This window comes from Chlorocebus sabaeus, chromosome 9, assembly GCF_047675955.1.
Source record: "Chlorocebus sabaeus isolate Y175 chromosome 9, mChlSab1.0.hap1, whole genome shotgun sequence".
Taxonomy (NCBI): domain Eukaryota; kingdom Metazoa; phylum Chordata; class Mammalia; order Primates; family Cercopithecidae; genus Chlorocebus; species Chlorocebus sabaeus.
The window spans coordinates 100,197,660-100,479,015 of record NC_132912.1 but is presented as its reverse complement, the minus strand read 5'-3'; the positions used below and the strand labels follow the sequence as shown (position 1 = coordinate 100,479,015).

Sequence of the window (281,356 nt, the reverse complement as noted above, 5' to 3'; positions counted from 1 at the left end):
CCCATGTGGGCTCTTCCATTGAATGGTGTGGAAAGGAAGCTGCTGGGCAGAGGTCATTCCTCTCCCCATCTCCCCCTACTGCCAGTGAAGACTCTGAAAGTTTCTGCAGGCCCAGGCCAGAATGGTGTTGCCAGCCCAGGGCAGCGGGCCCTGAAAGTGGTTGGTGTGACCAGCTCTGGGAATCTCCATGGCCTCAGCAACATGGAAACCTGCAACAGGAGAGCCAAAGTCAATGGGCTTCCAAGGCACCCCAAGTGTCTCACCCCAGGTTCTCACTGCACCAGCACTTGGGGCTGAGGGAACGTTACCCTTCCTGGAGCTTGGCAGTGGGACCTGGCCTAACTGAGACATTGAAGGAGTTGGGGGACTTTGGGATCAGTGTTCTAGAATTTCCCAGAGAAAAAAACAACAAAAACAACCACAATTTGGCCAGGTGCAGTGGCTCACACCTGTAATCTGAGCACTTTGGAAGGCTGAGGTGGGTGGATCACTTGAGGTCAGGAGTTCAAAACCAGCCTAGCCAACATGGTGAAACTCTGTCTCTACTAAAAATACAAAAATTAGCTGGGTGTGTTGGCCCGCGCCTGTAGTCCCAGCTACTTGGGAGGCTGAGGCAGGAGAATGGCCTGAACCCGGGAGGCGAAGGTTGCAGTGAGCTGAGATCACACCATTGGACTCCAGCCTAGGTGACAGCGAGACTCCGTCTCACACACACACACACACACACACACAACAAACAAACAAAAAACCCCACGATTTTACTGGGTACAGAGTTTCAGTTTTACAAGATGAGAAAAGTTCTGAAGATAGATGGTGGTGGTGATGGTGATGGCTGCATAACAATATGAATGTTCTTTTTGAGACAGGGTCTCGCTGTCACCCAGGATGGAGTACAGTGGCACCAACACGGCTCACCGCAGCCTTGACCTCTTGGGCTCAAACGATCCCCACCCTCAGCCTCCTAAGCAGCTGGAATCACAGGCACACACCACCACACTCAGCTAATTTTTAAAAACTTGTTGTAGAAACAGGATCTTGCTATGTTGCCAAGGCTAGTCTCAAGCCTCGGCGTCCCCAAAGTGCTGGGATTACAGACATGAGCCACTGTGCCTAGCTGTGAATGTTCTTAATGCCACTGAACTATACACTTAAAAATTGTTAAGATGGTAAATTTTAAGTATATTTTACCACAATTTAAAAAACAGCTACATTAACATGTACATTACATGTTAATTAAAAACCAGATACATTAACATGTATCTAACATGTATTGATACCCTACTATGTAGAGTATAGCTTGGTCATGAAGAGGCCAGGCTGCCAGGGTTCAAATCCTACCTCTACCACTTATTAGCTGGGAGACCTTGGGCAAGGTATTTAACCTCTCTGGGACTCATTTTCCTCATTCGGAATATGGGAATGACATTAGAACCCACCTCAATAGGGTTATTGAGAGAATCAATGGACACCTGTAAAATGCTTTGAGATGTGCCAGCCACATAGCAGAGCTACACAGGTGCTCTGACAGCAACATATCTAGAATTACATTCATGCTTCACACACCCTAAAACTACACCTTTGCAACCGCCACAGAGAAATCTAACACCTGTGCACCTAAACTTTAAAAACAAGCTCACGAAAACACAGGGCCTCCCCTCTTCTAGTTTCTAATCCAGAGAAGGTTGAGCCTTTTCAAACAGCAGGGCCAGGCACAGTGGCTCACACCTGTAATCTTAACACTCTGGGAGGCTGAGACAGGAGGATCTCTTGAGCCCAGGAGTTCGAGACCAGCATACAAAACATAATGGGGCCCTGTCTCTACAAAAATTTACAAATTAGCCAGGCTTGGTGTCACGTGCCTGTAGTCCCAGCTACCTGGGAGGCTGAGGTGAGAGGATCGCTTGAGTCTGGGAGGTCTGCAGTGAGCCACAATCACACCACTGCACTCCAGTGTGGGTGACACAATAAGACTGCCTCAAAAACAAAACAAAAAAGAAAGAAAAAATAAAACAGCAGACCATTGAAGGATTTTAGCGAAAAGATTGAATCTTCACAACTCCATAGATACTGTGGTTATTACTGTCACCTCTCCAACTTGCTCTGAATAAAAACCCTTTAACTTTTGGAAAAGGAGTAGGCTCTGTGCTTTTTATTCAAATGCCCATGACCCCTTCCAGAAAACCAAGAAGCGTCTTACCTTACAGGCCCAGCCAGCAGGTCACCCCAGCGTCAGAGAGTGGTTCTTCTCTTTGGTAAGGGGGACCCACCCTGCCAGCTGCTTCAGGTCAGTGCCGGGATCTCTTGCAGGTGACTTTCCTTTAGACTGGGAAAACCATCTGAACAACTTTGGCTTCATTTCTCCAACAATGTAAAGGAATGTTCATATTTCCCAGTTCGGGTCTCTGGCTAGGGGCAGCAATCTCCTTCCTCCATGGGGTGGGTCCCCTCCCTCTGCTAAAGAAATTCCCTGGGGAAGAAAGAGAAGGCGCTCCCCAAATCTTCAAACAGAACACAGCCAATGGGTTGGGCCCTTAGGCATGAATGAGAACCCGGACAGCACAGGGATGCTTGGAACCTCAAGGTAGGAATACTGCTCCAGGCCCAGGAGCAGTTAATAAACTAAATTATTTCTGTAACAGCGGGACTTCTGAGAGTCTTTGATAAGCTAATGAGCATCTCCAGGAAAGGGAGACAGCACCGCTGACAAACCCACTTGGCCTTGAAACCCTGTTTTCGGAGAGGCGGCTCCTGAGCCAGGGGTCCTGACTCACCCACCCTTTTAATGCAAACAGCGCTGGACTGCAAGTCTGGGTTCTAATCTTACTCTGACTGTTCCCAAGAGCAGGCTCTGGGTCCCCATCTGTAAGAAGGGGTGGGGTTCACCTTAACATTCCGCCATGGTCGTGGGACTCCTAATGCAAACAGATGGGGGGGATGGGGATGAGGGGGGCGGCAGAAGCCTGTGAGGAAGGCTGGGAAGAAACTTGTGTCACAGAGAGGCCAGGACAGTTAGCGTGTGTTCGGGACTGGCCTGCAAAAACCTGAAGGACAAAGGCGGAGTAGGCAGAGGCACGAGGAGACTCCACAAGTGTAAGTGTACAGCCCACCGGCTCCTCCTATCCGTCCCCACCTCGGCGGATGGGCCCCACCCCAGGACAACCAAGCACCGAGAGACAGACTGGGAAGGGCTTCGCAGGATGCCCGCACAACCCCCAGCTAAAACCAAACTCTTCTCTCATCCTGCGACCAGCCAAGGCCTGTCCTCAGCTCCGCCCGCGGCCCAGCGCCTGCGTTTTACAGCACCGGAGGCTGGGAGAGGGGCCGGGGAAGGGGGTGCTCTTCCGACCGCGGGGAGGGAGGGAAGGGGGCAGGCGGAAGCCTGGTTCCAATTTGGGAGCCTCCTCCGGATCTACGCGGCGCCCGTCCACGTCTTAGTCTCAGCAGGGAAGGGAAAAGGAACCGCGAGGTTTCGCCTCGGGGCGGCTGGTCTGCGAGTGTGCATCCGCCCCTCGGATCGCAGCCTGCGCTGGTCCCGGGAGACTGCGCGTCCGGCGCGGCTGTCGGGATTCTGGGCAGTGGCTGGGATTCTGGGCGGCGGCGGCGGCGCTGCCGTCGGGCGGGAGCTGCACGTCAGGGTCCCTGGGCGCGGGCGACAGTGGAAACAGGGAGAGGGTGCCAGGGCGCACCCGCGCGGGGCGGCGGCGGGGGGAGGGACTGGGGGCGCTGGTCTCCGGGGGTCCCCCGCCCCGATCAGAGCCGCGGCTGGCGCAGGCGGCCTCACGCCACCTCCTGCTTGCCCTGGCAGCGACGCCCGCAGCCGTAGAGCGCCGAGAGCAGGTAGAGGCCGTGGCAGACGCCGCCGCAGACGGCGGCCGCCAGGAAGGCGTGGTAGGCGCAGGGCAGCGGGTAATCCTTGAGGTTGCAGTAGCTGTGGCGCTGCATCTGGTCACTCATGATGCCGGTCGCGGCGCCGTAGAGCGCGGCCGCCAGCACATCGTGCGCCACGTTGACCACGAGCCAGCGCGAGCCCAGCACGGGGACCAGCTCGTGCTTGCCCAGCAGCGTGAGGAAGTAGAGGCCCAGGGTAAGCAGCCAGAAGAGCACCGACACGAAGAGCGCGAAGTGCACGGGGCCCTGGTACTTGCTGGTGGCGATAGTGATCCAGAAGGCGGCGCCGGCCAGCAGCTGCAGCAGCCGCAACACGCCTAGCGGGCTGCGCAGGAAGGGCCGCTGCAGGCGCACCGCGCCGCGGGCCGCACGCGCCTGGGGCGGCGGCTGGCGCGGGGGCGGCGGGAGCATGGCCCCCGGGCGCGGTGGCGGCGGCGGCGGCGCCCCGAGCAGCGGAATGGCGGCGCCTTGCTCGCTGGGGCAGCCCGGCCCAGGTGCCCGCTGCGCCCGCCGCGGCCTCCTCGCCTTGCTCCCCTCTTAGTCCTCTCTTCCTCCTCTCCTTTCCCCACCCTTCCTCTTCTCTCTCCTCCCCTCGACCTTCCTTGCCTTCTCTCTCCCGCTCTCCACCCTTCCCACCCGCCCCTTTCCCTTCCCCTTCCCCTTCCCCTCCGCGGTCTCCTCCCCCGCGCGCTCCTCCCGGCTTCCTGCCATCTCTCTTGTCGTCTCGCTCACCACCCTGGCGCCCCCCTTTCCCATCCGCGCCAGTCCCCCAGCTCGGATTCCTTCGTCCTCGGGCCAGGGCAGGGCGCACCTCCCACCCCCACGCGGGCCTTCCGCCCTCCCCGCCCGTGCGCTGCTGCGCCAAGTTTGCCACATCTGGGGCCGCCCCTACCCGCGCTGCCTCCTCCTTTCCCCTTTCTCCAGCCATAGCGCCCACCCCGGGCCTCTGGGCTCTTCCTGGGCGCGGAAGGAGAGCAGTGCTGGTTTTGAACTGACAAACTGACATCCACTGTCACCTGGACGTCGGCAGTCTCTTGCCAGGGCCCGCCTCGTCCTGTCCAAAGCTGTCCAAGTTCCCCGTGTCGGAGTAAGAGTCCATCACCCACCAGAGGCACCGCCACCCGTCCCACTGGACACAAGTTTATCGTCCACACCCTCTTTCATCCAACCCTTCCTTACCATCCTCCCGTCTTGCCCAGATTCAAAATACGCTATCTAACATGGCCGGGACACAAACCCAGGGCCAAGAGGAAGCAAAGCCCAGGGGCTTAACTAGTAGGCCTAACTGCTTGGTGATGGAGGCTAATGATGCTTTACATTATTGTTATTCCATGCAACCGCTTTACCTGCGTTCTCATTTAACCCTCGAAACAACCACAGATACACGCAACTCTGCTCATTTTACTGAGGAGGAATGAAAACCAGGAAGCTGGTAACTACCGCGAGTAGTTCTTCTCTTCTTCATGCACCTTTGTGCCCATGGCATGTTTCTTTTTTTTTTTTTTTGGTGGGGGGGGAGTGGGATAGAGTCCTGTTCTGTCACCCAGGTTGGAGGGCAGTGGAGCAATCTCTGCTCACTGCAACCTCCGCCTCCCAGGCTCAAGTGATTCTCCTGCCTCCCTCTCCCAAGTAGCTGGGACTACAGTCGCAAGTACCTCCACACCCGGCTAATTTTTGTATGTTTTTTGGTAGAGACAGGGCTTTGCCATGTTGGCCAGGCTGGTCTCGAGCTCCTGACCTCAAGTGATCTGTCCCCCTTGGCTCCCAAAGTGCTGGGATTGCAGGCATGAACCAGCAAGCCAGGTCATGACATCTTTCTAAAAGACAGACCTAGTTATTCATTACATTGCTTCCCCTACTGAGACAGCACAGAAGCTGTCTCTTCTGTGTGGCCTGTTTCACAGTTTGTCCCCAACCAATTTCCAGCTTCCTGGCTTGCCACTTCCTTCCCTTTCCCATGCTGTTACCTGGCATACCAACCCCACCAATCCTTTCCAGTTTCCCAAGTAAGCTCAGAATGCCCTGCATTCCCAGACCCCACTTGACAGCAAAACTCCTATTTATCCTTCAAGGCCCAGTTTAAATGCTACTTCCTTTTGGTCCAGCCTCTGAGGCTGCTCTTCTAGGCCCCCAGTTGGACCATCCCTCTGCAGCAGTGTTGAGTCGGCTACATCATAACTATTGGATATCATGTCTTATCCATCTTTGCCTGTGCCTGGCATGTAGGAGACCCTCAGTAAAATATGTGGAACAGATGACTGAGTGGCTGCAGGGGCAGCAGTGGAACTGAGGGGGCCCCTCTTACCCTGGGGACTGTGCGTGCCTCAGACCTACAGCTGACCCCACGCCGCAGAGCTAGTCTTCATCTCCCAGTCATAAGATGAGTCCTCTGGCCTTTGGCCTGGCTGAGCAAGTCCTCTTCCAGCAGACTGGCTCCCCTTGGGAGAGAAAAGCTATGTGGCTTCTCAGCGGGTAATGCCTCTCACTGCCAACTCAGCCCACTTGAAGAAGGCACTGAATGCATTTAAAAAAAGAGAGAGAGATCTTGCCATCTTGCCCAGGCTGATTTCAAACTCCTGGGCTCAAATGATCCTCCCTCCTCAGCCTCCTAAAGTGTTGGGATTATAGGCATGAGCCACTGCACCTGGCCTAAATGCATATATATACACACACACACACACACACACACACACACACACATTTGAGATGGAGTCTCAGTCTGTCACCCAGGCTGGAGTGCAGTGGCAGGATCTCAGCTCACTGCAGCCTCTGCCTCCCAGGTTCAAGTGATTCTCCTGCCTCAGCCTCCCAGGTTCAAGTGATTCTTCTACCTCAGCTTCCTGCCTAGCTGGGGCTACAGGCATGTGCCATCATACCTGGCTAATTTTTGTGTTTTTAGTACAGACGGGGTTTTGCCGTGTTGGCCAGGCCGGTCTCAAACTCCTGACCTCAAGTGATCTGCCTGCCTCGGCCTCCCAAAGTGCTGGGATTACAGGCTTGAATGCATATTTTAAATGAACAAATGGTGATGTATGACACCTCTGTCCGTGTGTGACAGCATGGTGTAGAGACTCTGGGTGCAGGCCCTGGAGTCAGACTGCCAGGCTATGCATCACTGCTTCACTACTCCTTAGTGCTGGAACCTGTGGGGAGGGTAGGCTTGAGCTCTTTGTGCCTCAGTTTCCTCATCTCTAAAATCCTGTTACCAGCAAGTAGATATTGAGCACCTATTACATGCTGGGCACTGTTTTAGGGGCCAGGGATTCATAATATAAATGTGATTTTTTTTTTTTTTTGAGACGGAGCCTCACTCTGTCACCAAGGCTGGAGTGCAGTGGCGCGATCTCAGCTCAGTGTAAGCTCTTCCTCCTGGGTTCAGGCCATTTTCCTGCCTCAGCATCCCGAGGCGCCCGCCACCACACCCGGCTAATTTTTTGTATTTTCCGTAGAGACGGGGTTTCACCGTGTTAGCCAGGATGATCTCGATCTCCTGACCTCATGATCCGCCCACCTCAGCCTCCCAAAGTGCTGGGATTACAGGCGTGAGCCGCCGTGCCCGACCAATATACATGTGATTTTTATTAATTGAATGCTTACTGTATTCTAGGCACTATGATGAGCACTTTATATTCGTTGTTTAACTTGATCCTTACACCAACGCTATAAAATGATTGTTATTCGCTCTGATTTGCTGATGGAGAAACTGGGGCTTACAGGGTTCAAGAAGCTGACCATGGCTGGGCGTGGTGGCTAACCCCTGTAATCCCAGCACTTTGGGAGGCCAAGGTGGGTGGATCATGAGGTCAGGAGTTTGAGACCAGCCTGGCCAACATGGTGAAACCCCATCTCTGCTAAAGATTCAAAAATTAGCCCAGCCTGGTGGCATGCGCCTATACCCAGCTACTCAGGAGGCTGAGGCAGGAGAATCGCTTGAACTAGGGAGTCAGAGGTTGCAGTGAGCCAAGATAGCACCATTGCACTCCAGCCTGGTGACAGAGCAAGACTCCATCTCAAAAAAAAAAAAAAAAAAAAGCAGCAGCTGACCATGTTCACAGGAAGGTGGCGACAGCTCAAACACCAGCCAAGGGGAGCTGACTCCATACCACATTTAAAGTGCATTTATATCATTTCCACATTTTATTCTTGACTACACTCACAGGGACCCGGAAAGGTTAAGTGACTTGCCCAAAGAAACCCAACTTGTAAGTGTCATTGTCATGACTCTAACCTAGGTCTTCAGATCTCAGTTTCAGGGCTTTCCCGTCAGCATCCTTTAGCATCCCTCTGTGCCCTGGGGGGTCATCTTCAGTGCCCTCCATATGCCAGTCTTGAGTAGGGCGTAGACTCAGATGGGCAGCTGGGTGCTGAATCTGGGTGCTGGGCTGTTGACAGGGGATTAATGTGAGTGGAGGACCTAAGTTAACAAACTTTAAGAGAGAGAGAACATAATCCTTCCTTTCTAAAAAAGGCATTGGGAGATTTGAGGGTCAGGGCGCCACCTGGTGAGCATAAACTTCCAGCCTCTGGAGTCACATCATCCCTTACAAGGAAGCAAGCGCCTGCAGCGGCTTTGGGGCGATATTTTTAGCCTCTGGTATCCTGGAATGTTTTCACATTCCACGGGGCGGTCCAGCGGACTCTCTGGAAAAAGCATAACATGCAGGAAAATTCTGATTCTGCCCAACTCAGCGAATATGGTCTAGGCACCTGCTAGCTGCAGACAATCTGGATATGGAAAGCAGGAATGAAAAGGACCAACTTCTGCCCTCAAAGCATTTGCACTCTGCTGGTAGGGGAGGGACCATTGTGGACACAAAAGAGAGGTGTAGATGAGGGTTCTAAGGAAATACAAAAGGGAAAGAGAGAGTATGTGAGGGGAGGGCTGGGGAATCTTTCAGCACAAGGTGTCATTGGAGGCCCGATGGAACCAGCAGAGGTAGGAGACCAGAGTTGCTGGGAGTGGCACCCCGCCATGGGTCCAGAGCATGGCTGGATGTTATCGCTGGGCATGCCACAGATGCAAGGCCATGGTTGCTCTTTCCCCTGCCATTCTTCAGGGTCGTGTCTGCAGCCAGCAACCTTAAGAGATAAGGGAACATCTCCCAAGAAATGGTGATGGTGGCCAGGCGTGGTGGCTCATTCCTGTAATCCCAGCACTTTGGGAGGCTGGGGCAGGCGTATCATCTGAAGTCAGGGGTTTGAGACCAGCCTGGCCAACATGGTGAAACCCCGTCTCTACTAAAATTTCAAAAATTAGCCTGGCGTGGTAGCACACGCCTGTAGTCCCAGCCACTCAGGAAGCTGAGGCGTGAGAATCGCTTGAACCCAGGAGACGGAGGTTGCAGTGAGTCAAGATCGCGCCACCACACTCCAACCGGGGCAACAGAGCGAGACTCTGCCTAAAAAAAAAATAACAACAACAAATGGGGTGGTGGCAACAGTGGCAACAGTGGTGGGTTCCCCAAGTTCAGTGCTTCTCAGCTGTGTCACAAACACTGCCGGTGTAATGTCCACCTGCACCCCTCTGTTGTTGTTCCTGTGAGAGTTGAGGACAAGGGGAACAGACATAACTAGGATGCTCAGGCTGCTTTATCTGTGTCTGAGGAATCCTGTGTCTTCTACCAGCATATAAGAAACAACACCAGGCTAGCTTATTGGTGGAGTAAAATCCCAGCCCCTGACAGGCGTTCTAGGCAGAAGGAACAGTGTGAGCAAAAGCAGTGCCTACACTGTTAAGGGAACAGGGTAGTGCTTCTTGGTTGATTAGCTAAGTCTCAGTGCAATGACTTTCAATTGGCCAGAAAGGAAGGCTAGAAACTTGTAACGAGAAGAAATGTGTGGCCCATGCTGTGACCCCGTGATCAGCACTTACGGTTCACAGTCAGATCCTGTTCTGTCTCCAGGCTACTGTAAAAGTACTGCATATATAGACTCAGCTCACATTTTTTAAACATCTATTATGTACCAGGCCCTGGGCTGACACCGGACACAAATCAGCTAATGGCAGAGGCAAAATGCAAAGCAAGAAAGCAGATGGGTGGCAGGACCTGCAGAATCCTGCCTTGAGTCTTATGATTAAATTACTAGATAAACATTCCCTGAGCAGCTACTGTGTACCTGGCAGTATGTTATCATTAGATGCCTGAGCTGGAAGAGGCCTTAAGGATCATTTGCTTCAAGCTTCTCATTTTACAGAGGGAGGAACTGAGGCCCAGAGAGGGGAAGCGACTTGCCCCAGGTCACACTGCTGGCTAATGATGGGAGTGTCAGGTTTAGGCCTCCTGACACACAATATGGTGTGTTACTACAATACCCTGTGACACCATCAGGATGGCACCCAAACAGGAAACTCCCTGGAGCTGTAGGGCGGGGGGCTCTGTTCAGGAACACCGTGGAGCCAGGCGCAGGACACGTACTCACATCTCTGGGCCAAGAGGCTCACTCCTCCTGGCCTGTTCCCAGGATGGCTCTCACCAGGCTGTCGGAACAGAGGCTACTGGGGTAGTCAGTGAGGTCCCCTCTAGGGGTCACTTCTGGGAGGTGCTGGCTGGGACTCTGGGTGGCTCTTGAGCTTGTTGATCCAGCCCCCAGGGAGTACCTGGGCCTTTGCCTGAGCCGTGAGGCAGCCTGGACTCTGGACAGTTGTTTGCAGCAGCAGGCGTCAGGGGCCACGGTCCGGACCTGATCTGACCTTCACGATCCAGACCTGGTGAAGGCATTTGACTCTGGCAGAACTCAGCCCTCACCCCTCAGGGAACACCGGCCAGGACCAGACCCCAAACCACCCAGACTGATTTTTGTGTGAAGCCACCCAGGACACTGGCTGGCAAGGCTGGAACCCTCAGGCTAAGTAATTGTGGGCAACTCTGGTAGGTGCTCCTGAGGCCATGCCATTAAGAGGCTGCCCATGAGGTGCTGAAGGTGCCCTTGCTGGGACCCACGATGGGGATGTGCACACCCCCGAAGACCACACTCTGGGCGAAAGTGGGGCCGCATCTGAGTGTTTGGACGCCCTGAGCCAGGACGGACTGGATAATCAGCACTGCTCTGACAGTCCCACTTTGGGTAGAAGTAGGGCTGGCTCAACGGTAATAACTGACATTTGCAGAGCACCTACTGTGTTCCAGGCACTACACCAGGTGCTCTCTGCATTTGTCTCATTTACTTCCCACAATAGCCCTGTGAAGTAGGAGCTGTTAAAACCATCCTCATTTTAGGCCAAGGGCAGTGGCTCACACCTGTAATCCCAGCACTTTGGGAGGTCGAGGCAGGTGGATCGCCTGAGGTCAGGAGTTCGAGACCAGCCTGGCCAACATGGTAAAACCCCATCTCTACTAGAAATACAAAAAGTAGCTGGGTGTCATGGCATGCGCCTGTAGTACCAGCTACTCGGGAGGCTGAAACAGGAGAACTGCTTGAACCCGAGAGGCGGAAGTTGCAGGGAGCTGAGATCGCGCCACTGCACTCCAACCTGGGCGACAGAGTGTGACTCCATCTCCAAACAAACAAACAAAAACAAAACAAACAAAAAAATCCTCACCTTAAAATGAGGAACCTGAGCCCAAGACATAGGGAGGTTATGTGGCTCATCCAGTGTCACACAGCTAGTAGAGACAGAAATTCCAAATTGGAGCTTTTAACCACTGCATTTATCTGAGGCTTCAGCCTTGGTCTAGGAGGAGACAAAACATCAGAGGACTGCCCCTGAATGGCAGGAAAGAGAATGGTCCCGATTTTGTGGGGAGGGTCAGGAGGTAGAGGGCTGGGCAAGAGGCCCCAAGAGTGAGTGGGGCCAGGCAAGAGACCATGAGAGTGGGTGTGGTTGCTACAGTCCCTGAGATCTGCACTTGGGAGCCTGATTCTGTTTGCTATTTCCATGTCTCCCCCTGCTATGCTAGGGAGCCCCTGGAATGGGGGATTTGCCCCCTAACTCCCTATCCTATCCACAGCAGAAGCTTTTTTTGTTTTGTTTTTGTTTTATTTGAGACAGAGTCTCGCTCTGTCACCCAGACTGGAGTGTAATGGTGTGATCCTGGTTCACTGCAACCTCCACCTCCTAGGTTCAAGTGATTCTCCTGCCTCAGACTCCTGAGTAGCTGGGATTACAGGCGCCTGCCACCATGCCCGGCTCATTTTTGTATTTTTAGTAGAGATGGAGTTTCACCATGTTGGCCAGGCTGGTCTCAAACTCCTGACCTCAGATGATCCACCCACCTCGACCTCCCAAAGTGCTGGGTTTACAGGCGTGAGCCACTGAGCCCGGCAGCAGGAGCTTTAATGTAAGAGGATGGCCCCCGAGGGCTGGGCTGGAGTTGGATGATGCTCTGTGCTGAGTGTTTATCTGCATCACCTCCTTACCCCACACGACAGCCTATAAACTGACTGGTTTGTAGTCTATTCAGGCCTTCAACTGATTAGATGAGCCCCACCCACATGGGGAGGGCAATTGGCTTTCAGTCTACCAAAGTATATGTTAATCTCGTCCACAAACACCCTCACTGAAACACCCAGAATCATGTTTGAGCAAATATCTGGGCATCCTATGGTCCAGGCAAGTTGACACATAAAATTAACTACCACAAGCAGATATGCAGAGACGAGACATAGTGAGAGACAGAAAACAGCTGCCTGTGACTTGCTCCAGGTCATTCAGCTGGACTTCACATCTGTGAACACACTTTAGGTTTACAGTACCTTTCTCCCCACTTCTTGGGCAAACTTAAACAGATTTCTGTGCCTTACATTGACTCTGTAGTTAAGCAAGGAGGGTCTGCAGCCAAAATGCCAGAATCTGAATCCTGGTTCCATGCGGGTAGGTTTTAAAAAAATAGCTGGAAATTCTGTGACTCTCCTCCCGTCAAGATGTTGGGTCTATGTCCACTTCTCTTGAATCTGGGCAGGCATATGACTCAGTTGTAACTAACGGCAGTAACAACACTATATCTCTTCTAGGTCATGTCAAAAAAGGCAATGCAACCTTGGCATGGTGGCTCACGTCTATAATCCCAGCACTTTGGGAGGCCAAGGTAGACAGATCGCCCTGACTAGGCTGGAGTTCGAGACCAGCCGGGGCAACATGGCAAAACCCTATCTCTACCAAAAATACAAAAAAAACAAAAAACAAAAAATTTACCTGGGTGTGGTGGCATGAGCCTGTAGTCCCAGCTACTTGGGAGGCTGAGGTAGGAGGATCGCTTGAGCTTGCGAGGCAGCGGTTGCAGTGAGCCAAGATCACACCACTGCACACCAGCCTGGGTGACAGAGTGAGACACTGTCTCAAAAAAAAAAAAAAAAAAAGGGCAATGAATGCAGCTTCTGCCCTCTTTGCCAAAATAAAAATTCACTTGAAGCCTTGAGCCACTATGGAAGAAGTCTGGCTATTCTGAGGCCACCATGCTTCTGGTCACATTGAGAAGCCACCGAAGCACTCCAGTCAACAGTTCTAGTCTTCAGGGTTCCTCAGGCTAGGCACCAAAGGGGTAAGAAATGGTTATTCCAGCCCCTCCAGCTATCAAGTCAACCTCAGCATTCAAGGCTTCCCAGCTGGAGTCCTGACACTGTGGAGCAAAAGCAAGCTCCTCCTGCTGTGCTCTGGCTGAATTCCTGTGTAGTGATCATGGTTTGGGTTTGCTGTTGTTGTTGTTGTTGTTGTTTGGTGTTTTTCTGTATTTTATAATGCATTTACTTTACTTTCTGTAATTTCAGATGTATTTTTGATACCTTGGGCCCTGGCATACCAGTGGAGGGACTGCCTCCTCCAGAGCCAGCTAATTTCTTTTTTTCTTCATCTTTCTTTTTCTTTTCTTTTCTTTTTTTTTTTTTTTTTAGAGAGACAGGGTCTTGTTCTGTCACTCATGCCGGCGTGCTGTGGTGCAAACACGGCTCACTGCATCCTCTAACTCCTGGGCTCAAGAGACCTTCCTGCCTCACTCTCCCAAGTAGCTGGGACTACAAGTGTGCACCACCATGCCTGGCTAAGTTTTTATTTTTGTTTTTTTGTAGAGTTGAGGTCCCACCATATTGCCCAAGCTGGTCTTGAACTCCCGCTCTCAAGCAATCCTATCCCCTCAGCCTCCCAAAGTGCTGGGATTACAGGCATGAGCCACCGTGTCCAGCCTAATTTTTGTATTTTTAGTAGAGATGGGGTTTCACCATGTTGGCCAAGCTGGTTTCAAACTCTTGACCTCAGGCAATCCGCCCACCTTGGCCTCCCAAAGTGCTGGGATAGTTGGTGTGAGTCACCGCACCTGGCCCGTATTTGTGGATGAACTGCAACCTAACTTATTAGGTACACAAGATTGAAAATGTAATTTATGAGTATACACCTGTAACAATCACTGAGTCTTGGCCAATCCGGCAGCCATACTTCAACCACTCCTACACTGCTGAGTGTTCAAACTGTCTTCAAATAAGGCAAATGCGAACCTGTAACCAATCCAGCTGTTTCTGTACCTCACTACTGATATTTGTATGTCATTTTACTTTTTTTTTGAGACGGAGTCTCGCTCTATCGCCCAGGCTGGAGGGCAGTGTTGCGATCTCAGCTCACTGCAACCTCCGCCTCCCAGGTTCAAGCGATTCTCCTGCCTCAGCTTCCCAAGTAGCTTGGATTATAGGCATGTGCCACCACGCCCAGCTAATTTTGTATTTTTAGTAGAGATGGAGTTTCACCCTGTTGGTTAGGCTGGTCTCAAACTCCTGACCTCAGGTGATCTGCCCACCTTGGCCTCCCAAAGTGCTGGGATTACAGGCCTGAGCCACCACACCCAGCCATCAATATTGTTTTCTAAAAGAGCTTTGACACCCAGCCAGGTCATTGGTTCCCAGGGTATCCTTGGATTATAAGACAAAACTTGCTGTCTTGAGGTTCTTCATACTTCTTCCTACTCGTTTTGTCATCACCCACTATATCAGAGTCCAGTCTCCACACAGTCATTTAGACAGGCGAAGTTTGATATAAAGACTCATTCACTGTAACAAGGAGTTGGAGTAGTGAGGGATTGGCTCATAAGACAAGGAGAATGCTAAAGAATAAGGAATAGAAGATATAAGGGGCAGCTCCTAGGACCTAGGGCTGAGATAGACACCCAAAAAAGAGCTCCTTCCCCACCCTTCCTCCAGGGCTGAAATCCAGACCTCATTGGAGAGGATGGGGCTGTGGCTCACTGGAGGGCAAAGAAGTCATTGTGGTGCTGCACTGGTGGAACTTGCTAGAAATCTGCCATTTAGGCATGCTGGGGAAGTTGCTCACAGGGAGGTACTGCATCTCAAATCCTGCTGCAAAGCCACCCAAAGAGGTGCCAAGGGAAGCTCCTAACCATAGTGTGTTGCTGACCGCCATGTGCTGTAGGACCTAGGCACTGAAGAAGCTGCTCACACCATAGGAGCCCATGCTGCAGCAGCCTGGGCTGGAGAACCAAATGTGCTCCAGGGGCCAGGCCATAGAGGAACCTCAAACGTTTCAAGAGGCCAGACATGGTGGTACACGCCTGTAATCCCAGCACACAATTAGCTGAGCATGTTGGCGCACGCCTGTAGTCCCAGCTACTTGGGAAGCTGAAGTGGGAGGATCCCTTGAGCCCAGGAGTTTGAGGTTGCAGTGAGCCATGATCACACCACTGCACCCCAGCCTGGGCGCCAGAGTGAAACCCTGTCTCAAAAACAAACAAAGCAACCCAAAAAACCCACAGGAGCCTAATGAGAGGCACACACAGGAACCAAGGAGAGAAACCCCTAAACCCTTGCCTCCTACAGTGTCTGCTAGCTCCCTCTACTAACAAAGCTGAGCACTGTGTTAGCTGGAAAAGAAAAAGTATTTACCAGGCTCCTCTCCAGGATCATGGAGTTGTACAACAGAAGGTGCATTTGTTGCTGGAGGCAACAAGTTGATAATTGGCACAGTGGATCAACACTCAGCTTCCATATCCACTCCTATGTACATTTGAATTTCCATGCAATAATGAAACAACTCCATATTTCCACCTAAAGAAGACCAACTGTCTTTCTTATAAATGAAGAAGTTCTCATCCTCTCTCCAAAATGAGAAGACACACAGTCCCAACAATCATTGCATCACTGGCTCTACTAAATACTTATCAAATGCGGTCATGGTCTCTATTATTTTTTACCTAAAGACTAAATTGTAACATTAGCTTGCATGCAGCAATTTATATAGGAAATAAAAATGGAGAGAAAGAGAAACAAAAAAGTTAGTGCTGTGATTGGAATGCTTGTGTCCACCCAAATTATTATGTTGACATCGTAACCCCACAAGGTGATGGTATTAAGAGGTAGAGACTTTTGTGAGGTGATTATGTCATGAGGGCAGAACCCTCATTGATGGAATAACTGTCCTTATAAAAGAGGCCCCAGACAGATGTCTTGCCCTTCCACTATGCGAGGACACAGCAAGAAGGTGCAATCTACGAATTAGGAAAAAGGCCCTTACCAGGCAATGAATCTGACGGTGCCTTGATTTTGGACTTCCAACCTCTAGAATAGTAAGAAATAAATTTATGTTGTTTAGAGGCTAGAAGCTGCTTGCTGGCTGGGCATAGTGGCTCAGGCCTGTAATCCCAGTACTTTGGAAGGCCAAGGTGGAAGGATCGCTTGAGGCCAGGAGGTTGAGACCAGCCTGGGCAATAGAACAAGATCTCGTCTCTATACCCCACCCACTCCCATAAAAAAAAAAAAAAAAAGCAGCAGCAGCAGCAGTAGCAGCAGCAGCAGCAGCTACCTAGTCTATGAGATTTTGTTATAGCAGTCCCTGAACAGACTGAGGCAGCATGTAAAAAAGTCCCACATATACATAACAAACAGAAAGAAAATATGCAAAACTACTACTATAGTCCAGGTGGCTGGTCACAAGACCAGGCTAATAATCGGTCACAAGGCCGTAATTCATATCTATGCCTTCCTTCTTTCATTACTCATTCCGTATTTCCCCTAATTTTAGCCAGAACCACGGATGAGTGAATTTTTTTACGTGTTGAAGTAACCCAGTTTTGTTTCTTTTTCTTTTCTTTTTTTTTCTTTTTTTTTTTTTTTTGAGACGGAGTCTTGCTCTGTCACTCAGGCTGGAGTGCAGTGGTGAGATCTTGGCTCACTGCAGCCTCCACCTCTCGGGTTCAAGCGATTCTGCTGCCTCAGCCTCCCAAGTAGGACTACATGCACATGCCATCATGTCTGGCTAATTTTTGTATTTTTAGTAGAGGTGGGATTCCACCATGTTGGCCAGCCTGGTCTTGAACTCCTGAACTCAAGTAATCCACCCACCTCGGCCTCCCAAAGTGCTGGGATTACAGGCATGAGTCACCGCACCCGGTCTAAAGTTTCATTTCTGAAGGGCCTGAGATGTCAATCTTCCTACCTTCTTTTGGCTACTAGTTTTCCATTGACCTTTACTACCGGGCATGGAGGTACCACTTGGTACACCCTGAGGATCCTCTGGTTTCCAGACATAGTCCTCCTATTCACATGTGGCAGACAGACTGTAAGGTAGTTCCCCACTATGTCTGCTTTCTGGTATTTACGTTTTTTGGTTTTTGTTTGTTTTTTTGTTTGACATGGAGTTTTGCTCTGTCGCCCAGATTGGAGTGTAGTGGTGAGATCTTGGCTCACTGCAACCTCCACCTCCTGGATTCAAGCTAATCTCCTGCCTCAGCCTCTCAAGTAGCTGGGATTACAGGCACATGCCACCACACCTGGCTAATTTTTTGTAGTTTTAGTAGAGATGGGGTTTCACCATGTTTGCCAGGCTGGTCTTGAACTCCTGACCTCAAGTGATCCACCCGCCATGGCCTCCCAAAGTGCTGGGATTACAGGCATGAGTCACAACCCCTGGCCTGGTATTCACACTTTTATGTGTTCCCCACACCTTGAATAGGAACAGGACCTGAGATTAACTGCTAACCAGAAGGAGCCTAGGCCATGACAAAGTTGATAGCACTCCCATGGTTATGTTATGTGATGTCCCATGGTTGTGTTATGCTAGTCTACGAGTCTGTCTTGTTTGTAGACTTGCTCTAGAGACTCTCCTTGCTGGCTTGATGAAGTAAGTGGCCATTGGCAAAAGCCCATGCGGCAAAGAACTGTAGAACCCCCCGGAGAACTGTGAGCAGCCTCCAGCTAGCAAGAAATCATGGCCAGGCACGATGACTCACACCTGTAATCCCAGCACTTTGGGACGCCAAGGCTGGCGGATCACCTGAGGTTAGGAGCTCGAGAACAGACTGACCAACATGGAGAAACCCCATCTCTACTAAAAATACAAAATTAGCCAGGTGTGGTGGTACATGCCTGTAATCCCAGTTACTTGGGAGGCTGAGGCAGGTGAATTGCTTGAACTTGGGAGGTGGAGGTTGCCGTGAGCAACCATTGCACCCAGCCTGGGCAACAGGAACAAAACTCCATCTCAAAAAGAGGAGAGGCGAGGCGGGGCGGGGCGGGGTGGGGCGAATGGAATGAATTCTGCCAACACTTTGAGCTTGGAAGAGGCTTCTTCCCCTGCCAGGCCTCCAGGCTCCAAGGTGCAGCCTTGGCCAACACCTTGATTGCAGCCTGTGAGTCTTCAGCAAACAACCCAGCTGAGCCCTACCAACTTTCCTGACCCACAGAAACTGTGGGTCAATAAATGGGTGTTGTTTTAAGCCACTGTGTTTGCGGCAATTTGTTACACAGTAGTAGAAAACTCACCTGGTGCAGTAGCTCACACCTGTAAATCCCAGCACTTTGGGAGGCCAAGGTGGAGGCTAAGGTCAGGAGTTTGAGACCAGCCTGGCCAACATGGTGAAACCTTGTCTCTACTAAAAATACAAAAATTAGCTGGGCGTGGTGGCGGGCTGAGGTAGGAGAATCACTTGAACTTGGGGGGCGGAGTTTGCAGTGAGCTGAGATCACGCCACTGCACTCCAGCCTGGGTGACAAACTGAGACTCTATCTCAGAAAAAGAAAAAAAGAAAACTAATATACCTCACTACGTAGTAGCAACCCAATTTCCCCTGACCATCTGGATCAATCACTTCATCCAGTAGAATAATCTGTTTTCTGCTTGTTGACTCAGTAGCACAGACCACCAAAATGGACAGTCTCATCTTCCAATACAATGGAACTTTGTTATGGCACTTGGGTGAAACATCTGCCCCACATCTCCCACCTTGTAGAATAAGACTCCCAAATCTGCAAGGGTCAAGGTTGTTAAGATAGGAATAAAAAATTCTGGGCTGGGAGTGGTGGCTCATGCTTGTAATCCCAGCACTTTGGGAGGCCGAGGTGGGTGGATCACCTGAGGTCAGGAGTTCAAGACCAGCATGGCCAACATGGTGAAACCCCATCTCTACTAAAAATACAAAAATTAGCCAGGCATGGTGGTGCGCACCTGTAATCCCAGCTACTCGGGAGGCTGGGGCATGAGAATCGCTTAAACCTGGGAGGCAGAGGTTGTAGTGGGCTGAGATTGTGCCACTGAACTCCAGCCTGAGCAACAGACTGAGACTCTGTCTCAAAAAAAAAAAAATTCTGCTAGTGGGTTACTGGGGATAGTAGTAAGTGGATCCACTACCACTTCTACCCTTAATTCCTTGATTCATGAGTTCTAGCTATGGAAGAGATAGCATCAAATGATTCAAAGTATATATTGCATGTTGTAAGACTGAATTCATCCTTTCTGTGTCTTGTCTCCTGAACAGCACTGTAACTGACTCTTCAGTAAGTCATTCCACCTTTCCTTTGTTTTTGTTTGTTTGTTTGTTGTTGTTGTTTGAGATGGAGTTTTGCTCTTGTTACCCAGGCTAGAGTGCAATGGTGTGATCTCACCACAATCTGCACCTCCCGGGTTCAAGCAATTCTTCTGCTTCAGCCTCCTGAGTAGCTGGGATTACAGGCATGCGCCACCATGCCCAACTAATTTTGTATTTTTAGTAGAGACGGGGTTTCTACATGTTAGTCAGGCTGGTCTCAAACTCCTGACCTCAGGTGATCCCCCTGGCTCAGCCTCCCAAAGTGCTGGGATTACAGGCGTGAGCCACTGTGCTGGGCCCTCCATTCCACCTTTTAACTAGCCTGGCCATTTTCAGGTGATGAAGTAGGTGGTAAAACTAGTTAATTGGATGACGATGGACCCATTGCTGGTTATCTGACCAGAAGTATTGTTATGGGGAGGGAAGGAAGCCCATGATGGTAAATAAGGCATTCTGTGAGTCCATCGGTTCTGTTCCTGGCAGAAGCATAATGGGCAAGGAAGGCAAATCTATATTCAGAATATGTGTCTATTGCAGTGAGGACAAATCTCAGCCCTTCCATGATGAAAAAGATGCAGTGTAATGAACTTGCCACTGGTGGCTGGTTGGTCCCCTCTGTGAGTGGTGCCATATTGGAGGGCTTTCTGTGGGTCTCGGCTGTTGGCAGATTAGGCACTCAACAGTGATGTTATCTAGGTCAGCTTTGGAAAGGTGAAGTTCACATAATTGAATCCCTGGGCAGCCTCCATCTATGCCACCATGGCCACTTTGTTTATGGGCCCATTGCACAAGAACTTGGGAGGCAAGAGAAAGGGGCTGACAGACATCTGGAGCATGCTGTCCATTCTCCTGCTGTCTGTCATATACAGTCCTAGCAGGCTAGAAACGGTGGCTCAAGTCTGTAATCCCAGCACTTGGAGACCAAGTGGGCAGATTGCTTGAGCTCAGGAGTTCAAAACCAGCCTGACCAACATGGTGAAACCCTGTCTCTACTAAAAATACAAAAATTAGCTGGGTGCAGTTGCAGGTGCCTGTAATCCCAGCTACTCGGGAGGCTGAGGCAGGAGACTCTCTTGAACCCGGGCAGCGGAGGTTGCAGTGAGCTGAGATTGAGTCACTGCACTTCAGCCTGGGCAACAGAGTGAGACTCTGTCTCAAAAAAAAAAAAAAAAAAAAAATCAGGGGCTGCCCATGTTATATGAAGTTTCTGGCACATTTAATGGCTTAAACCATCTGAAAATAGGCCTTCTATGGTGACAGACACCTACACTTCACACCATCTACCTTGACAAAAGAAGCACAATGCTTGGTAGATCTTTTCTGATTTTGGAAGCAACATACCACATCTGAGTGTACTACTTCACCATATTTATGGAGTCCCCTCCATGGCTACCAGTTTTGAATTGGGATCGGAGCAAGAGAAGGCTCTGTACTAAGTTCAGTGTAGAGTACAAGCCATTCTTGTGGCTTTATATGAGGCTTTATGGTTCAGCTATTCTGGGTCTTCTGTGGTTCTGTTTAAATTTTAGGGTTTTTTCTTTGTTTTCTTTTTTTTGAGATGGAGTCTCGCTGTGCTGCCCAGGCTGGAGTGCAGTGGAGTGATCTTGGCTCACTGCAAACTCTGCATCCCTGGTTCAAGCTATTCTCCTGCCTCAGCCTCCCATGGTTTTTTTCTAATGCTGTGAAGAATGTTATTGCTATTTTGATTGATAGGGATTGCATTAAATCTATAGATTGCTTTAAGCAGTGTGGACATTTGAACAATAACGATTCTTTCAATCCATGAACAGCGAATCACTTTCCAGTTTTCTGTGTCCTCTGCAATTTCTTGCATCAATGTTGTCACAATTTTCATTGTAGAAATCTTTCACCTCTTTGGTTAATTTCTAGGTATTATTTTTATTTGTAGTAGTCGCTTTCTTAAAGAAAGGAATGCGTGAGAAAGAATATAGTCCTGGTTGAATTTTACTCACAGAACTGCTGCAGCCCTCTTGGGTCCATGAGGAGAGATACTGCCCGTGTGCTGAGTAAGCAGAGCAGAAAAATGAATGACACCTTTGCTCTGCTGAATGACCCGTTCCAGTAATCTCCCTGCCTCTGGACTTCATGATATGTATGAGAATAAGCTTCTCCTGTGTAATTCAGTTTAATTGGTGCAGTATCTTCTTTTTACCCCCTCTTGATCTACTTTCTGCCATTTTTCCACTCCGCTCTTGCCCTGGGGGCTGACTCACTTCAGTTACATCAGGGACTTCCCTTCTCCTCTGGCTTTCAACTGGGTTTGGCCAATAAAACACACCCACAAGAGACAGGAGGGAGAGAAGTAAGTTAGAATGTTTCCTGCCAGAACCTTGAGTGATGATGTTGGGTTTTCTGTTACTTGAAGTCAAAAGCATCCTGATGATGTACGTGTTCTCCGTCTTCTAACAGAGAACTACTGACCTCAAGCAATTTACATATGATTTATGTATTTATTTCCCCCAGCTTTACTGAGGTGTGACTGACAAACATAACCAACATGGTGAAACCCCATATCCTCTAAAAATACAAAACAATTAGCTGGGTGTGGTGGTGGGCAACTGTAATCTTAGCTACTCAGGGGGCTGAGGCAGGAGAATGCTTGAACCTGGGTGGTGGAGGTTGCTGTGGGCTGAGATCATGCCATTGTACTCCAGCCTGGGCAACAACAGCAAAACTCTGTCTCAAAAAAAGAAAAAAAGTGGCCGGGTACGGTGGCTTACGCCTGTAATCCCAGCTCTTTGGGAAGCCAAGGCAGGCAGATCACGAGGTCAGGAGATTGAGACCATCCTGGCTAACACGGTGAAACCCCGTCTCTACTAAAACTATTTTAAAAATTAGCCAGGCGTGGTGGTGGGCGCCTGTAGTCCCAGCTACTTGGGAGGCTGAGGCAGGAGAATGGCCTGAACCTGGGAGGCGGAGCTTGCAGTGAGCCGAGATCACACCACTGCACTCCAGCCTGGGCAACAGAGCAAGACTCTGTTTCAAAAAAAAAAAAAGAAGAAAAAGAAAAAAAGAGAATATTGTATATACTTAAGGTTACAACATGGTGTTTCAATACCTTATAAATATACCTTGTGTAATGATTCTCACAATTAAGCTAATTAACATACTTGTCACCTGACATAGTTACCTTTTTGTGTGTATAGGTGATGTGAACATTTAGGATCTATTCCCCTAGCAAATTTCAAGTATATACTATTATTATTAAGTATAGTTGCCATACTGTACATTAGATCTCTAGAACTTATTCATCTTATAACTGAAAGCTTGTACTTTTGACTAACACCTTCGCATTCCACCACTCCCTAGGTGTTGGCAACACCATTCCTCTACTCTCTGTTTCTTTAAGTTCAACTATTTTGGATTCCACATATAAGTGATATCATGTAATATTTGCCTTTCTGTGGCTGGCTTAAATTATTTAGCATAATGTCCTCCAAGTTTACACGTGCTGGTACAAATGGCACAATTCCCTTCTTTTCAAAAATAAATAAACAAATAAATTGAAGAGACATAAATAAGTAGAAAGATATCCCAAGCTCATGGATTGGAGGAATTACTATTGTTAAAGTGTGCATTTATATTATATTTATATATAAGTAGATGCTGCTCAATAATTGTTTACTCTGCTTGCCATACTGCGTAACCCTGATTTGCTAGTTCCTAGTAAACACTTATTTGACTGACTGGTGTATTTTTGGTTGCTTTTAATTTTGATCTAATTTCTTTCTTCCTTTCTTTTCCTTTCTTTCTTTCTTTCTTTCTTTTCCTTTCTTTCTTTCTTTTTTCTTTTTTTTTTTTTTTTTTGACAGAGTTTCACTCATGTTGCCCCTGCTAGAGTGCAATGGCGCAATCTTGGCTCACTGCAACCTCCATCTCCTGGGTTCAAGTGATTCTCCTGCCTCAGCCTCCCCAGTAGCTGGGATTACAGGTGTGCCCCACCATGCCTGGCTAATTTTTGTATTATTAGTAGAGACGGGGTTTCACCATGTTGGCCAGGCTGGTCTTGAACTCCTGACCTTAGGTGATCCACCTGCCCTGGCCTCCCAAAGTGCTAGGATTACAGGTGTAAGCCACCACGCCCGGCCAATATAATTTTAAATTTACAAAAGTGTTGTAAGAATGATGCAAGAAATTTCCATGTGACTGTTGTTCTGATACTCTCTCTCTTTCCCTTTCTCTGTCTTTTAGAGCAGGCTATCTTTCATTCTGAACCACTTGAGATTGAATTGGAAACATCCTGTCCTTTAACTCCAAATACTTCAATGTGTATTTCCTAAGAACAAGGGCATTCCCTTGCAGAACTTCAGTATGATTATCAAAATCAGAAGATTTCAATTGATATAATACTCTCTCACAGTCCATGTACAAATTTCAACAATTGTCAAACAATGTCTTTTATTGCTATTTCTTTTTGCCCAGCCCAATCTAGGATCATACATTACATTTACTTTTCATGTCTTTTTAGTTTCCTTCAATCTGGAACTATTCCTCAGTCTTCCTTTGTTTTTCTTGACCTCAACACTTTTGAGGAATACAGGCCAGTTTATTTATTTATTTATTTTTGAGAGACAGGGTCTGGCTATATTGCCCAGGCTGGTCTCGAACCCTTGACTTCAAGCAATCCTCTTGCCTCAGACTTCCAATGTGCTAGAATTGCAGGCATGAGTCATTGTGCCCGGCCAGTCCTTTTTTTTTTTTTTTTTTTGAGATGGAGCTTTGCTCTTGTTGTCCAAGCTGGAGTGCAGTGGTGCAATCCCAGCTCACTGCAACCTTGGTCTCCCGGGTTCAAGCTATTGTCCTGCCTCAGCGTCCTTAGTAGCTGGGATTACAGGCATGCGCCACCATGCCCAGGTAATTTTTTGTATGTTTAGTAGAAACGGGGTTTCACCATGTTAGCCAGGCTGGTCTCGAACTCCTGACCTTAGGTGATCTACCCTCCTTGGCTTCCCAAAGTGCTGAGATTACAGGCATGAGCCACCAAGCCTGGCCACCTGGCCAGTTCTTTAATAGACTATCATTCATTTTGGATTTGTCTGATGGTTCCTTCTGATTTGATCCAGACTGATTATGGTTTGTTTGTTTGTTTAGACGGAGTCTGGCTCTGTTGCCCAGGCTGGAGTGCAGTGGCGCAATCTGGGCTTACTGCAAGCTCCGCCTCCTGGGTTCAAGCGATTCACCTACCTCAGCCTCCCGAGTAGCTGGGACTACCAGCGCCCGCCACCACGCCAGGATCATTTTTTGTATTTCAGTAGAGATGGGGTTTCTCCATGTTGGCCAGGATAGTCTCAAACTCCAGACCTTGTGATCTATCTGCCTCAGCCTCCCAAAGTGCTGGGATTACAGACGTGAGCCACCGCACCCAGCCTGACTGATTATGTATTTTTTAGCAGGTGTATCACAGAAGTGGTGCTGTGTCTTTCCCAGTGCATTCTATCAGGAGGCACATTATGATCATTTGCCCCAGCACTGGCGATGTTAACTTTGATCTTTGATTAACTTGGTGTCTGCTAGGTCTCTCCACTGTAGTCACTACTTTTTTCTTTAGAATTAATAAGTAATTTGTGAAGAGATAGTTTTTAGACTATATAAGTATCCTGTTAATCAATAAACTTTCACCCACTAATTCTAGTAACCACTGATGATTTTCTAACTATGTCATTCCTTCTACATTTATGAGTGAGCATTCTACTGTAAGGAAGGGCTTTCTTCTTTCCCCTTTTTATTTACTGATTGATATTATTGTGGACTTAAACATTCTTATTTTATTACATTACAATTTATTACTGTTATATTTTATTTTGATGCTTAATTGCCCCACATTGGCCAGTGGGAGCCCTTTTAACCTGACTCCTGGTCCTTTGATATGTCTCCATTATTATTTGAGAACCTCCTTACCTTCTGACCCAACAAGATGTTCCAGGTTCATTCATCTTGAATTTTCTCAACTTCATTCTAGAGTCAACCATTTCTCCAAGGATCCATAGTCCCTTTTTGTAGAGAATGGTTACTGAGAAGTCAGTATCTGGGTGCTAAGTGTGGTTATTCCCACTACACTATCACTGTTTCTAGGCCTTCTTCACCAACAGAGCTGGGGAGTATATATGTGTGTGAATGTGATTGTTCATATACATATATATGCATATATGTACATGTATGTGAATACACACACACACACACACACATTTATGGCTTTATTTACTTTTAGAGATAGGGTCTTGTTCTGTCACCCAGGGTAGAGTGCAGTGGCACAACCATAGCTCACTGCAGCCTCAAACTTCTGGGTTCAAGCAATTCTCCCACCTCAGCCTCCTGAGTGGCTGGGATTACAGACACGAGCCACTGCACCCAGTTATATTTATTTTTGTATCTATTTATCTATATCTTTAAAACCATGAGTTCATACTAGCTATGGATTGAATTGTGTCCCCTCAAAATTCATATATTGAAGCCCTAACCTCCAGTGTAACTCCATTGGGAACAAGGAAGTAATTAAGATTAAACAGGGTCGTAAGGGTGAAGCCCTGATTCAATAGGATTAGTGTCCTTCTTCAGGAGCAGTGGCTCACACCCGTAATCTCAGCAATTTGGGAGGCGGGGGTGGGTGGATCACTTGAGGAAAGGAATTCGAAACCAACCTGGCCAACATGGTGAAACCCCGTCTCTACTAAAAATACAAAATTAGCAGGGCATGGTGGCATGCCTCTGTAATCACAGCTACTTGGGAGGTTGAGGCAGGAGAATCACTTGAACCAGGGAGGCAGAGGTCGCAGTGACCGAGATCTCACTCTAGGCTAGGCAACAGAGCAGGACTCTGTCTCAAAAAAAAAAAAGAAAAGAAAAGATAAGGATGAATGTCCTTGTAAGAAGAGAAGAGACCCCAGAGCCCACTCGCATATGCTCTCTCTGTCTCTCTTTCAGCATGTGAGGACACAGTGAGAAGGTGGCCATCTATAAGCCAAGAAGAGAGCCCTCACCAGAAGTTGAACTGGCTGGCATCTTAAGCCTGGACTTCCCAGCCTTCAAAGCTGTGAGAAAATAAATGTTGTTTAAGCCACCCAGTCTGTGGTATTTTGTTACAGTAGGCTGACACAATATTGACCTTTAATTCTAATCTACATGAATAGTGTACTCTTTTAGTGCTTCTATAATATACTATTTTTCTTTTTTCTTTTCTTTTCTTTTTCTTTTTCTTTTTTTTTTTTTTTGGAGATGCAGTTTTGCTGTCGTTGCCCAGTCTAGAGTGCAGTGGTGCAATCTTGGCTCACTGCAACCTCAGCCTTCCAGTTTCAAGTGATTCTCCTGCCTCAGTCTCCCAAGTAGCTGGGATTACAGGTGCCCGCCACCACGCCCAGCTAATTTTTTTGTATTTTTAGTAGAAACAGGGTTTCACCATGTTGGTCAGGCTGGTCTTGAACTGCTGACCTCGTGACCCGCCCACCTCGGCCTCCCAAAATGCTGGGATTACAGGCAGGCGTGAGCCACCGCGCCCGGCATGTACCATTTTTCTATAAGGACTTTGCTATTTTTGGCCTGTCCAGATTGTCAGTTGATAGAAGAGGGCTATAGTCTAGTTGCCTTATGTAATGTTGTGAGCAGAAGGGGCTTTATTAAAAAGTTTAGAATGTCCATGATTATTAATCAAGAAAATCAGAGTTAATTCAAAAGTTGCACTGTTGCATGTCAGTTAAGTGTAAAACTTCTCTCTACTTTGCCCAGAACAGGACAAATAGCAATAAGAAACCCATGGGAATAAGTGTCAGCCCCATCAAGGAACCATTCTTGCAGGATAGAAAGAGGGAAGGAGTCCAGTGCTGGTTTAGTGTCTATAGCAAGGTGTATATTAAGAACTCAGCCTATAGTACCTCATGTTGTCTTCACAGCAACACTGAAAAGTGGTGTGATTATTCTCATTTTAAAGACAAGAAAAATAGGCCAGGCTGGGTGGCTCATGTCTGTAATCCCAGCACTTTGGGAGGCCGAGGCGGGCAGATCACAAGGCCAAGAGATAGAGACCATCCTGGCCAACATAGTGAAACCCGTCTCTACTAAAAATACAGGTGGGCGTGGTGGCACACACCTGTAGTCCTAGCTACTTAGGAGGCTGAGGCAGGAGAATCGCTTGAATCCGGGAGGTGGAGGTTGAAGTGAGCTGAGATTGGGCCACTGCACTCCAGCCTGGTGACAGAGCAAGACCTGTCTTAAAAAAAAAAAAAAAAAAAGACAAGAAAATAGGCAGAGGAATTAAGTAATTTGCTTAAGGTAAAACAGTTAGAACTCCCTTCTTAGACTTTACTTCCTTTGAGGGTAAAAACCAGTACTGAGTTGAACCATATTTGAGCCCAAGACAAAAGAAAAAATATATGTCCTATATGTACTTACCTTCCATATTTTGAACCAAATAGAAAAAGTGGATAAAAGCATTCCAATAAAAAAATGACTACATATAAAGTTCCATGTTATTCAATCTGTTCACACGTTATTGTCAACTCTCCTAACGCCTCATTGGTAGTGACTGTTCCCATTGCAAAATAATGCAAGGTCATAAACAATAGCCTGCCTATATTTTAAATGTTGATATTCTGTTCATCATGGATTTTTTGCATTAATTTTGATTTTAAAAAATGTTGTGTTATTATTTATCTTGGGTTTCCTGAGTTTTTTGGTGCCCTCTTAAATTTTATGCCTGAAAGGAGTTCCTCACTAAACTCACTTTAATCTAGGCCCTGGGTAAAATCAAGTTTGGGCCTGAATTTCATGAGGTTTCCATTCCCCAGAGTTGACTTTTTCTAAAGAGGGCCCTGTCTGGGGTGATTACTGTCTCCAGCACCATTCTGTGAGTCTCAGATGACTCCACTTCTGGTGAGGCTTACATGGCCCACACAACTGTGGAGTGCCCCATCTTCTCGCCAGAAGTATTGAATCACAAAGCTGTAACAATAGAAATGGTTCCATTGTAAGCACATGGTCACATGCCTGCAAAAATGTTTGGAGATACCAGATATGCTCCACCCAGCCTTAGTCACATCTGACCCAGAAACCACAAGTTCCCAATTCCTACCTCGGGATGCTCATCTAAGCTCATGGCATCAGAATTCCTAGGTTCACCCAGCACTGATATGCCAAGAGTCTGGCTTCCCTGTTTATTAGAACGGGCCAGTGGGAGTCACTGGCTCAGAAGCTCAGCCTTTGGTTCAGGAGCCTGCACAGTCCCCTCCTTAGCCAAGTAGTTGGCTGAAAGTCTCTGCACCAGTACTTTCCACTGGAGATGAACATTGCTGATTTCTTTGTTTTTTCCAACAGTTCCCCAGGGTTTGAGGAAAAGTGAAGAGAAACCACTGTAAAAAACCTTTTTAATGGGCCAGGCGCTGTGGCTCATGCCTGTAATCCCAACACTTTGGGAGGCCGAGGTGGGAGGATCATGAGATCAATAGATTGAGACCATCCTGGCCAACGTGGTGAAACCCCACCTCTACTAAAAATACAAAAATTAGCCGGGTGTGGTGGCATGTGCTTGTAATCCCAGCTACTCAGGAGGCTGAAGCAGGAGAATCGCTTGAACCCAGGAGGCAGAGATTGCAGTGAGCCGAGATCGTGCCACTGCACTCCAGTCTGACAACAGAGTGAGATTCTGTTTCAAAAAAAACAAAAAAACAAAAAACCTTTTAGCGGCCGAGCATGGTGGCTCACGCCTGTAATCCCAGCACTTTGGGAGGCTGAGGCAGGTGGATTACCTGAGGTCAAGAGTTCAAGACCAGTCTGGCCAACATGGTGAAACCCCATCTCTACTAAAAATACAAAAATTAGCCAGGCGTGGTGGCACACGCCTGTAGTCCCAGCTACTCAGGAGGCTGAGGCAGAAGAATCGCTTGAACCCAGGGGGCAGAGGATGCAGTGAGCTGAGGTGGTGCCGCTGCACTCCAGTTTGGGCAACAGAGTGAGACTCTGTCTCAAAAAAACAAAACAGAACAAAAAACCCTTTTAGCCACAGCACAACAACACTTACTGATGCTATTTTTGTGCAGAAGGACAGAGAGAGGAACTGGAGATCACAGGGTGAGGACGAATAGCTCCCTAACATCCCCTTCACCCTGCAACAAGGAATTCACAAATCCCCATGTGCTGGCTCTTCCTCTTCCCACCCAGAACTTTTACAGAAGACAAATCCAGCTTAAATGGAGAGGAGGTCAGTTATGATGTAAAAAGGAAGTCAGGGAGACCCGAAAGCCTTTCCTGAGCATTGCTGAACAAGTGCAGAACACCTCATCTTCCAAGGACAAAACAAGCATTTATCAGAGGCCCACTGGACACCCTGCATCCACTCCTGCCCCCTCCAATCCAAGTTCCAAGCTGCAGCCAGAGTGACCTTCTAAAAACACAAACTTGTCATGAGGATGAAATTTGCAAAGTGCTGACTGACACTACTGGTACGTGGTAAGTACTATAAAATGCCCATTACATAAACACAGTACATATAATGCCATTCCCTGTTTAAACTCCTCCGAGGATCACATACAACCTTCTCTGCCTGCCTCTGCCTTCTGTTTCCCATCGTGCTCTCTCTTGTTAGCCTTACTCCGGGTCGCATTTAACTCCTCCGGAGCCAAGCTACCTCCTGGCCCAACCAAATGCCTTTCCCTCTTTCCTTAAAGCAGTTTCCCCAGACCCACTCCTCTTCATTTGACCGATTTCAACTCTTCTTTATATCTCAGCTTAAATGTTGCTTCTTCAGCCCTCCTGAACCTCCGAGAGGAAGCTTAGGTTCCTCCATAATTATCCTCTTATAGCCATAACATTGATCACAATTGTAATCACATACTCCATGTTTTAGGTTGTTTAACGCCTGCCTCCTTACTAGGCTGTAGACTCCCCAGGACAAGGGCTATAGGTCTTTCCGTCTCTCTTGTTTACTGCCTATCAAGGAACTCGGACTGCACAGGTCACTAATGAACATTTCCGAATGAATACAAACTTTAAAATACTGTCTTGTTTAGGTAACCGGCCCAAAGTCGCACAATGACCCAATATTTGAACCCACGACATTCTGGCTTTGAAGCCCAAGGTCGGACTGCAGCAGACTGCCCCTTCCTCTCCAAAGCCGGAGCCAAACGGTGGGCTGGGAGGGAAGCTGAAAGGCAGAATCTGAGGATCTGCAGAGGGCCAAGCGCCGTAAGGCAGTCGGTGCCGTGCGCGCTGGCCTTGGGCCCAGGAGAAGGGGCACCGTCACGTGTACCCTACAGGGACAGCTGCCGCCGCACCCTGGGGCAGGAATGCAGCCCCGCCCGGCGCCGCGCCGGCAAAACCGCGCTGGCCCTGGGGACTGACGTCAATGAAGGGGGCGCCTCCGGCGTCGCGCTAGGGCGGTGAGGGCGGTGGGCTGGGCCCGGGTGGACACGCCCCCTCGCCGCCGCTCCGCCGCTGATTAGGTTCGAGGAAGCTTCGCACTCTGCTTTCGAGGCCAGCGGAGGCGGGGGGCGGAGATGGACACGCCCCCTCCCTGTCTCCCGCCTATGATTGGCGCACGGAACTCCGCCTTGGGTTTGGAAGGCTCGCCTGGGAGCTCACACCCGGCTCCGGCCGAGGATTGGCTGTTCCGGGGCTGGGGAGCGCTTTCTCCCGGGAACCGCGGCTGTGACCCAGGTGGTCTGGACCAGTTTGAAGCTTCGTGCGGCCCGCCTCAAGCAACCAGGTACTTAGGTCGGCGGCCCAGCTCGGCGCTTCCGTGGGAGCCGGAGGGCGACAGTCAGCCAGGGTGCCACCGGGGGACGCGACCGCCAGATCCACTTAGGGCCCCGTCGTTCTGCGAAGCGGCCACTTCTGAGGCCCGGGGCCTCCTGGTGCTGGAGATGTCGCTTTAGGACCTCGGCCAGGATACCCTCTGCCACGCTCTTGTGCCGCCCGTGATCACCGACTGGCCCTGGAAGCACTTTCGCAGCAGGAAGCCCAGAGCTGCGCCCGCCCTTTCTGAAGGCTGTGGAAGAGGTTGTAGTGGGCGCATCTTAGCTTGCCCCATCCCCATTTGAGGTCTGTTGGAGCTGCCCTTCAGCGTGGTGAGTACCTTCTCCAATTCTCCACCGGGCAGTGGAGTGCAGAGTGCACAGGCTGGCTTGGGAGTCCTGACTTTGGATCCCTGTGCCTTCCACAATCTACAGAAGCAGATAGCTTCCGAAAGGCTTCTGGGCCTGACTTTCCCCAGAAGACCTCCTCAGCCATCTGGCAGGAACAAAAATAACAGTGGCTTGAGAGCCCGGGTGCTGGGGTCAGACTGCCTGGGTTCATGTCCCAGCTTCCATCACCTGCCAGCTATGTGACTTTGGGTGTAGTGTTCTCATCTGTAAAATGGGTGTAACAATAGTGCCACCTCATGTGAGGAGGAAAGAAAGCACCCATCTGAACGTGCTCTGTTCTGTGCTTGACACTGAACAAGCTGCCTCTATGATTTTAATCATAAAGCTATGACTTAAAAGTACACAGATTTACTGATGGCTGTGATGATGAAAATGACAATGATTCTATAGCCTCTGGTAGTCAGGTAGCCTTTCCCTTCATCATTTATTCATTCAACCAGCATACGTGGAATGTCTGTGGTATACCAGGTACTAGAAGGAATGCCCTTGCAAACTTAATCTCCCTTTTCCTGCTAAGGGTTATTTATTCTCACCATTTATTTTAAAAAGCTTATTTAAAATTTTGTAGAGACAGTCTTGCTATGTTGACCAGGCTGGTCTCAAACTCTTGGGCTCAAGTGATCCTCCCACCTCAGCCTCCCAAAGTGCTGGGATTATAGGCATGAGCCACAGGGCCCGGCCTTATACCCACTATTTTGATGATGAGCAACTTGTGGCAGGGGAAACTGACACTTATCCAAGGTCACCCAGTTAGCAGCACAGCCAGAATTCAGGGTTCTAGAACTCTTGAAAGGGTTATCCCTAGATCTAGTAGCAGTTTATTTTCAGGTCATATATGAGAACTGGTCGGGGGAAAGGGCCCAGTTCCTTTCTCCACCTCCAGGGGCACAGATTTGGAGGCCAATGTATATCCAGTTCTATATCCACCACCTGAGGCTAGGCCCTGCTGGTGGGGAAGCCCACACAGCCATTTGAACTGGGCTTCCCATTTGAGGAGTCACAGATTTTGGCTGCTGTGCAGTGGCATGTCTGTGTAGGGTAGCAGGCCACGGCCCCAAGTGTTGATTAGGGTCTTGGGCCGGAGCCTCCAGTAATTTTTCTAAGAGCCCCATGGCCCCTGATTATGGAGATTATTGCTATCACCTGGGTTATTGGAAGGGGGCCTCCTCCTGCGTGAGGACCTAGGAGATGCCAGCTCACCCAAATGTGTTCTTCCTCTCGTGGTTACCTGGGCCTCCCTGGATTACAGTGAGATACTCTCCTAGAATAGCTGTCTGAACTGAACTTCGTATATTACAAAGGGTGCCCAATTGCACACCATATTTATATATTGCAAATTCATTGCATGGTGAGTCACTTTTTAAATATATTTCTTTGTTAGGGTTCCACAGTTCTTCACTTACTGCCTGTTTCAAAACAAGTTGAACTTTGTCATTTTCAACGTTTGGTATTTCCTTTGGGGTTCATTTTCAACCTAGTTTGTGTCAAATTGAAGTATTTTGCAATTGATCTTTGTTTGTACACAGACCCATACTTACCTTCTTTTATGTCAGCTTTGAAATGAAAGGTCCATTTGTAATCTAATAGCCCCATGGTTTCATTTTCTAGTTTTCAAAAGTACTATTGTTCAAGTATACACTGACTTTTCCTGGACTAAGGTCTTCTCCAGGAAATTGGAGGGAAAATAACTATTGAACACATTGAATGAGGCAGGAAAAGTTTCTTTTGATAATAAAAGTGTTCTGATTCGCCATTTCATCGGTTTTCCCAAAACTTACCATCTAATCCTACGTGGAATCTGCCTAGTTTTATTACCAGCCTCACTCTGCTGTCTGAATCCCAGAATAAGAGGCAGAACCAAGAGTGAGGGGTCTTGGCCGGTGGTGGCTCACGCCTGTATTCCCAACACTCTGGGAGGATGAGGTGGGTGGATCACTTGAGGTCAGGAGTTCAAGACCAGCCTGGCCAACATGGTGAAACCTTGTCTCTACTAAAAATACAAAAATTAGTCAGGCGTGGTGGCGGGCACCTGTAATCCCAGCTACTTGGGAGGTTGAGGCAAGAAAATTGCTTGAACCTTGGAGGCGGAGGTTGCAGTGAGCTGAGATTTGCACCACTGCACTCCAGCCTGGGTGACAAAGTGAGACTCTCCCTCAAAAAAAAAAAAAAAAAACTAAACAAACAAACAAAAAAGAGTGATGGGCCTCAAAATCTGAAGGTGCTAAGCCCTCTCCAAGGTTCATGGAGGGTATGGTTGAGGCTGGAGGCTCAGATTCTCTGCAAGGGTTTCTTGGTATGTTTGTAACGCAGCTCGCTGAAGCTGTGGAGTCAAAGCCTTGCTGTCCTGGGAGAGGTTGCTGGGAAATCAGGCTCCAAGCCATTTCCTCCCTGAGGCAGCTGCTACATGATCCTTATTGCCCTTCTTTCCCTGGGGAGGTGAGGCCAGATATCACCCTTTCTCCTACCACCCCAGACCAGCCTAGGCCTCTGCCCCAGGCTTGGTCATAGCCAGCTGAGGTCACTAGGGAGCTTTAGAGCTGTGAGTTGTTTTCTACCAGATCCTAACCCCAGGGCCCACTGCAGCAAAACAGCATAGAGTAGGGAGGAGAAAGGGAGCTAATGGCTGGGGAGTTTCCTGGCACCCAGTTAGCCAGACCTGTCCACACATGTTGCCCCTAGCTTTGGCAGACAAGTAGCTCCATTCCTCCTTCTGTACAGACGTACCTGCGCGTGGAATTGTTGACTCCTAGCACTGTGCGGGCCCTCAGAAACCATCAACATCAAGCTGTTCTTACAGCAGTAACAGGGAAACTGACCCACAGAGGGGATGTGAATTGCCTGAGGCCTTTCAGCCAGTGAGTGGCAGAAGTAGGGCTTGAACCCACTCCTCTGACTCGTAAGCCAGGGCTCTGTGTACCGGGCTGGGTTGCAGTTCTCGATTTCTTCTGTGGAAGCTGGGCGCTTCCTCTTTAGAGTGCTACAGCTCAAGGCTGGGCTAACTGTCACCCAGGAAAGAGCTCAGACCCTAGTGAACAGACTAACAAAATTTCACAGCTCCACCCCTGCCTTCACCAGGTGGGATAATTCATTGTCCTTCCCTTTCCATTGGCAGGATTTCCCCTTCATGAATTAGGTGGGAATAGGAAAGCACTCTTCATAGAAACATGAAGTGTTCTTTAAGCTGCCTGGCTGTGAAGCCAGCTCGGGGGTTTAGAAGCGTGGGCTGACCAGGCTCAGTGGCTCAAGCCTGTAATCACAACACTTTGGGAGGCCAAGGCGGGAGGATCACCTGACGTCAGGAGTTCAAGACCAGCCTGACCAACATGGTGAAACCCTGTCTTTACTAAAAACACAAAAAATTAGCCAGGAGTGGTGGGGGATGCCTGTAATTCCAGCTACACGGGAGGCTGAGGCAGGAGAATCGCTTGAACTCGGGAGGTGGAGGGTTGCAGTAAGCTGAGACTGCACCACTGCACTCCAGCTTGGGCAACAATAGCAAAACTCACTCTCAAAAATATATGTAATAATAAAAATAAAAGCATGGCTGCAGTCATTTCAACTCTGGCTTCGGCTGAGCCACTGGTAGTAATACTTGCATCTCAGCTTCCCTTTACTTCCCTGTGAAATGGGATAACAGTCCCTAACTCCTAGAATTGTTTTGAGGATTAAAGGATATCATCCATATTGCCTGATCCAGAGTAAATATCCCATAGTTAGCTTTTATTTCTCTTTATCAGCCTAAAAGTGTTACCTGGTGACTGTTTTTTTTTTGTTTGTTTGTTTTGTTTTTTTTTTTGAGATGGAGTCTCGCTCTGTCGCCCAGGCTGGAGTGCAGTGGCGCCATCTCGGCTCACTGCAAGCTCCGCCTCCCAGGTTCACACCATTCTCCTGCCTCAGCCTCCCGAGTAGCTGGGCCTACAGGCTCCCACCACCACGCCCGGCTAATTTTTTGTTTTTGTATTTTTAGTAGAGACAGGGTTTCACCGTGTTAGCCAGGATGGTCTTGATCTCCTGACCTCGTGATCCGCCCGCCTCGGCCTCCCAAAGTGTTGGGATTACAGGCGTGAGCCACCGCGCCCAGCCCAACTGTTGTCTTCTTGTCACAGTGTGTTTATGTCATCCAGCTCTGGGGACTTAATTACCACATAGATTAGGTTTTAACTGGATTTTCATAATAGCACCTAAGAAGGGGCAGATTTTTAAATTCCCATTTTCCAGATAAAAAGTACAGTTTTCATGATGTTAACTCATCTGGAAGTCTTCTGCAGCTTTATTTTAGTTGTTAAATCTTTTGAAAACAGGGTGGAGTTTTTATGATAGAAGGCCTGGAAACTGGGACATAGTGAGCATAGAAATGATTGGAATAATGAGGGTGACTCTTGAGGTGAGGAGCGGGGAAAGCCAGGGCAAGGGAGGGAGTCACATTTTGGGAGTATGAGTGGGGCGGAGATAATTCAAACCCTTACAGAGAACAAAAGGCAAGTTAGGGGAAGGGTTACTTCTGCAAGTGGGTTGATAGGAAATTAGAAAAGCTTTTATATATAAGCTTTTGTACTGTTTGCCTCTTATGATGAGCATATAAATATTTTAATTTAAACATATTTTAATGTTCCTTTTCCCCCTTTGGAAGCTGGTTGCTGTTGATTGCTGTCTCTGTAGCTGGCTAGGAAATGAGGTCTGACTCAGGCAGCCAGGCTCTGGGAAAGCAGCAGGACCTGCTCCTCCTCTCCCCAAAAGGCCTGGGGCTGGGAGACAGGGGTGAGAGTGCAGGGCTGTCATCAGCTGGCTGTGGCCACACAGCTTGGAGGAAAGCAGGGTTCACCTATACCCCTGACTCAGGTACAAAGGTCACAGAGGCCAACAGAGGAGGATTTGCATTTACAAATTCCTCAGTATCCATGGAGGGTGGTTCCAGGCTCTTCCGTGGGATGCTCGAGTCACTTACATAAAATACCATGTTTGCGTATAGACTGTGCACATCCTCCTGCGTGCTTTAAATCATCTCTAGGGTACTTATAATACCTAATACAATGTGAATGCTCTGTAGTTACAATGAATCCATTTTTTATTTGTATTTTTTTATTGTTGTATCATTATATTCTTTTTTTTGATACAGCGTTTTGCTCTTGTTGCCCAGGCTAGAGTGAAATGGTGAGATCTCGGCTCACCGCAACCTCCGCTTCCTGGGTTCAAGTGATTCTCCTACCTCAGCCTCCCGAGTAGCTGGGATTAAAGGCACCCGCCACCACTCCCAGCTAATTTTGTATTTTTTAGAGACGGAGTTTCTCAATGTTGGTCAGGCTGGTCTTGAACTCCCGACCTCAGGTGATCTGCCCGCCTTACCTCCCAAAGTGCTGGGATTACAGGTGTAAGCCACCATGCCCAGCCATATCATTGTATTTTTAAATTTTTTATTTATCCAAGGTTGGTTGGATCCCTGGAGGTAGAACCCACAGATGCTGAGGGCCAACTATAGCTCTTATTGGGTAAGTGATATACTAGGCTCATTTAATCCTTACTATAACCCTACGAAGTGGGTAATCTTATCCCCATTTGACATTTAAGGAAACAGGCTCAGAGAGGAGGTTGGGTAACTTGCTTAAGGTGTCAGAGTTGGGACTCGAAACCTGTTCTGTGTAATGCCAGTCTTGTTTCCAGGCTGTGCTGGAGACAAGGATGTGGTGGGTAAGCTTCTTAGGCCTTTATTATTCAAAGTGAACTATCTAGAATCAAAGGAGATCATTTAATTTTCACTTTCTGGATATGATGGGAGACACTGACACAAAGCCTAACTTCTATTGAACTTTCTTATAAATTCCAGCCTCTGCCCTTGACAGTATATTCTAACCCTTGTAGCCTCCTCTTCTGCCTCCACCTCTGGCTCATTAGGTCCACTGGACTGTGGTTAGATCTGACTGGCTTATTTCATATTATGTTTGCTAAATTATATGGATTTGGTTCATCCCCAAGGTCTTGAAAATAGGAGGCAGGATGATGTCTCAATTTTATAGATTGAAAACACTGACCACTATTCTATATACTTTATGTCTTCCTTCACTCTTCAAATTAATCCTACAAAGTAGGTACTAGTACCAGGTGATAATTTGACATGGGAGGCAGCTGAGGCGGGGGGATGCCCCGCCAAGTAAGTGGTGGAGGGGGATAAAGTGGGATTCCAACCTGGGTAGCCCAGTTCCACAACTCCTCTCTTACCTGTGTGCTACAGCACCTGGGCCTTAGCATCAGAGAGGCCTGGGTTCTCATCCTAGTTGCATAACCATGGATGACTTAACCTTTCCTCAGATTCCTCATCTGTGAAATGAGGAGGATAAAAATACCTACCTTACAGGGCTGTTATGCTTGTTACATCTCATTGATACTATGAAAGGCAAGCTCTTACAGGTGCCTGGTATAAGTACTCAACACAGTTAAGCTGCTACTGGGCATCCTGGTGTCTGCATGGAATTTACAGCTAGACAGACCTGGGTTCAACTGCTGGCTCTGCATGTGCACGTGGCTTTGTGACACTGGCAAGTCATTTAACCCCTCTGAGTTACACTTCTTCATCTGTAAAATGAGGATAAACAATAGTTCTTACCTCATGGGTTGCTGTGAATCCTAAATGAGATAATATAGGTGTCTGACACATAAGCGCTTAAGTGATTTTAAGGCAAGAGACTTCCTCCAGTTTAGCTCCTGGAGAATGGAAACATCAGAAGCCCTAGGATTAGCTAGGATCCCCAGGTCTGGGAAGGACCAGCTGAGTTGCTGATGTCTCCATGCTTTGCATCCTCAGAGCATCCACAATGGGTACCCCAGCCTCGGTGGTCAGTGAGCCACCCCCTTGGCAGGCCCCGATTGAGGCCCGGGGCCGCAAGCAGGCCTCAGCCAACATCTTCCAGGATGCCGAGCTGCTGCAGATCCAAGGCCTGTTTCAACGCAGCGGGGACCAGCTGGCCGAGGAACGGGCACAGATCATCTGGGAATGTGCAGGGGACCACCGTGTGGCTGAGGCCCTCAAGAGGCTGCGCAGGAAGAGGCCCCCAAGGCAGAAACCCCTGGGCCACTCGCTACACCACTGCAGCCGGCTCAGGTAAGTTCCTAGAACTGGATGGCTGAGGGAAGAGCACCAACGCCTGTTCCACCATTGTGTTGACTGTGTGGCCTGGAGCTAGTGGCCTCAATGTAAAGTGCCTGCCTACCACTAGGGTGGTTATAAGGTCTACACAGTGTCATCACTTAGTTGGCACTTACAAGATTGCTATTGGTGGGTGCGGTGGTTCACGCCTGTAATCCCAGCACTTTGGGAGGCTGAGGCAGGCAGATCACTAGGTCAGGAGTTTGAGACCAGCCTGACCAACATGGTGAAACCCTGTCTCTACTAAAATTACAAAAATTAGCTGGGTGTGGTGGTGCACACCTGTAATCCCAGCTACTCGTGAGGGTGAGGCAGGAGAATTGCTTGAACCTGGGAGGCTGAGGTTTCAGTGAGCCGAGATGGTGCCATCGCACTCCAACCTGGGTGACAGAGTGAGACTCTGTCTCCAAAAAAAAAAAAAGACAGATGTTACTTTTGGAGTCATATACAACCCTGTGAACTCCCATGGAAAGAGATCCCTGAGTCCTAGTAGCACCACCTCATTTTGCTGTGATTCTCAGCTTACCAGCCTGGGCAACACGGTGAGATCCTGTCTCTGAAGAAAAAAAAAAACACACACACACACACACAAAAAAAAAAAACAAAGAAAAATTAGCCAGGCATAGTGGCATGCACCTGCAGTCCTAGCTACTCCAGGGGCTGAGGTAGGAGGATCGCTTGAGGCCAGGAGTTTGAGGCTGCAGTAAGCTATAATCCTGTCACTGCACTCCAGCCTGAGTGACAGAGTGAGACCCTATCTCTTAAAAAAAAAAAAACAAAAGCCTAATTAAAATCTTGGCTGGGGATTACAGAGAATACAGCCTAGGAATGTATTGTCGAGGCATTATGGGTTAAAAATTGTTGAAAAACTTTTACCTTGAGATCTCTCCCCAGTCTCCCTAGTCGGCCACTTCTTTGCCTAGGCCATTGCCAGCCCAGGAAGAGTGAACCCAAAGGGATGGAGCTGAACCACTTGGCCTCAACCAATCACTATGGGTGATGCTCTGCACTTCATCTCTCTGCTGCCTTCTCTGGGGCCCACAATCAGAGCATCAGACCTGAACAGGCCTTTGGAGGTCATCAGGTCCTGAGATGGCAAGTCAATGTCATAGCTTGTATTTAACTCCAGTTGATTAGTAGTCACTGCTTATCAAACCAGTTTAATAGCATGACTAATTAATGACATCTGCCATGAGTACAGGATGAGGATGAAGAAATGTTGAGTTTTGTACAACCTGATCTGGTCCAACCCTTTCTACTGCAGAGAAATCTGAAAACTTTGTCCAGTCAGACAGTTATCAGAGCAGGAATGACCAGACCAGAGCCCCGGTCTCATTTTGCTCCAAATTATACGTTTTATGGTCTGCTATGACAAAATCTCTTGAAATCCCCATTCCATTCTCCCTATTGATGTTGGCTAATCATACACTTGTTCTCTGCAGAATCCTGGAGCCCCACTCTCCACTGGCTGACCCACAGAGTGCCACGGAGACAGCCTCCAGTGAGCAGTATCTGCACTCTAGGAGGACAAGTGCCAGGATCCGCCGGAACTGGAGGAAGCCAGGCCCCACAAGCTACCTCCACCAGATCAGACACTGATCCAGGGAAAGAGCCAGGAATGGCAGTGTCTTCCCTCTTGCCAAAGGGCCTGGGGAGGTGAAGAAGGAAGAGAGACTTTAGGCAAGCAGCCCAAAGGGGTAAATGAAAGCAAGAGGCCGCTGCCACTTGTCTGCTCCATTCAGAACAGGACTGGATGCTTCTGCTGGGCTCTCCATTATGTGCGACCCATTCCTCACCAAAATGAGGAGACAGTGACTGTTCCTGCCACAGTCTTTCCCAATCTAACACTATTCCTGGGCTGCATGATATTCCCCTGGGAGCCAAGTGACAGGCACTCAGACACAGCATTTCACCACTCATGCTACTCATCTACCTGCTACTACGGTAAACCATGGTTCCAGCAGCCTGTTCCACACTCCCGCACCATCAGGGTCCACAGGGAAACCGTGGTTTAAGTGGCAAATAAAAACATTGCATCAAGAGTGTGTGAGTCTGTCACAGAAGGGGAGGAACTGAAACAGAGTGGGAGGGGCAAGAGTGTTCCCAGTAAGGAAACATCAGGGCTGGCTTCCTCTCCTTTTCACCTCCCTCTTTCACCCCCATGCCAAGCCCCTGGACCACAGCTTCCTTTTCCAGAGCCTGTTGGATCGGGAGTAGAAGGGAGAGTCTCTGCAGCAGTCCTGATCCACAGGATCAGAAGGGAAAGACTGTCATGGTCAGCCCCGCACAGTAGGCTGTGGCCTTGGATTGGCTTAATCTGCAGTCAAACTAGTGGTGCCAGCTCCTCATTTGGCTTCTTCATCCGTATGGGCTGACCATCCAAAGGTGGACCAATCGTTCTGAAGCTGCCTGCATTATATCCTAGGCTTCCCATGACCTGGAAACCCTTGAAAGCAGGGGTTTTTCCTGCAGTTCTAGCTCCACCTCAAGAGAAGCACACTCTGTGCTTATTAACTTTCTTCTCCCTCTCCACCTGCCCTATAAAGCATATAGCAGATCAAGCAGATTATTCAGGGTGTGAAGTGGGGCAGTGATGTACACAAGGCAGGGCTGCCCTCTGGTGGCCGTGAGAAGGAGCCACTACTACCTGAGTATAGGTAGTTCCTCTTTTTTATTTTATTGTTTGCTTATTTTATTTATTTATTTATTTTTGAGACAGAGTCTTACTCCAGGCTGGAATGCAGTGGTGCAATCTCGGCTCAGTGCAACCTTCACCTCCCGGGTTCAAGCGATTCTCCTGCCTCAGCCTTCCAAGTAGCTGGGATTACAGGTGTGTGCCACCACGCCCAGCTAATTTTTGTATTTTTAGTAGAGATGAGGTTTTGCCATGTTGGCCAGGCTGGTCTCAAACTCCTGACCTCAAGCGATCTGCCTACCTCAGCCTCCCAAAGTGCTGGGTTACAGGCGTGAGCCACTGCACCCAGCCTGTAGGTCCACATTTCTTATCCCAAGCCCTTGGTACTAGATTATTTTGGAATTCAGATTTTTAACTTTTTTGGCTCTTAAGTAGTCAGGGCGAATACTGTATCCCTAGTAGGGAACCATGTCATAAAATATATTGACATTTCTGCAACAAAGAATCACACTAAGAGGGACACATCATAATTACCAATAGCTTCCCATCAGTGCAGGTTCAGGTCAGGTTTGGTTTCAAATGGGTTATGAAAATACTTTTGGTTTTCAGAGCATTGGGACTTTGGAAATGAGGACCTGGATCTTACTTTATTCGGGGGAAATAGGCCCAGGAGCCACGTCTCAGCAATTCTGTGGAAACACAGGTTTCTTTGTCGTCAAAATTCCGTTCCTACCTTCTTTGTCTTCCTTCCCCCAAAAGAAACTGGACAAAAAAGGTCAGAACTGGATTTGTTATTCATACATTTGCGTTGATTTAAATACATTACGTACAATTTCTACAGTGGATTAGAAGAACGACACAGGGGGCAGCAGCACTCTCGCAGCCCAGCCTCCATTCCCTGACACTGGAGGCAGGGCCTATGGCTGGCAGAGGGACGGTGTTCCACGAGTGCCACCCAGAAGCCTGCCCCGGCACTCTGGGCCCCTGGCTCTTCCAGAGTCCACATTCAAGGCAACCTGAGCACAGGCTTGAGGGAGAGAAAGGCCAGGAAAGGATGCCCACACTCTTGCCTGCCAGGCCCAGGACCAGCTTGCTCCTACACTGGACCCAATTTCCTTCTGATCACAAAGCTGGTCTGGATCAAGACAATGTGCAGATCTGGCATGGAGGCTGTGGCCAGGTGAGGCAGCCGGGCTCCCTGTTAGACCTCCAGGCTCTCTTGCACACCAGATGGGCACTTTACCAACAGGTTTGGGTAAAAATGTCTACAGAGAGCTATGCACACCTGAGTCCCCTTCTGGGTCCTACAGTCAGGGGGCAGGTGTTCCCTCAAACATTGTTCCCAAGGCCAGTGTCTGAGTCAGCTGCATGTGATTGTCGGGGCTGGGGCAGGCAGGTGAGCTGTACCTTTGTCCACAGGGCATGCACATCCAGCTCTCAGAAATTCTTCCTGTCAGCCAGGTGGAAGCCTGGGACAACCGGGCTCCTGGTGGCTGGACTGGAAGGTGACCGGCGGAGACCAGCCTGAACCAGCTGACCAGAGGGCTGCACATCTCTGCTCTGTAGCCGGGCAAGCAGTAGACATGCAGCCATAGTCCTCACTCCCTTTCTTTGGTTGTTTTTCAAACCTTCAAGATAGTTTCTTTCTGAGGTTGACTGACCAATTGCAAGGTGCCAGAATTGTGAAATGTCCAGTAGCACAGGGCATGAACACAGCTACCCCTCAGACATAGAGGGCACCCTTTTTACTCCCTCCTGAGGCCGTACTTTGCTTTGGTGTAGAAAGGGCTCAAACACCTGGCAAGTGGGGGTGGGGAGTGAGGCAGCAGGGGAAAAGACACATGGAAGCAAGAAGATGCGCACTGAGCTGGGCAGGACCAGGGACAGTCTGAAGGCCTCTCTCCTTTGGGTCCCGCCTTTCTCAGGAAGCCATAGAGAAATTGACCTAGAACAAGTCAGGGAGAAATCAGAAACTGCCATTTATGAGGCAGAAGCCACGTTCTGTGACTTCCACCAAGCAGCAGCGGTGGCAAAGAAAAAAGTCCAAGAACCTAACAGCCTGTCCTCTTAGAAGCCAAGACTCATCCCAGAACCCTGCAGAGACCCACTCCAGAAGACAGACTGAACTTTTACATCAAAAGAGTTGGGGGGGGGGAAACTTAAAACGACAGGAACAAATGAGAAGATTGGGACCAAGGACTCAGGAAGCAAGGTGGGATATGTTCACCCATAGACCACTTAGCTCCCAGCATACACTCCGCCCGCGTGGATCACTTTTACATGTTGGGAGTCAACTTCCTACTGAAATATAAATGCTAAGACTAGCTCTTCCTGCCTCTGCTTGAGAAAGAGACAAGCTGTAGGCCAGCAGAGAGCAGAGAGGTTCTCTATGATTGTGTGCGGAAGTGCTGGCGGGGGTAAAGCAAAAACCTCCCTTCCAGGAGAACTGTTTGGAGGCTTGCAGCCAGCCCACAGCACTGGTGGGAGATGGAGGAGGCTTGGCAAAAACCCAAAAGAAAGGTGTGGCTTCTGTCTGTCCCAGTGCTGTGGTACCGCGAGTCATCCAGTTGCCCTCTGACACCGCCTTGGCTCATGGGAGGAAGCAACTGCAAGGCAGCTGAATGTCAGGTCTATGCAAATTTAGGCCTGGATTAAAGGTTTCTGACATGAGATGACCCAGGGTTCTGCTACAAGCATTTAAAGTTGTTTTTGTTTTGTTTGTTTTTCTGATGCAGAATATAATAGGGAATTGCAATAGAGCAGGGTGTCAGGGAAGGAAGGGACTGTCCCAGCCTACCACCAGCAGATGCTGGAAGGGAGATGCTCCTTCCCAGGCATCTGGACTATGTGCATGGAGCTCCAGCCTCCCCCACACTCAGAAGGGTGAGGAGCACTCACTGTTCCTGATTGTGCTTCTCCCTGTGGATGGGAAAGCCCTGAGCGGGGTGGCAAGCAGAGAGGGAGGGCTCTTAAAGGTGCTGCTCTCCACCGGCTTCTCTGGCTTTTCCTACACCCCACTTCCCAGGCTTCCTCCCACCAGTCTCTGACAATATTTCCTCTGCCTGCCTCTGGAGCTACCACCATGAAAAGAAGGGCTTCCGGCTCTGAAAGCTCTGTGTGTAGGACTCGCTAGAAGACCGCTGGTGGGAACGGGCCGTCTCAACAATCACAGGTGGCATCTGGACGAGGTGCAGGGGACTCTTGTTGTCTTTCAAGGCCTGGGTCAGATTTAAGATCTGCAGTGGGAAAAAGGAGATGGGTGAGGGAGAGGCCTCAGCATTCCAGATCTGCCTCTGAAAGGAGATCAGTAGAGAGGACTCCTACAAACCAATTTTAAAAACACCAATGGAAAATCATGCAAAAAGGCTATTTACAAAAGTAGAAATGAGCAAAACAGAAAATAGAAACCTCTCAAATCATTTAAAAAATACAAACGAAAACAAATATTTTATTTTTTTGCCCTCCAGTTAGTTAAGATACAAAAGAATGACTCAGAGTTGGGGAGAGTTATTGGCTCACGCCTGTAATCCCAGCACTTTGGGAGGCTGAGGCAGGTGGATCACTAGAGGTCAGGAGTTTCAGACCAGCCTGGCCAACATGGCGAAACCCCGTCTCTACTAAAAATACCAAAAAAAAATTAGCAGGCCATGTGGGCACACACCTGTAGTCCCAACTACTGGGGAAGCTGAGGCAAGAGAATCGCTCGAACCCAGGAGGCGGAGGTTGCAGTGAGCTGAGATCATGCCACTGTACTCCAGCCTGGGCAACAGAGTGAGACTCCACCTCAAAAAACAAAAACAAAAACAAAACACAAAAAAAACACTGAAAAATGAACAGACCCTAACCTGGCCAACATGGCGAAACTCTGTATCTACTAAAAATACAAAAAAATTAGCCAGGTGTGGTGGTGGTGCACACCTGTAATCCCAGATGCTTGGGAGGCTGGGCTTAAGAATCTCTTGAACCTGGGAGGCAGAGGTTGCAGTGAGCTGAGATCATGCCACTGTACTCCAGCCTGGGCAACAGAGTGAGACCCCATCTCAAAAAAAAAAAAAAAACCGGCCCTCTGACTTGGCAATTCCATTTTTAAGAAACACTAATGGATATGCATAAAACATTTAGTTTCATAAAGTATATAATGTAATATTGTTTGTAACAGTGAAAAGATTAAATTAAATTACTTAATAATTTAAGGGATAAGAAACAATTATCCTAAAATATCTAGAAATTTAACCAGGGAACTATCAGATATACATGTAAATGTATTGGCATAGAAGTGATCACAATGTTGTGTTAGATGCAAAGGAAAGCAGAAAAGGAACCCGTGTAAGATGGTAACCCCTTTTACTTTCTAAAATTCTGTCTTCCTATCTACCTATAGTATAGAAAAAAGTCTGGCAGTTGGCAGTGGTCATCTCTGGGTATCAAGAAATTATAGGTGTTTTTAATTATTTATTGTTGTTCATCCCTATTTTATGATTTTCCTACAAAGATGATGTAAATGTAAAATGTAAGAAGCCAGCTGGGCGTGGTGGCTCACATCTGTAATCCCAGCACTTTGGGAGGCCGAGGTGGGTGGGTCACCTGAGGTCAGGAGTTTGAGACCAGCCTGGCCAATATGGTGAAACCCCGTCTCTACAAAAATACAAAAATTAGCTGGGCATGGTTTCCCCTAATTTTTTTTCTTTCTTTTCTGAGACAAGGTCTCACTCTGTCGCCCAAGCTGCAGTACAGTGACACATTCATAGCTCACTGCACCCTCCAGCTTCTGGCCGCAAATGATCCTCCCACCTCAGCCTCCCAAAGTGTTGGGATAACAGGCATGAGCCACTGAGTCCAGTCCTCACCATCTTTTGTCAGTATTTTACAGGTATTTCAGTTATGTGTCCATGAGGACACAGTTTCTCCTCTTTGTCAAACTTAGTATCACCATCATTTATCTTCTCTGGTAGGAGAATACAAAAGCTGAAGGTGCCCTATCTTCTCTCTCTCTCTTTTTTTTTTTTTTCCTGAGATGGAGTTTCACTCTTGTTGCCCAGGCTGGAGTGCAATGGCGCAATCTCAGCTCACAGTAACCTTCGCCTCCCAGGTTCAAGCGATTCCCCTGCCTCAGCCTTCTGAGTAGCTGGGATTACAGGCATGCACCACCACACCCAGCTAATTTTGTATTTTTAGTAGAGATGAGGTTTTTCCATGTTGGTCAGGCTGGTCTCAAACTTGCAACCTCAGGTTATCCACCTGCCTCGGCCTCCCAAAGTGCTGGGATTACAGGCATGAGCCACCGCGCCTGGCCCTATCTTCTTTAAAACAGTAGATGTTGAAGATTTCATGGCGAGGTCACAGACCATGGGAGGGTAAGCTAGGCTGCACCCTGAAATCACACAGACACACAGCCCTCAAGCCACAGATATCCTCTTACACAACCGCTGCTTACAAAGGGACAGAGATACACCTGCAACAGGGGTCATTTGTTACCCTATCAGTAACAAATTTCTTTTTTACTTAATTGTTTTGGTACTTGCCAACATCCTACACTGTTCCAAATAGTCTTAAGCACAATATCAGGGTGAAGAACTGAAAGGAGATTGCTGGAGTATCTGGGGTAAACATATCAAATTACCTATTACTTATTTTCAAAAGATTTGGCCAAAAGAGAAAATCTATCTAGGGAGAGAGAGAAATTAAACAGACATTATTCAGATATACCAGTGGATAATACATAGACACATGAGATAAATCTGGCTAAATACAACAACTGAAGAATCCAGAAGGTTCCATTCTTTCAACTTTACTGAGGTTCGAAAATTTCCCAATTAAAAAGCTGAAGATAAGCCTGGAACCAGGACTAAAAAGAAAGAAGAATAAAGAATTTAAAAAGAGGCCAGTCGCAGTGGCTCACGCCTGTAATCCCAGCATTTTGGGAGGCCAAGGCAGGTGGATCATGAGGTCAGGAGATTGAGACCATCTGGCTAACACGGTGAAACCCCATCTCTACTAAAAATACAAAAAATTAGCCAGGCGTGGTGGCAGGCGCCTGTAGTCCCAGTTACTCGGGAGGCTGAGGCAGGAGAATGGCGTGAACCCGGGAGGCAGAGCTTGCAGTGAGCCAAGATCACGCCACTGTACCCCAGCCTGGGCAACAGAGCAAGACTCCGTCTCAAAAATAAATAAATAAATAAATAAATAAATAAAATAAAATAAAAATTATTTTTAAAAGTTGAAGAAAAATTATAGCAGTCATATAATACTAAAGAATAAATACTATCTTTGAAAATGTTGGGCCGAGACAGGTGGATCACAAGGTCAGGAGATCGAGACCATCCTGGTTAACACGGTGAAACCCCATCTCTACTAAAAAATACAAAAAACTAGACGGGCAAGGTGGCGGGCGCCTGTAGTCCCAGCTACTCGGGAGGCTGAGGCAGGAGAATGGTGTAAACCCGGGAGGCGGAGCTTGCAGTGAGCTGAGATCTGGCCACTGCACTCCAGCCTGGGCGACAGAGCTAGACTCCGTCTCAAAAAAAAAAAAAAAAGAAAATGTTGGGCTGGACGTGGTAGCTCATGCCTATAATCTCAGCACCTTGGGAGGCCAAGGCAGGAGGATCACTTGAAGCCAGGAGTTTGAGACCAGCCTGGGCAACATTGCAAGACCTCACCTCTTAAAAAAAAAAAATTACCCAAGGCCAGGCGCAGTGGCTCACACCTGTAATCCCAGCACTCTGGGAGGCAGAGGCGGGTGGATCACAAGGTCAGGAGATCGAGACCACCCCAGTTAACACTGTGAAACCCCGTCTCCACTAAAAATACAAAAAATTAGCCAGGCGTGGCGGCGGGCACCTGTAGTCCCAGCTACTCAGGAGGCTGAGGCAAAAAAAAAATTACCCAAGGCCAGGCGCAGTGGCTCACACCTATAATCCCAGCACTTTGGGAGGCAGAGGCGGGTGGATCACAAGGTCAGGAGATCGAGACCACCCCAGTTAACACTGTGAAACCCCGTCTCCACTAAAAATACAAAAAATTAGCCAGGCATGGCGGCGGGCACCTGTAGTCCCAGCTACTCAGGAGGCTGAGGCAAAAAAAAAATTACCCAAGGCCAGGCGCAGTGGCTCACACCTGTAATCCCAGCACTTTGGGAGGCAGAGGCGGGTGGATCACAAGGTCAGGAGATCGAGACCACCCCAGTTAACACTGTGAAACCCCGTCTCCACTAAAAATACAAAAAATTAGCCAGGCGTGGCGGCGGGCACCTGTAGTCCCAGCTACTCAGGAGGCTGAGGCAGGAGAATGGCATGAACCCGGGAGTCGGAGGTTGCAGTGAGCCGAGATGGCGCCACTGCATTCCAGCCTGGGCGACAGAACAAGACTCTGTCTCAAAAAAAAAAAAAAAAAAAAAATTACCCAGAAATGGTGGTGCATGCCTGTGGTCCCAGCTACTCAGGAGGCTCAGTGGGGAGGACTTCTTGAACCTAGGAGTTCAGAGTTGCAGTTGGCTATGATTGGGCCACTGCACTCCAGCCTGGGTAACAGAGCATGACCCTGTCTTTTAAAAAAAGAAAAGAAAAAGAAAATGTTAAAGAGGCTTTCTCTCAGACCCTAGATTCTTTTTTTTTTTTTTTTTTTTTTTGAGGATACAGAAGATTTATTCAAAGTCCAGGTACAGACTGGCCGACCTGCCTCTACAGTGTTCACAGCGAACACAGGGCTAGACAAGGGAGGAGTTTATCAAATGGTTTTAATCGGTTCTCTCTGCGTCACAGGCCATAGGGTAAGGCAACGGAATGTGCGTGGGGTCCCTGTGGCTCTGCCGTCACAATACTGAGCCTGGAATTGCTGTTAGCAAAATATACATCTGTGTCAGACCCTAGATTCTTAAACTCCTGGTGAGAAGCCTTTGAGTAACAACTTCTATCACCTGACTGTGTCCCTGTGGGGCCTCTTCACTCTTTCCCTACATCTCAGGGCCCTTGTACTACAGCCCATCCTATGATAATGGCTCAGCTACGTAGACAGGGTTATGACCTCTTTTCTCTGTGCTTTGTCAGATTTCTATAGTGCAGAGGACCATTTTGCTTTGATGTGTGAATTGTAGACAAGTAAGCACGTGAGTGATATACTGGCCACGTGCATGTTGGAAGGAGCTGGATGGTCACCCTAAGGTAGTAGGTGCTGTAGGTTACAAGATGCCAAAAGCTCCTCTGAAGACATTAGGAGCACAAGATGGAGAGAAATAAAACTGCACTACCCCAGCCTCCCCTATCACCCTGAAAAATGGCCCTATCTGAGTAATGGGAGAAGGGCTGGCAAGGGACTGAGCTGGGAAGAAATTAGACAAGACATTGCAATATGGAAAGAGGCACAGCCTACATCAACTGGAGAAACCAGTTTATTTCTTTATGCTGAGTTCCATAATATCAGAGTCTATCATGTGGCTTTTCATGTTTCCAAAAATTCTGCCAGCCTAATTGGTCCCTTACATTACTTGGGAAATGTAGGAATACCATGTTACTGGTGTTCAGACAGCTACAATAATTGTACCTCTGTCCAGGTCGGGCTCAGTGGCCAGGTGGGCAGATCACCTGAGGTCAGGAGTTTGAGACCAGCCTGGCCAACATGGTGAAACCCCATCTCTACTAAAAATACAAAAATTAGCCAGGTGTGATGCCATGCACCTGTAATCCCAGCTACTTGAGAGGCTGAGGCAGGAGAATCACTTGAACCTGGGAGGTGAAGGTTGCAGTGGGCCAAGATTGCACCACTGCACTCCAGCCTAGGTGACAGAGCGAGACTCCGTCTCCAAAAAAAAAAACCCTCTGTCCAACCTACTTCCAGGGAAAAACGGGCTCAGCAAGCCCAGGAGGTGCTGTCATCAGAGGTCTTTAGATAAATGGCAGGAAGAAGTAAATGCAGAATTAAGGCTGAGAAGATCCTCTCGCCCTTTAAAGACGGGAGAAGCTGAATTTTCTGTATACAAAAATCATAATCCTAACAGCTATTAATACTACAAATTGAGTATTTCAATATGCCAGGTACTACTCTGTTTCAAATCATTTATCTCATAATAATTCTGTAAGGCAGGTACCATTATTATTATTATCATCTTGAGACAGGTTCTCACTCTGTCCCCCAGACTGGACTGCAGTGGTGCCATCTCAGTTCACTGCATCCTAGACCTCCCAGGTTCAAGCGATCCTCCCACCTTAGCCTCCTAAGTAGCTAGGATTACAGGCGTGCGCCACCACACACGGCTAATTTTTGTATTTTTGGTAGAGATAGGGTTTCACCATGTTGTCCAGGCTGGTCTCCAACTCCTTAGCTCAAGTGATCTGCCCACCTCAGCCTCTCAAAGTGCTGGGATTACAGGTGTGAGCCACCATGCTTGGTCTCAGCTACTATTATTGATCCCACATTAGACACGAGGAAACTAAGGGAAGGAGAGATTTAAGTAACTTGCCCAAAATCTCACAGGTAGTAAATGGCAGAGCCAGGCTTCAAAAACCCAGACACTCTGACCAGTTTGTACCCTTAACCACTAGGCCATCCCAGCTCTCTTTAAGAAGACTTCAAAGTGATAAGCATAATACCAGTACCCCACAGAGTTTTCAAACCATTTTTCAAGCATTTCTTTACTATGCTTTGGAAGATCAACAATCCCCTTGGTTTCCTTAGCTCCCTTTAAGGTGAAGTGGAAAGAGAAGGAATAATGTAACTTGTACCTATAACAACAAAATTATAACCATAATCAATATCTGAGTGCTTCATGTGCCCAGTACTCTTTTTACTAAACGCTTGATAAGCATTATCTCGTGAAATCCTCCAGCCAGCTGTGCAATATATTATTACTATTCTGTTTTATGAACAAGAAAACAGAGGCTTTTGCCGCAGGCCACAGAGCTTCCAAGTAGTGAAACAGTTTGGCTCCAGGGCCCAGATCTTAACCACCAAAACATACAGCCTGCCTTGAGCAACTTGAGGACAGGGAGCATTAGTTTAACTACCAATGAATTACCTAGCAACTAGCAGAGATAAGCACACATTAAGTGCTTCATCAAGCACTGGATACAAGGGAAGAGGTGGGAGAATTGGGAGGGCCACCTTCCCTCTCCTAGGTGTTAGGGTAGAGCCATAAATAATATATGGAACAGACTGAAAAAAGATATAAAACACGGCCGGGCACAGTGCCTCATGCCTGTAATCCCAGTGCTTTGGGAGGCCGAGGAAGGTGCATCACTTGAGGTCAGGAGTTCGAGACCAGCTTGGCCAACAATGGCAAAACCCCGTCTCTACTAAAAATGCAAAAATTAGCCAGGCGTTGTGACATGCGCCTGTACTCTTAGCTACTTGGGAAGCTGAGGCACAAGAATTGCTTGAACCTGGGAGGCAGAGGTTGCAGTGAGTGGAGATCATGCTACTGCACTTCAGCCTGGGTGACAGAGTAAGACTCGGTCTCAAAAAAAAAAAAAGGGTGTAAAACACAAGCTTCAAACATTTGCTCAACCTGAGCACACAACCCTCCCAGAGAGACACCAAAAAGATACTGGGAGGATGTCCCAGGCTTACCTGGCCCCGCATGACAGCAATCTGCTTATGGAACTGGCCCCTGTCGAAACCAGGATCTTTCTGCAAAAGAAGACCAGAAGGAGATGGAACCTGTGTGAATGCCTCACAGGAACCCATTTTTTCCCCCAGTTAGAAACTTTCTAATAAGGAAAACCTCCATAAGGCTTCTGCAGCTTGGTGAAGTCAACCACTCCCACAAGAACTCCCTGCTTTACAGATGAGGAAACAGAAAACAAGTCAGTATCTTCCTCTGCATCTCAAACTCCAGGCTGCAGTGCTCCATATTAAAATGAAAGCCCTGCAGATACATTGCAGCCACATGATGCACAGGAGAGACACATCAGTGTGATTTATCACCCCTGCCCATTTCTCTCAAACCCATCCAAACCAGGTCCTGCTGTCCACATGTAGAAATCTTGCTATTCGTTGGCAGAAAGGTGTTAGCCATTTCCTCTTGGCTTGTGTCAGGACCAATTTAGAAAACCATTAAAAATTCCTTCTTCCATATGATAACAGGGCTGAGGTTCCCAGGGCTAACCTTGAAGAGTTCATAAAGGTCCTCTTCCAAGTCCTTGACGAAGTTAGGGTCCGATATCTTTGGAAGGATCAGATCTTTTATCTCCTGAGAAAATGGGACTTTCGCCTGGGGCAACCAGGCCCAGTAAAAAGGATCTGAAAAGAGGAAAAGCCAAAGGCAAAGCTGCTGTTGGAAAAGTCCCTGCTCATCTGTGTCCTCCACCGGTCAAGGCAAGGCACTTTCTAAAGGAGAAACCCTCTTCCCTGATATACAACAGAAACAAAAACTTACAAGTGCTCTTAATTGTAAAGGTTACCTAGCTAGTCAGTAGAGGAACCAGGGTTCAAACCCAGGACTGCCTAATCTCAGAGCTCTTTCTCAAACATTACATGACTTTCCAAGATGCAAGGTCTAGAAGCAACTACTTGCCACTGAGACGCTGAGATGGTCTTTCTGAAAAGGAAGACCAATGCTGCAAAAGGGGCTACTGACTCCCTAGGTTTATTTCTCCTCCTTTCCGAAAGCTTCTCAGTTTCAACAGGGTAGGAGATGTAACAAGGAAGACAGAACACTGATAGGCAGCTTATATTTAGAGACACAAATAGAATAAATTATGGAAAGATAGTCCTCAGAAAACAGAAGGAAAAAAAAAAGATATTTCAGGAAATATACACTAAAACAATAAAATAACAAATTAAAAAATTTAAAAAGGGCTGGGCGCGGTGGCTCACGCCTGTAATCCCAGCACTTTGGGAGGCCGAGGCAGGCAGATCACAAGGTCAGGAGATTGAGATCATCTTGGCCAACACATTGAAACCCTGTCTCTACTAAAAATACAAAAATTAGCTGGGCATGGTGGTGGGAGCCTATAGTCCCAGCTACTTGGGAGGCTGAAGCAGGAGAATGGCGTGAACCCAGGAGGCAGAGGTTGCAGTGAGCTGAGATCGCGCCACTGCACTCCAGCCTGGGAGAGAGAGCGAGACTCCGTCTCAAAAAAAATAAATAAATAAAAATAAAAATAAAATAAAAAATAAATAGCCCTCGGCCAGGCGCAGTGGCTCACACTTGTAATCCAAGCATTTTGGGAGGCTGAGGCAGGTGGAACACCTGAAGTCAGGAGTTTGAGACCAGCCTGGCCCTGTCTCTACTAAAAATACAAAATTAGCTGGGCGTGGTGGTGCATGCCTGTAATCCCAGCTACTCGGGAGATTGAGGCAGGAGAATCGCTTGAACCCGTGAGGTGGAGGTTGCAGTGAGCCCAGATCGTACCATTGCACTCCAGCCTGGGCAACAATAGAGAAACTCCATTTCCAAAAAAAAAAAAAAAAGACAGTCTTCAGAAAGAACGAGAAGAATGCAAAGAGACAATGAGAAAACTCATCTTTATGCTTCTGATTTCTAATTACCTTTATGCTTGTAATGGGAATCATAGAAGACAAAAATTAGAAAAACAGCTTATATTATGAAATAGTTGCCACATGCCAGCCATTGTGTTAAAGTGCCTAAACTGCATTATTTCATTAATTTTTAGAATAATCCTATGATAGAGACATTATCATCTCCACTGCACAGTGAGAAAATAGACTGAGCAAGGGAAGAGCCAGATCACCATCGTCTGGAGACTTACATGCCCTCCAGGAGTCAGGATGCTTCAGTGGGAAGGCCAGCCCATTGTCTATGGCAGCCACCTTGATAACAGGCTCCTTCACCACCACCCAGTCTGTGTCCTGAAGAGCAAGGAAAGACTAATGACTGAGGAATCCCATCTCCCTCAGGCCCTTCCTAAGTAGCAAAGCAACTCATCTCAACTCCCTCAAGAGAACAATCCTTATTGAACTTATCTTGAGCTACTCTCTGAACTGACTTCCATGTTGTTATCTGAACTTAGCACATTTTGGCGCCTCTGACCTGGCTCTTGTTCAAGGCTCAAGAGTCCTGTTCTTATCTTAGAAAAGGTATACCTCCCCAGGAGTTGCTACAGTCTTTGGTAAGAAGGATAACGACAATAATAAAGATAACTATAAGTCATTCCTCCTAGGGAAAGAACATGAGAATCCTGAAAGCAGAACAGAAGAAATAAAATCCGTATCAGTTGGCCAAGGTCCTTTTGTGTGGACCTTGACTCAGATGTTACTTCACTGGTGACAACTACATTTTCCAGCGAGAAAACAGAGCCCCGGAAGATAACAGCTGGCTGCTCCTGCACAAGGGAGTCTGTTTTCCTGCTTCAGTGGTGCATGAAAAGGAAAAGGACAAGAGCTGAATGTAAAAAGAGTGGGCATGTCACCTGTGACAGCCCATGTCAGAGACAATCACTGACTATGCGGCTCCATGCTTCAGGCTCATGGGTGCCATCACAGGAACGAGAACTGTGGTTCCATGATGCCTGAATCTGAATCCCCTGAGACGCCTTATTAAATGTGCAGAATCCTGAGTTTTATACCAGACCTGATGAATCAATTTCTAAGGGAAACGCCTGAAGAATCTATGTACTATTTTAAATAACTCTTCAGAAGATTCAGGCACAAAATTTGAGAGCCACTATTAGAGAAAGTAAAAAAGTTATAAGGAATAAAAACCCCACCCTGGGCAACATAGCAAGACCTCATTTCTACAAAATATTAAACAAGGCCGGGCGCGGTGGCTCAAGCCTGTAATCCCAGCACTTTGGGAGGCCGAGACGGGTGGATCACGAGGTCAGGAGATCGAGACCATCCTGGCTAACCCGGTGAAACCCCGTCTCTACTAAAAAATACAAAAAACTAGCCAGGCGATGTGGCGGGCGCCTGTAGTCCCAGCTACTCGGGAGGCTGAGGCAGGAGAATGGCGTGAACCCGGGAGGCGGAGCTTGCAGTGAGCTGAGATCCGGCCACTGCACTCCAGCCTGGGCGACAGAGCCAGACTCCGTCTCAAAAAAAAAAAGAAAAAATTAAACAAACTTTGTGCCTGTAGTCCCAGCTACTCAGGAGGCTGAGGTGAGAGGTCTGCTTTGAGCCCAGGAGTCCAAGGCTGCTGTGAGCTAGGATAGCACCACTGCACTCCAGCCTGGGCAACAGAGCAAGACCCTGTCTCTTTTTTTTTTTTGAGACAGAGTCTTGCTCTGTCGTCCAGGCTGGAATACAATGGCGTAATCTTGGCTCACTGCAACCTCCACCTCCTGGGTTCAAGTCATTCTCGTGCCTCAGCCTCCCGAGTAACTAGGAATACAAACTCCCGCCATCATGCCTGGCTAATTTTTCTATTTTTAGTAGAGATGGGGTTTCACCACGTTGGCCAGGCTGAACTCCTGACCTCAGGTGATCTTCCCACCTCGGCCTCCCAAAGTGCTGGGATTACAGGCGTGAGTCACCATGCCCGGCCAACCCTGTTTCTTTAAAAAAAAAAAAAAGAAAACAAAAAAAGAAATAAAACCAATCTCACTCTTTCCCAGGTAGCCTTCTGCTAATTTTGTAAAACATGCAGACTGAACAGTGGTAGAGAAGTGTGGTGGAGGATGAAAGGAATGAGAAAGGAAAGAAAGTTGCAGGAGCAGCGTTTTCTAAACTTATGTTCTGTGGACTTGCGGTCTATTGTGACAAAAGTGGCTCACGGTTTAAAAAGGGTAGAAATCAAATTTAAATAGGTTTGTTTAATGTAGTACTTCTGAGACCTTTACTATGCTACTGTGCAATATGAAGCTCAAAGAAAGGAACAGAGTACGTAATATGTTCCAAATCTACTTGACCCTTTCTTCATGCTATTCCTATTAACGTGTGTCACATATTGAGTAAAACACATATTGAGTAAAACTATACCAAATATTAACCTATTAATTTTAAACGTATGCACCCTCCGATTCTTCTGAACTTATATGACCTACATCTCTGACCATTTTGTGTGTTTCTGTATTATGCAAATACTCTTCATTCTCTTTAAGATTTATCTCAGCCTCTTACCCGAGAGCTAGAACTATCCATTGGACAGTCATATTTAATCAGCCAGTTGTCATTGCCTCGATCTGTGAACAGAAATATAAAGTTAGCAGAAAAAAGGGGGATGACTTTCAATTTTTGTAATGGTGGACTAGGTATTCTGGACACTTCGACTAACCCTTCTACTGAGAATGACTACAAACACTGGATAAAATATTTTTAGATCTCTTTAAGGTACTGGAGATTTGAACAAGACCACAAAGAATTTAAGAGTGAAGTTCTGGGAGAGAAAGGAAATCCATGGGAGGAAGTGGAGCCCAGGACTGTGGCTTCTTTTCCCCTAGAGCACTTGCCGATTTGGAAAGAGGTGGCTATGAGCTTGAGAGATAGAACAAGAGCCTTGTTATAAGAGCCTTGTGGAGCTAGAGAGACAAAAACTATAATCCAGTGACTGATCAGGGGTAAGGGACTCTCATATATCATCTATGCTTTGGGTTAAGACCTGAAGCACTCACTACCACACCTTGGAAATACACCAAGCTTCACCTCAACACCTGAAATTAAAGTGATACTGGATTGTTAGTGCCCTAGGTGCTTGCCAAAAGAAATCTTCTTCCTCCAGACAGGATTTACATAATATCTTAGGCCTTCATACAGCTCTACGATTTCTGATAGGCAGTATTTGACAATGAAAAACAACCAGGTACACAAAGAAACAAGATGACAGGAATAAAAACAAAGAAAAACAACTGAAAATTAAAACAGATCTGTAGGGGCTCCAAACAATAAAAATATACAGACATTAAAATGTTCACAATAAAATCCTTAATACGTTTAAAAAGATAAAAGTCAAGATTAAGAATATCAGCAGAGGCTGTACCTGAAATCCCAGCATTTTGGGAGGCTGAGGAGGCAGAGAATCACTTGAGGTCAGGAGTTCAAGAACAGCCTGGGCAAAATAGTGAGACCCCATGTCTAAATAAATTGTAAATAAGATTAGCCAGGTGTGGTGGTATGTGCCTATAGTTCCAGCTACTTGGGAGGCTGAGGCAGGATAGCTTGAGCCAAGAGTTAGAGGCTGCTGCAATGAGCTATGATCATACCACTGCACTCTAGCCTGGGCAACAGAGTGATACCCTGCCTCCAAAAAAAAAAAAATCATACCTGAATTTGATCAAGCCTTTAAACTCAAGCAGTAAATTTACAGGAAACACAGAGAATAGAGGGTGTCAAATCCACAATGTGGAAATTCTACAGGGAAATTATCCAGTTTCTTCAACAAATAAAAGGCAACGGGAAAAAAATGTGAAACTTTCCCTAAATTGAAGACATTTAAGAAACATATTAACCTGGCCAGACACAGTGGCTTATGCCTGTAATCTCAGCACTTTGGGAGGCTGAGGTGAGAGGACTGCTTGAGCCCAGGAGTTTAAGACCAGCCTGGGCAACATAGTGAGATCCCATCTCCAAAAAAACAGAAAAGAAAGATATTAACCAAATGTAATATGTGGACCTTTATATCATGATTTCAACAAGCCAATTATAAAAACCACTTTTGTATGAGACAACTGGGGTAATCTGAACACTGATGGGACATTAAATACTGATTATACTGAAAAAAAAAGTATCTCTTCAAGAACATACGGAGGTATCTATGGATACTATAAAATTATGTCTCCGATTTGCTTTAAAATAATCCAGCAGTTCCAGTAAAAGCCTTAGTTGAAAAAAAAAAAAAATCCAGCAGGGATGGGGGTAGCAGGAAGTGAGACTTGACACAGTACCGTTGAAGGTGGTAACAAGTATATGGGGTTTATTATACCAGTCTCTTTACTTTTGTGTATTTTGAAATTTTCCTACTAACCAGCTAAAAAATTATTGTAAGTAAACTATGGGACACAGAAGAAATGAACAATGGAAATTAGAAAATATAGTCTCCATCTATAAAATGAGAGGATAAAAAATGTTTAAATATATTTTATAATGATTGATTACAGTGGAAAAATACACACTTGTATGATACACCTAAACTATGCTTAAGATGAAATTAAAGTCTGAAGTGCGTATGTTAGAAAAGAAGAGGCTGGGTGTGATGGCTCTCACCTGTAATCCCAGCACTTTGGGAGGCCAAGGTGGGCGGATCACGAAGTCAAGAGTTCAAGACCAGCCTGACCAATATGGTGAACCCTCGTCTCTACTAAAAATACAAAAATTAGCCAAGCGTGGTGGCATGCACCTGTAGTCCCAGCTACTTGGGAGGCTGAGGCAGGAGAATCGCTTGAACCCGGGAAGCGGAGGTTGCAGTAAGCCAAGATCATGCCACTGTAATCCAGCCTGGGTGACAGAGCAAGACTCCATCTCAAAAAAAAAGAAGGGGGGAGGGGAGGGGGGAGGGGAGATGAGGGGAGGGGGGGAGGGAGGGGGGAGGGAGGGGGAGGGAGTGGGAGGGGGGAGGGAGGGGGAGGAGGAGGGGAGATGAGGGGAGGGGGGAGGGGAAGGGAGGGGATAGGAGGGGGAGGAAAGGGAGATGGGAGGGGAGGGGGAGGGGAAGAGGAGGGGAGGGGACGGGAAGGGAGGGGAAAGGAGGGGGAGGGGGATGGGAGGGGAGGGGAGGGGGAGGGGAGGGGAGGGGAGGGGAAGGGGAGGGGAGGGGAAGGGGAGGGGAGGGGATGGGGGGAGGGGGAGGGGAAGGGAGGGGAGGGGGAGGGGAGGGGGAGGGGGAGGGGAGGGGGAGGGTAGGGGAGGGGGAGGGGAAGGGAGGGGAGGGGGAGGGGTAGGGAGGGGAGGGGGAGGGGAAGGGGAGGGGGAGGGGAGGGAAAAAGCTAAAAATCAATACTCTAAGAGAGGATTCTAGGAAGATGGTGGAGTAGGAAACAACAGAAATCTGTCTCCCCATGTGGACAACAATTGTACTGGCAAAAATCTGTCTGATGTAATTATTTTGGAGCTCTGGAGTCTATGGAGGGCCTCCAACTTGCAGGGGAAAGCCTGCACAGTAAATTGTGGTTAATTTCATTCAATTTTGGCTCTTAGCCCCACAAGCAGCTACCCAACCCCCACCCTTCAGCCACATGGCAGCCAGATATGCACAGGTTCTAGGAGCAGCTCGCAAACAGCTTGAGTGTGCCAAGGTGGGCAAAAAGGACCCTAAAATCATAATGGTGAAAGACTGCAATCAAGAACAATGAAAAGATGCCTGCTTTTACTTCTATTCAACATAGTACTCGAACTCTTAGAGCACTGAAGCAAGAAAAAAGAAATAAAAAGCCCCCAAATTGGAAAAAAAAAAAAAAAAGAGAGAAAATTATGTCCATTCATAGATATGATTGTGTATGTACATAACCCTAAAATTTCCAAAAAAACAAACTGCTAGAACTAATAATTCAGCAAAGTAGCAGCATACAAAGTCAATCCACAAAAAAATCAGTTGCAAGCCAGGCGCAGTCATTGACACCTGTAATCCCACACTTTGGGAGGCTGAGGTAGGAGGATTGCTTGAGCCCAGGAATTCGAGACCAGCCTGGGCAACGCAGTGACACCTCATCTCCACAAAAAAGTTAAAAACTAGCCAGGCGTGGTCCTCACACCTGTAGTCCAGCTACTCCTACTCGTGCGGCAGAGGTAGGAGGATCACTTGAACCCAGGAGTCCGAGGCTGTAGTGAGCTATGATTGTACCACTGCACTTCAGCCTGGATAATAGAGCATAACTCTGTCTCTTTAAAAAGTAAAACTAGAGGCAACAGATTGAGAGAAAATATTTGCAAATTATATATGTGATATGGGATTAATAGCCAGATATACAGAGAACTTTCAACAAATGTAGAGAAAACTCAACAATAACGACCAAAAAAAAAAAAAAAAAAAATTCAAAAATAGGCAAAGGACTAAAATAGCCACCTCCAAAGAAGATATATGATTGGCCAATCAGCACATAAAAAGTTGTTTAACATCAGCCAGGTGCGGTGGCTCACGCCTGTAATCCCAGCACTTTGGGAGGCCAAGGTGGGTGGATCACGAGGTCAGGAGATCAAGACCATCCTGGCTAACACGGTGAAACCCCGTCTCTACTAAAAATGCAAAAAATTAGCTGGGCGTAGCGGCGGGCATCTGTAGTCCCAGCTACTTGGGAGGCTGAAGCAGGAGAATGGCGTGAACCCAGGAGGCAGAGCTTGCAGTGAGCTGAGATCGCACCAGTGCACTCCAGCGTGAGCGACTGAGTGAGACTCTGTCTTAAAGAAAAAAAAGAAAGAAAAAAAAAAAAAGATGGGCCGGGCGCGGTGGCTCAAGCCTGTAGTCCCAGCACTTTGGGAGGCGGAGACGGGCGGATCACGAGGTCAGGAGATCGAGACCATCCTGGCTAACATGGCGAAACCCCGTCTCTACTAAAAAATACAAAAAAAAACCTAGCCGGGCGAGGGTGGCGGGCGCCTGTAGTCCCAGCTACTCGGGAGGCTGAGGCAGGAGAAAGGCGTAAATCCGGGAGGCGGAGCTTGCAGTGAGCTGAGATCCGGCCACTGCACTCCAGCCCGGGCGACAGAGCCAGACTCCGTCTCAAAAAAAAAAAAAAAAAAAAAAAAAAAGATGCCTAACATCACTAATCATTAAGGAAATGCAAATCAAAATGATACGATAACATCTCACACCCATTAGGATGGTTACTATCAAAACAAAATAGAAAACATTCAGCAGAATGCAGATGAAATACGAAAAGGAAAAGTGCTGGCGAGAATGTGGAGAAATTGGAAGGAACCCTCGTGTGCTGTTGGTGGGAATGTAAAAATGGCGTAGCTGCTGTGGAAAACAGTATGGTGGTTCCTCAAAAAATTAAAAATAGAATTACCATATATGATCCAGTAATTCCACTTCCAGATATATACTCAAAAAAACTGAAAGCAGGGTCTTGAAGAGATATTTATACACTCAGTAGCATTGTTCATAATAGCTAAAATGCAGAAGCAACCCAAGTGTTCACTGAAAGATGAATGGATAGACAAAATGTGATATATACATAAAATGGATCAGTATTTACCCTTAAAAAGGAAGGAAATTCTGATACATACTGCATCATAAATGTACCTTGAGGACGTTATGCTAAGTGAATAAGCGAATCACCAAAGGCAAATACTGTACTATTCCACTTACATGAGGTACTTAGAGCAATCAAAATCATATAAACAGAAAACAGAATGATGGTTGCCAGGGACGTGGGGAGGGGGAATGAAGAGTTACTGTTTAATGAGTATACAGCTTCAGTTTTACAAGATAAAAAGAGTTCTGGAGGCCGGGCATGGTGGCTCACGCCTGTAATCCCAGCACTTTGAGACACTCAGATGGGTGGATCACCTGAGGTCAGTTGAAGACCAGCCTGGCCAACATGGTGAAACCCCATCTCTATAAAAATACAAAAATAAGCTGGGCATGATGGTGGGTGTCTGTAATCCCAGCTACTCGGGAGGCTGAGGTAGGAAAATCACATGAACCCAGGAGGTGTGGGTTGCAGTGAGCTGAGATCGCGCCATTGCACTCCAACCTAGGTGACGGAGCGAGACTCCATCTCAACAACAATAAAATAAAAGAGCTCTGGAGCTGGATGGTAGTGACAGCTGCGCAATATGAATGTATTTCATACTACTTTAAAATGGTTAAGATAATCAATTTGATGTTATATGCATTTTACTATGATTTAAAAAATCAGACAAAATACAGGTCCAGTAAGGTGAATTTAAAGATTTTTTTTTTTTTTTGGAAACACAGTCTTGCTCTGTTACCCAGGCTAGAGTGCAGTGGTACAATTTTGACTTACTGCAACCTCCGCCTCCCGGGTTCAAGAGATTCTCCCACCTCAGCCTCCTGAATAGCTGGGACTACAGGTACGTACCACCACACCCAGCTAATTTTTTTATTTTTAGTAGAGACAGGGGTTTCACCATGTTGTCCAGGCTGGTCTTGAACTCCTGGCCTCAAGTGATCCATCTGCCTTGGCCTCCCAAAGTGCTAGGAGTACAGGCACGAGCCACCACGTCCAGTCTGAATTTAAAAATTTTGTCCTCAATACATGTACATTTTGCCAGGTTAGTTGAATTTAAATTGCACTGAAAAAAAATTTTTTTTAAATTATCAATGATCTAGAAGTTAGAGGAAGACAAAACTGTCCTGTTACAGTTCTTGAGGCTACAAGAATGATGAGGGATCAAGGATAAGAGTACTCTTCACAGTGCATTGGAAGAGCTAAGTGTCTTCTGTCTGGAACCAGCAAAGAATGTAAGATAAAACGTAAATACTAACTCCAGGCATCACCACCTCTGAAAACCACACATGATGTGTCTGGACGAGGCACTCTGACTCCCAAGCCCTGCAAGCCTCCAGGCCTCCCTGTGCCTCAACACAGTCTGGCACAGGGCATAGGACCACCTGCAGCTACTCACCAGTGTTGCGGATGATGTAATCCAGCACCACCAACCGCTCAAACTGCAGCAGTAGTTGCCGGTTAGTGTTCTCAGGAAGAGGTTCTGCTTCAAAACGCCGCAGCCAATAGTCTGCATCTTTGTAGCCTTCAACAAAGAGCTGGAATGAACCAACCTGGAACCAAGAGGAAGGAACAAAGGTTCTTCCCTACTGCCCAAGTCCAAAGACCTTTGGCGTATGCCAGATACCCATTAAGGCCCTATGGAGTTTGTATCAGAGAACGGAAACTTTTCAAGATCTTTACATCCTCATTTCTTGCAAGTATAGGAGAAAAGAGATGTAACAGTGATCATCCATCCAAATTAAAGAACCTATCCAAATGAATCAGAGGAGTAAACTGAAAAGTTAGGTCTCAAATTTTTAAACTTTAGCCACTTGACAGAAATGAGGAAGACAGGATCCTCAGGGCAGGTTATTCACGTGCCCATATTTGAGTTGTAGGCACCTTGCTTCACCACTTGGATGACTATGTCACTATAAATCATGACCCTTGATAAGCCACAGAAGTGTGTCTATACCTTCGGTGGTAGCCCGATGCGGTTAAACCGCTGTCCCACTTTTGGCACTTTCTCTAGCGCAAGCCGCTTGCCCCTGGACTTCACTCGGTCAATGGCACTATAGTTGAAGGTCTCACTGGCCAGGTATACTACCTACAGTGAAAAGAGGAGAGATACTAAGGTTAGAGTCAAGTTTAAGGAACCAGAACACTATGGCAGAGAATAAATAGCTTGATGTTCACAAATACTATTCCTCTTCCAGGGCACAGAAAGAATACATTTCTCAGCCTTCCCAGCAACTAGGAGAGGGAAGATAACTACTTTGAGCCAATGAAATAATGACAAAATTATGTATGTACATCACTTCCACTGCTGGCAACTAAAATCTCCCACAATCCTTAATTCACATTCCCCAGTCTGTACAGCTAGGAAAGAAGGGCTGGGAAATCACAGAGCCATACCATGGAAGAACCTCGGATACCTTGTTACTATATGAGTGATGTGGTATCTAGGACAGCTGCCTATCTGGCATGAGTCTGAGATGTAATCAAGAAATACACTCCTGGCCAGGCGTGGTGGCTCATGCCTGTAATCCCAACACTCTGGGAGGTCAAGGAAGGTGGATCACTTGAGGTCAGGAGTTCGAGACCAGCCTGGCCAACATGATGAAACCTCAGTCTCTACTAAAAACACAAAGAAAAAAATTAGCCAGGCATGGTGGTGCATGTCTGTAATCCTAGCTACCTGGGAGGCTGAGGTGGGAGGATGGCTTGAACATCAGAAGCAGAGGTTGCAGTGAGCCAAGATCACGCCACTGCACATTCTATCCTGGATTGCAGAGGGAGACTCTGTCCCCCTTTCCACAAAAAAAAAAAAAAAGAAAAAAAAGAAATACAATCCAATTGTATTAAACTACTGAGATTTAGGGGTTGTTACAGCAGCTAGTATGAAGTACAAGGATTAACACTGTCATCTCCTGGGTTAGATTAGGCCAAAAGCCCATTTTATTTCCAGATACAAACAAGTTGCAATTTACTCTATACCCCCTTATTTCCTTTTGAATGTTTTTTTTTTTTTTTGAGACAGAGTCTCTCTCTGTTGCCCAGGCTGGAGTGCAGTGGCACAGTCTTGGCTCACTGCAACCTCCACATCCCAGGTTCAAGGGATTCTCAAGCCTCAGCCTCCCAAGTAGCTGGGATTACAGGTGTGTGCCACCACTCCTGACTAATGTTTGTATTTTTAGTAGAGAGAGAGTTTCACCATGTTGGCCAGGCTGGTCTTGAACTCTTGACCTCAGGTGATCCTCCCACCTCGGCCTCCCAAAGTGCTGGAATTACAGGCATGAGCCACTGTGCCCTGGCCCTTTTGAATTTTTTTACTTTGTGAAATTATTCATATTCAAAAGATAAACATTAAAATTGGTTTTCATTTTAATTAACTGCTATGTTTATGTATAGGTTATATCTGGAATATTACACAAGAAACACTGTAATCCTGGCTGCCTCTGAGGAAGGAAACTGAATGGCCAGGAGATAGAGGTAGCAGGGAGTCTGAATTACTTTCTCTGTTTACCCTATCTCTGTTTAGCCTTCTGATTTTTGTACTAGATGCATGCATTGCCTACTCTAAAAAAATTTTTTAACGGGTCATCAATATTATACTTGATTTAAGTAAAACTGCAGAGACATCATTGTAATCCACATATGCATCTATTGTCACACTTATCACACTGTCTTGTAATTATTCATTTGTATATCTAACTTCTCCCTTAAAACTAATGAGATTTGAGGAAGCAGGGAACATCTTATTTACATTAGCATCCACAGTACCTAACACAGTAGCTGGCACATGCTCATTAAATATTTATTAAGTGAATGAATGAATGAGTTACAAGCTTCTTTCAGAGACAGCAACAAGTGAGTTTTAGCATATAAATACCTAAAATAAAACTTATAAGAAAGCTATTTTCCTAAGCCTTGTAAAAGTTATTACAAATAACTATTTTTTTCCCATGAACCTGAGAGGCAAAATAACTGCCTCTCATCTATCTCTCCATCCTACCATCTAGTATTAATAGAGTACCTAAAATGGATGTGCATGGTACTGTAGTAGGCACTTCCTGCCTTACAAATCAGAAAACTCAGGCATAGGAATAAAGAAAAAGGAGCTTTTCTAAGGCTACCTTGCCAGTGTCCACAGTGAAACTTCTGGCTCTCTCAAGCCATAAATCCCCTTTTGCCCCCATCATATTTATTTTCTATCATTCTTCCTAATAAACCACTTTTTCCCCATGACTATGAAACTGTTATAACCTGAAACCTCATAGAAGCAGAGAGCAGAGACAGCCAGTGAGTGAGAATTATAGCCTTACCATTTGAAGTTCCAATGCAATGTGGGCCCTGTTTCTATAATGACAGATGCTCTGATCAACTGGATAGAGTCCTATCACAAGAGTTGGGGAGACAGGAAGGGGAGTCCTCTTACTATTCTCTAGAAGCTATATGTTAAGATTCCAAAGTTCTGTCTCATCTCAGTCTCACAGAAGACAAGTATTTTTTTTTTTTTTTTTTTGAGATGGAGTCTTGCTCTGTTGCCCAGGATAGAGTGTGGTGGCACAATCTCAGCTCACTGCAACCTCTGCCTCCCAGGTTCAAGCAATTCTCCCACCTCAGCCTCCCAAGTAGCTGGGATTACAGGCACACACCACTATGCCCAGCTAATTTTTGTATTTTTAGTAGAGACGGGTTTTCACCATGTTGGCCAGGCTGGTCTTGAACGCCTGACCTCAGGTGATCCACCCACTTCCGCCTCCCAAAGTGCTGGGATTACAGTGTGAGCCACTGAGCCCAGCCAGGACAAGTATTTTTGTTGTTGCTGACTCTCTGATGCAAAAGATCCTCAGGCCTCATGAAAGTTCTCTAACAGGGGAAGAGGAAGACCAGAGATAGGGAAGAAAGGGATTGTGGGGGTGACGCTAAGGATTAGAATAGCTCATAAAAATATCACAGGCTAACATATGGAGGGTTTATGTTGTGCCTGACTTGCCCAAGTGTTACACAAATCAAAAACTGCAGAGCAAGAATTCAAACTCAAGTGTTCCAGAAGCACCAACAGAGCAGGCAGGGATAGGGCCAGGCATAGTCTGCTATTTGCCTAGTAAAGGAAGAAAACTACAGACTGATGAGCAAGGAGAATTTAAAAGTTTCTAGAGTCTAAGAGGAGCCTAGTAGAAGCATTTCAGGTTAGGAGACTTAAGAGCATTAATTATCATACAAGATGTTCAAAGCATGCTGTAAAACTATTTGCACAGAGAGGGAAAAGTAAGGCATAAAGAGAAGGAATGAGCTGCAATGAATTAGATGTGAAATGAGAACTACAAGCCTGGTCAAACATTTTCTCTCTAGGCCTGAAGTTGGGAGAACTTTGGTATTGTTTCTCATGATTTGATATTCATTTACTGACTCAGCTGGTACTTCATGAATGCTTACTATAAATATAGTATTTTGCTAGGTGCTAAGAATGAGAGAGGAAAACTTGAGAAGTGGTCTCTGACTTCTATAACTTACAAACTAGTTGACTAATTGTTTGGAGTTTAGTAGCAAAAAAGCAGACATGGTTAAATATCCACGATAGTCATATTTTCCTCTCAGATGGAAGGGAAGTTTCTATCTGCTGATCAATCTCTTTGCTCAGAGAGTCTGCTATCTAAACCTGTGAAGAAATCTTCAAGGTTGGGCGTGGTGGCTCACACTTGTAATCCCAGCACTTTGGAAGGCCAAGGCAGGAGGATCACTTGAGCCCAGGAGTTCAAGACCAGCCTGAGCAAAATAGGGAGACCTTGTTTCTAGAAAAAATTTAAAGAAAAAAAAAAAATGGCCAGGCTTGGTGGCACATGCCCGTAATCCTAACCTGAGAGGCTGAGGTGGGAGGACTGCTTGAGCCTGGGAGGTCAAGGCTGCAGTGAGCTGTGATCGTGCCACTGTACCCCAGCCTGGGCAACAGAGCAAGACCCTATCTCTAAAAACAAGAAAGAAAAGAAAACTTTAAGCAGGGGGATTTTAATCTAGAGGCATGCTCCCTGGGGGGGTGGTCAACGGATAGACTGCAACATTTATGAACCATCACCCTAAAATTATACCCAAAACTATAATTGCAAATATATGTACTTTTTCTGGAAAGGGGATCTATAGGCTTCATCAGATTCTCAGAGAGTTATTTAATAAATAACTAAATAAATTCGGTTTTAGTTATTTAGTAAATAACTAAATAAACTAGCATAGACTAATTAAGACTAAGCACAGAGCCAGGATGGTTTGGATGACTCAGCAGCCTCAGGGCATCAGATGAGAGTTCCACCTAAGTTGTTACTAAACCCCAGGTAGCTACGTACTCAGTGAATGATGTGTCCGGACATGTTCATATGCCGACCAGTAGATTCCTTCCCCTCATAACCCTTGGTGAGTTTCATGGAACACCTTGTAGTGCAGGGGTTCTTAGCCTGGTATCAGTAAACTCCCTGAAATTGTATGCAATCAATTCTGTATTCAAGCATATTGGTGGGGGTTGGTGGGGGGGAACCTCAACTATGTCTATAACACATACGAGATGTGTATGAATCCATTCTGAGTGTGAGTCTGCCTGGATCTGGCATCCTTATTTTGATATGTTCAGACAAGTCCCCAAATTCCACAGCATAAAGATAAATGAGAAAAATTCCATGTCAGTTCCCTGTAGGGTTCAGGCCAGACCATTTCTCTAACCCTCAGCCCGTCCTAAAGTCTTCTTTGTCAGACCCTCCAGAAGTGCTAAGCTGTCATTAGCCAGTCCTAGATCATTAGCCAGTCCTAGACTGTATCAAAATGCTGGGATAGCTCAGAAGTCTGAGAGTAAGCCACAAAGTCACTAGGTTTCTAACTAGCTTGGAGTTAGCTGGGATTCAAAGACCAGGGGAGCCATAAACATGCAGTAGAAGCTTGTGAATTTCCTAAAATTGTATGCAAAAATTGTGTGTGCATCCTTCAAAAGATAGCCTTCATCAGATGATCAAATCATGAGCCTAATCCTGCCAACCTCCCGAAAAAAGATCGAGAACCCAGACTTAGGGTATATAAATGGCCCCACTGGACCCAAGGTCCCACTAACATGTAGCGGGGCTTAGGCCCCAGGAAACTGTGGCCAGGCAGTAAGGTTTCCTGGAGATGGGTCACTGACCTTTGTACGGGGAACAATGTTGAGTTCCAGTTTTTGGTCCACCAGGCTGGCCCCTGCCTCTGAGAGATAGCCCTGGTTGAGGACAAGGCAGTCACGGCCAAAGCAGCAGGGACAGCACAGCTTCTGCAGCCACTTGGTCCACTTAGGATTAAGATGCCCATAGGGCTCTTCATTCTTGGGTTTGAAGACAGCAATGATCCTCTACAAAGATGAAAGAAAAAGAGGATGTTAAATCCGAGTTGACTGAAATAGCCCACAGACCAAGTCAGCAGGAATCTAGAAAGAAATGAGAGGGCATAGGCGGACAATTCCTACTTACAGTCAGACTCAGGTTTCTCCCAGTTGGTAAAGGGAAGACAACAGCTCGTGTGTGCAGCTCAGAGACCCACTGCTAGAAAGGGTTGTGGCCAAAGAACATATTAAGTCTTCTCTTTCTTCCCTGCTCCTTTATCCCTCTTCCCCATCTCCTTTCCCTCATATAAGTACCTACCTCTAACTTGGTGCTTCCAACAAACAAGGTAAATGGATTGCTGAAAGGAGCAAGATACAGAAGCAGGCCAGGTACAGGGGCTCATGCCTGTAATTCCAGTACTTTGGGAGGCCAAGGCAGGCAGATCACTTGAGGCCAGGAGTTTGAGACCAGCCCGGCCAACATGGTGAAACCCTGTCTCTACTAAAAATACAAAAAGTAGCTGGGTGCAGTGGTGCACATCTGTAATTCCAGCTACTTGGGAGGCTGAGGCATGAGAATCACTTGAACCCATGGAGGGGAGGTTGAAGTAAACCGAGATTGCCCCTACTGCACTCCTCACCCTGGGTGACCAAGTGAGACCCTGTCTCACAAAAAAACAAAACAAAACAAAAGTACAGAAGCCAATTCAGTGGTAGATCTTGAGTCACTGGCAGCATCTAACACCAATATGATACTGCTTCCTGCCCTCCGGAAAGATATCATATCCTAATGCACAAGGGCTCTAAAGTAATCTTCCCCCCCAAAAAATGAGGAATTAACTGATCACAGATCATATGTTATCTTTTTTTGCATGCGCCCCTGCCCTATTTATCCTACAGGATCTTTGTGTATGTGGTATGCCAGAAATTTAACACCATAAACTCTAATTTCCGAGGTTACATATATGCACACTGTTGTTCTGCATCAATTACAGAAAAACTTTTTTAAAAACTTTACCAACTGGAAGGAAGTAAAGAAGGTATTATGGGCCGGGCATGGTGGCTCACACTTGTAATCCCAGCACTTTGGGAGGCCGAGGTGGGTGGATAACCTGAGGTCAGGAGTTCAAGACCAGCCTGGCCAACATGGTGAAACCCTGTCTCTACTAAAAATACAAAAATTTGCTGAGCAATGCACCTATAATCCCAGCTACCTGGGAAGCTGAGGCAGGAGAATCACTTGAACCCAGGAGGCAGAGGTTGTAGTGAGCCGAGATCATGCCACTGCACTCCAGCCTGGGCGATAAGATTGAGACTCTGTCTCAAAAAAAAAAAAAAAAAAAGCTATTATGGAATGAGGTTAAGGAAATTCCTTCATCAATGATGAAGAGATTTCCTCTCACAGCCTTATTATCCAAAGAGAAAAATCATAGCAGGAAAAAAGACTCTGCTACTTGGTTAGAATGAAGCTCTCTTAAGTAATTCTGATAGGTAAGAAACCAGGACATGAGATGCCACACAGATTAAATCCATTTTCTGTAGCAGACAGTAACTTAATCTTCTAAGGTCCTTGGAAATATAGGATGCCTAGAAACTATGGCCCTCCCTCCTGAATGTTTTCTTCAAAAGGCCAGTCAGCCCTCTGAGGTTGTTTTACATTCATCTCATTCCCTCCAGTCCCCAAACTGGTAATTCAAGGGAAAAAAAGCAAATATGCGGCCGGGTGTGGTGGCTCACGCCTATAATCCTAGCACTTTGGGAGGCTGAGGCAGGCAGATCACCTGAGGTCGGGAGTTCGAGACCAGCCTAACCAATATGGAGAAATCCCGTCTCTACTAAAAACACAAAATTAGCTGGTCACGGTGGCACATGCCTGTAGTCCTAGCTAGTCCGGAGGCTGAGGCAGGAGAATCCCTTGAACTCAGGAGGCGGAGGTTGCAGTGAGCCGAGATCACACCATTGCACTCCAGCCTGGGCAATAAGTGTGAGACTCTGTCTCAAAAAAAAAAAAAAGCAAACATGCTATCCAAGTGATTCATCCTCATATCATAAGACTCTCCTTGTCCCCTCCACCCCACAGCCTACTCAAGCTAGTCTGGGTCATAAGACATTTTCCTGTGGGTGTCACTTCCTGAATGGCAGGTCACAGCAGACAACATGCACCCATCCGCCTTCACCAACTCAGTACTCGTATTAGGAATTGGCTAGGTCCATGTCACTAACAATAACCGGTCGATCTTGAAGCCAGCTCCTTTAAAAATGCCTTCCAAGGATTTGAGAGGACAAGAAAAATACAGAACTCCTCCTTCTCCCTCCAAAAAGAATCGATTTATTCTTAAAGACAAACCAACTTGTTTACTGGCAAATGCAAAATGCATATATTCACATCATAAGTCTTCAGAATTACTTTCTTATCCAAAGCAGTTAGCTAAAAGCCTCAGCAGTCTTCTCTGTCTCTGTTCCCCTGGAACCCCAGCCTCTGAATAACAAAGCAGCAGTAGCAACAGGCTCACAACTCAGAAAATGACTGATGAGTTCACTGTAACCCTCCAGAACCTAGACAGGGAAACCAAAAGGCAACTTGAAGCATGTCCCAGAACCCAACAGTCAGTTCAACTGAGGCGCATTACGGAGTTCAGGAAGGTGGTCCCCAATGAAAGGGAGGCCAAGACACTCCTACTATTACTGGAGGCTGAAAAATACCAGGGCTGAGGTCAACTGGTAAATACTTCTACTTAAAGAAATAAAAGGTTGAGCATGGTGGCTCATGCCTATAAGCCCAGCACTTTCAGAGGATGAGGCAGGATTGCCTGAGGCCTGGAGTTTGAGACCAGTTTGGGCAACACAAGACTCTGTCACTGATTTTTTAAAATTAGCCAGGAATCATGCCTGTAATCCCAGCACTTTGGGAGGCCAAGGCGGGCAGATCAAAACTCAGAACTTCTGAGGTCAGAAGTTCAAGACCAGCCTGACCAACATGAAGAAACTCCATCTCTACTAAAAATACAAAATTAGCTGGGCATGGTGGCCCATGCCTGTAATCCCAGCTACTCGGGAGGCTGAGTCAGGAGAATCGCTTGAACCTGGGAGGTGGAGGTTGCAGTGAGCCGAGATCACGCCATTGCACTCCAGCCTGGGCAACGAGTGAAATACCGTCTCAAAAAAAAAAAAAAAAAAAAAATTAGCCAAGTGTGGTGGTATGCACCTGTAGTCCCAGCTACTCGGCGGGGAGAATCCCTTAAGCCTAGGAGATCAAGGCTGCAGTGAACTAGGAGCATGCCACTGCACTCTAGCCTGGGTGACAGAGCAAGACCCCATCTCTAAAAAACAAAAATTAAAAAACAACAAAAAAAAGAAAGCAGAATTTGAAGGCCAAGATTGCAGTCAAGTGTCATTTAAAGACTGACCTCTCAAACATCTCGATTTCCTTCTACCATAAGGAGAATAAGAAGCATTTCAATGACTCCAAAAGCATGAGTAATTATGGTTACGTCAGTAGTACAGGGGTTTCATTAAAGAATACTGCCTGGACTAGATCAATGAGGGAATGTTAGAGTGTGAAGGACAGAGGAACAAAAGGGCATTCAGACAGAAGGGGAGACAAGTGCCTTTCAAGACTAAGTGTAGGCCTTAGTTCAATTCAATTCTGTTAGCATTTGCTCAGGACCTAGCCTGTGCAGAACGATGTGCAAGCATTCTGCAGGCATTTGGTGGCTTTCCTAGACAGAGAGGTAAAATAGCCTCTGGCCTAATTTCCAATGTTCACTTCATAAAATCAACTATGCTCCTGAATAATCAAGAATACTCTCCTCATTTGTCCTCCTCACAGAGAAAAAACTCTAAAACACTCAAATTGGAAAGACACCCACCAGCATTTAGCTGGAAAAGAAAACAACTACTGCCTGATTTTTCCTCACTATCCACTCTCTTCTTTAATAGATTTTCAATTCCTTTATTATATCTAGGAGAGAGCGTCAGTTTGATGCCAATATTATAAAAACAACTTTTCTTAACACCCATTCACTAATCTCCCCTCTTAACAAAGGAGGGGTGAGGTACAGATAGCTCAAGCAGTAGCAGTTCATGAAGTTGGGAATAAAAACCAAATCACACAAGAAAGCAAGAGGCCATGCACCAGCTGGTGTCAGAACCCACAACCAACCACTGGAACCTGAGCCCAGTGCAGTGGCTCACACTTATTATCCCAGCACTTGGGAGGCCAAGACAGGTGGATCATTTGAGATCAGGACTTCAAGACCAGCCTGGCCAACATGGTGAAATCCCGTCTCTACAAAAAAATGGAAAAAATTAGCCAGGCATGGTGGCATGTGCCTGTAGTACCAGCTACTCAGGAGGCTGAGGCGGGAGAATTGCTTAAACCCAGGAGGTGGAAGTTGCGGTGAGCCGAGATCACGCCACTGTACTCCAGCCTGGGCAACAGAGCTAGACCCCCTCTCAAAACAAGCTAACAACAACAACAAAAAAATTACTGGAACCTGGAACCGAGGGGGGTCCTCTATCTAACCAGCAGTGACAAGAAGGAGGGCGTCATGCTATGCTAAAAGAGGCCCTTTCTCCCAGAACCTAAAATGTAAGACAGTTCAAGCATATCATTCATATCACCCAGTGAAATATACAGAAATGACCTTTCATAAAAGTCTTCTTTTAAAGTTTGGTAAACATAAAGTGGACAGTTCTCAAACTTTTTGGTCTCAAGACCCCTTTAAACTCTTAAAAATTAGGCTGGATACGGTGGCTTATGCCTGTAATCCCAGTACTTTGGGAGGCCAAGGCGGGTAGATCACCTGAGATCAGGAGTTTGAGATCAGCTTGGCCAACATGGTGAAATCTTGTCTCTGCTAAAAATACAAAAATTAGCTGGGCATGCTGGTAGGCACACCTGTAATCCCAACTACTCAGGAGGCTGAAGCAGGAGAACTGCTTGAACCCAGGAGGCAGAGGTTGCAGTGCGTCGAGATCATGCCACTGCACTCTAGCCTGAGTGACAGAGTGAGACTCCATCTCAAAAAAAAAAAAAATTATTAAGGACTCCAAAAAGCATTTGTTAATGTGGGTAAAGGCTATATTTGCCTTCAAAATTAAAACAAGTGTTTCAATTTTGAACAAACTATACTTAATAATTAAGTATTCATTTTAACTATACTTAATACTTAATAAATACTAATCTATAAATTTATTTTATTTGTATTATTATAAAATTATATTTATTCTATTAATACTAATTCATTAATAATAATACAAATAAACCCATTGCATGTTAACATAAATGACATATTTTTATTTTAAAAAACTATATTTTCAAAAGATATTTTAGTGAGAAGACTGGCACTATTTTACATTTTTGCAAATCTCTCTAATGTCTTAATTGAAGACAACTGTATTCTCATATCTTAGTATTCAGTCTGTTTCAACATCACACATCATGTAGTCTCTGGAAATCTCCACTCTCCACTCATAAGTAAGTGAGAATGAAAAAGGCAAATAAAGTCTTAGAATCATGATGAAAATAATTTTGACCTGTGGACCCCCAAAAAGGAACTCCTAGAGGTCAAGGTCCCTGGGCCATACTCTAAGAACCGCTGTATTCTATGGTATAGATTGGAGGAAAATAGCAGTCCTTGATTTAGTTATTTAGGTAGAGAAGCCTTATTTACAAGTTCATTCTTACAAAAGGAAGGGAAGGGCTTATCCAAATATATAAAACCATCCAGGCACAGTGGCTCACACCTGTAACCCCAACACTGGGAGGCCGAGGCTGCAATGAGCCAAGGTTGTGCCACTGCACTCCAGCCTGGGTGACAGGGTGAGACACTGTCTGAAATATATATATATAATAAAATATAATAAAATTATTTTACTAAAATGTTGAGGCAGTCAAGTTTGTATGTCATACATGTAGGTCTTGAGATTTTAAGCATCATCTACCAACTCTTATAGCCTTATTCGATGCCATGTACCCAAGAAACCCTAATTCAGCAGTTAGTAGGAATGTTTTTAAAAACAAAACCCAAAACACTCTGATTGAGCTGCCCCCACTAAGTGCCAGGAACTACATCAGGGGCTTTCGTGTGTGATATGTCATTTAATCCTCTTAACCTAGTGAGTCACATGCTGTCCTATGATTCTTGGCAATGTGAACATCTAGTATTACTCCACGCAAAAGAGAAAAAGCTCAAAAAATCCTTTTGCAGTTGAGTGAGCATGAGACCTGAAGCACAAGGAGGTAAGTGAGGAGGAGTAATGTGTGTACTCTCCCCATGACTTCTAGCATTTTCCATCTGTTCCTGGACCCCACTGAGACAGAAATCATCCAAAATTGAGAAATGGGACCAGGGCTGTTATCTTCAAGAATCTTTCAGACTGTCTAAGATCCAAAAGTGGCTGTCGCAGAAAGTGCTGGTTCTCCCAATCTCTGTTCCCCCTTGTTCCCTAGACACAGACCCATGATTTGTACCTGAGCAAAAAAACAAACAAACAAACAAAAAAACGGCTATAGTTTCCAGCCACTACTACAGCTAAGTTTTAGACAATGGGATATAAGTAGAAGAGTCTCCTACAACTTCTACGAAGTGCCTTAAAGGATGGGGGCATATTAACCCTTTCCCTTTCCTTCTTCCAACTGGCTGAAAAGCAGACAAGATGTTTGCAGCTTGAGCGGCCATCTTGGACCACGGAGTAGAAGCCACATTCTAAGGATGGCTGATCAGCTGGCAGGAAGAATCCTATGTCCCCAGTAAAGTGAAATGTCATGCCAGCCCTGAGTATGCCTGAGCAGCTAGCCTATAGACTTCTTTTACATGAGGCGTAAATGAACCTTTCTTCAAATTATCATTATTTTAAAATCTCTGTCACATATAGCCAAATTCAATACTAACCAATACAGTAGCTGAGAAGAGAATTTAGAAATTTTGTTTTGTTTTGTTTTGTTTTTGAGACAGAGTCTCTGTCGCCCGGGCTAGAGTGCAGTGGTGCGATCTCGGCTCACTGCAACCTCCACCTCCCAGGCTCAAGTAGTTCTCCTGCTTCAGCCTCCCGAGTAGATGGGATTACAAGTGCCTGCCACAGTGCTCAGCTAATTTTTGTATTTTTAGTAGAGATGGGGGTTTCACTATGTTGACCAGGCTGGTCTCAAATTCCTAACCTCCAGTGATGCGCCTGCCTCGGCCTCCCAAAGTGTTGGGATTACAGGCGTGACCAACCACGCCTGGCCAGAATCTGAAAATTCTGATGACTGAGTCTGAGGGACCAAAGAATAGTGGTGAGAACATGAACTCCACAGCCAACCTGCCTGGGCCCAATCCTGCCTCTACCACTTACTACGTGTGAGACCTTGGAAAAATTAGTTATACCATGGGTCTGTGTCGTCACCTGTGGGGATAATAACAGTACCTACCTTCAAGGGTGGTTATAAAGATTAAGTGAGCTATTATTTGTAAAGCACTGAAAGGAATATAGTAAATGCAGGCCGGGTGCGGTGGCTCAAGTCTGTAATCCCAGCACTTTGGGAGGCCGAGACGGGCGGATCACGAGGTCAGGAGATCGAGACCATCCTGGCTAACACGGTGAAACCCCGTCTCTACTAAAAATACAAAAAACTAGCCGGGCGAGGTGGCGGCGCCTGTAGTCCCAGCTACTCGGGAGGCTGAGGCAGGAGAATGGCGTAAACCTGGGAGGCGGAGCTTGCAGTGAGCTGAGATCCGGCCACTGTACTCCAGCCTGGGCGGCAGAGCGAGACTCCGTCTCAAAAAAAAAAAAAAAAAAAAAAAAAAGGAATATAGTAAATGCTATGTAAGTATTTGTTTAATAAAGTAAATACATTTGGAGGAGAGCCAAAGATGACAATTCCAACTACAGTAAGTCTGTGGGCCAGTCTAACCCACTGCAAGCATTTAGAAAGTGCCCTTTGTTCTAAATCACATTTGCTTCACTGGAAGCAGTATGGGTACATCAAAAAGTTTTGTCAGGGCATCTGTGTTTTGACATCCCCTATAAGAAAGGATAGTGGGGCCGGGCGCGGTGGCTCAAGCCTGTAATCCCAGCACTTTGGGAGGCCGAGACGGGCGGATCACGAGGTCAGGAGATCGAGACCATCCTGGCTAACACAGTGAAACCCCGTCTCTACTGAAAAATACAAAAAACTAGCCGGGCGAGGTGGCGGGCGTCTGTAGTCCCAGCTACTCGGGAGGCTGAGGCAGGAGAATGGTGCGAACCCGGGAGGCGGAGCTTGCTGTGAGCCGAGATCCGGCCACTACACTCCAGGCTGGGCGACAGAGCGAGACTCCGTCTCAAGAAAAAAAAAAAAAAAAAAAAGAAAGAAAGGATAGTGGCCATGAAGTTTTAGAGACCAGAATCCCTAAATCACCAAGTAACATACCTATGGTATGTCCTCTGTGGCCTATGTACTGAGATGGCAGTACTTTACCTCCCAGGTAGATATAAGAGATCATATTACTTCCACCTGTTAAAGCACCAGCTCACTTCTCAGCTGACCTCACCCACTTCCAATGCAGCTGTAACAGTGTCATGAAAGAAAAACAAAAATATTTCTCCTTATCCTGTACCTATCAAAGATAATCTTAGCCCCTTCTTATATTTGCCAACAAACTAAAAATACCCTCTGCCCACAAAAAAAAGGACAGGCATGGCGGGTCACACCTGTAATCCCAGCACTTTGGGAGGCTGAGGCAAGAGGATGGTTGCCTGAAGCCAGGAGTCTGAGAACAACCAGGGCAACATGGTGAGACTCTTGTCTCTACCAAAAATAATTTTTAGGCAGGTGTGGTGGTGCATGCCTGTAGTCCCAGCTACTCGGAAGCTGAGTGGGAGGACCTTGAGCCCGGATGCCAAGGCTGCAGTGAGAAATGAGACTGCACCACTGCACTCCAGCCTGGGTGTCAGAGTGAGACCTTCTCTCGAAAAAAAAAAAAAAGAAAGAAAGCATCTAGCACTCACATTTCTTTGCTTCTAGAAATGATGGTTCCCACTTGAGCTTGCAAGTTCTTTTATTTAAGAAACTTGGAGGCCGGGTGCGGTGGCACACCTGTAATCCCAGCACTTTGGGAGGCCGACATGGGCAGATCACAAGGTCAAGAGATCGAGACCATCCTGGCCAACATGGTGAAACCTCGTCTTTACTAAAGATACAAAAATTAGCTGCGCGTGGTGGCACACGCCTGTAGTCCCAGCCACTTAGGAGGCTGAAGCAGGACAATTGCTTGAACCCTGGAGGCAGAGGTTGCAGTGAGCCGAGATCGTGCCACTGCACTCCAGCCTGGCGACAGAGCAAGACTCCGTCTCAAAAAAAAAAAAAAAAAAAAAAAAAGAAAGAAAAGAAAATTTGAAAGACTTATTACTCTCAAAGCTTTCCTCAACTCAGTTTATGTAAACTGTTTGTTCTCTAATTCTTGATTAATTCAGGGACAACTCAAACTCTGAGTGAATAACTAGATCATTCAATGAACCGAACCAAGAGCTACAAGTAACAACCCATCCTGGCCACTAAGGACTCCTATCGAAACAGCACCCTGGCCATCTAAAGAGTTCACACAAGAGAGATGTCAGGGAAAACCTGAGGAAACTTTGACACCCTTAATTTAAATAACAATACATCTTTCCAGTGACCCATTCTAGCACACCTGAAAATTTCCCTGAAACTTCCCTGAAAACAGGGAAGACTTGATATTTCTTAAATTCTGCAGTTCTCAAAAGGATAAAGGTCACTTCTCAGATGCCCTGGTCACTCCGTGCCCCATCCTATCACCATCTCCCTTTATATATAGGCAGGGGACAAAATAAAGGTCAGCAAACACTCTGCCTTAGCTGAAAAGCAGGCTATTGATAGCCTTGGGAGAGAAATGAAAGAAAAAGTAGCTGACGGCCCCATGTTTCTAAAACTCCAAGTTCTATCTAAACTTTGGAGCCGTCAAAAAGGATCTGAACCCTTTCCCAGAAGTGAGCAACAACCAGGGCAGATGAAACTGGTGAGGCCGCCCACTCTTTCTTCAACGTCTGTTAATAAGAGCTGGGACGGTGGCAGGGACATCCCCCACAACACAGAAGGCTGGAACAGAATTCTCAGATCCTCTGATGGGTCACCCATCCTCCTCCGTGAACAGCGACACACTGGTTCGGTCGGTCCAAAAATAGAGAACAGGCCTAATGCCCCAAATCTGTAAGTCAGCGGCCGAATAGCAGTCCCAGTAGTGTGAAGCTAAGTACCCTACTAGAAAGCAGTCTCTGTCCAGCGGCGGACTGCCCCACCACACTGCTGGGCCCCCGGCCCGTATCTGGTCAATTTCCTCTTTTCATTTTCCGCTCACTCCTCCCCCACCAAGTAGGTTCTGATTTATTTCTCCATTCCACAGAGCGTCCCCAGCTCCAGGCCTCAGTGGCATTCCTAAATCCTGCCAGGGGCTGGTACTGTGAAGTTTCTCCCTTCTCCCTCCGGCTGTGCGAAGCCTCAAACTCCCCAGGAGCGCCGTCAGTCCCCAGCCCGCGGCAGCGGTCCCCACCCCGGCACTCACCCCCTGAGGGTCCTTGACGAAGTAGCTTCCGCTAGAGCCCTGGTAGATGCGCTCGGGAAAGATGCAGCGCTCGATGGCCAGCTCGGCCTGCCGCACCACCGCCTCGAACCGGGGATCCTCCGGGAACTCGTTCCGCTCGCGGTGGGCCTGAGCGGCGTGCGCTGCCGCCGCGGCCTGAGCGGCCAGAGCCTGGGCCTGCGCCGCCACGGTTTGGGTCTGGCCCTGGGCCGCCGCGCCCCGGGCCCGATCCAGCAGAGGCTGCCGCTCCCGGTCGTGGCCCGGCGAGCCCGGAGGAGAGGGGCCCGAGCCCGCCGCCGCCGCCGCCGCCGCCACTCGGACCGCGCCTCCGGGCACCTGCGGAAAGTGAGCGCCCGAGCCCGACGGGAAGGTGTAGTCCGGGGGTTGGGCCCGCTCGGGGGACACTAGTGGGCTCGTCTCGTCCATCCCTCAGTCAGCCGGCTCCGGGACCCGGCGCGCTGCACACCACTGCGCTCGCGGCCGCGACCAATCCGCGACATCCCCTAGGCCCCGGTCGGCCAACCAGGTCGCGACGCTTCCTTGGCCCCGCCCCTAACCTGCCCTGTTTACTTGGCTACGAATAGGCGCGGTCCCTCGCGCGCAAACAGTAGCCAATCAGAACCTGCTCCTACGCAATCGCTGCCTCCACATTTCTCTCCCCATCACCTTCTGTGAAGACTGCGCATGCTCCAGGACCCAAGCTTGGGTCAGACACTTCCTCTGCCCCTACTATCCCAGCGCCGCGCTTAGCTTCCAATTGGCTTACTGGATTTGGGCGCTTTCAAAACAGCAACCTTCCTGTCAGTCACTCGTTGAGTGTCTAATCTGAACCGGTTGTGAGATTGGAGGAATCTCATCTATGTATCTTCATTCATTCAGTCAGGCACTCATTCATTAATTGAGCACGTACTATATATGTTCTAAGTGCTAGGGAGACAGCAGTGAAGCAAAGAAACAAAGCTGCTGCTCTACCTCGATGAAAGGTTTTTTTAAGGGTTTGTTTGTTTGTTTGTTTCCTGGGTTTTGTTTTGGTTTTTTTTTTTTTTTTTTGAGACAGAGTGATCTGTCTCCAGAAAAAAAAAGACAGGGATCAGGTGATCTGCCCACTTCGACCTCCCAAAGTGCTGGGATTACAGGTGCGAGCCACTGCGCTTGGCCTGCAAGTAGGTTTTTGAAGGAAAAGAGGCAGTTCCTAACTTGTTTACCAAGAATTTACATTAAAATAACAAGTTATAGATTGGCTATACATTGTACTTTGTATCCCAAATTCTTATCTCAGTTGACCTAACATATTTCCAATGTAGATGTAACAGTGTCATGTTACACTTCAAGTTCACAGGAACTTGAAGGTAATGGGTGAAGTAGCTAGTCAGGATAAAAATGTCTTAACAATTGCCTCCAGGTTTTCCTAGGAACCCCTAAAGATTTCTTTTTAAATTATTATTATTTTTTTAGAGATAGGTTATCTCTATGTTGCCCAGGCTAGTCTTGAACTCCTGGCCTCAGGTGATACTCCTGCCTCAGTCTCCCAGAGTGCTGGGGGATTACAGGTGTGAACCACCCACAGTGCGGCCAAAAAATAAAAAATTTTTAAAAGAAAAAAACCCGCAAGTATGGTGGCTCACACCTGTAATCCCAGCACTTTGGGAGGCTGAGGCAGGCGGATCACTTGAGGTCGGGAGTTCAAGACCAACATGGAGAAACCCTGTCTCTACTAAAAATACAAAATTAGCCCGGCATGGTGGCGCATGACTGTAATCTCAGCTACTCGAGAGGCTGAGGCAGGAGAATCACTTGAACCCAGGAGGTGGAGGTTGCAGTGAGAAACTCTGTCAAGAAAGAAAGAGAGAGAGAGAGAGAGAAAGAAAGGGAGAGGGGAAGGGAGAGGGGGAGGAAGAAAGAAAAGAAAGGAAAGAAACCATTGCCCCAGAGTGTGGGTGTGGAAGGCATGACTGAAGTCCCATACTCATATCTTTGAGCCAATGAACTGTGCATACATCACACAAAGCTCAGACTGCTCTAAGCTATCTTTCCTTCTCAACCTTATAGGAGTTCAAGGTCAGCCTGGGCAACATAGCAAGACTCCATCTATTTTTTAAAAATTAATTTTTTAAGGAGTTCCTAGGAAAACCTGGGAGCAATTGTTAAGACATTTTGTTCCTGACTCGCTGCCTCACACATTATCTTCAAGTTCCTGTGAAGATACAAACTTGTGATACAAAGAATAATGCATAGCCAATTAATATCCTACACTGTGCCTGGCCCAGCTGCTCAATGCTTGTTTGTTAATTGAAGAAAAATATGGTCGGTGAGCCTAAGAAGTTCTTACCACGAGGTAAGAGTCCACCACTTCTATTCACACTGTAAAATCTCAGTGTCTAGACACAGTAGGTGCTCAGTACATTACTATTCGTGAGAAAGGGAAGGAAGATAGAGTCCCTGCCCTCAGGCTGAAGGCATGTGACTTTCTGAGGCAGTAGGAGAAAAAAAAAAGCCAACAAAATGAGCTCAAAACTCCGTAACAGTTCACCAATTAACTGAGGCAGGCTGCAGCCTTAACAAAGCCTTTATTTTATTTATTTATTTATTTTTTTCAACCAGAATGCTCAAGGATCAAGCAAAGGCTTTAAGTGGGTCATGTGCTATGAGTTGAGTCTTAAAGAAAGAGTAATTAGATTGCTGGAAAAAAAGGAGAGAGGAAACAAATGGTCCACCAAGCAGGAGTCACCTGAGAAAAAGAGGAAGGCTAAGTCAGGTAGGCAACATAGAGCAACCTTCTTGTTTCTAGGGGAAGCAGAGTTAAACTGGGTTACCAAGGGCCTGGAAACTAGAACAGAATTAGACTAGCCTGGGCAACATGGTGAAACCCTGTCTCCACTAAAAATACAAAAATTACCCAGGCTTGGTGGCTCATGCCTGTAATCCCAGCTACTCGGAAGGCTGAGGCAGGAGAATCTCTTGAACCCGGGAGGCAGAGGTTGCAGTGAGCAGAGATTGTGCCATTGCACTCCAGCCTGGGCAACAAGAGCAAAACTCAGTCTCAAATAATAATAATAAATCCATGGAATACTGTTTCAGTTAAAATTTATACAAACAAGCCAGGCGCGGTGGCTCATGCCTGTAATCCTAGCACTTTGGGAGGCTGAGGCGGGTGGATCACCTGAGGTCAGTAGTTCAAGACCAGCCTGGGCAACATGACGAAACCCTGTCTCTACTAAAAATACAATAATAATAATAATAATAATAATAATAATTAGCTGGGCATGGTGGCACACACCTATGATCCTAGCTACTCGGGAGGCTGAGGCAGGAGAATCGCTTGAACCCGGGAGGCGGAGGTTGTAGTGAGCTGAGATCGCAGTCCTGCACTCCAGCCTGGGCGACAGAACAAGAATCCGTCTCAAAAAAAAAAAAAAGGGTATACAAACACTACCTTCAAAAGTGTAGAATGTACAGCCAGGCATGGTGGCTCATGCCTGTAATACTAGGGGAGACCGAGGCAGGTGGATCACAAGGTCAGGAGTTCGAAACCAGCCTGGCCAACATGGTGAAACCCCATATCTACTACAAAAAATTAGCCGGGCATAGGGGCAGGCGTCTGTAATCCCAGCTACTCGGGAGGCTGGGGCAAGAGAATCGCTTGAACCTGGAAGGTGGAGGTTGCAGTGAGCCAAGATTATGCCATTGCACTCCAGCCTAGGCAACAGGGCCAGACTCCATCTCAAAGAAAAAAAAAAAGTGTAAAATGTAATGGTTGGAAGCATGGACTTGGAAATCAGAGACATTTGAGTTTGAATTCAGTCTCCACGGTGAGCAGTTGTTTTAGACAAGTTACATAACCTCTCTAAGCCTCAGTTCCTTAACCTACAAAATGGGAATAATCATCCCATGATTATTGAACCAAGAATCAATATAATGTTATGTGAAGCACTTAGCGTATAAAGCATGACTCTCTAACAGGAAAAATAAAAATAAAGCACTTAGCATAGTGTTTTGTACATAAAGAGCACTCAACATATAGTAGCTTTTTGAAAAAAATCACTGCAGATGTTATTGTTGATATTGTTTTTGTTTTTATGCTTAAAGTCACCAACAGACTAGAGGTATGGGTTTTCATGAATCATGACAGGTCACAGTCACCAATATTTCTTTTTTTTTTTGGAAACAGAGTCTCGCTTTGTCGCCCAGGCTGGAGTGCATTGGTGCGATCTTAGCTCACTGCAAGCTCCACCTCCCGGGTTCACGCCATTCTCCTGCCTCAGCCTCCCGAGTAGCTGGGACTACAGGCGCCCGCCACCATACCTGGCTAATTTTTTGTATTTTCAGTAAAGATGGGGTTTCACCATGTTAGCCAGGATGGTCTCGATCTCCTGACCTCGTGATCCGCCTGCCTCCACCTCCCAAAGTGCTGGGATTACAGGCGTGAGCCACCGCGCCCAGCCTATCACCAATATTTCATAATCATCCTTTCTTGAATCAAATTATTGCCACTGCTAACTAAAAGTACTAAATTGAAAGCACTATTATTTAATTATATGTATGGGAATGTCTTAAACATTTTTGGCCAAATAAACCATTCTGAACAAAGGTCCATACGGATGGTTAAATTGCCCCTTTCAGTTATAATACATGCACTTTCTTTTCCTATCTAGACCTCAATAATCAACCAATGCCTGACTCTTATGGCCCACAGTCTGTAGCCATATAGATACTCTTTTGGTATCATTCATCTCACTTAGCCTGTAAGCTTCAAATTATGGTAAAGGAAAGGTCCCAGATTTAGAGTTCTCCCTGGAATTCTGAGTTTTTTTCTCTCCAGAAACCCCTCTGTCTTTTATTTTAGTTAAAAATTTTTTTTGGCAGGGCACAGTGGCTTACACCTGTAATCCCAGCACTTTGGGAGGCCGAGGAGGGCGGATCACGAGCTCAGGAGTTCGAGACCAGCCTGGCCAACATGGTGAAACCCCGTCTCTCTTAAAAATACAAAAATTAGCCAGCTCTATCGCCCAGGCTGGAGTGCAGTGGCACAATCTCAGCTTACCGCAACCTCTGCCTCCCAGGTTCAAGTGATTCTCCTGCCTCAGCCTCCTGAGTAGCTAGGACTATAGGCAAGGGCCACCACGTCCGGCTAATCCCCTAGGATTACAGGATGGTCTCGATCTGTTGACCTCATGATCCACCCACCTCAGCCTCCCAAAGTGCTGGGATTATAGGCATGAGCCACAGCGCCCGGTCGAGACATTGTTTTAAATGCATTGCATGGATTAACTCATGGAACCAGCTTTACAATATCCTGTGATGTTGGAAACTGAGACCCAGGGAGGTAAAGGTAATATGCCCATTGTCATTCAGCTGGTAAATAGCAGATCTGGGTCCAAATCCAGGCAGACTGTTTCCATGCTGTTAACACTATATTGATTCTTATTAAATATCCCTATGAAATATGTCTCATATTCATCCCCTTTCTTTCATCTCCACTGATGCCACATGAAACTTTCACGATGTGTTAGTTGCATTATTACGATAACTTCTGAGTTTGTTACTTTGCTTCTAATCTCTCACTGGTCATCTCTGAGTGTCACTGCCAGACTAATTTTCATAAAATACTGCTTGTAGTATGTCATTCCCCTGGCCCAGAAACTACATTTTATTTATTTATTTATTTATTTATTTATTTACTTATTTATTTATGTTTTGAGACAGGGTCTCTGTATTAACCAGGCTCAAGCAATTATCTTGCCTTAACCTCCCGAGTGCTGGGACCACAGACACTTGTCACCACACTCAGCTAATTATAAATGCCATAAGAGTAGCAATCATGGCTTTTCAAGCCTGACAGAACCTAGCATCATGCTGTACTCACATTGTTTAAGAAATAAATATTTGGATACACGGATTGATGTGCATGGTATTTGGGAAGATTTGTTCCAGTCTTGGCACTATATTTTATTTATTTATTTATCTAGTGAACCAGAAATAAAATTCTAAGCCCCCCAACCAAATGAATGGGCTTCTGTTCTGGGCCAAGGGCATTCCTAAATTAACCTGAAAAACTAGTTGAGGCCATGATGAGAAGTGGGAGTCAGACACGCCTCATTATATTCTCCTCCTTTTGGAATTCAGGACCAGCATTTAACACTAAAGCAGATAGCCGGGCGCGGTGGCACACGCCTATAATCCCAGCACTTTGGGAGGCCGAGGCAGGTGGATCACCTGAGGTCGGGAGTTCAAGACCAGGCTGACCAACATGGAGAAACCCCATTTCTACTAAAAATACAAAATTAGCCGGAGTGGTGGCACATGCCTGTAATCCCAGCTACTTGGGAGGCTGAGGCAGGAGAATCGCTTGAACCTGGGAGGCGGAGGTTGAGGTGAGCCAAGATCGCGCCATTGCACTCCAGCCTGGGCAAAAAGAGCAAAACTCTGTCTCAAAAAAAACAAAAAACAAAAAACATTAAAGCAGAGAACTTAAGGTTGACACAGCAGACTCTTTGTAGCAATGATACCAGCATTGACAGATAGCAGACCCCATCTGTCATGATAGCAGGCAAAGGTGTCTTTTGTGGTAAAAATCTACATTCTGTAGAAAATCCCCTTCCCTTTCCAGGTCTTTTTCCTGATCCAGGAGATAACTAACTAAGAGTCTGATACCTTTTTTAATCTGATAAGAAACACTGGCCAGGCATAGTGGCTCACGCCTGTAATCCCAGCACTTTGGGAGGCAGAGATGGGAGGATCACTTGAGCCCAGGAGTTCAATACCAGCCTGGGCAACATGAGGAAACACCATCTCTACAAAAAATACAAAAATAAGCCAGGCATAGTGGAATGAATCGGTAGTCTCAGCTACTTAGGAGGTTGAGGTGGGAGGATCACTTGAGCCTGGGAGGTCAAGACTGCAGTAAGCCATGATCCAGCTACTGCACTCCCGACTGGGTGACAGAGGGAGACCCTGTCTCAAAACGAAACAAAAAGCAAAGAAACATTTACAGTCTATGCTCTCTGGAGCCTGCTACCTGTAGCCTTCTCTGCATAATAAAAACCTTGATTTCCACAATTCTGTGTGTGTGTGTGTGTGTGTGTGTGTGTGTGTGTGTGCGCGCGCGCGCATATCTCAGTAACAATTCCTTAACCCAGACATTCCTTTCTATGGGTTCCAGGTCTTTAAACTCTTTCAACCAATTGTCAATCAGGACATCTTTCAATCAACTTACATGCTGGAACCTGCCACCCCCACCTCCTTTCAGGACCAAGTCAATGTACATTTGACATGTATTGATTGATGTCTTATGTCTCCCTAAAATGTATAAAACCAAGCGGTGGCCCAACTATTTTGGACACACATTCTTAGGACCTTCTAAGGCTGTATCACGGGCATGTCCTTAACATTGGCAAAATAAACTTCTAAATTGAGACCTGTCTCAGATACTTTTTGGTTTGCAGTTTATTTGTTTGTTTGTTTGTTTATTTGAGACAGGGTCTTGCCACATCGCCCAGGCTGGGGTACAGTGGCAGAATCATGGCTTACTGCGGCCTCAACCTCCTGGGCTCAACGGATCCTCCCACCTTAGCCTCCTGAGTAGCTGGGACTACAGGCACACACCACCAGGCTGGGTAATTTTTTTTTTTTTTTCCTATAGATACGGAGTCTTCCTGCATTGCCCAGGCTGATCTAGAACTCCTGGGCTCAAGCGGTCCTCCTCTGCCTCGGTTTCCCAAAGTGCTGGGATTACAGATGTGAGCCACTGCACCTGGCCAGGTACTATATTTTAAACAAAAAGAATCTAGGTAATGACAAGGACAGCACAAATTCCTATAACGAATGCAAAAGTGTCTTGATATCACAATGTCTAGCACAGTTATTGGAGGCTGTCCTGCCCAGCGCGTTACAATGTACAAAGCTGCTTCTCTGAAGCTGGATTTAGGATCTGTCTTAAACTCAGCAGTGGGGACTGGAGCAAGATCACAGCTGCTCGTGTTGATGGTCACTGTTGCTTCCGGCGCAGGTTTGGTTTTCTTTGGGGTTGCCATTTCAACCAGACGGCCTCGGGGTAGGCCAGATTTGGATCCTCTGTCTTATCTGCGTTGCAGAGGTGGGACCACCGCTCTTTCACATAGCTCCGGCTCGCAAACACTCCGCCCCGCACAAAGATGGCGCGGAGGCGGGCTGGGCCAATGTGGAGTGGCGTTGCTCCCGGTTGCCTAGGTAACAGCCAATGGGCAGCGGGAATTGTGCCCAGTGCGGTCGCCCGGGATGGCGGCGTCAAGTGGGGCAAGCGCTGGTGGAGGTGGCGGAGAGCAAGGTGGCAGCCGGGAGCCCATCAGAGGAAAAGTCCGAGGCGCTGGAGCCCTGCGTCCAGGCTTGACGGTCATCCCGAAAGGCCGGTCCCAGGTTGGCTGGAGGCGCAGGAGGGAGGGGGCTGGGAAAGAGTATGATCGGCCAGGTGGGCACTGAGGAACCCAGCACGAGATGACCGGGCTCGGGGATGCGGCTCCACCTCGGATACGCTGACTCGAGGTCGGCTGCCTGTGGGGGACCCAAACCTGAACCCTTTAGTCTCCACCGCGGGGGTCGAGGCCCAGGAGAGACGACTGGACTGGGGTTAGCGAGCAGGGGGTGGAGGGTTGCATCAGGGGAATTGGCAGACCCGTGGGAGCTTTAGACCCTGCCGGGCGGGAGAGCGGACCAGGATAGCAGGAAGCAACCGGGCGGGAACGTAAAAATGGGGTGCGAGAAGGTGTTACCTTGTTGTGGTCTAGGGCTTTGTTTTCCCTGGACCCGCCTTTATCTCGCTGGTGGAGAGAACTCCCACATATGGAAGCCTGGGGAATGGGATGCTTCAATTCGTTGATGGGGGGTATCCCTGCAGTCTAGCATCTCTGAACTGCTTAGGTACCAGCAGGAATAGCTGCTATATCGGAGTCCAGCCCAGGCATTCCCTTTCCCGTGAAATGGGATCGTATTCTGGCAGTATTACTCCCTAGTCCCAATCACCCCCAGGTCAGGTCATCATCACGTTTTTTGTTTTTAATATTCTTTTTGGCGCCAATTTTCTTCCCACTTTCTTCATTCTAACCATCCCACAGTCTTCCTAAACGAACCCTTCATATAGCAACGATATATTTCTTTACTTTTCACATGAGGAAAGAGGAGGTTAGACTTACAATGAAAAACAGTTATTTCGAGTTCCTTCTAAAACACCTAAAAAAGAATATTTAGGCCGGGCGTGGTGGCTCACGCCTGTAATCCCAACACTTTGGTAGGCTGAGGCGGGTGGATCACAAGGGCAGGATTTCAAAACTAGCTTGGCCAAGATGGTGAAACCCCGTCTCTACTAAAAATACAAAAATTAGCTGAGCGTGGTGGTGGGCGCCTGTAATCCCAGCTACCCAGGAGGCTGAGGCAGGAGAATTGCTTGAACCTGGGAGGCGGCGGTTGCAGTGAGCTGAGATCCTGCCTCTGCACTCCAGCATGGGGGACAGAGCAAAACTCCGTCTCATAAAAAAAAAAAAAAAAAAAAAGTGTATTTGACTTTTTGTTCTAGGTTCTTAACAGGGTTAATCTTTGTTCATCAAAGCCTTCATTTTCTTCTCTTTAGGATTCTAAGAGCCTATGAACTGCTTTATTACTGAAATAATTCGACAAGACTGTTGTACCCTGGGAAGGGGGTTTTGGGGAGACATGTGGGTAGTTAGGGTGGCTGCCTCCAGTATTCTCTAACTGGATCTCCCCCACCGCCCCATCCTTTTTGTTTGTTTGTTTGTTTGTTTGTTTTTCTTTTATTTTATTTTTCTTGAGATAAGGTCTGGCTCTGCTGCCCAGGCTGGAGTGCAGGTGTGGTGCAGTCACTGCTCACCCTGGCAGCCTCAAATTCTGGGCTCAAGCAATCCTCCTGCCTCAGCCTCCTGAGTAGCTGGGACTACAGGCATGCACCACCACATCCAGCTAATTTTTGAATTGTTTTGTAGATATGAGGTCTCACTATGTTTCCCAGCTTGGTATTGAACTCCTGGGCTCAAGTGATCCTCTTGCCTCAGCCTCCCAACGTGCTAGGATTACAGGACTGAGCCATCATGCCTGGCCCTTTTCCTCTTTATGTCAGTTGTTTGTTTGTTTTGTTTTTTTTTTTAATCCTCTTAAATTCGACACAGGTTACTGTAAATACAAAAATGTTCTTTAATAAGTTGATTTCTTAAAATTAGAAAAAGATAAATAGAACGGAAACAAAAATTCTCATTACTGTCTCAGAGTTCTGTTTGGAAATAAGAAAATAATAATAAAGAAATGTCTGGGGCAAAAGAAAATGAAGATAGCAGGAATGTAGTCTAAAGTGCAGACTAATAGTGTATTGGTTTACAGGGACAGAATAGTAATTTTCTTTTATGTAAATGTTTGGACTGATCCTTTGCAACCAATCTATCAGGAGTGCAGAAAGGGTGAGTGTCTGTTTAGAAGTGTGAATCATCTTGGCTTGTGACTGGATTCCATGGGTATATTTGTAGTCTAAACCCCTAAGCCATATATTCTTTTTAAAAAGATGATTTGGATAACTGATACAAATACTGATTTGCATCTCTTATTAAAATATTGGGCCAGACACGGTGGCTAACACCTCTAATCCTAGCACTTTGGAAGGCTGAGGCAGGCATATCACTTGAGCCCAGGGGTTCAAGACCAGCCTGGGCAACATGGTGAAACCCTGTCTCTACCAAAAAATGCAAAACTTAGCTGGGTGTGGTGGCATGTTCCTGTAGTCCCAGCTACTCAGGAGGCTAAGGTGGGAGGGTGGCTTGAGCCCAGGAGGCAGAGGTTGCAGTGGCTGAGATGACGCCACTGCACTCCAGCTTGGATGACAGAGCCAGACTCTGCCACAAAAAAAAAAAAAAGAAGAAGTAGTATTGGGCTTTCATCAGCACTGGCTGTATTTTGTTAAACTAGATTTGCCTCAATGACCATGGTTACTGGTGAAATTCCTTTTTAGGTCAGTAGCTTTGGTTAGTTATATTATATATTATATATGCCTGTAATCCCAGCACTTTGGGAGGCAGAGATGGGAAGATCTCTGATGAGAGATCAGAGATGGGAATAATATATTATATATAATATATAGTATATATATATAGTAGCTGTGGTTAGTTATATATTATATATTAGCATGGTTAGTTATAAAAGTCATAAAATCCAGACAATGTCCCAAATAGTGACAATATCAACTATTTGGGCACATGTGACAGTTTCTAGCCAAATGTATTCAACTATGGCCTGAGATCCATGGATTCTACGCATGTTCCCTTTCAGTAGCACTTCTGATTGTGGTCTTGGCAATGGACATCATTTTGGCAAGCATCTACTCAAGGGAATTTGCTATATGTCCCTAAATCAAAATGGAATGGAAGTTTGTAGTATGTACTGTTGGAAACCAATGGGAGAGGATGGTGGCAGGGTTAGGTTGAAACATGGTATTCCAGTTATTATTGCCATATGACAAATTACCCCAGAATTTAGCAGCTTAAAACACCCATATGGTGGCCGGACACGGTGACTCACATCTATAATCCCAGCACTTTGGGAGGCCGAGGCGGGTGGATCATAAGGTCAGGATATCGAGACCATCCTGGCTAATACAGTGAAACCCTGTCTCTACTAAAAATACAAAAAATTAGTCCGGCGTGATGGCGAGCACCTGTAGTCCCAGCTAACTGGGAGGCTGAGGCAGGAGAATTGCTTAAACCCAGGAGGTGGAGCTTGCAGTGAGCAGAGATTGCGCCTCTGTACTCCAGCCTGGGCGACAGAGCAAGACTCCATCTCAAATAAATAAATAAAAAAATAATACCCATATGATGCTCATGGATTCTGTGGGTAAGGGAATTTGGACCTGGCACCATGAGGAGGCCTCTTTCAGCTCCCTGATATGGGATGGAATGCAGGCTCAGTGACTGAGGGCTGGAATCATCTGAAGGCTGCTTCACTGATGCCTGGTACCTGAGATAGGATGATTCAAAGGTAAGGACAGCCAACTGGAGTACCAATATATGACTTTTCTGTGTGGCTTGGCTTTCAGTGTTAGCCTCTGGGTAGTCAGGCTTTTTATGTGGTGGCTCACATCTCCAAGTGTGAGTGTATCAGTGACAAGATGGAAGTTGCGTCACCCTTTATGATCTAACCTCAGAACACACCACCATTTTCTTTTGAGACAGACTTTCGCTCTTGTTGCCCAGGCTGGAGTGCAATGGCACGATCTTGGCTCACCACAACCTCTGCCTCCTGGGTTAAGCAGTTCTCCTGCCTCAGCCTCTCAAGTAGCTGGGATTACAGGCATGCGCCACTACACCCAGCTAATTTTGTATTTTTAGTAGAGATGGGGTTTCTCCATGTTGGTCAGGCTAGTCTTGAACTCCCGACCTCAGGTGATCTGCTCGCCTCAGCCTCCCAAAATGCTGGGATTATAGGAGTGAGCCACCATGCCTGGCCCACACCATCATTTTCATTGTGTTCTATTGGTCCAAGCAGTCACGAGCCTATTCAGATTCAAGGAAGGGGAGGTAGATTTCACTTTTTTTTTGAGACGGAGTCTTGCTCTGTTACCCAGGCTGGAGTGCAGTGGCGCAATTTCGGCTCACTGCAACCTCCGCCTCCTGGGTTCACTCCATTCTCCTGCCTCAGCCTCCTGAGTAGCTGGGACTATAGGCGCTCACCACTATGCCCGGCTAATTTTTTGTATTCTTTAGTAGAGACGGGGTGTCACTGTGTTAGCCAGGATGGTCTCGATCTTCTGACCTCGTAATCCGCCCGCCTCGGCCTCCTAAAGTGCTGGGATTACAAGCGTGAGCCACCACGCCCGGCCAGATTTCACTTTGTGATGGGTCAGCAGCCAGGTCAAATTGTAGACAAACATGTAAGACAGAAGATACTATTGCAAACATCTTGGAAATACAGTCCGCCACATTTGGTAATAACAAGGTAACCTTTTTGGTTTCATTGGCTTCCTTAAAATATTTAGGGTATAATCCCCAAGAGCTAACAGCATACTGAAGAAGTGGTTAGGGGCTGGGCGTGGTGGCTCATGCCTATAATCCCAGCACTTTGGGAGGCCAAGACAGGCAGATCACATAAGGCCAGAAGTTTGAGATCAGCCTGGCCAACATAGTGAAACCCCATCTCTACTAAAAATATGAAAATTAGCTGGGCGTGCTGGCACACCTGTAATCCCAGCTACTCAGGAGGCTGAGGCACGAGAATCTCTTGAGCCTGGGAGGCGGAGGTTGCAGTGAGCCAAGATCACAACATTACACTCCAGCCTGGGTGACACTGTGAGACTCTGTCTCAAAAAAAAAAAAAAAACGCGGTTAGGTGTACAACTTGAGAACTAGTACTTTGTCCATAAATAACCCTCAAACTGGAGAAATGTTCCCTTCTTTCAGCAATGTTCTACTGGTCCTCCTGGAACAAGGTAGAATGCCACTCTTTGGAAGCTTCATGTAGCCTTGAGAAAAAGTAAATAAATACAAGGCAGTATTTTCCCTGAGTCCCTGTGTAGTCAGTATGACTCCTCAAATCCCACTGCAATAACTCTTTCCAAATTTTGAGTGAAAACAAGTTGGTTAACTGCTGCCAGACATCTAAAGGAAATACGCTTATAATCTTTTTATATAAATAGTGATTTTGTGTTTACTTTTTGGAATGGTTGTTTAATTATAAGATTTAGTGGAAGATACCGTCCTTCAGATTCTAACTGACGTGCTTTGAAGGAATGAAACTTCAACCATAAGCTGACTTTTAGTGCTGTGACTTAGTTCTGGGAAGAGCTGAAGATTGCCTGATCAAAATGCCTGTCTGTACTGGAAAGAGTTTTCTTCTGCTATTCTGCTGGAAAACTGCTTCTCATGCTCTCATTAATGTTGTATTTGCAATGGAGTCATGTTGGCCTCTACCCCAGCACACTCCGATGCTGGGCTGGTGATAAGAGACTTGTGAGCCTGAAATTGGATGCTGACCTTGTGGGACATTGATAGGACAGAGATGACATGGCAAGTAGCAGCATCCCCTCTCAGAAAATAGCTCCCAGAGGTTTGGAGGTAGTTGACTACAAGAAAATAATGGTCCTTGCCTCGGATATCTTCTGTGTGAGAGATACTGGAAATGGAATGTTTGACTGATAACTGAAGAAGGGAGAAAGTCCTATGGGAGTGGCCCCCAAACATCTCGAGAAGAGTCTCCACAAGGTTGCCCTTCATTTAGGCGAGAAATGAATCTTTTCTCTAATTTGGGTGAGAGCACAGGGATTCTTAGAACTCATCTGTCCTCATGGCTGAGACAGAGCCAGGGTGTAGAAGATGTCGTTGAGCCCTGCTGTGGTCAGGCCTAGCTGTTTTCACATCAGACCATGTCTGGGTTTTTGGTGTCTGTATCAAAAATCATTGTGTTCTGGCTAGGCACGGTAGCTCACGCCTGTAATCCAGCACTTTGGGAGGCCAAGGCAGATCACATGAGGCCAGGAGTTCGAGACCAGCCTGGCCAAAATGGTGAAACCCTGTCCTACTAAAAATACAAAAAGTAGCCAGGTGTGGTGGTGGGCACCTGTAATCCCAGCTACTCAGGAGGCTGAAGCAAGAGAATTGCTTAAACCCAGGAGACGAAGGTTGCAGTGAGCTGAGATGGAGCCACTGCACTTCAACCTGGGTGACAGAGTGAGAGTATCTCAAAAAAAAAAAAAAAAAAAAAAAGGTGTTCAGGTCCCTCTGCTGAAGCTACTCAGCAAAGTCACCAGCACCAGTCTCCATTAAACAAACAAACAAACAAAAATAAGGCCGGGTACGGTGACTCATGCCTGTAATCCCAGCACTTTGGGAGGCCAAGACAGGAGGATCACCTGAGGTCAGGAGTTCAAGACCAGCCTGGCCAACATGGTGAAACCCTGTCTCTACTGAAAATACAAAAATTAGCTGGGTGTGGTGGCAGGGGCCTGTAATCCCAGCTACTTGGGAGGCACTGGGGCAAGAGAATCGTTTCAACCCAGGAGGCAGAGGTTACAGTGAGCCGAGACCACACCATTGCACTCCAGCCTGGGCAACAGGAACGAAATTCTGTCTTAAAAAAAAAAAAAAAAAAGCCAGGCACGGTGGCCCACACCTGTAACCGCAGCACTTTGGAAGGCTGAGATGGGTGGGTCACCTGAGGTCAGGAGTTCAAGACCAGCCTGGCCAACATGGTGAAGCCCTGTCTCTACTAAAAATACAAAAATTAGCCAGCCATGGTGACGGTCCCCTGTAATCCCAGCTATTCGAGAGACTGAGGCAGGAGAATCACTTGAACTCGGGAGATGGAGGTTGCAGTGAGCCGAGATTGCGCCATTGCACTCCAGCCTGGGTCACAGAGCAAGACTCCGTTTCAAAAAAAAAAAAAAGAGAGAACAAGCATCAGAACATATTATTATTATTATTATTATTGAGTCAGAGTCTTGCTCTGTCACCCAGGCTGGAAACCAGTGGCATGATCCTGGCTTACTGCAAACTCTGCCTCCCAGGTTCAAGTGATTCTCCTGTCTCAGCCTCTCAAGTAGCTGGGATTACAGGCGACCATCACCACACTTGGCTAATTTTTGTGTTTTTAGTAGAGACAGGGCTTCACCATGTTGGCCAGGCTGGTCTTGAACTCCCGACTTCAGGTGACCCACCCATTTTAGCCTCCCAAAGTGCTGGGATTACAGGCATGAGCCACTGTGTCCGTCCGCTTGTTCTCATAAAAAAAAACAAAAAGTCATGAGGCTGGGTGTGGTGGCTCATGCTTATAGTCCTAGCACTTTGGGAGGCCAAGGCCAGAGATTGCTTGAGGCTAGGAGTATGAGATTAGCCTGGGCAACATAGTGGGACACCGTCTCTATAAAGAAGTTAATTAGTCAGGCATGGTGGTGTGTGCCTATAGTCCTAGCTACTACAGAGGCTGGGGCAGGAGGGTTGTTTGAGCCCACAAGTTCAGGGTCGAAGTGAGTTATGATCATGCCATTGCACACCAGCATGGGCAACAGAGCGACACACTGTCTCCTTAAAAACAAAAAATCAGGCCGGGTATGGTGGCTTACGCCTGTAATCCCAGCAATTTGGGAGGCTGAGGCGGGCGGATCACGAGGTCAGGAGATTGAGACCATCCTGGCTAACATAGTGAAACCCTGTCTCTATTAAAAATACAAAAAATTAGCCTGGCGTGGTGGCAGGCACCTGTAGTCCCAGCTACTCGGGAGGCTGAGGCAGGATAATGGTGTGAACCCGGGAGGCAGAGCTTGCAGTGAGCCGAGATGGTGCCACTGCACTCCAGCCTGGGTGACAGAGTGAGACTCCGTCTCAAAAAAAAAAAAAAAATCTTTATGACAGAAGGCCAAAATGCAAATATCCTGTAGGATGTTGACAAAGAGCGAATGGGTAGCAATTATAGTTTGTTTTTCCTCTACTTAGTATTCAGCTCTTTAGTCAAAATTGCTGAGATTTTCTTTTTCAGAGTGTTGTTTGAATTACATTGGTAGCAATTTTTACTGAGGAAAGACCTAGAGAAGTTTTCATTACAGTAAGTATATGTGTGAGTTTAAGTGTAAAACTTTGAAAGAGGAAAAGAAACTAACATTTAGTGGACCGACCCTGGCAGTGTTCTAGGTACTTAGTGTGTGTCATTTTCTTTCTTTTATTTTTCTTTCCTGTCACCCACTGACTCTCAGATATTTAACTGAGTCCACCTGCCAGCTCTGTGAAATACATATATTATCTCCACTTTACAGATGAGGAGACTGAGATTTAGAGATGCTTAAATACCTTGCCCATAATTATACAGTGAACTCGGATTTGAACTCAAGTCCTTCTGTGATCAGAGTCTACAACACCACCGGATTATCCTGGGAGGCCAGATAGGATAGGATGGTATGAGTTAGCAAGTTAGTGCAAGAACTTGCGCCAGCAAGGCCAGCTGTCAGAGCTCTGATTCTAACTTTCACGTGTTAGTTTCCACATGTTAAAGTATGACCTTAGTTAATTTACTTATCCTCTCTGCACCTTAGTTTCCTCATCCCTAAAGTGGAACTAATAATAATACCCACCCCAAAAAGTTGTTGTGAGATAAAATTAGATAACATTTTAAAAACACTGATGCTCATGCTGGGCGCGGTGGCTCACGCCTGTAATCTCAGCACTTTGGGAGGCCGAGGCGTGTGGATTACCTGAGGTCAGGAGTTTGAGACCAGCCTGACCAACATGGTGAAACCCCATCTCTACTAAAAACACAAAATTAGCCAGGCGTGGTGGCGCATGCCTGTAATCCCAGCTACTTGGGAGGCTGAGGTGGAGGTTGCAGTGAGCTGAGATTGTGCCATTGCACTCCAGCCTGGGAAATAAGAGTGAAACTCCGTCTCAAAAACAAAACAAAAAACACTGATGCTCACACCAGTGGAAGCTGATGAGGAAGAATCACTTGAGGCCAGGAGTTCAGGACCAGTCTAGGCACCATAGCAATATCCATCTCAACAAAAAATTTGAAAAGTAGCTGGGTGTGTTGGCACACACCTCTAGTCCCAGCTACTGGAGAGGATGAGGTGGGAGGCTCACTTGAGCCCAGAAGTTTGAGACTGCAGTGAGCTATAATCATACCACTGCATTCCAGGCTGGGTAACAGTGAGACCCCATCTCTTAAAACAAACAAACAGCACTGATGGAACACAATAAGAGGTCAGTAAATGTTAGCTTCTGTTATAAAGGTATTTCAGACAGCTTCTCTGGGGTTAGTGCAATTGATTATTAGAGAGGGTTGTGCCACCTGAATTGGAATATAAATAATCTAGCACTGTCCACCATGACAATGTGGAGAAAGTAAATTTAACATATGTGTTGTTTTAGTTGAATATTTAAAGCATCACTTTTGTATAAAATATACCAGACCCCTTTTGCGCTATGAAACTATAGAACCCATTCTTTGGAACTCCATCTTGACTGGATGAGGTTTTGGCTTCCCTGGGTCTTGAAGAAAAAGGAAGCTAGCTGTTGGCACCAGGCCCCCAAGATTTAAGAATCTTGTGGCCAGGAGCGGTGGCTCATGCCTGTAATCTTAGCACTTCAGGAGGCCAAGGCGGGCAGATCATGAGGTCAGGAGATCGAGACTATCCTGGCTAACATGGTGAAACCCCGTCTTTATTAAAAAATACAAAAAGTTAGTGGGGTGTGGTGGCAGGAGCCTGTAGTCCCAGCTACTGGGGAGGCTGAGGCAGGAGAATGGCGTGAACCCAGGAGGCAAAGTTTGCAGTGAGCCGAGATCGTGCCACTGCACTCCAGCTTGGGCGACAGAGCAAGATTTGGTCTCAAAAAAAAAAAATCTTATTTTGAGCTGGGAGCAGTGGCATGCACCTGTAGTTCCAGCTACTCAGAAGGCTAAGAGGGGATTGGAGGATCTCTTGAACCTAGGAGTTCAAGTCCCGCCTGGGTAACATAATGAGACCCTGTCTCTAAAAGAAAAAAGAATTCTTTCCTGTTTGTCTGCCAAGTCTGGCCCCAGTACTCTGAGGAAAATGTGTCCTTGTCCTATTGGAACTCAGTCAGATGCCTCAGGGTCAGACTCTAGGTTACTTACTAATCAGAGGGGACTTTTTTTCCCCTTTCTTTCCTTTTTCTGAGACAGGGTCTCATTCTGTCACCCAGGCTGCAGTGGCGCTATCATGACTTACTGCAGCCTCAGACTCCTGGGCTCAAGCAATTGTCCCTGCTCAGCCTCCCAAAGTGCTGGAATTACAGGCATGAGACACCATGCTTGGTTGATAGAGGACTTTTCAATAGTGATTTATAGTTCAGAGAACTTTTCACACACAGTATTTCCATTTATTGTAGTAGTAGGCCCCAAGCTTTGAAGTAAGGATCTAATGATGTGCTTATTAAAACTGCAGGTTCCCGGGCTCTAACTATACAGAATCTGATTCAGTAAGTCTGAGTTTGGGCCTAGGAATCTGCATTGTCAAAATCACTGGAGAAAACATTGTATTGCTTAGATCTGGAAAAGATGAGGAGGTAGCTGTGTGTGCCTGTAGTCCCAGCTACTCTGGAGACTGAGGTGATGGGATCCCTTGAATCCAGGAGTCTGAGGTTACAGTGAGCTATGATTTTGCCACTGCACTCTAGCCTGGGTGACAGAGCAAGACCCTGTCTCTAAAAAATAAATAGATAAGTAAATGAAAGATGAAGGGATGAATGAAAAGACCTAGGGAATTAAAAAAGAAATAGGGCCTGTATTTTTTAGTATATCAAATGACATGCTATTTGCCTCTGTTTATATTTAATGATTTTGGGGTTATCTTAATTCCCTTCTTCTTCTTTTTTTTTTTTTTTTTTTTTTTGAGACAGGGTCTCCCTCTGTCACCCAGGCTGGAGTGTACTGGCGTGATCTTGGCTCACTGCACCTCTGCCTCCTGGGTTCAAGCGATCCTTCCACCTCAGCCTCCCAAGTAGCTGGGACTACAGGAACGCGCCACCACACCCGGCTAATTTTTTAAATTTTTTTGTAATTTTGGTAGAGATGGGGTTTCACCATGTTGCCCAGGCTGGTCTCAAACTCCTGAGCTCAAGTGGTCTGCCAGCCTCAGCCTCCCAAAGTGCTGGGATTATAAGCTTGAGCCACTGTGCAGTTCCCTTCTTATAGGATATTCTTCAATACATCTTTTCACCACTAGTGTGAAGCCATATCTAGCCAGTCCCCAAATATTACTGATGGTTTTCCTATGATGTATCCATCCTAGTTGTTCCTTCTGCTCCCATTATACAGTGATCTCCCAGACTCATGCCTGAATGTATCAGTAATATACATTTTTTTTTCTGGGTAATAACACACCACCAGAAAACACAGTGGCTTGAAACAATAACCATTTGTTTATCCTGTGAGTCTGTGGTCGCTAGTTTGGGGCTGGGCTCAGAAGGGAAGTTCTTCTGGTCTTGCCTGAGCTATTTGTTCATCTGTGGCCAGCTGGGATAGGGTCTCACCATCCAGTAGACTAGATTGGGCTTATTTACATGGGGGCAGAACAGGTCCAAGTATAGCAAGAGGGCAAGCCTAGTGCACAGGTGCTTTGCAGACCTCTGCTAGATCACCTTTGCGAACATTCCATCATCCAGAGCAAGTCACAGAGCCAACCCAGATCCAGAGGGTGGAGGAATAAATAAACTCTGCCTCTCTTTTTTTTTTCAGACAGAGTCTCACTGCGTCGCCCAGACTGGAATGCAGTGGTGCGATCTCGGCTCACTGCAACCTCTGACACCCGAGTTCAAGCAATTCTTCTGTATCAGCCTCCCGAGTAGCTGGGATTACAGGCACCCACCACCACACCCTGCTAATCTTTTGTATCTTTAGTAGATATAGGGTTTCGCCATGCTGGCCAGTCTGGTTCAGGTGATCCACCCGCCTCGGCCTCCTAGAGTGCTGGGATTACAGGCATGAGCCACCGCACCTGGCCAACTCTGTCTCTTAATGGGAGGATCTGCCTTGTCACATTGTAGGGTCATGAACGGAGGGAGAATAACTCTGCCCATTTTTACAATCTGCTGCATTATCATATTTTCCTTCCTTGCAAGCTTTTCTTACTATGGACTTGCTGCTTCAATTCATCCCGCTTCACGCTACCACATTCATTTTCCTTACACACTGCCTTCATCATATTACATCTTGGTTCACAAACCTGCAGAGGCCGCCTCTTTTCCTCCCTCATGTGCTGTAAACTCTTATGCCCAGCTTTCAAAGGTCTCTTTAAGTTAGCCTGAGCTAAAAGCAGAGGCTATGCTGTACAGGGAAAAAGGACTAGCATAGTCAGGGGAGGCTGCCAACAAACTTGATTACCTCTCTGGGCTTCTATTTCTCCTATAAAATGAGAGGTTGGACTAAATCCGTGAGGTTCTTTTCAGATTTATTTATTTATTTTATTTATTTATTTTTTTTTTGAGACAGAGTCTTGCTCTGTCACCCAGGCTAGAGTGCAGTGGTGTGATCTCAGCTCACTGCAACTTCTGCCTCCCGGGTTCAAGCAATTCTCCTGCTTCAGCCTCCTGAGTAACTGGGATTACAGGCGCCTGCCACCATACCTGGCTAATTTTTGTATTTTTAGTAGAGATGAGGTTTTACCATGTTAGCCAGGTTGGTCTCGAACTCCTGACCTCATGATCTGCCCACCTCAGCCTCCCAAAGTGCTGGGATTACAGGCGTGAGCTACCGTGCATGCCCAGCCTTTTTTTTATTTTTTAATTTTACTTTTTATTTATTTATTTTTTTTTTTGAGACAAAGTCTGGATCTGTCGCCCAGGCTGGAGTGCAGTGGCGCGATCTCGGCTCACTACAACCTCTGCCTCCCGGGTTCACACCATTCTCCTGCCTCAGCCTCCCGAGTAACTGGGACTACAGGCGCCTGCCACCATGCCCGGCTAATTTTTTGTATTTTTAGTAGAAACGGGGTTTCACAGTGTTCGCCAGGATGGTCTCGATCCTCCCGCCTCGGCCTCCCAAAGTGCTGGGATTACAGTAATTTTACATTTTTGACATGAGGTCTTGCTATGTTGCCCAGGCTGATCTTGAACTCCTGGGCTCAAGTGATCCTCCCACCTCAGCCTCCCAAAGTGCTGGGATTACAGGTGTGAGTCACTACACCAGGCCTGTCTTCAACTTTAAGATTGTGGCTACATGTACCTACGCAGGCTTATTTTCTATTACTCCCCAAATAAACCCTCAACTGTAATGAGACCAGGCTTCTTATTTTGCAATGGAACATCTCGTGTTCACATTGCCCTTAGAGTGTTCCTTGCCCTTTGAGTGTTGGTTCCCTATGTTTTCCTTTTTTTTTTTTTGAGACAGTCTTGCTCCATCACCCAGGCTAGAGTAACAGTGGTGTGATCTTGGTTCACTGCAACCTCCGCCTCTCAGGTTTAAGTATTCTCCTGCCTCAACCTTCTGAGTAGCTAGGATTACAGGCTCCCACCACCATGCCCAGCTAATTTTTGCATTTTTAGTAGAGACGGGATCTCACCACATTGGCCAGGCTGGTCTCAAACTACTGACCTCAGGTGATCCCGCCCACCTCGGCCTCCCAAAGTGTTGGGATTATAGGCGTGAGCCACTGCCCCTGGCCTGTTCCCTATGTTTTCTGATTCTGGAATTGTTCTTTGCCTTCTCCACTGCTTGTCTGCTTGTTTTAAATTCTGGCCATCTCATGTCTTTGTTAATCTCTGCCATCCAAGTTGGCACTTAATCACATTATCTCTGGCATAAATCAGTGTTTCAATTGTTAGTCTTATTAACTAGATTATAAACTCGTCAAGGGAAGATACTGTATTTTATATATCAACTGAGCACGTAGTAGGTATCAAGTAAATATTTGTAGATTAATCCTTCATTTCCATCCCAGGTTATAGAAAATAGGAACTGGCTGAAAACTTTTAAGATAAGCAGGAGGATGAGAGCACCTGGGCAGAGGTGGAGTTGATGGTGCTGGTGGTTGTTGGAGACATGAGTATTTTGGTTAAATGCACCTAAGGCAGCGTACACTTACCAGGCTGGTGGCCTTTAGAATGTATCTACAAAATTGCTTTGCAGTCCTTTCCTCCTGCCATTCCATGACACTGGTTCTCCTCTGCTTATTTCCTACAGTTTTCGTCCTTTTATCCTGTAATCTGTCACCATGACCCTGACAAAAGGTTCCTTCACCTACTCCAGTGGGGAGGAATATCGTGGCGAATGGAAGGAGGGTGAGAAGGACCCCTGGGGAGTGTCCAGTGATGAACACTTCATTTGCTGGAGGACAAATACATCAGCATATGTAGCCAGCTTTATGGGTTTTCATTTTCAACTCCAGGATTTAATTCCACATAGTGCCTGCCTTTCCTTTATTCCATTTTAGGATTAAATAAAGGAATTCAAAAATGCTATTTTTAATTCAACCTCCAGAAATGAGTTACATCTTTCTGGTTTTTTTTTTGTTTTGTTTTGTTTTGTTTTTGAGATGTGGTCTTGCTCACTGTGTTGCCCAGACTGGAGTGCAATGGTGCGATCTCGGCTCACTGCAACCTCTGCCTCCCGGGTTCAAGCGATTCTTGTGCCTCAGCCTCCCGAGTAGCTGGGATTACAGGCACCTGCCACCATATCCAGCTAATTTTTGTATTTTTAGTAAAGATGGGTTTCACCATGTTGGCCAGGCTGGTCTCCAACTCCTGACCTCAGGTGATCTGCCCGCCTTGGCCTCCCTAAGTGCTGGGATTACAGGCATCAGCCACCATACCCAGCCCATGCCAGCCTCTCTTCTAAGCGTTTTGTATTTATCATCTTATTTAATCCTCATGACAACCTTATCAGGTAGGCACATACTATTATTATTCCCATTTAACAGATGGGGAAATTGAGGCAAGGAGAAGCTAAGTAACTTACTCAAGATCACAGAACTCTAAGTGGTAGAACAAGAAGGCAAACACAGCAGACAGCCTGACTCAGTGTCCTCAACATCTAACTACACTGCCTCTCTGAGGAAAAAAAAAAACCAGTACCCCATTAGCACCTTAAAGCTGCTGGGCAAATCTAACAGCCTGATTGGCAGCACTGGTTTGAGCTTCGTTACGTCAGTGGGGCTGTGCTTACTCTCTGAACTGACCAGAAAACAGAGCAAGATGTTGCAGGAGTAATCATGCCTTTCAAACAGAATTCAGGGGAGTTCTTGTGGTGGATACAGCCCACCCAGTAGAGCCTCAGAAAGTCTCTCCTCTAACAGGCCACATTAGACGGGACACCAGGTATTTGAAAACCAGGAAGAAAGGCGTGGGATTGAAGGAGGCAAGGTCACATCACACCTGTACAATTTCTCAAGACTCAGTAATTTAGGGCAGGCACAGTGGCTTACACCTGTAATCCCAACACTTTGTAATCCCAGCTACTGGGGAGGCTGAGGCAGGAGAATCACTTAAACCCAGGAGGCGGAGGTTGCAGTGAGCCAAAATCGCACCACTGCACTCCAGCCTGGGTGACAGAGAGAGACTCTGTCTCAAAAAAAAAAAAAGAAGAGAGGCTGGCACATAGTAAAGGCACTATAAATATAAATGTTAGCTATTGTTATTTACTTATTTATTTTTTTGAGACGTGTTGCCCAAGCTGGAGTTCAATGGCATGATCTCGGCCCACTGTAACCTCCGCCTCCTGTGTTCAAGGGATTCTCCTGCCTCAGCCTCCTGAGTAGCTGGGTTACAGGAGCACACCACCACCATGCCCGGCTAATTTTTTGTTGTTTTAATAGAAACAGAGTTTCACCATGTTAGCCAGCTGGTCTCGAACTCCTGACCACAGGTGATCCACCTGCCTCCTCGGCCTCCCAAAGCGCTAGAATTACAGGCGTGAGCCACTGCACCCAGCCAGCTATTGTTTGTTTTTTTGAGACGGAGTCTCGCTCTTGTTGCCCAGGCTGGAGTGCAGTAGCCCGATCTCGACTCACTGCAACCTCTGCCTCCCGGGTTCAAGTGATTCTCCTGCCTCAGCCTCCCGACTAGCTGGGACTACAGGCACGCGCCACTGCACCCAGCTAATTTTTGTATTTTTAGTAGAGACGAAGTTTCACCATGGTGGCCAGACTGTCTTGATCTCTTGACCTCATGATCCACCCACCTTGGCCTCCCAAAATGCTGGCACTACAGGCATGAGCTACTGCGCCTGGCCAGCTGTTGTTATTTTTAAGTGCTCTCTTATTCATACTTGGGTAGACCTGCTGTAATCTGTAGTGATAAGATGGGAAGGCCCCAGGAGCCAGGTTTTCCCAGTGCCTGACTCTGGCTAATAATCCTCTGCCCTGCTAATGTGACTGCTTCTCTTGTTTTCTTTGTGGGTAGGGTGATGGCAGGTAAGGGATGCTAGAAGAGTAAGAAGGGACCCTGAAACTGCCTCCTTCCAACCTGACACCTGTCCTTCTCTTTGTTCAGGCCGCAGGCATGGTTTTGGTCAACTGATGTTTGCAGATGGTGGCACCTACCTGGGTCATTTTGAGAATGGGCTCTTTAATGGCTTTGGGGTATTGACCTTCTCAGATGGTTCAAGGTGGGTATGAGGTCATTCCTTTCTTAGCCTTAAATAAGGGAGGGTCTGACATAAAAATGGGACACTGGTAAATATCTGGTCAATCCTGAGCTTGTCTCACTCCCTGCAGAACACAGATGAGGACTAAGTAGTCCTTTTATTGGTTATTTTTTAAGTGGACCTAAAATTTGAAATGTCAACCAAGTGAGTGACTTTCCACCCCACTCCCATTCCCGTCCTATCTTCTTTCGTTGAGATCAGGGCTTGATGGCATATATACTCTCTGATCCTTCTCTGCTGGCTGGGAATAGATGGGGTAGATGGAGCTATGTGACAGGTGGAATCGGCTTGCTCCTTGGCATTATTAAATAACAGAGATCCGCAGCTGCTCAACTCCATTAATCTGGACAGCTAACTTCCCAATGAAGGCTAACTTCTGGTGTTTCTGCAGGTATGAGGGGGAGTTTGCCCAGGGCAAGTTTAATGGCGTCGGAGTCTTCATTCGATACGACAACATGACCTTTGAGGGGGAATTTAAAAATGGCAGAGTAGATGGTTTTGGTAAGTTGCAGCCCAGCAGGATGGGTGACTTAGGTGGGCATAATATGGGTGGAAATATACCTGTTTCGTTTTAATCCTGCGGGCGTCCAGCAATCCATAGCGGCCATCCCTGACGCCTATCCATTGAACTCACCAATAGAGTGCTCCTGAGTAGAGCTGCGAGTTTTTCTCTTCTTCAGCCTCAACATATCAAGCTCACCTTTGAGACATTAACGCCATTGTTACTCCCATGTTTTCTCTGCCCTCCTCAAAGGCCTGCTGACTTTCCCCGATGGTTCTCATGGAATTCCCCGCAATGAAGGTCTCTTTGAGAACAACAAGCTGCTGCGGCGTGAGAAGTGTTCTGCCGTCGTTCAGCGGGCCCAGAGCGCCTCCAAGTCAGCCAGAAATCTCACTGCCTGACAGCGCGGTAGGCACCAGCTGACAAGTATTGGGTAAAGCCAGTGGGCCCCTTGTTGACTCGAGGTGAACAAATGAACCAGAGCTGAGATGAGTTGGCAATGACAGTAGAGCAGAGGTCTTGTATGTGCCCTGTCACCTGCCATTCCAGAACTGGACCGCAGAAAAGTGCTGAGGATGCTGGCCAGCGGATGCTGCTCAGTCATTGGTGGTTCTGTCTTTCCCTGACCCTTGTGTGCTGGAGGACAGAGGAACTGCCTCTTCTCACTGTTGATACTCTGTTCCTAAGACCTCGGGTTACCCAGTGCAGCCTGCTGTGACCCTTCTGCTTCATTTTCTGCCAAGTGATACAGAACCTTCATTCTGCTGCTTTTGGGGCAGGTGATTCTACCCCACCTTAGGGCCAGTGCTCTGTGCCACCCTGGAGAAACAGGAAAAAGATAGGGGTGGCTCGGTGGAGCAGCCCTGTGAAAGTCAAGGCCAGAGCTTTTCTTTTTTAATTTTATTATTATTATTATTATTTTGAGATGGAGTCTCACTCTGTCGTCCAGGCTAGAGTGCAGTGGCGCAATCTCGTCTCACTGCAACCTCCACCTCCCAGGTTCAAGCGATTCCCCTGCCTCAGCTTCCTGAGTAGCTGGGACTACAGGAGTGTGCCACCACACCTGGCTAATTTTTGTGTTTTCTTAAGTAGAGATGGGGTTTCACCATGTTGGCCAGGCTGGTCTCGAACTCCTGACCTCGTGATCCACCCACCTCGGTCTCCCAAAGTGCTGGGATTACAGGCGTGAGCCACCACGCCCAGCCTTTTATTTTATTATTATTAAAAAAATGAGCCAGGTCTTGCTATGTTGCTCAGGCTCGTCTCAAACTCCTGGGCTCAAGCGATGCTCCTGCCTGTGCCCGCCAGAGTGCTAGGATTGCAGGTGTGAGCCACTGTGCCTGGCTGGCAGAGCTTTTCCGTATGTTACTCCTCATGCTAGTTAGAATCATAGCTCCAGGCTTTCACTTGGTCTGATCAGACTGGTATTCATTCCTGCCTATGCCCCTGAGAAGGATTCGGTAAGAGTGCTATTTCCTCCTCCCTTTAGAAGACAGACTGTCTTCCTTCACCAAGTTACAGCAGATAATCCCCATGTGTGTGCCTCTCTCCTTCCTTAGATGGGGAACAGGATCCCTTTTTGGGACAGTCAAGAAAAAAACTCACGTAAACAGTAATCTTATTAATTGTATATGTGACTAACTCCAGGGAAAAGGGTAGAATATTTAGGCCATTTCAGGCCCTACCATGGAGTGAACTGAATTCGTAGGGATGGCTTGGGCTGACACAGTTTCTTCCCAGTGGACCGATAAATCAGACTCACCCAAACCCCTGGGGTTTTGGTAGAACTGGACCTACTCTAGGACTGTAGGGAACTAAAGGAGCATTTGGCTCACTGTAGCTCTTCTATCATGAGCCTTGACCGTCAGGCCGCAGTCAGACCTTACTGATGGGATCTCTGCAGTTTATCACGGAGGCCTCCCGTTACCCTGGTACCCAAATACGTCCCCCACCTCTAGCCCCCTAGCCTCACACTAAATGTCTCCTCAACAGCAGATGGTGGTGGAAGTTATAGCCGTGTGCCTCTATTTATTCTCTGAATTGTACTGTAGAAAAAGGTGTTTATAAAGAATAAAGAAATCACCAGAACTGCCTATACCTAGTTTTCCTGACTTTCTGGCCCTGTGTCTTCATGAATATCAACCCATTTGCTGTTTGTAAAAGTTAATCAGATTAGCCCTTGGAACTGACCCTGCACACTTTACTATATCAAGTCATTTAATTTTCTCAGCCTCTACAGAGGAGGACATAGGAATTTTTTTTTCTTACTTGAATCAGACAATCTCAGGCTGCCACAACTAGTAGGTGGCACAGCTGGGTGGGATTTGTAACCAAGTCTTTCTGACTCCATCTCCCTTTACTGGACCCCTCTCACCCTGAGCATCAGAGTGCGTAAGTCCTGAGACTAGTTATGGCCACACCTGCTGGGTTACCTCTGGTAGGTCCACTGCTGCCAGAGTTTCCCTTTCTCTGCAATGTGAGAGTGGTGGAACAATGACCCCCACACTGACCCTTTTACATGCATCCTTGTTGGAGGAAGGTACTATTATTATCCCTGTATTACAGATGAGGCTCAGGGAAGTTAAGCAGTTTCTCCACGGTCCCATAGACACTAAGGGGCAGATCCCAGAACTTAAACCCAAACTGTTTAAGCCCAGAGGCTGAGCTCTTACTCAGTACACTACCCTGCCTGCCTAGCCTTAACTATTCCCCCAAGTCCTAAACTTGATTCTCTTCTGAGCCCAGCTCCTCTGGAAGTTGCCTGTGAGGGGACCCCAGGCACTAAGCCCCAAGCTTTAGTGCCATTCAGAGCCTGGTTTTGGGTTGAAGATTGAGATCTTTTATTTTCTCTCCTTTAGCCTCTGCCCTAAACAAGTGTCTATTTACCTCTTTTTAACCTTACACTTTCTTTTTAATGAGTAATTTTTTTTAATGTATCTCCATTTTTCTGCCACTAGTCAAATATTACCACTGAAAAAAGGTTAAATATTTTGGAGAAAGCATCTTTTTTTTTTTTTTTTTTTGGAGATGGAGTTTTGCTCTTGTGCCCCAGGCTGGAGTGCTGTGGCATGATCTCAGCTCACTGCATCCTCCGCCTCCCAGGTTCAAGCAATTCTTGTGCCTCAGCCTCCCAAGTAGCTGGAATTACAGGAGTGTGCCATCACGCCTGGCTAATGTTTGTATTTTTAGTAGAGACAGGGTTTTGCCATGTTGGTCAGGCTGGTCTCAAACTCTTCACCTCCCAAAGTGCTGCCCGGCCTCTCAAAGTACTGCCTGGCCCTAAACGCTTAGCACTTTAATCAAAAAGGATGCTGGCTGGGTACGGTGGCTCACGCCTGTAATCCCAGCACTTTGGGAGGCTGAGGCAGGAGGATCACCTGAGGTCAGGAGTTCGAGACCAGCCTGATCAACATGGCGAAACCCCGTCTCTACTAAAAATACAAAAATTAGCCGGGCGTGGTGGTGTGCGCCTGTAATCCCAGCTATTTGGGAGGATGAGGCAGGAGAGTTGCTTGAACCTGGGAGGCGGAGGTTGTAGTGAGCCGAGATCGTGCCACTGCACACAGCCTGAATGACAGAGCAAGACTCCGTCTCAAAAAAAATAAAATAAAAGTGCTAAGTGTTTCTAAATAGCTCAATTGCTCTCTTTTGCCTCTTACCCCTTCCCTAGGCCTCCAGTAAGTGAATGCCTGCTGGCTCAGTATTGTTGGGGCCGCTCTTAGAGCTGGGAGAAGTCAGACTATCAGAGTTCACTTGCCTTTAGGAAAGTTCTTGACATCTGGCCAGGAAACCTAAGATCTGCATAGCAATAGAGTGTCCGTCTGTACATAGCCACACGAATTTTACCTGTTAAATTTTATTATAGTAACAAAGTGATTATTTTTTTTTTATTATTTTTTTTTTTTTAGACGGAGTCTGGCTCTGTCACCCAGGCTGGAGTGCAGTGGCCGGATCTCTGCTCACCGCAAGCTCCTCCTCCCGGGTTTACGCCATTCTCCTGCCTCAGCCTCCGGAGTAGCTGGGACTACAGGCGCCCGCCACCTCGCCCGGCTAGTTTTTGTACTTTTTAGTAGAGACGGGGTTTCACCGTGTTAGCCAGGATGGTCTCGATCTCCTGACCTCGTGATCCGCCCATCTCGGCCTCCCAAAGTGCTGGGATTACAGGCTTGAGCCACCGCGCCCGGCTCAAAGTGATTATTTTTTAATAATAAAAGCAGAGTGCCTGTAGGCCAGAGGATGGCCCTATCTCAGGCGAAGTCCCCTTAGTGTTTCAGACCTAGGCTGGCCAGAATAGTCTTCTAGAATGTAACATTTATCCACCAGGTGTCACTATTTACCAATCTGACAAGCCACTGAGCTGTCTCCGTGCTTTCAGTGGTTGGAATCAAGGCTAGAGACCAGAATAGGAGATGAATGAAAATAGATTTAGAAAAGGGCATGTGGCTGGAATGCAGCTTGCAGTGTGGAGGGCGGGGGTGGGAGGGTAAAGAGGGCTCTTTGAAAGACCAGTGACACTTTCCTGATCAAGTTTCCTAAGCTGATACTTCCCTGGAAGGAGTCAGAACTTGGGTTTGTAGCAGTAGCCCTGGCTTCCAGCTGCATTGCGCTAGACTCAGGTTTCAAGCCCCAAGTCTAAGTAGTCCCCACTTCAATAAAACAAATTCCCGGCTGGGTGCAGTGGCTCATGGCTGTAATCCCAGCACTTTGGGAGGCCGAGGCAGTTGAATCACCTAGGTCAGGAGTTCGAGACCAGCCTGGCCAACATGGTGAAACCCCGTCTCTACTAAAAATACAAAAATTAGCTGGACGTGGTGGCAGGCGCCTGTAATCCCAACTACTCGGGAGGCTGAGGCAGGAGAATTGCTTGAACCCAGGAGGCAGAGGTTGCAGTGAGCCAAGATGGTACCATTGCACTCCAGCCTGGGCAACAGAGCGAAACTCTGTCTCAAAAAAAAAAAAAAAAAAAAAGAAAGAAAGAAAAGCAAGAAAGAAAAAACAATCTCCTGACTCCTGACTGTGCCTACTTGCACCTCTGCCCTTCCTTTCCGATTTCATGTGCCTCAGGGCATAGGAAAGCATCCACAGTACAGAGACGAATTGAGAAATTGCTCCTTACCAGTCTTCAGGCCAGAGAGACAGTTTAGGATACAAAAGGGAGAGGTCAGGGGCCATGAGAATAGGAGATGTGCGTGGGCATGCCTGTGAAAGGCTGCCTGGAGGACTAAAGTAGGCAAAGGAGCCTCTACCGGCTTCCCGCGCCCGCCGACCTCATCCCCCTGCGCTCTCTGCTTCAGGCTGCAAGTGCAAGGCAGGAGGCTGAGATGGGCTCAGGCCAGCCATGGACGCTGCCGGCCCTCAGAGCCAGCCGTTGCTGGTGAAATCCATGCGCAGTGCCTCCTCCTCAGCGGGGCTCAGCTCCTGCAAGGGGGCGCGGCAGGGGCCTCCGTAGTAGCCAAACCACTCCATCATTTTCTTCAGCCCTGGGATCCCGAAGCGCCGCGTTACCTGCAAAGTAGGGCCTGTTAAAAGAAACTGAGAAATTTGCTAAACGCCCATATCTGGAACTCGGAAATCTGTCACTTTCAGAACGTTGAAGTCCTACCCTCTTCCCCCAGGAAAGTAACTGCCAACTCTATGGCACCCAGGGTAGATTGGGAATCCAGATTCAGAGACCAGAGAGCAGGTCTGTAATAGAAAAATACAAAAACTTCAGACTGGGGAAAAAGAGTGCCTCCTTTGGTTTTAGGAGAAAAATCCACTCCAGCAGAGGAGAGGGTGTCATTGGGTCCTTGAGCTGGGGTGGGAGAAGACAGCAAGGCTGCGGGTCTAGGTACTAGAGCATCAGCCGTCTGCACCCCAGTTCCCCAAAAGCTGAGGCAGGGCACACCAGGCCTGGAGAGTCAGGAGGGGGAAGGATCTGTGAGAGCCTCAGCCACAGCCCAGACCTCTACTCCCCTTGCATCTGGCTGCCCTCACCTCCCCATAGCTCTTCCTGACCCTAACACTAAATGTTCTCCCAGGAAAAGCAAAGCATGGTTGCCCAAGGAAGTTTTGTTGTGTAAACCTTATGTCATTTACTTATTATCTCTGAGTAAGTTCTCCTGTGTAAAAAATGAAGGAACTGGACAACATGATCTCTAAAGGCTTTTCCATGATAATGGGGAACCTAAAGCTATTGTTATAATTTATTTATTTATTTATTTTTGTTTATTTATTTTTTTGAGACAGAGTCTTGCTCCGTCACCCAGGCTGGAGTGCAATGGCGTGATCTTGGCTCATTGCAACCTCTGCCTCCTGAGTTCAAGTAATTCTCCTGCCTCAGCCTCCTGAGTAGCTGAGATTACAGGCACCTGCCACCACACCAGGCTTATTTTATTTTATTTTATTTCATTTTATTTTATTTTTGTATTTTTAGTAGAGACAGGGCTTCGTCATGTTGGCCAGGCTGGTCTCAAATTCCTGACCTCAAGTGATCTGCCCGCCTCAGCCTCCCAAAGTGCTGGGATTACAGGTACGAGCCACCGCACCCAGAATAATTTATTTATTTTTATTTTATTTTTATTTTTTTGAGACAGGGTCTCACTCTGCCACTCAGGCCAGAGTGCAGTGGTATGATCATGGCTAACTGTAGCCCAGACCTCCTGGGCTCGATCGATTTTCCCGCCTCAGTCTCCAGATCACCTTGGACTACAGGTACATGCCACCATGCCTGGCTAATTTTTGCATTTTTTGTAGAGATGAGGTCTTGCTGTGTTGCTCAGGCTAGTCACAAACTCCTGAGCTCAAGTGATCCACCCACCTCAGCCTCCCAAAGTCCTGGGATTACAGGCATGAGCCATGGCGTTCGGCCTATTATAATTTAAAATCATGTGTGGAATTTTACAGAGTAAATGAAGCATCAAATTTTCTTGCTTTTGGTATAGCAACTGGTTATTTCATGCTGATCAGAAATATTAGATGAATCTTTCACTACCTAAAAACTACGAAAGTAGTCCTTAAGGAAGTTTTATCTGGAGGGAAGCTAAAACCTTAGGAGGATAAAAATAAGAGGTTGTTTGGGATAAAGAGGCCAGGAACCACTGATGAAAGGTTGACTAATAACTGTTTATCACTAGAATCCCAGAGGCTTCATCAAGCATGGATTTTTTTTTCTTGGAATGGGTGGTAAGCCACCCTCCTCCAGGCCTCACCACCCCCATGATGTTCTAATAGTCTGGCCTTTTTACCCAAAGCCTGAGGAGGTGGGAGAGACCCAGGATAGAGGATGGAAATAAGAGGTGCCTAGAGAAAAGCTCGCTCCTGCCATGGGTTTCCAAAGATATCTGATGTGGCCTCTCTTCAAACCCTAAGAAAGGGTTGGTGGCAAAGACTGTAGAAAGTCCTAAATATAGCCAGGGGCAAGAGGCAGGCTGGTGGGAAGGTGGAGGAAGGACATTGTGTTCGACCAGGGAGGGGCAATAGAGTGACATCAAGCTGCTCTCGCGGTGTCTGAGCCCACAGCCCAGGCAGCAGAAAGGTGTTCCAGGCATTCCTGGGTATGTGCCCAGAGCTGGCACAGGAGAGGACACAGAATGAAGGGTGAGGCAGGATGGGGTAGGGCGGGATGACACGCAGAGATCTGGGATGATAGCTAGGCATCCTCTCTTCCCCAGGGGCAGCCCAAGCTGCTTCGTCTGCAAAATGAGGGATAACACCACCTACCCCATAGAGATGTCCCAAGGGCTAGATGAGAAAACACCGCTAATATTAGACCAGTTCCCATGAGCCCTGGAATCCGCTCCTTTTCCTGTCCCGGTGGCATGCGGGTTCTGGGACCTTCACTTTCACAGGTGCATTGGGAGTGGGAGAGCAGAGGCCCCAACCCAGTGGAATGTTCCGTATGTGCAGGACGGCCTGTGCCCAATGGGGGCCCAATCGCTTCTGCAAGTTCCTACAACCTATTTATAGAAAGGCCCCATCTCGGAAGCACCTTCACCTCCACGGGACTCAGATCTACCTCCTCAGCTGTTCTTTCTCTAAATCTAAGTTAATCTGCCCCTTTGAGGTAAGGATACAGCTGTGAGGGAGCTCTAGAGCCAACCCACCACTTTACCCAAACAAAACATTGTGGAGTGCCTATCTCAGCCTGGGACTGCAGCCAGGCCTATGAGGCCCTTACCTGGCACGCAAAACTTAAGGGGAGGCCAAAAACCTCAATCATCAAAATAAGTAATATTTCAATGCTTTTTTTTTTTTTTTTAAAACAGTCTCACTCTGTCGCCCAGGCTGGAGTGCAGTGGTGCGATCTCGGCTCACTGAAACTTCCACCACCTCCTGGGTTCAAGTGATTCTCCTGCCTCAGTCTCCCGAGCAGCTGGAATTACAGGTGCCCACCACCACACCTGGCTAATTTTTGTATTTTTAATAGAGAGAGGGTTTCACCATGTTGGCCAGGCTGATCTCGAACTCCTGACCTCAGGCGATCTGCCCGCCTCGGCCTCCCAAAGTGCTGGGATTATAGGCATGAGCCACTGCGCCCAGCTAAAATAAGTAATATTTCAGTGCAATATTTTTTTAAAAATCAAAATTAATGCAAAAAAAATCCACAATGAACAAAGCTTTAAATAAAGGCAGGATCCAGCTGTGCCCCACCGTATTGAAGACTCATGCATAAGTAATCATGTGTGCCCCAAATACATGGGGTTTTTTGGTGTATTTTTCATTTTTATTTTTATTTATTGTATTTTTTAAATTTCTTTTTTTGAGACAGGGTCTTGCTCTTTCGTCCAGGCTGGACTGAAGTGGCATGATCATAGCTCACTGCAGCCTCGGCCTCATGGGCTCAAGCAATCTTCCTGCCTCAGCCTCTGAGTAGCTGGGACTACAGATGAACGCCACCACGCCTGGCTAATTTTTGTTTATTTTTACTGAAGACAAAGTCTCACTCTGTTGCCCAGGCTGGTCTCAAACTCCTGAGCTCAAATGATCTTCCTGCCTCAACCTCCCAAATTGCTGAGATTACAGGTGTGAGCCACTGTGCCCTGCTGGTGTCTTTTTAATGGTTAATCTTTCTCCAGAAGTAGATTTGGAAAAATATGTTTTGATGAGTTTGCTTCCATTAAAGCCAGGAAAATAAAATTATAACAAATCATGTTTTTGGTATATGAAATATTTAAACCTAAAATTGTGCTGTGAATTTTAACATACCTACTTTTCAATTTTCAATATTTTTTCACCCACTTTAATGTTCTTAGGGGGGAAAAAATCACCATTTAGAAAAATACTTAGAGCTTTTACTTTCAGGAAGGTGGAGTAGATGTACTTGTCCCAATTCTTCCCAATAAGTACAACTAAAAACTCTGGACATCATATAAAAATATTATCTGGACATTTTATAAAAAAATTATATAGGCCGGGCGCGGTGGCTCAAGCCTGTAATCCCAGCACTTTGGGAGGCCGAGACGGGTGGATCACGAGGTCAGGAGATCGAGACCACCCTGGCTAACATGGTGAAACCCCGTCTCTACTAAAAAAAGACAAAAAAAAAAAAACGAGCCGGGCGCGGTGGCGGGCGCCTGTAGTCCCAGCTACTCGGGAGGCTGAGGCAGGAGAATGGCATAAACCCGGGAGGCGGAGCTTGCAGTGAGACGAGATCGCGCCACTGCACTCCAGCCTGGGTGACAGAGCGAGACTCTGTCTCAAAAAAAAAAAAAAAAAAAAAAAAATTATATATATCTGGACATTATATAAAAAACAGACATAAGAAGACTCTGGAAGGCAGAGAGAAGAAGGAAGACCAACAAGCGACCCAAGAAGCAACACAGCGCTGCATACCCTGGGCAGACTTGGAGCTGAAGAAGTCAGCAAGCACGCAATGCCAATATGGTACAGACAATACAAGCACTAACAGAAACCAGTTCTCTCTAGCCAAAGGACCGGAAAGGGGTGGCCTAGCAAGATGGAAAGCTTTCAGACAATAACTGCTCTACTCTAGTCAAACACCAGCCAGGCTAGCAAAGACTGAGTGAAGGCGTCTGAACTGCCACCCCTGCTCCCAGCTGGGTGGTGTCAGAGCAGGCCTAGTGGAGGCAAGTCAGGACTTGCACCACTGCTCATCTTCAAAACGCCACCAGGGCCCACCCCACCTGCTGCCAGACACACAGGCAATGCAGTGGAGGCAGTGTGTAGGGAGCAACCACGGGGCTCTTCTACCCTCCAGGCAGCAGAATGTGCATAGATGCCTAGTACACAGCCTAGTGCAGAGGTGTCTTTTTTTTTTTTTTTTTTCCAGAGATGGGGTCTCGCCATGTTGCCCATCCTGGTCTCAAACTCCTGGCCTCAAGCAATACTGCCGTCTCTATCTCCAAAAGTGCTAGGATTACAGGCGTGAGCCAGTCTGCACCAGATCCTTAGGTGTCAATTTTAAAAAATATGTACAGGACTTATTGGCTGGAAACTACAAAATGCTGAAGAAATAAACCAAAGAAGATCTAAACAAACAGAGAAATGTACCATGTTCAAGGACTGGAGGACAACATGGTAAAGAAGTCAATTGTCCCCAGATTGGTATGCAGGCTTAACACAATTTCGATCAAAGGCCCAGCAAGATTTTATTGTAGATATAGACAAGATTCTTGTAAAATTTATATGAAAAGGCAAAGAAGGCCAGGCACGGTGGCTCAAGCCTGTAATCCCAGCACTTTGGGAGGCCAAGACGGGCGGATCACGAGGTCAGGAGATCAAGACCATCCTGGCTAACACAGTGAAACCCTGTCTCTACTAAAAAATACAAAAACCTAGCCAGGCGAGGTGGCGGGCGCCTGTAGTCCCAGCTACTCGGGAGGCTGAGGCAGGAGAATGGCGTAAACCCGGGAGGCGGAGCTTGCAGTGAGCCGAGATCTGGCCACTGCACTCCATCCTGGGCGACAGAGCGAGACTCCGTCTCAAAAAAAAAAAAAAAAAAAAAAAAAAAGAAAAGGTAAAGAAATTTGACTAAAACAATTTGAAGGAAAAACAAAAGAGCAAAGTGGGAGGAATCAGTCTACCTGATTTTAAGGCTTAGCTACAGCAATCAAGTCTGCGTGGTACTGCAGAGAGATAGACACAGAAATCAATGGAAAGAAGAGAGAACCCAGAAACAGACCCACACAAATATGCCCCACTGACAAGGCACGCAAGCAGTTCATCTCAATGGAGGAAAGATGGCCTTTTCAACAAATGATGCTGGAGCAAATGGATATCCCTTAGGGAAGAAAACCACAAAACCTCGACCTAAGTCTCACACTTTATACAAAAATTAACTCAAAATGAGTCGCAGACTTATAAAACATAAAACTATAAAACTTAAAGGAAAAAAATAAGAGAAAATCTTTATAATCTTCTAAGAACACTTTTTTTTTTTTTTTTTTTTTTGAGACGGAATCTCGCTCTGTCGCCCAGGCTGGAGTGCAGTGGTGCAATCTCAGCTCACTGCAAGCTCCGCTTCCCAGGTTCACACCATTCTCCTCCCTCAGCCTCCAGTAGTAGCTGGGACTACAGGCTCCCGCCACCACACCCGGCTAATTTTTTGTATTTTTAGTAGAGACTGGGTTTCACAGTGTTAGCCAGGATGGTCTCAGTCTCCTGACCTCGTGATCTGCCCGCCTCGGCCTCCCAAAGTGCTGGGATTACAGGTATGAGCCACCGCACCCGGCCCTGAGAATTCTTTAAGAGTTTTTTTTTTGTTTGTTTATTTTGTTTTCTTTTTCTGAGATGAAGTCTCACTCTGTCACCCAGGCTGGAACGCAATGGCATGATCTAGGCTCACTGCAACTTCTGCCCTCCGAGTTCAAGTGATTCTCCTGCCTCAGCCTCCTGAGTAGCTGGGATTACAGGCGTCTGCCACTGTGCCCGGCTAATTTTTTTTTTTTTTTTTTTTTTGTAGTTTTAGTAGAGACGGGAGTTTCACCATCTCGGCCAGGCTGGTCTTGAACTCCTGACCTCGTGATCCACCCACCTTAGCCTCCCAAAAAGCTGCGATTATAGGCGTGAGCCACCGTGCCCAGAACTCTTTAAGAATTATTAGACTTGATACCACAAACATGATCCATAATAGAAAATGTTGATAAATTGTACTTCATCAAAATATAAAACTTGCTCTGCAAAAGACCTGTTAAGGCAATGAAAAGACAAGCTGCAGACTGGGAGAAAATATTTACAAGCCACATATCTAACAAAGGACTAGTATTTAGAAGCTATAAAGAACTTTAAAATTCAACAGTCAAAAGAACAATCCAATTTTAAAATGGGTAAGAAATATAGATAGTTGACTGAAAAGATGGCAAATAAATACATGAAAAAAATGTTCAATAGCATTAGCCATCAGAGAAATGCAAATTAAAACCACAATGAGATGGTACTACACATCTATCAGAATGGCTGAAATAAAAAATAGTCACAACACCAAATGCTAGCAAAGTTGCAGAAAAACTAGATCACTCATATGTTTACATCAGTGTACATTTAAAATAGTACAGCCGCTCTGGAAAAATTTGGCAGGTTTGTTTCTGGGTTTTTGTCTGCTTGTTTTGGGGTTTTGGGGTTCATTTTTTTGTTTTGTTTTGTTTTTTGAGACAGGATCTCACTCTGTAGCCCAGGCTGAGTGCAGTGGCAAAATCACAGCTCACTGCAGCCTCAACCTCCCAGATTAAAGGGATCTTCCCTTCTGCCTCAGCCTCCCGAGTCGTGGGACCACAGGTGCATGCCACCACACCTAGCTAATTTTCTGTATTTTTTGTAGAGACAGTCTCCCCGTGTTGTGCAGGCTGGTCTTGAACTCCTGGGCTCAAGCAATCCACCCCCCTCAGCCTCCCAAAATGATGGGATTGTAAGTGTGAGCCACCACATCCAGCCAGCAGTTTCTCAGAAAATTAAACCTGTGACTACCCTATGACCCACCATTTGTACTGCTGTGTATCGATCCCAGAAAAATGAAAACTTACGGACACACGAAAACCTGTTCGTGAATGTTCATGGCAGCTTTTATTTATTTATTTATTGAGATGGAGTCTCACTCTGTCACCCAAGCTGGAGTGCAGTGGCACAAACTCGGCTCACTGCAACCTCCGCCTCTTGGGTTCAAGCGATTTTCCTGCTCAACCACTCGAGTAGCTGGGATTACAGACGTGCACCACCACGCCCAGCTAATTTTTGTATTTTTAGTAGAGACGGAGTTTCACCATGTTGGCCAGGCTGGTCTCAAACTCCTGATCTCAGGTGATCTGCCCACCTCGGCCTCCCAAAGTGCTGGGATTACAGGCGTGAGCCCCTGCACCCAGCCCATGGCAGCTTTTAATAGCCAAAAACTGAAAATAACCCAGCTGTTCTTCAACAGGTGAATGGTTAAACATGCTGTAGGGGGCCGGCCGTGGTGGCTCATGCCTGTAATCCCAGCACTTTGGGAGGCTGAGGCAAGATGGCTTGAGACCAGGAGTTCAAGACCAGCCTGGGCAACATAGTGAGACCGTGAGACCTTGTCTCTACTAAAAATAAAAAAGAATTAGCCAAGTGTGGTAGAGTGCACCTGTTGACTGAGCTACTTGGGAGGATGAACTGGGAAGATTGTTTGAGCCAGGAGGTCGAGGCTGTAGTGAGCAATAATCCTGCCACTGCACTCATCCTGGGCAACAGAGCAAGACCTTGTCTCAATAAATAAATAATAAATAAACATGCTGTGGTACAGCCATACCATGGTATGCTACTCAGAAATAAAAAGGAATTAACTATTGATACATGCAACAAACAACCTGGATGAATATCCAGAGAATTATGCTGAGTGGAAAAAGCCAGTCCCCAAAAGTTATATACCATGTGATTCATATAGTATACTCTTGAACTGACAAAATTACAAAATGGTGAATGTATGTGTGGTTACTAGAGGTTAAGGAGCCAGTGAAGGCAAATGTGAGTAGGTGTGGCTATAAGAGGATGACATGAGGGATCCTTGTAGGGACAGAAATATTCTGTGTCTCGACTGTATCAAGGTCAATATCCAGACCGTGAAATTATTCTACAGTTTTGTAAGATGTTGCCATTGGGGAAAACTGGACCATGGGTACATGGGATCTCTTTGTATTATTTCTTAAAGTTGCATGGGAATCTATAATTATCTAAAAATAAAAAGTTTGGCTGGGCATGGTGGCTCATGCCTATAATCCTAGCACTTTGGGAGGCCAAGGCAGGTGGATCACAAGGTCAGGAGTTCGAGACCAGCCTGGCCAACATGGTGAAACCCGTCTTCACTAAAAACACAAAAATTAGCCGGGTGTGGTGGCAGGTACCTGTAATCCCAGCTACTTGGGAGGCTGAGCAGGAGAATTGCTTGAACCGAGGAGGCAGAGGTTGCAATGAGCCAAGATTGTGCCACTGCACTCCAGCCTGGGTGACAGAGTGAGACTCCATCTCAAAGTAAATAAATGAAATAAAAAGTTTAATATAAAATATACAGTAGGCCAGCCATGGTGGCTTATGCCTGTAATCCCAGCATTTTGGGAGGCTGAGGTGGGAGGACCACTTGAGCCCAGGAGATAAAGACCAGCCTGGGCAACATAGTGAGACCGCCATCTCTACAAAAATAAAAATAAAAAATAAAAAAGATTGCTTAAGCCCAGGACGTTGAGGCTGCAGTGAGCTGTCATCACACCACTGCTCTCTAGCCTGGGTGACAGAGAATGACTCTGTTTCTAAAACAAAAAAATAAAAGAAAAAAGATTGGGAGGCTGAGGCAGGAGGGTCACTTGAGGTTAGAAGTTTGAGGCCAGCCTGGCCAACATGATGAAACCCCGTCTCTACTAAAAATACAAAAATATTAGCTGGGTATGGTGGGACGTGCCTGTAATCCCAGCTACTAGGGAGGCTGAGACAGGAGAATTGCTTGCACCCAGGAGGCGGAGGTTGCAGTGAGCCGAGATTGAGTCACTGCACTTCAGCCTGGGCGACAGAGCGAGACTCTGTCTCAGAAAAGAAAAGAAAAGAAAAGAAAAGAAAAGAAAAGAAAAGAAAAGAAAAGAAAAGAAGTAGGCCAGGCACTGTGGCTCACGCCTGTAATCCCAGCACTTTGGGAGGCTGAGGTGGGCGGATCACTTGAGGCCAGGAATTTAAGACCAGCCTGGCCAACATGGTGAAACCCCATCTCTACTGAAACATGAAAACAAAAAACAAAAATTAGCTGGGCATGGTGGTACACACATGTTTGCCCAACAAAGAGTTGGGGTACACAGTCTGACCACAGAACAGATTATATGAAGATGGTACTCTCCTGCCTTCTAACTCCTTTGCTAGCCCCAATCATTCCTATTTTTTCAGGACCTGGCCCCCAATAGCATGGATTTAGAGGCCCCTGGTTTACGCTCTTTCTCTCCAGGCACCTCTAAGTGTGGTCCTAGGGTTATTCTATCACAATCACACAGGATGTTTGTTTCAGTGCATCTTCTTGGGCCCAAAAGTTGGAACTTTAATTTGCCCCAAGGGAATTTTAATGTACCCTTAAGTTTCACCATCAATAGTGCCCGACTTTGTCCGAAGTCAGGATTTTCTGGGAGGCACAAGGAGTTCCCACACTGGAATGTTCTCTCAAAGGATTTTCTGAAAGGAAGAGACTGAGTGGGGCCTGGTGCCAGCCCTGGGTCCTGCTCCAGTGAGGACACAGACTGCCCACTCCCCCCATACCGCGCCCCTGCTGCCACTGGCTCACCGCAGTGTTTGGCTCGATGAGGCGGTGCTGCAGTTTCTGGGCATCTTCCCACTGCCCTGTGAGGCACAGTCGCTCCAGCTGGCACACCTGAGCCCCCAGGACATTGGCCAGGGCGCACACACCCCCCACAGCTCCTGCACGAAGTAAGACGCAGAACATCAGCAAAGCCTCTCCCCTCTGAGCATCTCAAGCCCTGGTCCCAGCACCTCTTCAGCCTGGGGACATTACATACAGATTTCTATGTCACTTGACTGGCTACATCAAAGGCATGCTCTGTGAGTCCAGAGTACACATTTCCAGAGAGAAGAGCTGCCTGCATATTCAAAATAGAATCCTGCAGGTCGAGTGCTGCTCAGGGCTGATCTGTGAGGGGCAGGGAGCAGAGCCTGAAAGTGAACTCAAGGACAGTTCCTTCCCTGAACCCCTCCCGGAATAAAATCCCATCTGCCAGTTGACGCCTCCAGCTTCCTCCAATAGCCCCCTGACTCATCAGTCCTGTAAGAGGGTAGGATGGATGGGAAGCCTTTGCTCTTTTGAAATCTTATTCCCCCCAGTGGATGCAACCAGAGACAGCAGTGGGCGTGGAAAGCGCCCTGGACAGTCAGGTCACCAGGCATGTCTTCCCATTGACTGCATAAAGCTGAATGAGACCCTCTCTAGTCCTCTTTGTGCTCATCAGGGCAATGAAAATGGGTTTGGCTGTGATCTCAGAAAGCCCCATCACTTCTGCAAGCCTGTGAGTATGCTTCTAAGGCTAGATAGGAGTGGAACCCTAGGCACAGTGGCCTCAAGACCAGAGAGAGAGTAGGCAATTTAGAATGAGCTAATAGAGCTGTTGCTCGTGGAATACCTATTATGTGTTCCAGGCGCGCTTCAGCAGCATGGCCCTGATGCTCTCTAATCCTCATGATCCCTCCATGCACAGAGTAGAAACTCAGGCCCAGAGAGGTGAATGCCTTGCCCAGCATTACTCGGTGAATAAACTGCAGAACTGAGATTCCCTCCAACCTCCAGAGCCTGTGCTTTTTTTTTTTTTTTAATCTACTCCACTTTCAGGAATGAGAGAGAAATGATGGATCCCTTCTTCTTCCCCTTCACCGTAGAGGCCGTGACATGGCAGGGGGAGATGTACAAGGCCCTAGACAACCAGCCAAAGTCTGGAGACACCAGATGGAATAGGTACCAGCATTCTCCCCTGCAGTGCTAGAAAAGTCACTCAAATCTCTCCTCACTGGGGCTTCAGCTGAAAGGAACAGCTTCCCTTCTCCTCCCTCCCCTCCAGGGCTCAAATCTAACCCAAACCCAAGGATGCTGACCCTAAACAGACAAGAGCAGTTGATCTAAGAGACATTCATAGGGACCCTGGATTGGAACAGAATCTGATCAGGCAACTGAAGATCCCTGGCTCAACTCTGTAGATCTGACAATTCATTCTGGCCTGGGACAGGGGAGAGGAAAATGGACTCCTGAACTACAGAGGAGGGCCCCAAGGCCTCTGCCCTCAGAGAATGATGTAGAAGGTGGGATGAGACCAGCTAAGTTTGTCATCTAATCATGGAGCTCCAGACTTAGAACAAACTGCAGACATCCCTACTACAGGCCAGGGATTATACACGGCCATCCTCCTCCAGCCAACAAGGTTACTTACAGCACCCCACATTCAGACAGGCAAGCGGCATGGCCACGTTTCTGAGTTTTCAGAGTGGGCAGGTTGGCAAACCACCGTCTTCAGACACAGCCCCAGCCCTCACAGTCTCTCCCAGCAGACCCAGGTGCCTGGGTATGTCTTGGTCACCCATGACAATTTGAGAGCAGCGGGCGGCCTACCCAAGGCATAGCTGGCCATCAGGAAGCCAGCGGATCCAGCCAACACCTGGAAATCCTGCTTCCTGGTTTTGTGAACAATCAGCCCAATCCTGGTCACCTGCAACAGCAAATGTGGTATGAGAGCTGTGCCCAGAGCCTCATCCTGGGTGAGGGACTGGCAAGCGTGATGGAATGAAAGCCCAGTGCCCAAAGAGATGCCCTCAAGGAAGCCCCAGAGAGCCCGCACGACAGAGAGAATCCACACGGAAGCCAAGGATGGAAACAGATCTCAGAGTTGCCCTCAGGAGCAAAAGTGCTAGGAACCAGGAACCAGAAAAGGAGGAGAGGACTACAGCCCTGGAGCTGCTGCCACTCACATCACCACCGCTGTCCTTCATGCCCACAATATTCGGGTGCTGGGAAAGCGTGACCACTGCATCCACAGGCAGGTCCAGCCCCGTGTTGGCTGGGACACTGTACAGCACCACAGGGATTGGAGAGAGATCAGCAACCTGTTGGGGCACAGAGAAAAGCAGGAGAGGGCAGCCGCCCCAGGTCCCAGGAGCCAGAGACTTGCCCACCCACAGGTCCCGGCCTGCTTCACTCCAGGGCCACCTGGACAGGCCTCCCTCCTGTGCTGCGTGCCCCGAGTGTAAGCAATCACGGTGGGTCATATTTATGCAGTGCTTTCCATATGCCAGGCACTGTTCTAAGCCCTTTATGTTCCTGATCTCATTTAATGCTCACTGCAACCCTATGAGATAGATGACATCATTCCTCCAATTTTAGAGGGGAGGAAGCAGTAACACAGAGTGGTTAAGTAAGCCTCCCAATGTTGTGCAGCTGATCCATGGTGGCAGTCCATCCGTTTCCTATAGCTGCTGTTCATGCAAAGTAGCACCCCACTCCTAGCTTCCCTCCTCTCCTCTCCCTGGGCAGAGCCTCCTCTTGGTCTGAGGCCCCACACACACCTTGGTGTAGTGGTGAATGAGGGCCGCGCTGCTCATGCGGCCACGATAGTAGCAAGGGGTCACCACCATGGCCACGTCAGCCCCGACCTGGGCCATGCTGACGGTCATCTCCACTGTGGCTTGAGTGGCTGCCGGAGGAAGGAGAGAGGTGAGAGCAGGCAGAAGGAGACCTGGACCAGGGCACTGGGCCAAGCGAGGGTGCCTCAGCATGTGCCAAAAGAGGCAGAACAAGGAGACAGGACCCAAGCTAGGGCCTAGGAGCCTGGATCCTACACACCCACCCACCCCCCAGGGCACAGGGCATTCTGGCTCACACTCGCATCCGGAGCCAGCTAGCAGGAGCTTGTTCTTGGGCATGGCCTGGCGCACACGGCTGACCACCTCGAGGCGCTCGCTGCTGGTCAGGAAGGGAAACTCGCCATTGGAGCCCTGGACCACGAAGCCTGCAAGAGACACAGCTGACTAACTCCTTCCCATCCTCTACAGAACAACCAGGACATTGGTGTTCCTACCTTCCAGCACCACAATTTTTCACACATTTCCTTCCCATCTTTGCAGGCAGAAGGTTCCCACACAGCTGCAATGACGGTTCACATCGTTTTTCTGTTTTAGACACAGGGTCTCGCTCTGTTGCCCAGGCTGGGATGCAGTGACTCAATTATAGCTTGCTGCAGCTTCGAACTTCTGGGCTCAAATAATCCTTATATAATATGGTTATTACAATTTTAAGCCTTGTAGAAATGGAATTAAGCTTAAATAGCCCTCTGCAGTTTTCTGTTTATTTAATACTATATTCTGAGCTTTGTCCATAGCAGCACACATAGCCCTGATTCATTCATTTTACCTGCTGTATGGTATTCTGTTGTATAGTTAGAACACAATTTATTTTTCTTTCTCTTGTTGAGAGCACTTAGAATGTTTCCTTCTTTTTGGCTGGGCCTGGTGGCTCACACCTGTAATTTCAGCACTTTAGGAGGCCAAGGTGGGTGGATCATTTGAGCCCAGGAGTTCAAAACCAGCCAGGGGAGCATGGCTCCCTGTCTCTACCAAAAAAGAAAAAAGGAAAAAAGAATGTTTTCTTCTTTTTGCTATTGCAAACAATGCTGAAACAAACATTTTCTGTAAAGTCTTTTGTGCATATGTCTAAGAGCTCCTCTAGGCCGGGCGTGGTGGCTCACGCCTGTAATCCCAGCACTTTGGGAGGCGAGGCGGGCGGATCACGAGGTCAGGAGATGGAGACCATGCTGGCTAACATAGTGAAACCCCGTCTCTACTAAAAAAATACAAAAAATTAGCCGGGCGTGGTGGCGGGTGCCTGTAGTCCCAGCTACTTGGGCAGCTGAGGCAGGAGAATGGCATGAACCTGGGAGGCGGAGCTTGCAGTTAGCCGAGATTGTGCCACTGCACTCCAGCCTGGGCAACAGAGCAAGACTCCATCTCAAAAAAAAAAAAAAAGAGTTCCTCTAGAGTTCAGATACTTTGGTGTGTAATTGCTGAGTCATATCTATGTGCACCTTCATCTGTGACACATTTTTTATGTATTTACTTTTTCTTTGAGGCAGGGTCTCACTCTGTCACCCAGGCTGGAGTACAGTGGCACAATCAAGGCTCACTGCAGCCTTGACCCCCCCAGGTTCAAGTGATCCTCCTGTCTTAGCCTCTCAAGTAGCTAGGATTACAGACATGAGCTACCATGCCCAACTAATTTGTGTAGTTTTTTTTGTAGAGATGGGTCTTCACTATTTTGCCCAGGCTGGCTCGAATTCCTGGGCCCAGGTGATCCACCCACCTTGGCCTCCCAAAGTGCTGGGATTACAGATATGAGTCCCCACACCTGACTGTGTGCCACATTGCTAATCAATCAGTGTAGCAGCATAGAATGTCGTACATGCCAAATCTTGGTGTTGTCAGAACTAATTTTTGCCAACTTTCTGGGTGAAAAGTGAATCTCCTTGCTTTATTTTGTGTTTTCCTGTTTTTATCAATCATTTACTTGGGATATGTCTAACCAGTAACCGGTACCAGTTACAGGTGAGCCACGGTGCCCAGCCCGCTTAACTTTCTCTTTCTTCTTCTTTCTCCTCTCTATCCCATTCCATTAAAGAAAAAAAAATGGAAGTAGTTTACAAATACAGAGTACAATACAATAGGATTCTTAATTAATAGGATATTTGGGCCTGTAATCCCAGCACTTCAGGAGGCCAAGGTGGGAGGATCACTTGAGGTCAGGAGTTCGAGACCAGCCTGGGTAACAAAGTGAGACCCTGACTTTACAAAAAATAAATAAATAAATGAACCAGGTGCATTCGAAGCTGCAGTGAACTATGATTGCACCACTGTACTCCAGCCTGGGTGACAGAGCAAGACCCTGTCTCAAAAAAAAAAAAAAAAAAAAAAAAATTGGAGGCTATTTGGGAGAAGGAAATGAAAATAAGACCACAAGCAGTATTGGTATACAAAGTTCTTGCCATATAGTTCTGAGAAATGAGCCAGAAATTTGATGTGGAGTTTCCCGACAGCCAGAGCTACAAGGGAAACACGATCAGCTAACAGATATGTAGAACCCAAAAGATAAAAGCAAAGCAACTGCCCCGGAGAAACACAGAGTTTCCTGGCACTGGGACCAAGAGAAATTGTTCCTGTGAGTCATCCTTCAGGGGACACTGTGTGATGTAGACTCCACTTCGTTCCACCAACCTTTTTCCATGCTGTTCACTACACCATCAGATTCCAGAGTGAGTTGCCAGGATATCAGGATATCTCTCACTGGATATTTAGTTGCCTTCCCTTTTTTTTTTTTTTTTTTTTTTGGTAGTTATTTTGCGTTGGTAACATTGCAGGAAACAGCTGGAGGCACACAGCTTCTCGCTTCTGTGGGATTGCTTCTGGGGGATTGATTTATCTGTGTCAGGCTAGTAGCCCAAGGTAGGGCCTCCTTGTGTCTTGCTACATGGAGCTGCAGTGCTCTCCGTAAAAGGTGCCAGCTCTGGATGAGGACTCCAATCTAGCTACAATTAGACCAGCACCCTCTGACCAAAGAGTCAGAGATCAAGCTCTTGCCACTCTCTCTGTTCCAATACCAAAGTCGTCTTCCTCCCCACCCCTGCCTGCCGTCCTGGGCTGGGGCATGTTCTTGCTGCGGCCACTGATTCAGCCACCATCATCCCCTTCCTTCACCTCTCATCCTGCTGGTCAGTTCCAGGGACACTCTGGGCCCCACTGGTGGAGCTGGTCTAAACAGCAGGACAGCTGGGGCTTGCACTCTGGGAGTCAGAAGCAGACCTTGTGCTCAAAGCTTCTATGACACAGCCCCGTCTTCTATCTCATTGAAGGGGGCAACTGGCTCATGCCTGACTCCCAAGAAGGAAGAAGTGCCTGGCTGGAGAAGAGGGAGTGTGGTGCAGACCGGGCAGCACTGGACTCAAGAGTCACCTCTGGCTATTGAACAAGTCAATCACATCTTTGAGTCTCTGTTTCCTTTTCTATGGGATGACAGGGAAATGATTTCAATCCTACCTTATAGGACTGTTTTAAAGGCTTAGATAAGAAAATGTCCCAGAAATCTGTGAGTGGGTACCCCAAAGAGCCCATCCTTCACCCTGGTTAGATGTCCAGGTGCGAGCCTGATGTGTCCCTATAGTGTAGAGAGGGGGCCAGAGGAGAGGAAAAGGCCAGGATCTCCGATGAACCAGGGACTGCGGAAAAAGCAGAAAAGCAGAGGGCTCACAGGAGAGGGGTCAGATGCACAGGCCCTGAAGTCAGAGAAGCCCAGGCTTACTCAGTTGAAAAATGGTGATGATATTAGTGCTTTTCTCAGAGTTTCGTTTTGTTTTGAGACAGAGTCTCACTCTGTTGCCCAGGCTGGAGTGTAATGGTGTGACCTTGGCTCACTGCAGCATCTGTCTCCCAGGCTCAAACAATTCTCCTGCCTCAGCCTCCCGAGTAGCTGGGATTACAGGCACCCGCCACAATGCTGGCTAATTTTTGTATTTTTAGTAGAGACAGAGTTTCACCATGTTGGCCAGGCTGGTCTTGAACTCTGGGCCTCCGGTGATCCGCCTGCCTTGGCCTCCCAAAGTGCTGGGGATTACAGACATGAGCCATCACGCCCAGCCTCTTAGAGTTGTTTTGAAGTTTAAATGAGATAACTATTTGTTTTGTTTTGTTTCTTTTTTGAGATGGAGTCTTGCTCTGTCGCCCAGGCTGGAGTGCAGTGGCTGGATCTCAGCTCACTGCAAGCTCCGCCTCCCGGGTTTACGCCATTCTCCTGCCTCAGCCTCCCGAGTAGCTGGGACTACAGGCGACCGCCACCTCGCCTGGCTAGTTTTTTGTATTTTTTAGTAGAGACGGAGTTTCACCGTGTTAGCCAGGATGGTCTCGATCTCCTGACCTCGTGATCCGCCCGTCTCAGCCTCCCAAAGTGCTGGGATTACAGGCTTGAGCCACCGCGCCCGGCCATGAGATACTATTTGTAAAGTACTTCAGATAGAACCTGGTGCTCAATAAGTGTTAGCTGTCATTCTTATAGAATCAGGAGAAAGTGCTCAAACCTTAAATCAGGAGGGTGGCGGGTGCTGAAGGGGAGGCTGCTGTCAATGACCTCTCACTGTACACCCACTGTGATATCAGGAGTGGGTGTACAAGGCCCCCTCCAGCTGTAAGACGAAGGAAGATACTCTCCCCTGCCCCCACGTTTACACTTGCTGCTCTGGGAGCTGGATGGCAGGGAGGGGAGTGGGCATTTGGGGCTGGGGACACATAAGCAACATGGTGACTTACTGTGGCTAAAAAGAATCACATAAGAAGTGTCCCCAGACATTATTACGCCTTCTTGGTCCATCATCATTGCTACCTTCTCTGAGAAGTCTTCCTGGGATCTCTCCACTGGGCCTCCCTGCTCTGCATTTCCGTTACCTGTTCCTTGTATAATATTTCCCCATGGACAGCACCCATCTACAAAGGTCCCCAGAACTCTTCAATCCCCCACCCCCGCCCCCACCTATGGGGTTAGACATAATTTCTCAATCTTACCTCTCCTATAAAATGAGAAATTGGGCTGGGCACAGTGGCTCACACCTGTAATCCCAGCACTTTGAGATGCCAAGAGGGGCAGACTGTTTGAGGCCAGGAGTTCGAGACCAGCCTGGCCAACATGGTGAAACCCCATCTCTACTAAAAAACTTAAAAATTAGGCCAGGCATGGTGGCTCACACTTGCGATCCCAGCACTTTGGGAGGCCAAGGCAGGCGAATCACAAGGTCAGGAGTTTGAGATCAGCCTGGCCAACATGGTGAAACCCCGTCTCTACTAAAAATACAAAAATTAGCTGGGGGTGGTGTCGGGCATCTGTAATCCCAGCTACTTGGAAGGCTGAGGCAGAATCGCCTCAAGGAGAATCGCTTGAACCCAGGAGGCAAAGGTTGCAGTGAGCCGAGATTGCACTACTGCACTCTAGCCTGGGCAACAGTGCGAGCGAGACTCTGTCTCAAAAAATAATTTAAAAAATAAATAAAAATAAAAAATTAGCTGAGCGTGGAGGCACGCACCTGTAATCCCGGCTACTTGGGAGTCAGAAGCAGGAGAATCGCTTAAGCCTGGGAGGTGGAGGTTGCAGTGAGCCCAGATCGTGCCACTGCATGGTAGCCTGAGTGACAGAGTAAGACTCTGTCTCAAAAAAAAAAAAAAAAAAAAAAAAAAAAGTCCAGGCGTGATGGCTTATGCCTGTAATTCTAGCACTTTGGGAGGCCGAGGCAGGCTGATCACTTGAGGTCAGGAGTTCGAGACCAGCCTGGCCAATGTGGTAAAACCCTATCTCTACTAAAAATACAAAAATTAGCTGGGCATGGTGGTACACTGAGGTAGGAGAATAACTTGAACCCGGGAGGTGGAGGTTGCAGTGAACCGAGATTGTGCCACTGCACTCAAGCCTGGGTGACAAGAGTGAAACTCGGTCTCAGAAAACAAAAACAAGAACAAAACAGGCCGGGTGCTGTGGCTCACGCCTGTAACCCCAGCACTTTGGGAGGCCGAGGTGGGCGGAGCACGAGGTCAGGAGATCGAGACTATCCTGGCTAACACGGTGAAACCCCGTCTGTACTGAAAATACAAAAACATTAGCCGGGCGTGGTGGTGGGCGCCTATAGTCCCAGCTACTCAGGAGGCTGAGGCAGGAGAATCATGAACCCAGGAGACGGAGCTTGCAGTGAGCCGAGATCGCGCCACTGCACTCCAGCCTGGGCGACAGAGCAAGACTCCTCTCAAAAAAAAACAACAACAACAACAACAACAACACAAGCTGACTGCCATGGTTCCCCAGACACACTGCACTTCCCTCCCTCTGCACACTTGCTTGTGCTGTTCCCTTCTGCCTGGAACACCTCCCAAATTCCGTGAGGGCCAACGAGCTCAAATCTGCTCCCCAGCATTCTGTTTTCCTTGCCCAGTGCTCGCCTTACTTTGCCTGGGTGCATTCTGGCCTCCTATGTGGCGCCTAGCATAGGTGTTGAGGTGTGTGTGTTGACAATTTGTTGTGTGAAAGAAAAACAAGTTCTTTTTTTTTTTTTTTCTGCCCTGGTGTGTGGCCAAACTTTTTTGCACGACGTAATTCATAACCTCCCTCTGAAAGAAATTACAATTCCTCAGTAAGGTGAGATCGCGCCACTGCACTCCAGCCTGGGCGACAGAGCGAGACTCTGTCTCAAAAAAAAAAAAAGTACAGGGATTTTCTATACATCCTTCGCCCAGCCTCCACCAATGATAATGTCTTACCTACCTATAATATAATGACCAGAACCAAAGAATTAACATTGGTACAATGTCATTAACTAAGGACTTTATTTGAATTTTGCCAGTTTGAGTCTGAGGCTGCAGTGAACTGATATCACCACTGTACTCCAGCCTGGGCAACATGGTGAAACCCCATCTCTACTAAAAATACAGAAAAAAAAAAAAAAAATTCAGCCAGGCATAGTGGTGTGTGCCTTTGGCCCCAGCTACTCGGGCGTCTGAGTCATGAGAACTACATGAACCCGGGAGGCAGAGGTTGCAGTGAGCCGAGATTGTGCCACTGTACTCCAGCCTGGGCAATGAAGTGAGACTCTGTCTCTCTCTCTCACACACACACACATGCACCAAAAAAAAAAAAAAAAAGGAAAGAAAAGAAAAGAAAATAGAAAAAAAAATTAGCCAGCTGTGGTTCCACACACCTGCAGTCCCAGCTACTTGGGAAGCTGAGGTGGGAGGATCGTTTGAACCCGGGAGGCAAAGGTTGCAGTGAGCCCTGATCACACCACTGCACTCTAGCCTAGGCGGCAGGAGTGAAACTCTGTCTCAAAATAAATATATACATATAACAAGAAAAAAAGGGAGAAGAAAAAAGAAAAGAAAACCAAGATGATCAGGATAAATAGCTAATGCACGCAGGGCTTAATACCTTAGGTGACATATTGATAGGTGCAGCAAACCACCATGGCACATGTTTACCTATGTAACAAACCTGAACGTCCTGCCCATGTATCCTGGAACTTTAAATTAAATTAAATTAAAAACAAACAAACAAGAAGACAGTGTTGTGCCCACTCAGTAGCTGTAGACCTAGGTGGTGGGAAGGTGCTAACATGGATCCCAAGGGGCCCCAGCAGGCAGGTGGGGCCAGGGAGAAACTGCCTTGTAGGATGCCACATGACTTGAGAACAAAGATAGCACCAAGAGGACAGGGGCCCTCATTCCCATCTGGCTTAGTTAGCCTCCTCTGAAAGCCTGTTTCTCCTCCCAGCCCAATACCTGGCTGCTCCCCCGTCCCCGGCAACGTCAGGTTGGTAGTGTTGGGGCGTCTGGAGGTGCCCCTTTTCCAGAACCTGAGACCAGGGTAGCTGTTTCATGGAGCTTTAAATCAGGCCCAGTGAAAAGGCCCCAGGCCGGGGCCCACACTCAGAGGACTGCTGGAGAAGGAGCCACCTCCCTCTGTCCCTGCCAGACCTTAGGCTGCCCACAGAGCCCCTGGAGTCAGAGTGAAGGCACGCAAAGCTTTATTGGCTCCGTTCCAGGCAATGACATCCGTGTGGGGCTCTTGCCTGCTCCCATCTGTCTTCGCTTGGTGGGTCTTCAGGGGCCTCAGGGTCTGTCTCACCTGCGCTGTGTCCTCCCAGCTCTCCCTCCAACAGGGGCCATCTTCTGTGGCAGACCCCACTCATGGAGTTGAAAGGGCCCATGATCCCTGTGGGGAGCCTAAGAAAGTAGGGATTTGGATGCAGCATCTCACCCTGGGCTGCATAGATGGCCCCATAGGAGAGAAAACAGACGTGTGTGAGAGCCAGCCTTGCTGGGGGCAGGGGTGTCTCCATCCATGGTTAGATGGCTTCCAAGCAGTCATAGATCTAGTGTCTGCGATTGGGCAGACTGTGGCTCTGGTGGCTCGGGTGGCCGTGGTGACTGTGGTGACTGTGGCCATAGAAAGTGTGTGTGTGGTTGGCACCAGCTATGGTGTTTTCCCGCTGGGTGAGGAAATTCTTTTGCAGCTTCATCTCCACTTCCTCGAGGGCCCTCAGCTCCTCCTGGTTGATGTCCTTGGACTCCAGGTGACCTGAGTGCTGGTAAGCTGTGGCCCGCTGCAGCATGGAGTGAGCCAGGTGCCGCCCCTGGGTGTCAATCTCCTTGGTGCAGGCAGCCACAGCGGCCCACGTGGCCTCATCGGTGGATGGGGCTTTTCCAGACTCCTGGTGGATCTCCTGGATCACTGGCGGCCCAGATGCCTTCTGCCTGCTGGTGAAGGATTCCCTGTGCAGAGCGGAGCCCACTTCTCCATGCCTCGTGGTGAAGGTCTCCACGTGAATTGTGGTGCTGGCCTCTCCACTCCCACTCTCAGTCTGGGTAGCATTGCCATTGGTGCTGGCATTGTTGTTGTGGGCCAGCTTCTCTTCGGAAAGGCGGCTAAAGTGAGATTTGATCCAGCTTTCATTCTTTGCTTTATGGGATTCTGGTGACTTGTCCTTGTCTGGTGGACACTCAGAGGTTGCCTTTCTTCTCCTCTTTTTCTGAACCCACAGCATGAGACCTCCACCTCCCAGCAAGAGGGCAGTCCCCAGCACCACCTTGCATGATGGCTGCTGGATGAGCTCCAAGAAGGTCTCCAGGACCCTACACCAGGCAGGCAGAGCTAAGAGCACGCTGGGTGATCTCTGGTGGTATGGTTCATGCTTGAAAGGGCAGGCTCCCCAAGGATGTCTGGCAGGCAGGCCCCCTGCTGCACCCTCCCTAGGTGCCCCCTACCACCTCAACAATGAACCCCATTGTGAGGAAGGCAGTTGGGGGTGGGGTGGGGAGAGTGGGGTGGGGAGAGGCTGCAGCATCCCTCATGTCTAGCCTGGCATGCATTGCCTGAGGCCTAGGTCTTGTCTCCTACCCTGACAGCTGTCCCCAGGCTCAGTGAAAGGGCCGCTTCTCTGATTCTGAGTCCTTCTGCCTTCTGCTTGGAACCCATTCTACAACTTAGGCCTTTGTATCTTCCAGTCTTTGGTTTCTCTCTCTCCTGATCTGGTGGCCCCTGGGGGCAAAGGATGCTGGGTCAGGCTGGCCATGGCAGAAGGACCCCCTTGACTGGGCTGATATCCATTCCTAGCCATCTGAGACCAGAGAACCCTCCATCCAGGGCCCATGTCTGCTGCCAGCCTGGCATATTCCATCCTCATTTGAGCCCCTCACCCCACTATAGGGCAGAGTTCAGAGGGAAAAGAACCCAGGAAGAAGCTCATTCTGGAATAACTAACATGAGGTCACAATGGGCTGAGGGCGGGGAGGCAAGCAGTGGGCTGAGAAGGCAGAGTGGACAGGACAGGAGACTTCATTGGGTCTAGATTCCGGATGGTGGCTGCTACCTCTTGCCTTAGTGATGCACCTACAAACCCGGAATTTGTCCCCCCATAAATAGGCATGGTTCGGGTCGTGAGCAGGTGGGCTTGCTGGCAAGGCTTTCCATAGATGCAGACAATGAAAAGCCTGATTAATCTCCAAGGTCTCTCAGGGTATAGACACGCCTGGGCCACTGTATTTTTTTTTTTTCCCTCGAAAGCATCTAGCTCTTTAAAAAAAATAAGAAATGCCAAAATGGGGTTGTAAAAATTGTGATGCTTTAGGCAAAATATTTTCTTTAACAGAGTAGTGGTTTTAATATATACAAAATATTATATCATTGCAAGAAAGCATGGTCCACTCTACATATGGAAGGAATAGGACACAAGCATTTTATGGAGAACCTCATCTTCCCAGTCCTGCTGCACTAGTCCTGTGGTTGGCCACTAACCTCATTTGGAAATAACAATTCAAAGTCCATCTTTGAGGGTGTTTATGGGTGTGAGTTCAGGGCCTTAGAGCCCTTCTGTAATGACCCCCTCCTCTAGACTACGGTCATAACTTTTATTTAAAAAGAATACTCTTGGCCGGTGCGGTGGGTCATGCCTATAATCCCAGCACTTTGGGAGGCCGAAGCAGACGACTACAAGGTCAGGAGATCGAGACCATCCTGGCTAACATGGTGAAACCCCGTCTCTACTAAAAACAAAAAATAAAATAAAATAAAAAATTAGCCGGGTATGGTGGCAGGAGCCTGTAGTCCCAGCTACTCAGGAGGCTGAGGCAGGAAAATGGCATGAACCTGGAAGGCAGAGCTTGCAGTGAGCCGAGATCATGCCACTGCACTCCAGCCTGGGAGACAGAGCAAGACTCCGTCACAAAAAAAGAAGAAGAAAAAAAAGAATACTCTTTATTCAAATATCAGTACGAATTAGCGATGCTAAAAAGATTTTTTAAAAAGAGCTACACAGGGCCGGGCATGGTGGCTCACGCCTGTAATCCCAGCACTTGGGGAGGCAGAGGCAGGCAGATCACTTGAGCTCAGGAATTTGAGACCAGCCTGGGCAACACGTCAAAATCCCATCTCTACTAAAAATACAAAAAATTAGCCGGGCATGGTGGCGTGCACCTTTGGTCCCAGCTACTTGGGAGGTTGAGGTGGGCAGATTGCTTTAGTGCCAGGAGGCAGAGGTTGCAGTGAGCCGAGATCGTGCCACTGCATTCCAGCCTGGGTGACAGAGTGAGACCCCATCTTAAAAATAAATAAATAAGTAAAAAAGAGGCCCAGCACGGTGGCTCATGCCTGTAATCCCAGCACTTTGGGAGGCTGAGGCTGGCAGATCGTGAGGTCAGGAGTTCGAGACCAGGCTGGCCAACCTGGTGAAACCCCATCTCTACTAAAAATACAAAAATTAACCAGGCGTGGTGGCAGGCACCTGTAATCCCAGCTACTCAGGAGGCTGAGGCAGGAGAATCGCTTGAACCTGGGAGGTGGAAGTTGCGGTGAGCCGAACTGTGCCACTGCACTCTAGCCTGAACAACAGAGCGAGACTCTGTCTCAAAAAAAAAACGAGAGCTACAGAGTTTCAGGGAGTGCTTTCCAGAAGAATCTCTAACTCTTCACTGATTCATCCAGGGCAGCTTCCCACCTCCTATTTATTTATTTTAATAGAGACAGGGTCTCACTATGTTGGCCAGGCTGGTCTCCAACTCCTGGTCTCAGGAGATCCTCCTGCCTTGGCCTCCCAAAGTGCTGGGCTTACAGGAGTGAGCCACTGAGCCTGGACCCCGTCTCCTCTTTAGAGGACCTTTAATGGCTACAGGAGGCCCTTACAATGTCACATATTCCCTCCTCGGCCTGAGTGTTGGACTGCAAAGTCTACCTCAGGGGCCAGGACAGGGCAAGAGAAATACGGATGTCAGAGTGAAAGTTGTCTGTGTCTTCCTTCCTGGGCATTTTGGCTGTGCCCCAGAAGCAGGGAAGGGACCCTCTATCTCTGACAGTGTTCTCTGTGACAGTGCCTTGGGAGGATTATATTGACCCTGTGGCTAAGAGACTGAAGGCTCAGTTCCTATTCTAAAATGAGGAAACTGGATTTGAAAGGTTAAGTGGTTTCCCCAAGGTCTCTGTTAACTGGCAGAAGTGGCAGGATTCTTGCCCAGGTCCTCTGACTCCAGATGCTAGGCTCTTCCTACCACACCCCGCTGGCTCTCTGGTGTGTGAGTGAGTGATCAGACGGGAGCTGGAGCCAGCATAGGTTGCAAGGGAGACAGACAAGTGGGTATGTGCGGCCCACGGCCTGCCAATTCCACAGAAGCCTGTGCTCCTGGGCACCCCACGCCCTCTGCAGGAGTGGGTGGGTAGCACAGAAGGGAGGGTCCAGAGAAGAGTCTGGGGGTCTCTGTGGATTCTCTGGGTGGCAGGCAAGCACCAGATGCAAAGTCCACCCTCCCCACCCTGAACTAGAGCATCCTTGAACCTTGAAGCTGAAGTAAGGTCTTCCACTTAGAGGCTCAAAATGCTTCTCACTTCAAGAGAACCAGGACTTCACCAAACCTTTAGGCCCCACAAGCCAAGCACCAGCAGAAAGTTAGAGTTGTGTCCCTGCTCAACGTGGGCCTCCACAGGGCATTCATTGTCCCCAAGGAAGGGGCACATTCCCTCAGTACTGAGCTATGAATGATCAACGTGTCCATCATGCCAAGGGTCACAGTCACAAAGCAGCTTTGCCACAATGCCAATCACACTGTCATTTTAATCGTTATTACCGTTGGAGTCAGTACCTTCCAATGCATATTACTCTACAATTTATAGCATGCTTTCAGTTGCATTCTCTCAGATTTTTTTGTTCAACCATCCCATAATATGAACATTATCACTCCCATGTGTCTGATAGGGACAGCAATCATCCCACACTAAGTCAGTGCCAGAGCTGTGATTTTCTTTTTTTTTTTTTTAGATGGAGTCTCGCTCTGTCACCCAGGCTGGAGTGCAATGATGTGATCTTGGCTCACTGCAACCTCTGCCTCCCGGGTTCAAGTGATTCTCCTGCCTCAGCCTCCCAAGTACCTGGGATTACAGGCGCCCACCACCATGCCCAGCTAATTTTTGTATTTTTAGTAGAGACGGGGTTTCACTATATTGGCCAGGCTGGTCTCAAACTCCTGACCTCGTGATCCGCCCACCTCTGCCTCCCATAGTGTTGGGATTACAGACACTCACCCAGAGCTGTAATTTGAAACCAGAGTCCACGGTCTACATGATACTGCCTCAATAGGAGCCACACCATTCCCAAAGCTGACCAGACACTCTGTTGAAATAGTGTGGCCTAGCAGCTCCAAAGGGTTTATAATGAGAGTCAGTGAGGGAGTAAAACGGAGCATGGGCCATGCAGTCAGACGAGCTGCAAATCTCAGCTCAGCTATGTGTTCGCCAAATGACCTTGGGCAGTGACCATGTTACTCTGAGGCCCGGACTCCCGTCTGTGGGATGGTCCTATAGAGAGCACTACCTCAGAGGATTGTGCGGTAAGGAATGGGGATGGGCAGAGCAGGGCAAGCAGGATTTGCCATTTTCTTCTACCTTCATTTTTTGTGCCTGGGACTCTGTTACATGTTGAGTGTCGCAAATATCATCTGGTCCCTAACCTCAGAGTGGGGAAGACCCATGTGTAAAGAGAGATGGGATCAAAGTGCCACAACAGGGAGAACTAATTCTGGCAAGGAGGCTTTGTCCAGAAGAGAATGTTCAAACAAACTTTGGAGGGAACTGGGACTGTGGCTGGGCTGCCATGTGACCCCAGCCACATGCCCTCACATCTGCACTGAGTGACAAGGTTGACAAGGACTTTCACACCCATTTGCCAGTCCAACCCCAGAATCACTCTGGGAGCTACAAAGGCACTTTAACAGTTTACAGCTGGGTAAACTGAAGCAGGTGAGGTTTAGCTTAAGTTTACAGGCCAGCAAGGAGCTTCCTGCCTGTCTCCTGACTCCACACCAGTCTCCCCTGTTCCTCTCCAGTAATAAAATGACCCACTGAGTACCAGACTATCCCTGGACAGCTTGACAGAGCCTGTGTATCCTCCCTTGGTCTCTGGTTAAAGAGAATAGGACCACTGACATCTCCCCAACTCCCACAGAGGACAGCCCCGCTTACCTCGGAAGGGGAAGGTGCCCAGTTTGTGTAGATTCTCCTCCAGTTTCCCATAGTCCACCTCTGCAGTGGCAGTGAAAGGGGTGGTCACAGGGGGGTAGATGCCCGCAATGTCCACCTTCTTCCCCTCCCCTGAGGCCCAGCCCCTCACATTCCTGAACAAGCTCCTGCTTAGTCCCTGCCTCACAGAGGACCAGACTTGGGGACCCAGCATCTCTGCAGGAGGCCTGAGGCACAATTGGTCTATGTCCCAGAGTGAGACTTAGTTTGAACTCTTTCTAACCCCCTATTAATGATCAATGTGTCTAGTTAAAAATTTGCGGCCTCCCTGACTTGTGGCCACTGGGGCAGGCCTGAGCTGGGTGTCCCCAGGGTCAGGAGCAAGGCCTATAGGCCCCAGGGGGTCCTCTTCCTTCTGGGTAGCAGCTGGAGAAATGCCACAACCCAGTGTCCCTCTGGCCAGATGTAGGACTGGTTTCTGGGATCCCAATACTAAACAGTATCTCCAGTGGGATCTGGGCCCTCCTCCCACAATTCCCAGCCCCAAAGCCAGAAGCCTAGCCAGGTTTCCACAGGCAGTTGTGAGGTTGGTGGAGCTGATTGGCTGAGCAGGCCCTGCCCTGTGGGAGGCGTGGCAAGGCTGGGCAAGAAGCTGCCTATAGCGGGCTGTCCCTCCCCTGCCCTGCTCCCTTGCCAGGCTCCTCCTGCCAAGGCAGCCACGTGACAAGCCTGTGCTAGCCACAGACAGCCCCACAGGACAGCAGTCACCAGGAAGGGGGCCCAGGATGAGTGTTTTACCGTCAATCCGTGCAAGGGCCAAGCCTGGCCCTAGAGACGTGGGAAGGGGCAGGAAATGTTGCGTGGCAGGGAAGAAAGGAAAAGAGACCACAGTAAAGCAGCTGCGGGGCTGGCTCAGAGGGCCAACCAGCTCCCAGTTTTCCTCCTCCCCAAGCCGACATTTGCCCCTAGTCTTCCTTCATTCCCAGAGATTTCAGACACAAATGGAAATGAACATCGCAATTAGCAAAAACAGCTTTTTTATTGTGGTGGTTTGTGGGTACTCCTGTATCATGCAGAAAAAAGGCTGGGCCCTCAGTTAGCTCTGAGAGTCACTCTTAGGACCCTCTGGCTGCACACAGAGAGGGGCTGGGTAGCTGGCTGTGCTGGGGCACAAATTCACTGGGCTGGCACGGGCTGAGGGGTCTCCCGCCCACTCTCATCAGGCCCTTCTAGTCCGTTATGCTCAGCCCCCGGCTCAGGATGCTCCAGGGCGTGCCGGGTATCAGTCTGCCACAGCTGCACCAGGTCCGTGGGGGTCTTTCCTGCCTGGGGTGGCGGGGAGGGGCGGGGCGGGGGCAAAAGAAAATCTGTTCACTCTCCTGAAGGCTTTCACAGAAGGTACCCTCATCGACACCACCAGTGCTTCTCAAATGGGGGCAACTGGCTACGTGTGAAGATACTTTTGGTTGTCACACTAGGGGACAGGGTACTACTGGCATCTAGTGGACAGAGGCCAAGAATGCTGCTTAAACATCTTACAACACATAGGACAGTCCCCTACGACAATCACCCAGCCTGACATGTCAATCATGCTGAGGGTGAAAAACCCTCATTTATACCTTCTCCAGATTTTCCTGCTTTTCTCATTATCCCCTTAGCCTTTCTTGAGCCCGAGGGACTCTCCCATGCCCTCCTTTTGTGAATGCTCTGGGCCCCAAAGAAGAACTTGGACTAAGTGTTCCCTAGTCCAAGGTGTTCCCTGGGCACCTTCCTCTTCCAAGGACTTCCTGCCTAGATCCTAAGAAAACTCAAAGAGCTGACATGGAGTGCTAGGAACTGTCATGCCAGCCAAGTGCTCAGTCCCTTCCAGCTCTGGACCTTCATGATTCTGGCCTCCTTGGGCCTGTACGTGAGGACCCCCTCTGGCCTAACTGGGGGTCTTTGGGAAGTCCTCTTGCTGCCCCTCCTGCTGTCTCTCTGCACTTGCACTCTGGCCACAGACACACACAGAGAATGGGGCGGGCAGTTGGAATGGTGCTCTGGAAGGAGACAGCTTTATGTACTATGGTGCTGACTAGAGCCAGTGATACATGTCCCGAGGCGGGGGCTGCCCCAGCAGCCTGGACGGCCCCTGCACTGTGTGAGTGCTCACGCCAATGGCTGAATCAGCGGGCAATGAGCTTACCAGGTTCTTGGTCATCATGTCAGCCCCATGCAGGAGCAGCAGTTTGATGATTTTGTAGCGGTTGAGCCTCACAGCATCATGCAGGGCAGTATCCCCTTCCTAGAGTCAGAGTGGCACTCAGCATGGCCCTTGTGGGCAGTGAGAGGGGCAAGGGTGATGGGAGGTGAGCTAGAGACCCTGTTCAGGGCCAAGTCCTGAAGGCCCCAGGAGGAAGGACACCACCTGTAGGGGCCCGCAGGCTGCCCACGCACTCATGGCGGGGTGAGCAGCGGACAGGCTAGCACTCACTCTGTCTCTGGCATTGATGTCCAGGCCCAGGGATAGAAAGTGCTCCACGATCTCCACGTGCCCTGTCCGGACTGCCACATGCAGCGGGGTGCTCAGCAGCTGGGTGGGAAGAATCAGGAACTGCTGGTTGACAGGGTCTGAACTATGGTACCCCTGGGGAGGGGGGCTGTCCTAACTCCAGCTTAATCCCTCTTCCAAGTCCTAGTGCCAAGGCCTGAGCCCTGAAGGGGCAGAGAATGGTACAATTTCCTACCATCCTATCCAATGGCCTAACTCTAAAGACTTAAATGCCACTTCCTCTAGGAAGCCTTCTATGATTCTCCTCTCACCCAGCTGCTAACTCTTCTACCCTCCTTTTTTTTTTTTTTTTTTAGATGGAGTCTTGCTCTATTGCCCAGGCTGGAGTGCAGTGGCACCATCTTGGCTCATTGCAAGCTCCGCCTCCCGGGTTCACACCATTCTCCTGCCTTGGCCTCCCAAGTAGCTGGGACTATAGGTGCCCACCATAACGCCTGGCTAGTTTTTTTTTTTTTTTTTGTATTTTTAGTAGAGATGGGATTTTACTGTGTTAGCCAGGATGGTCTCGATCTCCTGACCTCGTGATCTGCCCGCCTTGGCCTCCCAAAGTGCTGGGATTGCAGGCGTGAGCCACCACGCCTGGCCCTACCCTTCTTTTAATAATCATAATAGATGTCATTTATTGAGAGATGACTATGTAATGGACCTGGCAAAAGCTTACAAGACATTTGCCTTATGTTGAACAAATAATTCATTTACATATGTTTTCCCACCTAATCTACACAAGAACTCTGCAAGACATTTTACAGATGAGGAACAGAAGCTCAGAGGCTGTCACTTGCTCAAGGTTCTACATGAAAGAATGAATGAATAGAAGGATGGTGCATAAATAAATGAATGAATGAGGGGATAAATAAATGGAGGAATGGATGGATGAATAGACGGATGGATGAATAGATAGGCAGATAGAAGGATAATGGCAGAGAACATGAACAAATCATGCATCTTTTGAGTGGTCCTAAAGCCCCCAAGACAGTGAGTCTCTTGTTCTCCCTTCTTGTCTGCTCTTCCTGCTCCTGTCCTCAGATGGTGGTTCCTCAAGGGCCTGTGTGGATGGCAGGGACCAATTCGTGGGCTGGGAGGCCCAGTAGGACACTGTTTTAGCTTTCCTGCTCTGCAGCCAGAAACCAGACTAGCTCACTACCTTCCTGCCCCCTGGGCTTTCCTGCCCTCGGACCCCTGCCTTCCTCCCCACAGCCACCCCAGTATCTGTTGCGTCTGAGCATTGTTGCCTCACCTTGTCCCTCACATTGGTGTCTGCACCTCGGCTTTGCAGAAGTTTCACCACCTCTAAGTGGCCCCCGCGGCAGGCCCAATGCATGGCTGTGCAGTCCAGCTAGAAGGAAATGATGGGGTCTAACTACAGAGCTGCAGGGAAGAAAGCATCTGGGGGGAATGGACTCCAGCCAGAAGGGCAGAGGGGTATCTAGGAGAAAGGTACAGGGAGCAGGCCTGGGCATGGGCAATGGGCCAAGTGGAACAGAAGAACACTCAGGGCCCATCTGGTCCAAGCCAGACTCACAGAGGATGCTTAGGGAGGAGAAGGGGCTAACTCAAAGTCACATAAGCCACCGAGGTGGAGTCTGGCCCCTGAGCAACCTGTTTATGCTTCAGGATGGCACAGGTGTGAGGGAGAGGGTTTGTGTCTGTCAGTGCTGGACACACCTCCTGTCTCCCACTGAATACCTGCCCTCTCACTCACCCGATCCTGGAAGTCCACAGTGGCTCCACTAGTTAGAAGCTTCTCCAGGATTTCCACATGGCCTTCCAGGGAGGATCGGTGCAGTGCTGTCCGACGGAACTGTCCCCAGAGAGGCTGTCAGGGCCTGGCCTCTGGCTCCAGGCCTGAGCCCATCTCCCACCCAAGCTGAGGCCCAGGCCTCCCCCACAGCTTGCTTCTCACCCCTGTGCTTGGCCCCCATGTTTTCTGTGTTCTGCCAGCTCCCTTATGCGCTATCCAGACCAGCCTGGGTTTTTCCCTCTGCCCCGGAAAACCCGGCCTTCTCACTGCCTGCCAAGCACATCAAGCCATGCCTCTACACAGGCGGTTTCCTCTGCCAAGCATGACTGTTTTGCCCTCACTTCCTGGGAGTGCTTGATGAAATCTGCTATTCCTTCAAGATGCAGCTCAAATGCCATCATTTCCTTGAAACCTCTAGGCCAGGGCTTCCCTAGGGCTCAGATAACCCTTAACTGTGAGAGTCTGTTTGAGGGCAAGTCAAGTCTTGCTGGACTCCCCAAGTGCCTAGCACAAGACCAGAATGAACAGGTGACACTGATCACTGATTCCAAGAAAAAATAAACTTTTCCCCTTCTCCTTTCTGCCTTGGACTTTTGAAACGCTCAAGCCACAATATCTTTCCATATTCTCATGATCCGGTTACAGGCCACCGTGAGTATCTTTCCATATTCTAATGATCTGGTTACACGTCAGTCTCCCCAAGGAACGAACCCGTCTGTTTTATTTATTTATTTATTTATTTTTATTTTTATTTTTGTATTCTGGCACCTAGCATGGCACTCAGAAGTAGGAGGTACTTGGACAGACTGAAAGGATTAAGACTTTGGAGTCTAAAAAACAGAAAGGACATGTGGTCCAAGTCTACAATAACGCAGACCAAAGGTGGAAAACCACCAATGTGCCAAATTCCAGGATATGACAGCAAGAAAGCACCCCGGAAGTGTGAAAGAGGCAGTTTCAGGGAAAACAAAAATAAGTATGATGGGTGATGAAAAATTTAGAAAATATGGCTGCAAGGGGCCGGACACAATGGCTCATGCCTGTAATCCCAGCACTTCAGGAGGCTGAGGCAGGCGAATCAACTGAGAACAGGAGTTCGAGACCAGCCTGGCCAACATGTTGAAACCCTATCTCTACTAAAAATACAAAAATTAGCCGGGTATGGTGGCGGGCACCTATAATCCCAGCTACTCAGGAGGCTGAGGCAGGAGAATCACTCGAACTTGGGAGGCGGAGGTTGCAGTAAGCCGAGATCACGCCACTGCACTCCAGCCTGCGTGACAGAGTGAGACTCCATCTCAAAAAAAAAAAAGAAAAGAAAAGAAAATATGATTGCACAACATTGTAAATGTAATTAATACTACTGAATTTGTACACTTAAAATGCTTAAAGTGGAACATTTCATGTTATGTTTTACCATGATAAAAAAATTAAAATGGGCCAGGAGTGGTGTCTCAAGCCTGTAATCCCAGCACTTTGGGAGGCTGAGGTGGGAAGATTGCTTGAGCCTGGGAGGCGAAAGTTGCAGTGAGCTGAGATTGCACCACTGCACTCCAGCCTGGGCGACAGAGTGAGACTCTGTCTCAAAAAAAAAAAAAAAAAAAGTACAGTACTATACCATAAGAAACAAAAATATCATCTCTTAACACATGCTTGATAGTTTCTTCATTCATTCAGTGAATACTTACTAAGGTGCTAATATTCCTTTTTTCCTTTTACCAAAAAAATTTTTTACCAAAAAACATATCTATATCTATATCTACATAGAGAGGACAGGGTCTCATTCTGTTGGTTAGTCTTGAGCTCCTAAGCTCAAGCGCTCCTCCCACCTTGACCTCCTAAAGTGCTGGGATTACAGACGGGAGCCACAGTGCCCAGCCTAATATTCCATTTGATCACCATAACATGTTGTGAGGGAAGTAGGCCATTTTACAGAGGAGGAAACTGGGCATGGAGCGGGCACCGACCCAGCCACAGGTCCCACAATTCGTGAGTGAGGGAGATAGGATTTGAGCCCACATCTTCTGGTCCTGGTCTATTTTTATTTGATTGCATTTTTTCTTTCTTTCCTAAACAAACATGTGACATTTGTTGCTTTGCAGGTGATTCAAGTTGGAAAAGGGTTTAAGGATTTAGGTCAATTCCTGTGCGGGGAAGGGACACCCCATTCTGAGCGCCCCAGCCGCCCACCCACCCAAAGAACAACCGTGCCTCCTCTCAAATAGGTTCACAGTGGGCTGCCCAGGAGCTGAGCAGAGTGGGTGGCAACTGACAGGAAGGCGGGTCAGGGGCGGCTAGGAGCATCACCTGGTCGCACGTGTCAGCTGATCCCCCGTCAGCCAGGAACTTCTCAATGACCTTCATTTTCCCCTCCACCGCGGCTTTCAGGAAGGTCTCCTCATCCACAGGGCCAGTCTGCAGGTGTGGACGCAGCAGTCACGGGCCATCCTGGCGATCAGAACCCTCCCGGGCTCCCCCTCCGCCCCCTCGCGGTGTCCTCCCCAGGACCCTTACGATCTCCTCGGGCTCCGGGGGCGGCTCCTGCGAGGCGGCCAGGGCGTCCCGCTTCTTCTGCTTGCGTTTCTTCCGCAGCTCAATGAGGTTCTGGATCCCGCCCACGTCGATAATCTCCCGCCGCAGGTCCAGGGACGTCTTGCGCACGCGCTCTTGGCCCTGCGCGGGATGGCCCATTAACCCCCAGGCTGGGCAGAGAGTCTGGGGTGCTTGGGAGACCTCTGAGCTAAGCTGGTGGGGAGGGTGGGGTGGGCAGGAAGACCTTCTCAAGAAAGAAGGAACCAAGGTCTATCCCTCCTTCCAGGCCTAGATGGCTCTCAGATTGGGGGAATTCTGACTCAGTAGTTCAGGGGCGGGGCGGAGATTCTTCAGGGCTAGCAAGCTCTCCCGGGGGTGCTGAACTGCTGGTCCATGGGCTACGTGGGGAGAGGTGCAGACAGGCCATGGCTGCCTGGCTGGTCCCCTGGGTGTAGACATTGGGTCCTCCCCGGCTTACCTTCACCTTCTGCAGAGCTGCACTCTGAGCCCCGTGGTGCTTCTCATCCTCCAGTACCAGCAAGTCCATGGGCAACTTCTGGCGTGCGTCTCCCCGGAGTTTCTGGTGATCCAAGGAGGGCACCTTCTCCAGGACCCGAGGAGACAGGCAGCCTCTCCCCGAACCATGCCAAGGACACCCCACAGGGACCAACTCCTGGGTGGTCTCAGAGTGCTTCTGGCTCATCCTGGAGAGCCCCCAGCAAGAGCAGGGCCCCTGGAGAGGCCCCCAAAAGGGGCGAGTTCCCCACCTCAGCTTCAGCCCCAGTCCCAACCCTGAGCTCAGACACCTGCCTGCTGACTGGCCTGGATTCCTGCAAAACAACATTAAAGGCCACCAGAGTGAGTTTGTCATGAGATTAGATATATTCACTCTTTCAAGCACCAAGATTATTTTTTTTCTTTACTTTTTTGGCATTAAAAATTCACTTTGGCTGGGTGTGGTGGTGCCAACCTTTAGTCCCAGCTACTGGGGAGGGAGTAGCTCGGACAGAAGCATTTCTCAATCCCAGGGTTTCGAGACCAGCTCCAGAGACATAGCAAGATCGTGTCTCTAAAAATAAATAGGTCAGGCACAGTGGCTCACATCTGTAATCCCAGCACTTTGGGAGGCTGAGGTGGGAGGATCGCTGGAGCCAGAAGTTTGAGGTCAGCCTGGGCAATATAGTGAGACCCCATCTTTACAAAAAATTTAAATAATTAGCCAAGCGTGGTGGATTTTGTTGTAGTCCCAGCTACTTGGGAGACTAAGGTGGGAGGATTACTTGAGCCTCGGAAGGGGAGGTTGCAGTGAGCCAAGATCATGCCATTGCCCTCCAGCCTGAGTGACACTGAGAAAGAGAGAGAATGACCCTGCCTCAAAAAAATAAATAGGCCAGGCAGAGTGGCTCACGCCTATAATCCAAGCACTTTGGAGGCCGAGGCAGGTGAATTGCTCGAGCCCAGGAGTTCGAGACCAGCCATAGGCAACATGGCGAAACCCCATCCCTACTAAAAATACAAAAATTAGCCAGGTGTGTTGGCACACACCTGTAGTCCCAGCTACTTGGGAGGCTGAGGCATGAGAATCACTTGATCCCAGGAGGTGGAGGTTGCAGTGAGGCAAGATAGTGCCACTGTACTCTAGCCTGGGCAACAGAGTGAGACTCGGTCTCAAAAAAATGAATAAAATAAATAAATAAAATAAGTTTTAAAAATAAGCAAATAATTCACTGATGAAATAATTGTGATGAGAGATGATTATATCTTAAATGGTCTTACTTTGCAATATAAAATTTGGCAACTCCTTTGTTACTTTTTTTTTTTTCTCTCAGATTTCACTGATCTGTGAAGTCAAGAGCTTGGAAACTAGTGCTTTCAGGGGAACTTGGTGATGGGAGCAGCAGCTCCTCAGCCTTCAGCCTGAAATGGACTCTAAGTCTTAACCTTCTTTTCACTGTAATCCAGGTCCAACTGCCTGCCAGGTCTCTGCATTTGCCCTCTGATTTTCCTGGACTGTTTCTTCTCTCTTTGTGATGTGCTGGCACCCCCATCTCTGCAGTCCCCACCAGGCAGCTTGTGTGGCTATGAGTCCAGGAACAATTGCCCAGGTTGGAGGGTCCTGAGTCAATGTGGCAGCCGGGAAGGAGGCCACGCTTACAGATCACTCAGGTCCCTTTCCCATTCTTCCCCGAGCTCCCGCATTTGCTCCTTCAAGGTGGTTTTGAGAGCCGATATCCCAGGTCTTCATTCTGAAGGTTCTGTTAGCCACTGCTTTCTCCCTTTCATGTTGGGCTTCATGGTTTGAGGTCTCAGTGCTGGCCTAACCTGAAACACTACATCTTCTTCCAAGAATGAAAGATAACCTGGGGCTGCAGCTATTGCTGCATGGGACTTCGGCTGGGCTCCTCAGGGAGCACCCAGAGGGCCAGCTTGTGTCTTTTTTTTTTTTTTTTTTTTGAGACGGAGTCCCGCTGTCACCCAGGCTGGAGTGCAGTGGCGCAATCTCGGCTCACTGCAACCTCCACCTCCTGGGTTCAAGCGATTCTCCTGCCTCAGCCTCCCGAGTAGCTGGGACTACAGGCGCATGCCACCATGCCTGGCTAATTATTTTTTGTATTTTAGTAGAGATGGGGTTCCACCATGTTGCTCAGGCTGGTCGCGAACTCCTGAGCTCAGGCAGTCTGCCCGCCTTGTCCTCCCAAAGTGCTGGGATTACAGGTATGAGCTACCATACCCGGCTATAATTTTTTTTGTTGTTGTTATATAGATGAGAGGTTTCTATGTTATCCAGGCTGGCCTCGAATGCCTAGCCGTGCCTCCTTATACGCCAGGACAACAGGCCTGAGCCACTGCAGCTCCCCAGCTTGTGTCTTAATCATCTTGGTGTCCCCAGCATCTGTGACAGGCCCTAGCACATAGTAGGTGCTTAGTGACTGGTGAATGAATGAATGAATGAGTGAATGGATGATGGCAAGCAGGCTCAGCATCTCTGCTAACCCTTAAGTTCTCAGTGATGACCTAACCCAGTAAGCTCACCACAGTAGAACTCCAGCCCCTGCGCTGGCCTCAGGGACCCTCCTTCCCTTCCCACCCTGGGGATGGGGCACAGGCTAAACAGAGGCTCTCCTCCAAGGACGCTGCCACGCTGGGTCCTGGTAGAGACAACTGGGGACTCTAATGCTCACCTACATCTTCCCCTAGAGCCCTTCATTTCAGGTTTGTCTTTGTGGGCTGACATACAGTAGGTGCTCAGTAACTGTTTGCTGCATTGAATGTGAGTTCACGAAACATACAAAGCTCCCCCCTTACTTCATAGATTGTCATGCAGATTAAAAGAGAGAATGCCTGTAAAATGCTTAGCACAGGACCTGGCACTGGTGTGCTGCCAGCTCTGTAGCTATATTTATTGGATGAATGAATGGAAGAGGACTGTTCTGCATCCCCTCGCTGAAGGTCCCTGTGTCTACTGGCAGCAGTCCAGAACTGGCATAGCAGCATGACTCACCTGCCTGGCACCAGCCAACCATCGGCACACGCCCTTGGGGGAGTGAGAAGTAGGATTCCTAGAGATCCACGGATGCTTGCCCCAGCCAGGGCTCAGTCCAAGCTCTTTCCTGACCTCATCTCTTCTTCCCTTGGGGTCCTGACCCTTCCTTCCTCCTCACCCCTCATTCAGTCACACTCTTTTTTTGAATGGCATCTACCTCCAAACTGATTCATCTCCTCCCCTCCACTCCTGTTAGGGCCAGCCTTTTCCAACAAGTCCTCAGGGCCATCAGAGCTGCCTTCCTAAAATAGGGCAGATGACACCAATCTCCCGCACTCAGTAACATTTAGTGGCGCCTCACTACCCACAGATGTAACATGGCCCTCTCTGGCTTGTATCTCTCCAGCCTTAGCCCTACTACCAGACTTTCTCAAAACAGCCACGTTTTCACTCATGGAAACTTCAGCTCCTACATTTCCTGAGGCTGGAATACCCTCCACCATCCTGGACTCCACTGAGTCCCCTTGAAGGCCCAGCTCAGGTATCCTCCTGACCACAGAGGAGTCCCTTTATTTATTTATTTATTTATTTATTTATTTATTTATTTAGTGACAGTCTCCCTCTGTCACCAGGCTGAAGTGCAGTGGTGCAATCTTGGCTCACTGCAACCTCCGCCTCCCGGGTTCAAGCAATTCTCCTGCCTCAGCCTCCCGAGTAGCTGGGATTACAGGTGCCTGACACCATTCCTGGCTAATTTTTGTATTTTTAGTAGAGACAGGGTTTCACTATGTTGGCTGGGCTGGTCTCGAACTCCTGACTTCAAGTGATCCACCCACCTCGAATCTCAGATCTCAAAATGCTGGGATTACAGGCTTGAGCCACTGTACCTGGCCCTGTCCACAGAGGAGTCCTTGAAGGCCCTCAGAACAATTCATGAGCCCCTTGTGTTCCTCCACTTCTGATTCACACCTCTATTTAGTCATTTCTTCCCTTTGCCTTGTTTCTTAGTTGACTATGAAACCGACAAGTGGGCTAAAATGAATGCTGGGTTGGTAAAAAGAAGGCATGGTCTGGGCCTTATTGGTCCACCCCTTTCTACAGCTCTGGACTCTTGGCACAGCTGACACTAGATGAAGTATTAGTTTAAATAAAATGAAGAGTAGGGGCCGGGCATGGTGGCTCACACCTATAATCCCAGCACTTTGGGAGGCCGAGGCGGCTAGATCACCCGAGGCCAGGAGTTCGAGACCAGCCTGACCAACATAGTGAAACTCCATCTCTACTAAAAATACAAAAATTAGCCAGGCATGGTGGTGCATGCCTGTAATCCCAGCTACTCAGGAGGCTGAGGCAGGAGAATCGCTTGAACCCAGGAGGAAAAAGTTGCAGTGAGTCAAGATCGTGCCATTGTACTCCAGCATGGGCAACAGAGGGAGACCCCATCTCAAAAAAAGAATGAAGAGTAGTACAAGCCAGCACCCCCTGCCACCGCTCCACTTCCTTATCCCAGAGAAAATGCAATTGCGCAGAACATCACATTCCAAAGGTCTCCCCAAGGGTGGCCAGCAAGCTGGCAAAATCCATGCTTCCTTTCCCAGCATCCCTTCCTCACTGTTCCTCACTCTCTTCTTCAGTGGCCAAACACTGGAGTTTCCCCTGCCCCAGCCTTCCAGTCCATCACTGGAGCATCACAGGGCCACACATTCCTGACAGTCCCAGGGAGCACCCAGCTGTCTGCTTTGTACAGCCCACTGTCTCTCAAGGCCCAGGAGGGTGAGCACTCTTAGGAGGCCCAGCCCAGCTCCCCACCCCACTGACTCGGTTTTGGAGGCTGAAGCCTCAGTCTTCCGCTGCCAGCAATACCCTCTGCCAGTAATACCCTGAGACAGGAATGAGGCCCAACTGGGCTCCTGGGGACATCTACCCCCCTCCCCACCACAGGTGTAGCAGACAGGCTCTCCCTCCCCTTGACAGCAGAGCTGGATCTCCTCAGACTCCCTTGGGCACCTCCACCCCTGCCCGCACCTCATTCTCCTCCTCCTGTGCCAGCCGCTGCTCGATGAGCGCCGTGGCCTTCTGCACTGCTTCAGAGTCCTCCATGGTGCCGTCCATAACCGCCTCTGCAGGCCACAGCGCCTCGGGGGCTTTATAGGCCAGAGCACCCACCCCTGCCCAGCTGGGCGCCTTTACCATGAGCTCACTGGCCCAATTCTCCACCTGCCTCCCCCACCTGTCACCTTCACCTCGGGCAGCCCCAGGGAGCAGGGGGAGCCAGGGCCAGGGAACAGGGCCAGTTGCCCCGCCAACTCCTGGCCTACTAGAGCTGGAGGGCACCGTGTCCCAAGAGCAGGGCTGCAGGAAGGAGCCTCTCCAGCCTCTGTCCTGAGCGCTTGGGCCTGGCTGGGCCTTAGCCAAGGCAGCTGGGCTGCACAAGGGACCTGCCGGCTGCATGCTCCAGCCCAGATGACAGTGCCCCCTGCTGGATGCCTGGAAACCCTGCTCAGCCAGCTCCAGGAAGAGGGCCTGAAAACCAAACGTGGGGACCCAGGACAGTTCTGCACTTCCAGGCTGTCCTGCAGACAGGCCCTGCTGGCTGTGAGGAGGGTCACACTCTACTTGTCCAGCCCAGGGCCGTGGTAGCAGGAAGGGCAGTTGTCTCCCTCTTTGATCACAGCTCACGCTGCCCTCAGGCTCTCCGGGGTCCCACATGCTCCCCAGTTAAGCATCACTGCATTTGGCTGGGTGACTTTTAGTCATGAACAAACCTTATCCAATCTGTCTCCTCCCTTGGTAAGTGCTCAGGGAACCTCTGCAGGGCTTACAGAGTCTTGCTTCAAGAGAGGGGTCTCCGGAAAGCACTAAGCCCAGCTGGCAAGGAGCAGCAGCTACTCTGGATCCTCCTGCCCTCCCAGGGTTTCCTTGCCAGGCCCAGACAGTGCTAGACTTCCCTGGCCAGGAGGCTGCCCATGCTCACTGAGAAGGAAAAATACTCCCAACTGGAGCAAAATCAGATCTGTACTTGCTCAGTTCCACTGAGCTCACTGTGACTCAGGTTAACCTGCTAGGGAACTGCAGACACCCAGCCCTGTGCTTCTGTAAGGCTCACCTGGCTGGTGGCTGCCCTTAGCTAAATAGCCTTACATAAGATTCCCCTCTATTCAGACACGCACACATTCCCCTAGGAAGCATGAGGAACTGGTTCCTTTTCCTCTCCGGTTCCCTTGCTGGGAATCTGACACAAACCTCTGACACATGATCTAAATCTGTCAGAGATTTTGCTTTAACATCACGATGGGTACAGCGTCTCCAAGGGCCGGAAGTGAGCCCCTCCTGCCGCAGGAGCAGACCACCTTCCTGAGGTGCTGTCTTCGCCTTGCAAGCACTTTCACATCTGTCTTCCTGCTTAATCCTCCCAGCAACTGATGGAGGAGGCAGGGCAGGCAGCATGGCTCTGCTTTAAAGAAAAGCAAAGAGGGTTCAGAGGTTAAGTGGCTTTTCCTGAGGACTCATGAGGACACCAGGGGATCTGGGATCAGGGCCCAGAAGACTGGCAGTTCCAGGCTCACTCTGCTGGAGATGGCATGCCCAGAGCAGCTGGGGAGGCCAGGCATCCACCTGTTCCCATACCAGAAGAGCTCCAGGAGCCCCACAGGGCTGCAGGAGAACTCAGTCAAATGCCAGGCAAGTGAGAAGGAGCAAAAGGCTTTATTGATAAATATGCAGATATGTCTGTCCACAGGGACCTGCTGTGGGGGCCATGACGAGGCTGCAGACCTCCCACTGCCTGGGTTATAGCCAGAACATGGCCCTGTGCAGACCCTGCCATGACAGCCCAGCCGTCCACCACCCGCCTCATCTCTGCCAATTGTGCTGGGGGGCAGGGAGAGGCAGAGGCCCGCCTCAGGCTTCCCGAGCCCTGGGGCTCACGGGTGGTTCCCTCCCTTCCAAGGGAGTGGCACTGTGCCCAGGGGAGAGCCAGGGGATGGGGGCAGAGGAGGGAGACAGCAGCTGCTTCAGACCCTGAGCAGAAAACCAGAGTGAGCACAGCTGGCAGCACCAGATGACAGATCTGGGCTCCAGGGGCCTCCTGGCTGGCCCTTGTGGCTCGAACCTGCTGCGGGAGAGAGGCAGGGTGAGGGCCCCGTTCGCCTTTTCTCTGACAAGGTTGCAAGGCCTGTGTGTGGCCGCCTGCTCCCTGGGTACCGGGAACTGGTGGCACGTAGTGCCCTGAAAGGCAGGGTCCCTTCACAGCTCGCCCATCAGCCAAACTGAGGGGAGGGCCCCTGCAGAAAATGACAGTACTGGAAGGCAGCAGCAGGGCAGAGGCCTAGTGCTCCAGGCGGGGCCTCTTCCCAGGGGTCCGTGGGCCCATCAGTCCTGGGGTGGTGGGGGCTGGTTGATGATGACCTGGATGACAAAATCTTTCTGGATCTTGGTCTCCTGGAGCCGTGTGCGGTCTGTGAGCAGCTTCCCGGAGAAGAACCACCGCTGCCACGATGGCTCGATGCCCTCCTGGGCATGCAGCTGCCTCTTGAGCTGCCCCACCGTGTCGGGCAGGCTGGCACTGAGCCTCACGTCCTTGCCTGTGGACAGGCGCACCTTCAGCGGGAACTCACGGCGCACGCTGGGTGGGGGCTCGGGGGGCTCCAGGCTCTCTTCCTCCGTGTGCTCCAGGAGCAGGTTCACGGGCGGTGACAGGCAGTAGATGGGCAGCTGGTAGCGATTGCCCAGCTCATCGTAGCATTCACAGAGGGTGCCTACAGGAGAGGCAGGGCTGTCAGAATCAGCTTGGGGATCCACTATCATGGATTAAATGTTTGGGTTCCCCCAAATTCATATAGTGAAACTCTAACCCCCAATGTGACTGTATTTCGACACAGGGCCTATAGAGAAATAATTAAAGTTAAATGAGGTCATAGGGTGGGGCCCTGACCCTCTGGTCCGCTGATCGGAAGGATGGTTCTTTTTTTTTTTCTTTTGAGACAAGATCTCCCTATGTTGCCTAGGTTGATCTCAAACTCCTGGGCTCATGCAATCCTCCCACCTCAGCCTCCCGAGCAGCTGAGACTACAGGTGTGCTCCACTGCCCTGGCTTACAGTTCTTGTAGAGACACTAGAGCACTGTCTCACTCTCCACTCGCTCCCCATGTGAGGACACAGCAAGAAGGCAGCCACCTGCAAGCCAGCAAGAGAGTCTTCACCAAAACCTGAACTGGCCAGCACCATGATGCCAGATTTCCCGGCCTCCAGAACTGTGGGAAATAAATGTCTCTTGATTAAGTCACCCAGCATGTGGTATTTTGTTACAGTAGCCTGAGCAGACTAATACACCTGCCATGGCCACCCCACAGTCAGATCTCCCTAGGACAGCCTGATGACTAGGTGTACAGGACTGGAGTTTGGAATACCTGAGCTGGCATCCCAGCTCCACCAGGTGCTGGCTTGTTCATCCTGGCATATTATTTTTCATTTCTTCACATGTGCCAGATGCTGGGGTTACAGGAATGAATGAAACAGCACAGCTCTGCTTTCCATGGGCCTTAGTGTCCTTACTGGTAAAATGTAATGCATGCAGAAATATGTTTATTGTCTCTTGAGCACCTACTAAGTGCTGGGACTGGACTAAATCATGTTATATGTATCTTGCTGAATCCTAATAATTATCTCCCCTTTACAGTTGTAAGGCACTCAGGCTCTAAATCTGAGAAGCTCCTTGCTAAAGGCAACATAGTTAGGAAAGGGAAACATTCAGACTGAAACCCAGGTTTGTGACCAGGCACAGTGGTTGCCACTTGTAATCCCAGCACTCTGGGAGGCCAAGGCGGGCGGATCACCTGAGGGTGGAAGTTCAAGACAAGCCTGACCAACAAGGAGAAACCCTGTCTCTACCAAAAATACAAAATTAGCTCGGCCTGGTGGCACATGCCTGTAAACCCAGCTATTCAGGAGACTGAGACAGGAGAATCACTTGAACCTGGGAGGCAGAGGTTGCAGTGAGCCAAGATCGCACCATTGCATTCCAGCCTGAGCAACAAGAGTGAAACTCCATCTCAAAAAAAAAGAAACTCAAGTCTGTGATTCTAGAGCTCCACTGTTACCCTCTGCTTTACATGGCCCCATAAGGCTACTATGAACTTATGTGAGCTAATGCAGTGGAAGTTTCTAGATCAGTGTCCAGCACATAATGACCCAATAAAAGGTCAGTGCCTTTGGGAGGTCGAGGCCAGTGGATCACTTGAGCTCAGGAGTTTGAGACCAGCCTGGCCAACATGGTGAAACCCGGTCTCTATTAAAAATACAAAAATTAGCCAGGCGTGGTGGCACATGCCTGTAATCCCAGCTACTCAGGAGGCTGAGGCAGGAGAATTACTTGAACTCAGGAGGTAAAGGTTGCAGTGGGCCGAGATCCCACCACTGCACTCCAGCCTAAGTGACAGAGTAAGACTCCATCTCAAAAAAAATAATAAAAAATAAAATAAAGGTTGGTGCCTTGGATGTTCTAGGGTCCCAAAATGCATTTGTGACACTGCTTTGCAAGTTTGTTGATGTCTTTCTGTCGTGTCATTAGGCAAGCACAGACTGTGTCTCATTTTCTCATTTTCCTTGTGTACCCACTCCTGGTCCACGCTCAGTAAGGGTTGCTCGAAGGAATGAACACGTGAGTAACCACCTGCCCCACCGCTCCACACCCCTCAACACCCTCAGACTGTGCTGGTGACCCCCGAGCTCCAGCGGGGATAAAGCCCTGGCCCTGCCCACTTACCATGAGGCAGGGTGATGCTGGCTCCATCCAGGATGGCCTGGGCCAGCTCGTGGTCGTTGGCTTCAGCAGCATAGGCGGCGGCCTTGAGGGCATCCCAGATCTCCTTGCGGCCCTCAAAGGCAGGCGCTGTGTCCCAGAACTCATCCCGTTTGCTCCGCAGCTGCCCGTCAGTCATGGGGTAGTCGCTCTTCCACTTGAGCCGCTCTTTCTTCAGGGGCTCATTGCGTCCTGGGCAGGACAGAAGGAGAGGCTCAGCATCTCTAAAGCTACTTGAGCTGCAACCTGCCCTCTCCCTCCCCTACCCTCCCAGGCCAGACCCTGAAACCCTGCTGCACTGGCTACTAAGTATTCAGGTCTCTGAAGCCCTTCCTAAATAGCAGGGAAGAGTCAGGAAACTTCACATAACCAACCTAGGGACATAAAATAATTGTGTCAGCAAAGCATATGCTACCATTGTTTTTGTTGCTTTTTTTTTTTTTTTTTGAGATGGAGTTTCACTCTTGTTGCCCAGGCTGGAGTGCAGTGGCATGATCTCAGCTCACTGCAACCTCCGACTCCCAGATTCAAGCGATTCTCCTGCCTCAGCCTCCTGAGTACCTGGGATTACAGATGCCCGCCACCACACCTGGCTAATTTTTGTATTTTTAGTAGAGATGGGGTTTCACCATGTCGGTCAGGCTGGTCTGAAACTCCTGACCTTGTGATCCGCCTGCCTTGGCCTCCTGAGTGCTGGGATTACAGGCGTGATTGAATGAATGATCATGTGGGGCAGGGCGCGGTGGCTCATGCCTGTAATCCCAGTGCTTTGGGAGGCAGTAGGATCGCTTGAGCCCGGCAGTTCTAGACCAGTCAGGGCAACATGGTAAAACCCTGTCTCTACAAAAAAATTTTAAAAAATTAGCCAGGCACGATGGCACGCTCCTGTAGTTCCAGTTACTACTTGGGAGGCTAACATGGGAGAAATCACTTGAGCCTGGGAGGTTGAGGCTGCAGTGAGCTGTGATCGTGCCACTGCACTCCTTCCTGGGCAATAGAGCGAGATCATGTCTCCAAAAAAAAAAAAAAAAAAAATTAATAACAATTTTAACATCTTGTTACTAATGTCCCACTGTATAGTCACAAGGATTTTTTTAAAGAAATCGTAATCAACAAACTCCCCCCAAAATTCCTGCAGCATCTGACAAATAAAACAATTCTGTCAAATGTCATTTTTCTGGTTACCCAGCTCCAAGTGACCTCCAAGACAACTCCAAACCACAGTCAGGACTGAGGGCAGAGGCGTCTCTCAAAGGCTTTTGGAGGCTCAGTCATCTCAAAACTAAAGGCAGAGTGAGCCACAGGAGTGAGATGTGAAGCACTCTGCTTCCACTATAACTCAGGTCCTACGCTGAGAGGCAGAACTAAGGCTAGGGGCCATCACCAGATTGCTCCCACTGGCTGGGGCAAAAGGAAGAGAATAGCAGGCACTGACCTCCGCTGAGAAAGAATCCCAGGCAAGGCTTTATTTATATACACGATCCCATTTCATCCTTGCTTAGGCAGTAGGTATTACTATTGCTATTTCACAGGTGATAGGACAGATTTAGAGAGATTAAATGACTTGCCCCAGGTCACATAGTGAGTGAGGGTTCTACCTCAGGTCTGACTAAATCCTGTAGTTCACCATCGGAATTCACAGTGTAGGGGCAGAAAACTCTAAAGCTGAACATTTAATTTAAAGTGTTCCTGGGGTGGTGAGGTGGCAGAAGGAAAGGCAAACCCTCTTTGGAGGAAAATAACTTCAAACCAGGCCTCTAAGAATTCCCAAGATAAAGTTCCAAGAAAAATAAATAAGGTAATAGAGTTTTTAAAAAAATCTCAATATGCAAGGAAATAAGGCAGTACAAGCTTTACTGGCAAAAACAGCAGACGAAAGAATCAGATTTGCAAAGACTTTGGATAGATTATGAAATACTGAGTTAAGGGATGAGGGCCTTAAAAATATGAATAAGAGATTATAAAGAATGATCAAGGAGATTTAAAAAATGTTTAATTTTTGTGGGTACATAATATGTATAACCAATAAGATCTTAAAAGAACCATATAGAACTTCTAAAAATGAAAAATATAGGCCGGGCCCAGTGGCTCACACTTGTAATCCCAGCACTTTGGGAAGCCAAGGCAGACGGACTACTTGAGCCCAGGAATTCGAGACCAGCCTGGGCAATACGGCAAAAACCTGTCTCTACAAAAAATACAAAAAAATTAGTCGGGCGTGGTGGCGTGCACCTGTAGACCCAGTTACTTGGGAGGCTGAGGTGGGAGGATCACCTGAGCCCAGAAAGGTTGACGCTGCAGTGAGTCATGATCATGCCACTGCACTCCAACTCCAGCCTGGGTGACAAAGTGAGACCCTGTCTCAAAAAAAATAAAAATAAAATAAAAATAGAAAAAGACAATATAATTGAGATTCAGATGTCTTTTTTCTTTCTGAGAGACAAGGTCACTCTGTTGCCCAGTCTGGAGTGTGGTGGTGTCATCATAGCTCACTGCAGCCTCAAACTTCTGGGCTCAAGGTATTCTTCCCCAGCAGCCTCCCAAGTAGCTGGGACTATATAGGGGACACTATGTCCTGCTAGGTCTAAAATTTTGAACTGAATTTCCAGAAGGATACAATAGGGAAAATGGGAATGAAGCAACATTCAAAGAAATCATGGAGATGTCCACTCCCCCTAAATTGATCTATAAATGTAATACAATTCCAATATAATTCCCGTCAGTTTTTTCCCAAGGAACGTGGCAAGCTGATTCTAAATTTTATATAGAAGAACAAAGATGCTCCTAGAAAAGAATCAGGTGGGAGAAGTTGTGCTGCCATGATCAGCATTAATTATAAAGCTACAGTTGGCACAGTACTGGAACAGGGACAGACTGTTGGACAAAAAAAAGCCAAACCTGGTAAAATATTTGAAGAGATTTATTCTGAGCCAAATGTGGGGGCCATGACTTGTGATGCAGTCTCAGGAGGTTCTGGGAACACGTGCCCAAAGGGAGTTTGGATTACAGCTTGGTTTTATATGTTTTAGGGAGACTGAAGACATCAGTCATTACATGTGAGATATACATTGGTTTGGTGTGGAAAGGAGGGACAACTTGAAGGGGCGGGGACTTAAAAGGTCATAGGTGGATTTAAAGATGTTCTGGTTGGCAATTGGTTGAAAGAGTTATTATCTTAAGTCCTCAAATCAACAGAAAGGAATGTCTGGGTTAAGGTAAGGAGTTGTGGGCCAGGCGCGGTGGCTCACGCCTGTAATCCCATGCTTTGGGAGGCCAAGGTGGGTGGATCACCTGAGGTCAGGAGTTCGAGACCAGCCAGGCCAACATTGTGAAATCCCATCTCTACTAAAAATACAAAAATTAGCTGGGCGTGGTGGCAGGCACCTGTAATCCCAGCTACTCAGGAGGCTGAGGCAGGAGAATCGCTTGAACTTGGGAGGCGGAGGTTGCAGTGAGCCAAGATTGTGCCACTGCACTCCAGCCTGGACAATAAAAAGTGAAACTCTATCTCAAAAAAAAAAAAAAAAAAAAAAAAAAAGATAAGGAGTTGTGGAGACCAAGGTTCTTATTATGTAGATGAAGTTTCATAGGTGGCCGCCCTTAGAGGCAATAGATGGCAAATGTTTCCTATTCAGACTTTTAACAGGTGCTGGATTTTTAGCTAATCTCTTCAGGATCAGAAAAAGACCTGGAAAGGGAACGGGATTCTTTACAGAAAATGTAAACATACCCCATAAGAGATAGTTTTGCAGGGCCATTTCAAAATATGTTACAGTCCATTTGAAGGTACAGTCCATTTGAACTTTTATATGGATGCACTTTCTTGCTCGGCCCCAACCTTGTCCCAGATACCAGCCCTCTAGGCAACTATCTTCCAGTCCTCCAGCAGGCTAGACAGGAAATTCGCCAGGCTGCTAATCTTCTCTTGCCTACTCCAGATTTCCAGCCATATGAAGACACCCTAGCTGGACAATCAGTTCTTGTTAAGAATCTGACCCCTCAAACTCTACAACCTCGAATGGACCGGACCCCACTTAGTCATCTATAGTACATCAAATGCCATCCACCTGCAGGACCCTCCCCATTGGGTTCACTGTTCCAGAATAAAACTGTGTCCATTGGACAGCCAGCCTGATCTCTCCTCTTCCTCCTGGAAGTCGCAAGTACTCACCCCTACTTCCCTTAAACTCACCTGCATTCCTAAAGGATAACAGTAACCTTTAAAAGCCTAACACATCCTTTCATTTTTATTAGGTCCCTTCTTCCTTACCCTACTCTTTACAATAGGCTTTATGCAATCACCACCCCCACAACTTGGATTGCACCCTGAAAACTTGTCATCCCTACTATCTTCTGTCTAGTCATACCCCTATTCGCCATTCTTAACTACTCGTAAATGCCCTGTCCCTGTTTACACTGCCAGTTTACACTATTCCTCCAAACCATCGTAGCGGCTGTCTCCTAGTACTATCCCTAATCTGCCACTCTTGACTCCCTCTTGGAGTGGATAGATGATCTTTGCTGACAGGGCACCCTCCAATATTTTCACCCTGATGAAGCCCTTTTTTTCACTTTTCTACTCACTCTTATCCTTGCCCCCATTCTCCAGTCACTCTTTACCTCTCCCTACCTATCTCCACCACACTATCAATCTCACTCACTCTCTCCTAGCCGTTTCTAATCCTTTAACAAACAATTACTGGCTTTGCATTTCTCTTTCCTCCAAAACCGCTGAGGCCTCGATTTACTCACTGCTGAAAAAGGAGGACTCTGTATATGTTTAAATGAAGAGTGTTGTTTTTACCCAAATCAATCTGGCCTGGTATATGACAACATAAAAAACTCAGGGATAGAGCCCAAAAACTCACCAACCAAGCAAATAATTATGCCGAATCCCCTTGGACACTCTCTAATTCGATGTCCTGGGTTCTCCCAATTCTTAGTCCTTTAATACCTGTTTTTCTCCTTTTATTTGGACCTTGTGTCTCTCATTTAGTTTCTCAATTCATACAAAACCACATCCAGGCCATCACCAATCATTCTATATGACAAATGCCCCTTCTAACAACCCCACAATGTCACCCTTACCCCAAAACCTTTCCTCAGTTTAATCTCTCCCACTGTAGGTTCCCACACTGCCCCAATCCCCTCGAAGCAGCCCTGAGAAACAGCGCCCATTCTCTCTCCACACCATCCCCCAAAATTTTCGCCGCCCCAACACTTCATTACCATTTTGTTTTGTTTTTCTTATTAATATAAAAAGACAGGAATGTCAGGCCTCTGAGCCCAAGCTAAGCCAGCATATCCCCTGTGACCTTCGTGTATACATCCACATGGCCTGAAGCAACTGAAGATCCACAAAAGAAGTGAAAATAGCCAGTTCCTGCCTTAACTGATGACATTCCACCACTGTGATTTGTTCCTGCCCCACCCTAACTGATCAATTGACTTTGTGACAATACACCCTCCCTGCCCTTGTGATAGTGTACTTTGTGATATTCCCCCACCCTTGTAAACGTACTTTGTACGATACACCCTCCCCACCCTTGAGAAGGTACTTTGTAATATCCTCCCCGCCCTTAAGAAGGTACTTTGTAATATTCTCCCCATCCTTGTGAATGTACTTTGCAAGATCCACCCACTGCCCACAAAAAATTGCTCCTAACTCCACTGCCTATCCCAAACCTGTAAGAACTAATGATAATGCCACCAGCCTTTGGTGACGCTCTTTTTGGACTCAGCTCGCCTACACCCAGGTGATTAAAAAGTTTTATTGCTCACACAAAGCCTGTTTGGTGGTCTCTTCACACGGATGCGCATGACGCCGAGTAGCTGGGATTACAGATGTGTACCACCACACCTCACTAATTTTTGTATTTGTAGTAGAAACAGGGTTTCACCACGTTGCCAGGTTAGTCTCGAACTCATGACCTCAGGTGATCCACCCGCCTCAGCCTCCCAAAGTGCTGGGATTACAGACATGAGCCACCACGCCTGGACTGTTTTAATGTTAATGCTGGTCAGTTGTGCCTGAACTCCAAAGGGAGGAGAGTATAATGAGGCCTGACTCCCCTTCCCATCATGGCCTGGACTTGTTTTTCAGATTTCTTTGGAATCCCCTTGGCTGAGAAGATGGGTCCATTCCGCTGGTTGGAGGACTTAGAATTTTATTTTCGGTATACAAGACAAATGAGAACAGAGAGCCCAGAAACAGACCCAGGTGTGTACAGGAACTTGCTTGCAGTGAGAAGGAATATTCCTGTTGCAGGTTGGAGGGGAAGATGACTATGTGTAACAAATGATGCTGGGACTATGATGGAAACATGAACTGCAATCCCCACCTCGTGCCAGCCACGAAAATCAAAACCAGGTTATCAAAGGCTTAGGTATGAGGGACAGAAAGGACACACTGAAGAAACTGAAGGTTACAATTTCATCCAGATATTTTTTATGAAGTTTAGCCTGGAGGTGTTTATGCCTTGACCAAGGAAGTTGCTCCATGTCATGATTTCTGGACTCCTTTTCTCTTTCATTATTTAGCAGGGATGATCCCCTAATAAGAGCTTTGATCCACCAGGAGTCACAGTAATTATACAGTGACTCCCTCAGGGACCCCTGGGTGTGGGACTTCTGCCTCTTCCCTAAACAGCTGTTTAGCTTCAATGGCATTTTAACTTCTTGAGCTGAATCTATAGTTTCCCTGCCTTCCTTCCTCTTTTCCAGATGTCACTTCTTACTGGTCTCTGTCTATCTGCTGCTCCTAACATGGGGAGAGGCCAGGCCCAGCTCATGGGCCACTCCTAATCTGCTGAGGGCTGAGAAAGGGCACAGCCAAGCTGTCAGCACTGTCTACAAGAGAGGCTTCCCACAGAAGAAAGAGACCAGGCTTTGTGACATTTAAAAATGTTCACTGTTCGGCCAGCATGGTGGCTGACACCTACAATCCCAGCACTTTGGGAAGCTGAGGTGGAAGGATCACTTAAGGCCAGGAGGTCACAATCAGCCTGGGCAACAAAGCAAGACCCCTCGTCTCTACAAAAAATAAAAAAAAATTAGCCGGGCGCGGTGGCAATGACCTGTAGTCCCAGCTACTCGGGAGGCTGAGGTGGGAGGGTCACTTGAGCTCAGGAGGTCAAGGCTGCAGTGAGTTATGACTGCACCACTGCACGCCAGCCTGGGTGACAGAGTGAGACCCTGTCTCATAAATAAATAAATAAATAAATTGCCGGGCACAGTGGCTCATGCAGGTAATCCCAGCACTTTGGGAGGCCAAGGCAGGTGGATCGCTTGAGTCCAGGAGTTCAAGACCAGCCTGGTCAACATGGAGAAACCTTGTCTCTACTAAAAATATAGGCATGGTGGCAGGCGCCTGTAATCCCAGATATTCAGGAGGTGAGGCAGAAGAATCGCTTGAACCCCAGAGATGGAGGTTGCAGTGAGCTGAGATCATGTCACTGTACTCCAGCCTGGGTGACAGAGTAAGATTCTGTCTCAACAACAACAACAACAACAACAACAACAACAAAACCCAAAACAAAAACAGACAAAATAAAATGTTCACCTTTGGGCTCTGTGCCCGACAAGTGAGGCACTAGACTGTGACACAAGGACACCTGAGCTGTAACTGTGCCCATGCATCTCATTTTCTCTTGAGAAGACTAAAGAACTGACCTTTAAAATAAACAAAGCTCTATGGTGGCCCCTTTCAAAGTCATCACCTCAGGAGGCTACACACGTGCCTGAAGGATGCTGCCTTGGCTCACAAACCTCCTGAGCTCCCCTAGAGTAGCCTTCAGGGTCGCCTCCCTGCTACACAACAGCAGCCAGCTTTGCTAGCAGTCATTTCTATGCTTCTCCCCCACTGACAGTCACACTGTGAGTGAGCCTCTCCAAGTATTAACAGTGCCTAATTAATGCAGTGACCCAGGATACAGCGGAGACAAACTCTTCACCCTCCAGGTAGGGCCTCTGTGGCTGAAAATCTTAGAATGGTGGGTGAGGGGCAGGGGGCAGGCAGGGTTAATGTAAGCTGAGCCCCAGGAGTCCAGCCATTGCCTTCTCAGTCATCACTGCACCTCAGAGCCAGCAGAGGGCAGCCACAGCACCTCTGGACTGGTGTTGTCTCTCTTCATCAGTGGGTCAAACGCTGCATAAAAATAACTCACCAAGTTCTCCAGGCCCAAAGTTAAGCATGTATAGGAGACATGCCCAGACGTTTGCAGCCCTACACACGGGTGCTTACAATCTTAGCCACAGATACAGACAAACACAGAAAAGGAAGTTTTTCATCTAAGCATATGAACAAGTTGATGATGAACATATTAATTTCATTCACTTAAAAAGATATTGGCTGGCCATGGTGGCTCACGCCTGTAATCCCAGCACTTTTGGAGGCCGGGGCAGGTGGATCACCTGAGGTCAGGAGTTTAAGACCAGCCTGACCCCATGGTGAAACCTCATCTCTACTAAAAATACAAAAATTAGCCGGGCGTGGTGGCACATGCCTGTAATTCCAGCTACTCAGGAGGCTGAGGCAGGAGAATTGCCTGAACCTGGGAGGCAGAGGTTGCAGTGAGCTGAGATCGTGCCACTGCACTCCAGCCTGGGAAACAAGAGCGAAACTCAATCTCGAAAAGTCAAAAACAAAAACAAAAAGATACTATATGGAGTCAAAAAAGTTGGGCAGTGGAAAGTGTGAACATTCATATGCTGCACAAATTGGCGCATGTCTCTGGGAGGGCATTTGTATGGTACTGAGGAACTTTAAAATGTTCATCCCTTTGGCTCAGCTATTTGATTTCCAATAATTTATTCTAAGAAAATAATCACAAGTGTGTGGTGAAGACTTATCTAGAAAGCTATTTAACTCAGCACGTTTTTAATAGGGAAAAGCTAGGAACAACCTAATGCACAGGCCAGGAGAAAGGCTACATAAAATATGGGCATCCTTTCGAAGCATTGGCAGCAGCCACTCTGTAATGGTGATGTAGGATGCTGAGTAACACGGGAAAATGTCCACAACATAGTGAAAAAAGGTCCCATACAGCAAGTGCACAGTGCTCCAGCTTTTAATTCAAAAAAAGTATGTATTGGCCAGGTGTGGTGGTTCAACCCTGTAATCCCAGAATTTTGGGAGGCCGAGGCAGGCAGATCACTTGAGGTCAGGAGTTCAAGACCGGCTGGGACAACATGGTAAAAACCCATCTCTACAAAAATTAGCCAGGCTTGTTGGTGGTGTGCGCCTGTAGTCCCAACTACTCGAGAGCTTGAGGCAGGAGAATCGCTTGAACCGAGGAGGCAGAGGTTGCAGTGAGCTAAGATTGCACCACTGCACTCCAGCCTGGGTCACAGAGCGAGACTGTCTCAAAAAAAAAAAAAAAAAAAAAAAGGTGTATAATTAATATTTTTTGTTTGTTTTTAGATGGGGTCTGGCTCTATCACTCAGGCCACGTCATGATAGCTCACTGCAGCCTCAACCTCCTGGGCTCAAGTGATGCTTCCACCTCCGCCTCCTGAGAAGCTGTGATTACAGGCATGCACCAACATGACTGGATAATTAAAAAAAAATTTTTTTTTTGTAGAGATGGGGTCTTGCCATGTTGCCCAGGCTAGTCTCAAACTCCTGTCTTCAAGTGATCCTCCTTCCTCAGCCTCCCAAAGTGCTCAGCTGTATAATTATATACATTAAAAAGACAGGAGGGCCAAGCACAGTGGCTCGCACCTGTAACCCCAGCACTTTGGGAGACCGAGGTGGGAGGATCGTTTGAGCCCAGAAGGTCAAGGCTGCAGTGATGAGCTATAATTACATCACAATACTCCAGACTGAGCGACACAGTAAGACCTGGTCTTTAAAAGAGAAAAAAAGCTGGAAGGATTTATATCAAAATGTAAACAGCGGTTATATTTCACTGGCAGTTACCGATTATTTCTTCTTGGTTTATATTTTCCAAGTTTTCTACAATAAGAACTTATTACTTTAATAATAAGAATAATACCATAAAAGTTGTTAATTAGGAAAGATGATACTTGGAGTTCTGGGGCACAGCCATGGAAAAGTGGGAAGAGTTTGGGGAGCCGACGGTGGTGGTGACTTGCTAAGCCCATGCCCTGTAGGATATCAGTTACTGACAGCCCCCCAAGGCTTTGTCCAGGGCCAGGAAGGTTCTGCTGGTTTCAGCAGCAGGAGCATTTAGTAGCTTCTACTTACATCTCCACCTGTCCTAGATAAGCTTCAGGTCAAAGACAGAGTAACAGAAATGGTTCCTGTCCTTAATGAAGCTGACAAAGACATACAACCTGCACAGGGAGGCCACAGAGCAACACACACACAAAAAGCATGCGTTTCCGCGATTGTGCTGGGCACAGGACAGTAACAGACATTTTTTGTTTAAACTTCTTTTTTTTTTTTTTAATAGAGAGAGGGTCTCCCTATGTTGTCCAGGCTGGTCTTGAACTCCTGGGCTCAAGGGATCCTCCTGTCTCGACCTCCCAAAGTGCTAGGATTACAGGTGTGAGCCACCATGCCCCACCAACATTTGTGATTGAAAAGAAAATGTACACGTCTGCGTATAGAGGCAAAGGCTGGGGTCCCAAAGGGTGGCTGAAACCTCCCGTATGAGGATCTCCTGGGGTGCTGGTTCAAAATCCAGATTCTCAGGGCCCACCTCACACCCATGGAACCAGTTACAGGGGCTGGGCTGGGGTATGTATTTGATCTGACTTAAAAACCTATCTGTAAACACAGCAACACAGGAGTGGAAATGGCAGGCCCAGCCATACCTTAACATCAACAGTTCAACACATGGTCTCCAGAGCTGCTGCTAAGAGCTGATTTGGAGAGGGAAGAGGGAAGAGAGCAAGAGGGCACCACGTCTGGGCTGGAGGAGGATAATGATGGTGGACGCGGTGGTTTGGCCTCGATAATGAATGGTGTCTGGTGATGCCACCCCCAAGGGAGGGCACCGAAAGGAGAGTGGGAGACAGAACATTAAAGGTCCTCTCCAAGTTGCCCAGAGCTGATGCGCATCTGTGAGTGTGTATGCATGTGTGGGTGTACTCCCGCCACTCAATTCACACTGCTGAACTCAGGATGGCTACACAGAAGAGGAGATTCCAAAAACACAAGGAAGGATGGCAGACCCTGGCTGAATAGATCCCACTGCCTCACACAGTGCCTGGCCCAGCGTGGTTCTCAGCAAGTATCTGCTGAATTGAGAAAGGAACTGACCAAGGCGCAGTGGGCAGGTGGGGAGGGGTGGAGGAGTTATGGCTCACTGCAGCAGCAGGGAGGCAGGTGAAAGCAGGGGAGAGGTCTGCAGGGGAGTGGCCCCTCCTTCACTTTTTGATCTCACACCCCAGATTATTCTTGTGACTTCAGGGACTGGAATAAGTGAGCCACTGGGATGTGACACCAAATTTGAGATCAGCCAAGGGGAGCAGAGATTTCCCCAGTCAGGCCACCCAAGCCAGGAGACAGCCCTATTTATACCTGCGGCAATCCCCAAGCTGTTCCACACTGAGTTACCAAGTTCTGTCCCCAAGCCCTTACTCCAGGGATGGGGCCAACAGTGTCCTTCCCAGATGTACTGATTATGTGACAAGTCTGGGCTTGCTCTGGCTGGTGTGAGAGACAGGGCTCTCACACCGGACGGCAGAAAGCAGGAACAAGAGCCTCCTTGCCCCAACAGCCTGGCAGGCAAGGGCCCTCTGGCCAGGATACAGACTCAAATCTCTCCTTTCTCCCCTCCCACCCCAGCAGTCACAGCTGAAACACAGGTAGTCTCAAGTGTCCCACCTGGCAGCGGGAAAAAGGGGTCAGGAAGAACACAGGGGCCAGAAGGATCAGCCCAGGCGGGGAGGGGCGAGCCAGGGGGTGTGGAGCCCAGGTAATCCCTTCAGGAAGCGTGATATTTATAGTTAGACTTAGCTGAGATGACCCTCAGAGCCTGGGTAACTTTTGAAGGGAAAGTGCTGGCCCAGCTCTGGTCAGCTGGAGCCTCCCACGCTCTGGGATTTGGTGGCCTCTTTACAGGCCTATGGGTCTTTCCTCCTCTCGGGCCCCAGCTCAGGGAGGGAAAGGGGTGGAGCCAGTTGCTAAGTGACGGGCCAGGCTTTCTAACGGGCATCTCTGGAGGCACAGTGGATCCCAGGTGGCCCTAAGCAGAGCTGAAGGATCAAGGCAGGGTGGCACCCCTGAGGGCCCGATTCTCGGCTCTAGGATGATGCCCAGCCCACAGCAACGGAAATTCTCTGTGATGATCTTGTTTGTCTGCCTGAGGCTGGGACCTCCTCCAGTTCATCTTTTTGATCCTAGAGACAGGGTCAATGCCTGGCATACTGCACGGGCGAGTGAAATGGGAAGGCAGTTTAGGAAAAGGAGGAGGAGCTGGAGAGGGGAGGCGCAGATCAGATGGGAGAGTAGACAGAGCTGTCTGCAAGAAACCCCTGCAAAGGGGAAACAGAGGACTATGTTTTGTGAACAAGCTTCACTGAATAGGAAGACGCAGGAAGAAAGGGGGTAGGTGGAGGTGGGAGTCCAGGAGGGACAAAACCAGTCACTGAAGTAGGTGTGCAGTGAAGAAACCTGCTGGAGGAGGTGGGCCCGGATCCTCTGTGGATCCTCTGTGGCCACGGGAGAGACAAAAGTGCAGCCAAGAGAAACAGACCTACCCAAGGCCTCGGTGCGTAGGCAGCCACAGATATGGACAAGGGGGCACACAAGCGTGAGGAGACAGGGTGTGCTTTCATGGTGCTGCACACAACGTACACATTCACAGGGTCGGCCACCCGGCTGGGCTCAGGCAGAGCAGGCCTTTTTTTGCTCTCTGGCCCGTGAGTCCAGCCTGGCGGCCCTGGCCACACCTGGCCAGGCTGGGGGAAGGGTGGTCTCCCAGAGCTGGGCACTGACCAGCCATCCCCCCCACCTTTTCCGGAGGAAAACTGGCCTATCTGATCTCCATTACAAACAGAGCCCCCAAATCCTCAGGATCTAACTCTAGGGTTTTTGTTTAGTCTTTTTCTGAGACAGAGTCTTGCTCTGTTGCCCAGGCTGGAGTGCAATGACACAATCTCGGCTCACTGCAACCTCCACCTCCCGGGTTCAAGTGATTTTCCTGCCCCAGCCTCCCAAGTAGCTGGGATTACAGGCACGTGCCCCCACAGCTAATTTTTGTATTTTTAGTAGAGATGGGGTTTCGCCATGTTGGCCAGGCTGGTCTTGAACTCTTGGCCTCAAGTGATCCTCCTGCTTCGGCCTCCCAAAGTACTGGGATTACAGGCGTGAGCCACTGCGCCAGGCCTAACTCTGGGGTTCTATCCTGCCACGCAACTAACATGTTTTCTAAGGCTGCTTTGGAGAGAATACTGTATTTCGCAAGTGGAGTCAGACATAGGTGTTTGGGAAATTACCGCACTTCCCTTGTTTAAGTACCTATGTCCCTTTCCTGTAGTCAACACACTCTCATCTTTGCCATGTACTGACATGTTTGCTCTCATGTGCAGCCAGAATCCTAGCTTGAACACGAGCAGTTCCAGTGTTAGCAGCTCTGGAAGGAACGCTAATTACATGTGCTTTCTGACAACCTGGATCATGGATAATTATGTATGTGTAAAGAGACACTGTAGCCTCTCTCTGCAACCTAGCTACTCACATGTGGGCTTCAGAGATGGACAGTGGGGGTTCTCTTTGGCTGCTGACCACCTTTGTGACCGTGGGTGGATGACCTCACCATCCTAAGATTTGGTGTTTCCATCTGTAAAAAGAGTATGTAACTCCCACCTAATGGGACTGCTGTAAGGATTAAATGAGACCACTCTGCCCAGTGTTGAAAAGACAGTAGCTATTGTCATTGGTGACCAAGCCGAGTCAGTAATGCTTTTACCATTACACAATTAAAGGTTACTTTTTCTTTTTTCCATAAAGTTGCTGTGATTTTGAAAAATGAAAACCACAAGGCTGGGTGTGGTGGCTCACGCCTGTAATCCCAGCACCTGGGAGGCCAAGGCGGGTGGATAACCTGAGGTTAGGAATTCAAAACCAATCTGGCCAACATGGTGAAACCCTGTCTCTACTAAAAATACAAAAATTAGCCAGGCGTGGCGGCGTACGCCTGCAGTTCCATTTACTCAGGAGGCTGAGGCAGGAGAATCGCTTGAACCCAGGAAGCGGAGGTTGCGGTGAGCCGAGGTTGCGCCACTGCACTCCAGCCTGGGCAACAGAGCAAGACTGTCTCAAAAAAAGAAAAGCAAGCCCCTGCTGCAGGGATGTCTCGGTCTTTACTTCGCAGCGCAGGAGAATGCAGGGGTTAAGTGAGGTCAAGTTCAACAGTGACAGAGAGTGGGCTTGATGGATGTCCGCCTCCTTGTGCTGGTTGCACAGCGTAGGGTCAGCACTTTTCCTGGGGCAGAAGAAGGAGGATGGCGGCTAATAAATAAAACAGGAACTCCCCAGAGGTTTCTAGAAAGGTCTCCTGTATCTGGCTGGCTCCCACTGCTACCTCAGGACTCCAGGAAGGGGAGGCAGGTCTTCTCAGTCTCTGTGCTTTTCACTGCTGGACACAGCAGTCCAACCTCCCTCACTGCTGGCAAGGAGGAGGACCCAACGGGCACCGGCATGGCAGCCAGGTGCCTGGAAGCGAACGGCATAGACTGACTTCTGACACTGAGACTTCATCCCACTGGGTGTCAACTGCCACGAGCACTCAGACATGCACCACTCCAAGGGGGCACATTCCCCGAGTATGGCAGAGTCCTGAAGCTGGGAGTGACCTTAAAGTCCTCTGCCCTAGCCACTTTATTTTACAGACAAGGAAACCAAGGCTGAAAGGTGACATGACTTGTTCCAGACCCGACAGCTGTTTCCCGAGAGAGAGAGAGAGAGAGAGAGAGAGATAGTCAGAGAGAGAGACAGAGAGAGAGAGAGAGAGAGAGAGAGCATGTGTGTGTGTGTGTGTGGGTGGGTGTGTGTGTGGGTGGGTGTGAGTGGGTGGGTGGTGGCAGTGGGGTATGGTAAATTCTTTCTACCAAACTACTCCACCACTAGTGGAAGCTGAAATACAACTAGAATATGAAAATGTAGGAGCTGAACGCGCAGCTCTGACGAATATGCCAATGGGAAAAGCAGCAAGGAAAACACGCAGCGGGAGCAAGACGGGAGGAGCTACCAACCTCCCAGTGCCCATTACAGAGGAACAGAATCTAAGAGCTGAGCCCTCCCAGGACAGCTGGGCCAGTGCTATCCACACCTGACTGTGTGCCCCGGCCTCCTGTGAGGTTTTTTTTTTTTCTGACAGGGTCTCATTCTGTCACCCAGGCTGGAATGCAGTGGGTAATGAGGCTCATTGCAGCCTCGGTCTCCTGGACTCAAACAATCCTCCCACCTCAGCTTCCCCAGTAGCTGGGACTACAGGTATGCACCACCACATTCGGCTACTTTTTTTGATTTTCAGTACAGAACAGGTTTCACCACGTTGGCCAGGCTGGTCTCGAACTTCTGAGCTCAAGTGATCCACCCACTTCAGCCTCCCAAAGTGCTGGGACTACAGGTGAGAGCCACCACGCCTGGCCCTCCTGTGGCTTCACAGAAACACACACCTGGACACCAGCTCAAGACTCTAATTCAGTATGGCTGGTTTGGAACTCAGTGATGGAGACCCACCTACTACCCCACAATCACCCCAGCTGGGGGACAATTCTGTGCACTTCCTGAGCTGAGGTGCTCCCCATGCCACAAAGAAGCCTATTCCACTGTTGGATGAATCTAATGATTAGAAAGTTAACGGTGGCTGGGTGTGGTGGCTCACGCCTGTAATCCCAACACTTTGGGAGGCCGAGGTGGGTGGATCTCTTGAGGTCAGGAGTTCGAGACCAGCCTGGCCAACACGGTGAAACCCTATCTCTACTAAAAATATAAAAATTAGCCGTGCATGGTGGCACATGCCTGTAGTCCCAGCTACTTTGGGGGCTAAGGTTGCAGTGAGCTGAGATTGCACCACTGCATGCCAGACTAGGCAACGGTGAGACTTCTGTCTCAAAAAAAAAAAAGGAAGTTAATAGTAATTATAGTTACCCTTTACTGAGCTACCTGGCAGGCCTAGAACAGAGACACACGGGCGCTGAAGGCATAGGTTCTGTCCTCAGGCAGACTTGGGCTTGAACATCAGCTCCATCTTTTTTTTTTTTTTGAGATGGAGTCTCGATCTGTCGCCCAGACTGGAGTGCAGTGGCCGGATCTCAGCTCACTGCAAGTTCCACCTCCCAGGTTTACGTCATTCTCCTGCTGCAGCCTCCCGAATAGCTGGGACTACAGGCGCCCGCCACCTCCCCCAGCTAGTTTTTTTGTATTTTTTAGTAGAGACGGGGTTTCACCGTGTTAGCCAGGATGGTCTCGATCTCCTGACCTCGTGATCCGCCCGTCTCAGCCTCCCAAAGTGCTGGGATTACATTCTTGAGCCACCGCGCCCAGCCAGCTCCATCTTTAATTAAAGCGCTAAGTGACCTTGGGCAAATGCCTTAAGCTTTCCAGTCTCTTCTAGGAAGCAGGGAGTGTTCCCAGCCACACATCTAAGGGAGATTAGGGGGGCTGAAGATACACACGAACATAATCAAGAAGATTATCCATAATAAATCACCTAACACATATGTGTTATATATTACTACACATAATAAATCACCTAATAGCCAGGCGACTTCCTAGCACCAAGCCCCACAAGGCTCTTGCTTAAGACACACACACACCACACACACACACCACACACACACACGAGCCCCATAGTTACCAGAGAATAGAGAGTAGGTCTTTTTTTTTTTTTTTTTTTTTTTTGAGCCAGAGTGTCGCTCTGTCGTCCAGGCTGGAGTGCGGTGGCACGATCTCGACTCATTGCAAGCTCTGCCTCCCAGGTTCATGCCATTCTCAGCCTCCTGAGTAGCTGGGACTATAGGCGCCCGCCACCACACCCGGCTAAATTTTTTTTTTTTGTATTTTTAGTAGAGACGGGGTTTCACCATGTTAGCCAGGATGATCTCGATCTCCTGACCTTGTGATCCGCCCGCCTCGGCCTCCCAAAGTGCTGGGATTCCAGGCGTGAGCCACCATGCTTGGTCGGAGAGTAGGTACTTACCACTGTCATCATACAGTTGACCCTTGAACAACATGGGTTCGAATTTTCTTCTACCTCTGCCACTGAGACAGCAAGACCAACCCCTCCCGTTCCTCCTCCTCAGCCTACTCAACATGAAGACAAGCACAAAGACTTCTATGATGATCCACTTCAACTCAATGAATAGTAAATATATTTTCTCTTCCTTATGATTTTATTTATTTATTATGCGGAGACAGGATCTCACTATGTTGCCCAGGCTGGTTTCAAACTCCTGGGTGCAAGTGATCCTCCCGCCTCAGCCTCCCAAAGGGTTGTGATTACAGGCATGAGCCACTGCACCCGGCCATGATTTGCTTAATAACATTTTTTTCTCTAGCTTACTTTATTGTAAGAATACAGTATATAATACACATAATATACAAAATATGTGTTAATCAACTGTTTATGTTATTAGTAAGGCTTCTGGTCAAAACTAGACTATTAGTAGCTAAGTTTTTGAGGAGCAGAAGTTTGACATGGATTTTCTACTGCATGGGGGTCAGCATTCCTAACCCTGCGTTGTTCAAGGGCCAACTGCCGTCGCTTTTGTCATTATTATTAACATTATTATTTTGATCTGAAATCCATTGGCTCCACTCTCTGGAATAACACTGAACAAGTTACAGCCTCTGTGGAGTGGAGTTATCTGACACTTTTCTGCTCTCCAGGTTGGAGATCCCCATTCCCTCCTACAGTTTCTCCAGATTCCTTTTTGTTTGTTTTGAGACAGTTTCTCTCTTGTCACCCAGGCTGAAGTGCGATGGCATGATCTCGGCTCACTGCAACCTCCGCCTCCCAGGCTCAAGCGATTCTCCTGCCTCAGCCTCCTGAGTAGCTGGGATTACAGGTGCTGGCCACCACACCCAGCTATTTTTGTATTTTAATTTTTTTTTTTTTTAGTAGAGACAGGGTTTCACCATGTTGGCCAGGCTTGTCTTGAACTCCTGACCTCAGGTGATCTGCCTGCCTCAGCTTCTCAAAGTGCTGGGATTACAGGCATGAGCCCCTGTGCTGGCCTTTCTCCAGATTCTTTACTGTTTCACTCATTCTTGTTTCAACTAACTAACAGTCCAGGTGTGGCCCATCCAGCACCAGGCCCCACCGGGCTCCTGCATACTCCATCTGAGCACCAGCCCCCTGCTCCCCAGCAAACACTACAGCAAATCTGCCCATAACTGTTGGGGCTGGAGCTACAAAGACCCCGTAATTTTCATAATCTCATAATTTTCACCCTGATTGTGGCTCCTAATTCTTGCAAGCCCTATAGTTCATTTAGTCCACACCCCAGCAACAGGCTCTAGGTTCCTTTCTTTCCATCTTTCGGGTCTGTGTCTTCAGTGGGGTGAACTTGGGGTCAGAAGACCTGGGTCCATTTCCATCAGGACCTGCTGTGTGACCCAGGGCACAGGGCTTCATCTGTCCGAGCACATCTGCCAAATGCGAATGCCACTCAGCAGTCTGGCTTACAGAAATGCCAAAATGCTCCAGGGAGTTTCTGTGCGAAGTGTGAAGTGCACGCACAAATGTCCAACATGCCCAGCCCTGGGAACCCCATCTTTTCAAGGCTCACCCGCTCCTTCATGTGGCAAGGCTCAGGACCACAACACTGGGTTTGTGGATCAACAGAGAAGCACGTTCATTCTCCTCCCAAGCCAGGCTAGGTCCATGCAGGCAGCTGCGCCTGACTCATCCCTTCCCCTTCCTCCTCCTTGGCCCGTGACTCACCAGTGCTGTCAGGCCAGCACCCTCCCTGGTTTCCTTCCCAAGCCATGCCTCAGGATGCAGGACTGAAGCCCTCTTCCCACCAGGCGCCCCGCCTCTCCCCACGTGTCTCTTCTGACCCTCGGGGTCTGCACTGCACTCTAGCATGACTGTTCCCTGGGTGTTGTGCTGTGTTTGCAACTTCAGTGTCACCTCTGGGAAGGCAGGCTCTTGAGAGGCATCCAGTGCGGTCCACCAAAAACATGGTTGCCTGGAGCCTGCTCCCTGGGATTTTGACTTCCTTGCTCTGGAGTCTGGGAGCAGCAAAGATGTTTAAAAGCTCTCTAGGTGACTCCAACACATGGCCAGGGCCGAGAAGTGCTGATCTAGAACCAGGCTGCCCAGCAGCTGGCTGCTTTGGCTGGGTTTAATGAGGCCTTTGTGAGGGTTCTATGCCTGCCCTATGCCTGCCTGAGGCTGACCATATGGACAGCCTTTATAGCCAGGTTGGTCAAAAGGCAAGAAGGGGGTGGCTCAGGGGACCCTCTGTTTGGAGAAACCCAGCTGCCCTGCCCAGAGGATAATCCCACTTTATAGAAAGGAGAGGGCAAGCCAAACGGCCAAGAGCACGGGCTTTGGAGTCAGACAGCCCGGGACTGCTGCCCTCCTCTCCTTCCCAACAGGGAAGGCCTCTTCACCCTCCGCCTCCTGATTAAACTCAGGATGGGGCCTGGTCTTTCCTGCCCAGTGTGGCCTGTGCCCAGACACCCTCTTTAGTGGGAACATGAAGGTCTCTTTCTCCAGGGCTGAGCCACAGCCCTCCAGATAGAAAATGAGCAGCTCCAAGGCAAGGGGATGAGTGGGAGAGCAGAGGGAGGGAGGTCCTGTTTCCTAAGAAACCCCCCACTCCCTCCCCAGCTGCTCTGGGCATGAAGAAGGGAAAAACCTGACTCATCAGTGCTGGTGTGATTCACAGGCCAACAAAACTGACTTGCCAGACTGGTTGGGAGGGGAATCTGCTGCTGCTACCATAACCTGGGGCTGTGGGCAGGTAAAGTCCATCCCTCCATCCCTCTGGCTGCTAGAGGACGCATCCTTCCTGACGCATCCTTCCCACTGCCAGATGCAGGGCCTGGGTAGTGGCCTGGCTGCGCCACCACCCTCAGCCTGGCCCCCACCCTGGAATAGCCACAGTTGCTTCAGGAACTTATTAGTGAGGAGGGGCGGGGCTGGGAGAGAAGACAATTCAGAGGCTTTGGAACATAGAGAAGTGGCTTTAAGAATCAGAGAGGAGGTCGGGCATGGTGGCTCATGCCTGTAATCCCAGCATTTTAGGAGGCCAAGGTGGGTGGATCACCTGAGGTCAGGAGTTCGAGACCAGCCTGGTAAACATGGTGAAACCCCGTCTCTACTAAAAATACAAAAAATTAACTGGGTGTGGTAGGCGGGCGCCTGTAATCCCAGCTACTCAGGAGGCTGAGGCAGGAGAATCGCTTAAACTAGGGAGGTGGAGGTTGCAGGAAGCCGAGATCGTACCATTGTACTACAGCCTGGATGACAAAAGTTAAACTCCATCTCAAAAAAAAAAAGAATCAGAGAGGACCTAGGTCTAACTCCCAGCTCCACGCCCTCACAGGTATGACCTGCAGCAGCTGAACCTCTGGATCAGTTTCCACATGCATAAAATGGGAGCAATAATATCCACCTAGAGGGGCTGCAGTAAGGACGAAACCAGTGCTGTGTGGAGCACACAGTAGGAGCTTGAAAATGGTAGCGCTTACTAGTTGTAGAAATACCAGTTTTAGGATTATAAAGAGATTCTTTTTTTTTTTTTTGGAGACAGGGTCTTGCTCTGTCATCCAGGCTGGTGTGCAGTGGTGTGATCATAGCCCACTGCAGCCTTGACCTCCTGTGCTCAAGCAATCCTCCTGTCTCAGCCTCCCAAAGTAGCTGGGACTACAGGCACGTACCACTAGGGCTGGCCAATTTTTAAATTTTTTGTAGAGATGGGATCTGCCTGTGCTGCCCAGGCTGGTCTCAAATTCTTGGGCTCAAGCAATTTTCCTGCCTCAGCCTCCCAAAGTGCTGGGATTACAGGCATGAGCCACTGTGCCTGGTAAGAGATTTTTTTACATGCTTCATTTCATTTAATCCTTGTAACGACTCTGTGTGGCAAATATGACTACTCTCCTTCTATGGATGAGGATGCTGAGGCAATGACAGGAATCCAGGGAGTGGTTTCAGGTCCTCTCACTCCCAGCCCACTGCCTGTTCCAGACCCCATCATGCCTACCAACTCCCCAGGGCAGTGAGACCAACCCCTGTGGACGCACACGCAGCTGACAGGCAGAGAAGCAGCACTGCCTCCAGCCCAGGACGTAAGGCCCTGCTGGCACCATTGGCCAGTCCTACCCTGCCGCCCACACAGCCTGGCTGGGGTCTAACCCACATGGTGTCTCCAGAAATTGACTCAGCAATGCCCATGTCTGCCTCCATGCCAGGCTGTGAGCTCCTCAGGGCAGCAGGTGGTCTGCTTCGTGCTGACGTCTAGATGCCCAGCTCCTAGCCTGGAACCAGATAAGCAGTACCAGTGGGTTGCCAAAAGCCTCAGATTCCAGACCTCAGAGAGAACCCCGGCTCTGCCACTTATGTGCATGACTTAGGCATGTTATATATCCTCTGAGAACCTCAGTTTCCGTATCTAGAAAATGGGGCTAATAACCACACCTTACAGGAGTACCATGAGCACGACGGTAATAAGAATGACATGAACAAGAACTGCTAACATTTATTAAGTGTGTATCATATGCCAGGCACTCTTCTCAACACTTCATATGTATTACATCATCTAATCCAAATGTTACACAGCTGGGTGGTGGGCTGGCTCTGGAACTCCCATCCTGACCCCCACAAGATACTGTGTCTGCTGAGTGTCAAGGGCCTGGTAGGTCGTAAGCGCTCAGAACATCGGAGGGAGTCTAGCCAATGCTCAGGAAGCAGTTCTAAGATGAATCAATGAATGAATCTCTTTCCATCTAATTCCATTTCTAGCACTTATTACCGAGTCCTATTCTGTGTATAGTCTAACTGAGTTATTTGAAGATCCTGTGAAATACAAAGCAAAAACCCACAAAAAAGTGTGAAAAAACAAGACCTCAGTGAACAGAGCCTCCTTGCTCCCTCTACAGGAGGGTAACAGGATCCAGATTTCTGGAGGAGAGGCGATGACCCCAACGCTGGTGGTGCCATGCCCTTCCCCCTTCCTCTGAGAAGGTTCCAGATGGGAGGTGGCAGCCCCTCAGGAGAAGGGCGGCAACGGTCAGAGGCTTTGCGCCCAGCCCTCTGGGGGTGGTGTGTGGAAGGGCCTCAGGGGCTGCACAGGCATCCCAGCTATTTGATTTGGCAATGCTTAAGGAGGTGGATCTGGAAGGAAGGGAGCTAACGGGGTGACGAGCTGCCTCTAGGAGTTGGCCCTGGCGTCTGCACTGGCAGCAGGGAGAGGCAGGGCCTCCTGTCTTCCCACACATCACATCCCCAGCCTCCCGCCAGGCCACAAGAGCAGGACCCCCAATTAAACACAGATAGGGTCTCCCCATCCAGCCCCACTTCCCCCTCTGCAAGCCATCCCCTCCCCCAAGAAAGGCTTGAGGGAGTAGGCAAGTAAGGCCTGTTTTGGGTGTTAACAACCAGTCTTGAACTTTTTTAAAAAACAGCAAAACTTTTTTTTGAGATGGGGCCTCTCTCTGTCACCCAGGCTGGAGTACAGGGGCACAATCACAGCTCACTGCAGCCTCCACCTCCTGGGCTCAAGAGATCCTCCTACCTCAGCCTCTCGAGTAGCTGGGACCTACAAGTGTGCATCACCACACCCAGCTAATTTTTAAATTTTTGTAGAGACAGGTCTCTCCCTTTGTTGCCCACAATGGTCTTGAACTCCTGGGGTCAAGTGATCCTCCTGCCTTAGCCTCCTAAAGGGCTGGGATTCCAGGTGTGAGCCACTGCTCCCAGCCCAGACCTTTTTTCAAAAGTAGGGAAAGGCTTTAAAAGAAGCCTATCTGAGGCAGGTAAGTGGAGCTGTTCAGGGTTGGGGTTGTTGTTCACCTGCCCATCCCTCCTGACACCTCCAGAAACCCCAGGCTCCAGAGGTCACGTGAGCTTCAGCTCCTACCTGACACTGTCCATCCCAGGCCTCTCAGGGAAACCCACTTGTGCTGTCAGACAGCCTTCACCTCCTGGGCAGCACCCAACTCAGCTGCCTGAACTGGGACACCTCAGGCCCAGGACAACAGGAGCACTGCCAGGCATGCTCTAACGCACCATGTGACCTGGGCAGGTCTTCTCCCTGGTGCCGCTCATCTGTAACATGGTTTCCAGGGCCCATTCCAGCTCTAAGACTCAACTCACATCCACCTTGTGGTAAGACCTGTGCAGTGTTCCTGAGGGCCCCAAAGACAGCTAAGGCAAGATCCTAGCCCTCCAAAAATCCCCAGCCCCCGCCCCAAACTGCAAAGCAAACCATATGTGCAATAACACACTCACACACACATACACACACAGAAGGGTTACCAGATCCTCTGCAAAAAAAAAAAAGCTTTGAGACCCAGAGGAAAGAGACTCTCATAAGCCCACAGAAACCCTGTTAAAGTAGAAACTGCTCAGATCATTCCCACAGTCATTCATAAAATGTTCACTATCATCTACCAGTGCCAGGCACGGTGGACGTCCAGAAGAGCATGACAAGTCCCTGACCAGACAAGCTCATCTCACTGTCTGGGCTGCAGCTGAATCACACAAATGATACACAAGGATCCCTCTCAGTATTCTCATACGTTATGTTCATACTCACTATTTTGAATATATTTAAATGTATAATTTAGGAAATCCTTGTAATCTGTTACTCTGTGGCACATTTTTTAAAACATACAAATGTACAATAATAAATGTAAATTTTAAAATTTTATTTCATTTTTAAGTTTTTAAAAATAAAATAGGGATGAGGTCTCACTATGTTGCCCAGGTTGGTCTCAAACTCCTGGCCTCAAGGGATCCTCTCACCTCAGCCTCCCAAAGTATAGGGATTACTAATAGGTGCTAGCCACTGTGCCTGGTCAATACATGTAAATTTTAAAAACAAAGTGAAACAACCAGGCAAACTGGTACGTGCTAGAGTAGAGGTATGTGGAAAGTCTGTTGGGGCTGAGCATGGTGGCTGGTGCCTATAATCCAAGCATTTTGGGAGGCGAAGGCAGGAGGATTACTTGAGGCCAGGAGTTCAAGACCAGCCTGGCCAACATGGCAAAAGCCCATTTCTACTTAAAATACAAATATTAGCCAGGTGTGGTGGTGCACACCTATAGTCCCAGCTACTTGGGAGGCTGAGGCATGAGAATTGCTTGAACCTGGGAGGTACAGGTTGCAGTGAGCTGAGATCATGCCACTTCATTCCAGCCTGGATGACAGAGAGAGACCCTGTCTCAAAAAAAAAAAAAAAAAAAAAAAAGAGAAAGCCTGTTGTGAGCACACACCCTGAAGGACCAGGTCTCCTTTCTGCTTCTACTGCAGGGGACGGGGGGAGCTGGGTTAGCTCATCTCTAAGGTCATGTCCAGCTCTGACCCTCTGTGACAAGGACACTGGACATAGGCTCCAGCCAGCTGGGAGGACCCAGGTGGCAGCAAACCTCACCCTCTCCCTCCTTTCAGACCTCCCACCTCACTCACCCTCTCCACATACAATGACCTGCCCTGCTTTGGCCTCTGCTGCTGCTGGAGGGAGAGGCGGCATACAAGCTTTGGGCCTCAGTTTCCTTCTGCAATAATGAGGGTGACAGGGGAGGTGAGGCATTTCTGATCAAGAATCCAGGTGCAAAAGCACAGGCCACACGCAGCACCCAAGCTGTGTGCAGGTTGCTGGCCCCTGCTCTCTAGCTATCCTACCCCTGGTGCTAATGGGCTTGGCCTGGGAGCAGCCCCTGCCACCCCACCCCCAAGGTAACCCAATTCTTCATGGTCAAATGACAGCTGGAGGTGGGGCTGGGGAGCCCTAAGGCAGGAAAGGGTGATGATTATCAGGGTGCTCAGGCCCAGACAAAAGTGTCATGGCCCAGATTCATTTCAACACACAATTTCTGCGTACCCACTGTGTTTAAGATCCTGCCAGGCACTCAAGGGGCTGAGAAAATGAGGGAGACATCCTAATTACCTTAAAGTGTGTCTCAGGTTTAAAGAGCACCTCCTCAGACAGGCCTGCCCTGCTGACCTAACTAAAGTGGGCTCCCCCAGTCCCAACACACCCCTTGTTCTCTGAATGCACATTTACTCCAATTCTGCCGTCATTTCCTCACTTTTCTGTACCTCTCCTAAGGTCAGCCTCTCCATGGGAGGGCCCCGGTCTCACATTCACAGCTGCACCCTGTGCCTCCTCCTGTGTAAGTGGAATGAATGAATGAATATATGACTGAATGACTCCACCACTGGACAAGGAGGAAGTGGCATAAAGGAGATTCAGAAGGCTTGGAAGGAACAAATTTGGGGAGACTTCCTAAAGGAGGAATGACATTGTGATCCTGGCCTTGAAAGAGGGTGAGGGAGGAAGCATTCCCAGTGGAAGGTACAGAAGCAGCTATGGCCTGGAGTCAGGCTGGGTAGAGTCAGCAGGCTGGCAGGACAGGCTGAGGCCCCATGAGTTGGCCCAGATCCATCAGCAAGTTCTGATGGGCGCCCTGCCCCTGGGCCCACTGGCCTCCTATGAGACACTGGTCTTCATTCTGCATTGACAAAGTCAGGTCTACATAAATGTCTGAACACAAGTCTGCAGTATGGTGTGCAGAGATCATTTTAAAATCAAATACTAGCTGGAGTACCCACAGATTGCCCCATCTTCTTCTTTAGTCTCCTTCACCCTGGCTGCCAGGCTCCTGTCCTGACCAGCCGTGCCACCACTGACCTGGCTCACTCCTGTCCTGACCGAGATCATGCCACTACATTCCAGCCTGGGCGACTAGAGCAAAACTCCGTCTCAAAATAATAATAATAATAATAATAATAATAATAATTTCTCTCCAACTACATGTAGGTGATAAATTAATTTTTTATTTTATTTTTTTGAGACAAGATCTTGCTGTGTCACCCAGATTAGAGTGCAGTAGTGCGGTCATGGCTCACTGAAGCCTTGAACACTTGGGATCAAGCGATCCTTCCACTTCAGCCTCCCGAGTAGCTGGGACCACAGGAGGGCACCATTGCACCTGGCTAATTAAAAAAAAAAAATTTCGTAGAGATGGGGTCTCGCTTTGTTGCCCAGGCTGATCTCAAACTCCTGGCTTCAAGTGATCCTCCCATGGTGCCAGAATTATAGGTATGAGTCACTGCAGCTGCAAGTAATTTTTTTTTCTTTTTCTTTTTTTTTTTTTTTTGAGATGGAGTCTTGCTGTGTTGCCCAGGCTGGAGTGCAGTGGCTTGACGTTGGCTCACTGCAACCTCCACCTCCTGGGTTCAAGCGATTCTCCTGCCTCAGCCTCCAGAGTAGCTGGGACTACAGGTGCATGCCACCGTGCCCAGCTAATTTTTTGTACTTTTAGTAGAGACGGGGAATTTCACTGTGTCAGCCAGGATGGTCTTGATCTCCTTATCTCATGATCCACCCGCCTCGGCCTCCCAAAGTGCTGAGATTACAGGTGTGAGCCACCACACCAGGCCAAGTAATTTTTTTTTTAATGGAAATGCTAAGACCTAGCTATTGTTAAGCCTTCTTATCAGCATATGGGAACTGGCTGTTCACATGGAGCTGGTAGCAGGCCAGTCCAGAAAGGAGGCTTCGGCCAACCTGGATGGTGATGCTTCTGTGACTTGGTTTCTTGAGACAGAGGAAGTGAGAGATATGGCCAGAGTGAGGAAGAATGGGCAGAAAAGCCCAGAAGCCCCCAGCCCCCAGAGTCCAGGTGAGATTTCTCCTCTGCCCACACAAGCCCTCTTCCAGGGAAAGAGGAGTGTGGGGCCCAAGGGGGTGGCAGGGAGAAAGGCTGCCCCCTCCTGGCCAATGAGGGCTTTCAACAGAGGGCTTTAGAAAGGCTGGCTGAGTGCCACTTGGTGGGGAGGCGGGCAAGTGCGAGCTTGATGTCTCAGACATCATTTCTACTCTGGGCAGAGGTATGCGCTGGAGTCTCTGCCAGGGGTCAGATGGTGGCCCTTGGAGGCTGTGTGCCTCCCAAGCAAACTGGCAGGTCCCAAATGGGCCCAAGTTCGTAAAGACAGCATTAGCATCTGCAATGGAAAACATCTGGAGGAACACACACCACCTTTTCTACCCCAGAAGTGGGGTGGTGGACTTTTCACATTCTAGGATATATATCTGTGCATGTATTGGCTTTTTTAGGAGTAAAGGTGGGGTGTGTGTGTGTGTGTGTGTGTGTGTGTGTGTGTGTGTTCCTTAGTGCCTTAAGCTTCTGCTTGTATGTGGTGTGGTAGAAAATCTTGAGACTTAGGGGGAAAGGCAATAAAGACCCTTGTCATGACAAAGTGGAGAAAGCTTAGCCAGGACTTGGAGTGTCTTCTACAAGCTACCTCGAAGGAAAGACTGTTTCAACTGCCTTGGATCAAACAAAGCTCCCATTTAAGCCACTTTGTGAGAATTGTAACACAAACAAGCTGTAAGGGCAGGGCTGGGCCCTTCCCATCTCAGTCCCAGGGCTCAGGCCAATGCCTAGCACACAATAGGTGCTCAATAAAAGCTGACAGAATGAACTAGGGAGTGGACCACATGGGAGGTGGTGACAGCTCTGGTTTCCTGGGAAGGGGGTGAAGTGGGAAAGGGCCCAATAGAGGAGCCCTGAGGAAAGGCAGAAACCAGTGGAACCCTTGGCAAGCTGTCCTCAGGCCTTTGTCTTAGGGGAAGGAGGCAGAAGCTGGCCAGAAAAGGTCGCAGCTGGTCCTGCCTGCAAGGTTTCCAGGCAGTAGAAGGCTTCAGGGCCTGGCAGGCCTAGGGAAGATGGGCTGTGGCCCACATCACCTGTCCCTCCCGAAGCGAGTCTGACAAGGGCTTAAGATATATATATATATATATTTTTGAGAGGGAGTCTTGCTTTGTCACCCAGGCTTGAGTACAGTGGCGTGATCTCGCCTCACTGTAACCTCGACCTCCCGGGCTCAAGTGATTCTCCTGCCTCAACCTCCTGAGAAACTGGGACTACAGGTCCGCACCACCACACCCAGCTAATTTTTGTATTTTTAGTAGAGACGAGATTTCACCATGTTGGCCAGGCTGGTCTCAAACTCCTGACCTCACGTGATCTGCCCGCTTTGGCCTCCCAAAATGCTGGGATTACAGGCATGAACTACCACACCTGGCCCAGAGCTTAAGATCTCTTTCAAGAAAGGGCTGAGTCAGACTTGGTAGAGGTGGGGGGCAAACGGGGATGCTGCAAAGAGGCAGGACAGACAGATCAGACCTCATTCTCTCAGATATACTCCATTAGCCTGAGGCTAGGCAAGGGCAGCCTCCTCGTACTCTCCTCCCACCCGCCACAGCACAGAATATAGGCGGCCTCCCATGGTGCTGAAACCCAGCAAAAGTAAAGCCCCGGGAAGAAGTCTCCCTTGCAGACAGGATGCAGCTGGTAGCTGTGTGCTAGGAGACCACCATCTGTTTTGGCCCAAACGTCCTTCCTTCATAGATGCCAGACAGGCTCTAGCAGTGGGTGGGGAGGAGGAGGCAGCAAACCCGGGGCAGCAGGAGGTGTCTGCTTTCAGCACAGTCACCAAAGGGTCAGGGAGGGAGCCCTATGGGCTCAGCTCCCAGCTGGTAGAAAAGGCATCCTCTCAGTTTCAGCTCAGCTGGAGGTCAAGAACTGCTGAGGCTGGCAGCCCTAGGCAGGGGATGCTATTTGCTTGCAAGTGAACATCTTGTCGCCGTGGTGACTCCAGGAAACGCCATGCAGGAGTCAGCCACAAGACCAGGAACACAGCTTTCCAGCTGGGAAAGTGGATGCAAAGCACTCCCCCTCCCCTGGACCCTGACCATGGGCCTGGCACTATACCACCCGCAAGGACGGCGAAGATGCAACAGACTCCATGCTGCCCTCGGGAGGGGCCCAAGACACACTGGAAATAAGACCACAACATTAGAAAGTGATGAGGGTGATAAGAGGCAAGACCAAAGACTTCTTTTTTTTTTTTTGAGATGGAGTTGTGCTCTTGTTGCCCAGGCTGGAGTGCAGTGGCACAATCTCGGCTCACTGCAACCTCTGCCTCCCGGGTTCGAGTGATTCTCCTGCCTCAGCCTCCTGAGTAGCTGGGATTACAGGCATACACCACCTGGCCTGGCTAATTTTTTTGTATTTTTAGTAAAGACAGGGTTTCTCCATGTTGGTCAGGCTGGTCTTGAACACCCGACCTTAGGAGATCTGCCTGCCTTGGCCTCCCAAAGTGCTGGGATTACAGGCGTGAGCCACTGCGCCCGGCCCAACAGGGCTTTCAAGGAGAAGAAGAGCTCACCTTAACTGTGGAACACATAACAGGAAGAGACTCAGGAAAGGCTTTGGGAAGAAGATGGCATGAAACAGCAAATAAGTGAACTTACAAATCTCCCTGCAGACAACTCCAGCTGCTAGGTTTGCTCCAGGGCCAAGAGATGGCAGACTGAGAGCGCCTTGGCCCAGGGTGCTCCCTCCACTGGCTGCTCTCCCGGCTCAGTCAGCCCCCTACTATCTGCTCTTTGACTGTCTCACCTTTCTAACCCTCAGTGTCCCATCTGGCTGTCCCTGCTTACCTCCAACTGCCTGCCAGGATGGCCAACTACCCAGCCCCCAGGATCACAATGCCTTGTTGCTGAGTCTTTCTGCAGGTCTTGGCCCCCAGGTCTGTGGTCCCACTCCTCATCACACCCCAGGCCAGTTTTTCCATTCTGGGACCCATTTGGAGACTACCTCCTGGTGGTAAATTCGTAGCAAAATCCCATTACACCATGGTCTGTCACATTCCTCATGCTCCGCCCTCACCTGGGGACTCGGAAACCACAGGGGAGCCTGTTGCGGGCCTAGGAACTGTTTATCAGTTTCTAAGGGCACAAGACAGTTTCTTGGAGCACCAGGATGCTGGTGCTCAGAAAGGGCCAGAGGGTTAGGAATGGACCCGATACCCGAAATAGCCCTTGGGGGGCTAACCAAAGGCTGAAGCTCAGGGACTAGCTCCATGACCCAGTGATCCCAAGGACAGCCAGGAGTCCCTTGTCCAACCACTTTTCTTATGTTTTACATTTAAAAGATGACACATGTAGGCCAGGCATGGTGGCTCACTCTTGGAATTCCAGCACTTTGGGAAGCTGAGGCGGGCAGATCACTTGAGGTCAGGAGTTTGAGACCTGCCTGGCCAACATGGTGAAACCTCGTCTCTACAAAAATACAAAAATTAGCCGGGCGGAAACCTCATCTCTACAAAAATACAAAAATTAGCCGGGCGTGGTGGTGCATGCCTGTAATCCCAGCTGCTCGGGAGACTGAGGCAAGAGGATCACTTGAACCCGAGAGGCGGAGGCTGCAGCAAGCTGAAATTGTGCCACTGCACTCCAACCTGGATGATGGTGAGACTCCATTAAAAAAAAAAAAAAGAAAAAAGATGACGAATGTTAAATGAAAAAAAAATAAAAAATTACATAATAAAAACATAAAAAGGAAAAACATAAGTAACCTATATCCTATTACCCCCAAATAACCAGCAATAATATGTTGAGACATTTTCTTTTGTTCCTCTCAATTTGCATTCATATTGCTGAGATCATATGGCATGTACAAGCTTCTACCATTATGATGTCCATGATCCAATTTTTATTTTAATCTGAAGCCAGCTGCTGGATGAGTGGTTCTCAACCCCTACTGCTTACCGGATTTACCTGTGCCCCTCTTCCCTAGGTTCTACCCCTAGAAATCAACTCAGGACATAAAGAAAATCTAGAATAAATGTAACACTTCAAAAAAATCCTGTTTTTAGTTCACATGGAATCATCTGATAAATATTTATTGAGCAAATATGTGCTGAGCACTATAAAGGATGCTTTAAAAAATTTTTTTTTGACATGGGGTCTCACTCTGTAGCCCAGGCTGGAGTGCAGTGGCGCGACTGTAACTCACTGCAGCCTCAAACTCCTGGGCTTGAGCATTCCTCCTGCCTCAGCTTCCCGAGTCACTGGGATTAAAGGTGTAAGCCACCAAGCTCAGCTCATGATGCATTTCTTATAATAAAGAGCTTGCATCATTCTTCATTCATTCATCGATTCATCCATCCATCCATTCATTCATTCATTCATTCACGAAACATGCATTGAGCTTCTAGTATGCACCAGGCCCTGTGCTGGGGAACATGGACACAAAGTCGATAAGACAGGCTCTCAAGGTCAGAGCTAGTGAGGGAGACAGACATGTCAGGAGATCATCAGACACTAATGCACACATGCAAGGGAAGCGATATGCACAGGAATCAGGGGGGCACATGAATGTGGTCTCACCCCCTCTGCAGAAGGTCTTAAAGTTTGCTCCGAGTACCAAAGGACAAGCTGGAGTTAGCCAGGCAAAAGGGCAAGGGGGCTGGGCTCGCCAGACAGAGGAGGCAGTGTCAGCCTACTCTGGGCTCAGGTTTGTGGAGCTGTAATCAGTGCTGCCAGGTAGATCAGACGAGGCAGGAGGTGGTCAGAATGAAGCCAAAGAAGGCAGATCAGCGAGGGCCTCTAGGCCAGTGACACAACTTGGACATTATGCCCTAAGGGATGGGAGAGCCTCTGAGGGGACAAAGCCAAGGAAGGATAGGCATTCTTTTTCTTTTTGAAATTTTTTGTAGAGATAGGGTTGCCCAGGCTAGTCTCGAACTCCTGGACTCAAGTGATCCTCCCACGTTGGCCTCCCAAAGTGCTGGGATTACAGACATGAGCCACCGCAGTCTGCCAAGGCAGGAAATTTTTTTTTGGAGACAGAATTTTGCTTTGTTGCCTAGGCTGGAGTATAGTGGCACGATCTTGGCTCACTCCAACCTCCACCTCCTGGTTCAAGCAAATCTCATGCCTCAGCTTCCTGAGTAGCTTGTATTACAGGCGCCTGTCACCATGCCTGGTTAATTTTTGTATTTCAGTAGAGACAGGGTTTTCCCATGTTGCCCAGGCTGGTCTTGAACTCCTGAGCTCAGGTAATCCACCTGTCTCAGCCTCCTAAAGTGCTGGTATTACAGGTGTCAGCCACAGCACTCAGCCTAAGGGAGGCCTTTTTTTTTTTTTTTTGAGACGGAGTCTCGCTCTGTCACCTAGGCTGGAGTGCAGTGGCGTGATCTTGGCTCACTGCAACCTCTGCCTCCCAGGTTCAAGCAACTCTCCTGCTTCAGCCTCCCAAGTACCTGGGACTACCGGTGCATGCCACTACTCCCGGCTGATTTTTGTATTTTTAGTAGAGATGGGGTTTCACTATGTTGGCCAGGTTGGTCTTGAACTCCTCACCTCAAATGATACGTAAGGCAGGCATTTTTGATTGTTCACTCTGGAATCCATGTGGAGAGGGGGTTTAAGGAGTCTTGACTGAGGCAGAAGATCAGTTAGGAGGCTGCTGCATTAGAAGAGGTATGAAAAAACAGGGGCCTGGACTCAGATTTTACTGTGTCTATCATGCAGCGGGCAGAGTTTTAGTGGGGATGGAGATGACAGGATGGATTTGAGAGGTCCCTGAGTCACACATTTAGACTTTCCATTTTTCACACTGGAATCAAAGTCTTATGCATAAAGTTTTGCGCACACTTCGGCTTGGTTCTCTATGATAAAGTCCTTGCTGTGGAATTTCTAGGTCAAAGAGTAGGGATATTTTTAAGGTTCTTGTTACCTTTTGCCAAATTGCTTTCCAGAAAGACCATCAATTTTCACTTCCACCAGCAGTGCATAAGAGTACTTGTTAGACCCTTAGGGATGAAGCCCTGCCAGAGATCGAATCCTCCGTTTGGCCCCAAACACAATGACTGGGAATAGGTTTCCAGACTACACAAATGGCACATCAGGCTGCAAGGTAAGTTGCTTTGGAGCTGGCCTAGGGCCAGGGAAGGGGCACTCTCTCCCCACTCTGACCATCTTTCTTGCTGCTGCCAGGAACCTTGTTAATAGTGATTATGTCACTCCCCTGCTCAAAAACATTCTATGGCTCCCCACTACCTAAAAATAAAAGCCAAACACCTTAGCATGGAAATCAAGTCTTTCCAAAAATATGGTCTTCAGTCCACAGTCCCATATTCCCATAAACTCATGTATTCATTCAACAAATATTTGAGGACCCACTATTTACCTACACAAAACAAAGTCCTTGCTCTCCTGCAGTTTCCATTCTAGCAGGAGAGACAGACAATGCACAAGGCCATCTAGAGTGTGTCAGGTATTTATGTCATAATTAAGCAGAAAAATACAGTGATGAGAACTGAGAATGGTGGACCAAGTTAAGCAGAGAAATACAGTGATGAGAATTGAGAATGGTGGACCAGGGAAGGCCTCTAACAAGGAGATAGGTGCAGAGGCCAGATGGAGGAGAAGTGAGCCGCACAGACAGCTGGGGCCTGTTTTCTCACTCGCTTCCACTATGCTCAGCCCACACCTGAGCCACCAGCCATCCATGGGCTTCCAAGTCTCCATGTCTTTGCTATTGGTTTTCTCTCCTGAAGATACCCCATCTTTTGAAACTGAAAATGTCGGCGCCCAGCTAGAATGTTACCTCTTCTGTGAAGCCCTCCTAATTCCTCAGCCACACTGCTCTCAGCACTTTGTTCCATTTTCCAGTCTGCCCAACTGCGAGCATATGGAGGCCCCAGGTAGTCTTTTAGCTCTCTATCTGCAGTGCCCAGCATACAACAAAAGAGATTCTCTGTTTTGGCATTTACAAATTGTCTAGGTTCCACATATGCCCTCTCCAGACTACACTGTGAGTTGCTAAAAGGCAGAAATTGCCTTATTTGGCCTCTGGTCCCCTAAGTTGGTGCAGCATAGTCTGGCACACAGATGTTTCCCAAGGAAGGGGGCATGTGTGCAAGTTGCCAAAGAGTGTGGGCACATGACTAGCAGGGAGGCATATTCTTTCTCAGCACATGCAAGTGAAAATACTCTCCATCTTCTGCAGTGAGGCTGTTAGTTACCTACCCAAAGCCAGTCTCCCCTTCTTCATGGCCACACAGCAGCCCAGACAGATGACATTTCCCAGCCTTGCTTGCAGTCAGGGAGGCCATGTGACTATGCTGCACACATGCCATGGAGGACCAGGGCCTAGGGAAGGTGGGCGGGCCTCCTCCACACCTTCTTCCCCCTCCATTGGCTGGAGCCCAGACATAGCTACAACCCAACTTCAACCATGCAAACAACAATGTCCTATGATGTGGCAGCAACTTCAAAAAAACAGGATCCCAGGTGACAACAAGGAGCCGAGCTGCCCCCCTCACCTGCTCTGTTCATGTGGAGGACATCAGGACCATTACGTGAGACAGAAAAACAAACTCCTCATTCTTTAAGCCACTGTATCATTAGGGCCCTTCAATGCAGCAGGACAGCTTTCCACAAAGAAATGTACCTGCCTTCATAGGGTGAGCAGAGCATCAATGAGACATAAGTCATCATCATTCTCAAAAACCTGTCTGGTGCCTCCAGGAGGAATGGTGAATCCTGTTCCCAGTCAACCCCTAGGATTTGGGAGTATCAGGAAGACGGGGCTAGATGAAGGAGGTGTGCAAGTCAGGGTAAAAACTCTACAGGGGACCGGGCGTGGTGGCTCATGTCTGTAATCTCAGTGCTTTAGGAGGCTGAGGTGGGGTGGATTGCTTGAGTCCAAGAGTTCACGACTAGCCTGGGCAACACAGTGAGACCCCCATCTCTATAAAAACATACAAAAATTAGCCACGGAGGGTGGCGCATGCCTGTGGTCCCAGCGACTCTGGAGCCTAAAGTGGGAGCATTGTCTGAGCCTAGGAGGTAGAGGCTGCGGTGAACCATAATCGCGCCACTGTACTCCAGCCTGGGTGAGAGAGCGAGGAGCCCATAAGGAGCAGGGGCACTGTGATCAGGGTGGGAGGGCAGCCTCGGAGTCCACGGCAGGTTTAATAGCCAAGTCCTGCTGCTGAAGAAGGGCGAAGGAACACAAAACCAAATGCACACAAATGTTCACTCTAGTCCCTCTTACAGGTCTCCCCACACTCATCCTGCTGGCTGTCATGGAGGCAGAATTGCAGAAAATGATAAATGCGGAAGGGGCATCATCTCACTGGCTCCAGCTGCCACAGAAGAAGCAGAAGCCAGGGAAGTCGGGTCTTCAGCAGTCTCAGGAGGCTACAGAGACCAACAGTCCTGCCTTAATTCTGGGTCTGCTACACCCTGCACCACCTCAACTCTGAACTCTGGTGTCCACCAAGTTATACCCAAAGAAGGTACAAAGACAGAGGACAGATACTGCCCCCATCCCCAGCCCCCAGGTGCCCAAATCATCTGCCCAACTATCCTGGCTCTACCAAGCTCAAGTCCCGGCCTGTCAGCTCTAGCACACCTTCTACAACCATCGCTTCATGTTGATGCCAGGTGCTGGGCTCAGTGCCAGCAAGGCAACAGTGGAGAAGATAGGCCTTGCAGAGAGGCCGCACAGACCAGGAGGAGTTGGGCTCTGGAGCCAAGCAGAAGAGGATTCTCATTCTGACCCCACCCCCAACTGGCCTGGTGACCCTATCTATAAGCTTTAGTTCTCCAATCTGTACAATGCAGATGAATGATGCCATGTCACCAGGTGCTGGGAGAACACAACAGTCTGTGCCTGGAGCATGGAAGGCAGTCCGCAAATGCCCATTTCCCTCTATTGCTCCCAGATGGCCGCCTTGTTGACTTGCCACAATTCATGAAATTCCCACCTTCAGGGTGAAGGCACTGTCTATAGAATGTCCCAGTGGGGTAAGATGTCACTTCCTGCAAAAGACAATTCAGTGTTCTGGGCGGCTGGCGGGCAGCATCCAGGGCATCTGGTTAAGGTTCTGATGTGAAAGCTCCCAGGTGCAGGCAGGGGTGGCTCCCAAGTGCTATGGCTGCACAGGTCCGAAGGGGAAGGCATTATAAAGAAACACACTGTGTCAAGTACACCAAATCTTAAGGTCTAGAGATCTCCAGGTAGGCAGGGGAAAGAATGCTCAAGGATGCCTCAACAGAAGAGGAAAAGGAGAAAGCAGAAAAAGAAAGGAGTCAGGGAGATGAAAGCCTCTAAAGGTGACGCGGGCAGGAGTGGCCAGGGTGGCCCTGGCCCTGCAGCTGTGGCCCTCCTCTGTGGCACTCAGCCATCACACCCTGGCTCCCTCCAGACCCCTCTTCCAAGCTGCTTTATCTTATTCCTGGCACCAAATGGCTCCTACATGTCCATCCCCACCCTTACCTTCACTCACCAGCCAGGTACAATCTAGAGGAAGGAAGCTAAAAGCTCTGACTTGCTGTTTAGAGAGGGCTCTCAGAATCTTGCTCACAAAACATGCTGGAGGTCAGAAAGGAAGCGGAATGTGTTCAAGCAGCAAAATGACAAGATCAAGCATCTCTGGGGTTATGTTTCCGGCCTGGTAACAAATTTGAGATGACCTGGGCAAGCCACACACCCTGTCTCTGATCTTCACCACTCTGTAAGACAAGTCACCCGATTTAAATCCCAAGAGCTATATAACAGGAAAACTTTACCAAAAGGAAACAAACTTCTCAGGCAGAGCCAGTGAGTGAGAGACACAAAGGAAGCACACTCGGGCTCAGCTAAGTTCACACGGAACAGAGGCAGCTGCTCTCATAGGGCCACGGCGTGGGTAATGAGACAGGGCACAGGCACCCGCTCCACAGAGAGACAGGCCAAGGCAAGGATGGACTTTCTACTCACTCAGTGTGTTCAAAAGCTAGCCTCGCCCAAAGAAAGTCTGGCTGAATGCCTGGCAAGGGTGCTAAGTGGAGCATCTCCACATTGGGTGGGCAGCTGGACATGACCTTTCAGGCTTGTCCAGCTCTGGCGCCCTGCCACAACACTCTGGAGTTGAAGAGGTAATCTCGTCTGTGTTTTGCAGAGCTCAATTCCAATCACTGTCAGACATGCTCCTGCCACCTTCTGAGTTTTACAGACGGGCTCCCATCTATATAAACTTGATGTTGTGGCAGGCACTCCGGGACCACCCCACACCTCTCTCTATCCGAAGCTAACCATATGGCCACAGAAAGTCAGTAAGGCAAAGAAAAAGTCAAAAGACAATCAGTCCAATGATGCAAACATCTGTAGTTCCAAGAAGCCCAAGGCCAGCTAGTTGGCAACAGCAGCACGAAACAGGTGTGTGCTATCCCTGAAGCCCATCCTAGTGCCAGCCTCCATGCCAGAGCCTGGCCAGGTGGGTGTGTGACCCACTCCAAAGGGGGCCAGGCACACACTGCTGCCCAACTGCTGTTGGGGGAAATCTGGACCAAGCTCCATAGCTGGGGCTTCAGGGAGATCAGGGACCCGGAACACAGAGCTCCAGGATCTGGTGAGTCTGGAGACTGCTGCTCCCGCCTGCCTGAGAGCGGCCCTCCCAGCTTGATTTAGAAAAAGCCTCTACCAGGCTATGGCAGAAGGGCTTAACTTTTGCAGAGCTGGATCCCACTGGAGCCAGAGAGGTCGTGGAAGGCCCTGCAGCGTGTGCCCCAGCTGACGCAAGAATCCCTGGGAACGAACCTCACCAACCCTGGAAGCTGGGCTCTCAGAGGCAACCCGTTCCCATGTCAGACTGCTCTCCTTTGGGAAAGGAGATCTCCCTTAGGGGGAATAGAAAAGTAACTTCCTGGAACTTCCACTCATGACTGCCAGGCATCCAAGCACCTAGAAGTGAACTCAAATGCCACTTCCTCAAGCATGCCCTCCACCAGCCAGGGAGCTGCCCACCCAGCAGAGTCTTGCCTTACCAACCATCATTTGCACTGAGTTCATCACCCCTACCTGTGGAATGCAAGGTGGGTCCCAGGTGAGAAGACAAACAAAACAAAACACTCCAGATTAAATAACAAGGTTAGCATAGAACTCAGCATGACGTAGGCACACGTGCTGGGGAGGCGAGACAGGAGCTGCCAGGTCCTGGGCCTCAGTCTCTGGCCTGGCTTCCCCAGCAGATCTCCCTCCTCTCTCCCTCCTGCCCTCCTAGTGGTCCTCTCTCTCTATAGCACATGGTGGAAGAGATATCTGCTATGGGAAAAAGGTCACAGCAGACAGTCACCAGCTACAGCCTGTGGAAGCCAGACTCTGAGCACTTGCTGGCCAGCTTAGCAGCTCCGGACAGTGTCCTGGACACGGTCTCTCTTTCTCCTAGAAAAGGAAAACACTTCCTCACCCCATGAGGGCAGAAACCAGGGTGGCCACTTGCTTCTTTCCCTTTCTCTCTTCAGTTGTGCCCTTGCCCAGGAGGCATCTTTCTCTAATTCACCCAAAGGTGTGACACAGACCAGCAGGCAGCCCTGGCCAGGGGTGGGGACACGTGAGACAAACACGGCTCCCTCAGCCCCAGCCTCCAGGTGTCAGCGTAGGTGTCTCTTTTTCAGGGAAGGCTTCCTGACCCTCCACTCCAAAATAATTCATTTCTCCTAACCCATAATTCTCTCCCAGTACCCTGTTCTTCCCTTTGTAGTATGTGTTACATTTTGATTACCTGAGTATCATCTGTTTCCCCATTATTCTGTGGGACCTCAGAGCAAAGGACTGAGGGAAAGACCATATCCGTTTTGCTCAGCTGCACACCCAGGATCAAGCACGGGGCGGGGCATGGAGAAACTCAATGCACGTCTGGGCTTTATGCAGACAGACGCTTCAGATTAGCCTTGAACCAGGAGGACCTCCAGGACCACAAAACACTTTCATTTCAACAAAGCCATTGGGTCAGCCACCCAGAGCCCCATGAGGGTTTGACCCAACTGAGACAAAGCAGGTAGGACAGGTGAGAAACAGTATCCACCATCACTGACTACCAGCCAGGTGCCAGGCATTATCCCACATAATCACCACAGCTACATGATAGGGTAGGTACTACCACCATCTATGTAACAGATGAAGGAACTGAGACATTTAGAGGTTAAGGAATACTACCACAAAGCAGTAGAGCTGGGATTTAAACTTTGCCATGGTCTGAGCCAAACCTGTGATCTTAACCACTAAGCTACAAGGTCCCAGTTAGCAAACCAGTGGTGTTTAGTGCACCTGCCCCAAGCCCCAAGTCCCAAACCCCTGGGTCTTTTGATGCCCTATATAGTATGCACCATCCTCAGAGACCTCCAGTAAACACCTGCAGGGCTGTGGGAGACAGAATGACAGGACACATACAGTCTCTTGTTGGGAGACAGTTTCTTAGCCTTTTAAAGCACATACCCCCTTTTAATCAATATATAGGCTTCCCATATACACCCCCACCTAAAACTGCTATGCCTTACTTGAGAATTACTGTAATATCAGGCAAGATTTTGTCCAAGTCCACTTTCTTCCATTGTTTACATTTAAAATATATATATATATTTTTCCAAATCTAAAATGAGATTATGATCCTGAATATGCTTTTCAAATTTCACACTTGCCCCAATCCCCAGAGACTGTGATTCATTCTCCCTCTCTCTCCCCAGCTGACAATCACCAGTTATGGACAATAATAGCACACAAAAGGTTTACCACAAAGAGCAGAAATGTTCCCTGTCAATACAGAATGTGTAGAACAGGCATCTTGGGCATTTCAAGCACGCTCAGGAGAGAATGGAATATGATCTAAGTGGAAAGATCATCAGAGAAAAGTCAAGATTAGGCTATTATTTATTCTTCTGTAGCCTCTTATTTGCAAGGATAATGTCGATGAAGTTTGTTTTTTTTTTTTTTCTTTGAGACGGAGTTTCGCTCTTGTTGCCCAGGCTGCAGTGCAGTGGCATGATCTCGGCTCACTACAACCTCCACCTCCTGGGTTCAAGCAATTCTCCTGCCTCAGCCTCCCGAGCAGCTGGGATTACAGGCATGTGCCACCACACCCGGCTAATTTTGTATTTTTAGTAGAGATGGGATTTCTCCATGTTGGTCAGGCTGGTCTTGAACTCCCAACCTCAGGTGATCTGCCCGTCTCGGCCTCCCAAAGTGCTGGGATTACAGGCATGAGCCACCGCGCCCGGCTGATGAAGTTCTTAAAGCTTTACAGAAGACTATAAAATGGGATGCTGGTAGGGGGACTCCAAGCAAAGATAAATACTACAACCTCTACCATCCAAAAGTTCTTTTTGTTGTTTCGGGTACAGAGAAAGGAGAATAAAGGATGGCTCTGAGAATGACACCATGAGGCTCCTTTGAGCACATGATTATTTGCAACAGGCAACTGGAGAAAAGGAGAACTTGAAGTTCAAGTGGGCTCCGGAGATGCCTGGTCCGTGGCCCTCTCCTTCTCTAGTGGTTAGGAGAGTGCCCTGGGAGACAGACTGATACAGGTTCTGGTCTGGTTCTGCCACTTACTCATGGATGATGTTGGGCAAATTACACAACCTCTCTGGGCCTCTGTGTCCCTTGCTGTGAGAGGATGATCATACAACTTACTTCACTGAGTTACTACAAAGATTAAACGAGATAATACATGGAAAAGGTTTGGTACTACATCTGGAAAACATAAAGAAAACATGGGAGGTACTTCTAAGTGTTAGCCTTATTGTGCTTATTTCTCTCCTTGTTTCCCAACAGAAATTCAGGCAGCTGGAAGGGCAGTCTGGCAACCCTCTCATTCTCATTTCCTATTTATTGTCACAAGTGACATAACTCTCCAGTCAAGGACAAGAACAGCTGGGCAGGCCAGGGAGATGCACAGCTGCTGCACTTTAGAAAAAAATAATGCTCCAAGGGGTCTGAGACCCCTTCCAACCCCTGTGATTGGAAACAAGCAGGCAGGAGAAGACAAAAGCTGGCTTGGGGTGGAAGAGAGCAGGCAGCTCTGCCAGAGGCTCCATGGAGGGAAAATGAACAGAAATAGCCAAACGGGCTGGAGGGCAAGGAAGACACACATAGAAGCCAGGCCTTCCTGGAGAAAGGAAGCTGCAGGTGAGCTGGAGGCAGCCTCGGATGGGTAGGCATGGCTCATACAGGAAGAGTGGGATGTGAACTGCAGAGGACAGCGGGCTGTGTCCTTGGGGAGAGGCAGCTAGGAAGAAGGAACCAGGCTGCCAGGCAGTCCTGGATGGAGCAAGGTCGGCACCAAACAGGAAGGAAGCCACAGATTCTCCCCCGTTGACCTCAGGTCCTCGCCTCAACCCTCCACTGGTTCCCCCAGCTCTGTGGGCCCCAGGAGGCAGCCAGTACTCCAGTCTCTGCCATCATCTACTGTCCCCATCCGGCTCCTCTTCCCTAGGCCAGCAGCAAAACAGGATGCAGGTTTCAGCACTCCCCACTTTCCTGGTATCTTTAAAACAAGTGCTCCAAGATTTTCTCTCTGGGAAACAGGCCAACGAGGCTAACACCATCCTCGGAGCAGCCCCTCCAGTTCCACACTAGGAAGTAAATGCGGTGTGTCTGTCCCCACTCAACCACGTCCCCTATGGCCTCTTTGCTTGCCCAGGAAGGAGAACGCAGCCACCTGCCTCCTGCCTCAGCTCTGCTGCTGGTCTCCACACGCACAGCACCACCAGGGGATCTCAGAAGCCAGTGTGGGTGAAGGGATCCTAGGCCTACGGTCATTCCTAGACCCTCAGACACGAGGCCTGGGCACTGCTGTTCTCTACTCACCCCCAGGGACAGGGAACACGGTTGGCAGCAGGGTCACCAGCCCGAGATGCCCAGGAGATGGGTTGTGGTGGAGCCAGTGTCCAGTCACATCCCAGGGCCAGAAAAGCAGTCTCCCTGATCCCGCGGAGGGGCACCGGGCAGCGCCATGCCATGAGCGACCGCGGTCACAAGGCTGCCTGCATCCGCACGAGACCTTCCTGTGCACAGAGCCCTGTGACATGCACAACCTCAGCCTTTCCCCACACCTCAGCAAGGGGACTGGGCAGAGACCGTCCCCACGCTGAAGATAAGGGAGCTGAGCCGACTTGGCCACTGTCACGGCTACTGAGGGGCAGAGCTGGTACGCCCAGGACCCATTCTCCAGCAGCTCCTCCTCTACCCCGGGACTTCCCTTCCTGCTGTAAATGTCCCCAGATCTCTCCACCCTCAGCCACCACCAGCAGGCTCTCCAGCGGCGCTCCACTCCTCTGGCTGCCCATCTCTCTCCTTCCTCAAGCCAGGTTGTGCCCTGATAGGCCCCTCCCCAGTGCCCCTATCACTGGACCCTTGCTCTGCTTCAGCTAGACTGTCGCCAAAGTTCGGGACCTCCTTGAAAGTATCGTCCATACCCCTTGCACTTCCATTCCTGACCCTCCCCTGCTGCCTAGAGTGCCACCAGCCTCCCAGGTGGTCTCCCTGTCTTCTATCCTGCCCTACCCCTTTCCCAGCTTCCCCTGCCATCCTTGGAGTCCAGCAATGCCCTCCCAGGTGCCCTGACTCTCCCTGGTCACAGGTTCCGTGTGGCTCCTCATACCTCCACAGCCCTGCCCTGCAGTCAGCATGCGAGGTGCCATTCAGGCCCCACGTCCTACTGCCCTCCCTTCCCTGCACCCTGGCTTTGGTGCAGGTTGGTCCCCGCTCCCCCCAGTTGTCAAGGCGTGGCTCTCCAGTGTCCATAGAACAGTATCCCCTGACTGTAGGAGATGCGAGGAGATGGGAGATGGGTTTCTTTTTTTTTTTTTTTTTTGAGACGGAGTCACTCTGTCACCCAGGCTGGAGTGCAGTAGCACGATCTCAGCTGCAACCTCCGCCTCCCGGGTTCATGCCATTCTCCTGCCTCAGCCTCCCAAGTAGCTGGGACTACAGGCACCCGCCACCATGCCTGGCTAATTTTTTATACTTTTAGTAGAGACGGGGTTTCACCGTGTTAGCCAAGATGGTCTTGATCTCCTGACCTCATGATCTGCCCACCTCAGCCTCCTAAAGTGCTGAGATTACAGGTGTGAGCCACTGCGCCTGGCCGAGGAGATGGGTTTCTAATGCCTGCCCTACCCAAAGTCCTGAAAGGGGCAGCCTCCCAGTCAACGAGGTCCAGTCCCGCACTAGCTGCCTGTGACCCAGAGAAGCCATTCACGGAGGCACTGATGTGTTCAACCATGGCACATGCTGACATGTAAGAGGAGAAGCCTGGGTCCTCTGTAAGAGAGGGGACAGGAGCAGATGCTCAGACAAAAGCAGAGAGGCCACACAGCTCCCCAAAGACAAGGCCGCCTCCACTCCTGCCTGCCTTCCAGCCCCAGCTCCCAGGAGGCCAGGCTGCCCTGCCAAAATCCTTCCAACAAAGCCCCTTTCTCCTGAGCAAACCTGGAGGGGCTCCTGCTGACACCAGGCTTGGGGAGCCCCTGTCCCCTGCCGGTCTGACAGCCCCAGCTGGAAAAGCCATGTATTTGGCAATAGGCAGGCTCTGCTGAGGGTCACTTCTTTCACTGTCTCCTTATGTGGCTATTAAATGTTCCACATAAACCCAGTTTCCTCCCTGGGACCAGAGCTCCTCATCAAAGCCTCAAGGAGCACCCGGCTTTGTGCTGCCAAAGTTCCCCTGTTCGGAGCTGCCTCTGATCTGCATGGTATCAGGAGTGGCTCCTGCCAGACCTGTTTCATCACGTGTGACCCCATCCCCTGGCTGGAGCTGAGCAGACTGAGGGTAGAGATGTGACACAGGTTGTGCCAACCAGACTCTTTCTCTCCCATGGGAATATGGACTTTGGACTGGGAGATCTCAGTACATCTGAGTGTGGCTGGGACTGTGTGGGCTCAGGAGGGGGAAGCCAGGGCACAGAGAAGTGAAGGAAGCTCAAAGAGAAGCAGAGCTGAGAGAGAAGGGAGAATCTAACAAGGTTTTTCTAATCCCTACTTAAGGCCAGGCAGCAACCCTGCCTGTAGGGTCCTGAGTGCCCCCGAAGCCCTATCATAAATCGCCCTTTTTGCTTAAGCTGGATTCAGTTGGTTTGTTACTTGCAATCAAGGAGCTCTAACACAGCTGGGATCTCCCTTGTGCTTCTCTGTTTCTCCAGGAATACAAAGCTGGCGCTCTACAAATACTTGCTGAATGAAGAAAAACTGGCCCCACATTCTGGCTTTCCTATATCTGCCAAAGGCACCACTGTGCTCGACAAATACTCTTTCTATAAAATGTGTAATTCAGCCTCAGGCAACTTAAATTAAATGCTCTTTCCTTGCCTGAAATGTATTAAATCCTCATTTTAATCTCTTCTTTGGGGCAAACCAGTGCTAAAAAGAAAGGCAGGCAGGAGTAGACAGAAAAAGAAACAGTCCTTCAACATGCAGGCCAGCAAGTCCAACTGCATCTGCAAACCGTGCCACTGCCTGGCTGCCCCAACGCCAGAAGACTCTTCCCTGAGATCTGTCCCTATGCCACACCCCCAGGCTACCCAAGATGCCCATCAATGCCTCCAAAGGTCACAGAGCTTGCAACCCTGCTTATGTGTTATTTATGCCAGATCCTACGCATGAGGCCAGACTCTCTGAAAGAAATCTCAGAGGATGAGCTTGCTCAGTGGTTTTCAAACTGTGTGCTCTGTAGGACCCCAGGGCATACGTGGAACCCTCTGGGGGGTCATTCTCTCCGGCTTCAACCGGCGCAGTACCCAGCTGGTGGTATATATCAAGCTACCTTGTAAGCTTACCCCAGAAAGGGTTCAAGTAGCTTTGAAAAACGGTACAAGGATGGGCGTGGTGGCTCACGCCTGTAATCCCAGCACTTTGGGAGGCCGAGGCAGGTGGATCACAAGGTCATGAGATCGAGACCATCCTGGCTAACACGGTGAAACTCCGTCTCTACTAAAAATAAAAAAAAAAAAATTAGCTGGGTGTGGTGGCGGGCGCCTGTAGTCCCAGCTACTCGGGAGGCTGAGGCGGGAGAATGGTGTGAACCTGGGAGGCAGAGGTTGCAGTGAGTCAAGACCATACCACTGCACTCTAGCCTGGGCAATAGGGCGAGACTCTGTCTCAAAAAAAAAAAAAAAAACCCTCAGAAAAAAGGAAAACGGTACAAAATTCCCCTCCCAGACCAACTCCTTCATCACTCAGATGAGGAACCAGAGATTCATGGGCTTATACAGAGAGGGCAATGAAGATAAGACGACCTTGCCCTGGTTCCTCGGGGCTCCTGACCACACCCCCACTGGATGAGTGCTGAATCTGAGGTGACCCTGCCTGCATCAGCGGAAGGGCGATGCTAACCGGCCTGAACAACGTGGAGCTGTCCTGATGCTAGTCCTCCGCTATATATAGTTTCTCCCCTGAAATGACCTCATGCAGCAGCAAAGGTTTGTGGTGTGGCAAAACCTGCTGTGTCCCCAACAACTCTAGGGGAGGAGAACTGCTTCAGAAACTGGGCGGTAAATGGAAAAGAGAGGAATTTTGGGGATGGGGAGGTATGAGGGTGGCAGGTGGGGAACCAGCTTTTGAGACAACTCAGGAGAAATTCTTTCTCTGAGCCCCCGGGGCAGCAGTGGAGAACGGTAAACCTGAGACTCGCACGCAGTGGGTAATGAAAGAGTCCCAAGTCTGGTGTGGTAAAGCCACTGCTTCGTCCTAGGCTCCCATCCTGCCTGCTCACAGATGTCGGGTACCTCTTCTCAAACAACGACATCCATCTGCACCCCTTGAGCAAGAACCAACAGTGGTTCCCTTTGACCAAGTGTCCCCATATACTATTCGATACCTTCCATAATCTTGGTGGACACAATATATTTGATCTTAATGCCTTAAAAAAAAAAAAGGAAAAGAAAAGAAAAGAAAAAGAGGCCGGGTGCAATGGCTCACACCTATAATCCCAGCACTTTGGGAAGCAGAGGTGGGAGGAGTGCTTGAGGCCAGGAGTTTGAGACCAGCCTGGGCAACACAGCGAGACCCCATCTCTATAAAAAATACAGAAATTAGTATGCACCTGTAGTCTTAGGTACTCAGGAGCTGGGGTGGGAGGATCACTTGAGCGCAGGAGTTCAAGGCTGCAGTGAGCCATAATAGCTCCACTGCACTCCAGCCTGGGCAACAGAATAAGACCCTATCTCTAAATAAAAAGAAACAGGCAGGTAAACACCAAATGAGAATGGAGACTCTGTCTGGGCAGTAGGAGTACAAAGATTTTCTTCTTTGAGCTTTCTCATATCGTTCACATTTTTTACATGAGCACACTTTACTTTTACAATAAAGAAGGCTGTACTGCTTGCTTCTCTCCAACTTGCACCACTTCCTCAAATCACTAATCCTTCTACAAAGTATGCCCACTCATTCCCAATATCTGTCTTATCCCAATCCCCCAAGAAGCAACTTGAGTACCACCACCACCCTCAGAAATCTTCCCATCTGTAACTCGAGTTCACAGAGACCTCTCTCATCCCAACTCTTTTTAAAAGGGTCTACACTGTATGACTTAGCACTTGTCTACATGCTATCTTGTTTGAAGTGGTATTACACCTTTATTTGTCTTTGCTTCCTCTCCCAAGTAGACCATAAGCCATCTGGATGATGAGATATACTTGTATCATATGTGCACACACATTTGCAGGAATGAGGCAGGGTGGAATTGTAGAAAGGGCACAGGAAAGGGAGTCAGATTTCCTGGATCGGATACCAGCACCACCTCTGTGCAGAGCAGACCACAGACAGTGGCTTGACCCCTCTGAACCAGTCCCAAGTTCATCCAGCTGAATTCCCCAGCAATACCAATTCCCTTCCCCTAAAAGGTAAGGAAGGATTCTGTGCAAGCCTGCCAACCTCACAAGTTTTGAAAAAGAGATAATCTCTAGAATTGAGGCCCCAGGTACAGCCTACAAAAGGGGTCCCCATCCATCCCTACCCAAAAACTAGCACCAGAGTGTGGGCCAGACACATGAAGGACAGGGCCTTTGGGTGGAAGTCTTTTCTTGCACACTTGCTCTGGGCTACGGCCCATCACAGACAAATGCCCAAGGAATGGTACTGTCAAAAGCAGCGGGCTGAACACTTCTGTCCAGGGCTGTAGAAAAAGTGCTTGGTGCTCAGTGATGGATCAGACATCTAGGCCTTGAATATTCCATGGGACATGTGTCACAGCAGGACACAGCTAGGCTCAGCTGCAAAACAGGAGGCGTCAGCTGCAGACTAAAGGCCCAGTGTAGCTTTGCTTTTGCCTACTGACCCCGAAGACTGGCCCATCCTGCCCCTAGGAAGAGAGCATAAATAACAGTGCACACAGCATGTGGGTTTCTAAGAAATGCCATTCAGGCCTTATAAAAAGTCATAATAGCAATAAGTTATGGCCAAATAAGGCCTCCTGTCTCCTCAGTAGCCAGACGTGGACCAGGCAACAGTAAGACTATCACACTGAGCCAGACCTAAATGAGCTCTTGGCTCTGCGGATCTGATATGAGAGTAGAGGGGAAAAGGGCAAAGAGGAAACAGAGGAGTCAGCCTGGGGTGTAAATACACAGTGCAAAGCCCTGCCGTCCCCCCCGGGAACTGCCTCCTCAGCTCCCCTGAACCCTTAGCTCTGTGTGTTATGGATCTGCTGCCTCAGCCAGGGTGGGTGGGGGCATGTGGAAATAGGTTTGGAAAAAATAAAAACCACTCCAGTATTATTCAGTCCATCACTCTGAACTCCTTGAGGAGATGAACTGACTCTCCATGCTGCGTTCCCCTCCACTAACACAGTGCCTGGGGTAAGGCCAATGTAGTAAATATTGAGAGGCAGTTTCTCATAGTGGCTAAGGTGTAAGCCCCCAGGATACAACTCCCAGGATTCAAACAGCAGCCCCTCCACTGTCATGAGCAAGTGTCTCGACACTCCCTCACAGCCTCAGTTTCCTCATTTGTAAAATGGACATAAATTAGGCCTGCCCTTACGGAGTAGATGTGAAAACTGTAAACAGTGATGTCAAGAATCCAGTAGAGTGCCCACCACACACATGGTAGGAGATTAATAAATGATACTGATTTCAGTGATGGCAATTCCTGGAGCTGCTGTGAAGGCTCGGGAAATGAAATGCTCATCCATGTGACAGTCTATTTTGGGGGAACAGAGCATGTTCACTAAGTTAAAAAAAAAAAATCAATGCCATGTGTAGTATCCCATATAATAGAGGACAGTGTGGTCTGTGTCCCAGACACTGTGTGGGGGGTGGGAAGAGGGGGAAGGACGGACAAATCCATGAAGGTTGTCACAAAGTGCACTTTCTGGCACATTCGGATATATAGTGCAAGAACTGGCAGAAGTAGTCTATTTGCTAATCATGAGTGGCAGTGACATCAGTAAACCAGCAATACCTGTTTAGGACCCAGGGAGTCCTCTGTTGAAGTTGACAGTGACGTGGGTATTGCATGGAAGGAACCTGAGACTGATAACCCAAATATTTCATTCTCACTGTGTATCCCCCAACCCCTGCACACACAGTTAACATCACTGAACCTCTCTCCTAAAGGAGAATCTCTACTTCAGTGGACTATCAGGAGGATTAGATGGGATGTGTGTGAGTACCTACTACAGTGCCTGCCGCACAGTCAGTGTGCAATCAGTAGCAGCATACAAGAAATTAAACAGCAATTTTGAATCTCGACATGCGGGGATGCTCATCAAGTGTGAAAGAGGCTCTGATGTGGACATTTATCAGCAGCGTCTTGGAAGTTCACAGAGGAGGCATCTGCGGCTCACAATGTGTATCAGAGAAATGCACAAAGCTACAGGAAGGAAGCCCTGGGGACTCAGAGGTGTTCTGCCAAGCTGAAGATGGGCCACCGCAAACAGAGGGCGCTCACAGCCTTGACCTACTGGCAAAAAATGTTTCCATCTATGTGGAGATAGCCTAGAAAAGTAGCCTCTGGTTGTTGCTGAGATCAGCAAGCGTTGTATGTAGGGTGTACTGCAAATGATTTGTTACTAATGAGAGTTGATTCAAGCGGATTCAAGGCTATCTCTATGATAACCACACTATTCAGTCAGGATTTGCCTTCCTGACTGAATGGGTGGAACAGTAGATAACCCAGGACACAATGAAGAAGTCAAGTTTTGCATATGAACTTCACTGGCTATATATCTCAATGTGGGGGAAGTATAAGGCTGGAGGCAGCTGTCTTTAACAGAGCATCAAACATGGTGAGAATAGTAAAAATAATAACTAATGCTTACTGAGTAGGTAATACATCCCAGGCACCATTCTCAAGACCTAATGTGCAGTAACTCATCTAATTCTTACGACAACCCTATGGAGTAGATACTGTTATCTCCATTTCACAGATAAGAAAACTGAGGCCTCAAAATTCCAAATAACTTGCCCAAGGTTACAAAGCTAATGAGTTGGAGGAGCTAGGATCATAAAATGCAGATTGGTACTAACTGAATAAAACATTTGTCAAAACCACCGGTCACCAAAGGAAAACTATCTTATAGATGTTCTCTTTGACAGACCTCAGATTTTACAAATCAAAGGAAATTCATGGCTGGGCAAGGTGGCTCATGCCTGTAATCCCAACACTTTGGGAGGCTGAGGTGGGTGGACCACTTGAGGCCAGGAGTTCGAGACCAGCATGGACAACATGTTGAACATGTTGAAACCCCATCTCTACTAAAAATACAAAAAAATGAGCTGGGTGTGGTGGCAGTAATCCCAGCTACTCGGGAGGCTGAAGCACAAGAGTCACTTGAACCCAGGAGGCAGACGTTGCAGTAAGCCGAGATCATACCACTGCACTCCAGTCTGGGCAACAGAGTGAGCTCTGTCTCAAAGGAAAAAAAAAAAAAAAAAAAAAAAGGCCAGGCACAGGCATGGTGGCTCACGCCTGTCATCCCAGCACTTTGGGAGGCCGACACGGGCAGATCACGAGGTCAGGAGTTCAAGACCAGCATGGCCAACATGGTGAAACCCCGTCTTTCCTAAAAATACCAAAAAATTAGCTGAGTGTGGTAGTGCGCACCTAGAATCCCAGCTACTTAGGAGGCTGAGGCAGGAGAATCGCTTGAACCCAGGAGGCGGAAGTTGCAGTGAGCCGAGATCGTGCCATTGCACTCCAGCCTGGGCGACAGAGCAAGACTCCGTTTCAGGGTGGGCGAAAAAAAAGGAAATTCATGGCCAGCCCTTGTGATTGCACTCTGACTCCAGGGGATGAGCCAGAAGGTGACCAGAACAGAAGGTGACCAGGGAGGACTAGGGAGGCTATACTTGCTCCTCCTAAAAGTTGGGGTGGAACAATGGTCAGTACAATATAAGTCATCAGCGGAACAATGAGCTTTGTGTTGTTCCCCATCTAAGCATCCCCTGTGCCGTGTGTGGGCACTGTGCTGATCACATCACATATACGATCACATTTCATGCTTGACTACTCTAAACGATGTACGTTTACCCCATTTTACAGATGCAGAAACTGAGGCTCTGCAAAGAAAGTAGTGGAACCGCTTCCCTCTCCATGGCTTCTGCCACTTATTCAGTCAATAACCTTGAGTATCTTAACATCCTCACCAAGTCTCAGTGTCCTCATCTATGAAACGGGAAAAATGAGTCCTGTCTTGCCTATCTAACAGGATGGCTGAGGAGATCAAATGATATATAATACTTGAGACAGCATTTTGAAAACCACAAAATGCTGAGCAAAGCAAGAGATCGTTAATCTTATTAATTACAAAGAGTGACACCTAATTCTGCAAGCACTTTGCTAACATGACTGTGCCTCTTTTCCTTTGGGAATTTGGGAATAATTCAAAGTTTGCAGAGCGAGGACACTCTTTTCTTCAAGTCCCTGGCATCTGGGTGTTGGAAAGCGGAGGTTTGCTCTGGGAGAAGGAGGAGGAAACAATCATATTTGCATTCTACTTGTGTTTCTCTTTAGGAACACAATCTTGGCTGAGATTCTATTGCCTCCAGCACACCCAGCCCTCAAACAACATTCAACGCATATTTATTGAGCACCTACTATGTTCCAAGCACTTTGATCCAAGATGATGGACTCACATGACTTCTAGGTGTGGAGGTGGTAGTCTTGGGGTGGGGAAGTTAGAGGAGGAAGGGACAGCAATGGGAAAGGAAGGCAGTGGCTATAGTCCTTGGAGTTTTGCAGACTTTACAGCTGACCTACCAGCTTCTTTCCATGGGGGTGGGGTGGAAGCTGGTCAGGGCTCACAGCACAATGGAATGAGCTGTGAGCACTGGAATGAATCAATATCCTCAGGCTGAGTTCCAGCTCTGCCTCTTAGCATCATAACCACTGGCAATCCATTCACTTTCCTGGCCATCAGGTTTCCCATATGTAAAACAGGTAGGCATGTTCCCATAGGTAAAATACGGAGAATCAAATAAGATGATGTTTGTGAAGGGATCCAGCAAGGGGGTGCCTAAAGGTGCTCAACAATAAACTCATTAAAAAACTAAACTAAACTAAAAAAGTGTTCTCTTCTTCCCATTCTCATGAGGATAAACTACACACTGGCCCAAAGCGTGGGCTCTGAGATCAGACACCTGGGGTCCAGTCCTGGTTCTGCAGTTTACAAGCTGTGCGGCCTTAGGCAGCAGACATTACCCTTCTACGGCTCAGCTTCTTCATCTGTGAAAAGGTGATAATAGAATCCACCCATAGGGTGGTTGTGAGGATTAACCCAAATACCGCACATGATGCTCCTAGTACATGGCAAACACCCTGCAAAGGTGAGCTGCTAATTACATCTCTCTGAGCCTTTAAAAACAACAAAACTCCAAGTGCGCAGGCTGGCAACTAAGATTCAGGCTACTTGGTTAGTGACTGGCTGCCTAGGCACCATTTACCCTTTGCTCCTGGTCCCAAGCCTGCCAGAGGAAAAAGGTACAAACGACGAGTCATCCCTGTCCCCTCAGTCTCCCTCCCCATCCCTTGCTGAAGGTGTTCCAGCCCCTTTCCTGCCAGGTTCATTTTTTTTCTTTTTTTTTTTGAGACGCAGTCTCGCTCTGTCGTCAGGCTAGAGTGCAGTGGTGTGATCTCGGCTCACTGCAACCTCCATCTCTCAGGTTCAAGTGATTCTCCTGCCTCAGCCTCCTGAGTAGCTGGGATTACAGGCACGTGCCACCATGCCTGGCTAATTTTTTTTTTGTATTTTTAGTAGAGACAGGGTTTCACCATGTTGATGAGGCTGGTCTCGAACTCCTGACCTCGTGATCTGACCAGCTTGGCCTCCCAAAGTGCTGGGATTACAGGCATGAGCCACTGTGTCTAGCCAATTTTTTTTTTTTTTTTTTAAATAGAGATGAGGTCTCACTATGCTGCCCAGGTTGGTCTTGAACTCCTGGCCTCAAGCAATCCTCCTGCCTTGGTCTCCCAAAGTGCTGGGATTATAGGTGTGGGCCACCATGCCCAGCCTCTATGCACAATTCTAACACACTCAGATGTCTGTTTTCCCAGAGATTTGGAGGGACTGCTCTTTGAGCCCAGCATAAATCATCACTACATGATAAACCACTTCACACCCATTAGGATGGCTATTATAAAACCAAACCAAACCTAATCAACAAAAAGCAGAAAACAACAAGTGTTGGTGAAGATGTAGAGAAACAGGAACCCTCACACCCTGTTGGTGAAAATATAAAATGGTGCAGCTGCTGAGGAAAGTGGTATGGGGGGTTATTCAAAAAATTAAAAATAGAATTACCATTTGATCCAGAAATTCTACCTCAGGGTATATACACAAAATAACTGAAAGCAGAGACTCAGAGAGCATTCACCTTTTGCTCCTGGTTTGCATACCCATGTTCACAGCAGCATTATTTACAACAGTCAAAAGGTGGAAGCAACCCAGGGGTCCATCAACGGAGGAATGAATAAGCAAAATGTGGTGGATACATACAATGGAATATCACTCAGCCTTAAAAAGGAAGGACATTCTGACACATGCTACACCATGGAAACTTGACAACATTATGCTAAGTGAAATAAGCCAGCCACAAAAGGAGAAATACTACATGATTCCACTCATACGAGGTACCCAGAGTAGTCAAACGCTAAGACAGAGAGCAAAGTATCAGTTGCCAGAGGCTGGGGGGAGGAAGAAATGGGTAGTGCTTAATGGGTAAAGAGTTTCAGTTGGGTAAAATGAAAAAGTTCTGGAGATGGGTACTGGTGATGGTTGTACAACAGTAAGTACAAACAATGTACTCATGCTACAAAACTATAGACTGAAAAATTTGCTGTTACAAGTAAATTTTACATCATATCTAGGTAACCACACTTAAAAAAAAAAAAAAGTAAAGAAAAAAAGAGAAGTGACTACTGTCTACCAAGCAGAAGACAGAGCAATGATTGTAGGTAGAAACATGAACCCCCAAAGCACAACAGCTGGGAACCACGTAGTTTGGGGCCCACTGCTCTAGAGTCTCACAAGCCCGGTGGCCTCACACTATTATAAGCACAGTAACTGATCGGGTAGGACTGGCTCTTCCCACTCAGAGCCTTGAACAGGATTTAAGAGCCTTCCTGCAGCGCCAGTGTTGCTACATGGAACCTTGAGGCAGGGCAATCCCAGAATGGGCCCTCCCCCAGCAATCTCCCTCTGCCTACCACTAGTTCCCTCCCTCACCCCAGCTCTCCTCTTTGGGAGGTAACACTTTTGAGAGAAGGAACCTTTTGTGGTCCCACTCTCACCAAGCAGGCGCCCTGTACATACCGGTATGAACTCAACAACCCCTAGTCCCAAACCGGAGGTTCTTTCCGAGCTGTATGTTAATATTTTGTTCAGAAGCATATCATTCATTTCAGAAAGATTTCCATCCAAAAATAGTTTTTAAACATTTCTTTTATAGTTTTGCTCCTTAAAAAGAGTAAGCTTCAATGAGTAAGTTGGAAAAATCACTGGCTATGGCTTTTGTGTGTAAAAATCCTGGGAGCTTGGAATAATAGAAACTTTCCAAGTTCACAAAGTCTCTTTTTATCCAGGGTCTCGCTTTAATCTTACAACCTCTCTGAGAGGTGAGCAGGGTGGCAGTCACTCCACTGCACAAATGGGGAAACTGAGGCTCAAAGAGGCTTGTCCAAAGTCACACAAACAACTAGGAAGGAACAGAGACCCCAGGCTTCATTTTCCATCAATGCCAGATGAAACTCTGGGTTGCAACCTCATATCTGAGCACACTGTATAGCCATGAAAGTAATTTTAAAACCACCATTAGCTTATTTTATCTCCACAGTATCTCTCTGAAGTAAACTGGAAATATTATCTTTTTAAAATGGAGGATCAACTGAGCAAGAAACAAATGACCTGCCCAAGATTACCACTCCAGAAAGTGGCAGAGACTAGACCTCGTCTCTTTTGAATACACTTGACCTCGACCACTTCCCTACAATATCTTGACCTCTGCACACTCACAACTTAAAGGAGCCCATGCAGTTTTTATGTAGGTTGCACCATGTTTCTGTGAACTAGGCAGGGGATAGACATACCTTTGTTCTCTTTCTAATAGCTGGGCAAGAAAAAAGAGATTATAGAAATCTTTAGGTTCCTTTTCAGCTCCAAAATTCTATGATTCTAAAAATTCTCCAGCAAGTTGATGGGTAAGAGAGGCCTGGAATCCACATCACCTGACTTCCTGACTTGTAGTCTATTAGGCCACCCTATCCCCGCCCTGCCAGCTAAGGACTACAAACATCATGTGTGCCTGGGAGAGGGGGTCCACTCTGACATAGGTGCACACATAAAATGCCAAGAAGGTGCTACTGCCTGGTTAGGACCCCAATAGTGAGCTTCACTTTGCCCTCCTGCTTCAGCCCTGGTATCTCCCAGCAAGAGGCTCGCATACCACAGGAATCATATATATCCCAGGTATCTGAGAACTTACCCAAGCCTGGGGCAAGAGAGAAGCCAGTCCCAGAGAAAGACCACCACTCTGAGGTTGCAGTTTAAGTCCCTTCATTAAGATACCTGCCTTGACACCCATCTAAGGTAGAAGATCAATCAGATGTGTTCATTTATGCTTTTCTATAGACTTTCCCAACTCTAGTTTTATCCAACAAATATTTACCAGGCACTGCTCTTGGTATCACAGAGTGAACAAATAAAAATATCTGACCACATGAAGCAAGGGGAGACAGCCAAAGTCAGAGGATGACACAGGCAATGGAGCAAAATAAAACAGGAAAAGGAGGTAGATAATGCTGAGAGCAGGTGGTAGAGGGAAGGGGATCATTTTAAATGAAATGGCCTGGGAGGGTTTGACTCCTTAAATAGGAGACTGGGACAAGGAGAGAGAGGGACCCATTCAGATATCAGGGGGTTGAACAAGGCAATGGAGAGCATGAGATGGCTTAAGAAAGGTAAGCAGGTGAAAATCATATCATATCTTGCAGACCAACATAAGGACTCTTGAATGAGATGGGGTGTCATAAGAAGGCTTAGAGCAAAGGAGTAATGAAATCTGACTTACAGTTTAGAGCATCACGCTGGCTGCTGGGATGGAAATAAGTCTGTCGGGAGACAAGGGAGGAAGCAGGAAGGTCAGTTCATAGGCCAGTGGTAGCTTAGACCAGGGTGAAAGTGGTGGAGATGGTCAGAGTCAGGTTCAGGACATATTTAAGGCAAAGCCAACAGGATTTATTGATTAAATGGATGTGAGGTGTGAGCGAAAGGGAGAAGTCAGGGACGACTAGAATTTTAGGGGCCTCAGCAACTGGAAGTATGAAATCATCATGAACTGGGATGGGAAAGACTTTGGGAGGTACAGGGATGGGATAGGGGTTCATTCTGTTGTGGACATGTTAAATTGAGAAGGCTTTTAGACAGCAAATGTGGTGAGCAGGCAGCAGAATATCCAAGGTTGAAGTTGGAGAGAATGGGCTGAAATTATAAATGTGGGAGGAGTCACCAGCACATATAATACTACATAATTCTATGTATGATCATGTGTAATTTGCATGACTATGTGTTTACTGTCTGCCCCCTGCAAGACTGTAAGCTCCATGTGGCCAAGGACCATGTCTGTTCACAGCCAGCAGGGTGCTTGGCACTCAGTAAATATTTACTGAGCAAATGGAGAAGTTGCCCAATTACTCTCTCAAGAATAGCCACACAGCCCACACAAGAAGCAGACTCTCTCGCAACCACAGTGCCAAGCCCAACCAGCCCCAAACAGGGCCCTGTGTCTGTCCACCCCAAGCTTGAGATTCCAGAATGTAAGTGGATACGCCTGGCACATCACAGAGTCAGATATTTGGGTTTCAGCCCTGCCACATTCTCAAAGGGTGGAGCTGGGCAAGAGATTTGCCTGTTCTACCACCTCTACCTCTCCCTGGAGTGGCTGGGGGAGAGGCTGCTTCACCCAATTCATGGGCAGAGATATTTATCTACCTAGTGTATAAGTATGGGGTGGCAAGATCCCCCACCAAAGGAGTAAATCCCCAAGTATTCTCTGAAGCACACAAGAACCACCCAGCACCTGAAGGAGAGGAACACAGACCTACTGGGGATGCATGAAGAGTAACAATCCAAAAAAAATTTTCAAGGCTGGGTGCAGTGGCTCACACCAGTAATCCCGGCACTTTGGGAAGCCAAGGTAAGAAGATTACTTGAGGCCAGGAGTTTGAGACCAGCTTGGGCCACATAGCAAGACCCCATCTCTACAAAAAAATAAAAAGTTAGCTGGGCATGGTGGTGCACACCTGTAGACCTAGCTACTGGGGAGACTGAGGGGAGAGGATCACTCAAGCTCAGGAGTTAACGGCTGCAGGGAGCTATAACTGCACCACCATACTCCAGCCTGGGTGAGAGAACAAGACCCTATCACTCAAAAAAAAAAAAAAAAAAAAAAAAAAAAATATATATATATATATATATATATATATGAGTGATAATCACAAAATTTGATGAGACGAGAGGACATCACCCTTCTTCCTAAGGCAAGAATCCCTGACCAGAGAATATTGTGTCTCTGCTTTACCTACCAAGTGACTAAGAAGACAAACTAAGGACAAAGGGTGACATTACAAGGCATAAAGATTTCACCTCAATAACTTTCTAGCTTTAAACATCTGCCTTTGTGAAGATGATAAAACAGCTCTAATGATCTTGTATAACCCTCCCTCTTTCTGAATATTGAAAAAGTGACCCAGAAAGGCTTGATGACTTGGCCAGGGTCACTGAGTTATAGGCCCAGGACTAGAACTCAGGTCCTAGCTCCCTGTTGAGGCTTTCTTCCCATTACATTAGTGCCAAAGAAAGGTAAGAGTTACAGTGGCACTGGGGGAGTTTCAGGCATTAGTCTTATAACATAAAACTATGTCCTTGTCAAAGGAAAAGCCACAGATGTTACAGGAATGCCAGGTGCACTATGGAGTTAAGAAGGATTCCTTCCCTTGTACCAAATTTGTCATCTACAGAGTTCCCCTTGGCTTTGGACTTTATGAATAAAGCTATTCATAGTAGGACACACAGAACTAAAGCAATGATAAACTAGCAGGTAAAAAAAAAATGCAGATATATGAAAAATGCAGATGGTAGGATGAAGTTGAGTTAGCTTTCTAAAATCAACAAATACTGAGTGCTACCTCTGTACAACTCATAGTGTTAAGTGCTGAATGTGTGTGCGTGTGACTATATGAGTGAGACATATACACAAGGATAAGACAGAACCCAGGTCTTCGAGGCTTGCAATGTAGTTGCTGATAAAAGACTGTAAACATCAAAGACACAACTAATAATACGGAGTACATAATTGTTAAGTAAGTGGCATAGATAATGTGTCTGCAGGAGTTCTCAGAAGGAGCAATCACTTCCACCGGGTATGTGTGGTGGGGTGCAGAGGGAGGGGGAAATGGCAGACTTGTTGGGCAAGGTGCTTCAAACAAGACACGGCACTTGAAGTGAACCCAAGGGATGAAACACTCTCAATAAGAAGGAAATGGCACGAGCAAACACCGGTGGTCTTAATGTCAGAGAAGGGAGAGAAATTAGGACTTAAAAGGAACGGCCTTGACAGTTAAAGTACTTGTAGGAGTGGGAAAGTGCAGAAAGGTGTTTTTTGTTGTTGTTGTTGTTGTTGTTTTGGGTTTTTTTGAGATGGAGTCTTGCTCTGTCACCCAGGCTGGAGTGCAGTGGCGCAATCTGGGCTCACTACAACCTCTGCCTTCCGGTTCAAGCAATTCTCCCTGCCTCAGCCTCCCGAGCAGCTGGGATTACTGGCGCCTGCCACTACGTCTGGCTAATTTTTATATTTTTAGTAGAGACAGGGTTTTGCCATGTTGGCCAGGCTGGTCTCCAACTCCTGACCTCAGGTGATCTGCCTGCCTTGGCCTCCCAAAGTGCTGGATTACAGATGTGAGCCACCATGCCTGGCCAAGTACAGAAATATTTTGAACACAGAACTATAAAATCTGGAAGAAGTTATTTTAGCAAATGTCTTCTGAGGGGACAACTGTGTGTAGGACTGGATAATGACTGAAGATGAAGTTGCCTTTGGGGGGTACCTCACTTCAGCCTGAGACAAGGGTTGACTTGAGGTGAGAAGGGTATGAAGCGGGGTGGCAAGGGACAGGTTCGCAAGACCTGCGTAAGGAAGAGCCAGCAGACCCCAGTGACTGGCTGGGTGCGAGGCAGGTGACAAGGAAGCAGAGAAAGTCACGAGAGAGAGAGCTCTTCACAGCCTAAAGTTAGGCAGCTGGAAGAACATGAGTAAAGAAGGAAAGCTGCTGGACAGGGAACAATACAGAGCCTGATTTTGGAAGTGTCAAATCTGGGAATATCTATATCGCAGTGTCCAGTGGCCATCTAGAGATGGGGTTCTGGGGTTCAAGAGAGAAGAGCTGAAGATTAAGCATAGGGGTCTTCCCAATGGACAAAGAGTTGTGAGACTGAACAAGATTTCTCTGGGAGGGAGTGTAATGAAAGAAAAAACAGAATGTCAAACTGAGGCACCAGTGCGCCCCCCACCTAGAAGGTGATGGTGGAAAGGGGTGTTTAGAATGGAAAACCAAGACAGTCTGATGCCAAGAAAGGAAGGGGGAGAATGTCTGGTGGGAGAGAGTTGTCAACAGCAAAAAATGCTGCTAAATCAATTATGGGGACTGAACACATATTTGTTGAACAAATGAATGAATGAAAGCAAGCCAGTCCTTGGTTTTGAGTCATCTCTCCTCAGTCAGAAGAATGGGCAGAGTTACCTTCAGACAAAAGAATTTCAATAAGTTTTACTCCATCCTTCCCATAAAAACACATTTCTTCCTCCACAAGTCATCCTGTCCACCACACAGACATCCTTCCCTGCTTCCCCTGATTCCCTCATCTTCCTTCCCAGTTTCCGCAACCCAAGCAACACACCTTCGGTGTCAAGGGAGACAGGAAACTCCAACTAGAGTTTCCACTTCATTAACAACTCTGCCTGTGGCTCCTCTTACATAAGGGGATATGTGGCAACGGGGTGGGAGAGGAGGCTGAGTTCTAGCCCCAGCTGTGCTCCTAACTAGCTGTGTGACTTTGGACAAGGTGCTCAACCTCTTGGGATCTGGGCTTTGACATGGAGAGGAGGACAAAGGTCCATCTGGAATCCAGATAAGTTTTGAAGGTCCCTTTGAGCTCTCAAGTCTACGATTTTATTCCCAGCAGGTCCTTGCAACACCCTCAAAGAAGGAAGTGAGTGTAAGACCCAGAAAAATGACCGACAGACCTCTTTCCGGGGCGAAATGCCAGGGCAGGCGGGGTGTACCATGAAAGTGAGAAAGCGTTGCCCGGGCCTCGAGAATCACCAGCGAGCGATCTCACTCCCACAGCTAGGAAGGATCCCAACAATTCCGAGGGTGACTCTCACCCCGCACCCCATCTTTTATAGACTCCCAGACGACCGAGAGGCTCTAAAAACCCCTGCGGGAAAAATAAAGATTTCTTTCCCAGAGTCCTGCGCTGCTTTGCAAGTCGGATTCCGGCAGACACGATCTGCAGCCCGATAATGACACAGTCTTTGGAAGGAGCGACTGTTCTCGCCCCGCTCGCTCCGAGTTCTGGGGACGCCTGGCTGCCTGCGCCGTGCCCCGACGGGCCGGTGTCCGACCCCGGCCGGAGCTGCCAGGCCAGCGGCGCCCTCGCCCCGGGCCCTCCCCCCAATCCGTCGGCCCCGCTGCGGTCTGCAAACATTTCCTGCCCCCACCCCCACCAGGAGCTTCCCAGTTGGAGAGAGTTGGTCGCGCAGCCGGCTCAGTGCTCGCAGTTGCCCCAACTCAGCTCGCCCGGTGCTGGGGAGCGGCCCCGTCTGGTTGCGGAGCAGGCTATCGGGGAAACCCAAGCGCCAGCACCAGTGGGGAGTCTATCGGTAAGCCCAGAGCTCGGGCGAGGAGGGGGACAACTGGCGGGGTGCCCGAGGCCCTGCTCCCTTCCCCGTCGTTACCTGCTCGCTTGCGGGGGTGTCCCGGGGCTGCCGGCCTCTCCCGCCGCTGTCTCCCCACGCAGTTGCCCATGCTGGCTCCTCAGCCAGTCCCCATGCACCGGAGGCGGCGAGGTGGTCGGCTGCTCCGCGCTCCTGCCCCGGACGGCGGCGTCCCGGGTCAACGGCTCCGGCCGCCCGGCATCTGGCGCTCCCCGATCTCCCCCCGGGGGCGCGCTCAGCCCCGGCGCTGGCTCCGCCAAAACTTTGCGGGCCAGGGGAGAGAGGGAGGTGGCAGACTCCCTAGCACAGTCCCAGGTGGCCGGGCCAGGGGGGCCCGCGACGGTGCCCGGCCGGAGACCAGCTCCGCTGGAGAGGCGGAGAGAGGGGGCGGGCACCGCTGCAGCTACTCCCGGTCGCTCGGGGCTCCAGGCAGGGGCCGGCCCCCTGGAGCCTGTCACTCACCTGCCTAACCCCGCCCCAGGCCGGCCCCGCTCCCTACCGCCGGCTTGCGGTGCCCGAGCCGCCGCCACCACCCGCCCCAGGTGCGCATGTGACCGACAGCACCGCCCCCTCGGGCTGGGCCTGATTTTCTCATTGGCTTCCCCCGTGGTGCGTACCGCCCCTCTCCCCACCCAGCCAGGTGCCCGCCCCGCCGCCCGTCTCCCGGGGAGCCGGGCCGGGAATTATTCGCCCTCAATGGCCTCCGGCTGCGTGCCCAGCAGCCGCCTTCCCTCTCGGTGCCGCCGCCCCATTCCAGGCCCCGCCCCTCCCTGGAACTGCCTGGCTAGAAGCCGGTAGGCACGTGACCCGGTGCGCCCCGCCCCCTTGGCCTTCTCCCCGCGATTGCCTCGGGAGGCGCATGCGCGGAGAGGCTCGTCTCTTGCCACCGCCCATATCCCCTCCCACGGTCTCTTGTTCGCGTCATGGCCGCCGCCGCGGCTCTGGAGGCGGCGGCGCCTACGGGCGCCCTATGGGGCCTCGTGCACGACTTTGTCATGGGTCAACAAGAGGGTCCCGCTGACCAGGTGGCTGCAGGTACGGCAGACGGCGCCGCGCGCCTTCCGCATGGGGGCCAACAGGAGGGAGCGGCCTCGGTACAGGCGCCGGGCGGGAAAGGAGGAGCGGGTGACTTTGAGAGATTGGTCTCAAGGCTGGTTAGTGAGGACCGCGAGCTTCAGAGCTGTAACAAGTTGGAGAGTTGCCTGTGTCTTCCTTAAAACCATTTACACTTTTCATCTCCCTATAGCCAATTATAGGGAATTATTACATTTTACAGATGAGGAAACTGAGGCTCAGCGAGGGGAAGAGGACTTGCGCAGGGCTGCAGACCAGGCAGGAGGGGGAGCTGGGACTCGGACCCAGTCGTTCACGTCCGAACCGGGTGCTCACGCCACGAAGCCACGCTGTTTGTGGGAGGTTGACGTGTGGAGGTGCATCCTCGCAGCGTCCGCTCCCGTCGCGTGGCATCCTGGGAGTGGCGGATGGCCCCGCGCTCTGACTGGCTGGAATTAAGAGGAGGCGAGGAGTCGGGCCAGGAAGAGCTGGAGATGTTCGGGGTGTCCTCCTTAAGACTTTCTCTCCGTTTCTTGCCAAAGTTCTTGATTAGTTTGCTCCATGACGTTTTATGTGGCGTTTGTTTTTATCTTCTTCCCAGACCCCCACTTTCCTGCTTTTGACAAGTTCAGAGATATCTTAGTTCAGACAGCTTATCTAAAATTAGAATAAAACAATTTCCAGGCTTCCGTGGAGTTCTGAGACTTTGCTCTTCTAGGAAAAAAAAATCTACTAAAAAGTTATTGAATGTTAGGAAGGCTTCAGATCTTGGGTTTAAGTAACAATATAAAATTATCTAATGGGTAGTTTAAAAAATTTTGGAAATTTCGCATGGTTGGAGAGAAGTAAGGACACATTTCTCTTGCAAATTGAGCGTATTAACCTTTAGAATGTGTAAGAAAAGAATAGTGAATCTGCTAGAAATAAAATACATTGTTCATTAGCAGTATTCCACTTTGATTCAGTCATGCCACTATTGTTGAACACATATTATTCCCCTAACATGATGCAAAGCCTAAGGAATATAAATACAAATTAGGTTAGATCTGTGCCCACCGGGAACTTATAGTATGCTGGGAGAGGCAACTATTCTATAAGAGGGATGTGCAGGGTAATTTGGAAGCATCAAGGAGCAAATACCTGGTGCTGCCACCAAACTTAACATCTTACAATTTTATGAAATGTAGTGTGTTATCAGTGTTTACAATTTACAAGTACAGTGTCTTAATAATGTCGTTTTCCCTCATGTTTTATTATGAAAATTTTCAAATACCAGCCAAGTATAAAGAATTTTATAAGGAATACATCACTTAGGATCTGTCCTACCATTAACATTTTAATATTACTTGCTTTATCATACAGCTATCCATCTATTTAAATTGCAGATACCTGTACACTTTCCTTTAAATACTTTGGCATGGATATCATTGACTAGAGTTTGTTGATGGTTTATTTTGGTGTAAAATTTATATTCAATGAAATATATAAATCTTTAAGTGTACATTCACTGATTTTGACTAATGCATATACCTATACAATCCAACCCCCTACCAAGATACAGAACATTACTATATCAGTGTCATTTGTGATGAGTCTTTCACATTTATGCAATATGAAAACAATAATTACTGATTTTTTGGATTCAAAACATATTTTGAAAAAATATCTTGAATGTCTTATCTTGAATAAGGACTTCTAAATTCTTCCCTTTTTTTTTTTTTTTTTTTTTTTTTTTTTGAGACGAGGTCCCGCTCTGTCTGCCAGGCTGGAGTGCAGTGGTGAAATCATGGCTCACTGTATCCTCGACCTGTGCTCAAGCAATCCTCCTGCCTCAGCCTCCCAGAGTAGCTGGGACAACAGGGCTTGTGCCACTGCGCTCGGCTAATTTTTGTATTATAGTGACAAGGTTTCACCATGTTGCATAGCTTGGTCTCTAACTCCAGGACTGAAGCCATCCTCCCATCTCAGCCTCCCGAAGTGCTGGAATCACAGGCATGAGCCACTGGGACTGCTCAATTCTTACAAACGTTTTTGCAAAATTTATATTTTTGTTTCTTTCCGAAAAAAATGGTCTAAACTGTTGTTTAGTTTGAATTCAACTCAGCTGATCTAAGACTGTAACACTAACCCTGTTGTAATTTAGCCCTCTTAAGAAAGTTGGTACTGGGCACGGTGGCTCATGCCTGTAATGCCAACACTTCGAGAGGCCAAAGTAGGCAGGTCGCTTGAGCCCAGGAGTTTGAGACCAGCCTGGCCAACATGGTGAAACCCCGTCTCTACCAAAAATGCAAAAATTAGCCAGGCGTGGTGGTGCATGCCTGTAATCCCAGCTACTCAGGAGGCTGAGGCTGGAGAATCGCTTGAGCCTGGGAGGTGGAGGCTGCAGTGAGCAGAAATCGCGCCCCTGCACTCCAGCCTGGGCGACAGAGCAAGACTTCCGTCTCAAAAAAAGAAAAGAAAAGAAAGTTGATACAGAGGAACAGTAACAGATAAAAGTTGAAAAGGTTTGGTGGGGTTGGATTCTGCATAACTTTGGATTCCAGGCAGAGGGATTTGAATGACCTATTATATGTGCTAAGAGTTATTGTAGATCCTTAAGTAGGGGAGCCATAAAATGAAAACGAATTTGACAAGGATTAAGTTAATATTGTCAGTCTTAGATCACAGCCCTAGTTAGGGTTGTTGAAGGATAACAGAGTGTTGAAGCGTTTATAGAAATAAGATGTGCTTTCTAATCCTTCAGCCTAAATCAAGCTTTGTTAGTGCTAAAGGGACCAACTAGCTTCCTGTTCAGTCACTCAGAGTAGCAGCCTACAAATTTAACTGCAGAAGGAACACCCTTTGATCACAAAAGCAGCTGCTGCCACCTTTGTTTTGTACCTGGGTTCCTGGTGAAAGTGTCAGCTGTAAACAAGGTGCAGGCGATGGGAGGGAAATGACCTGGCAGCCTAAGGGTTAAAGGCCTCTTGGGCAAGCCTTCAAAGCCTGCCACTACCTGACCCCAGCCTTTTTTTCTCACTGCTCCCTGGACATTTAATTCCAGGCAGCCACTTTTATTCATAGTTCCTGAATGCTTTCCTTCCCAGTTCCCTCCACTAGCTCTGTGTAATCGAAGTTAGACCTGAGAGTCAAAGCCCAGCTTGAGTTCTCTACCCCTGCCCAAGTGTTTCCTGATTAACCCAGCCAGACAGCATCTCATACTTCAGAATCTTTGTAGTATGCACTTATTTCTCAACCACTCATGTATTTAGTGGACTAGTTTAGTAGCTGCTGCTGTATACATCTCCACATACTGCCCTCCCAGTTGTACCACCAGAATCTCCTCATCAGTAGGTACACAATAAAAACTACTTGAGTGAATGCAGTGAGAGATGTTGAAGGAAGAATCTGTGGAATTTGAGTTCTAACTAGTTGTTATAGGGCTTAAAGGAGAGAGAGGACTCTAGAAAGACCCCAAGGTTTTGAACCAGAGGATGAGGAAAAGAAATACTTTGTCCAAAATTGGAGGTTGGGACAAGAGCTGATTTTTGGAGAATGTGATTTTTGAACATGTTGAATTTGCAAGTGATGGATATAATTTTTTTCCTTTTAGTTACTTGGATTTTCCTTCATTTCGGTCTTTATTGTATTATGTTTTTCCATGCCTGTGATTCCCTAAGAAGACCACTATTTCTTATAAAGTGTTAAAGAACAGTAAAATATAGTTTAGTGAAATATCTGAGGCCATTATCAGCAGAAAGGGCATTTTGAGAGCTTGATTGGAACCTAGTCCCAATTGGGATTTTTCTCTCTCCTGCTCCTTCTCATCCTCCCACACTACCCGCTTCCCCTCACTTCCCTTTGGCTGCTAGTCCAGATTCTCAAGAGGCTTCAAATCCATCAGACAAAGATCTGTTTGTGCATTCTGTGTCAATGATCACATAAATACTCCTTTGACTTCCCAGTGCCCCCACACAAACTGGTACCTTGCTAAGGAAAGCGTGGGTAGTTAGGAGGTGCTAGTAGGTCCATTTTTAGAAAACAAATCTTGAACATGTTGGAAAATCTTAGATCCTCCTATGAAGGGAAATGAACGTACACTGATTTTTTCCTTAATGCCAGCGAAAATACCCTTAGGAAAATTAACTCTGTGTTAGCTTTCTTCATCCCAGGAGTCCAAGTGCCTAATTAATAGTATTTCCAGGTATTCTGGGTGTGTTTGTTTGTTTGTTTGTTTGTTCGTTCGTTTGTTTGAGACGGAGTTTCGCTCTTGTTGCCCAGGCTGGAGTGCAATGGTGTGATCTCTGCTAACCGTAACCTCCGTCTCCCGGGTTCAAGTGATTCTCCTGCCTCAGTCTCCCAAGTAGCTGGGATCACAGGCATACGCCACCACGCCTGGCTAATTTTGTATTTTTAGTAGAGATGGGGTTTCTCCATGTTGGTCAGGCAGGTCTCAAAACTCCTAACCTCAGGTGATCTGCCTGCCTTGGCCTCCCAAAGTGCTAGGATTATAGGTGTGAGCCACCATGCCAAGCCTGGTTATTTTTAATTTTGGAGAATTTGCAACATTAAAAGAATTAATCACTTAAAGTTAGTGGCCTATGGTCCATAAACCTAGGAATTTTACTTCTTTCTCATGCTAACCCAATCTCTGTTTATATCACTATGGTAACACAGAACTTGTTACACTGTGATTGTTTGTTTATTTATTTTAGAAGCAGGGTCCACTCTTGCCCCAGCTGGAGTGCAGTGCGACCTTGAAGAACTCTGGGCTCAAGTGATCCTCTGGCCTCAGCTTCCAGAGTAGCGGAGACTACAGGCCCATGCCACCACACCTGGCTGATTTTTTTTGTAGAGAACACGGCCTTGTTTTGTTGCCCAAGGTGGTCTCCAACTCCTGACCTCAAGCGATCCTCCAGCCTCGGCCAACTGCGATTGTTTTAAATGTCTTTCTGGGCTAGGCATGCTGGTTCATGCCTGTAATCCCAGCATTTTGGGAGGCCAAGGTGGGAGGATTGCTTGGGCCCAAGAATTTGAGACTAGTCTGTACAGTATAGTGAGACCTTGTCTCTACAAAAATCTTTAAAAATCAGCCCAGCATGATGGTGTGCCTGTAGTCACAGCCACTTGGGAGGCTGAGGTGGGAGGATCACTTGAACCCTGGAGGCAGAAGTTGCATTGAGCCAAAGATGGCACCACTGTACTCCAGCCTGGGGGACAGAACGAGACTGTCTCAAAAATGAATGAATGAATGAATGGTTTGTCATTCTGCTGCAACAGACTGTGAACTTCCCCAAAACTCGCTGCCCATATTTCTATCTTAAGCCCTAACATGGTATCCTATTTATAATATTCAGTAAATGTTGACTGAAAACAAACATGGCTTTTTTCTTTTTTTTTTGAAGACGGAGTCTTGCTCTGTTGCCCAGGCTGGAGTGCAGTGGCGCGATCTTGGCTCACTGCAACCTTCACCTCCCGGATTCAAATGACTCTCCTGCCTCATCCTGCCTCAGCCTCCCAAGCAGCTAGGATTACAGGCCCATGCCACCACGGCCAGCTAATTTTTCTTTTTTTTTTTTTTTAGTAGAGACAGGGTTTCATCATGTTGGCCAGGCTGGTCTCAAAACTCTTAACCTCAAGTAATCCACCTGCCTTGGCCTCTCAAAGTGCAGGGATTACAAGTGTGAGCCACCACACCTGGCCACCATTTTCCTTACTCTTCTTTACTGTCTTGTAATAGCTTTATTACCTCATTTTTCTCTATTTTTTTCCTACTTTTATACTCACTTTTTTTTTTTTTTTTTTTTTTTTGAGGCAGAGTTTCACTCTGTAACCCAGGCTGGAGTGCAATGGCGTGATCTCAGCTCATTGCAACCTGTGCCTCCCAAGTTCAAGTGATTCTCCTGCCTCAACCTTCAGAGTAGCTGGGATTACAGGCATGCACCACCATGCCTGGCTAGTTTTTGTATTAGTAGAGATAGGCTTTCGCCACGTTGGCCAGGCTGGTCTTGAACCTGACCTGAGGTGATCCGCCCACCTCAGGCTCCCAAAGTGCTAGGATTACAGGCGTGAGCCACCATGCCCAGCCTTATACTCACTTTTATGTTTGTGCTGTATTGATTCAAGAATTTTGTGAAAGATATGAAGACTAAAGGGCTTTGCCAGGAGAGTTCACCCACATACTGGGATTCAAGGAATCACATGCAAATGGCTATTTATAATTATAATGCAGCCATTTTCATATTAATGTATGCAGAATTCCGAAGAAGCATTTTTCTCCTTTTTCTTTTTCTTTTTTTTTTTTTTTGAGACAGAGTCTCACTCTGTTGCCCAGGCTGGAGTGCAGTGGTGTGATTTTAGCTCACTGCAACCCCTGCCTCCCAGGTTCAAGCAATTCTTCTGCCTCAGTCTCCTGAGTAGCTGGGACTGCAGGCTGAAGCCACTACGCCCAGCTAATTTTTGTATTTTTAATAGAGATGGGGTTTCACCATATTGGCCAGACTGGTCTCGAACTCCTGACCTGGTGATATGTCCGCCTCGGCCTCCCAAAGTGCTGGGATTACAGGCGTGAGTCACCGTGCCCGGCCAGCATTTTTCAATTATAAAACTTGAGGCAACCTATGAAAGTAGGAACTAACTTAATATAGGGCATAATGGAACTTTCTCTGATGATGGAAATGTTCTGTATCTTGATTGGGACCTTGGTTATTTGGGTGTATACTTTTATTAAAAACTTATAAACGGCTGGAAGCGGTGGCTCACGTCTGTAATCCCAGCACTCTGGGAGGTCGAGGCGGGCGGATCACAAGGTCAGGAGATCGAGACCATCCTGGCTAATACGGTGAAACCCCGTCTCTACTAAAAAGTACAAAAAATTAGCCGGGCGTGGTGGCGGGCGCCTGTAGTCCCGGCTACTCGGGAGGCTAAGGCAGGAGAATGGCGTGAACCCGGGAGGCGGAGCTTGCAGTGAGCCGAGATGGCGCCACTGCACTTCAGCCTGGGCGATAGTGCAAGACACTGTCTCAAAAAAAAACACAAAAAAACGTATAAAACTGTACACTTAATATCTGTGCAATTCAATGTGTGTAAATTTTACCTTAATTTTTTTTTTTTCTTGAGACAGAGTCTCGCCGTGTCACCCAGGCTGGAGTGCAGTGGTGCGATCTCAGCTCACTGCGAGCTCCGCCACCCGGGTTCACACCATTCTCCTGCCTCAGCCTCGTGAGTAGCTGGGACCACAGGCGCCCGCCCCCACGCCCAACTAATGTTTTCGTATTTTTAGTAGATATGGGGTTTCACCGTGTTAGCCAGGATGGTCTCGGTCTCCTGACCTCATGATCTGCCCACCTCGGCCTCCCAGAGTGCTGGGATTATAGGCGTGAGCCACCGCACCCGGCCTTTACTTCAATTTTTTTTTTTTAATGAAAAAATAGAAGGTACTGAATGGGCCTTATTTGGCACTTCTTGTCTTAGAGCCTTGGATCCAAAGATAGACCCTGGTCTGGCATCCATGGAGGGTTTTGATGGTATGCTGAAGAAAAATGATTCAGTTCATTGATATCCTTTGCTATTAACAGTTGTTAGTCCCCTATGGCTTCGTCTGTACAATTGCTAACTCCTTCTGTGCCCATTTTTGAAATTAGTTTTTAGATGGGTTGTTTCAGCAGAGTTTTCTGTACTGTATACAGCCAGGGGGTTCCAAGAAAGTACCCTTTTCTACCTTCCCAAATGTTGCAATGCCCTTTTATGATTCCTAACCCAGAAATAGGTGTTTCAGTTTATGTAAGGGTTGCCATTAAGGAATTGGGTGTAGAACCCAACTTGGTTTGTTTGGCCTGTTAGTCTGGCTGCTACCCCTTCCCCCACCCTTACAGTCTGCTCATTTTTTCCCTTGGTTCTTTCTCAGTAGCTGGGGCAGCAGCTGGGCCTTCCACATCCTGGCACAAGTGGGCTAAGAGTGCCTGATGTCTAAATTGGTGCCAGTCACGAGCTATAAGTCCTAACTAGAGCTCTCATTTTCCTCAATCTTACTGGACGACTTCTTACTGTAGTGCTAGAGTAAGTCTCTGTCCAACTCAGCTCATAACTGTTGCTGTAAGACCACAGACTTTAGGAGAACTGGAAGTTTAGGATTTCTTAAAAGTTCTCTTTCACTTTTTCCAGCGTTGGCACAAACTGACTAGTTAAGGTTCTGCATTTAGAGGTAGGTGGATTAGGAACCCAGAACAGGCTCTGGAAGTAATTCTCTGGTTGTCACACTTTATTTAGCTATAAGTGTTCAATGTGAACGAAAGCTTTATGAAGATTGTTAGCCTTTTACCCTGTTTCTCCCTTGAAAATACATTCTAAGATGCTTCTATTCAATCTATGTGAGTTACTATTGTGCTGCTAAAATTGCATTTAAAGGCCAGGTGCAGTGGCTCACATCTGTAATCCCGGCACTTTGAGAGGTTAAGGCAGGTGGATTGCTTGAGCCCAGGAATTTGAGACCAGCCTGGGCAACATGGCAAAACCCTGTCTTTACAAAAAAAAATACAAAAATTAGGCAGGCACGGTGGTGTGGTGCATGCCTGTAGTCCCAGCTACTCGGGAGACTGAGACGGGAGGATCACTTGAGCCCAGGAGGTCAAGGCTCCAGTGAGACATGATTGTACTACTGTACAGAGCCAGACCCTACCTCAAAAAAAAAAAAAAAAATCTAAATGATACAGGTAGATACTCCTCCCTCCAGCAGGTAGAGTTTAATCTTCCCCTCCCCATTGAATATGAGCTGGACTTAATGAATACCTTATAAATAAAAGAGTACCAGAAAGAGAAAAATAGTAACTGTATAGTGCAGAGACTTGGCAGACGTACCTTAACCAAGTGATCAACATTAACATTGCCAGTGATGGCGAAGCCATGTTACTATCTTATATCCCTGATATGATATGATATGATATGATACGATATGATGAGAAGGGTACTTCACCTCTGTGATATTCTTCTTTAAAACCCATAACCCCAGTCTAAACATGAGGGAAACACCAAACAAACGCAAATTGGGGAATCTTCTATAAAGTACTTCTTTAAAAAGGTCACGAAAAACAAGGAAAGACTAAGAAACTTTCGCAGACCAGGAGAGACTAAGAATTCTAGATGACTAATACAATTTGGTATTCTTAATTGGATCCTGGAACAGAAATTCGGCATTAGTGGAGTAACTAGTGAAATCTGAATAAAGCCTAGAGTTTGGTTAATAGTGTGTATCAGTGCTAACCTAATCTCTTAGTTTTGACATTTGTACATAGTTTCACAAATGTGTGCCATGTAAGATGTTAACATTAAGAGAAACCGAGTGACGGCTATACAGGAATTCCATACTGTCATTGAAACTTTGCTATAAATGTAAAATTATTCAAAAATGAAACATTTCTTTTAAAACAATAGTCTACCTTTCAACCCTTAACTATGCATTTTCCCTCCCTGAAGGCAACAAATGTTATTAGTTTCTTTTATATGCAGAGATGTAAATAAATGCAAATAAAAATATCCCCCCGTTTAAAAACAATGCTACGCACATATTATATACACTATGCACACTGTTCTGCTTTTAGATCTTGACTCATTATCAGTATATATAGCTTCAGTCTTTCTTCATTTGTCTTTTTAAAAGTAGCAACAGGCCAGGTGCATTGGCTCACGCCTGTAATCTCAGCACTTTGGGAGGCCAAGGCAGGCGGATCACTTGAGCTCAGGAGTTCGAGACCAGCCATAGGCAACATGGCGAAACCCCATCTCTACTAAAAATACAATCCAGCCTGGGTGACAGAGCAAGATGCTGTCTCAAAAAATAAAAACAAAAGAGATTAAAAAATAAATAAAAGTAGCTACAGAGAATTCCATTGTATGGATGTACTATAATTCATTTAACTGGTTTCTTACTGATGGGCATGTGTTGTTTGCAGTCATTTACTATTACGAATAATGCTGTATTGAATAACGTTGTATGTGCATTATTTTGCACTTTTACAGTACAGTTAGCCCTCTGTATCTGGGTGTTCTGCATCCTTGATTCAACCAACTGCAGATCAAAAGTATTTGGGAGAAAAAATTGCAACTGTACTGAACATGTATAGACTTTTTTCTTGTCATTATTCCCTAAACAATACAGCGTAACAACTATTTGCATAGCACTTAGATTGTATTGAGTAATCTAGAGATGATTTAAAGTATACAGGAGAGTGTGCATAGTTTGTATGCAAATACTCTACCATTTTATGTAAGGGTCTTGAGCATCCACAGATTTTAGTATTCCCAGGAGGTCCTGGAACCAATTTCCCATGTATATACCAAAAGATGACTAGATAGCTAGAGGATAAATTTCTGGCTTTCCTGGGTTAAAGCCTATATGCACCTGGAATTCTAAAGGTGTTATATTATACTGCCCTCAATATAGGGTTGCACCAATTTATAATCCTACCTACAATATTTAAGAATGTCTATTTCTGAATACCATGACCAAACATAATATATTGCTAAGTTTTTTTGTCTTTGCCAGTCTGTTAGATTTTCTTAAAAGGTTTCTGTGTAGTTTAATTTACACCTTTTATTGTGAATATTGTTGAGCACCTTTTCATACATACTTATAGTTCCTTTTATGTGGAATGGCTATTCATTTTTTTGTTTTTGCCCATTTTATTTTATTTTATTTTATTTTTGAGGCGGAGTCTCGCTCTGTCGCCCAGGCTGGAGTGCAGTGGCCAGATCTTGGCTAACTGCAAGCTCCGCCTCCCAGATTTAGGCCATTCTCCTGCCTCAGCCTCCCGAGTAGCTGGGACTACAGGCGCCTGCCACCTCGCCCGGCTAGTTTTTTGTATTTTTTAGTAGAGACGGGGTTTCACTGTGTTAGCCAGGATGGTCTCAATCTCCTGACCTCGTGATCCACCCGTCTCGGCCTCCCAAAGTGCTGGGATTACAGGCTTGAGCCACCGCGCCCGGCCTATTTTTTTAATTTTATCTATTTATTTATTTTTAAGACAGATTTTCACTTGGTCACCCAGGCTAGAGTGCAGTGGCACGATCTCGGCTCACTGTAACCTCTGCCTCCCGGAATCAAGTGATTCTTGCCTCTCAGCCTCCCAAGTAGCTGGAATTTACAGGCATGCGCCACCACACCCCGCTAATTTTTGTGTATTTAGTAGAGATGGGGTTTTGCCATGTTGGCTAGGCTGGTCGGAAACTCCTGGCCTCAAGCAGTCCACCCGCCTTGGCCTCCCAAAGTGTTGGAATTACAGGCATGAGCCATTGTGCCCTGCCTGTTTTTGCCCATTTTAAATTGTTGGCCTTTTCTGCATTGATTTGTAGGAACTCTTTATATATTAGTAAACTGGCCTGTTATAAGACTTGCAATTTTTTTTTTCCTAGTTTGTCCTATGATAATTATTTTTGCCTTGTAGAAAATCTGACTTTTTAAAACCAATCTTTTATGGCTTCTGAATTTTATCTTTTTCTTAGAAATTTTCTCATATTTAAAAGAATTTTGGTGAAAGATTTAAAACCAATGTTTGTTTTTGTTTGTTTTCCAAATGTTTACCCAGTCATTCTAACACTGTTTATCGAATAGTCTTTATTTTTCCCATTAACTGAAATAGGATTTTAAAAATCATATTCTCATATGTATTTGTGTCTCTGGACTTTCCATTCTATTTTTGTACCATTGATTTCTTTGAATATGAATTGAAACTACACTGGTTGTTTTTGTTTTTTACTTTTATTGTGGAAAATTGCAAGTATATTCAAAAGTGTATACTTTTTATTTTTCTTTTTTGTAGTTAAATGTATACACTTTTAAAATGTGACCCTATAATAATCTCTTAATATCTGGAAGGGCTACCTTCTCCCTGCTTTTCTATTACTCTTTTTCACAACTTGCTTGTCTAATTATATATGTGTGTGTATATATATATACATGTATATGTGTATGTGTATGTGTGTGTGTATATATATATATAGAGAGAGAGCACTTTAATTTCAGGATAAGCTTATCTAGTTTCCAAAAGTATTCTATTAGTGTTTTTGTGGTGATTATCTTAAAATTATAGATTGATTTGGGAGATTTGTTATCTTGAGTCTTTCAAAGATATGAGATGCCTTTCTATAAAGTTTCCTTTTCAGATCCTCATTAGTGCTTGTTTAAAAAAACCCTTTAACCAATTTCTCCCCATTTTCTTCTGTACTTTGCAGCCACCATTCTACTCTCTGCTTTTGTGAATTAAACTTTTTTTAGATTCTGCATATAAGTGAGATCATAGGATACTGTATTTGTCTTTCTCTGTCTGGCTTATTTCACTTAGCAAGATGTTCATCCAGGTTCATTTGTATTGTCCCAAGTGGCAGAATTTTGGCCTGACACAATGGCTCATGCCTGTAATCCCAGCACTTTCGGAGGTTGAGGTGGTCAGATCACCTGAGGTCACAAGTTTGAGACCAGCCTGGCCAACATGGCGAAACCCCATCTCTACTAAAAAATACAAAAATTAGCCGTGCATGGTGGCATGTGCCTGTAATCCTGGCTACTTGGGAGGCTGAGACAGGAGAATTGCTTGAAACCGGGAAGTGGAGGTTGCAGTGAGCTGAGATCACACCACTGCACTCCAGTCTGGGTGACAGAGACTGTCTGAAAAAAAAAAAAAAAAAAAAAAAAAGGTGGCAAGATTTCTTTCTTTCTTTCTTTTTTTTTTTTTTTTTTGAGACGGAGTCTGGCTCTGTGGCCCAGGCTGGAGTGCAGTGGCCGGATCTCAGCTCACTGCAAGCTCCACCTCCCGGGTTTACGCCATTCTCCTGCCTCAGCCTCCCCAGTAGCTGGGACTACAGGCGCCCGCCATCTCGCCCAGCTAGTTTTTTGTATTTTTTTAGTGGAGACGAGGTTTCACCGGGTTAGCCAGGATGGTCTCGATCTCCTGACCTCGTGATCCGCCCGTCTCGGCCTCCCAAAGTGCTGGGATTACAGGCTTGAGCCACCGCGCCCGGCCGATTTCTTTCTTTCTTATAGCTGAATAGTGTTATGTTGTATATGTGTACACACATGTCATGTTTTCTTTATTGATTTATCTGTTGACACTTAGGTTGTTACCAGATCTTGGCTAATGTGAATAATGCTGCAGTTAATATGGGAGTACAGACATCTTTACAGATACTGATTTCATTTCCTTTGGATATGTACCTAGTAGTGGGATTGTTGGATCATACAGTAGTTCTATTTTTAATTTTTTTAAGGAACTTCCATGCTGTTTTCCATAATGGCTGTACTAATTTACATTTCCACCAACAGTGTACAAAGGTTCCCTTTTCTCTCTGTCTTTACCAGCACTTGTTACCTCTTGTCTTTTTGATAATAGCCATCCTAGCAGATGTGAAGTGATATCTCACTAGTGCTTTAAAGTTTTCATCATCCGGGTGCAGTGGATTATGCCTGTAATCCCAGCACTTTGGGAGGCAGAGGCAGGTGGATCACCTGAGGTCAGGAGTTCAAGACCAGCCTGGCCAACATGGTAAAGCCCTATCTCTACTAAAAATACAAAAATTAGGGCCAGGCACAGTGGCTCATGCCTGTAATCCCAGCACTTCGGGAGGCTGAGACAGGTGGATCATGAGGTCAGGAGTTCGAGACCAGCCTGGCCAACATGACACAACCCTATCTCTACTAAAAAATACAAAAATTGGGGCCAGGCATGGTGGCTCATGCCTGTAATCCCAGCACTTTGGGAGGCTGAGGCGGGTGGATCACAAGGTCAGGAGATTGAGACCATCCTGGTTAACACGGTGAAACCCTGTCTCTACTAAAAATACAAAAAATTAGCCCGGTGCAGTGGCAGGCTCCTGTAATCCCAGGTACTCGAGAGGCTGAGGCAGGAGAATCACTTGAACCTGGGCCACAGAGGTTGCAGTGAGCCGAGAGTGCGCCACTGCACTCCAGCCTGGGGGACAAGAGTGAGACTCCATCTCAAAATTAGCTGGGTGTGGTGGCACATGCCTGCAAATCCTAGCTACTTGGGAGGCTGAGGCACGAGAATTGCTTGAACCCAGAAGTTGGAGGTTGCAATGAACCGAGATCGCACCATTGCACTCTAGCCTGGGTGACAAAAGCAAACTCCATCTCAAAAATAAATAAAAGTTTTCATCATTCAGATTTTCACATTTTTTTGTTAAGTTTATATGTAGGTCGGGCGCAGTGGCTCACATCTGTAATCCCAGCACTTTGGGAGACTGAGATGGGAGGATCATTTGAGCCCACGAGTTCAAGACCAGCAACATGGCGAAACCCATCTCTACAAAGAAATACAAAATACTTAGCCAGGGTAGTGGCACATGCCTTTGGTCCCAGCTACTGGGGAGGCTGCAGTAGGAGGATCACCTGAGCCTCGGAGACTGTGATTACACCACCACACTCCAGGGTTCAAGCGATTCTCCTGCCTCAGCCTTCTGAGTAGCTGGGACCACAGGCACATGCCACCAGGCCAGGCTAATTTCTTGTATTTTTAACAGAGACAGGGTTTCATCATGTTAGCCAGGATGGTTTCGATCTCCTGACCTCATGATCCGCCTGCCTCACCTCCCAAATTGCTGGGATTACAGACATGAGCCACCGCGCCTGGCCAAAAAAAAAAGTTTTATAGTGTATTTTACTATGATTTTTAAAAATGAGGATAAAAGTTTATATCCAGGTATTTTTTTCCTTTTTCTTTTTTCGCTATTATAAACCAGGTCTTTTTCCTTGTATCATTTTACAGGCTATTGTGTATATGTATATATATGAAGGTTTTAAATTTCATAATATTTTGTATCCAACTAATTTAACAAATTATTTTGTTTGTAATTTTTAAAATTTATCTTGGATTTTCAAGATACACGCTCATGTCATTCACAAATAATACATTTATTTTGTTTTCATTTTTTATACAAAGCTGCATATTTGAAGTGTTACAGTAATGCTGCTTCTTATCTTGGAGAGTTCTTGGCAAGAATAGTGGACCCCCAGGTACAAAGCCTAGGGCAGGCAGGAAACATTATAATTAGTGTTACTCAACACTTTGGTAGGGTTTTTTTTTTAAATTTTTCATATTTATTTTATTTCCTGCAGATGTGAAATCTGGCAACTATACAGTGTTACAAGTTGTGGAAGCCCTTGGGTAAGAGCCTTTGCTATAGAATGTTCTTCTCCAGTCCTGACTGTGTATTCTGAAAAGTTACTTTTGCTCATCATTGCTTTCCTGGAGCCTGAATTTGTCCTGTAGCCCAGCAGCCCCCTTCCATATTAGTACCTCAGTCTAAGACTATGTGTTTGAATTGTTTCTCCTGAAAAGTTTCATGCCATCTGGCTGAGACTTCTTTAGTATTTGGGAGCACATAGCCTGTAGGCCACATCAACTCCTGGCACAGCCCACAGCTTTGGGGTGAGGTATGTGGTTGAAGGCCATCAGCTGTTGTTGATTCCTTTGTGCATCTTTAGACCCACCTACCCCCATGGGATGCTAGCCTGCCTAGACCTGACTCAGAACAAGCTGTGGGCCCTGCCTGGGGAGTTCCCAGGAGGCTGACCCTGCTGCAGATCCCCACTAGGAGAAAAGGCTTTGGGAAACAGCTGATAAAGCAGTGTTATAGCTTGGGATTCTAAGCACTTAGAGGAAGTATGTGCTTGTAGTATGTAGTGTAGCATAGAACGTTTAAATTGACAAGTCTTACAAGTAAGAGTTGTTAATTGTGACAGCATGTCTTCTAAAACAGAAAACTAGAAAATTGGGGGAAATTAAAAAACGAAGTCACTGTTACACATTTCTCCCACGTAACAGACTATTTGGCCTTTCTACTCACATTGTGGTGGCTTTGGTCCATTAAAAAAAAAAAAAAATACAGCACTGGCTGGGTGTGGTGGCTCATACCTGTAATCCCAGCACTTTGAGAGGCCAAAGAAGGTGGATTGCCTGAGCTCTAGAGTTCAAGACCAACCTGGGCAACATGCTGAAACCCTGTGTCTACCAAAAATACAAAAAAATTAGCTAGGCGTGGTGGCATGCACCTATGGTCCCAGCTACCCGGAAGGCTGAGGTGGGAGGATCACTGGAGTCTGGGAGGTGGAGGTTGTGGTAAACAGGTCACGCCACTGCTTTCCAACCCAGGTGACAGAGTGAGACCCCCATCAAAAATTATATATAGGTCGGGCGCGGCGGCTCATGCCTGTAATCCCAGCACTTTCGGAGGATGAGGTGGGCAGATCACGAGGTCAGGAGGTCAAGACCATCCTGGCTAACACAGTGAAACCCCTTCTCTACTAAAAATACAAAAAATTAGCTGGGCATGGTGGCGGGCACCTGTAGTCCCAGCTACTTGGGAGGCTGAGGCAGGAGAATGGTGTGAATCTGGGAGGTGGAGCTTGCAATGAGCCGAGATCACGCCACTGCACTCCAGCCTGGGTGACAGAGCGAGACTCTGTTTAAAAAAAAAAAAAAAGGCCGGGCGCGGTGGCTCAAGCCTGTAATCCCTGCACTTTGGGAGGCCGAGACGGGCGGATCACGAGGTCAGGACATCGAGACCATCCTGGCTAACATGGTGAAACCCCGTCTCTACTAAAAAATACAAAAAAATAGCCGGGCGAAGTGGCGGGCGCCTGTAGTCCCTGCGACTCGGGAGGCTGAGGCAGGAGAATGACGTAAACCCGGGAGGCGGAGCTTGCAGTGAGCTGAGATCCGGCCACTGTACTCCAGCCTGGGCGACAGCGCGAGACTCTGTCTCAAAAAAAAAAAAAAAAAAAAATATATATATATATATATACACACACACACACATACATATATACATACAGCCTTAATTGATGTATAATTCACATATCATAAAGTTCACCATTTTAAAATGTGCAATTCTGTGGCTTTTAAAAGTGTATTTACAGATTTGTGCAATTCTCAGCACAGTTGGTTTGAGGACATTTTCATTACTCCAGAAAGAAACCCATGCCCATTAGCAGTCATTTCCCCTTCCCTCTTCTAACCAACCCCCAGCAATCACTAATCTGCTTTCTGTCTTCTATGGATTTGCCTACTCTGGAAATTTCACATAAATGGAATCACACATGTGACCTTTGTTGGCTGGCTTCTTTCACTTAGCATGTTTTCAAGGTTCATCCATGTTGCAGCACATATCAGTTCTGCATTTCTTTTCTTGCTGAATAATATTCCCGGTGTATGGCTATGCATCTTATTTAATCATTTATCAGTGGATGGACATCTGGATTGTTTCCACTTTTTTGCTATTCGTAATAATGCTGCTATGAGCATTTGTGTGCCTTGTTCCATTTTTAAATGCTCCAAATGTATAGTTTTCTTTGAGACGGTCTCACTCTGTTAATCAGGCTAGAGTGCAGTGGAGCGATCATGGCCCACTGCAGCCTAAACCTCCTGGGCCCAAGCCATCCACCCACCTCAGCCTCCCAAGTAGCTGGGACTACAGGCTTGTGCCACCATGCCCAGCTAAGTTTTTGTATTTTTTGTAGAGACAGGGTCCCACTGTGTTGCCCATGCTGGTTGCGACTGCCAGGCTCAAGTGATCCTCTCATCTGTCTCCCAAAATTCTGGGATTACAGGTGTGAACCACCACACCCAACCTGAATGCACAGTTTTCTACTTCCTGAGTAGAAACCTTTCTACAGGTTTTTATCCTGGGGATCCTGTTAAGTGTGACCTTATTTTTGTCCCCTTACTGTTAGTTAATATATACTCTTACCCTTGAGGTTCAATACAACTGTCATGGCCAGAACTCTTCCACTTTCTGCTTGTTCCTGCTTAGATTATTTCTAGTATGTTTCAGTATAATCTCCATAGAGCAATATTGAGCATGAGTTACTTCCTTGTTGCTTCAGTCCGGCTTCTCCTGTATCAGTAATCCTACCTAGTTAGAGCTATATTCTGGCCATCTTACTTTGTAACCTTCCAGTTATAAAGTTTTTGGTTTTTCATGTTTTCTTTTATCCTAGGAACTTGGTGGTGATTCTGAGCATTGTTTTTTTCCTTAGCATTAATTTACAAAAATACACATATTCTCCTTGTTTTGGTGGAAGCTGCAGCTGCCAATTATCTCTCAAATCCTGTGGGTGGCTGCTAAGATGTAGTTCAGAGGAATGTCACAATCATACCACTGGGGAGAAGGAATAAGCACAGTGCTCGTTAGGTGCCAAACTGGGGGTGCCTGGAGGCAGAAACCTCTGTTGGCTCTTGGTGTCATGTGTGCCTCTAAATGATGCCACATCAGTCTGAGGATCGCTCTTAAGCCTTCTGTCCTTATCGGTATCTGTAATGCCGTTACCTCAGGAACACCTTCCTGGGCTGTTTTTACTCTTAACAGGGCTTGGCTGTGCTTCCATGCCCAGGGGGTGAGTGTGACGAATGTAAAATATTTCTTCAAACATTTGAACTGGGTAATTGCAGGCCTTCTCTATCCTGTTTTCCCCCAGGTCCTCTCTAGAGAATCCAGAACCCCGAACTCGGGCTCGAGGAATCCAACTTTTGTCACAGGTGCTACTCCACTGTCACACCTTGCTCCTGGAGAAGGAAGGTACTGGTGTCACTAGTAGGAATGTCTTCCTGGATTGCTGAGCCCAGGTCTCCCGTGTCTATTCAAGCCAACTTTACTGGCAGGGAGGGAGGGCTTAAAGTATCTATGAACTACTAATGCAAGGTCTTCATTTCTCACTGGTATATGTCGCAGAGATTATTAGAATTGAAGCAAAAGACACATGGATTTCAATACAAAACGTTAGCCAGGCATGGTGGCGGGCGCCTGCAGCTACTTGGGAGGCTGAGGCAGAAATCGCTTGAACACAGGACGTGGAAGTTGCAGTGAGCGGAGATCACACCACTGAACTCCAGCCTGGATGGCAGAGCGGGACTCCGTCTCAAAAAAAAGAAAGACACATGGATTTCAAATGTAGCCTTAGACTGTTTTTTCAGTGTATTTTCCCACTCTGTAAAATGAACAGAGCAGTATTTCATAGGTAAAGAGGAAAAGTAATGAAATATCAGCATGCTTTGAGGTCCTGAGGGGGAAGAAGGCCAACATCTTACTTATCTTGTATAGCAGGGGTAGGCAAACTATAGGAAGCAGGAAGGCCACGGGAATTGCCATAAGTGGGTGGACCCAGTTTCTAATGGCTTTCATTTGCATATCAAAGGTTGCAGCTTGACACTAAGAGCCAGGGCTTTACAAGAAACTTTTCTAGAGATGCTTTAAAAAACAAAAACTTCCCAAGGACCCGTTTTTCCTCTCTGTCTGCCTAAAATAATTTCTTAATAACTCCTACAACATTCCCCCCTGTAGAGATGCCACACTAACTGCTGTTAGGGGGTTTGGGGCGATGACTCCTTCTGGCTACTTCCTACTGGAAAGGGGTGTCAAATGGGGAACAGCAGCAAGGGCTCCTCCTGGAGTCGATCTGAGAGTCCTCAGAAGAATGTCGTGTGGATGTGTGGTTCAGTTTACAGTACCATTTGGAGTTTGATTGCTTCAGTCTGATGAATCAATTTCCTTTCCCAGCCAACACACCAAAATGATACAGCTCTAGTGAGTGGAGGAACATCAGGGTTCTTGGTCCTCATGCTGGTTTAGATAAAACGACACCGATATACGTGAAGTGGTTTTAAGTAGCAGAGAGTTTAATAGGCAAGAAGGAAGGGAGAAGGAAGAAGCTCCCCTGTATAGAGGCAGAGGGAGGGAGGGCTCCAAAGCCGAGAGAGGGAATTCCTTTTGTTTGTTTTTTAGAGACAGAGTCTCACTGTGTTGCTCAGGCTGGCCTTAAACACCTGGGCTTAAATGATCCTCCCACCTCAGCCTCCCTAGAGGCAAGCACCACATGCGCAACCTACAGCCTGTTTAGGGGTATAGCATAGGACATGTCTCTTGGTAAAAGAGAAAATTTGTAGTGGAACCGAAACAGAAACAGCTGTTACAGACTTAGGAAAGGAGCAAAGCTATTGTGCCGTTCTCATGCCTATGTCCATTAATGGCTGAATCTGGTTTGTACAGTGGTACACCTGATACTGTTCTATGAGAACCGGCTGAAGGACCATCATCTTGTGATCCCATCTGTCCTGCAGGGTTTGAAGGCACTTGTGAGTTCTCCTTCATTTCATTACGTAACTTTGTTCAAGGGAGCCCTTGTCTAGTTCTCTCCTTGCGCTTTGGGTATGATGGTTCACATGCTGAGGAGCAGGTGCCCAAATGTGGGACTAAATTAGTGTTACCAGCTCTACTTCCCTTTTCCCTCTAGCGAGTAAAAGTGTACTTTGGGGGACTGGAAACCAGAGCCCGCTGGAAAGAGCTGCATAGAACTCATCAGCTTGAGAAAGATTCTTACTATTAGTACTTCTTCCTCAACCAGGATGGAGTCCATGCTGCAATTCCCTCAGTGTTCACATACCTTCTCCTTTCCCCCAGAGCCTGTGTGTGGCCCTGCCCCCAGGGCTGGCTGTTTCTGTGCTTAAAGCCATCTTCCAGGAAGTACATGTACAGGTGAGGGATAACAGTCATGTTGGTATTTTCCTCTGTCTCCACCCCTTAACATAACTGGGATTCAATAAAAAAAATTATTGCCTTCTAAATTCTGAATTCTTTGGGATCTTATGAATGTTTACATGCTCTTCTTCAGCATGTTTATATGCTCTTCTTTGCTACTGGACAAGGAGAGGGGTGCATGCCATTAGATCTGACCCGTATCCTCTTATACCTACAAAAAAGTAGGGCATCCATCCATCAGGCAGGTTTGGATTATTGGTACCACTGCTGTGCTGCTGAGTCAACAGCGTACCCTTTCTCTGTAGTTTCTCTTAGATTGATCTTATGCTGGTATAAAGAGCACTGTTCACTTAGAGATTATGAAGCAGGAACTAGCTGTGTCAGCTGAGGTATTCTTTGAGCACTTTCTTCACTTCTTTCTCCCCCACCCCCAAGTCCCTGCCACAGGTGGACCGACACACAGTCTACAATATCATCACCAATTTTATGCGAACCCGGGAAGAAGGTAAGAGGCAGAGCCTTCTGGGAAATGTCAAAAGCAAGCACATCCTACTTTTTCCCCTATTAGTAGGACTTATTTTACCTGGGGTTATATAGAAGAGCTGGTATCCTGAGAGAGAATGATAAAGGGAAAGGGGGGGTCTGCTCCCTCCCCAGTGAAGTAAAGGAAGGGTAGAGGTTGAGCCAGTGTTTTAAATTCTTACCTCCACAGCAATGTGTATATTGTTGCACATCTCTTCACTGAGTACTTTCTTGGAATGGAAAAAGGGTCAGCCCTGAAAGGAAAAGGGAAGCAGTGATAGCAGAGGGAGAACACAGGCCAGGGGAAAGCCCACACTTTCTGTGCCGTGGGACAATATAGTAACCTTATTCTCTCCTTCCCAGAGCTAAAGAGCCTAGGAGCTGACTTCACCTTTGGCTTCATCCAGGTGATGGATGGGGAAAAGGATCCCCGTAATCTTCTGGTGGCCTTCCGCATCGTCCATGACCTCATCTCCAGGGACTATAGCCTGGGTACATCGTGGTAGCCATGATTAGCTGGTTGGAGCTTTATCAGATGAATGAAGCTGATAAGCCAACCTCATTCTTTCTCTGTTGCCACAGGACCCTTTGTGGAGGAGTTGTTTGAAGTGACATCCTGTTATTTCCCTATCGATTTTACCCCTGTAAGTAGCACCTTTGTTGATTGATCATGTATTTGTTGAGTATCTGCTATGTGCCAAGCCCTGTTCTGGGCACTGAGGGTACAGGTTACCAAAACAGACATCCCTGCCCTCATTATTTTATATTTTAATAAACTAGGAAGTGGAAAAGCATTTGACATATGTGGAATGATTCAAAGCAGCGTGTATTTGGGCGAATTCTTAAGCTCCTTAACACTGTATTTAGTGCTGAAGGCTACAGGATTGCAAAACACTGTCCCTGCCCTTGAAGGCTGAAACATTTAAGTAACAGTAGATTAGGTAGGAAAATGAGTAGTGCTATAGCTGTTCAGAGAAGACAAGAGTTCAGTGTGAGCTAGAGTAGGCAGGAACTGACTTCGCAATTAAGATAGGATTTCAGCTGGTTTGTGGGAAATGCATAAGATATGATTCTGGAGTTGGATAGGGCATCTCAGGCTATAGAAACAAAGTGACAAAACAAAGAAGGCACAGTTGTGCACAGTGTACACAAGGTATTTGCTCTGACCCTCTTGGGCCTTCCTCCCACTCTGCAGTTGAGTTCACTTCTACTGCCAAATACTCAGAGTTTCATCACCATGTGGGTGTGTGTGCTGCAAGCATTAGTGGTTTGAAAGAAATAAAAGGCATTCTGTTGCAGCATGCCAAACAGCATATTGACTCTCACTGCCTTTATAGTGACACCACCATCTTTGCTGTAGGGAATTTCTTACCAGCTTATTTCAGTTGACATTATGTTACTGGGGACCACCTCTCTCCTGAAATGAATCTTTTCATCTCTTTCATAATCAGAATTCTTATTCTAACTCTATACTCTTGAAATCTTGAAAGATCCTGGTTCAGCCACCACATTCTTCTATTTTCACTTCGGTTTGTGTGGTTTTTTGTTTTTGTTTGGTTTGGTTTTTGCTTTTTTGAGACAGAGTCTTGCTCTGTTGCCCAGGCTGGAGTGCAGTGATGCGATCTCACCTCACTGCATCCTCTGCCTCCCGGGTTCAAGCAGTTCTCTGCCTTGGCCTCCCAAATAGCTGGGATTATAGGTGCCTGCCACCATAGCCGGCTAATTTTTTTTTTTTATTTTTAGTAGAAATGGGGTTTCACCATCTTGACCAGGCTAGTCTTGAACCCCTGACTTCGTGATCCACCTGCGTCAGCCTCCCAAAGTGCTGGGATTACAGGTGTGGGCCACCATGCCCAGCCTTTACTTTGTTTTATTTTGTATTTTGTGTTGGTTTTGAAAAGATAATTCATTCACATGATCCAAAGTCCAAAAGGGTGAGAAATCTCCCTACCATCTTTTTTTCTTCATAATCAACCAAGTTATCAGTTATGTTTGTATCTTTACAGAGCTTTTTCATCTATATATAAGCAAATGCCTTAACATCACCCCCCTAAAATCATAGTGTGTGCACATGCGGGCATGTACACACACACACACTTCAATACTTTGCTTTTTTCACTGAACAGTATGTCTTGGAGAGTGTTCCATGTCAGTATATAAGTTAGTTATTTCATTCTTTATGGCTCCATAATATTCCTTTGACCAGAAATAACGAATTCATTTCACTAGTCCTCTGTGGATTGTTGCTAATCTTTTGCTGTTATGAGCAATGCTACAACTTTCATACATATGGGTATAATGATAGAATAAATTCCTAAAAGAATTGCTAGGTCAAAGAATATATGCATTTATAATTTGGGGGAGAGGAACAGTATTTCATCCAATTTTTTGAAAGGTTATACAATGAGCATGATTCAACATTTAAAGGGTAGATAATTAAACTCCTTTCATACCCCTTTACTGCCACTGTCCATTTTCCCATTGGAAACAATCACTGTTCACAGCTGTTTATTTTCACAGAGATAATCTAGGCAAAATAAACTTACAGATAATATTAGGAAAGTTTCTCTCATTCAAGCAGATTTTTGTATGTTGTTCTGCACTGCAGTCTGTCAGAAGCAGAAAGCTCTTATCAAGATATTAATTAAAACAGAGGCACCTGGTTTTAGTGTAACTATTTGAGTTACAGATATTCTTTGTCTTACATATCAGGGTTTTTATTGTTGTTGGTTCTGTTTTGTTTCGTTTTTGAGACAGGGTCTCACTCTGTTGCCCAAGCCGGAGTGCAGTAGCACAATCCTTGCTCACTGCAACCCCTGCCTCCTGGGTTTAGGTGATTCTTGTGCCTCAACCACCTGAATAGCTGGGATTACAGTACATGCCACCATGCCCGACTAATTTTTTTTTATATATATTTTTAGTAGAGATGGGGTTTTGCCATGTTGTCCAGGTTGGTCTCGAACTCCTCACCTCAACTGATCTACCTGCCTCAGCCTCCCAGAGTGCCGGAATTATATGCGTGAGCCACCACGCCGAGCCACAGCTCAGTATTGATCGTGTGCCATCATAGTGGATCTGATCAGTTTAAGGTTCAGTTTCTTCACTATGCTTATATGCTCACTCTAAGAAGAGGCTGGCAAACTTTTTCTTTCTTTTTTCTTTTTTTTGAGGCAGGCTGGAGTATAGTGGCACCACCACGGCTCACTGCAGCCTCCACCTCCCTGGACTCTGGTACTCTGGTGATCCTCCCACCCCTGCCTCGTGAGTAGCTGGAACTATAGGCACACGACACTACTCCCGACTAATTGTCGTATTTTTCTATGGAGACAGGATTTTGCCTTGTTGCCCAGGCTGGTCTTGAATTCCTGGGCTTCCACCTGCCTTGACTTCCCAAAGTGTTGGGATTACAGGCATAAGCCACCATGCCTGGCCAACGTTTTCTATAAAAGGCCAGACAATAGCTTTGTGGGTCATATGGTCTCCTCAACTCTGGTGTTACTGCACAAAAACAGCCTTAGAGACAAGAACAGCTACAGTAGCTATATCCCAATAAAACTTTATTATCAACACTAAACTTTGAATTTCATATAATTTTCACTTGTCACAAGATACTCTTTTGGTTTGTTTCAAACATTAAAAATGTTAAAACCATTCTTAGCCAAACAATGTCAACAGGTTGATTTTTACTCCTAATGCAGAGTAGATATTGGATCTTCCTTCACTGTCATCCTAGATTCCCTTATCATTTTTCTTGGATCAGATCTCCTATTTCCTGAGTTCACATATTCCTCATTTTGTGCTTTACCCCCTCAGTTTGGTGGTGTACTTCCTTTAGTATTTTCCTGTGAGAATGTAGGAAGAAGTGAGGATTTTTTAGATTTGTAAGCCTAAAATGTCTTCAATCTTTTCTCTCATTTTTGACATTATGGGTATGTAATTCAGGAATAGAAATTCTAGGCCAGGTGCAGTGGCTCACACCTGTAATCCAAGCACTTTAGGAGGCTGAGGTGGGAGGATCACTTGAGGTCAGGAGTTCGAGACCAGCCTGACCAACATGGTGAAATCCCGTCTCTACTAGAAATACAAAAATTAGCCAGGCACGGTGGCAGGCGCCTGTAATCCCAAATACTTGGGAGGCTGAGGCAGAAGAATTGCTTGAACCTGGGAGGTGGAGGTTACAGTGAGCTGAGATTGCACCATTGCACTCCAGCCTAGGCAACAAGAGTAAAACTCCATCTCAAAAAAAAAAAAAAAAAAAAAAAGGAATTCTAGCTGGATGCAGTTGCACATGTCTGTAGTCCCAGCTACTTGTGAGGCTGAGGCAGAACAATCACTTGAGGCCAGGAGTTTGAAGCTATAGTGCACTATGATTGCACCTGAGAAAGAGGCCAGGTACAGTAACTGACGCTTGTAATCCCAGTACTTTAGGAGGCTGAGGCAGGTAGATTGCTTGAGTTCAGGAGTTCACGACAAGCCTGGGCACCATGGCAAAACCCTGTCTATAAGAAATACAAAAATTAACGGCGTGGTGGTTGAGCCTGTAGCCCCTGCTACTTGGGAGGCGGAATTGGGAGGATGGCTTGGGCTGGGGAGGCAGAGGTTACATTGAGCCACGATCATGCCTCTGCACTCCAGCCTGGAAGACAGAGCCAGACTCAGTAACCAAAAAAAAAGAAATTATTTTCTCCTAAGATTTTGAAGGCATTGCTACATTTAAATCTAGTTATTGGCTGGGCGTGGTGGCTCACGCTTATAATCTCAACACTTTGGAAGGCCAAGGCAGGCGGATCACCTGAGGTCAGGAGTTCAAGACCAGCTGCTGGCTAACATGGTGAAACCCCATTTCTAGTAAAAATACAAAAAAATTAGCCGGGCGTGGTGGCATGTGCCTGTTAATCCCAGCTACTCGGGAGGCTGAGGCAGGAGAATTGCTTGAATCCTGGAGGCAGAGGTTGCAGTGAGCCAAGATCGTGCCATTGCACTCCAGCTTGGGTAACAAAAGCAAAACTCCATCTCAAATAAATAAATAAATAAGTCTAGTTATCTAGTTTTCATTTGCTGTAGAGAAGTCTGAATTTCTTCTGTTTCATAAACTTCGTATTTACCATTTTTTTCTTCCTCTCTAGAAACTGGTAAGTTTGGTTCTCCCCAATATATTGAAACTTCACAGTGATGTGCCTTGGTATTGGTCTATTTCATGCACTGTGTTGGGCACTTAGTAGGCCCTGTCAGTAGTAACTCATGTCCATTAGTACTGTAAATTTCTCTTGAATTCTTTAATTGATGGTTTCTTCCCCCTCTCTTTTCTCTCTTCCTTCATTTTGGAACTCTCATTAATCTTTTGTTGGACCTCTGATTTTCTGACCTTTTGTTTTCTATTTTGTACCTCTGTCTTTTTGTTACTTTATAAGATAATTCCACAGTTTTATCTTTTCTATCAAAGTACAGTCATGAAAACAAAAACCAGGCCAGGCTCGGTGGCTTACGCCTGTAATCCCAGAACTTTGGGAGGCTGAGGCGGGTGGATCATTTGAAGTCAGGAGTTCCACACCAGCCTGGCCAACATGGTGAAACCCTATATCTACAAAAATACAAAAATTAGCCGGGTGTGTTGGCGCACCTGTAACCCCAGCTACTTGGGAGGCTGAGACATGAGAATCACTTGAACCTAGGAGGTGGAGGTTGCAGTGAGCCAAGATTGAGCCACTGCAATCCAGCATGGGTGACAGAGTAAGACTCCATCTCAAAAAAAAAAAAAAAAAGTAAATCCCTTCTTTTACTGTGTTTTTGGTGGAGTTTGCGAAGAGGAAAAGGAAAACCTGATTTATGTTTTCAATCTGTCGTCTTGATACAGAAACCATCAAGGCTTTCTGTTTTCAGAATTACAGCTTTTTATAAGGGTGAAAAAAATGGAAATGTCCCTCAACAAGGAATTATTTAGAAACTGGTACAACCACAAAATGAAATCATAGCCACTAAAACTAATGCTATGAAAGAATAATACCATAAAAATGTTCTTAATATGTTAAGTGAAAAAAATTAAAAACCGCATGTACAAAATTATCTTTATACAGAAACAGTATATACTAGCACATAGTAACAATATATATCAGAGAAGAAAGCAATACACGAGAAAGTTAAGCATGCTTATCTCTTAGTGGTGAAATGATAGAAAATGTGTAATCAAATCTTTAAAAATGCCTAAAGACAAAAGTTCCCAAGGAATACATAAAAGGTCAAGCATGTCTTCTTGCTGAGGCGTCATTATCTTACTGTCTTCTGATTGGGTATGAGTATCACCCTGTTCTGCAGGGTTACCAGGTTCAAGCCTGTGTTCAAGGGTGGTCTGAAATGTTACACAAACCCACAGCCCTTCTCCCTTTTCCAGCCACCTAATGACCCCCATGGTATCCAGAGAGAAGACCTCATCCTGAGTCTTCGCGCTGTGCTGGCTTCTACACCACGATTCGCTGAGGTGGGTCTAGCCAAATTAGGGTGTATAGCCTCTGCCCATAGAAGGTTCTGAAGAAAGAGCAGTAAAAGCATGGAGGAAAAAAGATCTGGTGTACATTTTAGGGCATGACACCCTACAAGTGTCTTGTGTGGCAGGTATCTTCAAACCTTCGATGTAGAAAACTTTACCATCTCTTCATAATCCAGAGCTGGATTTAGTGGTGCACACCTATAGTCCCAGCTACTCAGGAGAGTCTGAGTGGAAAGGATCACTTAAACCCAGGAGTTCAAGTCCAGCCTGGGCAACATAGGGAGACCCCGTTCCCCTCCTACACAAAATAAATAAATAAATAAATAAATAAATAAATAAATAAATAAATAAACAAACCTAATCCGTATATGGTGCTGTCTTTTAAAATCCTGTAACTTTGTCAACTTGCCTGTTTTTGAGGTAGTGGGGCTCTGGCCACTGCTTGGCAGGAAGTTAGCTCACAATCATAGCTCCTGACTTGAGTATAGCTCCTTGATGTAGTACCTGCTTCTGGGGACTTGATGTGACTGACATACTACCCATCTCAGGCTTAAGATCTTGCTTCTGTCCCACAGTTTCTGCTGCCCCTGTTGATTGAGAAAGTGGATTCTGAGGTTCTGAGTGCCAAGTTGGATTCTCTACAGACTCTGGTAAGTGATTTTTCTCCTTGCAGGACCCAGCTACCTTTTGACAAGTTAGGGGTACTAAAGGATATAGATTCTTGGATAGCCAAGGAACAGTTCATGGGCCTCAGAAGAGGACACCCAGGATTTGGGCCTCTGTGTCAACCTGAAGCCCCCAGCTGCATATTGTCATGTCCCATCCCATAGTAACTGAGGAAAGGCTGACCAGCACTCCCTCTTTAGGCTTCTATTTTATCAACCAGGGTAATCTCCTACTTTTCTGTTCCCTGAGTAGGACTGTTAAAAATCTTCACTGGTTTTTCTGCTGAGACCAAGGCTCCTCCAGGTGTCCTTATGCTGAGGTACCTGCACATCCTAGGTGTCTGAGTGTGCACATAACTGATAACAGCGGTTTCCTTGGCAGAACGCTTGCTGTGCTGTGTATGGACAGAAGGAGCTGAAGGACTTCCTCCCCAGCCTTTGGGCTTCTATCCGCAGAGAGGTGAGTGTTACTCAGAAAAATTCACTACTATTAACTCTCAATTGTCAGGCATGAGGGGAAATAATACATCCTGTCCTTTTCCCTCTGTCATCCCCAGGGCCAAGGTATTATGCCTGGTTATTCAGGAGGCAAGCAGGGGGACATAATTCTAGTTGAATGACGAGAGAGAGTCCCTATGTGACGGTCAGCTGCTTGGTAAGAGCAGTTGATCACCTTTGCACATTACCCACTTCTTGTCCTTCTGTGGCAAGGAGTGCAGGTTATGGTGCCTCTGGCACCGTGGTGAATAGAAAGGTGAGCAGAGCCACTGCTCAGAGTTGGCTTTCTGTTTCTCAGAAAGTGTGTGTCTCTGTCCTAAGTGTGACTAAGGACTTGGTAAGAACACATCAGTTGAGAAGACACTCAGTTGACGTGTTAATTTCCATTTCTGTGTCCTAGAGGTTCTCACTCTCCTCTCCAACAAGGAAATAGGCAGTGGATTGGTGGGGTCTCATCTGGTGCAGGCTCACCTCAGTAGCCATGGGATCCCTCCCTGACAGGTGTTCCAGACGGCAAGTGAGCGGGTGGAGGCAGAGGGCCTGGCGGCCCTCCACTCCCTGACTGCGTGTTTGTCTCGTTCTGTGCTGAGGGCTGATGCTGAGGACCTCCTTGACTCCTTCCTTAGCAACATTCTACAGGGTAATGGGGCTGTGGCAGCCGGGAAGGGGAGTGAGCACAATAGAAATGACATTCCTTGCCCGGGTGCGGTGGCTCACGCCTGTAATCCCTGCACTTTAGGAGGCCGAGGCGGGTGGTCAGGAGTTCAAGACCAGCCTGGCCAACATGGTGAAACCTCGTCTCTACTAAAAATACAAAAATTAGCCAGGCGTGGTGGTGGGCACCTGTAATCCCAGCTACTCAGGAGGCTGAGGCAGGAGAATCGCTTGAAACTGGAAGGCAAAGGTTGCAGTGAGCTGAGATCATATCACTGCACTCCAGCCTGGGCAACAAGAGCAAAACTCCGTCTCAAATTAAAAAAAAAAAAAAAAAAAATGACATTCCTTAAGGGCCAGTGACCTTTCTTGTTTAGCCCCAACATATTTGGTGATCTGGGGGCAATAGCCCTACTCTGAATTGAAAACAATTTTGAGTGTTAACTGCTTGCAAACTGTCATGGGTCTCAGTCTCCAACCTCTGTGGACTGTAGGGGAGTCAGGCACCATTTGGCCTCCTCCCCAGGTCTGTGATGTGCTGCTTCTCTAGACTGCAGGCACCACCTGTGTGAACCGGACATGAAACTGGTGTGGCCTAGTGCCAAGCTGTTGCAGGCAGCTGCAGGTGCATCTGCCCGGGCCTGTGACTATATCACCAGCAATGTACTGCCTTTACTGCTGGAACAGTTCCACAAGCACAGTCAGGTAAGGGAGCAGAATCTTTGGGGGAATGATGGGACCTGTGTGCTAGGTTCCCTTTCTCAGAGAGCTAAGTTTTAGCTGGGGCCGACATAGTAGATCTTGGGTTTTGCTCCCATTAGCTGCTGCTGCTGCTTCCCTTACTCACTTTTTCCCTGTCTCTTACATAAAAGGATCATTCTCCCAAGAAGGGAGGATTGCTTGAAACCAGGAGTTCAAGATCAGCCTGGGCAACAAAGCAAGATCCCATCTCTAAAAAACAAAATTTATTTTTAATTAGCCAAGCAGGACATGCTGGTTCATGCCTGTAATCCCAGCACTTTGGGAGGCCAAGGCGGGAGAATCACTTGAGGCTGGGATTTAAAGACCAGCTTGGGCAACATAGCAAGACTATATCTCTACAAAAAAAAAAAAAAAAAAATTAAAATAGCTGGATAAGGTGGCACACATCTGTAGTCGCAGCTACTCAGGAGGCTGAGGCTCTGAGAGAATCACTTGAACCTAGGAGGTCGGGGCTGCAGTGAGCTATAATCATGCTACTGTATTCCAGCCTGACTGTGGCATAGCAAAACCCCCATCTCTTGGAAGAAAGAAAGGTTTCTCCCTACATCCAGAGTAGCAGGATTGAAATCCCTTAAAATATTCTTTGACTCCAGTACCCCTTGAAACATTACAGAGCAGCCAGCGGCGGACAATCCTTGAAATGCTCCTGGGTTTCTTGAAGCTGCAGCAGAAATGGAGCTATGAAGACAAAGGTGAGGTTGCCTTCCATTGCAGTGCTCTGGGGACTGTTGAACACTGCAGACTATAAAGGACAGCAGGGCAAAGAGTGCTGTGGAAAAGTAGTCTAGAACAATGGTCCTATTCTGAGGTTGTAGCACAAGAGAACACTAACAGATGAGATGGATGAGATCTGTTTATTTTTCTGTGTGCTTCCTGGATACCCAGTGGATTAAGCTCTTTAAATCTGCCCCAGGAGGCGGGGCATGGTGGCTCACACCTATAATCCCAGCACTTTGGTAGGCTAAGGCAGGTGGAAAACTTGAGGTCAGAAGTTCAAGACTAGCCTGGCCAATATGGTGAAAAACCGCGTCTCTACTAAAAATACAAAAATTAGCCAGGTATATTGGCACATGCCTGTAGTCCCAGCTACTCGGGAGGCTGAGGCAGGAGAATAGCTTGAACCTGGGAGGCAGAGGCTGCAGTGAGCCGAGATTGTGCCACTGCACTCCAGCCTGGGCAACAGAGACTTTGTCTCAAAAAAAAAAAAAACATCTACCCCAGGTTGTCTGTATATCACAGCTTAGTCAGGGATATGGAATGTAATGGCTTCCTTCTAACCTGGCCTCTGTCTCTCCCTAGATCAAAGGCCTCTGAATGGCTTCAAGGACCAGCTGTGCTCACTGGTATTCATGGCCCTAACAGACCCCAGCACCCAGCTTCAGCTTGTTGGCATCCGTACACTCACAGTCTTGGGTGCCCAGCCAGGTACATCTTAAGGGAAAGAGAGAAGAGAAGGATATTGGTCCTTTTCTTGTAAGGCTGCCTTAGTGAAAAGCAGCCTTACTATCCTGTTCTCACTGCAACTCTGGATGATTTGGGATTTCTAATAAGAGCTTGGAAGGGTTGTGATGGCTGCAGGGGAAGAAAGATGAGATTCATGTTCCTTTCTAACTACAGATCTCCTATCTTCTGAGGACTTGGAGCTGGCAGTGGGTCACCTGTACAGACTGAGCTTCCTGGAGGAGGATTCCCAGAGTTGGTGAGAATTTAAAGCAGTGAGATATAGAGCACGCTGTTCCCTGCCTCTGTATTGGCAGCAACAGATCAAGCTAGGACCAGGGCTCTGTGCTTCTGACCCTTGGCTCTCCTTAGGGGAGGTGAGCTCTGTGTTAGGCTCTGGCTGCTAACCAGTTGGAGAGATGTAGGACTGCTCTCTTCTTAGGCTTTAAGAAACCCTGTCAAACTCAGTGGTGTAGGTACTTGAGTTCTACTCTTTGGCAAGGAGGTGTTGGGAGCTCACACTCCTGAATCTGCCTAATATCAGACCTAGGCAAGAGAGCTGTGAGGCATGGCTCAGCCATTGCTCATCTGCTCTGCGCCTCCAGCAGGGTGGCAGCACTGGAAGCATCAGGAACCCTGGCTGCTCTCTACCCTGTGGCCTTCAGCAGCCACCTCGTACCCAAGCTCGCTGAGGAGCTGCGTGTAGGTATGTGTCTCTAATCCTCTGTGGCCCATCCCTTCCCAGCAAGGCTTTGGGGCCTTCGTGCTTGCTATCACACAGTGAACCTTCATCTTACGGGTTGCTTTCAGGGGAGTCAAATTTGACTAAAGGAGATGAGCCCACCCAATGCTCCCGGCATCTGTGCTGTCTGCAAGCCTTGTCAGCTGTATCAACACATCCCAGCATCGTCAAGGAGACACTGCCTCTGCTGCTGCAGCATCTCTGGCAGGTGAACAGAGGTAACTACTAGGAATAATAACCAAGGGACTGGGCTGAATGGGGAGCTGTAGTCAAGTTTGGAGTTGATGCATCTAAGGCAGTGGTTCTAGCTGTAGCTATACATAAGAGTAACACAATCAACTCTTTAAAAACAAAAAAAAAATACTGATGCCTGCATCCAACTAAATCAGTCTCTGAGGAGGGATGGGACTTCGGCAATAGTACTATTAAGAGTACCCAGCCAGGGCTGCCACTTATGCCTGTAATCTCAGCACTTTGGGAGGCCAAGGCCAGTGAATCACTTGAGGTCAGGAATTTGAGACCAACTTAGCCAACATGGAGAAACCCCGTCTTTACTAAAAATACAAAAAAATTAGCTGGGCATGGTGGCATGCGCCTGTAATCCCAGCTACTAGGGAGGCTGAGGCAGGAGAATCTCTTAAACCTGGGAGGCGGAGGTTGCAGTGACCTGAGATTGCACCACTACACTCCAGCCTGGCCAGCCTGAGCAATAGAGTGAAACTGTCTCAAAAGAAAAAAAGGGCCGGGCATAGTGCCTCACGCCTGTAATCCCAGCACTTTGGGAAGCTGAGGCGGGCAGATCACAAGGTCAGGAGTTGGAGACCAGCCTGGCCAACATGGTGCAACCCCGTCTCTACTAACAATTATCTGGGTGTGGTGACAGGCGCCTGTAATCCCAGCTACTCCGGAGGCTGAGGCAGGATAATCATTTGAACCCTGGAGGCGGAGTTTGCAGTGTGCCAAGATCGTGATGTTGCACTCCAGCCTGGGCAGACAGGGTGAAACTCCCTATCCAAAAAAAAAAAAAAAAAGGTGCCAGGCCAGGTGTGGTGGCTTACGCCTGTAATCCCAGCACTTTGGGAGGCCAAAGCTGATGGATCACTTGAGCTCAGGAGTTTGAGACCTGACCAGCCTGTGCAACATGGCGAAACCCCATCTCTACAAAAAATACAAAAATTAGCCAGGAGCAGTAGCATGCACCTGTAGTCTCAGCTACTTGGGAGGCTAAGGTGGGAGAATCACTTTGAGCCCGGGAGGTGCAGGTTGGAGCAAGCCGAGATCACTTCATTGCACTCCAGCCTGACCTGGGCAACAGGAGTAAAGCCCTGTCTCAAAAAAAAAAAAAAAAAAAGAGTAGGTAATTTTCATGTGGGGCACAATTGAGAGGCATCACCCTAAGGCCATGGTGCTCAAAAGATGGTCTGTTAACCAGCAGCATGGGCGTCATCTGGGAGCTTGTTTTAAGTGCAGAATCTCAGGCCCTCACTGATCAGAATCTGCATTTTAACAGTGTCCCCTGGTAACTCAGAGACCGTTGAGTTTGAGAAGCACTGCTCCAAGGCAAAAGTGACAGCAGCCTGCCCTGTGGGTCGATTCAGGCCTACCGTGGTTGATCCAGCAGCTGTTACATAGTAGAATGAATACTAGACTTGGATTATAACTTGGGCTTGATTCCTGACTTTGCACTTCCTGTGACCCTGGAAAAGCCACTGATCATTTATTTTATTGTGCCTGCATGTCCTTCTCTATAGAGTGAGGGAAATTATACTTCTAGGGTTGTTACGAAAAATAAGGGGAGAATATATACAAGTGTTTCTGCTGCAGAGCCTGGGACAGAGCAAGTCTCAACTATGAAGTCTGAATAGATCAGAAAGAACAGCCAGGAGAATAAAGTGACTCAGCTTTTTAATAAGGCACTCTTGGTCTCTTCACTCATCTTTGTTCTTCTCATCTGCTGTGTATTGGAAATACCTGAAAGTGCTTTTAAGAAAACCTTACAGAGAACACTTTCTCACCAACAGGGAATATGGTTGCACAATCCAGTGACGTTATTGCTGTCTGTCAGAGCCTCAAACAGATGGCAGAAAAATGTCAGCAGGACCCTGAGAGCTGCTGGTATTTCCACCAGACAGCTATACCTTGCCTGCTTGCCTTGGCTGTGCAGGCCTCTATGCCAGGTAACTTTCCACCTCTCCTTCCTGGCCTTTGGGAACTCTGCCCTCTGCTGGTGTTGAACACCAGTGCCACCCTCTAGGTATTGGTAATGTGTTTTGTATCATCAGAGGTTTATTTTGAATCCTTTGTCCTCAGAGTGAGATTTCATTTCATAGCAAAGGGTGCCACCCTGACCAATGGCAGGAACCAAAATCTACTAGTGTTAGCAACATTCAAAAGAATGCACACCTTTTCCCCTTGAAGTGCTATGTGATTAGTTTACTTAGAATTGGACTCTGGAGTCAAGCCCACCTGGTTGGGTTTCAGCCTCAGCTCTACCGCATGCTAATTTAGGTGAAGATATTCAGCCTTTCCAAGCCTCAATTTCCTCACTTGTAAGGAAAGAGAGTACCGTCTAGGCTGGCGCCATGGTTCACACCTGTAATCCCAGCACTTCAGGAGGCCAAGATAGGAGGATCACTTGAGTCCAGGAGTTTTGAGACCAACCTGGGCAACACAGGGGACCCTGTTCCTACAAATAGGCATAGTGGTGCATACCTATAGTCCCAGCTGCTCAAGAGGCTGAGGTGGGAGGATAACCTGAGCCCAGGAGTTCAAGGCTACAGTGAGCCATGATTGTGCCTCTGCACTAAAGCCTGGGTGACAGAGCGAGATCCTGTTCCTGTCTCAAAAAAAAAAAAAAAAGAAAAAGAAAAACTGTTTCACAGGGTAGTTGGTAAGGACTAAATAAGATAGTGTGTAGTACCTGCCACAGAGGAAGTACTCAGTATATGATAGTTGCTATAAATAATAAGGACTCATGAAGATAAATGCATGTTTTTAATTTTTTCAGAAACCAACATTACTGTTTTTTTTTTCTTTGCATCTCCATGGACACCAGGGACAACATTTCTATTTCTTACGTTAAGAATGTTCATCTGAGCTATCTGTCTTTCCCACTATTGGCTTAGTCTAAGGACTGTGCTGAGTTCTCAAGAGCGCTCTGTGGCCCCAGGTCAGACCACTCCTGTTTCTAGTGCCCTGCTGGTTCTCAGGACTACAGCACTACCAGAGGCCAGATTAAGAACTGCTGTCATGGCTAGAGTCAAGCCCCAGAGTCAGTGATGGTGACAGAACCCAATCATCCATTTCTTGAACCCGTCATGGTCTTGTGATTGTGTGCATATGTATGTTTTGCAGAGAAGGAGCCCTCAGTTCTGAAAAAAGTACTGTTGGAGGATGAGGTGTTGGCTGCCATGGTGTCTGTCATTGGCACTGCTACCACCCACCTGAGCCCTGAGTAAGTATAATCATGGATGTGGCCTGAACCCAGGGAGGATAGCATTCTTGGGAAGAAGCAACAGGTAGCTGCGTTGTCAGCTGTCCTTTTACCTGTATGTAAATGTGGGTGCAGTTAATTGTCTTGTAAGTTATGCTGACAAAACAAAAGGAAGGGGCTCTTAGCATCATGGACTATGAGGGTGGGAAGCCACGGACCAGTGGTTCTTAGCTGCAGATGGACTTAAGAATTACCTGTAGGGGCCGGGCGCGGTGGCTCAAGCCTGTAATCCCAGCACTTTGGGAGGCCGAGACGGGCGGATCACGAGGTCAGGAGATCGAGACCATCCTGGCTAACACAGTGAAACCCCGTCTCTACTAAAAACACAAAAAACTAGCCGGGCGTAGTGGCGGGCGCCTGTAGTCCCAGCTACTCGGGAGGCTGAGGCCGGAGAATGGCATGAACCCGGGAGGCGGAGCTTGCAGTGAGCTGAGATCCGGCCACTGCACTCCAGCCCGGGCGACAGAGCAAGACTCCGTCTCAAAAAAAAAAAAAAAAAAAAAAAGAATTACCTGTAGGGCATTTTAAAACATACCTTGACTTCCCAGATGGGAACCTGAATAGAAATGATTACTGGCACATAATATGTGCCAAATTAGTATTTGTTCAATGCATGAATGATCAGGGCATGTCCCATTGACTTGGTGATCCTAATTTGAACCCCAGGTTGAAAAGCATGTCTGTGGAGGAGAGGGCTGCTTTAGAATCCTAGCTCCTTGGTCATACCTAGTACTCTGTCCCCAGGTTAGCTGCCCAGAGTGTCACACACATTGTGCCCCTCTTCTTGGATGGCAACGTCTCCTTTCTGCCTGAAAACAGCTTCCCGAGCCGATTCCAGCCATTCCAGGTGACGGTCTTAGAACTTACATCCTTCAAGCTGGTTTTTTTAGGGCTAATCTGGAATGGGTAGAGGGGCAGACAAGCCTATTGCTGGCAGGCTTGATCAGGCTCTGCTTCCTTTATAGGATGACGCCTCGGGGCAGAGGCGGCTGATTGCACTGCTTATGGCCTTTGTCTGCTCCCTGCCTCGAAATGTAAGTGAGCACATTTGGGAAGTACCGTTATTTAACCTTGACAAGGGGAAATGGATCCCAGGTGACTTTGGGTTGAAATTTGCCACAGGCTAAGCTGATCTTTTACTCCCCCCACCAGAGGAGTTAGTTCTTATCCATCCCGGTCCCTGCTGCCACTGTGTACTGGTTCTCTTGGAGTTCAGGTGTTCTCTGGGTCCATTACATGGCCAGGTTTTCTGTAGGTGGAAATCCCTCAGCTGAACCAACTCATGCGGGAGCTTTTGGAACTGAGCTGCTGCCACAGCTGCCCCTTTTCTTCTACCGCTGCTGCCAAGTGCTTTGCAGGACTCCTCAACAAGCACCCTGCAGGTACTGAGATCAGACTGTAAGGAGCCTCCCACAATCAACTACCTGTGAAATCTTATAGCTCAGTCCTCATTCTCTTTTTAAAAGGAGCTTGCTAATAACATTAATAGGGCTTCAACTGCTCAAGCACTGTCCTGGGACTGCCTGTGGGAAAAGCATCAAGACCACTGTTGGGCAGAGCTTTATAGTACCTAAGAAGAGAAGGGAGCACAAAGAATCTAGTTCTGCCATCCTACTCCCTACAGTGGGGCTAGTGACAACCTTCTCTTTTCAAATGGCAGCACCTCTGTATTATGAGAATACCAGGCTCTTATGCAGGTGTCCAATCATTTTGTCCACAGGCAAAAATGGTATTTTCCCTTTCTAACAGCTTCTCAGGGAGCTCTGCACTTAAGTGATTTGCATCCTTCATTGTTAAAGGGAAAATGTGTAGCCTTTATGTCACCATTTCCTCTCCTTTTTAGGGCAACAGCTGGATGAATTCCTACAGCTGGCTGTGGACAAAGTGGAGGCTGGCCTGGGCTCTGGGCCCTGTCGTAGTCAGGCCTTCACTCTTCTTCTCTGGGTAAGGAGTTGGAGTAGAGTCTGTTTAGACAGAGAGGCGGTTAGTCTGGTTAAATAAAATGTCCCTGTTTGACCCTAAACTATAAACATCTATGTCTCTGGGTTCTGGGGTTTGAGTGTCATTCCCCAATTGCTCTCTCTGTCTCCAATTACAGGTAACAAAGGCCCTAGTGCTCAGATACCATCCTCTCAGCTCCTGCCTTACAGCCCGGGTACGTCCTTTCTGGAGACAGGAGAACCCAGGACCTAAACAAACTTTCTTGTTGCTCCTATTCCTCCCAAGGACTTCCATCGTCCTCTGTGTGGGGTTTTTTTTTTTTTTGAGACAGGGTCTCACTCTGTTGCCCAGGCTGGAGTGCAGTGGTGCGATCACAGCTCACTCCAGCCTCAACCTCCGTAGGCTCAGTGATCCTCCCACTTCAGCCTCCCAAGTAGCTGGGACTACAGGGGCACCCCACCACACCCAGCTAATTTTTGTATTTTTTGTAAGAACTGGGTCTGGCCATATTGCCCAGACTCCTAGGCTCAAGCAGTCCACCTGCCTTGGCCTCCCAAAGTGCTAGGATTACAGGCATGAGCCACCACACCCAGCCCCATTCTCATCTTTGGCACTTAAGATTCTTCTTCCCTGATGTACCTCAAAGGCTCTTTTTTCTCCAGCTCATGGACCTCCTGAATGACCCAGAATTAGGTCCAGCAGCAGCTGATGGCTTCTCTTTGCTCATGTCTGACTGCACTGATGTGTTGACTCGTGCTGGCCATGCTGAAGTGCGGATCATGTTCCGCCAGCGGTTCTTCACGGATAATGTGCCTGCTTTGGTCCAGGGCTTCCATGCTGCTCCCCAAGGTGAGGAGTCTGAAAGAAAGGCCCCACATATACACACCTCTCCTTTGCTTGGCCACATTCCCCAAGATAATTTAGGAGCCACTTGCTTCTTTAGAGCTATATTGTGGTCTGTGCCTAGAAGACTAAACTTCTAGATTCTTGTCCCACTTCTTCCTTTGATGGGTGTATCTTGCTTATTCTGAGCGTGAAGGACTTTTTCACCCCTTTGTAGGCTGATGTCTCAGCCTCATCACAGATCGGGATTGAATTCTCAAGCTATGTATCGAAGTCCAATTTCTGTTCTAAGCCTTTCCATTTTTTACAGATGTGAAGCCAAACTACTTGAAGGGTCTTTCTCATGTACTTAACAGGCTGCCCAAGCCTGTGCTCTTGCCAGAGCTGCCCACGGTAAGTCCTGCAGGCAGAGCTTCTCAGCAAAGGACAAAGCTATTCTTCCTCAGATGGGGCTAGAAAGAGGAGGGGACAAGAACCAGGATCTTCACAATGTGGCCATCCCCCACCTTGCCCATTGCCCCTTAGCTTCTTTCCTTGCTGCTGGAGGCCCTGTCCTGCCCTGACTGTGTGGTACAGCTCTCCACCCTCAGCTGCCTTCAGCCTCTTCTACTGGAAGCACCCCAAGTCATGAGTCTTCACGTGGACACCCTCGTCACCAAGTTTCTGAACCTCAGCTCTAGCCCTTCCATGGTGCGTTGAGCCCCAGCAACTCTTTTAGGCACCAGCATCTCTCCCTGGGCATGCTCTCACCTCCTTGTGGTTGTGTTCCAGGCTGTCCGTATCGCCGCACTGCAATGCATGCATGCTCTCACTCGCCTGCCCACCCCTGTGGTAAGTACCTCAGGTGTCTCTCCTTAGCCTGGGAACGTCTCAGAAGAGACACGTAAGTACCTTTTTGCCTTAGTCAAGTGGGCTTGGCCACCCTGCTGTGTAATTGAGATCTGAATTACAAGGTACAGATCTTGTAATTCTGGGCCCAAGGATTCTTTTCCTTGGGCCCAGAAGGTAACAGAATGGTCATCCTGCCACTTAACATCCCTTGGAATCGCTAAAGATGTTTTGCTTTCCTCAGAATATTAGTTGTACAGAATCAAAAAAGCGGTACTTTCAGCTGCCTTGGATGAGCAAGTTTGATTATATCCTCTATATCCTCTGACTCCACAGCTGCTGCCGTACAAACCACAGGTGATCCGGGCCTTAGCCAAACCCCTGGATGACAAGAAGAGATTGGTGCGCAAGGAAGCAGTGTCAGCCAGGGGGGAATGGTGAGTTTCTAGGTCATGGGGAGAGATGGGACCAAAATGAGCCTCACCACTAATGCCGCCAACTTTCTTTCTGCCTACAGGTTTCTGCTGGGGAGTCCTGGCAGCTGAGCCCTCAGTCCTGGCCTAGACTGTTCTGACAATCTAACCTGGAATTACTATCGAGCCATCATCCCCAAAGCAGGGAAACCACTGGCCTCTGACTGCCTTTCCCACAGACACAGCACAAATGCTAGGCCTCTGTTGCATGGCTGTACAAGGAACATAAGAGTCCAGATTTCTAGTGGATTTGTGAAATAAGTGTGTGTGAGACACTTGTGTTTGAAGAAAGATCTAGGGTCCTGGGTCTCTTGCATTGGTATGTCAGAAAAGGGGCGATATGCTGCTGAGGGGTGAGTGCATATGAGTGTGGCCCTGAGGACTAGGGCTGGCAGACGTGTGTACCTGCTGAAGAATAAAGATTTCTTTTGTTAAGGGGCTGTCAGGTATTTCCCCCACCCCACATATGCTTCATATAACCCGAGGAGCCATTGCACCAAGCTGGAGGAACAATGACAGGGACTGGCCTGTAAGCCCAACACCTTAGGAGGCTGAGGCAGGCTGATCGCTTGAGGCTAGGAGTTTCAGACTAGCCCTGGCAATACAGCAAGAACCTGTTTCTACAAATAATTTTTTAAAAAATTAGATTGGGCATGGTGGCCGATGCCTATAATCCCAGCATTTGGGGAGGCTGAGGCGCATGGATCACTGGAGGTCAGGAATTCAAGACCAGACTGGCCAACAGGGTGAAACCCCATCTCTACTAAAAATACAAAAATTAGACATGGTGGCACACGCCTTTAATCACAGCTACTTGAGAGGCTGAGACACAAGAATCACTTGAAACTGGGAGGCAGAGGTTGCACTGAGTCGAGATCGCACCCCTGCACTCCAGTCTAGGAGACAGAGAGACTCCGTCTCCAAAAACAAAAAGGAGGCATGACCAGAACACCTACTCACTAGGTTTTGACCCTGACTTTCCCCTTCCCTGCCCTATTGTGAGGCAGAGAGTGAGAAGCTACATATCTTTAAAAATCGAATACCTTTATTTTTGTTCCCTTCAGCAGCATGTGAGAAGTGGCAGTGACCTCAGCAGCAGGTCTGGTATCTTTGCCCTGTTGAGAAGCCAAGATCTCAGCTGTACTAGTCAGGTGTTTTTTCAGACAGCAAGTAGGAGAGGTGGTGGCCAACTCCAGTGCTGTATCCTGGAGGAGGTCCTGGTCAGCACTGGGCAAGGTAGGTAGCTAGCTGCCTGACCCCTAGTCTGGGGTTGGAACTTCTGTTTGCCTGAGTAAAGGGATGTCAGTCCTAAGATTTCTCCATATTGTGTCTTTCTTCTGCAGTGGCAAAAAGGCTGGTCCTTGAATTGTCCTGCATGGTACCCTAAAGCAGGCCCACTGGCTCTTTTTGATCAAGGATTCCAAGAAAAGTTGCCCTTGGAGGCCCTTGAAATAACATAGGAAGCAGAATGAGTGCTCAAGTCGTGGCTGACATAGTCTAGCTCACACTGCCATCACAGAGGCTGAGTGAGCAGTCACCCAGGGAGGGGGCTCCCAGTTCATTCCATTCCCATGGGGCAGGTGACTAGAAGGTAAGAGCACCCGAGTAAGCCAATGCCTAGAAGAAAAGAGAGAAATGTCTCTGAGTTCCAAGAATTCTTGGTCCTTCCCGATCATCATTCCTTAACAAGCATACATCAAGGTATCCTGAAGCTACCTTGATGTCAATCACGAAAGTAACAAAAGTTCTAATTTTTTCTGCCCAATTTTATCCAACAAATGTACCTTTTGGTGCCTTGAAGGCCTTTTGAGGTTTCGAGCTCAACTTCTAAAGGTCCACTTTAAGCACAGTGATAGGAGTGTCATGTACATGGGAAAAGGTGGAGGGAAGACATGTCTGCTCATCTAATTGTTATCGCCTCAGTAACTGCCATTTGAAAAATTGTTTCCCCAGCCAGGCGCGGTGGCTCACACCTGTAATCCCAGCACTTTGCGAGGCCGAGGCGGGCGGATCACGAGGTCAGATTGAGACCATCCTGGCTAACATGGTGAAACCCCATCTCTACTGAAAATACAAAACAAAAATTAGCCAGGTGTGGTGGCGGGCGCCTGTAGTCCCAGCTACTTGGGAGGCTGAGGCAGGAGAATGGCGTGAACCCCAGAGGCGGAGCTTGCAGTGAGCCGAGATCGCGCCACTGCACTCCAGCCTGGGCAACAGAGCAAGACTCCGTCTCAAAAAAAAAAAAAAAAAGAAAAATTGTTCCCCTTGTCTTGGGCTGAGAGGTAGCTCCAATTACTGTCTTAGGGCCTCTGTGACAGATTATTTTCATCTCACAAATTATCGGCTTGAACTCTAGACACTGCTCTCCAAGTGAGAGGTGACTGGTGGCCACCGCATCCTACAACCAGAGGCCCCTTCCTAAGCACAGCTTTCCTAGGATTCTACTGTAGTCATGTTGAAGCCTTATCTGTTACTTAAAACCACACAGTGTTGGCCTCAAGCCTCTTAGGTTCAAATGAACAATGATCTCTATTCATAGAGTCTAGAACTGTGCTAACACAGTAGCCACTAGCCATATTCCAAGTGCTCACAGGCACAGAACATCTTTCTCATCACAGCATTCTGTTGGACCGCATTAGTCTGTGTCTTACATTACCTTCCTGTGTCCACACCCAGGAATACCTTCCAGTTGTCCAAGCAGCCGTAGTTGTAAGGATTCCTAAATACCTGGAGCCAAGAAAAACACATGTTTCTTTGAACTTCTAATTTTTGAGACTAAACTGGCTAAGCTAAAGCTCAGGTAGAGTAGTTCTGGCCTTTTACAATGCTTGCCCTAGTCAGCCCTGCCCATGGCCTGTTTACAGGAGAGCAGGTTCAGTTACCCACCTACCCACCCCGAGCCTTTAACCCTACTCACTCTGCCCTTGGCCTGTAGCCGACGTCTCTCCTTCTTGTTGATGTGCCTTTCGATGCTAGTCTCACCTCGACTGATGAGAACAGCATGCCATACAGTTAGGGCACCCAGGGCAAGTGCCACAGAACTAAGAAAAGAGGGGCGAAGACTGGTGGGTAGTTTAGAGAGGGCTGGAGGAAGTATGTCTGAAATTGAGCTAAGCAATAACAACTGGCTTGTAACCTCTCTACCTAAGTCTTCCTTACCTCCCAGCATATATCCTAGATAAACTTTTACTTCATTATGTCTATAAAGAGCATCAATGAAAAAGCATCAAAGTGGCCTAAGAATAAATGATGTGAAGCCAGGCATAGTAGCTCATGCCTAGTAGTCCCAGCAACTCGGGAGGCTGAGATAGGAAGATCATTTGAGTCTAGCATGGGCAACATAGCAAGACTCCATCTCTGTTGTTGTTGTTAAAGGAAAATAAGAGAGTATGCAGAAAGGAGAGTAGAGAAGTCTGTATTACTGAGAAAATGTTCTATATTTCCTAAAATACCCATGCTTGGGAGATAGTGGGAGGTAGTAAAAGCACCCAAGGTTGGAATGGGATAGCAAGAAATTCAAATTCCAGTGCTACTATTCCTACTAGCTGTGTATCATAGAACAAGTCACTTCACCGCCCCTTAGCCCCCAATTTTCAGTTTTCCTCATCTATAAATAAGGAGTTTAACTTACTTTGGTTACATATCAAGCATATACTTGTACCATGTGCTTAGTAATAAGCAATGCCAATATCCTCAGTGCTCCCTGCCCCGAAATGCTTTAGAAAAGTGCTGGCTCTTTGCCAACCTAAATTAGACTAAAACAGTAGCAGTTCACTTAGGAATGGGTTTCTGCCTGCATGTGGGCACCTAAAAAACTTTTTTTCTGAAGCTTCCCCTCCCTTAAAACTATCAAAATTAAATACCTGCACAGGAACCAGAGGTAGACAAGACTCTTGTGAGTCATCCTTTCTCGAAAGGAGAAGATGGGTGGTGGGGTCTGGTGATAAGTCTAGAAAAAGAAAACAGCAAAGCTGGCTCATTTGCTCTGTGGGTCTCCAGCAACTGCCCCAGCACCTATAGGCAGGAAGTGATCCAAACCCAGGCAGAGAAAACGGGGTAAAGCCACAGAGGAGTCAGGGTAGCAGCGAAGATGGGTGGACCAAGCCCAGCGGCATCACCACATGGACAAACACTGGGCAGCAGAGCAGGGTCTGGACAGGATGGTGAAGCACAGAAGGAGCTGACCCTGGGCCTTTAGAGTGACAACACAGATGGGGCTCCAGGGGAAGCCACTCCAATCCCCAGCCAGAACTCCTTCACTGCGTGGCTGCATCCCCAAGAGAGGAGACCAGACCATACCCAGAATGGACTGACTGGAGTGAGGAGAACCACTAGGGACTGTAAAAGGGCAGCAGAAATACAATCAAGATGGGCCCAAGATGGGCTCAGCAGATTAAGGAGTCCTAAAAGGTACTGGGGGACAGGGATGATCCAGATGTAGATAGACCAGGTGCAAGGGATGATCAGACTGGCTCAGCCTGATCTCTGTCCCCTGGAACCCCATTACACAGACTAACATAGACTCCTTGCTGCTCAGGCCGTCACCAGGGCAGATTGCTTGCTGGGCCGAAGAGAGGTGATGACGGGATAGATAGCCAAAACTGTCAAATACCAGGAACTTCCAGCTTGCCTGTAGGTCACTTAGTTTACCCACCACAGCCAGTCTGCCTGAACACTCCTGATCTGGTCTAGAGTGGCCTCTCAGCAGCCTCTACAACTAAATGGGCAGGTCGGCCCCAGTTGCCTGAGCAACTCTATGCCCCCAGGCCTGAGCAGCAGGAGGCAGTGGGGTGGGGACAGCCCACCTGGTTGGCAACCGCCTGTAGTTTGTTCTTGTCGAGCTGTTTCATTTTCTAAGGGGATGGAAAACAGTGCTGGTTATACTCTCACGCCTCTAGGATGGGGTGCTACCACCCCATTCCTTAGGGACAGGTTTTATATCCCAAAGTTCTGCACTACCGAGCTGCCCTATTCCTGACAACGAGCTCACCTCAATGGCAGCATAAGCCTCCCGGAAAAGGTCCCAACTTCCATAGCTGCAGTAGACACAGCCCAGAGTCATGAAAAAGCAGAACGAGAAGAAGTATCGATGGTTATAGTGGCCCACACAATTGTTTAGCCAGGCTGGTTGGGAAATGATTAAGGACTAGAATCAAACACAATTTCAGGCGGTGTCCAGGCCCCTCGGATTCATCCCTGGTTCGTGACAACATCACCCAAGCCTCAGGCTTCCAGTCACTCAGAACTACTTTCCAAAGGCAGGAAAATACAAGACTTTACACCCAAGGTTGAAGTAGAAGTGCTGAAAGCTTTTCAGAGCATTCAGGTCCCACCAGGAAGTCACAGAAACTGAAATCCTTTACTAAAATGAATCTGCCAATATTTCAGCCTAGCTGGAGTTAGCCAAACATCTGTGTGGAACAGCAGATGGGGACCCATGGTTCTATCTGGCGTACCCAGTGAACAACCACAGAAGCTCAAACATCTCTTTCCATCCAATAGCTGTTAGCATGAGAGTTTAGAAAAGAAAGAGCTGTTAAAAGATTCCTTGCTCCAAGAAGATCTGTCCTAGAGTGTGAGCTTCCTGCTCCCCCAGGAGATGGTCAGCCCCCACAACTCCTCAACTCCAGTGTTCTCTGCAGGGTGATGCTAAAATGGTGGTCATTAACCCTGTACAGTACTCTGGAGCTAAGGAAGGCCTCAGGCAGAAGAGGAAGCAAAAGGATACGGCAGTGGTGATCCATCTTCAGCACACACCTGTGAGGAAGGGACACAGGCTCTGTTACGGTGGCCAAAGTTCTTGAGATGTCAGTGCCAATGCTGACATCATCCTGCTGAGGTGGAAAGGGCACAGACTTTGAAGACAGCCAGGCCTTACTTCAAACCCAGCTCTGCAGTTTAATAGCTATAAGATATTGGACAAGGTAACTCATCTCTCCAAACCTCAGTTTTCACAAGTGGTAATAATGCCTAACTCACAGGACCATCGTAAGGATGAGGTGTCAGGAGAAGAGGGCACATCGCCTAGGACATGATGGGTGCTTCACCCATGTCTTAGCAAAGTCAAGGTGAGGTTTTGCCCTAGGGCTACAGCAGAAGGACCACAGCTGGGATTCCCAGAGAGCAAAGCTAAGACCCACCTGTTGCAGATGCTGCAGTGGTGTGTTCGGGCTGGCTTGGGGTAAATGCACTTCTTACAGATGGAGACCGTGGCGATATCATTCCTGCCCTGGGTGAAGGGAGAGCATAACTGTGGCAGCACCAGTTCTGTCTCTCAAAATATACCAAGGTACTCTCCCCATTCCTGGGACCAGGTCCCATAGCCAGCAACTTCCCCCAGTGCCCCTGTGAGGACCCACCTGGGGTGGGTACCCAGGCGGAGTGGTGATGGCCTGGTAGTAGTGGAAGACAATCAGGATCAGATTCCAGTGGCTATAGAAGAAATGCCAGCAGAGTCGTGGCACTGAGTAGGTTCGGAGGATGAGAGGCAGGACACATAGGTAGGCGATAGCCACAATGGAGCCTGTCAGCACGATCACCAGGACTACGAACACCTGCCAACACCAGCAAGGTCAGGGAGACATGGCGCAAGAGCTATGCCCAAAGCAGACTCAGAGTTTCCCTAGGGGTGGGGGCCGGCCTCCAAAACCTGGGTTAGGTCTGTCAGAGCCATGTCCCTCTGCTCCCCACAATACCCCTTTTCCTGCTCCCTGGACATCACTCACCACTCCAAACCAGCGGATCACATTGTCTACCAGCCAGTAGACAGGCTCAAAGGCAGCGTCGACAGCGGTGTCACTGCCCCCAAAGGAGTTGTAGAGCAGGGAGCGCAGGCAGACCTTGCCATAGCGCCAGCGCTGTACTAGACCCCGGAGCAGAGGTGGACAGCGGCGCCTGTAGCCCAGCAGCAGAAGCAGGCGGAGGCAGAGGCGGGCCGGGCCCAGCAGCAGGCTCCGCTGGCCTCGCATGGTTCCTAGGAGAGCACACCATTGTGAGGATCTAGTCTGAGCCCTCCCTCCCCAACCCGCTAGTGGGAAGGCCTAGAGTACTCACTGGGAGGGCAAAGACCTGAGACTAAGACCCAGCTAGGCCAGTCACCAACTATGAGAAGTAGGAAGGTTACTTCGTTTTTCTACGGACAGTGCCCATGTTCCAACCAGATTAAGGGGGTAAGACTGACGGTTCTGAGCCTGCAGAAATCGTACTTATATTACACCACACGGTTGCATAGCAAATCCAAGGTGATGCACACCTAAAGCAACAGGCCACAGGGAAGGGGTGAGAAAGGCCGCTCCAAACCAAAGCAGTCTTAGGAATTGTCTGTGTAGACAGACCTTTGGGTGGAGTGTGGCCAACATGGACAAAGCTGCCCACTGTGTCTCTGGGCATGGCCACTGTAGCAGAGATCGCCGGGGCTTCCTGACTGCGTTGGCGCATCAACCTACCTTCAGACGATTACTCCTCACCAAAGAACAGCCAGTGGAGGAACGAGTACATAGAATGTGGATCCTGCACCGAGATATTCCCTGGTGCTATTTAAGTCTTGGCAAAAGATACTCTTCCTTCCTATTCCCTCTGGGCTGACGTCACAGGCTAGCCGACTCAACCTGGTAGCATGACATTCCCTGTCTCCTGTCAGGACAGCCAGCTACCCCTTGCATGACAGAAAATGCTTTGTCTCCAATTCCATAACCAGCCCCACTCCCAAGGAAATGGTAGCCAAGATAACTCCAGGTATTCTGAGCCAAAAACCCCAGGAAGGAGTCACGAGCAATGGGAGGGGACCTCCATGTTGATTCATGAAGGCCTCGGGGGCCTGACCTCTCTGATGGACTCCACTGCCCCAGTCTAATTAGACACTCAAGAACCTTCTCTGCAGCTGCTGCCTTGGCCCCAAGCTGCCCAACCAGACTTCCCAGTTCACTGCTTCTGTGGCACCTCTACCAGTGCCTCCATCTCCTCTATGCAGTTTCTACCTCATGCAGCAGCCATGGGAAGAGATCAGCTACCTGGGCAATGACCAGAAGACACAGATGCGCTAACAGATGACAGTTTCATCAGTTCTGCAGATTAAATACTTTCACCAGAAAAAAAAATTATCTGATTTTGCCCTGAGGCAGCAGGGAGGGCTGCTTTGTCCTTGACAACCCTACTGACTTATTCAACAGGTAGCTCAAAACCCAACAGAAACTGGAGGAGGCTGCTCCACTGCAGGGACGGTTTCAATTCGGTAACTGGAGCACTGTACTCTCCTTGCACCCTGGCTCATCCCCACAAAAGAGCTTTCAAAGAAAACCCTTAATTACCTCCTTGCACAAGCCCTGTAAGCTCTAAGGCGAAAAGGAACTCAGCAGAAAAGGTCTACAGAGGAGAAAGCACAATTCGGTAGGGACCTACACAGCACCAAGATAAAGAAACTGTCTGTTCCTGTCACCTCCTAGGAAGCTAAAAGAATTAAAGGGAGTGTAGAAAAGAGAAAAAAAGACCAGGCGCGGTGGCTCACGCCTGTACTCCCAACACTTTGGGAGGCTGAGGCAGGTGGATCCCTTGAGGTCAGGAGTTAGAGACCAGCCTGGCCAACATGGTGAAACTTTGTCTCTACTGAAAATACAAAAAAATAGCTGGGCACGGTGGCACATGCCTGTAATCCCGGCTACTTGGGAGCCTGAGGCAGGAGAATGGCGTAAACCCGGGAGGTGGAGGTTGCAGTGAGCCGAGATCACACCAGTGCACTCCAGCCTGGGAGACAGAGTAAGACTCCGTCTCAAAAAAAATTTTAAAAAAAAAGCTCAAGCTCAAACTTCCATCCCTATTGTTTGGAGGAATGATTTGGCTTGTAGCATGAATTTTTAAAGTGGTAGATACCCACAATCAAATGTAAGAGTGGGACAAAACAGATTACCCCACAACAAATCTAGGTGGCTTTGGGACTCTCCACACTGCTGTTGATTCCCTTTCTATAGCTAATGGAGAGTTTCCTATTTGCCAAAATACTTTTTGTAGCAATAGCATGCAAATCCAATGCATTCCTCATTTGTAATAAACTCAAATTATATGCTACTTCACACCTCTTCTAGTCTTAAAAAAAAAAACTTCTGTTCTCCACTTTTCAGATCATTCTCAACCACGTGAGCGCTACAGGAAATGCCTGCCTCAAGGACTACATTTACCCAATTCCTTAGGGTTCAATTCTGTCCCTAAGCAGTTCTGTAGCCTTGGACAAATCATTTAACCCTGCTGGGACTCAATCTCCTTGTGTTCACATTCAGTGAGGGAGTGGGATTAAATGCTGAAGTCCCTTCCAGCTCTAACCCTTATTGATTCTGTAACTATACAGATACAGTCAACCCCCGCATCTGCGGAGGGATTGGTTCCAGTCCTCCCTTCAGATACCAAAATCTATGGATGCTCAAATCTGTTATAAAATGGCATAGACCGGGCACAGTGGCTCAAGCCTGTAATCCCAGCACTTTGGGAGGCCGAGACGGGCGGATCACGAGGTCAGGAGATTGAGATCATCCTGGCTAACACGGTGAAACCCTGTCTCTACTACAAAATACAAAAAAAACTAGCTGGGTGAGGTGGCGGGCGCCTGTAGTCCCAGCTACTCGGGAGGCTGAGGCAGGAGAATGGCGTGAACCCGGGAGGCGGAGCTTGCAGTGAGCTGAGATCCGGCCACTGCACTCCAGCCTGGGTGACAGAGAGAGACTCCATCTCAAAAAAAAAAAAAATAATAAATAAATAAATAAAATAAAATGGTATAGTATTTGCATATAACCTATACATATCCTCCCATATACTTTAAATCATTTCTAGATTACTCATAATACCTCATACAAAGTAAATGCTACACATAAACACTTTTTTTTTTTTTTTTTTTTTTTTTTTTTTGAGGCGAAGTCTCGCTCTGTCACCCAGGCTGGAGTGCAGTGGCCGGATCTCAGCTCACTGCAAGCTCCGCCTCCCGGGTTTACGCCATTCTCCTGCCTCAGCCTCCCGAGCAGCTGGGACTACAGGCGCCCGCCACCACGCCCAGCTAGTTTTTTTTTGTATTTTTTAGTAGAGACGGGGTTTCACCGGGTTAGCCAGGATGGTTTCGATCTCCTGACCTCGTGATCCGCCCGCCTCGGCCTCCCAAAGTGCTGGGATTACAGGCTTGAGCCACCGCGCCCGGCCGTAAACACTTTTTTTGTTTGTTTTTGAGATGAAGTCTTGCTCTGTTGCCCAGGCTGAAGTACAGTGGCAAGATCTCGGCTCACTGCAACCTCTGTCTCCTGGGTTCAAGCAATTCTCCCTGCCTCTGCCTCCCAAGTAGCTGGGATTACAGGCACCCGTCACCTCCCCCAGCAAATGTTTGTATTTTTAATAGAGACAGGGTTTCACAATGTTGGCCAGGCTGGTCTTAAACTCCTGACCTCAGGTGATCTGCCTGCCTTGGCCTCCCAAAGTGCTGGGATTATAGGCGTAAGCCACCACGCCCGGCTGCCCCCAAGTATTTCCAATCCATGGTTGGTTGAATCTGCGATGTGAAACTCACAGGTATGAAGGGCAAACTGTATTTGGTAAGTGTAAATGAAATGTTTATAAAGCACATAGCACAATACTTGGCTCATGGAAGTACTCAAATATTTGTTGAACGAATGACCTGGAGGGATGCAGAAGTGGAAAGCCTGGCCAGATGTCTATCTGTCCTACAAATACCAACAAGGACACTCCTGCCAATGTGATAACCCTAAATAAGTGTCTCCTGCTATCATTCTGTCTGATTAATAAAGAGAGAAATACAAACTGTTACTAAAATCATGGCACTTAGGAGCTAGAAGTCGTTTTTGAAAACAAGCCCAACCAGAAATCAGCCCAACCGTGTAAATAGAAAGCTCCTAGATGCACAGATACAGATTTGGGTGAACAAAGTCTGAAGCTAGGGCCTCTCTCCATTAGCTAATGGGGTACAGAATGCCAGGAAATTGATATATGTAGTAAGTGGGCTGCAACTGAACATACAAACTTTTCTTTTTCTTTTTTTTTTTGAGACTGAGTTTTGCTCTTGTTGCCCAGGCTGGAGTGCAATGGCACAATCTGGGCTCACCACAACCTCCACCTCCTGGGTTCAAGCAATTCTCCTGCCTCAGCCTCCATAGTAGCTGGGATTACAGGCATGCGCCCCCACGCCCGGCTAATTTTGTATTTTTTTTAGTAGAGACGAGGTTTCTCCATGTAGGTCAGGCTGGTCTCGAACTCCCAACCTCAGGTGATGCGCCCGCCTCAGGGTCCCAAAGTGCTGGGATTACAGGCGGGCCACCGCACCTGGCCCAGACTTTTCATCTCAGGAAATAGAAGTAAAGCAAAATTCAAAAATATGTGTGTAGGGAAGAAGGGGGTAATCTCAGTGAACAGGGGAGGAAACAGAGCAAAGCGCAGCTTTACTACCACCCCAAGCACAAGCCCGAGTACTCTCATCCCTCAGTAACAGTCACAGGCCATAGTGGTCGTCTGCTACCAGACTGGAGGAGATTGCAGGCCACAGCACTTCCCTCTTCCCATGGCTCTAAGTCACCATCTGTTTCCCAAGGGGAAAGTCGACTGAGGGGACAGGGAGGGACAGGCGGCAAAGCCATCAGAAGTCAGGTGAACTGAAATCAAAGTCGTGGGGAATGTCATCTGGACAAGGACGCTGCTCTCGGGATGTTTGCAATCTCAAGTAGGAGATACCAGACATCAATAAAGAGTAGCATTTTATTCACGTGCAGACCTCCCTTCTGGGGTAACACGCTGAGAAGAAAAAGAGTAGCAACTTTATTTTGGGGCTGCTTATCTTTTGATGACCAGCCCACACAACCAGAGTTGGCTTTTTCAACCTGAGAAAGCTTACTGAAGTGGGGATGGGGGGCCGCGAAGAGGATCGGACCGCAGGACTGGAAGCTGCAGTTTAAAAAACCGGGAAAAGGCCGCGCGCGGTGGCTCACGCCTGTAATTCCTGCCCTTTGGGAGGCCGAGGTGGGCGGATCAAGAGATCGAGACCATCCTGGCCAACATAGTGAAACCCCGTCTGTACTGAAAATACAAAAATTAGCTGGGCGTGATGGCGCGCGCCTGTAGTCCCAGCTGCGCGGGAGGCTGAGGCAGGAGAATCGCTTGATGCCAGGAGGCGGAGGTTGCAGTGCGCAGAGATCGCGCCACTGCACTCCAGCCTGGCCAAAGAGCGAGACTCCTTTTCAAAAACAAAACAAAACAAAAACCGGGAAAAGGTTTTATTTCTCAGTGACAGCCGCGAGGTGAAACTGCGATGGACTGGAAGTCAAAAACCGCGGGTTCTAGTTTGGGCTCTATCTTGAAGATTTTGGACAAGTCAAACCCGGTCTCTGAATCTGAGGTTCCACATCTGTGAAACAGACGAGTTGGGTCGCTTGACCTCCTTCCTTCCTGCCCTGAACGTAACGGTTGCTCGGAAGGTGCGCTCCGGCTGAGGGCGCAGCCCCACAGGGCAGGGCGAGGAGAGAGCAGGAACCCGTACTCAAGACAAGGCCCCAGGGCAGTGCCCGACCCAGAAAAAGGGACTAGGATGGGGAGCAAGGGCCGAGGCTTCGCCCTTACCTGCCGCCTGCCGACTCCCCAGTCAGCCAAACCGAGCCCCGCAGCCTCTGCCGCCGCTCACTGCCACCCCCTCCGACTCGGCGCCCCGGCCGGGCCCGGCTCAATCCAAACCACCATGGCCCGCCGCCTGCAGCGCCAGCCAGGGGACCCGGACCTGCCGCCAGCCCATCCTCAACCACACGCGCAGGCGCAAGCATGGAGCGCTGAAGTTCCGCCCCCGGATTTGTCCCGGGGTAACCTGGGAAATGGAGTTTACACGGAACGATAAAGAACACCAATTGACGCGTATCTTACTGCGGAACTGTGCCTGGGTTTGGCCAATGAGAAATCGACTTCGTTTTCATCCGGGTTCTGGGACAGCGGCAATCATGGCACCACCTGTGAGATACTGTATCCCCGGTAAGTGAGCGCTTCCCGTACAGAGTCCTGGATAGGGGCCGAAGCAAGAAGGCTGGACGACCTACAGTTTCTGGAGGCCCGTGACCGATGCAGCATTTTTTCTGCAGGCGAACGTCTGTGTAACTTGGAGGAGGGCAGCCCGGGCAGCGGCACCTACACCCGCCATGGCTACATCTTTTCGTCGCTTGCCGGCTGCCTGATGAAGAGCAGCGAGAACGGCGCGGTAAAGGAAGCGGCATGCCGTCTCCTCTCTCTCTGTTTTTCCCTTAGGCTGCCCTTGAGTTCCAGTCCTTAGGCATGGGCACTGCGGACCCGTCTTTAGAGCCTTAGTGGTACAATGTTGGTCTCTTAGTTTCTTCTAGCCGTATCGCCGCTGTTGTGCACTTAGCCACCACACACTAGTTGTGTTGATCTCGCTTGGTTGTGCTGCTGACCCTCGGGGAGGGACGTTGGGACAAAAGCAGATGCGAACTCAGTAACCCAGCCCAGCTCAGCCCAGCAGTGAGTTGTATACTGTATGAATGTTGCTTACCTCTCCGGCTTTATCTAGTGCCACTATCTCCACCTCACTGACGCAATCTAATCATACAGTCTTTTCTATTTGTAAAAGTTATAATCACCGTCTTGGCTTGCCCTTTTAAAAAAATTTATAACACACTAGCTTCTTTCAGTGTCAGTAATGCGCCAAGCTTTCTCCTGCTACAGAGCCTTTGTAACATGCCATCTATCTGGAACGCTTCTGTCTTCCTAGGCCTGTTTGATTCCTACCTCCGTTAGGTAGCTTCTGTATTATCACCTCAGAGAGGTGGACCCACTAATTGAGGAAAGGAGTTTTATGGGATGTTTTGTTTTTGTTTGTTTTGTTAAAGACTCACAAAAAACTCTGTCCCTTTTCTTCCAAGCACTTATGTCAGCATATGATTAGACACTCAGGTATGTTTTCCACTAGACTTCTCCCTTGCTTAAATCTAAGTTCCACGAAGTGCAGGCGCTACCACCATACCATCAGTATCTAGCACAAAGCAGCTCCTCAATAAATGTTTGTTGAATGCGTAATACCTACCTTTCTAGTTTTAGAGATTGATCCGGGATTAGCTCAGGATCATATAAGCAATATTTGAAGGAGCACAGTAGAAAGAGGATTCAGAATTAGAACCGTTAGGTTCTGGCTAACTTGACCTCGATTCTGCTTTGAGTAAGTAACTTAAGCTATCTGACTCAAGGGGCTTTCTATTCAGTCATTGTTGGGAATGTCCTTAACAGTCCTGAGTTTGTTCATTTCATAGATACCACTTGAGTATTTTCATGTGTCAGGCACAGCGCCGACTTGGTTTCTGCCATCAAAGGACACAGACACAAATTGTAAACAAATAAATGCTCAAATGAGCATATGGTTACACATGTGGTGGCTGCTTTGAAAGAATATTACAGGGCACCTTGAGAACATGTAACAGGCAAACCCATCCTTGTCAGCAGAAGTGACATTGAAGCTGAATCATCTAAAGAGTAGGTTAGAGTCAGGTGGGTGGAGAAAGTGCAGTTCTGGCAGAAAGAATAGGTTGAAGAGAGATCTGAAAGTGGGAAGAATTTAGTAAGTTGGGGAAACTGAAAGGCGGCCAGGAGAGCTGAAGCATTGTGAGCAACGGAGAGATTGTTAAAAGATGAGGCTCAAAATATCTGTCTCATACCAACAGCCAATACCATGCTCAAAGAGAAAACTCTGCAAGTATTCACTTAAAACAAGCGTAGCCACTATTTATGTAACATTTCTGTGGAAATTTCAGCCTGTGCCGTAAAATAAGAAACAGAAAGAAGCAGTATAACTTTGGAGGAAAGAGTAAAATTGTCAGCCAGATGTAGTGGCTCATGCCTGTAATCCCAGCACTTTGGGAAGCCAAGGTGGGTTGATCACCTGAGGTCAGGAGTTCGAGTCCAGTCTGACCAACATGGTGAAACCCCATCTCTAATAAAAATACAAAAAATTACCCGAGCGTGGTGGCAGGCGTCTGTAATCCCAACTACTCGGGAGGCTGAGGCAGGACAATCACTTGAACCCAGGAGGTGGAGGTTGCAGTGAACCGAGATGGCGCCATTGCACTCCACCCTGGGCAACAAGAGTGAAACTCCATCTCAAAAAAAAGCCAAAAAAAGTAAAATTGTCAATGATTATAGGCAATATAGTTGTATACCAAGAAATTCCGAGATAATCACCAAAAAACTTATTGGAAGTTTAGCGATTTACTACAAAAAAAATTAGCCAGGCGTGGTGGCGGGTGCCTGTAGTCTCAGCTACTTGGGAGGCTGAGGCTGGAGAATGGCGTGAACCCGGGAGGTGGAGCTTGCAGTGAGCATTTGCCACTGCACTCCAGCCTGGGCAACAGAGCAAGACTCCATCTCCAATAACAACAACAAAAAAAGAAGTTTAGAGGTTTACATCTTCTAGCAGCATTCTGTAGCCCCCTGGTCCTCCTATTTCCTAAAATTTCTAAGGCCTTCTGCTCTGGGCTATAAATGAATGCATACTCCAGCTCTCACCTGTGTACCAAGACATTCCTATATTACTCTCAAGACACAAATGCTTTGACCCAAGGGTTAGCCAGGACATTTCAGTTTTTTCTTTTTCCCTCTGTAGCTTCCTGTGGTGTCTGTAGTGAGAGAAACAGAGTCCCAGTTACTGCCAGATGTGGGAGCTATTGTAACCTGTAAGGTAAGTTTGTCCTAACTTCCATGCTTAGAACGCCCATTCAATGCTGAAATCATGACCATGCCAGAACTGCAGTGTCCAGTATGATAGCCACAAGCTACATAAATTTATTTCTGGCGGGGCACAATGGCTCACACTGGTAATTCTTGCACTTTAAGAGGCCAAGACAGACTGGGCGCTGTGGCTCACGCCTGTAATCCCAGCACTTTGGGAGGCCAAGGGGGACTGATCACAAGGTCAGGAGATTGAGACCATCCTGGCTAACACGGTGAAACCCCGTCTCTACTAAAAATACAAAAAAAAAAAATGAGCAGGGCACGGTGGCGGGCACCTGTAGTACCAGCTATGTGGGAGGCTGAGGCAGGAGAATGGCGTGAACCCGGGAGGCAGAGCTTGCAGTGAGCTGAGATCGCACCACTGCACTCTAGCCTGGGCAACAGAGCGGAATTCTGTCTCAAAGGAAAAAAAAAAAAAAAAAAAGAGGCCGAGGCAGGAGGATTGCTTCAACCCAGAGTTCAAGACCAGCCTGGGAAACATAGTGAAACCTCATCTCTACAAAAAGAATCAAAAATTGCTGGGCACTGTGGCTCACGCCTGTAATCCCAGCACTTTGGGAGGCCGAGGTGGGTAGATCACCTGAGGTCAGGAGTTCGAGACCAGCCTGGCCAATCATGGCTAACATGGTAAAACCCCATCTCTACTAAAAATACAAAAATTAGCTCAATGTGGTGGCACATGCCTATAATCCCAGCTACTCGAGAGGCTGAGGCAGGAGATTTGCTTGAACCTGGGAGGCGGAGGTTGCAATGAGTCCGCGTCACGGCACTCCAGCCTGGACAACAGAGTGAGACTCTGAAAATAAATAAATAAATAAATAAATAAAAATAAAAAATTAGCCAGGCATGGTAGCACATGCCTGTGGTCCCAACTACTTGGTAGGCTGAGGCAGGAGGATCGCTTGAACCCAGGGGGTTGAGGCTACAGTGAGCCATGATCACTGCAGCCTGGGTAACGGCAAGACTCTTGTCTCTCAAAAATAAAATAAAATCGGTTTCCTTAGTCACATTAGCCACATTTCAAGTACTCAGTAGCCACTTGTGGCTAGTGGTTGCTATACTGGTCAGCACATGACTTTTCTGTCACTACAGAAAGTTTTACTGGACCGTTCTGGTCTACAGATTTCTAGAATAATAAGGCAGCCAAGGTCAGGCATGCGTAGTTCCTTCACTGAGCTGATTCTCTGAATACAGAGTTTCTACCTGTGTCTGGGAAACAGGGATACCAGAGGATGATTGGGAAGCCTATTTTTGAACATCTGAAGCTGAGACCTTTTTCTGCAGAGAAGCAAAAGACTTTTATTTTCTGGCATTTCTTGATTTTTTTCCTTTTTAGATTTTTTTTTTTTTTTTTTTTTTTTTTGAGACAGGGCCTTGCTCTGTCACCCAGGCTGGAGTGCAATGGCACAATCTTGGCTCACTGCAGCCTCCGCCTCTTGGGTTCAAGCAATTCTACTGCCTCTGCCTCCCGAGTAGCTGGGATTATAGGCATATGCTGCCACGCCTGGCTAATTTTTGCATTTTTAGTACAGATGGGGTTTTACCAGGTTGGCCAGGCTGGTCCCGAACTCCTGACCTCAAGTGATGTGCCCACCTCAGCCTCCCAAAGTGCTGGGATTACAGGCATGAGCCACCGTGTCCAGCCTTTTTTTTCTAATGTTAGCCATCTATACTTTAAAAAATCTATACCTCTCTGAAGGGCAAGTTGTGAAAAGACTAAAAAAAAAAAGCTGGGAGTGGTGGTTTACGCCTGTAATCCCACCACTTTCGGAGGCCAAGGCGGGCGGATCACAAGGTCAGGAGATCGAGACCATCCTGGCTAACATGGTGAAACCCCGTCTCTACTAAAAAATTAGCCAGGCGTGGCGGCATGTGCCTGTTGTCCCAGCTGCTGGGGAGGCTGAGGCAGGAGAACGGCATGATCTTGGGAGGCAGAGCTTGCAGTGAGCCGAGACCGTGCCACTGCACTCCAGCCTGGGTGACAGAGCAAGACTCTGTCTCAAAAAAAAAAAAAAAAAAAAAAAAACTGCAGGGTGCGGTGGCTGATGTCTATAATCCTGGCACTTTGGGAGGCCAAGGCAGGTGGATCACTTGAGGTCAGGAGTTTGAGACCATCCTGACCAACATGGAGAAACCCTGTCTCTACTAAAAATACAAAATTAGCTGGGCATGGTGGTGCATGCCTTTAATCCCAGCTACTCAGGAGGCTGAGGCAGGAGAATTGTTTGAACCCGGGAGGCAGAGGTTGCGGTGAGCCAAGGTTGCGCCATTGCACTCCAGCCTGGGCACCAAGAGCGAAACTCTGTCTCAAAAAAATAAAACCCATACCATCTTTGTTTCCCATGGTAACTCTATCAGGTGGCCAGAGTGGCTCTTATTCCCCTTTACATGTGTCACTTATGCAGAGAAGTAGGAGTTAACTTGTCTTAAATTCTCTACTTAGTAGGGTTGCTTGCATTGAAGTCCTAGTAATCCCCAGTTTGTTGCTGCTTCCTTGAGCTGACAACTGCTTATACTCTGATGCTGATCTTTTCTCTATTCCACAGGTCTCTAGTATCAATTCACGCTTTGCCAAAGTACACATCCTATATGTGGGGTCCATGCCACTTAAGAACTCTTTTCGAGGAACTATCCGGTAAGAAGTATCCTTGTCACGTATGCCTTAGCAACTGCAATAAGATTAGGATAGACTAGGACACCAGAATTTTGAGCAACAGTTACAATTCCTATTTTTCTCTTGCCCATTTTTCTTTCTTCTTTGTGCTTTGATTCTCCCCTAGTAGTATCCAAAAATACATGGATGAGCTAGGACAAAAGGAAAATATTAACAAGAGAGGGTTTAAAAGTAAAGCAAAGGCTGGGCACAGTGGCTCATGCCTGTAATCCCAGCAGTTTGGGAAGCTGAGGCGGGTAGATCTCTTGAGATCAGGAGTTTGAGACCAGCCTAGCCAACATGGTGAAACCCCGTCTCTGTAAAAAATACAAAAATTAGCCGGGCACAGTGGCTCACACCTGTAATCCTAGCACTTTGGGAGGCCGAGGTGGGCGGATCACAAAGTCAGGAATTTGAGACCAGCCTGGCCAATATGGTGAAACCTCGGCTCTACTAAAAATACAAAAACTAGCCGGACATAGTGGCGTGTGCCTGTAATCCCAGCTACTCAGGAGGCTGAACCCGGGAGGCAGAGGTTGCAGTGAGCCAAGATCGCGCCACTGCACTCCAGCACAGGGTACACAGCGAGACTCCATCTCTTAAAAAAAAAAAAAATTAGCTGGGCATGGTGGTGCATACCTGTCGTCCCAGCTACTTGTGGAGCTGAAGTGGGAAGATCACTTGAGCCTAGGAGGCGGAGGTTGCAGTGAGCTGAGATTGTACCACTGCACTCCAGCCTGGGTGACAAAGTGAGACCCTGTCTCAAAAAACAAATAAATAAATGAAAAGTAAAGCAAAAAGAATTGAGTGAAGCTGAAGTTTAGCAGTGTCAGGATGACTCAAACCAAAGTGGAAGGCATTCTAGGAAGCACTTTTTAAAAAATTTAATATAGATTGAACTCAGAGGTTATAAAACATTGAAAAGATTTGTGAGTGAGACGGTGATTTCCTGTGGCTTCCTTGAGGAAGGACAAACATTTCTTGCCAGGCAAATAATCTAACTTTTGAGGCCCTTTCCAGCCTCAGGATTTGATGTGGTTCTGTAGTGCAGCAATCTCCAAGCTTCTTGGCACCAGGGACCAGTTTCTTGGAAGACAGTTTTTCCACAGACTGTGGTGGGAGTGGTTGCAGAATGATTCAAGTGCATTACATTTATGGTGTACTTTATTTCTATTATTATTACACTGTAATATATAATGAAATAATTATACAGCTCACCATAATGTAGAATCAGCGGGAGCCCTGAGTTTCTTTCCCTGCAATTCGATGGTCCCATCTGGGGGTGATAGGAGACAGTGACAGATCGTCAGGCATTAGATTCTCATAAGGAGTGGGCAACCTAGCTCCCTCATACGCACAGTTCACAATAGGGTTCATACTTCTATGAGAATCTAATGCCCACTTTGATCTGACGGGGGCGGAGCTCAGGCAGTAATGTATGCGATTGGGGAGCAGCTGTAAATACAGATGAAGCTTGCCTGCCACTCACTTCCTTCTGTGCGGCCCGGTTCCTAACAGGCCACCAGAAGTTGGGGACCCTTGCTATAGTGCTTCTGTTCAAGCCCTGAGGCAACAAAACTCCTTATCCTTTCTTGCCAAATCGGATCTGCCTTTATCTAATCAGAGGTACTGATACTGCTGCTCCATGTGGTCTGAGGATGCTTCTCCACCCTGCTCCTCTGAGTAGCAGCTGAGTCCCAATTAAGACTGTTTTTGGGAACAGTAGCTCTTTATTTACTAGGAATCTACAGAATAATTCTTTCTCACAGGCTGGGCAAGGTGACTCATGCCTGTAATCCCAGCACTTTGGGAAGCTGAGGTGGGTGGATCACCTGAGGTCAGGAGTTCAAGACCAGCCTGGCCAACGTGGTGAAACCCCATCTCCACTAAAAGTACAAAAACTAGCTGGGCGTGGTGGCACATGCCTGTAATTCCAGCTGCTTGAGAGGCTGAGGCACGAAAAATGCCTGAAGCCAAGAGGCGGAGGTTGCAGTGAGCCGAGATCGCGCCACTGTACTCCAGCCTGGGTGACAGAGGGAGACTCTGTCTTTAAAAAAAAAAAAAAAAAAAAAAATTCTTTCTCACAGATAATTAATCTTTCTGTTAATTCTTTTTTTATAGCAAGGAAGATGTCCGAGCAACTGAAAAAGACAAGGTTGTTGGTTGGTTCTCTTTTTTTAACGGCTTTACAAATCTCAATCCCTTAAAAGTATTATCTCAGACCAGGCATGGTTGCACACACCTGTAATCCCAGTACTTTGAGAGGCTGAGGCGGGAGGATCACTTGAGGCCAGGACTTCAAGACCAGCCCTGGCAACACAGCGAGACCCTGTCTCTACAAAAATTTTAAAAATTTAAAAATTAGCGGGCATGGTGGCTCATGCTTGTAGTCCCAGCTGCTTGAGAGGATGTGGCTGGAGGATTGCTTGAGCCCAGGAGTTTGAGGTTATGTGGTGGCACGAACCTGTAGTCCTAGCTACTTGGGAGGCTGAGGCAGGAGGATCCCTTGGTCCAGCAGTCCAGGGCTGCAGTGAGCTACCATTGCATCACTGCACTCCAGCCTGGGTGACACAGTGGGATTCCACCCTTAACAAAAAAAGGCCGGGTGCGGTGGCACACACCTGTAATCCCAGCTTTTTGGGAGGCCAAGGTGGGCAGATCATGAGCTCAGGAGTTCAAGACCAGTCTGACCAACATGGTGAAACCCCATCTCTACTAAAAATACAAAAACTAGCCAGCGTCATGCTGCGCGCCTGTAATCCCAACTACTCAGGAGGCTGAGGCAGGAGAATCGCTTGAACCCGGGAGGTGGAGGTTGCAGTGAGCCAAGATCGTACCACTGCACTCCAGCCTGGGCAATGGAGCGAGACTCCATCTCAAAAAAAAAAAAAACCTTTCATTTGTATGATAATATAGAAGCAATTAAAAGTTGTTGACTTGACATGAGTAATGATGATTTCTACCCTCCAGGATTAGAAAGTAGACTGGCTTTACCAGAAGGGTTCACAGTTTCATATAGACCCAGTCTAGAACTTTCACTTACCATTCCTGTTCTTTCTTTACAGGTTGAAATTTATAAGAGTTTCCGCCCAGGTGACATTGTCTTGGCCAAAGTGGTATCCTTTATTCCCAGCAGACTTCTGGGTTTTTGTCAAAAGAAGAGATGGAGGCTGGGCGTGGTGGCTCATGCATGTAATCCTAGCACTTTGGGAGGCCAAGGCGGGTGGATCACCTGAGGTCAGGAGTTCGAGACCAGCCTGGCCCAACATGGTGAAACCCTGTCTCTACTGAAAATACAAAAATTAGCTGGATGTGGTGGCACATGGCTGTAATCTCAGCTACTTGGGAAACTGAGGCAGAAGAACCGCTGGAACCCTGGAGGCACAGGTTGCTGTGAGCTGAGATCGCGCCACTGCTCTCCAGCCTGGGTAACAGAGCGAGACTCCGTCTCTAAAAAACAAAACAGAGAAAGTAGAAAAACAACTCAGGTGGCTAAGGTTGGGGGAAGACTTCTAACTCCTCATTTTCCTTCAGTGTTATGTGACTAGATCTCTCTAGGTGATGCACAGTCCAACTACCTGCTAACCACTGCCGAGAATGAGCTGGGAGTGGTGGTAGCCCACGGTGAGTCAGGTGAGATGGCCTTGCTTCCACCCTTACTTTCCCTGGAGCTATGGTTTGGGATTAATCCATTGTTTTTCCTGGTTTCCCTTATCTGGGAAGCAGTATGGCTATAGATACTTCCTTCTGAGATTAGAATGATTTTTTTTTTCTTTTTTGCTTGGTGCTGGTGGTGGTGGTTGTTTGAGACTGGGTCTCACTGTGTCGAGGAGGCTGGAGTGCAGTGGTGCGATCTCCACTCACCACAGCCTTCACCTCCCGGGTTCAGGCAATTCTCATCACCCAAGTAGCTGGGACTACAGACACACGCCACCACACCTAGCTAATTTTTGTATTTTTAGTAGAGACAGGGTTTCGCCATGTTGGCCAGACTGGTCTCAAACTCCTGGCCTCAAATGATCTGCCCGCCTTGGCCTCCCAAAGTGCTGGGATTGTAGGTGTGAGTCACCACACCCAGCCTGATTCTCCTTATATAAATCCAAGGAAACGGGACTCCATAAGTCAGTAGAACAAAGTTTTTTCTTTATGAGTTGAGGTTCAGTAGGAAGCTTGGTGGCACTTCAGTTTCATACCCAGCATAAAAGAGGAGTCCCAGGCAAATCTTTGGGGTCTGGGCTCCACCAGCTTTTCCCTTCCAGGTATCCAGATGGTTCCCATCAGCTGGTGTGAGATGCAGTGCCCTAAGACCCACACTAAAGAATTCCGGAAAGTAGCCCGAGTACAACCTGAATTCTTGCAGACCTAAGAAGCCACTTTTTACCCCATGGAAGGGGGTAAGCTGTTCCTGAGTATAACACCAAGATACTGCTGTCTATTCAAACACCTGGCATCGGCCAACAGCCACTTCCAGAAAAATCTGCCAGAAACTTATGCTGTAGATGGAACACGTTTCTGTGAACCTATCAGTGGATTTCATTCTCTTGAGTAATAAAACTTATCTTTTCAAGGCACCAACAAACAAAACTGTGATATTGGAAATAGCCTATCCCCCCGACAGTCCTTATAAATACATATTTTTTGTTATGATAAAACTTTTTTACTAAAAGGATGTTACAGTTGTCTTAAGCAGAGAAAGACATCTAAATGGTGTCAGGACATTTCAGTACTTCTGCTTATTGAGTACTCACTGTGCTAGGCACTGAGTCAAGTGCTTTACATACGTCCCTTCATTCAGGTACATTATGGTTTAATGAAAATTTGAGGACACATGTGATACAGATAGCATGTGAGGTGGACGTAGTGGCTCATGCTTGTAAATCCCAACACTTTGGGAGGCCGAGTTAGGTTGAAGTCAGGAGTTCGAGACCAGCCCGGCCAACATGGTAAAACCCTGTCTTTACTAAAAATACAAAAATTAGCCGGGCGTGGTGGCCCATGCCTGTAATCCCAACTACTCGGGAAGCTGAGGCAGGAAGATCGCTTGAACCCTGGACGTGGAAGTTGTAGTGAGCCGAGATTGTGCCACTGCACTCCAGCCCGGACAACAGAGCGAGACTCTGTCTCAAAAAAAATACGTAACATGTCTAAAAGTATTTGATACACATTACTGATATAGTGGGTACTCCAGGAAATGTTAAATCTGAATTGAAAAGTGGGACAGGCCGGGCGCGGTGGCTCAAGCCTGTAATCCCAGCACTTTGGGAGGCCAAGACGGGCGGATCACGAGGTCAGGAGATCGAGACCATCCCGGCTAACCCGGTGAAACCCCGTCTCTACTAAAAAATACAAAAAACTAGCCGGGCGAGGTGGCGGGCACCTGTAGTCCCAGCTACTCCGGAGGCTGAGGCAGGAGAATGGCGTGAAAGCTACTCCGGAGGCTGAGGCAGGAGAATGGCGTGAACCCGGTAGGCGGAGCTTGCAGTGAGCTGAGATCCGGCCACTGCACTCCAGCCTGGGCGACAGAGCGAGGCTCCGTCTCAAAAAAAAAAAAAAAGTGGAACAGAGTACTGTCATATGAGGTGGCCAGGAAAGGATGAGTGACATGAGATAAAAATAAAGAACATAAGTATGTGAATATATTCAAGGCAGAGAGACAAGCCCAGGCTAAGTACAGAAGCAGAAATGAAGGCACAAGTTTGGGGATGAGGAAGGGATGAAAGTTAAGCGTGGAGAGGTTGCCGACAAAATACGAGTCTTGAGATGTCACTTCTTGAGATGTTATTCAAGAAGCCCATATCTTCAGTATTAGTGACAGTGCATAATGTGAGCTTTAGAATCAGCCCACCTTAGTTTCTATCCTCTGCTTCCTAACCTTGAACATTAGGGTTTCTTTAATTGAAAATTTTACCGAGATTGAGATCATTGTAGATCCACATCCAGGTTTTGTTTTTTGTTTGTTTTTGAGACAGAGTCTTTCTGTTACCTAGGCTGGAGTGCAGTGGCGCTATCTCAACTCACTGCAACTTCTGCCTTCCCGGTAGCTGGGAGTACAGGCATGCGCCACCACGCCCAGCTAACTTTTTAGAGATGAGGTTTCACCATGTTGGCCAGACTGGTCTTGAACTCCCGACCTCAGGTGATCCACCTGCCTTGGCCTCCCAAAATGCTGGGCTTATAGGCATCAGCCACCATGCCTGGCCTTGGTGTTTTTGTTTGTTGTACATGCAATTTTTAAAGAGACAGGGCCTCAGAATGTCACCCAGGATGGAGTGCAGTGGTGCAGTCATAGCTCACTGCAGCCTCAAACTCCTGGACTCAGGTAATTCCCCCACATCAGTCCCCTGAGTAGCTGGGACTACAGGCACGTACCACCATGCCTTGCTAATTTTTTTTGTAGAGACCAGGCCTTGCTATGTTGCCCAGGCCAGTCTCAAACTCCTGGCCTCAAGTGATCCTCAGCCTCCCAAAGTGCTGGGATTACAGGTGTGTGCCGCCGTGCTGGTCAAAATTACCAACTTCTGGTCTAGGATTCTGCACAGGTTAGGAAAGTAATATTCCACCAGCCTCTTGGAGGCTGAAATTACTCAAGGTTATTGTATACGTCAAATGAAAATCTAAAATTGAAAAGCAAGATGCTTGGAAGTATTTAAATCTTAGAACCTTGATTTGCTTGAACTAGTAATATCCATCCCAGCCCCAGTACCAAGTGGTGTGACATTTGGTGCTTTTTACATGTTTCTTTGGGCCTGTTTCCTCTTCCTTAAACAGGAGTTACCAGCCCCTTCGTGGGTTAAGATTAGAGCTAACGTATGTAATATCCCTCATCCAGTGGGTGGCAGAGGAGCATGAGGAGCTCAACAGATGGAGGGTGTTACTTGCTCCCACCAGAAGGAAAAGGGAATGTTCTTTCTCCAGCTTTATGGATTTCTTGTATTCCAGTGATCTTTTCAAAGGAGAGAGAAGGCAATTGTGTTCATAATGTAATTATACACCTTTCCACTGCACTAAGTCACCTTTTGAGGTCATCTTTTAAGTTTTCAAGTTGGTAACAATAAATGGTTAAAAAATTCTGAGGCCTGCATGGTGGCTCACACCTGTAATCACAGCACTTTGGGAGGCCAAAACTGATTCGAGACCAGCCTGGGCAACTTGGCAAAAACCCATCTCTACTAAAAAATACAAAAATTAAGCAGGCAT

At 47.9% G+C, this 281,356-nt stretch overlaps 11 protein-coding genes and 1 non-coding gene across 33 annotated transcripts in view; 4 read left to right on the top strand and 8 right to left on the bottom strand.

Moving 5' to 3' along the window:
- Positions 1-2,719, bottom strand: part of LOC103216351 (uncharacterized) — a 3,464-nt gene extending 745 nt beyond the window's left edge. The window contains exons 1-2 of the transcript XR_012094030.1: positions 2,198-2,719; positions 1-209 (exon numbers count right to left, since the gene is read on the bottom strand). The exon at positions 1-209 is cut by the window's left edge and continues 745 nt beyond it. This is a non-coding gene — a transcript (uncharacterized protein). The remainder of the gene's footprint in view (positions 210-2,197) is intronic.
- Positions 2,720-3,665: 946 nt separating this feature from the next.
- MARVELD1 (MARVEL domain containing 1) lies at positions 3,666-4,421 on the bottom strand. The gene has a single exon (XM_073019234.1). It carries the CDS (start codon positions 4,297-4,299, stop codon positions 3,778-3,780), a length of 522 nt encoding a protein of 173 aa, XP_072875335.1. The 5' UTR covers positions 4,300-4,421; the 3' UTR covers positions 3,666-3,777.
- A 26,722-nt stretch (positions 4,422-31,143) lies between these two features.
- AVPI1 (arginine vasopressin induced 1) lies at positions 31,144-40,954 on the top strand. Of its 2 annotated transcripts, XM_073019233.1 has the most exons (4): positions 31,144-31,696; positions 37,199-37,260; positions 38,571-38,867; positions 40,355-40,954. In XM_073019233.1, exons 3-4 carry the CDS (start codon positions 38,581-38,583, stop codon positions 40,509-40,511), a joined length of 444 nt encoding a protein of 147 aa, XP_072875334.1. In that variant the 5' UTR covers positions 31,144-31,696; positions 37,199-37,260; positions 38,571-38,580; the 3' UTR covers positions 40,512-40,954. The 2 variants fall into 2 exon arrangements, with proteins under 2 accessions (XP_072875334.1, XP_007961949.1); XM_007963758.3 differs by lacking the exon at positions 37,199-37,260 and having other exon boundaries at positions 31,151-31,696.
- A 1,369-nt stretch (positions 40,955-42,323) lies between these two features.
- Positions 42,324-79,938, bottom strand: PI4K2A (phosphatidylinositol 4-kinase type 2 alpha). Its single transcript, XM_007963759.3, has 9 exons — positions 79,422-79,938; positions 68,707-68,907; positions 63,517-63,648; positions 62,959-63,112; positions 56,557-56,618; positions 54,249-54,348; positions 52,643-52,776; positions 52,105-52,164; positions 42,324-44,783 (listed from the first exon to the last, which is right to left on the bottom strand). The coding sequence occupies exons 1-9, from the start codon at positions 79,863-79,865 to the stop codon at positions 44,622-44,624; spliced, it is 1,449 nt and encodes a 482-aa protein (XP_007961950.3). The 5' UTR covers positions 79,866-79,938; the 3' UTR covers positions 42,324-44,621.
- Positions 79,939-87,589: 7,651 nt separating this feature from the next.
- MORN4 (MORN repeat containing 4) lies at positions 87,590-107,138 on the top strand. Of its 2 annotated transcripts, XM_007963756.3 has the most exons (5): positions 87,677-87,830; positions 102,084-102,181; positions 104,390-104,504; positions 104,935-105,044; positions 105,298-107,138. In XM_007963756.3, the coding sequence occupies exons 2-5, from the start codon at positions 102,115-102,117 to the stop codon at positions 105,444-105,446; spliced, it is 441 nt and encodes a 146-aa protein (XP_007961947.1). In that variant the 5' UTR covers positions 87,677-87,830; positions 102,084-102,114; the 3' UTR covers positions 105,447-107,138. The 2 variants fall into 2 exon arrangements, with proteins under 2 accessions (XP_007961946.1, XP_007961947.1); XM_007963755.3 differs by lacking the exon at positions 102,084-102,181 and having other exon boundaries at positions 87,590-87,830.
- A 2,092-nt stretch (positions 107,139-109,230) lies between these two features.
- HOGA1 (4-hydroxy-2-oxoglutarate aldolase 1) lies at positions 109,231-138,144 on the bottom strand. Its single transcript, XM_007963753.3, has 7 exons — positions 137,537-138,144; positions 123,846-123,974; positions 123,532-123,659; positions 122,938-123,072; positions 122,582-122,678; positions 120,755-120,888; positions 109,231-110,550 (listed from the first exon to the last, which is right to left on the bottom strand). The coding sequence occupies exons 1-7, from the start codon at positions 137,745-137,747 to the stop codon at positions 110,401-110,403; spliced, it is 984 nt and encodes a 327-aa protein (XP_007961944.3). The 5' UTR covers positions 137,748-138,144; the 3' UTR covers positions 109,231-110,400.
- Positions 131,192-132,709, bottom strand: C9H10orf62 (chromosome 9 C10orf62 homolog). The gene has a single exon (XM_007963751.3). The coding sequence runs from the start codon at positions 132,576-132,578 to the stop codon at positions 131,907-131,909; it is 672 nt and encodes a 223-aa protein (XP_007961942.1). The 5' UTR covers positions 132,579-132,709; the 3' UTR covers positions 131,192-131,906.
- A 409-nt stretch (positions 138,145-138,553) lies between the features above and the next one.
- ANKRD2 (ankyrin repeat domain 2) lies at positions 138,554-151,409 on the bottom strand. Its single transcript, XM_007963754.3, has 9 exons — positions 149,867-151,409; positions 144,836-144,937; positions 144,340-144,498; positions 144,133-144,240; positions 141,787-141,885; positions 141,322-141,420; positions 140,007-140,105; positions 139,719-139,817; positions 138,554-138,859 (listed from the first exon to the last, which is right to left on the bottom strand). Exons 1-9 carry the CDS (start codon positions 150,548-150,550, stop codon positions 138,710-138,712), a joined length of 1,599 nt encoding a protein of 532 aa, XP_007961945.3. The 5' UTR covers positions 150,551-151,409; the 3' UTR covers positions 138,554-138,709.
- Positions 151,410-151,527: 118 nt separating this feature from the next.
- Positions 151,528-215,600, bottom strand: UBTD1 (ubiquitin domain containing 1). Of its 2 annotated transcripts, XM_038009404.2 has the most exons (4): positions 214,860-215,434; positions 209,916-209,955; positions 154,605-154,832; positions 151,528-152,598 (listed from the first exon to the last, which is right to left on the bottom strand). In XM_038009404.2, the coding sequence occupies exons 3-4, from the start codon at positions 154,777-154,779 to the stop codon at positions 152,213-152,215; spliced, it is 561 nt and encodes a 186-aa protein (XP_037865332.1). In that variant the 5' UTR covers positions 154,780-154,832; positions 209,916-209,955; positions 214,860-215,434; the 3' UTR covers positions 151,528-152,212. The 2 variants fall into 2 exon arrangements, with proteins under 2 accessions (XP_037865332.1, XP_007961924.2); XM_007963733.3 differs by lacking the exon at positions 209,916-209,955 and having other exon boundaries at positions 214,860-215,600.
- MMS19 (MMS19 homolog, cytosolic iron-sulfur assembly component) lies at positions 214,760-256,188 on the top strand. 8 transcript variants are annotated; one of them, XM_007963738.3, is made up of 31 exons: positions 214,760-214,784; positions 230,992-231,040; positions 234,352-234,412; positions 235,920-236,005; positions 236,331-236,405; positions 236,844-236,913; positions 237,294-237,422; positions 237,513-237,574; positions 243,319-243,405; positions 243,990-244,064; positions 244,462-244,539; positions 245,079-245,217; positions 245,782-245,936; positions 246,607-246,685; positions 247,293-247,418; positions 247,611-247,692; positions 248,039-248,139; positions 248,244-248,393; positions 250,197-250,352; positions 251,530-251,629; positions 252,413-252,515; positions 252,634-252,702; positions 252,924-253,050; positions 253,512-253,612; positions 253,767-253,823; positions 254,272-254,458; positions 254,763-254,845; positions 254,978-255,142; positions 255,224-255,283; positions 255,617-255,717; positions 255,798-256,188. In XM_007963738.3, exons 6-31 carry the CDS (start codon positions 236,895-236,897, stop codon positions 255,823-255,825), a joined length of 2,619 nt encoding a protein of 872 aa, XP_007961929.3. In that variant the 5' UTR covers positions 214,760-214,784; positions 230,992-231,040; positions 234,352-234,412; positions 235,920-236,005; positions 236,331-236,405; positions 236,844-236,894; the 3' UTR covers positions 255,826-256,188. The 8 variants fall into 8 exon arrangements, with proteins under 8 accessions (XP_007961929.3, XP_007961928.3, XP_007961927.3 ...); XM_007963737.3 differs by having other exon boundaries at positions 234,352-234,452; XM_007963736.3 differs by lacking the exon at positions 214,760-214,784 and adding an exon at positions 215,719-215,873 and having other exon boundaries at positions 234,352-234,452; positions 248,042-248,139.
- ZDHHC16 (zDHHC palmitoyltransferase 16) lies at positions 251,151-268,535 on the bottom strand. Of its 9 annotated transcripts, XR_012094029.1 has the most exons (13): positions 268,348-268,535; positions 262,479-262,726; positions 262,113-262,307; positions 261,894-261,982; positions 261,482-261,510; positions 260,744-260,877; positions 260,559-260,606; positions 259,617-259,702; positions 258,671-258,815; positions 258,410-258,480; positions 256,797-257,370; positions 252,181-253,632; positions 251,151-251,862 (listed from the first exon to the last, which is right to left on the bottom strand). XR_012094029.1 is itself a non-coding variant. In XM_007963739.3 (11 exons), the coding sequence occupies exons 2-11, from the start codon at positions 262,719-262,721 to the stop codon at positions 257,256-257,258; spliced, it is 1,155 nt and encodes a 384-aa protein (XP_007961930.1). In that variant the 5' UTR covers positions 262,722-262,726; positions 268,348-268,535; the 3' UTR covers positions 256,777-257,255. The 9 variants fall into 9 exon arrangements, 8 of the variants coding, with proteins under 8 accessions (XP_007961930.1, XP_007961931.1, XP_007961934.1 ...); XM_007963739.3 differs by lacking the exons at positions 251,151-251,862; positions 252,181-253,632 and having other exon boundaries at positions 256,777-257,370; XM_007963740.3 differs by lacking the exons at positions 251,151-251,862; positions 252,181-253,632 and having other exon boundaries at positions 256,777-257,370; positions 258,671-258,794.
- Positions 268,536-268,690: 155 nt separating this feature from the next.
- EXOSC1 (exosome component 1) lies at positions 268,691-278,743 on the top strand. Of its 4 annotated transcripts, none has more exons than XM_007963747.3 (8): positions 268,691-268,746; positions 268,854-268,969; positions 271,379-271,453; positions 274,053-274,141; positions 276,281-276,314; positions 277,225-277,275; positions 277,708-277,792; positions 278,419-278,743. In XM_007963747.3, exons 1-8 carry the CDS (start codon positions 268,716-268,718, stop codon positions 278,523-278,525), a joined length of 588 nt encoding a protein of 195 aa, XP_007961938.3. In that variant the 5' UTR covers positions 268,691-268,715; the 3' UTR covers positions 278,526-278,743. The 4 variants fall into 4 exon arrangements, with proteins under 4 accessions (XP_007961938.3, XP_037865324.1, XP_037865323.1 ...); XM_038009396.2 differs by having other exon boundaries at positions 268,695-268,746; positions 276,281-276,321; XM_038009395.2 differs by lacking the exon at positions 268,691-268,746 and having other exon boundaries at positions 268,753-268,969; positions 276,281-276,321.
- Positions 278,744-281,356: the final 2,613 nt, after the last annotated feature.

Coding starts and splice junctions, on each gene's coding strand:
- MARVELD1 (XM_073019234.1), bottom strand. CDS start 4,299: ATGCTCCCGCCGCCCCCGCGCCAGCCGCCGCCCCAGGCGCGTGCGGCC.
- HOGA1 (XM_007963753.3), bottom strand. CDS start 137,747: ATGCTGGGTCCCCAAGTCTGGTCCTCTGTGAGGCAGGGACTAAGCAGG. Junction 123,975..137,536: donor GGGCACCTTCCCCTTCCGAG/GTAAGCGGGGCT, acceptor TGTCTCTTGCAG/GCTTCGTGGTCCAGGGCTCC. Junction 120,889..122,581: donor GATGGCCAGCTATGCCTTGG/GTAGGCCGCCCG, acceptor TACTTCGTGCAG/GAGCTGTGGGGGGTGTGTGC.
- MORN4 (XM_007963755.3), top strand. CDS start 87,590: ATGGCGCGGAGGCGGGCTGGGCCAATGTGGAGTGGCGTTGCTCCCGGT. Junction 87,831..104,389: donor TCCCGAAAGGCCGGTCCCAG/GTTGGCTGGAGG, acceptor CTCTTTGTTCAG/GCCGCAGGCATGGTTTTGGT. Junction 104,505..104,934: donor ACCTTCTCAGATGGTTCAAG/GTGGGTATGAGG, acceptor GTGTTTCTGCAG/GTATGAGGGGGAGTTTGCCC.
- AVPI1 (XM_073019233.1), top strand. CDS start 38,581: ATGGGTACCCCAGCCTCGGTGGTCAGTGAGCCACCCCCTTGGCAGGCC. Junction 38,868..40,354: donor CACCACTGCAGCCGGCTCAG/GTAAGTTCCTAG, acceptor TGTTCTCTGCAG/AATCCTGGAGCCCCACTCTC.
- C9H10orf62 (XM_007963751.3), bottom strand. CDS start 132,578: ATGCTGTGGGTTCAGAAAAAGAGGAGAAGAAAGGCAACCTCTGAGTGT.
- UBTD1 (XM_007963733.3), bottom strand. CDS start 214,929: ATGGGCAACTGCGTGGGGAGACAGCGGCGGGAGAGGCCGGCAGCCCCG. Junction 154,833..214,859: donor ACACCCCCGCAAGCGAGCAG/GTAACGACGGGG, acceptor TGTCCTGCCCAG/GACGCAATGAGCCCCTGAAG. Junction 152,599..154,604: donor CAGCATCACCCTGCCTCATG/GTAAGTGGGCAG, acceptor CCTCTCCTGTAG/GCACCCTCTGTGAATGCTAC.
- PI4K2A (XM_007963759.3), bottom strand. CDS start 79,865: ATGGACGAGACGAGCCCACTAGTGTCCCCCGAGCGGGCCCAACCCCCG. Junction 63,649..68,706: donor ACATTGTTCCCCGTACAAAG/GTCAGTGACCCA, acceptor TTTTCACTGTAG/GTAGTATACCTGGCCAGTGA. Junction 52,165..52,642: donor ACCTTTATGAACTCTTCAAG/GTTAGCCCTGGG, acceptor CTTCTTTTGCAG/AAAGATCCTGGTTTCGACAG.
- EXOSC1 (XM_007963747.3), top strand. CDS start 268,716: ATGGCACCACCTGTGAGATACTGTATCCCCG. Junction 268,747..268,853: donor TGTGAGATACTGTATCCCCG/GTAAGTGAGCGC, acceptor TTTTTTCTGCAG/GCGAACGTCTGTGTAACTTG. Junction 268,970..271,378: donor AGAGCAGCGAGAACGGCGCG/GTAAAGGAAGCG, acceptor TTCCCTCTGTAG/CTTCCTGTGGTGTCTGTAGT.
- ZDHHC16 (XM_007963739.3), bottom strand. CDS start 262,721: ATGCGAGGCCAGCGGAGCCTGCTGCTGGGCCCGGCCCGCCTCTGCCTC. Junction 258,816..259,616: donor TACCTCTGGTTCCTGTGCAG/GTATTTAATTTT, acceptor ACTACCCACCAG/TCTTCGCCCCTCTTTTCTTA. Junction 257,371..258,409: donor CTGGGTGTGGACACAGGAAG/GTAATGTAAGAC, acceptor CTTTTCTTCTAG/GCATTGGCTTACTCGGGTGC.
- ANKRD2 (XM_007963754.3), bottom strand. CDS start 150,550: ATGTGGGACCCCGGAGAGCCTGAGGGCAGCGTGAGCTGTGATCAAAGA. Junction 144,241..144,339: donor CCCCGGAGCCCGAGGAGATC/GTAAGGGTCCTG, acceptor CCACACCTGCAG/ACTGGCCCTGTGGATGAGGA. Junction 139,818..140,006: donor ACATCAATGCCAGAGACAGA/GTGAGTGCTAGC, acceptor CTCTGACTCTAG/GAAGGGGATACTGCCCTGCA.
- MMS19 (XM_007963734.3), top strand. CDS start 215,762: ATGGCCGCCGCCGCGGCTCTGGAGGCGGCGGCGCCTACGGGCGCCCTA. Junction 245,937..246,606: donor AGTTCCACAAGCACAGTCAG/GTAAGGGAGCAG, acceptor GAAACATTACAG/AGCAGCCAGCGGCGGACAAT. Junction 246,686..247,292: donor ATGGAGCTATGAAGACAAAG/GTGAGGTTGCCT, acceptor GTCTCTCCCTAG/ATCAAAGGCCTCTGAATGGC.